The 278803-nt window shown below is 39.0% G+C and overlaps 4 protein-coding genes across 17 annotated transcripts; 1 reads left to right on the top strand and 3 right to left on the bottom strand.

Annotated features, from left to right (window-relative positions):
• Nucleotides 1-14329: 14329 nt before the first annotated feature.
• Nucleotides 14330-30701, bottom strand: ZNF131 (zinc finger protein 131). 6 transcript variants are annotated; one of them, XM_038125119.1, is made up of 9 exons: nucleotides 29949-30700; nucleotides 26333-26471; nucleotides 24826-24927; nucleotides 23709-23853; nucleotides 21797-21840; nucleotides 21477-21562; nucleotides 21152-21374; nucleotides 17518-17648; nucleotides 14330-16014 (listed from the first exon to the last, which is right to left on the bottom strand). In XM_038125119.1, exons 1-9 carry the CDS (start codon nucleotides 30147-30149, stop codon nucleotides 15355-15357), a joined length of 1731 nt encoding a protein of 576 aa, XP_037981047.1. In that variant the 5' UTR covers nucleotides 30150-30700; the 3' UTR covers nucleotides 14330-15354. The 6 variants fall into 6 exon arrangements, with proteins under 6 accessions (XP_037981047.1, XP_037981046.1, XP_037981044.1 ...); XM_038125118.1 differs by having other exon boundaries at nucleotides 21152-21562; nucleotides 29949-30701; XM_038125116.1 differs by having other exon boundaries at nucleotides 21477-21840; nucleotides 29949-30695.
• Nucleotides 30702-41381: 10680 nt separating this feature from the next.
• On the top strand, nucleotides 41382-48944 carry LOC119695786 (selenoprotein P). Of its 2 annotated transcripts, XM_038124916.1 has the most exons (6): nucleotides 41383-41534; nucleotides 43001-43204; nucleotides 44372-44584; nucleotides 46151-46268; nucleotides 47135-47216; nucleotides 48671-48942. In XM_038124916.1, the coding sequence occupies exons 2-6, from the start codon at nucleotides 43014-43016 to the stop codon at nucleotides 48673-48675; spliced, it is 609 nt and encodes a 202-aa protein (XP_037980844.1). In that variant the 5' UTR covers nucleotides 41383-41534; nucleotides 43001-43013; the 3' UTR covers nucleotides 48676-48942. The 2 variants fall into 2 exon arrangements, with proteins under 2 accessions (XP_037980843.1, XP_037980844.1); XM_038124915.1 differs by having other exon boundaries at nucleotides 41382-41534; nucleotides 47135-48944.
• CCDC152 (coiled-coil domain containing 152) lies at nucleotides 48572-61695 on the bottom strand. Its single transcript, XM_038124917.1, has 8 exons — nucleotides 61609-61695; nucleotides 60456-60561; nucleotides 54194-54262; nucleotides 53107-53171; nucleotides 51542-51644; nucleotides 50708-50835; nucleotides 49681-49767; nucleotides 48572-49125 (listed from the first exon to the last, which is right to left on the bottom strand). Exons 1-8 carry the CDS (start codon nucleotides 61693-61695, stop codon nucleotides 49003-49005), a joined length of 768 nt encoding a protein of 255 aa, XP_037980845.1. The 3' UTR covers nucleotides 48572-49002.
• Nucleotides 61696-74364: 12669 nt separating this feature from the next.
• GHR (growth hormone receptor) lies at nucleotides 74365-225095 on the bottom strand. Of its 8 annotated transcripts, none has more exons than XM_038125367.1 (11): nucleotides 224928-225095; nucleotides 151632-151716; nucleotides 138329-138408; nucleotides 107292-107357; nucleotides 88943-89072; nucleotides 87732-87892; nucleotides 86728-86906; nucleotides 82853-83024; nucleotides 80241-80331; nucleotides 77438-77507; nucleotides 74365-77179 (listed from the first exon to the last, which is right to left on the bottom strand). In XM_038125367.1, the coding sequence occupies exons 3-11, from the start codon at nucleotides 138396-138398 to the stop codon at nucleotides 76217-76219; spliced, it is 1902 nt and encodes a 633-aa protein (XP_037981295.1). In that variant the 5' UTR covers nucleotides 138399-138408; nucleotides 151632-151716; nucleotides 224928-225095; the 3' UTR covers nucleotides 74365-76216. The 8 variants fall into 8 exon arrangements, with proteins under 8 accessions (XP_037981295.1, XP_037981297.1, XP_037981292.1 ...); XM_038125369.1 differs by lacking the exon at nucleotides 224928-225095 and adding an exon at nucleotides 214294-216157; XM_038125364.1 differs by lacking the exons at nucleotides 151632-151716; nucleotides 224928-225095 and adding an exon at nucleotides 193014-193708 and having other exon boundaries at nucleotides 74365-75069; nucleotides 76201-77179.
• Between the last annotated feature and the right edge of the window lie 53708 nt (nucleotides 225096-278803).

The following is a 278803-nucleotide window of genomic DNA, read 5'->3' as shown; positions in this document are numbered from 1 at the left end:
AGAGAGCTCAGTTCTGTTCAGAACTGCCTGTCTGAGTTCCCAAGCAGCCCGGCTGCTGGGGCACCTTAGCAAGCTTTTTAGTGATCTCAGCTCTTTCGTGATTATCAGCCCATTAGTGATTTCAGCTCTTAGCTTGCAAGGGGCCGCAGCAGCTGGCAGACGCGGGGAGGGAGAGGAGAAGAGTCGTTCTGCAGCTTGTCATTATTGATCTTCTCGAGGACAGCTCTTCTGCAAAGGGTCTCAGTGACGGCTCCTCTGCCGGACCGGGCAGAAGCAGGGGTTTATATAGGGCAAAGGGGAATTGAAAATTGTCCGGTGGTAAGGGTTAAAGGAAAGTGACCTATAGCCTTACAGAGAGACAAGCAAGGGTCCGAGAGCGGGAGAGAGGGGCTCCTAAAGTCCAGTCACCATGACTCGGCATTCCCTTAGGCTGCTGAATGCCAGGGAGGCCTTGCAGGCCCTGTGCCTGCTACAGGTGCACCTCTGGAGGGATTATGGCCCATGCAGGCCACACTGGAGCAGGCGCACTTCAGAGCACCGTGCCTGCGTAAATCTGTGCTGCAGCAGGTATAGCCCTGCGGAGACTGTGGCTCACAGATACGGCTCCACCTGAAGCAGGTACAGCCCTAAGGCACTGCAGACTATGGGTAAATCCAAGCTGGAGCTGGGGCATGGGGAGCACTTCATTGCACTGTCAAACCATGACGCATTGGACTCGATCATCTTAAGGGCCTTTACCAATATAAATGATTCTATTGTTCTTAGCCTAAGACATGGCATTGTTTTCCCATGCGGGGAACATTAACATATGCAGCAACCCTGGCTGAAATGGAATATAAACACTTTCAAGGCTTCTGTGCGAAACCTCACTTACTGGCCACAGCACCAAGAAGGGAAGCAGGAAGAGATAAGATACAGTTGTACCGTACACACTCCTTCCTCACAATGAAATGCCTGTTCTATATGCTGTTATCAGAAAAAAAAACCAAACCAAAACAAAAAAAAAACAAAAAAAAAAAAAACAAAACCCAAGAAATTCTGGCATAAAAAGGAAAAAAACAGCAAACCCCCACTCCCGTACACTGGAACACAGTAACCAGCAACTTAATTCTACAATTGTAACTTAGAGCAAAAGACAGGGAACTCTGCTACCTATTTAGAAGTTTAATAAGCCTAAGCCCTTCATACTGAAGCAGAACACAGGTGGATGCTTACTCAACTGTCCCCTAACCTCAGCGGAAAGACTGAAGCCTTCATCTTTTGGACTGACCCCACAGTCAGTCCCCCCCCCTAAAGACAAACTCAATTCCTTGGAACCTGATGGAACATGATCTCTCAAGGCTCTTACCTGACCAGCCCATTGCCACATCTGCTGACTGAGCACTAGTCAGCACAGGTCACAGTAGCCCAAAACTGTAGATCTAAGCAACCTCCCACGTTTATTTAGTCCAACTTCCTTCTTGCCAAGACCAGAGATGAGAAATAGAGAAAAAACACACGGGTGTGTCCTGTTTTGTTGTCCACCTCTAAAAGATCTCTCCATGATATTGAATAAGCTAACCCTCCTGTGTCCAGGATTGCTACAGCCTGACGCACAGAGACAGTGGGACCCCCAGGCTGGGCCAGCACAAGCACGCACCCACGCGCTCGGGTTGCCAGTGCCTGCATGGCAGCAGCAGCTCAGGGACTCCTGCAGGGCCACTGACAGGCCCTTCATGTGACACGGGTGTCAGGGTGCAGCACAGAGTCACCTTCCCACCTCCCCGGGGGTTACCTGCCAACAGGCTGGAATAAGCTCTTGGCGAGATGAAGGAAGGCTGCACAGAGCCCTCAGCAGTCAGAGCTTACATAACCCTGCCAACACAGGCTGGGTGCAGCCCAGCTGGTGGAGCCTCACATCAAATCCACTGTCTGCAGTGTACTGGGTATATGGAAAAGGAAATCAACATAACACAAACCATACTAAGCAAGTACATCAAGACTTGTAAAATAGAAACTAAAATGGGGGCAGGGAGGTGCAGGGGGGCAACTCCTTTCATCCTTTCACAGCACTGCTGATAAAACAGCTAGAAAGAGAATTAAAAATAATTAGTCTTTGAATAGTGAAGAAAATAGCATTAAAAACAAGGACAAAAAAATTTATTAGTAGAACCCATTGATTTCCCAGGTCTTTGAAATACATGGGAGGGATTAATTTGAAGTCTGACTGTTTTAATTAAAATTAAATTTACCCTTTCAAAACTTTAGCCTGGCCAGTCTATTTTATTTCCTTCTTTGAGGTATAATGCAAATGACATAATTTGCCTCAGAATTGTTCTTCCAAGATAAAATCAATTTTCATTAAGTATGTATTTCTGAGTCAACAGAGATGCAACAAAGTCTTTATTAACCTTTTAAATAACAGAAAAAAATTACATCTAATTTGGTTACTTCTCCAAATATTAGTTTGACTCCTTCTTGGGTGAAAATAAAATAAATTCTCTAGATAAAGCAAGCTACAGTCCAAGAAGTAAGAAACAGGCAATACTTAGAGTACTGCTGAAATCACTAAAGAAATCAGTCTTCACTTACATCAAGAAAATGATTGCATATTTAGGCAGATATGCATTGCTAAGAAGACAGCCTACAATAAAATCACCCTGTCATTTTCAGAGAAGAGAAACCTGAACTGTGCTCCCATACAAGGGCAACAGAACATTTTCTGGTTTGTATTGTCTATCACAGTTTTCTTTCACTACCCCCCCTTACTTAGTAGTTGGCCCTTCAAACCAGCTCCCATCTCTGAACTCTATTTGGGTACCACATGCTGAAAAACCTCTGCAGTGCACTGCTACCAGGTTTGCCATCCGTATGACCTCCTCAAGCTTTGCAGGCACAGAGCCACAGAGCAGGGGAATAAGCACAAGCTCCCCAGTGTTGCTGCAGCTTTGATTAACCTCTGGAAACTGGTTAATGCACAGCAAATCTTCAAGATGCAGCAAGGAGCTTAGCAGGAAGAAATCTGATCTTACCTGACATCCTACAGGTCATAAGTCACTAATCTCTGTATATCAAAAACATCTCTCCCACTAAAGATTCATATGAAACTGTGATCTAGAGAAACAGTACAAAGGCAGCAAAAAAAACTCAAGACAGCCCACTGCGGATAGAAATGTTCTATCAGCTTCATCAGTGTGGTGCATATCATAAGTGAGGGATATTAACCCAAACAAGATGAAGCACAACTCTAGATTTTACTCTTCTTTTATGACTTTGACTTCAGTATTGCAGCTTAATGCTTCACATGCATCCTAGGCTTCCTTTACAAGCCCTTTTTTTTTTTTTTTTTTCTTTTTAACTGACCAGGTTTTAGAGCACTGAAAAATTCATAATGCTGTCTCAAACTGAATTTCCAAGTGCAGCAGTGTATGCTGAGGAAGCTGCCAGCACATTTAGGCAACTGACCTCTCCTGCTGAGAGGATCAGCAGAGCACACAGTATTTGAGGGCAGGCACAGACTAATATCCTGGGAAACTGCAGAAGAGAAACACTGCAGAGCTCCAGGCAATACAGACCTTACTACCACTGAAAGACAGTCATGTGAAAAAGCTGCTATATCTTAAACCCATAAAACCCATGCTACTTTTCACATCACATTTAAACAGCAAAAACTTTCCTGAATTTAATGAATATTAATATTAATAAATTTTGCTAGGATTTAATTTCATTCATTAATCTGATAGACATTTGTTGAGTATCTGTCCTGGAACTCAGACTATTTATTATTATTATTATTATTATTATTATTATTATTATTATTATTATTATTATTATTATTATTACTACTACTACTACTACTACTGCTGGACTCACTACTATTATTACTGTGAAAATGAAGGGTTATGTGAACTATGCTTCCTTAGAAAAAACAGAGCAAATCTGAGTAAAAACGATAGTAACAGCTGATACTTTGTTAAAATGGTAATGAGTAACACATTCAATGTTCAAGCTTAGGAAAAAGATTTTGACAAATCTGCAAAACTGGAAATAAAGAGTAAGTCCACGGTATTACATGTAACTCTATCATCACATACAACTCTATGGAATTATGCAGATACTAATTACATTCCATTATTTCAGGGAGCATAGATTTGCTAAGAAAGCAGAAAGCAAATATATGCAGAAGTACAGCATAGACAAATTTTAGAGTATCTTTCAGCTATAATCTTCCCTGCAAGCATCCACTCCCATGACACAGTTCTGTGGACAACCACCACACAGGGAACACAATCCAAAATCCTAAGTTTATTTAAAAGTCTGTTGGTAAGAGACTCCAGTTCCTCACTTTTCCTCAACCTTTTCCTTAAAGAAATCTGCAGGAGAATTTCAGATTAGAATCCAGAAATGTATCTGAGACTAAAGATATGCAGACAACTTTATAAACTATTCCTATTAGACTAAAGTTCTGAAATAGCAATCTACTTTTAAATAGACAACAATGTAATGCTGCTAGCATATTCTTGACTAATCTCTCCTGGATTTGCTTAATGCTACACCCCTTTCCAGCAGCCTTCTATCAGCTGAAGGAAAAGCAGCTGCCTGAGTGCAGCAGAACTCAGTGAAAAGGAAAAAACTCTAGTTTCATTTTACTTTGTAAAGTGGAGGGGAATAGACAGTAGGAAAACAATCAGTTGAATTAGTTCACAACCAGTGTTTAAGAGAAAAGAGAAAGAAAAAAGAAAATGCATAGAGTCAAAATATTACAGGAGTCTATACTACTTTAATGGTGCGAGTTGCTCGAGCACAACTAATGTTTTTTCCATTTATCATTGCAATTAAACTATAAAATCTTTAGAGTGGGAGTTTTGTTGAGACACTTAAGAATGAAACTGCTGTTTAAATGGAATGTACGTGAAATTATTTGCCAGCAGGCAATCATACTGAGAAAAAAAAAAGGCTTTAAAACCATAATGATGCTTTTGTATACTACTAAAGGCACACACAGTGTCACTAGTGGCTCATGTGATTACGCATTTAAAAATATAAAAAGCTATAAGACCTGCTAAGGTTTCTAGGACAGCTTTTGTGAATAGAGGAAAATAGGAACAACAGACAGAGAGGAACAGTCAGTTCAGCTTCCAAACCCAGCAGGCTAGCATCAGGAGGCCAGCAAGATAAAACAAGAAATACTTATGTTGCTCTGACATCTGAAAAAAGCACAGCTGGCAACCCAGAAGGTCCCATTCTCTCCAGACAAACCCTGACTTGTCAGGCGCTGGGCAGGATAGAAGTCTGGGCAGGATGTCACCTGTGGTCAGGATGACAGTCAAGTTGCATCACTCCAAGCTCAAAGGCATGATGGCAACACTTTTTCTGGAGAAAGGACACCCTTCCATCTTCCTGATTATTAAAAAATGTATCATGAGGAACTGCAGCATCAAGACCAATATCTTTTTACTCTTCACAGCATTTTACAAATGACGTTGTATCATTTTAGCACCACAGTGTGATAGCAGGAAACAGGTCAGGAAATGAAGACATGCAAAGAGCTGAATGTTGTAACGGCTGTATTTTCAGGTAAAAGGGATTTGTTTGATCTCCTATATCCTCAATCTAGTAAATAGTTCCACTAAGAGTCTGAAACCTCTCAGGGAGCAGACTCGTGAACAGCGCTGAAGAGGTGTATTTGAAGACATTCTCCAGCAAGCATCTCAGAATAGACACAATGCTGTCCTGGTATAATAATACCTGGTGATGTACCAGAGTTAGAACTGCTTTGCTGGCACCAAGATCTTAAGATTGCACCTTAAAGATTAACTGCTTTTTTTGGTTCCTCCAAAGGTCTCTGACTGAACATTCATTGACAATATTTACTCTTGTGTCTCTCCACAGCAGCAGCATTTCTCAGTGCCACAGCACTAGCTGACAGAGAAAAAGAAAGAAAATGCATATCTCTTGCATCCTCTTCATATAATTAGTACTTAACCCAGTTAATCACACCATTTAATCTGATGACACCATGCAGAGCTCAACAGGACTGGAAAGAGATTATTCTCATAACCTCTAAAGCACAGGGCTGGCATAATTTGGTTAACTGGGCAAAAGAACTTCATATATTCCTCTCATGTCTCTCAGTGTCTCTCATTTTTAAACCTAGGGGGCACCCCTAACCATCTAAAAGACAAAGATACAGTTATTTGCCATTCTATTATTTAACACTGTAGAGTCATTTATTCAACATAAAAAACAGAAAATCATTAATTTGAAAGCCCACTCCCAATTCAGAACCAGCATCAAGCCTATATCCTGCACCTCTTGCACTCTTGATATAGAATTCCATGATTTTTCATAGACATGGTACAGAACTGAACACCATATGTGCGCACTGCCAATCCAAAGCCAAACAAAAAGACAACCCTCCTTGCTGTGCATTCTTCTTGTCCGTGAGAAGTAAATTACACATGCATATAGACTTATTGTTCACTCTAGACAGTGTCACAGTTCCTGCTTTTTACTCCTGATAATGAGACTTCTAATATTCCTTTAAGATGTTTTACATATTTTTCCTTTGTAACCAAAAAAATGCATAAAAATTACTGCTTGTATGTACAGTTAACTGTGCAGAAGTAAAGGAGTTAAGCCAACAGCTTTAGTGAATTGTTGCTCTAGATGCCCAAGACAATCCCACACAGATGACCACAAAGGTGAAACTGAACCTTAAAGATTGCTAGACCACAACTGCTAGCCCAATGGATGTAATGAAAACAACGGGGTCTGATTTCTGATGAACAGGGGATCTGTTCACATTTTCTGTTTGAGTACCAACAATGGAATTTCTCATAATGTAAAGGAGTCTAAAAAATACATTTAATAATTCTGGAAGTTCTTCTTACAGCACTAAATGTAAGAGAGAGTTCTGAGCTTTAAAAAGTTTTGCAATACTACTGAATCAGATGAAAAAAATTTTATACAGGGACTTCTCATATGGCTTGATGAAGCTGAGTTCCCTTCCTTCTGCCCACATGGGAATTCCAGTTCTAACAGAGTTTTCATGCAATTATTATTTCCAAGTAATTTAGACTTTCTTTTTATTCTTATTTCTAACTTAGTATTTCAAGGAACAGAAAAAATACTGTTAATAGAGGCATTTTTTCATCCTTCCTCAGTGGTTTCACTGGATGACCTAGTGTTTGCACTCCAAGAATCAGAAAAAATAGACATCTTTTGAGCATATCTGTATCGCTTCTGTACTGAAATGCATTTGTCAATCCCTCTACTGGCAGAATGTCTGACACACATGAAAATTATAGTAGCAGATGTAAACCTTGACTGTACAAATTGTACAAAGGACATGAGTGCAAATAATATTCATAACTCCAGAGGCCTTGGCAGACATCTCCTGTTCACAGCCCTGAAATCCCTTTCACACGCCATGCCATGTTTACTGTTGGGAGGATTAGTGGAGACCAAAACCAGAAACAGTGAACTCCCAGTGCTAAAGCTGCCAAATTTCACAAAGCACTTCAGAAGGATAAAATTCCTGGGGAACTGCATTGCAACTAATTTTCGTTTCAGTGTCTACCAGCTGAAGCAGGTACATCTGGACAAAATAAGTTCTGTATGCTTTTAAACAAAACAAACAAAACCAACAGAACCCATGTCAAAAGAGCTTCTCAAAAACAGTCCTATGACTGGAACACTTACACAGACCTTAGTGGTGTATTTGACCCCCTGTCCTGAACCCAGAAGAAGGAATTCAGAGGCAGTCTTTCAATGTACTGTCACTGCTCAACTATCTTACGGGCATTGAAAACCATTAAAGCAAACTTCTAGAAAGCTGGAGAGAAGGCAATTCAATGACTGTGATGCAGATCCATGTAGTAATTTACAAACACAAAAGTTATGTATGCAACTATCACATCCTCATGTGAAGGAAAGTTAAGAAATAATTTTTCAACATGAGCGTTATGGACACAGCTCTATGGAAGACACCTGAATAAAGTAATACGATATTTAGCAAGAATTAAGCCTCAGTTTCAATGTGTTTGTTCTGTTATGTATAGAAACTTCAGCAACTCCAAAATATATCTCCATAAATATTCAATAAACTTTGCTTAACATCTGTATTTTCATGTCATGTGTAGAGCTAGGTATTTTTTAACTTCACTCTCTCATTTTTCTACCAAACATGTTCTCAGACAGTCGTTGGATCCTGGGTCACCAAAGACCAGCAAAGAGGATTATATAATCCACATCTGGGAAAAAGGCCAAACCCAGCTTGCACTGATGCTCCTGCTCTTTGATTATTAAGGGAAACTTGCATTTTATTTTTTTCTACTTAGCAAGGTCATCAGCTGTTTCTTGTGATATCAAGCAGCCAAAAGGGGGTTGAGACAGAAAAGCATGAAAGACTAAAAAAAAAAAAACCCAAAAAAAAAAAAAACAACCCCAAAACCCCAAGGAAGAAAAAAGACATTGAAATAAATACTTCTGAAAATCACTACTCCTGCAAAAAGTTGCCAATCTCAATTACAAATGCAATTCCATCAAGAGAAATCTCCAAACAGAGCTGATTACACTTCAAATTAAGATAAAAATTAGCCATTCATATCCTGCAAAAGAGCTGACACTTCACACTAGTAGTTCTGAACTACTTCCTTTGATGTTTTTTCAAAATCTGATCCTTGCAGAACCAGAGCATTTTCCAAGCTGTCATGGATGCCCCCAGCCTCAGGGCAGCTCTCCAGCTGCAGCCTCTGGGTGACACTTGCAGAAATGCAGTTCCAGTTACAAACACAAGCCCTTAGAGTGCAGCTGCCCTCTGCCCTCGCTGCAGCAGCACAGGTAAAGGAAGCCCAGGCTGAATGCGCTCCCTTCCAAGCAGGGGGACACAACACATACAGCCACAGAGGTCTGCAGTGTCTGTGTTCAGTGGGAGGCTGCAGCTGTACAATGCTTAACATCCCCGGAAAACTGAAATCCCTGTGGCATGCTTTTTGGCACCTTAAACAACCCTGCACAATGCTGAGAGCAAGTAAAGCAAGACTTCCTCATTAAATGCTGACAGAAGTGTGCCACTGGGAATTAAACACTGACTACTCAGTGATCAGCTCTCCTTCGGTGCAATTATGCCATGCTTGGGCAGAGAAGTGGAACTTTATTTAGGAGCAGAGCCCCAGGCTCAGTCCTACACTACAATTTTTGGACTTGGGCACTAGCTGAGACAGACTCTTCAACCTGAGATCTGGAAAACCAAGCTCCTAAATGAGGATTCTGTGGAACCCATAACCAATGAGAAAACCCCAAACTTACACCTGTTGTGTGTAAAAATAAAACTGAAAATGAGAAGCACGGTTACATTCTCCTTCTGTAATCATGAGCCCAGTTTCATGCTGCTCCTCTCAGCCCACAATTAGCTCAATTCATAGTGGCCTGGCAGGGCAGAGAAGACTGGCAGTACAATCAACCCCTGTGAGACAAAGAAAAATGGATTTTTTCAACCGTGCTGTCCAAAAAACTGCCCTATCTACAGGCCTGCTGTAGAGGGCAGGCCTATCATCTTACACACACAGCCTCTCAAAGAGGCCACCCTGGACATACGAACTGAGCTTGTTCATCTTGACTTTGTGAGAACTTTCTCAAACACTGAAGTTTGTAATACATTTCAGCAAGCTACAGGAAATGCAGTAGAAGTAATAATATAGTAATAGCAAAAAAACCCCAAAAACCCTAGTAATTGCAAAATAATAAAAGAGGGATCAGGTCACATCAGTAGTTGTTTTCCTGAATTGTTCAAAGACAGATGAGCTTTCAAGCACACTCTACTACCCAATTGCCTTGCAGGTAATATGTTTTCTAAATTGCTTTCAGATTAAACACAATCTTATTTTGCAATCGGAGCTTTAAAAGTCATGATAGTATCAGCACGCATTGCTGCACAGTGTAATTACCAGACTATCTGAATGAGGGACTAAAGAGTCCTTACACTTCTGATACAATCTCTAAAACATAAATGACATAATAATTCAGGCTGAGAACAATTATTTATTATAAACACCTGAAAAACATGGGGCTTGGGACACTGAGGCAAATCACACACTGCCATTACAACATGAAATTGCTCCATGGTGTAACACTGTGTCTTTTTGAGAAGATCACAGGTGTCTTGGTTGGACTCTGGGCACTATTACCAGTGAAGTGAATGGAGAGCATTTAATCCAGCTGTTATCAATCGGCTCAGAACTGACGACCTAATTTGGAAACTGGATTACGCTGCACGCACAGATTAACGCACTGCTGTACAGCTGCATGGATTTATGATTCCCATGACAACCAGCAGAAAATGTATCCCAGTAATTCTCCTTGCACAGAGCAGATCTGTCTCCATGCAGCACTAACAAGATTTATCAGTAGCACAGTCATACTTTCAATTATTTCATTGCAGATATCTAGACTGGTATAATCTCTAGCTGTTTCTGCATCTTAAAATACCAATTCACAACCAGAAGAGACACTCATATGATGCACTAATGCTGCAAGCAATGAAAATCCTTGGATACTATCTGAAATGTGTAATTTCTTAGAAAATATTAGTGGTTTCCAAATAATTTTCCAGGGCACTGAGTACATTTGTGTTTATTTTACTAACATAAGAAAGTGAGCATTACTCTTTACTTCCCACTCTAGGCATAGTCCTCTCATATATCAAGCAAGTGATACACTGATTTCCATTTTGGAGTTTGGTAACTTGTTTTCCTTGCAATGAGAAGAGTCTTTGGTTTCATGCTTCAGGAGAGAAAGTCAGAAAACTGGACAGTATTTTCATTTCCATCACTGCCTGCTTGCAGGATTATTTAGTCTGTGTAACCATAAAAAACACTGAAAAATATTAAAAAGTGGGAAAAGCCGTTTAGGTACTTCACAATAAGTCAGAGGCTGAGCTAAATAATATTTGCCAAGTGTCCTAAGAGAGAGCTGTCTATGCATGAAGGACTATTTTCTTCCAAACACAGAGAAGAGCCATGCTGGAGATTTTCTCAGTGTTAGCTAAGAATTTCAAAGGTTGAAGTTTATTTCCCAACTCAGAAAATATCAGGAAGTGAAGCAAACACACCCCGTTTCTAGGGCTTTGGAAGAACAGTGGAGCTTTAACTGGCCATGAAGAAATTGTGTGATGTTCCAGCTGCAAGGAGCTAATCCCATCACTTGTCAGTATCATTCAAAATCATGCACTGTGCTTGGTTGTGTTCTTCCATCCTAGCGTAATCTGGCCCAAAAAAGGGCAACAACCCCAAATCCTCCCACAAAGAGCAACTTCTGAATATGTATCTTACAAGCATCTCTGTCACATGTACCTCCCCCAGATAAAGCACTACAGCTGTCTCAATTCTGCATTTCCTTGGGTCAGCACCTCGTGGAGTGGGAACTTGCGGCGGCCCCATTTCAGAGCATTTTCTCAGGGGTGAAGTCCAGAAAATCCTGCCATGAAGTTCAACCTACAGGAAACAAAAAAAAATCCTTTCTGGCAAAGGGCCAGCAGATCAGTTTATTGTAATGTGGCTGCAGTATGAAAAACCCAATTATCTGTCAGTGCAATTTAATTGCCTTCAAAACAGAACCAGTACATTTTAATGTGTTTTAATGAATTATTTGTATTTGCAATAGTGCAGATCCTGTGTTAGTTCACAAAATCACTGTTTTACCATCTGGCAAAGCTAAGGACTCCACAGCTGGACATTTTTTTGAACACCCACCCCAGAGCTGCAGTTTTAAAACAACACTCTGAAAATATGCCTAACAAGCAACTGTAAGGAGAACTGGCATGTTCAAGTATTTTATTTCCTAACTCCCAAACAGACTGCCTATCTAGGACAAAAATCCGTAAGTCCTCACCTCTATTTGTTGGATAAGGCACTATTTAGAAAACAACTATCAATGAATGAAAGACAGTAGATGATAAAATTAACATATACAGGAAAAAGAAATAATCTCAATAAAATTATTTGGTCATTTCTATTCATGAGATTGCTCAGGCCCAGGAACTGCTGTAGATCTGGCAAAATACTTTGAAATAAATTACTCAGTGCAAGAAAAAAATATACGCAATTTAGGACCCTTTTTGATAAAATTAGATTTCTTAAATGCAGGTGGGGTTTTTTTTATAGACACATAAACAAATACTCTTCTCTTTCTGATAACAAGCACCAGATTTTAGTTTTTCTGAACTGGGACCACCTATACAGGCTGGAACACCTGTGCATCCATAACGTCAACAATTCTACTTGTTGTAGATTAACTGAGATGCCAGACTAGATCCTCAAAGGAGCAGGTCCCCAAAAGACAGGTTTGCTCTGACAGGGACTGTCCCTCCAGCTATGAAGGAGGAACACCGGTTGTAGGAACACCGACTGCTCTGTCCAAATTACCAACCCAGCCCAGAAAACACTGCAGCATGTCCCGGCTCTTCCCACAGAATTTATCGTGCATTCTGTAGGTCAAACACGGGATGAAATTTCTTTGAATCAAAACTTTTTTTCCTCAAGCTCCAGTTAGCCCCAAGTGTGAGAAGGTTTCACATAAAAGACGCGTATGCCTCAGTCAATCTGCATTTAATTAACAGCTGGAACCCGGGGAGCTCACACCGAGGTACTGCCTCATGCTGCCGAGGGGTTTGAAGAGGCTCGGCATTAACAAGATGCGGGATGCTGCACCAGTAACCTCTTCGGGAAAAACCGCAGGTTCTCTAGCGTTGGAGGGGCCTCTGGAGATCATCCAGCGCAAGCCGCTGCCAAGGCATGAGCACCTGGAGCAGGTGGCACAGCAAGGCGTCCAGGTGGGTTTGGAGTGTCTCCATGATTCCACTTCGCTGGTGTACTTTGTCTCTAGGCAAACCAACACACAGACTAAAACAGCAGCGACGCGCTATCACTGAAACTACCACAACGCCTCCAGCGGCACTGCGGCGAAGGCTGGCGGGGAGGCTCGATCGCCGGCCCGCAGCTCCCGGCCTCTAGCTGAGCTCCCTGCAGGAAGAAGCGGCTGCCTCCCGCCACCTCCACTGGGCCCGGCCGGCCCGGCCCTCCCCGGGACCCTGCCGCGGCCATCGGCCCCGCCCGGCGCCGCCATTTGCTGCTGTGGGCGGCCGCGCCATTTGCCCGCCTCCCGGCGGCGCGGCCCGGAGGCCGCGGGGCCCCGCGACCCTCGCTGCTCCTGCAGCCTCGGCTGGTGCGGGAACGGGCACGAAGGACGCTTCTGGAGAGAATGTGGGCTTCAGTCATTCGGGAAGGAAGTTACAGGGGACGGGGGAACGGCCCTCTGTAGCACAGCTATTTGTAGATGAGAGCTTTCCTCCCTGTCGCTCAGGGTGAGGAGGGGACACCGTGCTCCCGCCCAGCCTCACTGGCAGCCGGGACAGACTGCGCTGGGCACAGCGCAGAGCACCGTTCCTCCCCTACAAACCACCGCGAACTGCTCTTGGAAAGAGGAGAGCGAACAGAACCAAGAAACAGCCCAACTGTGCTTACCAACCACGGCCTTGCTGGCAATAGCATGGAATTGTTCAATTTACACTCGGCTGAAAAACTACACAAAACTTAGTTTTGTTGGTCAGATGCACAGTCAGATTGTTCCTTTAATTCCACTGAGACAGACTTTGTCTATGTGCATTTATACCTAAAAGGTATAGAGCTCGGCTGCTAATCAAACAGGCCAGTCTCCTCCATGTTATCAGAAGACAAGCTGCTTATCAGAAGCCAGGTATAAGCATAATACCTAGAATTCACTCTCGTGATCAGCGTTGGGCCACATCCTTTCCCCTGCACAGAATCTCGTCACAGATTACTTGCATCTCAAAAAACACAAAACATAATTTAAAAAAAAATTCAAGTTACATTAATCAAATTGTTTGAAATTTTAATTGTGATCCATGTTTCTTTTGCAACAATTTCTTAAAGGCTATGATGAAACACAATAATACTGAATGAAACTAAATAAAAGCACAAACACCAGGAAACAGTTCGGCATTTGAAGAAGGAATAGAAAAGCCTGATTTTAACTAAGATCTATAGTATTACCAAGAGCAATAGGGACAAAATGCAAAAATTCCTCCCTTAATTTAAGGCTTTGAAAATAAAGTTTCTTCAGGAGTTTGGAGCACCTCTAACCTCCAGCAGTAGTTAAGACATTCTTAACATCCTTGACCAAACAAGCATTTTCTAAATGAATCTAACTTTACAGTAAAAAGCTATTAATGTTATTAAAAATGAGATTGATCCTTAACACTGGAACTTGGCACTTAATTGCCAGTCATTCAGTTGTTCCTAATATATTGGATGAAACAAATAATGCAACATTTAATGGTTGGTATTGTTTTATTTTCTAATATTGATTAAACTATTTACACTTCTACTTTTCAATCCACAGTTTAGCACTCATACCTATGGCTTTTACTTTTAAGTTTAGCACATCTTTTTCTCAAGTGTCAGAATTTAATTTCAAAAAAAAACCAAGAACCTGATACCATATAGAAAAGTCTCTATGTTTATGTTAAACATATTCATTTTCAAAAATGATTATTTATAAAAGAAGAGCTTGCTAATAGCTTTCTTCCATATCATGTTTATCACAGACTTTACCCCAAGCTCTTCCTATTTTTAAGTGTCCCATTTAGCGTGTCCTGCTGCCTCCAAGTAAAGTCTGTTCCCCCCCCCCCCACCTTTAAATTTAATGCAAAAAGAAAATCAGTAACCGGCAATTTCAAGCAAAAATATAAAGCACTATAACATTACCTACACTGCCTTTCACAGAACTAAGTTTTCAAAAACTTTGAGTTTCTCTAGAAACTTTGTGGAAATTTAACCACTTAAGTTGAAAAGGCACAGGACTTTTGTGCTCAGAGACCTCAATCAACAGTGCTTTTAGCCCAGCCTGAAAGTTAAGATCCAAAAATACACAGGTACGTAACTGCCACTTAAGCAGAACCCCTCAGATTTTACTGACTCTCCTGCTGCAGACATCCTGCAAATTTATACAAGACTTTGCTTCTACTGCAAGAGGAAAAGAGGTGAAATTACTTTTACATATGCTCAGGAATGGTGTAATGATACAATGATACAAGCTGTTCATTGCTAAAAATCTCACAAAGTTGTCCGTGTCTTGTGGTAGTTTCTGTTTCATGGCACTACATGAATGGGGAAGTATTTTTCACATATGAGAGAAGTTTAATTGTACATGAAGAAAGCTAATTTTGGTCCACTTGTCCAGCTCCCTATGGACAGCATATTGGAAAGGTGACCTATGACGGTTCAAAAACCAATGTAAAAGTTAACAAAAATAATTTGGTATTTCATTCTTAAAACTGCAGTGTCATTATGTGTCCTACTCATCAACTTTTTCATTTTGTGTATCCACTAATTGTGTTTTTAAGTCTTCAGCTTGCTCACGATGTTCCTTATCTGCATCATCTGCTTGATTATGATCCTTTTCTTCTGCTTCTCCTTGATCAACACTTCGATATTCTACTTGTTCAAGGTCTGTTCCATCTATAAGTTCTGCCTGTACTTCTTCCATCTGTATTTGATTTACATGCTCAACATGTAACTGCTCCACATGAACTTCAGCACCTTGTTCAGTCTGAATGTGTTCAACTTCCAAGTAACTAATCTGCACCTGTTCCTGTAGTTCCTCCATCTGTGTGCCTTTCACTTGATTGTCCTGTATGAGATCCTGGTGCATCTGTTCCACAGTTACCTGTGCAGGATCCACTTGTACCTGAATTACTGGTAGGACATGCACTTGCTCAACTTGTTCTATTATTGTCATTGATGTTACTGGTTCAGCTTCCATAGCTTCCACTGGAAGAACCTCTTCTGTCACTAGTAGTTCTGAAATATTGTGCATTTCTTTGAGATGCCTTCTCAGCTCACTGCCTTGCATAAACCACAGATCACATAAGGTACAGTGGTTGGGTTTGTCACCAGTGTGTATTACCAAGTGGTCTTTGAACTGATCCCAGCTGTTAAACACGCTGTTACAAACCTGAAACAAAAGATACAGCATGTTAAACAGTGCCAACAGAAATGTAACAAAATACAGTGCCTATCTGAGATCATGGCTTCACATTGTATAGCTTCTTGCTACTTGGATTCAGGAAACATACATTTTAGAGGTAAAAGCTGAGAAGAAAGCTCCAAATGAACACAAGACTTGATATTTCTTTATTCTTTTTTTAAGAATGGTGAGCTATTTTGAGTTGTGCATGCATAAGATACCTACAAAATTCACAAGTCAGTAGAGCATTTGAAAGTTTTCGCATCTGATATTCATGTAAGTATCATACCCCAATCAATACATGTCTGGCACTAGAGTTTTGGGTGGAAAAATATTTATGCATTAATAGGGTGCACTGGAAGTGTAATGCAGACTGTTGTTTCACTGACATTCTAGATGCAGTACTACTGAAGAACTTTTCCTTATCAGCTTTCACTTGCTCATGACATCATGAGGTTTAACAGGCTAGGCTGAACTCTCCCATTTTGTGATTAAAAAAAAATCCACTTGAATGATTTCAGCAGATAAAACTTTTAAAACTCCATCCCTCTCATTCTCTTCCAGCCAAAGGTACTGCCTCAACATCAGACATACTGTTTTCACAAAGCACATTTACCTCCAGCTGGCACTGGAGGTAAATAGCTGGAAAACAACATACAGAGACTGCAGAAATAAATGAGATGCAGGGTAGAGGAGACAGAAGAGTGGGGTAGAGTCAGGCTTGGAGTAAAAAAACCCACAGGCTCAGGAGTCTTTGTCTATGGAAATGTGTTTTGCTGTAGAAAGCAACAAGAACTCTCATATCTACACCCCTTCACTGTTGACAAACAGTTTTGAAACAGGATGTTCTATCTCTTTATAATTTTCAGTAACTGCACAGAAAGGTGATGGAGGGAGTATCTGACAGGATTAAGCAAGAGCAGGTCTGTGTAGTCAAGACAAACATCTCCATTTTGCTGCTGAAGTCTGCTAAAATAAGTTGTAATACTATTGCCACACATTTTTTCCCCCAGGCTCACATTTCAGTAAGAGATTGCACATACAGTTTTTAAAATACTAATATTATAGCAAAGCACTCAAAATTACTAAGTCATACATAATGACTATCAGCAATGCCCAGGCACACAATTACTGTTCTTGCCACATAGAATCTAATCCAGTATTCAAGGCATACACCTGAAGAGCACAAAAGGACTCATCAAGAAAGCACAACTTTTCCTCATCTTTGTTCAGTGAACAAAGATTTGTTCAAATTTAGTTCTAAAGAGAAAAACTAAAGATTTATCCAAGAATTACTGCAGTTTCTGCAGGCTGAAAGGACACAAATCCACAATCACAACATGTGTGAGAGGATGAGGACGTTTACAAAATGAGTTATGACTTAAATCAGCTCTTTAAAAGTGAAGTCAGATTTATCTCAACAGTTTTTCAAACGTCAGATACATATGGTAACTGAAGGAGGGAGGTACCTAACCTATTTCCATTACCCACCTGACATTCATACAGTTTCTTTCTTCCCTTTTTAGCGCCAGCTCCAGACTGACAGGCTGTCAGGTGACATTTAAGTGTGCTATTCCGAGCAAAACGTTCATGGCAGTTTGGACATTCAAAGGGTTTTTCACCTGTTGAGACAGATACAAGGATTTGTAAGTGTGTAAAACCACCCAGTCTTCTTTCAGGTCTCTCTTCTTTCTCTCTTTCTCTCTCATCTAGGTTGATAAATACACTGTAAAGATGTGGCCAATGGGATTATTCTGCCAAAAAAGAGATGAAAATTGATTGTAAAAGGGCAAAAACTTGTGCAGAGTCATAAGTCTCATTTAGAAGAAAACCAATGTAACAATTACCAGTAGATCTTAAGGTGTTTGTGGAAATTATATTACTATTCTGGCAAAATATTTTAAATACTATTTCACACTTTTCATCTGATAATAGTTACAATTAAAGAATCAACAGAAGTCAATACACAAGTGACATATTAAAGAAGAATTTAAATAGTACAACCTTTTCTTTTCAGTAATAACAGCTTATGCTTGAAACTGAGCTCCAGAAAAGAAAGCTGGCCCGGAATGATTGTGAAATAACAGTGCATCAATACTAAACAAAAAACCCCTGCACCAAACTTTCCCCCAAAATACACAGAAGAGAAAGCATAGAGGGACATAAATGGGCACAAGCAAGATAAAAATTCCTCTCAGTTTGGCCATTCCATTTCAACCATGGTATCAAACACAGAAGCCAGCTAAGGACAACAGCAGGGGAAGCTGAAAGTAGGTCTTTTTATCATCCAAGCTACTATGCTGTTATCAAGTGGTAATGAACAAAGGGTGTCACACCATGCACAAGCACAATGACATTCAAGCAAAATAACTTGCAAAAAAGATACCAGAGTGTGTTTCCTCTGAAAGGCTGTGATAATCTGTATAGGTACTGACACCAATACCACTACTGAAATAAATGGATAATAAACTCCAAAAGAGGCTGAACTATTTCAGTGAATACCATGAGGATCAATCCTAGCTAGTTTAAAAGCCTGCATTTTCAGGCATGCAATAGTTATTGGATATTGCAGTGGAAACAGAAATATTTACAAGTTCCTAATTAGCTTTTCAAAAGAAATTCACAAGAAGCTGAAGTGTCACTTATACACCTGAAAGCTACAAAAATATCTTAAATGGTGGAAACATTCCCCTCAATGGTTACAAAATTTGGAGAGTGGCTACATATTTGGAGAGTGTAGAACAGGAAAGGCAGAGGACGCTAAACTGCCTTCAGTGTTGCAGGTCAAAAATCGTGGACTTTGCCCAAGCAACTAGTGGGTTTGGAACTAGATGCAAGGTTCCTACCAGTACAAACCATTCTGTAATGCTATGGTTCTACAGAGCATGCATGGATGACCAAAGAGCTTCTGGATTAACTCAAACACAAATAGGAAGTCCATGGGACCTGATGAGATGCATCTGCTGGTCTTGAGAGAGCTGGAGAAGGAAGTTAAGCAACTATCCATAAAATTTGAGGCGTGGCAGTGAAGTTCAAGATGACTGGAAAAGCAGAAGCACAACCCTTTCAAAACAGGGACCTAAGGAAGAGCTGGGGAGCTACAGGCCAGTCAGTCTCACCTCCATGCCCTAAAAATCATGGAGCAGATCCTCCTGGTAGCTATGCTGTGAAGACAGGCTGAAAGCCTTGGGGTTGTTTGGCCTGAAGAAGAAAAGGCTTCAAGGAGGTCTAAGAGCACCTTCCAGTGCCTAAAGGCAGTCTACAGGAAGGCTGGAAAGGGACTTTTAGGAGAATGTAGTGATAATGACAAAGGTGGAATGGCCTTAAGCCACAACAGAGTAGGTTTAGGTTAGATATTAGGAATAAATTATTTTCCCAGATGCTGGTGATGCACGGGAACAAGTTTCCCAGAGAAGCTGTGGTTATCCCCTCAGTGAGAAATGCTCAGGGCCAGGCTGGATGTGGCTGGCAGCAACCTGGTCTAGTGGAAGGTACCCTGCCCATGGCCCCAGAGGGTCGAACTAAATGATGTGTGAGGTCCCTTCCAACCCAAGCCATTTTATCATCCTATTACTGCTACTTTAATGTAAATGCTGGTATAGCGATTGAACAACAACAGGATAAAATCTTTTTAAAACATTTTCTCACAGGCCTTTCAAGTTCAATTTAGCATTCAACCAGTGCTGTACAGAACTCAGAATTTAGAAAGCCTATAACAGAATGGGAGTTTTTCCATTCTCCTTAGGAGACCACAGTTAAATGCTGATATCTGTTCTGATTTTAAGCTTAAGGCTTTTGAAAATGCTACACTGCAAGTAATTAGATTATGTATGTTATACTTACTAGATCAATATATATTTAGTATTTTGTACCTCTTATGATATGCTAACTTGCTTTGAATTGAAAATACTTTCTTTGCAAGAGCAACGAACATATTACATAGTTTGGATTACTCTGGTTATCTGCCACAATTTTTTTTTTCTGAATAGATTTTTGCTAACTAGCACCTGTTTGAATTGCTTATAATGGAGAAACACTCCCTGCTTTACAAGGGGTAAGGACTTCCCAAAGTTTGCTTATGAAAGGAACTTTTAAGAGACTATTGGTAACAGACTGGACACTGCCATATATCAATACTCAGCAGTCCCATACACAGAATGTCTGTCTTAATTTAATTAAAACGTATCTAATTAAAAGGCTTTAGCAATGACAAGCTGCAAAAGAAATAGAGCTGCTACCCTCCATTAAACTTTTACTTATGACTCATGACTAGCATATTAAACAAAAACATCTGGAAGATCAAGATGACATATATTTTACATTCAGTTATCTGTGTCATTTTCAGTGTCTGTTCAGCCAGCTGACTTTTCAGTGAGATGAAGAAGTAATCTCCTATACTAAAAATAAGAAGGGAGAACCACAAATCACTTTGTACCCAAAAGATTTTTGCTACCCAGATTTCAAGAGGCAGATTTCAGAGTAAAAAAAGAGTACTATAATGACTAGGAATGTTTTGCCAGTTTTAGTAGTTTTGCTTAATTAACCAAGAAAATTCAAATCATAGAGCAGATGAGACAAGAGCAAACGTAAAACTTTCCAAACATGATGGTACAAGACATAATTCTTTGAGGGTATTTTATGTCTAATAGGCATTTGCTCAGAAGTTCTGTTAGATAAAGAAACTCTCTACACTGTATTCCACTAAAAAAAGATTGTGATTCAAATAATATTTCAACAGAAATATTTACTAGAAAATTTTGAAAATAAAAGTAGTTCCTCAGTTCGTTGTTTCTGAAGAAGGGAACATGACTTAAGGGAGTATTTTGAAAAAAATCTCTAAGACTTAATAGACTTGACAGAGAAGCTTCCTTACTACTTTCTGGTTTTAGGTGCCTATTTTTAATTAACTCAATCCCCCAAAAGCTTCCAACATCAACGGAAAACAAAAAAAAAACCATGAACGAACAAAAAGACATACCACCATTTTAGTTATAACTAGAAGCCAAGTATTTCTATCTCAGGACTCATTTACTTTCTTCAGCATATTATCTATTTCCCCAAAACATGCAAAAGCCCAAAATACTAAATGAATGCCACAAGCTCAGGACTGTAGCAGTGTTCGTACCTGTGTGCTTTCGAAGGTGCTCTTTAAAATGCCCGAAATGGTCAAACTGCTTGTCACAGTACTGGCATACATGTATTTTCTTGCCAGGTCTTTGCTTCTTGCTGGCACCACCTTCATCAAGGTGGTAACAGGTGAGGTGCTGTTTCAAAGCACTCTCTCGTAGGTATCTTTTATTGCATATGTCACATTTGTAATTCTCAGTAGAGTGTGTTTTCATGTGTTCCTTAAAATGGTAAAACAATTTAAATGAACGGTTACATTTCTCACAGTGGAATAAATTGTTCATGTGTGACAGCTGAAGTTCCACAATTTCAATACCTTCTACCTGTTTGCACGAGGGGTCAGTTGCACTATCACCTTCTTCTTGCATCTGGCATTTTCTCTCTCCCTGGCGATACTTGCTGGTGATATCTGCCAAAAGAGCCAAAGCAGATTCATCTGATGTACCTGTTGTCTGTATATACTTTATGGATTGCTCTGCAGAAGCTACTTCTTCAAGGGTTTCAATGCTGTCATCCTCCACTTTCATCGTCCCTTCAGCAATCTCAACCTCAATTTCAACAGGCTCTGATTCTGCAGATGGCAGTGTTTCTGTGATAACATTAGAAGTTTCAGCAATCTTCCTCTTTTTTGGTTTATTTTTACCTTGTGCTTCATTTGATTCTAAGGGTGATGAATTTTCTTTGTTCCTGAAAAACATTTGCATAAACATGGTTAAGATCAATTAAAAATGACATAATTCCTGTCTAGTAATGAGGTTCTGCAGCCAACACTCCCCTAGCTGTTTCTTGAAGTTGAATGACGACCACATTATCTGTGTGCATATCAAACACATAATCTGTGTGCACATCAGGAGCTAACTTGTCCTTAATCTACACTCCTACTGCACTACACTTTACTATATAGTGCAGTAAAATAACATTGTTAAAGCTAATAAAATATTTTTAAGTATTTAAAGGAAATAGCTGTGCTTGAATGAGACAAAGCATCTATCACTAAGAAAAGCCAGTTAACCGAATAACTTATCTAAAAATTTGTGAAATTTTGTATTTGGAAAGAAAACTCCTCTAAAATATTTAATTCTTTGGCCTGCCTACTCAGAAATAAGGTTTAAGTCCCTCCTCTGCCATTCACCACTTAAGCTCTGGATTGTGTGCAACTGCAAGCAGTACTTTGAGCTTGTTAGAAAACACTTTAGCTGTGACTTCACACGACGCTTATCCACACAAGGGTTAACATATCCCATAATTCAGGAAGGCACACTGCTAATAGCTGACATTAAAAGAAGGATGTGAAAGGAGTATTATAGTTTAATTTTCTGGGCTTAAACACAACCCTCTTCAGTTCTGTGCTGTTCTTTCTGCATAACATACACACAATCCCCTTCCTCCAAAATGTCAGGGGTGTCATGGCATCTCTGCCATGAGACAAAGCTGAGTGGGTCAATGCTTTCAAGTCATCCACAGAACTACTGTGCTGGAGGTTTTACTACTGATGATCAGTTTCAAAAATAAGTGGCTATCTTCCCATCAAATAGACTGACTGGAGTAACCTGTGCTTTTAACCTTCCTCTGCACCATGATGGATCCTTTCACGTAATGCATTCCCTATCACTTCCAGGCTTTCTATTAACAAGAGACAAGACTTTGCCCAGTATCTCCAAATCAAATTGTCAGATGTGTAATTAATGGTGTAATGCAGGCAACAGCTTATAAGTGGCACCTTAGTCTGTTCACACACAGGAAAACAGAGTAGCTAAACCCAGTTTCATATAGCCTGGATTTCTAATGTCTACCAGATCACAGGTACATTGCAAGGAGCTCCTGGATCACATACCAAAAGCAACTAGTGTAGCATGCAGAAGGAATGAGAACATGAGAGTACTTTATGGAAGTTAAATGGAAGAAAGGGGATAAAAACCAGCATGATGGGACAGGCACCCACTTTTTTCAAGCTAGACTTTGGCAATGGATTATAGTTCCTGGTACTGGATAACAGGTACTGCAGCAACATTTGATTGAGTATTGAACCCAGATAAAACCAACTTTAACAGTTACATTCATTCAAGAAGTTTGAGAGGTTAATTTTGCAGCAAGAGGTTTTAAAATCACAGTTTATTCTCTCAGAAATAGCAGAAAGCTACATGCAACCAAAACACCACAAAACAAAACAGGCACCACAAAATTAAAACACGCACAAACTTGTTAATGTGTGATTACCAGAGACACATTGCCACTGCACAGGCAGCTGTCATCAGGTGTGGGCCATCAGACAGCACAGAGACCAACTATCAGCTACCACAGAGTCACAGCCCTACAACATCAGCAACACTTAGAAGCCATGTCACTTGTCATCGAATTCTAGCCCAGTGAATGTGACATTCTTGTTTTACCCCGTGTAATTCTGAAATGTATGTTACAGTCGAAGAATATATGGTTATACACAACTTAAGGAGGTTCCAGTATAAGGAACAGCACTGCAAAATACTGACAGCCAGCTCTTGCCTTATTGAGACTCTCTCCTTCAGTGTTGGAAAGAAAAAGGCTTATGTGCTTACCTGATTTCAAGTGCTTTGATTGCTTCTAGCATCTGTAGGTACTCTGCAGCTTTCCAAACATCATTTGCTTCCTCCTCACCTTGTACCATTAGCTTTGCTGTATAGGTGAACTCAATTAGGTGACGAAATGCCATGTTACTTACACCTGTGTACAGGCAAGTGAAACAAGTTACCTTTAACAATTCTGCAGCCTCATCTTCTAATGAATCTCACACACTTGCCTGCACATCATTTTGACCACAGTACTGTAGTCATCAGTTTCATAAATCTCACACCCTTAAATGGCTCCACTGAATGGTTTGGGTTGGAAGAGACCTTTATAATCGCCTAGTTCCAACCTCACCCATGTTGGAATAAAAAAACCTACTAGAGAAACAGTCTGGAACAACTGTGGAGTTTTGCCATGACAAAGATAAAAGGATTGATAAAATGGACAAAAAGCTGTTTCAATAATATATATAGATTTAAACACAAAAATACTATTCCTGGAGGCTGAAATGCTGCTCCAGGAATTTCATTTCCTTCCTGCCTATCACATAAGTATTACCCCATGTTTGCCTTGCATCCCAGCCAAGGCATTTGCCATTGGCCATCACTGACAACTTTTTTCAGCTGACCAGAATGGCTTTTCTATGGGAAAGCTTTTGTGTAGTATTGCTAGTTCTAACAACATATACAGGATCTGCCTGACCTTTACTAGACATGTATTAAGGGAAAGAAGGGGAAAAAATAATGAAAAAGCACCACATAACCTCACATTTTCCCTTCCAATATATTTAATACTGTTCTCATTTTGATTTTTCTTCAGGGGGTTTTCTTTCCAGTGATGGTAGCTGTCTCAGAAAAACTCAAGAACTAAGATCTAGAAAACTATCTGCAATAACCAAGCATGTTCAAGTGTTCAAAGCCAGACTGGATACGGCCTTGACCAACCTGGTCTAGTGGCAGGCATGCCTTCCCATGGAAGAAGAGGTTGGGCCTAGATGATCTTAACATTCTATCCTCCAAACCCTAAACATTCCATGATTCTATGCACTAGCCTCTACTCAGGATGCTACAATAATTTCCAGCTTGAGCACACAACTCTGAATGCTTTTATTTGCACAAATCAGATTACCTTCAATCTCCACCAAAGGCTCTTGAGTGAAATCTTGGAAGAATTTGTGGAAGAACTGGCTACAGGCAGCAAGAACTGCTTTATGAGCTTTGAAATGGTGACCTGCAAAGGGAGACAGAAAGTTTGGTTTAAGGTAACACCTTCCTCCCTTCATAGTGCACGTGCAGAAAAAATGACCACCCAGTGTAAACGTTATTCCAGCAGCATATACTGAGTGATTCTCCTTGTAACACAGGATAGCACTGCAGCTGGCTTGTCCCTTCTCACATAGAACCTTGCTGACACTGCTGAGCTTGCTAAAGCTCTGCAACTCAACCAGCTGGAGAACTCACTCACTCACTCACTCACTCACTCACTCACTCACTCACTCACTCACTCACTCAACTTTTCAGATATTTAAGAAATGAATTATGGGAAATTCCTATGCAAACTTTTCTTGGTATGTCTTGGGCTCAGATCTGTATGTCTCATGTTTTTGTTGCTCCTACAGACTGATATATGTTATCACCACCGCCAGCATAAACACCACAGAACAAAAGTGGTTCTGCTGTGTTCTTTCTGTCTTCCAGAGTCTGTGTTTCTTCTCCCCAGTGGAGGCATGCATATTCATAGGGCTCAGTGGTACAGGGATAAAGGAAGCAACACAGATTAGAACTACACAGCTGCACACAAAACCAGCTCTGAGTTCAACACATGGATTTGGTAATGACAGAGCAGGAGTAAACATTCAGGGCAAGCACTATCAGTGAAACTGTGGCTATCCCTGAAGAACCTTTTTTTTCTTCATTTGCTTACCTCCTTCTAATCTGGACTCTGTAGGATCCTTTTTCTTCAAGTGAGTTGCTGCTATCCTTTTAAAGATCAGGTGCGACTCCTTTAGCTAAATCTGTCCTAGTGGACACTGCCTATATTCCCTGTAGCGTTCATCCATTCTAAAACATGTTTGGAATATGAAGCAGACTTAAATGATCTACCACTTACCACCTTTTCTAAGGAAATAATAAGCACTTGTATCTTCATCATCCTTTTAAAACAGTTCTTAGGCCCTTAGAACACATACAAAAAGTGTGTGCTTCTGCCCTTTTTAAAGTATACATTAAAATAGTAAACAGATACCAGAAAAGCTACTGTGAGAAGTAAATATTTCAAGGTGTGGGTTTTTTTTAATTTAAACACAGTATTTGTAAAAGTTCTCTGCATGCAGTCAGACAGCTCAAGTCAGAGAAAAATATTTTAACAATGTTTTGGGAATCCTTAGCACATTAAATATACCCCAACAGTTTCAAAGAGGGCTTCTATCTGAAAACATTTTAGTCTCTTGGTTGGGAAAGCAGAAGCAAAATTACTAACCACTGTGATGAAACTTTGCAAGTAACTTGCACACAGGTACAGAACCAAGAATTGGTTCACAGCCTCGTCTGACACCTGACCATGAAAAATCCAACAGCACCCCAGCACAGCTTTCAGAATTCTCTGAATACCAACTAGTTCTCAGGCCTGTACATACCATCGACGATCAGAGTGATATCTGTAAACTGGTCCTGCTCACGTTGTTCATTCAGTCTATCCAAAATAACTTTATAGTGTTCAGGGAATTCCTGGATACATTCCATCGTTTCCTCAGCTTCCATGACAAAAGGCCTGGTCTGCAAAACAAATGTGGTATGAGAGTAAGAATACTATGTCAGTAAATACTGTGCAGAATCAGGTTATTATACAAATGTGAACTAATTAGCCTTTGCCAGGACTATAAAACCAATGGAAAAACTGTCTCGCTTGCAGGTTTTTTAACCAACAGGTAGGAAATAGCACAGTTGAGGATGTGGAATATTGTCTTATTTGGACATATGAAGAAACAGCCAAACTGGGTGTTTCTTTATCCTACAGATTCAGCAGGGATCCAACACCCTCATAGCAAATACTACAGGGATGCAACATCTCCACAGCTACTTATTCAACACCACTGCAGCATAACCTCAGAATCTTCATACAGTTCTTGCAATCCCACTGATCTACTTGGTTAACAGACAATTCTTAAAACTTTTATATTTAAGTCACACGTTGCAGCTCATGAACACAAGTTGTTTACTTCCCTTAAATATGGATGTAATACAGCAGCAATTTTCAATTTCTGAGTGCATTACATTACATTGCCAGGGATTTCATCTGCTCTCAAGCTTATTCGTCCATTCTACTTACACTTCTTCCTCTGTAAAGTGAAATATTCTTTGCCAGCCTTTTGACGTATAATGCTTGTAGTCAGACAGCCCTTCCTCCCTTACTAACACAATAAACACAGCTGGGGTTGGGAGTTGCAGAGGATCCCAGACCTGGAGAGGTTTAGCAGAACTCGGTGCCTGTGGATGAAATGCAGACAGTAGTCTGCTGCATATGCAGAAGAACCTCAACAGAACATCCAAGTGTTTCAACGAAAGCACTTCACAAATTACCTCCAGGCAAATTACTTCAGATCCATGAGGGAACGCTCATTTTCACCTCCCACACTAATGTGGCTTACACTTAGAATGCTGCAGAAAAAAAGAATTATGGAGTTCCTCTTTACACCACAAAACACACTCCTTCTTGTTTCTCAGAAAAAAGTCACCCATGAAGAAGTTGTTTTGCCAAGAGAATGAAATAAGTACAGCAGAAGCAACTACTTAGGGAAATCCAGCCTTATCTGCTACTGCTATGCTGCCAACCACAGAAACGCTGCCCACAAAAGTCGGATTCGTTACCTAGTGTGCAACGAGCCAATAAGTACACACTCAAGGTGACACAGATTGTTTATTTCAGAGTTGCACAAGGCTGGGTGCCTGGTGGAATTCCACAAACCAAGCGCCCAACTATAAAAACTTTTTACTAATTATACATTTTAGCAAGCAAAAGGATTAGTGTTCATTGGTTACAAGAAACGTAGTTCTCTAATTAATTAGCATTCTCTCTTCTACTGGTCAATGACTTTCTTGCTTCCCATGCTAATTAGCCTCTCTTCTTTTGGATCAGTGGGTTTCTTGGGTTGGTCGCTGCAATCTTCCCCAGCCAGAATTACCTGCTACCCAGTTGGAGCCAATCCCAACACAATCGCAAAGTTTGCTTTATTAGTTTCTTCCTTATTTTGCAGTTTGTGCTACATGTGCCTGTGGCCTCTAAATACTAGATTCTCTGTGTCCACTATCAGTGGTACACCATTTTCCCAGGCTTTGTTAGCCTGCCCTTAGGTCAGAGATCACTGAAGTATGTCTTCATAAGCTTAAGAAGGCAATTTTACCATAAGTAATTTGTTTTTCTAACACCTGGAAATTACTTAGAGCTTGTTGGCTGCTCTCTGTATCATGGATTAAATCTCCTTTCTTGTTGAAGAGGCTTAACAGTACACAAAGATCAAAGCAAATCTTTCCTTAAGAAAATTCTACATATTCCATATTTCACACCAGAAACAACTGTCAGGGTCTTCAAGGGGCAGAGGAGCACAGCCTGCAAGGGAAGATGAGGTGGAAGGGAGTGGATGCTGCTGCTGCATTCTCTTCACCTCATCTGTAATGGTGGGTCTAAGACAGACAACCAGAAATTCCTGCCTTTCACCATCTGATATTTCACATAAAGTATCATGTGGGAAGGTGTCAGCTACCTACTTCACAGTTTAATTCTTCTTGCCCATTTTTGACACATTATAAAAGGGCAGATGACTTGCAATTAAAAGCATAGTTTCCAAAAACAAAAATTTGATCTCCAGCTCTCATGATTTCCATCTCCCATGGTTTCTGCTTTAATTGCAAACTGACTGTGGGGATATCTTAAAAGAAACACCCAAACCTCAAAATAACAGAGCAACCTCAGCCTAGCAAACACAAGATACTTTTAAAAGTTTCTTTCTTAGAATTCTTACAAAACATAGTAAGAAACATACAATTTATCTTAGGCAGTTCAATAACTTACAAAGTACTATTGAAAATGTGAATTTACTGTGTATGTAAATGCCGTTGCAGCGTTCATTGAGCATTTTCATTTTAAAAACCTCGGTCATACTGCACAAAGAGGCCTGACAAAATAGCACATGTTCAGTAAGAGCGTGACTGCTTTGAAGGAAGGAGTGATAAGTACAGTTGGGAAAACAAAGCAGCAGAGGAATACAGACAGAAGCTATCCGAATTCCCACTTATGAGTGGGCTCACTGATGAGTGACGGAGAGTGGACTGCTTGAGCTGTCTGTGCAATTTCCCTGAAAGACTCATCGAAACACTCCCTTCGCCTCATGAGCCTGTAACCCCGTACGCATTTAATGTGATATACATATGATTCGCATAAACATGTTATTATTACTACTCTCCTGGGTTGCACCAGGAGGGGATTCCGGGCACCAGATGTCAGTTTCCCGCACACGGGTCCCAGCGGCGCGGCGGGGCAGTGCCAGGGCAGGGCGGCTGACCGCAGGGCCGATGCGGCGTGCCCACAGCACCGCCATCTTGGGAGAGGGGGAGCCGCGGGCTGGGCAGTGCAGCAGCAGGCATTCCTCATGCACACTGCCGCACGTTCTCCTCAAAACCACCGCTCAGGCACGACGCAGGCACGATCGCGATCCCGATCCCGCCCTCGGCCCCGCAGCGCGGACGCGGGACCTGTGCCGCTCCCGCCGCGACCGGGGGCACAGCGGCCGCCAGGCGGCGCCCCCACCCCCGGCCGCCCCACCCGGGCCTCCCGCGGCCTGCGGCCCGCGCGCCCCGCGGCCTCATTGGCGGTCGCCGATGTCATTCAGCGCGACCCCCGCCAATCGCGAGGCGCGGGCAGCGCTCGCCCCGGGCGCAGAAGCCAATGAGCGGCCGCCGAGTGCCCGGAGCGGGCGAAGGCGGAAGGCCTGGCCCGCGCCCTGGGCTCGCCGCGCACGGGGGATCCGGGCGCGGTGCGGGCGGCGCCGGCAGGCACGGGGGTCCCGCGGGGCGCCCCAAGAGGGGACCTGACCGCTGCCGGCCCGAGCCTGGCGCGCGGCAGCGCCACCGCCTCGTTAGTCCTTATTACGTCATCAAAGCGCGCATTAAATCGATCCCTTTTCAATTCCCGGCCGGGTCGCGGCCCGACGACGCGGCGCTCCGAGGGGAGGAGAGGCGGTTCCGCCGGGGACTCACCGGGAGCAGCTCCTCGCCGCGCCGCTTCCCGCTCCACCGCCGCCGCTTCCTGCTGCCCGGCACGCTGGAAAGCGGGGCGCGCGCCGGCCAATCCCGACTCGCATTCCCGGCCTGCCCCGCGCTCACCTTCCACGCGACAGGGCGCGCGCGCGGCGAGGGTGGGGCCCGGGGGCTCGGGGCATGCCGGGAGTTGTAGTGCATTTTTGCAGTGGGACGAGTTCTGAGTAACAGAACAGGTCAGGCTGGAGGGGGACCACAGCGCGTCATCTGTTCCTGCCTCCCTGTCCTAGCAGGATCATCCCGAGTACATGGCACAGGATTGTGTCCAAACAGTTCTTCAGTATCTGTGAAATTAGACTCCAGAGAATCTCTGGGTAATCTGTTCCAGTACTTGGTCACCCGTGCTGCAGAGTTCTTCCCCGTGTTCAAGTGGAACTTCCAGTGCATCAGTTCCTGCCTCCTGTCCTACTGCTCGGCAGCACTGAGCAGAGCCCGGTGCCTGCTCTGACCCCTCCCTGCAGTCACTGACAGACACTGATGGGGTCCCCTCTCAGCTGTCTCTTCCTGAGGCTGAACAGGCCCAGCTCCGGCAGCCTGTCTCCCATAACAGAGATGCTCCAGTCCCTTGATCATCTTTGTTGTTCAACTCTATTCCTCTTGATGAGAAATGCCTGTGTCTCCCCTTCTAGATGCACTTTTCAGCTATACTGCAGTGCATTCCTTAGTCTGGCATGCCAGAACATTTTGGAAGACAGGTGTTAGGGCCACATACACCCTCACAGGTAGGACTCATACCCACAGGATTCCCTTTGTCCCATGTCCCCTCGACTCTGTTACACAGCCACTCTTCCATGCAGTTCCATAACACGGTGTTACTTTATAATTCAGATTGAGCTGTGTCTAAAATGGGTGTCATGAAGCGGTGTCAAAAGCTGAAAAGTCAGAAATGCAACACTGCCCAGCAAGTCTCTGTTGTGTCCAGCTGTGCCCGTCCAGCTCCACGTCCCCACAGCTGAGGAAGGAAAGGCCCAGGCAGCACCTTGCAGCTCCAACAGAGCTCCTGGGCTCTTTGGCTGAGGCACTTTAGTGGGACAGCAAGTGCATGGCACTGGCTGCAAGCAGCCCCTCTGCCATCCTGCCTGAGCGCTGATGATGTGAAACTCTGGAGTCTTCAGGGGGCTCCTAGTCATCCACGTTTCATGTCCTGACACCAGATGAAAATGTACTCATCCAAATAAACCAGTATAATAATTTAATTTGTCAGAACAGACAACAGCACGATCATCCCTTTGACAGCCTCTACACTGAAGCTGACAATAGAAGAGCAGCCTCATGCAGTGGCTCTAATTAGCTTGCCCATGTTAATTCCTGAAAATTGACTTGTTTCTGAACTCCATCCCTTCCCCATGATGCTTATTGCTTAATGGCCTTGTTAACATAACAGTACTATTGATCTTGTCAGTAGGTCTGCTCAGACAGTAATTTGCAACCTAGGAGTTGCCTGCCACACCCATTCTGGTTTTCTGGTACACAACAGTAGATAAGAAATGCCTCCTGCATTTAAAAATATATGAAGGTTTGTTTTAAACTAGCAGAGATCTAATTTTTAGTGGAAGAACTATATCTCCGATAGTTTATAATCCAAATAGAAATATTGCTAAAGCTATACTCTGCAGAAGAGTACAAAACAAGAATTAAAATTTTCCATTCCAGCACTTTCTCCCTGTCCAGTGTTGGCGGCTTGCTTGTTTTTGATTAATGTATGGTTTGTTTGGACCATTTACTTTTTTTCTCATGGTATTTTCCACTGTATTTCTTTTTTCCCTGTGGCTTCCTCCATCTAGTTTTACTGTGAGGTTAGGCTGAAGGTTTTAAATGAACAGTTCATACTTGGTCCTCATAGCTTTTCAAGTATAAAATTACACTGACTAAGCCGTAACTATTACGTTCTCCTTTGCCTCTCTCAGAGATGGGTGTGTTGTTTCCCAGCACTACCTCCAAGATTTCCAAGAGCTATGTTACAAAACAATGCAATTTAGTTTTAATAAGTCTGGAAGCTACCTGGTTTATAGTGCATTTTATTTGTACAAGGAAGAGTATGTTAAACAAACATCTAAAGAATCTTGATCAATATCTTTAGCTCAACCTGTATTAGCTATTTATATGCCTAAAAATTACCTTTTTCTTTTTTCCTTTTCCAGAATCACCTCAATGACTAGAGAATCCTGTATTAATTAAAATAACACGGTACATCTTCTGGACATAACATTCAGTTGAGTTTGGGAAAATTACTGAAGTGTAGATGTTCTCTTCTAGCTCCAGCCTCTCACAGCAGCATTGAACAGGGCTGAGAGCATCTGTCCAGGCTGAGCATTGTGAGCCTCTCCCAGGGGGAGCTGTGAGTACCAAACAGCCAAAAATGAGTACTAAACTAATAGTAGAAAATTGTGAATCACGTATTTCCCATCTTTAATAAAGGAAACACCTCTTTGTCTAAGGAAATGTAGGAATTAATAAACTGGAGATGTGAAATCAAGTATTCAGGAGGCCTGCTTATGTGCAGTATTAAGTAGATAACTGTTGTCCAAAAGCAGGTGATTCAGATAATAAATGAAGGCCAAAAGGCCAAAAGGCCATTAGCTCATCTAGTGCAAGGCCATCCACCTCGCAGCCTCTTACCTATATCCAGCTTGCTGGACAGTTCTGACTGGCTCCCAAAACGGTTTTGAAAGCTCCTTAGTGCACTCATGGCATGTCCAGATCTCCCACATCAAAACCAAATTATTCACCAGGCAGAATACAGGTAGTTGCAATATGGCCTGTACTGGTCTCTTCCATTAGAAAAATTCTTATGAAATCAACTGCTCATTCCTGTAGTGTTATCAATCATTTGCAAGAAATCTCTGTATCAGACGAGTCAGTACGTCTCCCTTGCACAGTGACTTGTTCTGTGCATGAGAAGGCTTTGCTGTCATGCCTAGAGCAAGCCAGATGTGTGCTGTTATGCAAGAGAAAAAGATTTCTGTTGTGGGGCCCCTTTGATAGGTATGCCGAGGGCAATAATATCAGTGTCTGCTTAAAAAGTTTTAAAGGAAAGTAAACATGGATTGTGTTTCTGATAGAGAGCTGTTCTGTTAATCCTCCTTATTTCTTTATTATTTCCAGAGTGAAGGGAAGATATAAGGAGTTAATGGAAGTCAAAATGATAGTGTAACTACAAAATGCAATGCTTGAAAGCTGTAGTGTGTAGAATTTTGGATTGATGTCAAAAATATGTCGTTATCTATTTTCAGAGGAAATGTCTAGCTAGGACAGGATGTGCATTTATATCTATTCCGTATTATCTGCTGACATACAAGCTCCATGCCAAGTCTTATCTACTGTTTACAAGTTTCATGTATTTGTGACCTCAGAAAGAGCAGCTGCCTAGTGAAATCAGGGAGATCAGTGTCTGTTAAACACTGCAAGAGATGGTAGTTGAGTTCTAGTTCTTATCTAAATATTTTCTTTTGTATAATTTTAAATATCTGGAGGAAGAAGCAAGTCCAGCAACTTACTGTCCCTCAGTTTCATAAACTGTAGGATTCTGCAGGATTACAAGAAGTATGCCTAAAGAAATTGGATGTAAAGTACTAGGCTTTTTTTTTCCTTTTAATCCCATAATATGGAATCATATATATAAATATATAATGGGTTGTGTTGGAAGATCATATAAATTCAGCAGACTTTGTCTACATCAGTACTTGTCTGGAAAACCTCTTAAAAAACCCTCTGTTAAAAAGTTATCCATATTTATTATTATAATACATATAACTGGGCAATTTTTGCATGGGTATGCATTGTGCATCATGAGTAGAAATAACATACACAGGCATTATTATTACAGATTTCACATATTTAGTTAGTACCTCTTCAGACATGACCCAAATGTTTCACAGCCAAATTTTGAATCTCATTTGCAAAACTATTTTTGTTTTGTGGGGTTTTTTTTGATAAGCAACAGTGGTCACAGCACATCAGGACTTGAAATGTGGTGGCTTTTTTCAAACTCTTTCACAATACATGAAAATCTATGGAGTCTGGAAGGGGTTCAAGCTAAATTGTAAGAAAAAATTTTGACCTAGCCCACAACTGTACTTCCATGTATTATACATACAGAAACATTAACTGATAATTTAATATTACTCCTCTTTCAGGTCAGGTAATCTTCCTACAAAAATGTAGACCTATGAATCATACTATTGCTGTGCAAAATTATGTTTGGCTGATAGGGGCATAAAATTTTCACTATAAACTTTACTCCAGAACCTGGAGACAATCAGGGAATCATTCCACATGCAATTAAGATAAGATTAAGAGCAATAAAAAGTTAGAAAGCGGGGCAACCTAGAATTTTCCCTGTTTTCTAGAAGAATATTTTCCCTTCAAGAACTTTTTTCTTGTTTTCCCATCAAGAACTTTTTTTATTTCTGGCACAGCCTTCCATCCATCAAGTGCATCTTCTAGCTGTGCAAGATAATGTGTGCTCTGTGTCACATTGACCGGCACTGTGCTGATTATTATGTGAGTACTCACTTTGTAGACTCGCAGGTGGAGCAGCTACCAGAGCACGCATGCTACTGGAAGACCCCCCAGCTTCTGTCTGTTATGTCACTTCAGTTCTTAAGGCCAGCCTCACACATGATCCACACCGCATGCCTCAAACAGTGCCTGAGCTGCTGACTGTGTGATGATTTGCCTGAACAGTGGGGACTGAAGCCCTACCTTGTCTTCAGGACAACTGAAATTCCTCACTGTCCTTTAGTTTTGTACTTTGTAACTTACGTAGGCAGACAGCTGTGTTAAGGAATTAAGAAAAGTTAATAACAACATTTACAAGCAAGAAGCCTTTGCAAAAAGGGGAATGCAATTAAAGAGCATTTATTGTTAATTATTACTTCGTGCAGTCATGGGATCACTTTTGCATTTTGTTTTCTGGTCTGTCTTCCTGAATGCCTATTAGCTGAAAAGAATGTTCAGCAACTTTACTGCCATGATTCTTAAATCATCACAAATTTTTTTTTTAGTTCACAGTCATATTTTGTTTCCTTTTGAATCAGCAGAAAAAAAACCCCTATTTCGGTGGGGTTTTTGGTATTGTGGTTTCTTTGGTGGGTTTATTGTTTGTTTTTTTTTTTTTTTGGGGGGGGTTTTGGTGTTGTTTTTTTGTTGTTTTTTTTTTTTTCCCTGTCAAGAAAAAGGTCAGAAAAGTTCAGCTTGCAGTTTAATGGTGTGGATAAAATGCTGATAGTGAAAGACAGCTGTGGGATGCAGACTCTGGGCTCTGTGGCAGGTACTACACGTCCTTAAATACAATCCTTAAAACTGTTATGTGTCTGATATATAAAAATAATTAGTAAATAATACAAGGCATACATGAATGATATTATGAACACCTTCCTGCCAAGAGACAGACATTAAAAAATTTAACTAGAGGTCAGGTAGAGATGAGGACTTACCAAAGTAAAATGCCCACCTGGGATTTGTCTCTGCTGTAGTTCTACATGAGCCCTTACAAATGAGCATCCATGCAAACCCCCACTAAATGAAGAAATACTGAGGCATTCTGATGTCTGTTTCTTGATGGGACCAGGGCTTACTCACCTTTCAAGTTCCACAGGTTTAGCCAATGCTTTTGAAATGGGATGAGGAGACACAAAAGTGGGTGTTGCTGTTACTGCCTTTAATTAGACAACATGATACGAATCCTGTCCAGTGTGAATTCTCAGATGAGCCAAGAACAAGAAGTCCATCCAAATACATGTGAACTTAAGAAATCATTGTAATTTTGTAAAAACAGCCAATAGTGGCTGCTTGAATTCTGCAGGGCAGATTTTCCCATATCTTTGCTATTTGTAGTGATATGTATTAGTGTGATGGCTTGTGCGGGTGACTTCCAAACATGTCCTCAGACAAAATGTCCTCAAATCTTCTCTCACTTCTCTTTCTTTCAAACCCTTAGTTATTTCCTCTGCATTGCATTCTGCATCCTTTTTTTCTGGAATGCAAATATTTTAATTTTGCCTTTTCCAAAGACTGGGAATCCAAAGCTGCAAGGAGAACAGGATGATTGCCAGTGTCAAGGTATGGCTAATGTGTTTGTCAGATATAGTGTCTCTAGTCTTTGCTGGCCCATTATCAATGTTATACAAAAGTCATATTTTGTATTCAAAATTTTACTTTGCCTTCATTGTTACTTTCAACAACTGCATCTCTGGAAAGTAAAACACAGGGCTGTAATATCAGAAGATTGAGGGCTTCTGTTATACATATTTCAGCCAAAATGCACAAAAATAACTTTATGTTAGTTAATCATGGTAATTTGCAGCAAAAATGTGAACTTTTAATGAGATAGGAAAAGCTTGGAAACCTTCTAGAAGTGCTAAATTCTTTAATATTAGAGTATATAATAGAATCACAGAATTATAGAAGGGTTTGGGTTGGAGGGGACCATAAAAATCATCTAGTCCACCCACTTTCATTAAGTCAGGCTACCATCTAAGTTAAACATTTCCTCTTTCCGTTTAAAACCATTGCCCCTTGCCCTGTCGCTACCTGCCCATGTAAAATGTCCCTCTCTCTCTTTTTTTCAGCCCTCTTTAGGTACAGGAAGACCTCAGCGAGGTGTCCCTGAAGCCTGCTCTTTTTCACTCCAACTCTTTCAGCCTATCTTTGCTGCTGAGGTGCTGCAGCCTTCTCAGCATCTTTGTGGCCTCCTCTGACCCTGCTATTTGAAAAGAAGTATCATCAGCAATCAACTGTCAGTATCATGTATTTGAAGCCATCAGTATTTTAGTTTGTCAGATTTCATTCCATGTATGACAATCTCCATCTTGCACTCAGATATCTGAATCTGCCCATAAATGCTCCTAACATCTCTTGCAGACCATAATGTTCACAGCAACTTCTGTATTACCAGGAAATGAGAGCAACACAAAGCCACAAAGAGAAATTTAACCAAAACCACATAATCAGTTTTTTAATCACAGTTCCACAGTTCCTGAAATATTATTTTTTTTTTATCTACAAACATCTCTTGTTCATTAGCTGGGACCAGTTTTCACTTCAGTTTTAATGTATTTCACAACAGATAAGCAAAGGACAGACCTGAACTTCCCATCAGGCTAACTGACCTGAACTTCCCATCAGGCTAACTGTATATGGTCACTGAATCCCACGTACTGGGCTGTCTTAACTTCCATTCTGCAGCTAGGGTTCAGTGCAGTGAACTGTGCCTGCATGACCTATTGTAAATCATTTACAGCAACTTGCTTGTACAGGTATTTCTGGTGAGAAGCGTTTAAATGTAGTCACCTAGAATGAACCACTGTGAATTTAGCTGATGAATCATTTTTCTCCACATCTCCTAAGGAGGTTTATTGTGTATAAAGAGTTAAAAGGAGTTTTATGTGTTGAGAGTTAAAAGGAGTTTTATGTGTTGCTGTTGGTACTTCTGAGGTTTTGATTACAGTTATACTCTCTTGGATGCCTGGTCTGTTAATGTAAAGAGAAGTATCTGAATGCAGTATAACAGAGAGGTTTTTCTAACTTTCTATGTGTTCATTGGTTCAGATACCTAACCATTTTATGTGTTCACTCAGTGAATTGTATTAGAGACCCTAAAGCTGCCTGCTAAATTCCTGCTGCAACTGCATCATTCCCATAGAAGGATGATCATTGTGTGGGATATGAGATCTGTACAGATACCCCGTTTTGGGCACTGCATGATGACATTTGTTTCTTGGTTTACTATGCCAAGCACCAGGAGCCTCAGCAGAATCACACCAAACTGAAGGAATTTCTGATTTTCCTCTATGGATCACAGGACTGCCAAGTATTACTAAATACACTGGTAAAAATACAAAGATGTGGAAGATTTCCTACATCTGTGATCTTCTGAACTGCCTCTTGGGTATCATCACCAAATTTTTTCTTCCTTCAAATGATAAGAGGGCCACTGGTTTTAAGCTCTCTGCAGTGACTTAGAGAATTTGTGGACTGATAGAATTATTGCAGGATAAATGCAGAAAGTAAACAGAGCCTGTAAGGGACTCAAAACAGACGTAGCTATTCAGCAACTAGGGTCTGTTTGTCTATGTAATCTGTGCAATTATTGTGATTGAGGACACATCTGATAAAACCTGTAAGTAGGTTTCCCTTCCTACTTACAGTGTGCTACAGATAGATTCAAGCAGAGAAAGGTACTGCATTATTGTAATGGAATTTCCAAGTAAACATTTTGCTAGATCAGTGCTCCTTTAAGTCTCATTTTATTTATAAGTAGACAATTGCATGTGTCAGCTCTTCTTTTGTTCACTGAAACAATCTTTAGGCCTACATCAGAGGATGTCAGATTTATTTCCTTCCTTTGAATTCTGAGAAGTGTGCATTTAGTTACCATATGCTGCAATTTACTTTACTTCAGTGTATCATTTTGCCCTTCACTTAAGTGACCACTTTTTTTCTGCATTTATTAATGTTTATTCCTCATAAACTGATGGAAATTTCTTTATATAAGCATTACGTAACTCTAACAGCCTTCTGCTGTTGCCATATTTTCCACTATAAAGTATGAGTAACTACCCTGAGTTGACACAGTTGTCAGAGAAGACAGAGAAGAGCCAGTAAACAATTAAGATTTGCAAGTGGACTTTGAATTCTGTGTTTATGACATCCTTCAGTCACAAGAGCAAAACAGGCACTGAAGACCTAAGGCCTCACAATAGGGTTCATGCTGAATCTGTGTTCTGCCCTCATCTTTGCATTATTTGCACATTACAAATGTCCTCAGCAGGCGTTACCAGAATGTAATTTCTGACAGTCACAATTCCTTGTCCTTTGGGATTGTGGCATTTTGTTGGGGTTTGCAATGTATTTTTGGTTTTTCTTTTCCCAAGAAGTATGTACATTACCAATCTAGATAAAAGAAACAAAAAATGATATTTCTGTGCTCTGATGCTTTGAAAAGTTTGGAACATGTCAGAAAAGGGGAAAGTTTATGTTCAATAAGAAAGGAAGAGGGCTGTTATTTCCACCAGAACTATTAGCCTCCCCCAAAGAAGAAAGAAAGTGAATAGAAACAGGATGATCATTAAAAAAATTATTGTTCCATATTGAGGGCTTGTCCAAATTAGAGTTCATAACTTGCCTCCTGCCGTGATATTGGACCAAACTCAACAACTAAGAAAACATTTGCAGTGGAAAGCAAAAATTAATATTTAATATGATTGTTTCTTTACAAGCTATAGACAAAGGGCTACAGAAGCCTATGAACAGAAAGGGCATTAATGTAAGAAATGGAATTATCAGACTTCTAAACTGTTAATTTGACAATTATTAACAGCTTTATCTATGCTCATAAAAACATCCTATGGAAGCAGATTTTTTTTCCAGTCAGAAACGGTAATGCTTCAGAGTGAAGTTTATGCATATTTAGTTTGTACATTTCTAAACCAAATTAATTACATCTATTTTAATCCACAACCAAGATTATAATATTTCCTACCACTTGCTTTCAGACAGAGGAACTTTTTTCCTCAATATTTATTGAGGCAGAGCAATGATCTAAGGTGAACATAAAAAGTAAGATGCTTATGGCTTATCACTTTGAATATAGTTGAAATAATCTTAATATTATAAGGATTATAATAAATATAATAATAAATAATACTACATATAGTATTTATTGTCATAGGGACAATTGCTAGCAACTGGTGTTTCTCATCTCTTGGTAAGGCATCTGAGGGTCTGCAGGTGTCTCTGCATACTGTATGGGAGGAAATACTAACTTTTCCACAGTGCCCACTGTCCATTTCCATCCTTAGTGTGCTTTCCACAGCGAGATACTTGTTTTATACTACAGCTGCTTCATCTCTGTTTACTCTGCCTGAACCCTGAGTTCTTCAGTACTTGTGAGTTGCATGTCTCAGCCAGCACTCAGTGGTATTACCTATAGTTTATAGGTTCAGCACTTGTTAATCGAACTTTGTCCACATCCTCTCTACAAAGAAAAGGAAAAGGAAAAGGATTATTGCTCTTCGAGAGTGTCTCCACCTGTGTTGCTGTAACTGGCAAGAGAACAACTGTCAGTCACCAGTGAGCTGCATCACTTTTATTAGCCCTGTTAACAGAGCTGTACCTGCTTCATTTTTTGGCTGCCTCTGTGCTCATGCAAGAATTGGTGGATGTGATGCACACCAAATACCTCCAGCCAACCTTACAGGATTTTATCAGCACTGGGAATGAACCCAAACACCTGAAGCAGGAGGTGAGCGAATTGCCCATCAATTGAAACAGTGAAGGGCACTATTGCACATATGAGGGTTTGGTACCAACCCAGCAAAGAATACAAGATGTGTTTCCCTAACAATATAAGGAATACAAGCATACTCCACCTCTGAAAAGAACTTCAGGTCTAGTATGAAGTCCATCTGTTTTCTGCATTCTGTCTTCCAAGACTACTGAACAGGAGTTCAGATCTTTCTCATTCTTTCCACTGACCAGTGGAAAAGAAGTGCATACGACTTATACAGCAGAAACTCCCAAGGTCAGCAGTTCTCTATCTTGCATCCAGCCTAAAGCAAAATGCTTATCTGTGCAGAAGATGGCCTCAAGCCTTAGATCTAAGCAGTATCAATCTCACCACCTTGAACTGTGATGGCACACCAACTTTTTAAGCATTGATTTCCCCATAAACACATGTAACGTGTACATTGGCGGAAATCAAAGCAAAGCAAACTGCTGTTGAAGTAAAACATCATGCATAAACAATTCTCTCACCAAGGAAAGAGAGCAGGGAAACAGTTTAACCTGGATGTCCATAGATACCTAAGTGATCCTGGGGTTAAGGAAATATAAAAGTGAGATACAGAGGCTCAGGTACCTACTGCCAGTAGCTAGAGCTTCATGACTTTCATCTAGCTACATTGATTTAAATGTCTGAAGTTCTGGGCTCTAGCTTGCAACAAAGTTGAAGAACTGGGAGGTTCTAAGGAGAAAATTTGAAAGCAGAATGATATAATCAAGAATAGCTGGGCCAAAGGAGCTCAGTATACACATGCCCTCAGATGGAGCACAACATTCTCTAAGGCAAATATCAGATAAAGCACACAAGAAAAAACCTGCTAGCTCAGCGTTTTTGTAAATAGAGAAGTACCTTCCCCCCCTCACTGTGGTTACCACTGTGTTCAGAAAATAACTCCTCAGCCCATCCCCCTCCTCTGACTGTACCACTACCTCCCGCTGACCGGGGTGACTGACAAACTGCATAACAAGATATTTGAAGTCATGATAGTAAAAATGCTTCACTGTTATGCACAATAAATGGTTTCTACTTGGGATTAGTTAATGGAGAAATATTTTGGGTACTTTTTGCTCAAGGGGTTTCCTTTGCTTGCAGGGTCGTTCAGAAAAAGCTCCCTGAACTTTGAACCGTATCTGCAAAGTGAGATAAACAAGAGCCATATAAATACCACAGCCCTTTTCCCCACGCTGTTTCCTTCTGCAGCAGAGCCAGGCAGAGCTGCCAAGAAGGGGGAGGAGAAAAGGGTAAGTGTGCTGGGTTTGCTGTGAAAGAGCTTCATGACTTAAGATTTGGCTGAGTGTTTGCTTGTTTCTTTGGCTGCAAAGGCTGACTGTGGAAATTTCCATTGGAAACGAAGTTGAAAGTTGAAATATGAAGAGAAGTATAAGGCAGGACATGGCTCTCCTGCAGCTCACAGGGTGGACAGCTGTTGCTGGGCACTGCATGCCAGTGCTGCAGAAGGCTGCTGGAAAGGCAAGGAAGGATATAAAAATGCCATGACAGTCTCATGTGTTCATAATGGATATAAAGACAGGCTGCTTTCCTGATGTGTGGAAAGAATGGAAAAAGTCTGTGTTGGTATATACTGGACCTCAGTTTTGTCTTCAAAGCACTTTACCTAGAACGTCGGGAAAGAACTGTCAGGGACAGCTGGATTTCACAAATGCAGCAACAAATCACTCTTGTTTCAAAAGGTCAATTATTATTAATCTTTTAGGCTATGGCAAGATGGATGGAACATGTATTATTTATCAGAGTTTATTGTTTCCAAACTGTTTTGTGGTCACTGTCAGACTGATATGAGTGGTGAAATTGAACAATTCCACAATCTAGGACATGTTGGGGAGCAGCTTTATAATTTTATATGCTTATAATTTTAAGTATTTCTTGATAATGTGTGTTTAAGCCAAAATTGAGATGTTAATGGAATAAAATGAAAAGGTAATTATAGAATTTCTTATATGCCTTGATTTCCATAAACATTAACTGAACTAAATATGGCTATGAGATTTTATAAGATCTGAGGAGTCCTGAAATTCAGTTTTCATTTCTGGTTTTTGCAAAATTGTTTCTGGTGTCTGACTTCTTCATAGTTTTTTCTCAGTGGAATCCAGATACTCCAGACTGACTTGTAAAAATTTTGAAGTATTTTTTATTATTTTCTGCTGTGTTCTGTAGTACTTACTGTGCACTGAAATCCACTGTTGGTGCGTGTACTTTTAAGACAGAGGAATTACTCTGTAACTGGAGTGAACTGGTCTAGATTCTTACTGACATAAACAGGCTTACCACAATTTATTTCAAAAAACAAGAAACACTTGAAACAAGAAACAAGAAAAACTAACACTGAAGTGTTAAAATTGGTCAAAAAGAAATTACAAGGAGAAAGATTAGTATACTGAAAAAAAATCCAGTTATTCTGAATGTTTACTTTGTAGCTGTTCAAACACAGTAACAAAAAAACCACAAAAACCTTTAAGGACCACAAAGAAAAATCACCTGCCTCTATTATAGAGGAGCTCTACTGAAAAACCAAAGAAAGTGAGCAGTAGACAAGGAGCTCAGATTTATTCTTAGAGGGGTTTGATTTTCCCCCCCCCCCCCGCCCTGAATTGAGCCAATATGCTGCTGTGTTTTCTTATGGGGATTTCAGAGTCTGAGCTTTATTTCGGCATTAGCCTTACTTTGTTTATTTTCTCTCTTCTCTCAGGTAAAGCCCAGCCATGTGGGCAGGTCTGGGGCTAGTTCTGGCCCTCTGTCTCCTCCCAGGAGGAGAGACAGAGATCCAGAACTGCCAGGAGCCCCCAGAATGGCGTATTGGGGAGGAGGACCCTATGTGGAACTCCAGAGGCTCGGTGACAGTGGTGGCTCTCCTCCAGGCTAGCTGATTATTGTGCCTGCGGCAGGCTTCCAGGTAAGCATGGATCTTGTCCCGATTTTTGTTGTCCAGCTGAGAATGCTACGTGTGCCCTGCCACAGATGCACTCCATGAACTCTAGCTGCCCCAAATTCTACCATCACAGCTGGCATGACAGTGACCTGGCTCACTATCAGCAGAAGGGTTCTGTGCCAGTGGGTAAGATCCTTTATCTCTTGACCTACTCCTGACTGGCAGATCATCTTCTCCAAATTAGGTTTACAACATAATAAATAGTATGATCAACTTGACATTAATGAAACCCAGACCACAGGAACACCCAATGAAAACAGCAATAGATGATTAATATAGTAAAAATGGTGAAGCCAAGAAATATCACAGTTCTTTAACATTGATCTGAAATAGAGAGATCTGTGATCATTGATTTCTTATGTAAGACCTGTAGGTGAAAAAATAAACCAAAACATGTGCTTTTCACGAGGCTTTTCAGCCTGTGTTCAGAGATCCTACATATATTTCAAAAATACAGAAGTTAAGGTAAATACTGTCCTGTCAAAAAATTGATGAAGCATTCAAAGAAGTGATCAGTGTTAGGTTTTCATCCAAGACCAGGGACGTTGGTGCTCTGTTTTGTAGAACTTACTCCTTGCAAATAATTAGCTATCATGACAGTAACAATGGTAATAAAATAATTTCAAGCTGAGCCAAACAGGAATTGCATAAAGCTTTTATCTTTGATTCATTTAGAAATTATGAAATTATTTTGGCTTAAAAATTCATAGTACCAGTTTCAGGTTTGGATTTTAGTCACAGTGAGAACACCTTAGTTTGCCCCTCTAGGCTGCACATCTAACATATCATAATAGGCTTTGCAAGTTTATTAAGAATTTGATTTAAAAACACAGTGGTAAATCTGTGGCTCCGTCGAAGTTAAAAGTGGGCTTTGTGTTTGGCTTTCAAGGTAGTTGGGTTTGGTTCTTACATTTTGGAAAAAATTGAAAGAATCTTCCATATTCTAGACTATTTCCCATAACTGAAAAATAAAAGTTTTCTAGAGCAATTCCATAGGAAAAATACAAATGAAAGGGAAGAAACTCCAGATCATACAGCTGTAATAAAAGCTAGATAGAGCATATTAACTTTTGTGTCAAATCGCATGATTCTCTAATGATTTGTGGTCTTGCTTATTTACATTCCCACTAGTTTGGAGGACCTGCGAGTAAAGTTAGAGAATGAAGGATTGGTCAACATCTCATATGTGGTTGTCAACCATCAGGGAGCTCAATCCCGGAGGGAATTTCACCTACTAAAAGAACGTGTTTCAGACTACATTACTGTCTACCAGCAAGATGAGCACCAAGAGGATGTCTGGACTACTTTAAATGGAAACAAGGATGACTTTCTCATCTATGACAGGTGTGTGCTTAGAGACAAACATGGGAAAATATTTGCATATTTTTTGAGTAATGATTTGCAAGTCTCTACATTATTTTATTGATGTGCAAATAACAAAGACATCATGCTCAGCTTCTAAGTTGAACTACATAAAGTGCTAGTATTTACTGGAACAACAAAGTTACAAAAGCAAAATCTGCTTTTGCATAAGTAATTTTGGAATAAATATTTTTTTCTTTATAATTACCGTGGATTTAGATGAACATAAGTGAGTGTAAAATTTGGTAACATGTTCATGGTTTTATAGTGTATTTATTTTCAGATAATTCCATTACATCCATGCATGTCAAAGTAGAATCTTTTATCTCATGGAAACTTTTTGATGAGAGTTGTTGAAAATGTCATGTAGACATAAGGAAAAATTAGTCTTTAGGAAAAACTTAAAACTTCAGAAGAAAATTGCTTTTTCATATAAGATTCTGCCACAAGTATATTCTGGCAGCACCAGTAGGAACTGTAGTTGAAATCCCAGTTTTTCGATTTTGATGTGATGATAGTTACTTGAAAAATCTGACACTTGAAACATGTCTATCCTTGTTATTTTATATTACTGTAATGAACATTCCAGGTTCATGCTAAACCATAAATAAGCTTAATACAGAGTTAGAAAGGTACTCTTTTTCTGTAATGTGATGAATTTAAACAAATTAGCTACATTAAGTTTGTGGGATGAAGCTAGCAGTGGAATGAATGATCTTGAATGCTACAGCAGCAAATATTCCCAAGTAAGGAAGGCTGTATGTCTGTCATACAACAGACAAACAGAACAGTGCTGTATTTCGTCTGGGAGGGGGCCCAGACACCTTGCCCAGAGCATTTGAAAGGTTGACCAGTTCTGTGCTATTGACACACAGGGTGTGTGACATTATGAATTGGCTTAGCACTAGCCTGGCTGTGATCCATGAACAGGAGTCTGTGTTCTTACTGTGTATTTGCCACAAAAGCTTTACCTGCTGCTGGTCCTAAACATGCAGTTCACATGTGTGAGCTAAGGCCAGGGGACTGTGTGTTGGCACTGAATGAGCTGCCCTTGTGTACAGGTTCTGCATTTTCTCCAGCTCCTTTGAGCAGATCAGTTCTTTAGTCAAGTGCGTATCAGAACCCTCAAGTGCAGACATGGGGCAAGCAGGCACCATAACAATCCCCTCATGCACAATAAATCAGTAATGCAGGTGCACTGCAGTGCCAATCCCAGTCAAAACACCTGTGAGGTAAGGATGCAGCAACCACTATGCAAAGAACCCTTCTCATTATCCCAGTGGGTCTGTAACAAGTGCACCTTTGCCAGGTGCCACTAAAGGACAGGCTTCTGGCAGGGCAGCTACCACATCAGCCAGAAATCCTGCTTCACATTCTGGCCAGTGCAGGTGAGCAGACAAGCATTTGTAATGATTTTCCTGTGAAATGGAACAAAAACACTCCCCGTGGAACTGTACATTGTGCGTGGATTGATGCAAGTAAAGTGAGATACCATAAGAAAGAGGTAGGTGTAGGTATTTGTAACCACAGATTTCTTTCTCTCCTTAGATGCGGCCGTCTAGTGTATCATCTGGGTATGCCCTACTCCTTCCTACATTTTCAGTATGTGGAGGAATCTATTAAGATTGCATACTGCGAAAACACGTGTGGAAACTGCTCTTACATGGTATTTTCTTGTCTCATTCTGTTTATAATAGAAAAGTGGATTTGATTGGTATTAAAAAAATTATTTCAGAATGATTAATCCAAAAATATACTCTTTTGAATTTACACATTTCATGCATCTTGACAGATAGCTTTTAAACATTTTTCTAAGTGAATTAGATTTGATTTCAAATAGACTGATTGACTATGTGAATTCCTGTCCTTGACAGAAATGCAAGTAATTGTCAGAAATGTAAATGCAATCATGGAGAGTAATTCTGTTTGTAGAGCTATAGAGGTAGTGAGCAATTAACTACTCTAATTTTGTGGGATGGGTAAGTACGTATTTGTTTTAAAACCCAGGAATCAAACTCAAGCTGGTTTGTGTTACTATTCATTGTAGTTTGCATTTAAACACAGTTTAATTCCTACAGGAGTTATTTTAAAAAAGTGATAATATAAGGTGACAAGTTATTGTTACTGCTATAAAAGAAGGGTAGCTTTCTTTAATGAATCATTCAAGACCAGAAATACTTTTAAGGATTATCAAGAAATGTACATACTTCATGGAAGTTCAACAAAAATAATAATTTTTGATCCCATTGTGCAGCATTCTAGCTAAATGTAGACCACAGACAGGTCAGACGTAGGATCTAGGATTAGAATAATTGTTATTAGCAGTTACTGGAATTATAATTGCTAAAAAGCTCTGTCTAGTCAACAGTGGTGTGACAGCACAAGGCTATTTTTGATATGTTCATACATTCAGCAAAATAGCACAAATAACTTAAAAGTGCCTTTCATGCTCTGCAAAAATGCCAGTTAAACTTTACATTTAGTTTAATTGAATACAGTGCCCTGTATTTAATGCAAGCATCTGTTTTGCAGGAACCTGATACTGATGGTGTATGTGAAAACATCACTAAAAAAGCAGTTGAAGAGCTGTCAGAGGTAGAACCCAAGCCGACAGGTCAGCATTCCCATCACAGCCCGCACAGACATGGACACCACCACCACCGCCACCACCACCATCACCAGGGCAGCCGTGATCCCAAACATGAGAACCACCAGGCTGCTGCTGAAACTGAGAGACAGCATCCTCACAGCGGCTGGCACCACAGGCTTTTTGGCCGTCACAGACATGATCAGATAGGTAGTCAGGAGCACGTAGACACTGCCCCTCCAGGAGAAATTGTGGAAATTTCACAAGATAAAAAACTACGAAAGAAAGGGAAAAACAGCTGCAAAAACCAGTTAACTTGAAATTGGCAGACAGGATCAGACTCTACCTCTGGTAGCTGATCCTGTCATTGTCGACACCTTCTGTTTGAAGAGCTAGGGAATTCTGTCACCTGACAGTGTCGTGGAGCACTACCAAATTCTTGCAGGTGACACGGGCAGCTGGCAGCAGAGGATGTCACTGAGTCTTGACAGTGCCGTCTGCTCTCTGCTGCCTGACATTCATCACCAGCAGGAGCAAGTGAAACTAGTGACACCTGACAGTGACAGGAAAAGGCGAGGAACTGATCCTGAAAAACAAACTAAGCACCTTCCAGAACCAAGGGAGTCACACTAACTCAGTTAATATAGTCACAAAAGCAGAAAAATTAACAGATTGAGTGTTTTTATTGTCCCAAATTCAAAATTGTGCTGACTGGTATGGGTATATTGCAAAGAAGTGTAGTTTTAGAGCAGTGCTTTTAGAATGATTGAATACCTGTCAAATTCCATCAGTGAAAAGCTTCATGATTTAAAGGAATTTGGTTGACCCCTAGTTTGTTTTTCAGTTCCACTGGGAAGGTGTCTGCATTCTTGGTTAATTTGTCTTTCTTGTTTCTCTTCTAACATTCTGCTTGCATTTGTGAGGACAGGAGCATAAACTATGACCTAGGGGCTCCTGTCTGATGTTTTGCAATCCAGAACAGAAGATAACCAAGACAGATATTTTAATCATTTTTTATTAGGAAGACAATTAGGTTGAGTTCCTAACTTGGGGATACAAATCATGTACAAGCAAACCTTACTCCTAAGCAATGTGACAGAATAATTCCACATAAAAAATGTAATATACAGACAGTGACTGCTTTATTTTTAAGTAACAGATTGATATACTTAACTTTGACAAAGCTTTCTTAACAACCTTAAGAGCTTTTTGGCTCTTAGATACAGTAAGAGCGTCCATTAATACAAACTGAGACAGCACGTAAAATCCTACTAAATCAATTAGATCATCCTGAAGTGAGAAGTAGTGTCAACACCTGAGAATCAGAATTAAAAGGAGGGTGGGATGAAACAAGTTTGATCTTGGTGTAATGTTGATAATTGTTTATAACAGTGCTGAATTTGATAAGTCTGTATCAATTAGCAATCTGTATCAATTAACATAATATACCACTTAAACTTGTATAACTTCTCTGTCTATAGCCTAGCATTCCTAATGTTTGATTAACTGAATGGAAGCAAATCCAGTTGTTGAAGGATTCATGGATGAAGAAGAGAATATTGATGAAAAGAAAACTGCTATGAAAGCATACACCATAATTAATGATGGTTTAATAGGGAAATTACTACTCCTACAAAACCTGAATCTTTTTATTGTGAATGCTGATTAGCAAGAGAGTAGCTTTGAATATATACAGAATGCATGCCTTTGGAATGTTTGACAAGAGTGTTTTCAATAAAACATACTTTCTTCATATCTTGTTTTTATTTTGAGATGCAGAATTTGAAACACTGAAATACTTCAAGTAATTTACTCAGAATCTCCTCCGTTTGAAGGGCAGGTCTTGGCCTTTATTAAGACGTTGCTCCAAGTCTCTTATGGTGTTTCGGAGAATTTCAATTTCCTTGTTTTTCTCTTCCTGGAGATGCTGCAGCTTCTGTAAAAGTACAGGCAAAGGCTTAATTCTTAAACATCAGATAAAAAAATATGTAACAATTCATTTTGCTATTGCAAGTAAGATATATTCTAATAAGAATATTTTAGTCGGTATTTTGTATCACAAAATTACAAAAACTATTTCCCTGGAATCTTGTTTATCTGCCATGCCAAAGTCTTAAGCCTAAAAAAACCCCAAAAAACCAAAAAAAACCCAAACAACCAAGCATATGCAGAGTATTTTATCAGTGCCACTGATGCCAGTGTTTCTGTTTCTTCAGGTTTCCAGGCTAAAAGTTCTGTAGTAAAACCACGTCACACATTGCTTTTCTCTATTGTTTGCCCACAGTAGTATCAGTATGTCAAGAGCCATGAGAGTTGGACTTGATGATCTTAAAAGCCTTTTCTATCTTAAATTATTCTATGATTCTATGAATTGAGTTGTGTAGAGGTGGGAAGGGTGTGCGGGAGAGAACACATGGAGAAACCACAGGGAACTCCTGCTTCAAACACTCTGAAACAGTATCTGTGTGCTATGCTCTATGAAAGCACCTACCCTTCGATAGATACTTTGTGGTAAGACTGAAGCATCTGAAAAGGACTTGGTGGTTTTATCCTGAGCTCTTGCCAATTTAGCATTGAACTGAAAGAATCAGGCAAAGACAAAATGGTGAGAATGAACAGGAGAGGGAAAAAAAAGGTGTATTAAGTATGTCAAGTGTAATTTTCGCTTTTTATTAGTTGCATTTTTTCACCTGAGGGTAGTAGCAGCAAGCCTTTCTATTAAGTCTAGAAAAACAAGGCTACTTATGTTTATTTTAAAAAGAATGCAGTTTTTCTTAAAAAGCTGTATTTCTTAAAAAAAAAAAGCCTCAATGTTTTGCAAAAGTAGTACAAATATGATTAACTAAAACAATGTAGATGAAAAAAATGCTTCTGGAAAAAGGAATAAAATTGAAGGCTTCTCAGCTACATATCTACAGGAGGAGAAAATACAGACAGTGCTAAAATCCTTCAGAACCATCATTCTTCTCTTATGTTCCAAGGATAAGTCAATCTGAACACTGCCACATCTTATTTCTTTTTTGATGTGTGAAAGGTTTGAAGTATTTCCCTAATTCTTTCTGTAATGAGTGTTTTAAAACATGAGCAATGAAATACATGTTGAATGCTCCGTCTCAATGCTCTGCAGGATTAGAAATTTTTATTGGAATTTTCTTTAAAAATATATATGTTCACACCATTCAGAAATTAAAACCAAGAAAGTTAAGCAGAAGACATTGTTGAATTTTTTAATAGCTCAAAATCTAAAACTGTTTCTAAGTAATTTAATTTGGAACAAGAAGAGAGCAACCTTCAGTCTCCCTATACAGTAGGTGGGACTTGACTCCTGAGCAGGAGTCAGTTACCATTGTGGAAGGGAGCACCTGCCATTGATCCTCATAAAGACAATAAATAATTAAGTTTTCTAGATTCCATCATATTGCTTTGTTTAGTACTAATTAATATTTTTTTCACTACACAGTCTCTATGAAGTTTACCCAATGCCCAGTTCATCTTTGAGTCAGCTTTGTAATGCATACCTCTATCTGCAGTTTAATTATTTCATTCTGCTTCTCTTCATTTTGAATTTTCAGCTGTCTAGTTAGCTCTAATATTTCCAGTTCTTTTTTCTCTCTCTCTTCTCTATACTCCATTTCTTTTACTTCAACTAGCAACACAGTAACACCAAAATTATGATTACAATAGATGAAATTGTGTAGATGAAAAATTAACATGATTTTCCAAATAGTAAGACTTTCTTGAACATCAGGTCAACGTTTCACTGGAAGACAATTCAAGCAAAAACCATACTGAAAACCACACTGTCCTTTTAAAAAGACACCAGTAAGATGGTGTCTTTTTAAAAAAGGCATATAATTTACAAAAAATTTCCTTGTTTTCACCTATATGGATGACCAAAAAATCCTCCTTTTTAAGGTTATATCTCTAATGGAGCAAGTGAACATAGAAATCAGTTTTTTCCTCATTAAAGAAATATTTATTTGTGAAAATAATGTTCTACTCTCCTGAACACAGATAGAAGATTCGAACAGCAATCTAGCTTACAGTTCAAAGCAAAGTTCCAGTTGACACAACTCAAAATTTCATTCCTTCTGATTTTTATGACCACATTCCCAGCATTTGTTCTAACTATCTGGGAATTTCTGCTCATCCTTTGTTGCTGTACTATTGCTTCATTACCACTGTCTGCTCTCTTCATCGAAGATAAAATTCTGTTAAACACTGCCCACTTCTAGTGTTCACATGTTTCCACTAATAATTAGAACTCATATTTACCCTAGACAAAATGTAGCATCTACAGGTGACAGTATGCTTTACCGATTGCTAATGCATTCAGTCTTCAAAGAACTTACATTTTTTCCTTGTATCACAATTCAACTGTGTTATTTCTAATTTGTGGTCTTCCTCTTTGTTTTTAATTTCTGTCATGAGTTTCTCAATTTGATCTTTATACTCCTGTGAACGTAAAATGTTTTATAAAGATCTTGCAGTTTCTGTGCTCTCAGCCTTCTGCAAAGCACAACCGTCGTGTAAAGTTATACAGTACCCTATAATTCAGTGCTTGTTTTATCCTCAATCTTGTAAATTTAAATGCCCAACTACTTCTTACCCAGTCTGGCTGAAGTCCACAGATGAAAAACATAGCAGATTTCATTGTATTACAGCTATCTGTTAATATAAAATTAGAAACTGTACTTCTTAGGAGAACAGGCAAATGGAGAGGTAATATTCCTTTCCCGAGAACAGGATCTGACACAATGATGCAGTCAGTTAAGGGACAACAGTTTCACCTTTGTGGATTTTTGACTCAAGGATTGCATGATTCAAGTGTGAGTTTTGTTAGTATTGCTTATAAGAAGGATTCCACAATTTCCTGTTGGCAGCAGGAAACACATCAGTGATACCAGCAGCAGTGATGCTGCTGGCACTGATGTTCAAAGTTTGAAGATGCCAGTTATAAATTTACTCCAATAACTACTCCAGAATTTTCAAGGAATTGTATGTAACTGCCACTGTCAAGGTGCTGACTCCAAAGCTGTTGTTGCACCTTCTGACAAGATTGCCGCTCACCAGAGCGATGCCTGGGGGCACTCACCAAGGCAGTCACTGACTGGGGATCAGTATATGGGGACATAGGCGCCTTCAGAATGACACCAGGAAGTCCCACCATGCTCACACATGTGTTTAATGGGTGGAATAATAGTTTATCACATCCTTCAGAAGGCATTACTCATTTTTTACTCAAACAGTCAAGTTAATAGTTCTACTGGTACTAATATTTAACTCATAGCACAAGCACAGGCAAAGGAAATCAGCAGTGAGATTCCTGATCCTAAACAGATATAAGATCTACACTCTCCACACAGAGAACTATGAAAACAGAGAACTATGACTAGTGCTGCTGGTTTTACCTCCTTTGCAAAAATGAGCCCATAGATACAAAGTACAGAGATCATATATGGAATTTATTATGAGGTACAGATAAGAAATAGAGACCTATTTTCTGTGTGGTATTTATTCCTGAATACACTGGACAAAATTCAGAGCACTACTGATTCTCTGGCAGCACAATCAGACATCTTCAATGTGACAACCCTATTTCCACATGAAATTTTATTTTAGTGCAAGGGATTAGAATGATGAAGGTGAAGTAGAATTTAAAGCTTCAAAAAACGCCAAGTGCATCTTAGATTGAGCCAAAGTCCTCAGCACCAAGGAGTTTTAACATCTTAGTTCTTCTAACACCCTCTCACATGGATACTGTCATGAAAACAACCCTTCTCTTTTTACACATGAAAGACATGAACAGAAGAGCACCAATAAGAGTATCAATAGCAAACCTTAAACAAAAAGATATACAGCATAATAGAGATGCAGTATTATTCCTTTACCTAAAGAATGATAATTTGTGACATACCTCTTCACAAGTCTTTAATTTATCTTCCAAGATGTGAATGGTTCCCTTCAGTCTATCATTTTCATCTACATAAACAAAAACTATATGGTAAACTACACTAAAAAGTACATTTTGACAATTTCTTTAGCATGAAAGAGGAATAAGGAAATTACTTGCATTTTTTTACTTGGCTGACTTTGAGAAATTTTTTTGTAGACATTACAATCATCATTACAGAACTACATACTTTCTGTTTCCATTTTTTAACAAGAAAAATCATAGTTTAAGTTTAATCATAATATTTACTTGGTATTACTATTTAGAACTTTCGTTAGTCTTCTGATAAATGATGCATTCAAGAAAATCTAGATGCAAAGTTCTTTGACTCAGAAAATAAAAGATTATTATCATGGCTACAACAGTTTCAAATTGGAAGATGCAAGTTCTTAAGTGCCTGTTTCCCAAAAATCAGAAAACTATGCAAACAGAGAATTTAAAGGAAAATAGATGTTTAAATTATTATTAATATAAATTTGAGTATTAAAAACATCCATATACATCCAATGTTAGAGGTGTATTAATATATGCTAATATGCCTTATAATGGTTATAAAATTAACTTAATGACATACTGCTGAGCTGTAGTATAAAGATAAAGCAATTTTTTTTTTCAAGTAAAAATGAGTAGTTGTCCATGTGGATAGCAGCAATAACATTTAATAACATTACATACTAAGGATTAAGACACTCTAGTTTAACACAGTGATAAAAACTGTGCATAAACACTTGAATAGTTTACAATCCAATAGCCGAATGATACTTTCTCACCTTTTGTAAAATTGCCTGTGTTACGCTACAATGAATTTAAAGCCCAACTATTGATAAAAACAACCTCCCAGAGGCAGTTACTAAGTAAACTATGGCAATAATGGCAATAGACATTTATTACTGCACAAGATTGATTTTAGATAATTTTTTTTGTTTCTCTTTGCCTGCCAGTAAGTTTCTGTGTCTGAAAAAAATCAGGAAATATAAATGAAAAAATTAAATGCCTGCTCATTTGAAATTACAGTACTGCATAAACATAAAATAGCCCTTTTTGCCTTTACCTTTCACGTTACACTGGTTTTCAATGGTTTGTGTTAGACCCTTTATCACATTCTGTAGAGCACTGCATTCTGAAAGAAATGAAAGATCCAGTATTTTTGAATAGTATCTTCACAAATTTACATTTTGTTTACAAAATTTTATCAAATATTTTATAATAATTTTGGTTAAATATTACTCCTTTTACTGACTGTAGAAATAACTCAGATTATTATTACGTGGTTACTGCTTAATTTTAGCTTTTAGTTTGATGACTAATTAAAATAAATTTTATGAAGCAATACAAACAATTTAATAAAACTCTTACATGTTTGTTTCTAGTCAGAAAACAAGCATCATTTTGTTTTCTGGGCAATACTAGAAGTTTTCCATATCAGCCTTCCAGCAATTTGATGTATTTAATAAAACTGAGACTTACTTTCCTGACAGTATTTCTTTGGTAATATCCTTTTTAAGACCAAGAGAATCCACTCATTGCAGTCTCTCGCCCCTTTTTTACCCCTTCCTTGATGCATGTAACATTCATTTTATGGCTCAACATAAGCTTTGAGAGATTCAGATATGTGCTATGGCTCCATTATCTCATTTTATACAACAGAATTATACACGCAAGCTCTTATCAGTTTACATAGTTGTATTTCATAATTTTGTTTTTAAAACTATTTTTAATATTCAAACACCATAAGTACTTTTGGTAATATAGGATATGGTTTTCATTTATATGAGGTTTATCCCTTATGTTTATATATGATGTTCATATCCTTATGTAAATTTATCAGTAGAGTTACAAAACTGTCAAAGACTGAAAACAGCAGAGGCTCTACAAATGAAGTTGCTTACTTTTAAAACTTCTCTTTCCTGACTACCACTGCGTTTCTTAAATGGCTTTTAATTTCCACAACACATAAAAGTTTGCTAAATAACAGTTACTCATCTCATCAAACTAAAGCCCTTTGGAAAGCTGTCTAGCATATCACTAAAGACTACGTTACAAATATTGGAGTGAGGAAGATGAACTAAGATCCCAGCTAACAGGTTCAGTTTTCCGCTCAGTCTTTTTGACCGTCAGCCTGATCTTCCATCAAGTCTGCTTTTCATGCAGCCGAGTACGTTAGCCAGACACCGTCTCCCGTTCCGTGCTTCCAAAAAAAACAGTAGAGGGAGCACGAGCAGCACAGAAACACTGCCTGCCCCTCAGTTCCTGTGCCGGATCAAAAACAACTGTGGGAAAATCCTATTCAAAGTTGGAATGACGAGATCATCATGCCCTGTACCAACTAGTTCTATTACAAATTTCCTCCCATTTGAAAATGTATGGAAATTAACTCAGATGCTTGTAGTTCATGCGCAATTTGGAAAGAAATCTGAGTCAACACTAGAGCAGAAGCCGGTCTTTAAAAAGAATCACAATTGTTTAAGTGTTAGCCACTCTTTTGTACAGTCCCAAGAATATCTGCATATCTTTCTTATCTTTAAAGGATACACCTTGGCAAATCTCATACGTACTTAAAGTTGTTACTGGAAAAAAATTCCTGGGAACCCACAAGTTTTGCTTGCCTATATTAAGGAAAAGAAGCAGAATTTTTCTTAATGTTTGCAGCCTTGTGGATCACTGTCATAGCATCTGCTATGGATCCTGTGTAATTCATTCCCTGTAAGATACAGTGCTTACATGCAGAAAGACTGAACAGTGTAAGTGTTCATCTGCATTTGTAATTGATCTTTTAATAGGGCAATTGTTTCAACCACTTTTTCCTTTAACACTTTAGAAATGCTAAATAAACAAATAGACAACCCTAAAGATGCTAAATTGAACCTCCTTAAGTGTTTCACAGACAAAAATGTGATTGCTTTCTTTTAGAAAACTATATTAGAATTTAATTCAGAACTGTAGCATCACAGGAGTCTATTTAGCCACCACAGAAAAGGTTTAGGAGTAGAAAACAAAGATGGCAGACATCTGTCTAAAATGGATCTGTAATGATGTACACAAAACAAAAACTGGTTTTTTTTAATCTCATCTTTGTTTAGCAAAGAACCTATCAAGAGAAAATTGTTAATTTATGACTTTTCAGAGAGTGTACACACAGGCCAAACTGCCTTTCTTTTTCCACCTAATCCTGGATATAAGTGTTTCACTGCCCTCTCTCTTGATTTTTAGATGTTTTCTTTTTTCCTTTGTCTTTTTTTTTTTTCAGAATTTCCACTCTTCTTTTACCTTAAACAGTTCTAGGATAGACTTTTGACAAGGATATCAAGGACTCCTCAGGTTCTCACTTGTTGGAGATTTCTTGAGGTGTGAAATACTTTCTTTTTTGTTGTCGTTGTTGTTGTTGTTGCTGTTGTTGTTGTTGTTTTTGTTTCTTAAAACAAAGTGTTCTTCAGCCAGGATGAAACTCCACTTCCTCATCCCACTACCACTAGTAGCCACAAATTCTTCAGGGTAGGTGGAACAAAAGCCTGTCCTTCCACAGCACTCTTTCTTCCTGCTCCTCTGCTGTAAGCAATTTCTGTCACCTTTGGACCAACTCTTCAAAAGATACTTCAGGAGCTGCAGCTGAGTTGGGTTCTGGGAAACATCTTGGGGCATAAGGCTAGGAGAAATATTTTTTCCAAGCCACAGTTGGCAATATCACTCTACAAAAACCATTCTCACTACTACAGTCTGTTCAGATAACTATTGCCAGAGTAAAGATTGAAAGTATCAATGCTGTATTTGGTCCCTTATGCCCCTCCAGTGCTGCAGAGAACCCCTCTATAACCCCATCAAGATTAAAGGGGATTTGGGGTCTCTTTTAATCAATCCCACAGTACTTTGACCTCTCAAAAGGTTTTTATAAAGAATTTAACAATTACAATGCCAAAGTTTTAGTACTCTGATTCTGAATACCACATATGCTATTACCTCTTTTGAAGGGTCAGTGTGCAAGGCCAATTTAACAAAGGTGCAAAGACCATTTCTATCAATTGCAAAAAGAAAAAGAAAAATGGTTTAGAAACACTATAGACTCACTAATTTATAATCACTCCATCAGCCTTTCACATCCTTTTGAAATACTTCTAATGTCACTATTCACAGGGTCTGCTCATCTCCAGTAACATGTTAACTGTTTACCTGAAGGTTCCTGTGACAGTCTGACACAGTTTATGTCAATTTTCTGTCCAGGATGTTTTTTTGAAACTCTGCTTTATGAGCACCAATAATGAATACAGTTCAAAACTATAAATTTACAAGCATTTCATGATAGGGGCATGAAAGGGTTTACCTTATTGGTAAGCGCATTAATCTAATAGTTTACCTTGCTAGTAAGTACAGAATCACAGAACCACAGAAAGGGATCTGGCCCAACCTCTCTGCTTAGGCAGGGCCATCCCAGAGCACACGGCACAGGATTGCACCCAGATGATTCTTGAATGGCTCCAGAAGGGGGGATTCCACCACCTTTCTGAGCTTAACCTAACAGAGCAGCCATGATAATGGTCTTTATTTCTAAATACATTCTATCTCTTTGGTGTCTTACTCACATTTTACTTCGTTATCATCAAAGAGCTTTAAGAATCACCTCTTGGATGTCTCACATTGTTCCAAGTTCCTGCTTTTCACTGGTTTTTGTCAATGCTACTAATATCTCTGCAAATACTCTTACCCATTGACCAGGATCCTTGTCTTACAGCAATTCTGCCTCCTGTCTATATCTGCATTATCCCTATGACTTCAATATTGTTGAGGTTTGTTTTTTCCTGACTATCCCTGTTGCTGAAACATTAGTTCATATTTCAGGCTGATTGCTCTGGTATTTTTACTTGGACTTCTGCCACCCACACTTTTTTTTTGTCCTGTGTTTCAAGAGAAGCTCCAGAGGCTCTTCAGTTATATCAGCTTAACTATCTCACCAAATAATTTCTCTCTTATCTCATGAAACTGAGGCAATACTGTTTACAAAGCTCAGATCTTTCTTCTGACTTTGATCTGTTTTCAGTGCATTCCTCTTGTTGCAGTCATCCCAGCAGCTCTGGTTTCCTGAGTTGTCTCTTTCACTTTCTCTGCTACCTTTTATATAACAGGTTCCATAGCAAGAATGATTTCTTCTTTTTGTCCACCTTTTCCTTTTTTACAAACTGTTTTATATACACCCACTTTCTGGTTTCATCAATAAAGAAACCTCTTCTGTTTCTGAGTGACTGTCCTGCACTGTCTGACTTCTGTGCTTAATAGAGAAACATGTGTTTCTGACTCAAACCAAAGTTCACGAGGCCACTTCACACTACACACTACGAGATAATTCAGGAAAGATGACAAAAAAACTAGATACATGCTATCATTAGTACATCCTCTCAACTTCCCAAACACAGAATGAAAGGGGACAATAAGAGATACTGTCTTTGTGTTTAAAATATTTTTTGTTTTCCATTATTTTTTTCCAGTTTTTTTGGATTAAGGTATACTTCTGTTATGCATTGGCTTCTGTGGAACTGATTTAACTTCATTTTGTAATGTGTGGAAAAGTTCCTCCTTTTGTTAGCTTTAAATCAATATACAAGTTTATTTCCATCTCTTTTTTATTGTCTTAGACAATGAATATTCTATGCTGTAATCACTTTCTCTGTGCATTCACAATTTTACAGCTATGAGTCATATCAGCTCTATTCTTTGTCTTGGCAGAAAATTTCCCAGCCAACCAAAGTCCTCCCTCAAATGTCCCAAAATTGTGACCAAACCTGTGAAAGCCCCAGGTGCATTTTCCCCCACCTTCTATGTGTTGGGCTGGGCACAAGGCCATCTTAGAAAGAGTATAGATGGTAACATTGAAAAAAAAGCTGGCAGCAGATTCAGAAATAGCCATCCCTTCTTCCCATGGGAGGGGCTTGTAAACAGAGGCTTTTGCCCTTGGCCTATGCTGCAGCTGTGTGACAGCCACACACTAGACCCTGGTCATGACTTAGGGAGTGATTTTCTGGCTTTATATCAGACCTGCCTCTTCACTTGGGAATAAGTAGAGGTCTTTGGGGGCCATGTCTGGCCTTTGTTACCATTTCTGAACTCCATTCTGACTCAGCCTCCTGAGTCACTCTCATCAGTACAGACTTGTTTGGTAATGTAGACTTTTGGCTGACCATGGGCCAGCCCTGCATGGGCACAGTGGGAATGAGCCTTGCATGGTGTTAAGGGCCTACATCCACGGTCTTTGTTACAGGAGTAGTTCCTGATTCCTTGTATCTTGCTCCCTCCTAGCAATACCAAGCCTTGCCTCCTTCTCTGTTACCTTTTCTAGTTCTGCTATTGTCTATTTTGAGATGTGTGGACCAGAACATGACATAAAAATCAGAGTCACAATGCTTATTTCTCTTTTTCTTTCATCATCATGCCTACCACTGTGTTTGCTTCTTTGTCCACTGATATTTTAAGAGAATACAAATATTTTAAGAGAACTGTTTAGAGGACACGAAGATCTCTTTCCTGAAAAGCAGCTGACTAACATCAACCATTGTTTATACAAATTGCCTCCCATTTGTGCTGCTACTCATCTCCATCTCCCCTGTCATCTTGTACCATGAGTTTTTGGTATATCTGAAGAGATTATCATCATAAGCAAACTTCACTCACTCAATAGCTCAATTTCAACACTCAATTTCTGATAATGCCAAATTATCCAAGTCCCAGTGAAGACTGAAATAAAACCCAACTGGCAATCACGCTCCTGTGTGAAACTGAGTTTATTCCTACCTTGCTTCCAAACTTTTAGTTGGCTGACCTCCCAGAGATCAAAGTCCTACAAAAGATGCACCTTTCAGCTACTTTACAAACTACAGAAGAATAAGCAACCACAAATCCAGGCAAAGCACTAGATATTGTTTCTCAATTGACTCAATTGACTCTCAATACTCTCAATGAGTATTTAAAATACTCATCTGAAAACAGTTCTAGTGTAAAACAAATCTTAATTTTATAGTTTTCCCTGTAATTCCTCCTTTGTTTCATAACTTTTTAATTATAATTATAGACTTATAATTCCCACCTGTAAATGGTAAATGACATTTTATTAGCATCCACTGAACAATCTGAATCCTCATAAAATTAATATGAATATTAATATTTACTATGAGATGGATTTCATTACATGATCCAAGATTAGGCCTTACTGCTTTTCCCACAGTATCTTTGATCCTTGCTATGTTATTTTTTATGGCTGAAAATAATGGAAATATCTCTCAGAACTTCTTGAATACATGCAAAAATCATACATTTCTAATAAAATAACCTACCCTCTTTTACTGATTCCTCCTTTGATTGGCTTAACGTTAGCAATCTGTTACATTTTTCCAGCTGATGGATCAGTAGGTTATTTGCATCATTAATTTCTGATATTTTCTAGAAAATTGGAGAAGGACTAACATCATATTTACATGCTTTAAGTTAGTAAAAAAATGTAACAATTCCACAATACTGCAGTCCAAGCCTGTAAAACTTCCCATTCAGGATATTCCTTTATAGAGAAGAATGATACTTGAGATCCTTTGCTGTTCCAAGTCTACCCTGCAGAACTAAGAATGCTGACTTACATAATGAGTTATTAACTATTTTCCCCTCAGTCTTGTAGCCCAGAGTCTGGATCAATCCTCTTCAAGGTTCTTTCTACTGCTTTTTATATGAGGCTGTCAACACTTTTGCAGAGCAACAACTTGAACAGTATGTGGGAATAGGAACTGGTATAATAAGTTTATTCCAAGAGAAATGCTACATTTATTTCAGGTGCTCCTTTTATACTACCTCCAGCATGGATTTGCTGACCAGGAAATCAGCAGAAAGCTGATCAACATCAGTCTAAAAAGAGGCACTGATTTTCCTCAGAGGGTCAATCTTTTGAGAAATGACACACATGTAAGATAAAGGAAGCTCAATGCATATGGAATGTAGGAATTCCTGCTCCTGATAAGGCAATAACATTTTTCTAGAACAAGGAACAAAGGAACAACTTCTGAAAGGATGCCCCAGCATTAGACCACCTGGTGTAGTGAGAGGTGTCCCTTCCTACAGCGGGGGCGGGGGTGGAACTAGGTGTTCCATAAGGTCCCTTCGAGCCCAAACCATTCTGTGATTCTATGAAAGCAGTTTAATCCAGTTAATCTTCAACACCACCTTCCACAGTATTCCTGAGAAAGCCAATTTGGCCTCTGAATGATTAAAATTCTAGCACAGAAACAAAGGCTTCTCAGATTTCACTCAGAATCCACTCCTATGTCTCTAGGATACAGTCAATACAAACAGCTTTCCAAATGAAGTTGGTATTACAAGGCATAACAGTAAGCTGATACAACTTAAAGAGCTAATATAACTTAAAATTTTCAAAAAGATTTTGGAAATGTCTCACTATAATTACAGATGGCAGTCCCAACATTTTTTACCTTCTTCACTTACCTTTTCTATCTCTGAGAAGTCATATAAAAGTTTATCAAGGTTCACTACACTGGTTTTCTTCATAGTTTCTTCATCACTATGATTCATTTATTCCTGGACCATATAATCAAATAATCACTAGATACATGTAAGAAATAGATCTATAAATTAATATATTTATCATTCACACCACATAAATTCTTAGGCAAAAATGTAAGATGAACAAATAAGACTCTTTTTTAAAATTAGAACTATTTTTGCTTCAAAGCTAAACTTCAGCCTATTTAAAATCTTGTATTTCTGGGAAATTGAATGAATGTCAGAAAGCCCAAACAATACCTGCCAAACTTTTATATTGTGGTTGAATTTGGAAAGTTTGCTGCAATTAAAAAGTTAACCTGGATGAACTTCCATAGACAGAATAATGCAGCAGGCACATATTCATTCATCATCTTTTACCTGTGTACGTGCTTTAATACTTGGCTACTCAGGTTTAAAGGTACTTACGCATTTTCTTATAAATAACAAGTGTTAAATGAGTGATAGGCACTGAAACACATAAATTTTGCTGCAGAATAAAAATACAGTATTTTGAAAGGCACCCATATAGTTCCAGATTTTTAACATAACCCCTATTTTTATAAATTCTACTTACAGAATCTTCAACATATATTTATAATATAGAACATGAATGCTTCTAAAAATATTCAAACTATTTCTCAACATCAGGCTCCATGAGACAAAAATTCCAATACCTACTAGTAAAGCATATGGTCAAAACAAAATCACCACTTCTAAGTGGAAATGTGTGAACAGCCTTTCTACAAATAATAAAAAAATTGCAATCAGGGAGATGAACCAGAAATTAAAATGTTTTCACTACCCAGAAGCTGAATGAGTTTCCAGACAGAAATACTTGCAGTACAGTTAGGCAGAAATAGGTAAATGCGCAACAATAAGCAGAAACCAAAATTACATAACTGAGTAATTTTCTCAGTCATTCAACATTTACAAGCTTTTATGTGTATGTACCTTCTTGAACAAAGCAGTAAGATACTGGTTCTGTGTGTTTAATATTTTTTCCTTGTGCCCACTCCTTCCTTAGTGAGACTAAAACTAATTCATAAACCAAAGCTCAGTTTTTTAAACTAACAGTTTTAAATTAACAGAATATAGTAAACTTTGAAAAATTAATGCTTCTTAGTTAAATTAATGGGAGTTTTGTTTTTTAATTAATTAGTAATCTTAATGACTTGCAACTTACTACAATACCATGATTCACCAAATTGGGGTTTTAAATATGTATTCAGGACACTGAAATTTTAAAAACAATTATCTATCTTAATATTCTCTAAGTTGATGATCTAAATGTACACTATGAATGTCGGTCCTTTGACTTTTCCAATCCTTATCATGGGCGGTATCTTGAATTTGTCAACCACCATTTTTTTTCATTATACTTTTAAAACTGTGTTCCATTCTCCACATTTAGACAGAGGATAGAATTCAGGGAGCTGCCCTGTTGAGCTGTTTTGTTTGTGTGTTTCCTTATTCTATGGCATCACTTGTTTTCTCGGAAGACAGGATGTGCTCAGCACTTGGCAACAGTACCACTGGGTACAAAACTCCTGCTGAACTGGAACAGTAAATTAGAAATGATGTTGTATTATTAATGTTGTATTTTTTTCCAGCAGGAAAACTCATCACTGTTATTTTTGTGCATATTACTATTACACATTATGTCTTCAAAAGGCATATTTGGTCTAACCTCCCACTCCTGTTTTGAACAGTACTTATGTCACTGGGGAAAGAATTAAAAGATTTAAATCATGGATTTGACTGCTCTAAAAGTGACACCTTCCTTTAATGCCTCTTTGACCCTTTGCCATCCATGCTTTCCCAGTATCACTTTTGAAACTATTGTAGCTGATGATCCCGTTTTGAAAGTTAAGTTTTCGATTTTTTGCTGCATATGGCAGTGAAACATATATATATAAGGAGAGAGAATGAGAGAGAGAGAGACAGATATTAACTGAACGTAGGAATTATTCAGCAGCAGGCACGCCAGGCCGCCTCGTCCCCGCCCGCTCCTCGCCTACGCCACCGCCCCTCGGGCACCTGAGGGGAACGCGCGCGCCCCAAGGCGGGAAACCCCGCCCCGCCGGCGGAGCGTACCACTACCGGCCCTGCAGGGGGCGCCGCCTCCCCCCTCCCCCGCTGGTGGGCTCGGCCGACCCCCATGTATCTGTGGCCTCCCCTCAGGTGCGCTGGGGTTCCCCCTTAAAACGTGCGTGTGTCCTCGTTAGACAGCTATTAATTTACTTTATGGACCTAGGTTTTTTACAGAAATAGGCTTTATAATTGCATTCCTGGAGCCCAAGCTGCATTCTAGTATGTGACGTTTCACCCTTAAGCGGAAGGCAGTAGCCAAGATTCATAAATGCTTGTAGTTGAACAGAACGACAAAAGTCAGGGGGTCTGCAAAAGTGTGAAGTGGTATATCCTGGCCTGCTCTATAAGCACATGGCAGTGCGCTGAAGGGATAAGAGGAAGGGAAGGGAAGGGAAGGGAAGGGAAGGGAAGGGAAGGGAAGGGAAGGGAAGGGAAGGGAAGGGAAGGGAAGGGAAGGGAAGGGAAGGGAAGGGAAGGGAAGGGAAGGGAAGGGAAGGGAAGGGAAGGGAAGGGAAGGGAAGGGAAGGGAAGGGAAGGGAAGGGAAGGGAAGGGAAGGGAAGGGAAGGGGGCTTCTGGGGTCTTGGGTGGACTTGATTCCTCTATAACCCATGCCCACTTCTTGGCTTCATTCCTGCATTTGTGCTGTTCTGGGTTGTGCTCCAGAAACTGGAACAACGTTTGTCCTGGAAAAGTGCTGTGCTACCTCCCCATGGCCCCTTCTCCAGCCACTTCTTGTTCTTTCTCACACCGTGTTAGTACCAAAAATCCTTGGCCATTACCAGCAATTCTTGTCTGTTATTACCAGCTGTCCTTTCTTGGCTCCACAGCACTCCAGCTATCCGTGTTCAAGACATACACATTGAGACATACAACCTTATATTCTGAGATTCTAGAGTATAAATGGACTTCTTGTCCAAAAGGTTAAATACTCCACAGCTTTCTCAGATAAATGTTTTTTTGTCTGTAATAGAGTGGGAAGATGCTACATCTTGAATATGTTTTGGTGCTGTCCCCCTGATCAGAACTGTCTGCTGTGCAAATCAGAAGATGTGGGGGCATGCAGGACCTTTTGTGCCTGCAAACACCAGGAGAAATAACAACCTACCAATCACGGCCACACATGCTGTTTGGCAGGCAGCTGCTTTATCAGAACATCTGTGGGTTGGTTGTGTGCACTGGGACATTGACTAGGCAAATTGATAAAAATAATGTTCATGGATATGAGGTCTGCAGCTGAGATATCAGTGGGAAAAGGACAGAGTGCCAAGTGTGTCACAGACAGATATTAATAGAGAAAGAGGTACCCAGGGAACTTGGTACATGCTAGTCACGTTTTCTAGCTCATTTTCCCTGCTTTACATACAAGTTTTTACAAAACCTCTTTCACAGTTTCAGTTGTCCTTGTAAATTGCACAAACTTTTCAAAAGGTTGGTACTTTCAAAAAATTAGAATTAAAATTTGTAATTAAAGTTAATAAAATTATTAATCACAGCAATTAATGTTCCTCTTAGACCTAGAAAAAAGTCCACCAAACTTTTGTATAGTGAGCATTTTACCACACAGTAAACCACAGTATATTGCACAGGCTGGTTTTTGTGTTATTTAGCTGTATCTTTGTTGTATGGATTACATTCATAAGAAGACAAGAAGTGAAGACTAAAATCCAGTTCTTATGATTAGACAAACATGTTACTCAGTGTCCACATGTTATATTTGTAATAATGTGATGCTAAATGACCTGTATGTAAACATGCCATTTGACTTCTGGGAAGGTGATTATTATGAACAGACTGGATAAAAATGCAGAAAATAAACATTGAGGGGAAAATGTTTGACAGGCTTTGACACAGAAATACATGGAATGAAGTCTATAAGCCAGGGGTAGAACATTTAGCTTGTAAAAGTTTTAACAGTCAGCAAATATTCCTTTGTTTTAGCTTTTAAAATCTTGTTGCTAAAATATGCAGTTTAACACTGCATGCTTCCAAAAGATGAGATTTTTATCTGTAGTTCATGTAGAGTTCATTCTAATTTTTGTGTCCTTTTATAGGGTAGTAACTTCTTGTGCAAGGCAGTTCAAGTGTTTGGTGATCACTGAAAAAATGTTTGACATCCACTGTGTATTAGGCAGGAAAGCAGCAGGTAGCTGATGATGCATACTGCAACATACAGAGAGTTTCTAACACATATGGAAAACGCCTTTTATTGCCATAGTGAGCATCCCTGTAAGAAATACTGCTGCACCAGAGACCTGTGACAAGACATTGTTTCATACTGTTTGTCACAAACAGCACAATCTATGTACATTTAAAATCTCATGGTTAGTCATGGGCTTGAGCAGTGTTTTAGTGATCTTTGTGCCATTTTGATGGTCTTTACAGCCTTCTGTACAACCCTAGCCATCTCAAATGGATGTGTCAGATTCTTTCACTGAATTAAACTTTGCAAGATTCAATTCAGTTTACAAAATTATTTGTTTTGTCTTCTTCTGAAGAACACAGAGAATTAAGAGCATAGGTTTTAACCTGCTCTAGACTGCCAGAGCACTCATCCCAGTGTTTGGCAAAGTATCGCATTGACTTTAGTGTCAGACTGCAGAGTAGCTTTATAAGATGGTAGTATAAATTGTACTCTCATGTATCTGGGGCATCAATGTACTATTTGACATGTTATATTCCTTTTGACAAAAGGATTTGTTTTTCTGGTTTAGGAGATGAAAGCTGGCAGAAAGGGTGTTTGGTATAGAAGTACACATTTCTGTTGCATTCTCCAAAATGTTTAAATTTGTCCAAACAATGAAAGCAGAAATATACACAAAATACATACAAATACATGTTTATTTGTACTGGGTTTGCATGGCCAAGTTTTGGTAGCGGGGGAAGAGTGGGGAGATCTACAGGAGTGGCTTCTTTGAGATGCTGCCCGAAGCTTTCCCTATGTCTGTCAGAGCCAGTGCGTGCAGGTTCCAAGACGGACTCTCTGGTGGCCAAGACCAATCCCATCAGGGACAGTAGAACCACCTCTGTGATAATGTATTTAAAAAGGAAAAAAGTTACTGTGCAGTTGTAACTGTGCTCAGAGAAGAGAGGAGTGAGAATATGAGAGAGGAACAGCTCTGCAGAAACCAAGGTTAGTGCAGAAGGAGGGGCTGGAGGTGCTTCAGGCAGTGGAGCAGATTCCCCTGCAGCCCGTGCTGAGACCCTGGCGAGGCAGCTGTGCCCCTGCAGCCCTTGGGGGTCAATGCCAGAGCAGGTGGATGCCCAAAGGAAGGCTGTGACCCTGTGGGAAGTCCGTGCTGGAGCAGGCTCCTGGCGTGGTGTGGCAGGTTTGCTGGTAGGACCAGTGACCCTGTGGGGGAGCCGTGCTGGAGCAAGCTGTTCTTGAAGAACTCCACCCCATGCAAAAGGACCTGTGCTGGAGCAGTTCATGAAGAACTGCAGCTCATGGGAAGGACTGACGCTGGAGAAGTTAATGGAGAGCTGTTTCCCATGGGAGGGACCCCACACTGAAGTAGGGGAAGGACTCTTCTCCCTGAGCAGCAGCAGGAGCAATATGTGGTGATGTGACCATAACCCCCATTCCTATCTCCCTGCTCCACTGCTGGGGAGGAAGTAGAGCTGGGAAAGGAGGGAGGTGTGGGTGGAAAGTGTTTTTAGGATTTGTTTTATTTCTCATCCTGCCCTGGTTTTGATTTGTAATAAATTCAGTCTATTTCCCCCAAGTCAAGTCTGTTTTTCCTGTGATAATTGATGAGTGATCTCTGTTTTTATTTCAGTTGCAGAGGGGAGTCATAGAGCATCATTGGTAGGTACCTGTCATCCAGCCAGGGTCAACACACCACATTATTGAGTATAGTAATATAGTAGAACACATTAAAATGGATGAATATATAAAATATATATTTATGTTTATGAGCAAATATACCTGCTAAAACAGTATCTGTAGCCATAAAAATCACCTCAGCGAAAAAAGTTTATTTCATGTGTGTTACCTAAGTATTGGCATAGGAGTCTTAAGGGGAAAAAAAAAATATTCATTTACTTTCAGCATGTGTTTTAGCTGTTATTTTCTTCAGAAACAGAACAGAAATTTCTGTTCACAAAGTATTTTTTTCTTCTGTTCTTGTGTCTTTTTGCTTGTCAAAGGATGACCTAATCTCTGCTTTATAGCTTCAGTAGTTGAAAAAAAAAAAGGTTTAGCATTAGTGATTATGGTATGTATTAAAATAAAAGTTTCATTTTTTGTAACTTGAGACTGGTAGACAGTAAATTTCTAATGTTCCGTATATGAATCCCATACCTGGCAGTTTTAACAGGAATGTTCTGTGATGCAATATGAACAAAAAAAATAAAAGGAAAAAAAGGAAGGTAAACACGAGCTGATTGGCAAGTGAAATCTCCTTAAATGTGTATCACTCAGTGAATCTGTGAAAACTCACACAATCTTCTTTGTGAGCTGTTTTACATGTCCAATGTAAAATGGCTTTGGTTTGCCTTGAGAAATAACTTCCCAAATTACTACAGATGGAAAACTAGGTCACTGTATCTTGCTGTCTACAGGTCTTTGTCTGGAATGGCCCTAGTTCCTCTGCAGAATAACTCATAATAAAATACTTAGCCATATGGAATGGAGGTAGCCTGTTCCAGTGCTTTGTTGTGAAGACTGGTGTGTGCTGTTTCCAAGAGGAAAAAAGCCTCTTGTATATCATTAGAGTCTGAGACCTTTGCAGTCATTTAGCTGGTCAGAACAACACTTTTGTTTTAGAAGTTTCAACCATCACTCAAGCAGGAGGGAAAGCTTTGATTTGTAGCAGAGCTTTTTGCTCTTTTTCTGACCTGTATTTTTTTTTCATAGATCACAGAATCATAAAATGCCCTGGGTTGGAAGGGGCCTTAAAGGTACTGTAGTTCCTACCCCATGGTGTGGCTAAGGACACTTTTTGCTGGGTCAGGTTGCTTAGAACTCCATCCAGCCTGTCCCTAAAGACTTCCAGGGATGGGACAGCCACAGCTTCTCTGGATATGTATGTATCTATGGCAAAACAGAAATCAAATACCTAGACTAAATAATTTAACTACATTAAAATAAAAGTTTAATCTATGCTACAGGGAAGAGAGTGTCTATCTATATTCAGTTATTCTTGTGCCCTGAGTTCTTTAGTAGTCAAGTATTCTTCATTAGAGTGTATCGATGTCATCCATTTGAAGCCACTTCCATAGAGAATGTAATTATGCAAAACCAGGTTCTTGATCTTGCTGAAAATCTTGAAGTCATTAGTATAATTTTATCCTCAGAAGATTATCACTTTGCAAATTACTATTTATTATTTATACTGCATCCATGTCAGCATTCCAATCATGTCAAAACTCTATACTGCAAGCCATGGTGAAAGCCTACAAAAACTCACAGTCTTTTCTTGGAAGCATTTAGCAGATATTCTATCCACTTTAAATAGGATATGACAAAGATGACTGATGGACCTCAGAGATGAAGAATAGTAGAGAAAGAAGAATGAACTCAAGAGAAGTAATTTTGTTGCTTCCTGCCTTTCTAAGTAATCTCACATGTATTCCTGTGCTTTCCCATCTACATTGGATTTATCTTTCTGTTGTATGCTGATGGGTCAAACGATTATAATGTCAATTTTAAGCAAAAATGTAACAATTATATTCTTACAATTTATTTGTAATTCTGGATCTCTTGTACTTTTAAAGTAATGCTGAATTTCTGACCTAGTTTTCTTGTACATCTAAAAAAACCAGGATGATAGTGAGTTTTTAAACCATGTATACATCTGGCAAGGAGCGTATTATCTGAAATACATTTCTCTGAAATCACAGAATATTCCAAGATGGAAGGAACCCAGAAGGATCACCAGCTCTAAGGTGAATGCCCCATATAGGGATCAAACCTATGATCTCAGTGTTGTTAGCACCATGCTCTAACGGTGCACATAGGATGTTTTGTAAGGGAGTACATTTTCCAGCAATTATCAAATCTTGTCTTGTTGATCCTATCTGAAGCTGTCCATTTGGATGGTATTTTCTTTGTTTTCTTACTTATCCCTCCATTGACTATTGGTCCTTCTCCTATGGAAGTTAAACCGTGGGGGCACTCTTGTGAGAAAGGAATACTTGTGCCTTGTGCATAATTTACTACATCATTCCCTGTGGAATCAGAAATGCAACTTGTAAAGACATACATGTGTCTATTGTATTTTCAGTGCCAAGCTGAAAGCTTGCATTTTGCTTCTAAATAGTAATTTAATACATTCCTCAACAAAGTAAATTCAGAAGGTTGTTGTAATTGATCGTTTGGTGATTAGTAGAGATCAGCTAACTAATACTAACCATATTCAAAAGAAAGTGACACAATTTTGCCATTATTTATATTATAAAATCAAGAGACCATGTGTCCCTGGAGCTTTTAATAAAATAGGTCATTCTTTGGCTAGTCTGTTCTTGGTATCTGACTGTGACTACAAAATGTATGAACCCTAACTAATAAAATTTTGCATCTTCAAACACAGTAGATTTACAAATCAAATTGCAGTTAACACAGGATCTTGTTGAGAGTTGCACATTGTTCCAGCAGTAGTTTGGCTAGAAAATGTCACTTAAAATTTTCTTGGCATTTCAGGGCACCAGTAAATCTCTCTCATTCCACCAAAAAATATGCTGCGAGAAAGAAAGAATTCCACAACATAGTTAAAAACTTGGCTTAAGGAACCTGACAGAGCTAGGCCACAGGTGGAGGATAGGATGCCCATCAGGATCTCTGGGTAGCAACCACACCTCAGATGTGCTCAGATGTCTGTTGAAGAAGGGTTGGACCTACTCAATTGGTATCACAGTTTTAGCTAGAAATCATGTTGTCTTTAGTAAATTTCCAAGCCTGAGCCTTACTCTTCCAAGGAAAATACATTGAGTTGGCTCACAGAATTAGTTCCTGAAGGAGTTTTTCATTCAGAAGGGCAAGGTTGGTATTTCCTCTGTAACTTGAGACTATAGCACTGTACATGCTACACAGATAATTGCTGGGAAAAAGATCTGAAAAGTTTTAGTATGAGGAAGTTAACTGACACTGTATTGTTCTTATGTCTTTCTAATATATTATTGTAAGGTTTTATATTCAAGGGAAGTAATATATATTAAAAAGAAAAATCTGTTGAAGTTACTACTAAAAAAAAAAAAAAAGAAAATACAAGTCAGTTTCCTGGTTTGTCTAGCTCTCAGGTGTCTGTTATGGAGCAGATTTAATTTCCTTCAGTATGAGCTCAAAAGCAGACCAGGGACAGTAGTGGGACCATCCTTTGTAGCATTGTGATGGGAAGCTATAGAAAGTTGTAATCATAAGCTCATCAACTTTGATTTTACTCCCACTAAGCCTTCTGCAGACTTTTATTTCTTCCAGAGTCAAGGAGGGGAGTTCACCTAGGTTCTCTCACAAATTACCACATGAAGTGGCATGATCTTCTTTCTCAGCCTAATTGCAGGAAGCTAATGTATCATTAGTCAGCTAATTTTCATATATTAAAGAAGCTTATATTATGCAAAAGAAATACCAAATACAGTAGTGATAAAAAATTAAACCTGTCAAACAGTGTGCCAGTTTACTAGATGCATCGATTTTAATAACTGCATCTGCTTATCCTACTGACTGCTGGCAGCCGCTCTGCTGTGCCTGTTTCTCTGACACCACTGGTACAGTTTCTCTTCTGCTTCTGCATGTTACCTACTCTAATAGCCCTGATTAGAGCAGATAAGGCAGCACTCCCTCAATACAGTTATGTCAGAGTGTTTAAGCAGTATCCTAATCACAGAAATGGATTTGGACTACATCTTGCTTCTCTGTGGCCTGAGGGCATGGTTTCTATGGCAGTTAAAGCACTGACTGTGTATGCAATGAATAATGATTAGTCAGAGAGAAGAATTTGTACTGCTAAATTACATTTAGACAGAGTCAGTTCCAAGAGAGAACTATATCCACTTGTATCTCCTCAAAGTCAATTGATTTTAAAAGCTGGTTAAATTCTTACCAATTCCACCATCTTGGTGAAATAGATATTCTAAGTTAAACTGAAAAACTGGTATTGCAAAACTAAGATTCTTTAGTGTTTACTTCTTTTCCCACCACCCAAGTTTGCATTCCTTCTGAAATAAAAATATTATCATGCTCCAAACATTTCCACAGAATTCACAGGATGTCTAGGTTGGAAAAGACCTTAAAGATCATTGAGTTCAACTCATGCTCTACACCTCAACTAAACCATGGCACCGAGTGCCACATCCAGTCTTTTTTTCAACACATCCAGGGATGGTGACTCCATCACCTTACCAGGGAGGCCATTCCAGATCTTTATGACTCTTTCAGTGAAAAACTTTTTCCTAATGTCCAATCTATATTTCCCCTGATGCAGCTTAAGACTGTGTCCTCTCATTCTGTCAGTTGCTGCCTGGAGAAAGAGACCAACGCCCACCTGACTACAACCACCTTTCAGGAAGTTGTGGAGAGCGATGAGGTCACCCGAGTCTCTTTTCTTCAGGCTAAACACCCCCAGCTTCCTCAGTCGTTCCTCACAGGGTTTGTGTTCCCAGCCCCTCACCAGCCTCGTTGCCCTCCTCTGGATGTGCCCAAGAGTCTCAATGTCCTTCCCAAACTGAGGGACCCAGAACTGGACACAGCACTCAAAGTGTGGCCTCACCAGTGCCGAGTATAGGGGAAGAATGACCTCCCTGCTCCTGCTGGCCACACTGTTCCTGATGCAGGCCAGGATGCCTTTTTTCTCCCTTTTCTCCTTTTTCATCTCAGATCAGGTAGTCTGCATCAGGCACTCCTGTTTTTTGTCTGGTAATAGGCCCCTGAGCAAATCTCATAGGAAAGAAAGTTGCCTGTGGCTAAATGTCATATGGTTTGAAGTTTTTCTTTGAACCAGAGAATTAGTTCCCATTCATACAACTATGCTGATGTATATGAAATTAAATATACTAAACTGTAAATGACAGCAAAGTGTTCCCAATAGAGACTGCCATCATTAAATCAAAGCATTTCTAGAATTACAGCAGGTCTAAAGAGCACTCAACTCTTCTTTAATACTTCATTTTTAAATAGAAAACATACCTTGTATAATGTTAATTTTCATTCAGATTGAACAGCTCTCATAATCTGCTGATCTCACTCCCTGTATCATAAATCAGAAAAAATATTTCACCCTAAGTAGTAAAGAATAGTATTGTAAGTCATTATGTTTGACAAAATTATTTCTTATGCTAATGGAAACTGGTATAGATGATGCTTTTTTTCAGTTTCTTGTAACACTAAGCCTTGGAAATTTACATTTTCTTTGATGGATAAAAAGAGGCTCAAATCCAAACCTTTCCAAACCAAGGTGGCTTCTTGCTAACACCAACAGACAGGCAGCAGAGCAACTTGAGTCCTTGCTTTTGAGAACCAACATGGTTTCTGAATAGAGATACTAGAACAGATTAAACTCTGCCGGGTAATCTATGAACTAAGTGTCATTCTAAGAAAGGGAACACGTGCAGGCAGTTTATATGCAGACTGGCCAATGTGTTTGGAGATGGGCTTTAAAGTGAAGGACTTTGGGGATGAGATCCAAAACGGCAACACTCACACCATTCCATCCAGTTAGGAAACAGACCAGGCCCACCAGAGCAGTGACAAATGTTCCCCAGCTGCCTTCAAAGGTAATAACCAACAGGTCCACTACCTCAAGGAGGGGTGCGTGTGTGGTTCTGGTAATTCACCTGCACCCCTCCTGGGAGACCTGCATGCCCAGTTACTTCCCTGGAATGTTTGTAGACCAACGCATGCAGCATAGGGAATAAAAAAGCATTCTAATATGTCATGCTTGGCTGGGTAGATGAGGGGAGAGCAGTGGATGTTAGTCTACCTGGATTTCTGCAAGGCTTTTGAACACTATCTCCCATAACATCCTCACAAGAAGCTCAGGAAGCATGGGTTGATTAGTGGACAATGAGGTGGATTGAGAACTGGCTGGCAGAGCTCAGAGGGTTGTGATCAGCAGTGCAAAGTGCAGTTGGAGGCCTGTAGTCAGCCGTGTTCCCCAAGGCTCACTAGTGGGTCCATCTTGTCCAGCTTATTGATCAGTGACCTGGATGAAGGCACATGGGATGAAGGGACAAGTTTGAGGATGGCACAAGGCTAGGAGGAGGGGTTGATACTCCAAAAGGCTGTGTGAAACCTGGATAGGCTGGAGAGTTGTGTGGAGAGGAACCTAATGAAGTTCCACAAAGGCATATTTGCAGCTGCAAATTTGTAGCTGGGAAAGAATAAACCCCTGCACCAGTACAGGCTGGGGACTAGCCTGCCAATCACAGGATGTTCCAGCAGCATGTAAATGGGTCAGCTAAACTGGCAACACATCTTGGCCGGCTCTGGGTGCAATATGTTCTATGTCTCCATACACATCCATTAGTGAAAACACTGATCACATAAGGCATTGTTTCTATTCTAAGGAAAGTGGCTTTATGCTTTATTCCATGAGAAATACTTGATTTCTCCTAATAAAATCTCTGTTTTCCATTTAAAAAATTAATTATCTGCAAAAAACCACATTGTGTCCAGACAGATCAAAGACAATACATTTATTAAACTTTGAGAAAAACAAACAAAACACTAACATAGAGAAAGTTAAATAGAAACTGAAAGACACATCTTCTGACCGGCATATCATGGCTTGTGTGACCAGTAAAGTACCAAAATGACATTCTGAGTTTGACTGAGGTATTTAACTATTTTTGGCAATAGAAACAGAGTAAGAAACTTCTTTCAAACACACACATAGGCATTACTTGCATTAGTGTCTATCATCTATGAAACTTTATATGAAACTAAATAATGCAGCTGTTAGAAAATTATAGCAGCAAATTAGCAGAATATCTAATGCACATTTACCATAAAGTACGTGCTAAACTTAAAAATCCCACCCAGTAGTTGGGCCCAGTTGTGTAGCACTTGGTCACAAAAAGAGCATCAGTGAGTTCAGTTGGAGACATCATAAGCAAGACCTGAATTTGTTGCACATCATACACTTCTGTTCAAATCAGAGTAAAGAAATGAATGTTCCTATTTGCCTTCTATGAAGAACCTTGCTGTGATGAAACCATGGCCTAGGAAGATAACTCCTGAAACAATAAGAGTTAATTGCAAAGCTCTGTCAGGTTCTTGACACATGCAAGAACAAAGAGAGCTTCCCCACTGAGTTTCAGTTCTCTCCTTTCCTTCTGAAAGTCTGCCTAACACGGTCAGAGGAGATGCTGTTAGGCTGCAAAAACAAAAACCACGTTTGAACAATACTGCACTTGATCCCCTTGTTCCACTGTAGTATTTTAATCCTGTTATATATTTAAAAATTAACTGCTGGCTAACTTCTGAAGTCCTTAATTTATTTTTTTTAAATAAAGACTTTATGTGGCACAGACTAATAAATGTAATAATGATACCTTTGGCTCTGGAAGGGCTTCAAAAGTTGGTCAAATATGAAGATATTATGCTGCTAAGTTATCAGAGCTTATTCACATCTTTTCAAAAATATTCAGTGAAAATTTAGTTGCACAGTGTTTAATACTGTGGTCAACAAGATTTTGTTTATAAAAAGTGTATTATTATTACCATTAGCTAGAATCTGATGAGGAACAGAATAATTTGCTGTATGCTGTATATTTTAAAATTTTACAAAGAACTTTAAATTGCATGTATATTTCTATAATACTTACCATAAGAAAGTAATACAATCAGTTACTTTTAAGTTCCTACAATATTCCAAAATCTTTATATAGGTTTCTTTGGAGGTATAAAATGGCTCTGTAAAAACCTATTTTTTCTTTTAGCTGTGAACAAAATTCTTAAAAACAGAAAACTCCTTTTTAGGACTGCAGCAATTACATTACTTAAATGGGTCACCATAATTGAACTACAATATTTGGTGTAGTAGAAAATATTTATGGTTTTATGACCAGAGTATTAAAATATATTTTACTAATTTATATAAATCAAAATAGATGTGTTATTTAGTCAAGCTACTTTTGTGTTCTCACCTGTATGATCAGTTCCCAACTATTGATATAAAGATCTCTGCCAACAGCAGTTTTTCTAAATTCTTACACTTTAAACCACCTGATTTTTAGCTTTATCAAAATGCACAATTTACTGTACATTAAACAGTAATTTCAATGTTTAATTTCACAAAAATCAACACCCACAAGAACAAGACAAAACAACCTCAAGACAAATTCATAGATAATATTTACAGAACACAATAGGAATATTTGGATGTATATTTTACGCTGCAACATTTCAGATAAAATTATAGGAACCACGAAAAACTTTTAGACTTCATTTTGGTTTCAGCATACAAGCCCAAAACTGACTCTCTGCTGTGAAACACTACACATACCTAGTGAAAAAAAGAGCTATGGCATGATTTTATTCAGCTGGTCTGTGCTCACATAGCCACAAGACACATTGAACTCCTTGTCGGGCACCGTCAGCGCAGTGGCGTTGAGCACAAGGCCTTGTGGAGACTGAACGATGTGGATCGACGTATAGTCTGCGACAGGCATCTCTGAACTTGGGGGTGCTGCTGTTGAAGCTCCAAGACTGGCAACAGTAGTGGTAAGGCTCTCTGTGGTGAAGTAACCATCTTCATTATAGCCTTGTTCCTGAACATGTGGCTCATTCTCTTCGTGGGAAGTCACAGCAATGCATTTTTTCACATCTGCCTCACAGAAATAGGTGTTGTCCATGGTGAAGCTTTGTTCTGTGCAGACTTCACGCTGTGCTCTCCCCAGCTTGGATTTCTGCCCTGGTGAAAGTACAACCCTGCCTGCTGGGGTAATATCACTCACTTGAGCATAAAAGTCAGTACTTGCCAGTGAATTCTGGTTGCTTATCTGGGTATGGGCTGATGGACGGGGTGACTCAACACTGTCTCCAAAGGGTGCCCACTGGTGGCTGTTTTCAGACTGAGAATTCCTATGCTGGCGTTGCAGGTCTGTGTTGGCAAGGCTTGGAAGTGACTCATCATTATCTTGTCTGTCAAGGCACAAGAGATCTTCTTCTTTTTCAGTAGCCTTTTTGAACTGATCACTATCAGAGGTGGCATCACATGTGTCGCTTGCGCTGAAGTCTGTCTCTGGAATATCTGGTTCACAACAACTGGCCCGGCCAGAGTCATCATCCTTTGCTCCCAAGGAACTGTGAGATTTCAGATGATCTTCACTCAGGAGCCTATCAGTGTCTGAGGCTCTGTTCTTTTCATCAGGGTCTTCTATGTCCAACTCAATAAACTCAACCCACAAGTCATCACTGTATAGCTGTGTCTTGTAGTTGTCATGGCAGGCTAAGATGGAATTCACTTCTTCTAGCTTTCCTTTCTACAAAGCAAATAAAAAATAATTTTATAAAGGAAGTAATAGAAATGCTTGTCCTTTTTATAATATTGACTAATGTAAAGATGACTGTAGTTATGTAAAAATTGCAAAGGGATTAAAAATTATTTTACGCAAACTAATTCTATGGCAACTCCCCAGATGTTAGAATTTCCTTCCACAAAACTTTTCTGCCTGGGACAACAGTTGTCATCTGCTACTACTACAAAGATTCTCACTGTAGATTTTAGAGTTTAATATTACCTTCAAAAGATCTGGATCAATCCCTTTAATCTTTGGAACTGGCACAGGAGGAAAAATAAGCATTTTTAACCTGAAAAATAAAAGGAATTTAATTGACAGTGGTCTTTTTTGAGGAGGTTAGAAAGAAGACAGGCTAATATTGCATTTATATTGAATTAATTCAAAACTTAAATGTTTGAAAATAAAATTTCAAATACTCCTATGGAAAAGAATATTTTCTCTCTTTGCAAATAAAGAAACAAGTTCTCTGACAGCTTTCTTTTTGAAATCACTTAAATTTATGTGGGAATCCATTTTGGAGTCTGGTCTTTGACAATTCAGTGCTGTATAGAAAGAGAGTAAATTCCTAGAGCTCTGTGAATACATTCCTTTTTACATACTTTTCAATGCAACCTGATACAAACCTCAGTATGTGGTGACCTTTCCAAAATTTTTTTCAGGGATACAGTAGCCTTGCATATGCCTAATAAATTTAAATAGGGGAACAGAAAATGGGAATTGGTGGAAAAAGTGAATTACTTTAGAACTGATAAATAAAACCGAAAAATATCTGCAAAAATTTAGGCTAATATTTTGCCAGCTCTATGACAGTTCTGCTTCTTGAGTTATTAGTGCAACAAATAATACATAATTAAGGCAGGGGGTTACCCTTGTGGAGAAAGGTGTAGTAACTTGCTTGGGCATTTGCAGGCTGTGGAGATACCTATTATTCTAATCCTTCATAAAGTGCATTCCTAATTTTTAGGGGACAAAAAACCCCCTCCAAACCAAACCACTCCCTCTGTGCTCCCAATTTTAATAGAAGGATGATTTTCCCTTAATCATAATCCAACAGTACCTGGTCATGCCTGTCTCCTCTATGTTACCTCTCTGCTTCTTTTGCAAACAGATAAACAAAAGGAAAATTCAAAATTCTCTTTATACTGGGTTAATTGCCTGTTTTAGAAAGTAAGGTGTGGAAAATGGTAAATATAAATCCAGATATTAGTTTTACTGCCTTTTTAGGGATGTTGGTGAGGTTCAGAGAGGGTCACAGATGTCTTAAAGAGTGCCTAGAGAGAAATTTAGGCACCTTTGGCTTAAGCATGGCATGTCCAAATTCCTCAGATGTTTCTGGTTTTGTGCAGATCCTCAGTGTTCTGCCCAGAAAGCCTAGTGAGAGTCAGAAATCCAGTAATTTTCCACCTAATCTGGAGAGGCAGTGTGAACTGGTTGGGCTCTCAGGGTTAGGACTTGTGCTTTACAGTTGAATCCACAAATCAGGTATTCTGACAGGACTGGGCATTGCTTCTAATGAAACAGACAAAGAATTTTACCACTCACTGCCTGGAGAAGACATTTGGGAAGGAGAACTGTGCTCTGCTCCTTTCTCAGCTGAGCATAATTCAAGCTCTCATCTCTCAACTCTAATGACCTAAACCTATGGCATCTGTCCTACAGAGACTCGTTCAGGGCCTGTGAGATCATAACAGAGGAAAATATGAATTGGTATATTTCAGAATCAGGAGGAAACCAAGCCTGGATATTTTGCATTATGGAAAACCTATGCAGGCTGCTTCTCTGCAGAACACATTGCCATTTCACCACTAAATGCTCAAGTTTGAAGGAAAGGGCGCACACCCGCAGTCCAGAAAAACTTTCCACATGAGGTCCTCAGTGGAGAAAAGCTTCTTCCAGCACTCATGATTAGCATGGAAGATACTTATAAACTCTGATCAGAGATATGCTCCAGGCTTGAGGATTTTCTGAGACTAAGCCACCTGTTGTTCAGCGTGCTGACCTTAGCTCCTGGTGCTACATGCACATTGCTCCATTCTGACACATCAATCTTTTGTCATGAATTGTATCAGCGGCCTTGCTCTTAAATCTGGGATTGAGATGCTATTGCAGGGAATGGCTTCCTGAAATTAAATTCTGTCAAAGCATAGAGATTGGCTAAATAAAAAATTACTGCTTAATAAAAAAAAAAAAACTTTTTTAGATCTGCTCCAAATGCACCATATTGTTTTAATTTCAGAATGTGAAATGAAATTTCACCATTTTTTGGTATGTGCAAAACTACTCAGTGCTCGTTTTCAAAGTGTATACACAAAACCATTGACAACACGCATGTGTGCACTGGGTCTTGACCATGGTGTTGCTCCATAGTGTACAACAGTACTGATATGACACCCCAGCTGAATTCTGCCAAAACCTATCCCTGAAAACACATATTAGGGGATTAATTAAAGACCTGTTATTTTTATGAATGTTTCATTCTTTCATTTTTGTACATGACACCATTTTATAATTTTTACAAACAATGCAATTCTGTGCTTAAGTTTCATTTTATTCCTGTTATCTACAGGAACTGCAATTTATCCACAGAGACCAAATATTGCCGTATGACTCAATCTCTTTCCCTTGGCTTCAAGAAGTACAGTTTAGTGGAATGGTCTAAGAACAAAATCAAATACATAGACATAGGTTTGTATGAAACTTTTGAACAGCATGTGAATAAAAACCATTATGTTCAAAATTTGAGCGAACTTAAAAAACAGCCCCCTTCAAAGCGTAAGGAAATCAATCATGTAAATTCTGCAGAATAAAATGTACTGCAGTGAAAGAAGAAGATCAAGATAATCAGATTCCCCATGCTGAAGGCCCCATACATACTAATTCCAGCTATATGTAATTTACAAGAATAGACAAAAATGCTCAAAATGGTTCCTTGTTCCCCAAATTTGAAATAATTGAAATTTTTTTTTAAAATTTTATTTTTAGGCTACAGGTACATAAAATCCAACAAAGAAAAAGTCTCTACCTTGGTTGTTTAGACAGCATGATGGAGATCACTGTCACAGCCAGCCCACACACTCCGAAGACAACAACTAAGAACCATGGAAACTCAACTTCTGAAACAACAAAACATGAACATATAAGCAGGAATCTTCATCTCTGTCACATCTTTAACTTAGCCTTGTCTTCCACCACCTGAGGATTCCAAAGTGGTAAAAATTGTTGAAAATTTTTGTTACTTAAATGGGATAGTTCTATGTTCAGCAGAAATAAAAATGTGCTTTTGTCCTAGTTCTGGCCAGCACTTGGAGGTTCTTGGATACCACCTCATGTCATGGCTAGGGGCAGACAAAGGGACTCCCTGCCTTCCAAGAAGAAGGGGAGTCACCACAACTTCTGGTTGAAAAATGTGGTGACATTGTCTGACATTGCTCGTATTCTCTGCAGTGAGCATCTCTCACTCAGAGGGTGTGAACCACCCTCTCTTTTGTATACTTTTGCTATTAATATTGCTTCTTTTATTGTTTGTTTTCTTATCTCATTTCTGTTTTCAGTAAACTGCTCATAGCTTGACCTGTGATCTTCATTTTTTTGTTATCAGTTTTTGTTATCAGTCCTCAACTCCTTCCCACTGGAGCAGAAAGGGGAAGAGGGACTGAGTGAGCAGGGTGTGGTTTGGGAGAGCCTCAGTCGCGGCACTGAATTGGGAAGTATCATTCCTAATCCATGGCAGCTTTTGGTCTCAGCAGTTTCCATGCATTTATGAGTCCACTGAGACTTCTTGCTAAACCAGACTGATTTCATAAATCTAAACAAGATCTTAATAAAGATAATGTCTATAGCAAAACCAGCCATGAGGAACATTCTGCCTGCTTGGAACATGGCATCAGTAGTTCTGAGGGCATTTAATGCCACAGACCATGATAATACTTGTTTATTCAAGCTGAGAGAACATTACTAATAGCACACAAAATCACAAGCAAACTATTTTTCTCTCACAAAAACTAAGGTATGGTGGTATCAAAAAACATACCACTTCACTTTCTAAAGGCTGAACATTAATTATTTTGTGAACCAACAGAATCAACTGAAAAAACCTTTTATTTACCTTTCAGATGGCTACAAAGGATTTAGAAATTAATTGAGAAATGCAATTTAGTAGAAATGAAGAACAATGCTGATAAATGAACTGTTTTATCTCTTAAATACTAGCAATTCCATTATTCTTAATATTACATTGTAAATTACAAAGTATAGAGAAATTTTTTCTAGCTTTAGTCTTAGATTTTTCTCATTTTTTCATAATTTAAAATTTCCTACAGAAATTTCAATCTTATTTTTTTGGGCCAAAGAACACTGGACAGAAAGATTTAGAATTCATATGATTAAAAATGACCTTTCAGAGAAAAAACATAATAAGAAATTCAGGTACAAGTTTGAGCTCTGTGTTCCCAGCTCAGATTTTGACAAGACATGCTTTCAGGCATCAATAAGTCCTGTATGGATATGTCTGTGTTAAACAGGTCTCTATTTGAGTAACTCATTATCACATCAGTGAGACCAGCAAGTATCCAGCTCCTTCAAGAAGTTAGAACATTGCATTAGAAGACTTTAAATCATTAATCCATGAAACGTATCTAAAGTTTAATTCTGTGCTCCTGAAAGTGACACAAAAAAGAAGAAAAAAAAAATTCTCAATCAAATCAGCTCACTGCTGCTGTGTGAGGCGTGGGGATTAGGATCACCTTGGAGAATCTGAGTTGCAGTGACTGAAGAAAATTGGCCTTAGGATGGCCTTAGATTTTCCAAGTATTTTAACTTTATTCATATGAAAACCATGTCCACTTAATGTGGATAAGGTTAATAAAAAAATGCCACATGTACAGAACATTAACTGTTCCTATAAATTGGAAATTAGAACTAATAATAGGAAGAACTAAAAAGGAGAATCTAGCCAGGTTTTGAAAGATAAGAGTTACAGGTTGTTTTATATAACACCGTCACTAATAACCTGGAAAATGATGTGAAGAAGCTTGTTAAAATTACTTGTTAAAGACCTCATATTTTGAAGACTTAATTTAGTAGCTCAGACCTGAGAACACTTCTGGAAAAGGCACTGTTACATTCCTTCAATAGAAAAAATGTGATCCTCTATGGCTGATTTTTCTTCTGTCTTTAACAGCACTTGAAAATGAGTACTAGTCATAAGCAAGAATGAGAAAAATCTCACTGCCCTTGATAGTATATCAGGATGATTAAAAAAGCTCAGAATTCTAGAAAAAGAATTTAGCCAACAGTATTACAACAAATCACACTTCTTCTCTTCCTAACTGAAGTGCTCATTTTAGATGATGAAGTATGAGATTTAATTCTGGTTTAGACTCTATGAGAGGTGCAATAGCAGTTACTTCTGATTCTTAAAGCTATTTGTATTTCTGCTCTCTGATGATCTGTGAAACAGTCTTGCTGAGTTTACTTCTGAACATGTATATGGAACTTGAACATTCTGAATCTCCCCAGATGATTCTCATGTAGTAGGCTGGAATGTATTCAATCACATAACATGGCTAAAACCACTCTCCACCCCACCCCTGAAAAGACAAAAATCACAGGTGTAAAAACACTTTGCTTATTTACCTTCTGTACAATGATCACATCCAATGCCTATTTGAGAAAATGATACATAGAGGATTTCACTGAACTCCCCGAATTTTTCAGAAGTTCGTTGTCTTGATCGGATTCGTATCTCATAATCTCTTGCTGTCTTCAGAGAGTACAGTGGAACCATTGTTGAGAGCCTGGGTTTTAACTGTAAAGACAGAAGAACTGTGATTTATTTGTTTGCGTTGTACTGGAAATTTTACACTGCTGCTTGATTTATGAAGGCATTTTTGCTACTCAGCATTTTAAGGATAGCACAAGAAGAGTTCAGAGAACATTCACACCATTTACTGTCAACTTAGTAGTCATCAGGCATTTCTGTGATTCAGGGGACCAAAAGCAGAGAATCCAAGCTCTGTGGATACAGTCAGTGAAGAAAGGCAGCTTCCCTCAGTTACATGCCATAAGTAGGTGGTGTGAACATCTTTCACTGATCTTTCAGGTTGTAAATCCTTTTTACTGTTATAACACAACATTACTGATTGCAGAATGCCAAAAATGCTGTTAAAACAACATGGGAGTTCTATAAGTACTGCAATCTCCACTACAGATTTAATGGCTATAACCAAACATAGTGCATGTTATAAATGTTTTTATTCGGAAAACAATGTATAGGCCCCCAAAATTTCCAGCTACATACAAAATGTGATAATGGAGACTGTGTGACAGCTGGCATCAGATTGTGATCTTTGAAACTTCTATATTAGCTGAAACATACTTAGATATTGCTGAATATCAAACTGTTTAGGAAATCACATTGAAGGTCTTAATAGGTGAAATTTCTGCCTTTTCTATTACTCCAAGAATATGCATTTTCATTCCAATAACCCTACAGAAGTATACAAAATGAGGAAAATGTGCTCAAAATAGAAATCCATGTGGCAGATATTATATTCTACTTTTACTTCAGAATCAAATATGATACCAGAAAAAAAGCATCATGGCTAGAACTTAAAATATCTGGAAAACAGCAGCCTTTGGGAATTTGAAGAAAGCTTCAACAATACAGTCCTATAATCTCTATAGCTGCATAACCTAAACTTGAGACGTTATTTGTTGGTAGGTATGATCTCTGGAGTTGTCTGATCCCTGGTGACTCCAGACTCCCATGTTCTTACAACCAACCAGTCAGATTTTGGAGGACACAGACTGCTTTTCTCTCCTAGTAGTCGAGCATTGTGGAGAACCATTGCTGTACATCACCAATGTTTTTAATATTTGAAGAATATCCATTTGGAAACCATTGGGAAGGATATTTAATATATACCTATTTAATGGTATTAAGGCACAAAGAAATAGTTTACTGAAGTTTTACAGGTAAGTTTACATGCATCCCAAATAACAGTGTCACTTAGAAAAAGCCAAGAAGAATAAATCAGAGCCTTTATGAAAGACTCCTGGATGGAGTGGGATGTACGGAGTGGGGAAAGTTCAGCATGAAGTGAATAGATGAACAGCATTTGCCATGGATTAATTCAAGAAAATCCATATGAGAGAGACATCATAAAAGGTAACCAATAATTTGTCTCTGTCTCATGGATACCCATTATGTCAGGGTAGATTTTGTGTGTTTAGAATGTTTCTAAGAAAATAATTTTGGTCCCCTTATCACTATAACTTACTGTTTTAACACTTACTAATTAATGTTAAATCTTCTTTCAATTTAGAAATTATTTATTTTCAATTAGGAAATATATTGAAAAAAATAATAAAGGCTAGGCATGAAAAAGCAATGAATCTTCCCAAAAATATAGAAAAATTGCAAACAAGTCTTAGTAAGGGGGGGGACTTAGTACAGTAATAAGTACTATAAATTAGTTGTTTTAGTAGTTATATGTACAAAGCATTATGGTATACTTAAGCAGTCAAGGCTTATCCTTTGTGTAAAAAACTAGTAATAACTAGACATGTATAACTTGACCATGTATAACCAGACATTTATGTCTTAATGTGCTTCAACACTCATTAGAGAAGGCATTTGTAGCAAGGAATTCTAAGAGTGAAATTGTAGCATTGCTCCAATGCTGTCATTCAGAAATTTGCTCTTGTCCTAGGCCAAACCAGGATTTTGTTCAGAAATTTGTCTTTTGTGCTCCCATAGTGTCTCAGTGAATTATGCCATGTTTATATTCTTAAAATGAAAGGCTTATAAAACCTTACACTACAAACAGATTAAGTAGAACATAATCAATAATACTTTGTCTCTTGAGGCAAGTATCACAATCAGGAATTCCTTATCTGTGTTTAGAAAGAACACTGATCTTCAAATCTTTGCTCTCCTGAGAAGAACTATTCTCAAAGCATTCTGGGATTATTGATGGTACTGGAGCAAGACTAAAGCTTTATTAGGGTATTTATATGACTGACATTGAAACTCTTATAAAAAAACCATTAAAATGTGCATTTTTAGAGACATATCTGTATTCTTGCTTTTGACTATCTGCAGATTTTGAGTTTCTTAAATATTATTGATTTACTGCCTAAACTTAACACATTTCATATGCTTTAAAATAGAGGCTAATATATCAAGTGTATATATATATATATATATATATATATATATATATATATATATATATATATATATAAAGAGGCTACTATATTAAACCAGTATAGATAGAAAAATGGAGAATTATTAGGAAAAATCGTTCCAGACATTATAGGCCTGTTTAGCTGTAGACTTATTAATAAGGACTAGGTTAAAGAGAAAATGCTAACACTGAGAAGGACCAGAAGTGAGGAGGGAGCCAAGGTCTTTCACAGGTGAAGCAAACCAGTTTGACTACATTTCAACTGGTAAATCTGGCTATATTCAAATTGTTTAAATTTTCCTTTTGTAGTTAATGACAAATTTGTAACAGTATTATCTGTTTGGGTTTTTTTTTTTTCTGCCAGTTAACTCAGTTCATATTAATAAGAAAGCAGAGGAAGGATTCTGCTCTGACATGATGTTCCGACTGCATTGAAGAAGAGCTCTCCATATGCAAATATGCCACGACACACTGGCATTTAGCCTATGCATTCAGGTAAGATGGGTACAATATCTTTCTTCCCTGTAACAGAAAAACTAACTACATGAGAAGTTAAGTGATTTTCAAAAAGTAAGCTTAAAAGATATGTGATATATTATTTTATATTTTCACAGACTATCCAAAAACTTCCTCTTGATGTCTGGTATGAAATCTGTCTTATCTATGTTGCAATATTTTTATTTGCTTATTGTATAAAATTTTAAACTGTAAATCAAAGTCAGTTCCTTCCTTCCTTCCTTCCTTCCTTCCTTCCTTCCTTCCTTCCTTCCTTCCTTCCTTCCTCCCTCCCTCCCTCCCTCCCTCCCTCCCTCCCTTCCTTCCTCCTCCCTCCCTCCCTCCCTCCCTCCCTCCCTCCCTCCCTACCTTCCTCCCTCCCTCCCTCCCTCACTCCCTTCCATCCATACTATAAGTATTAAAACTTTACAGGTACTCTGAAGAATATGGGTTGACATGGTGATATTTACCAAACAAAATATTCCTATTGGGACTACTGAAACACCATGCACTGTTTAAATAGTTGAAGCTTAAGAAATACTTTATCCTTGAAAACACTTGCATATATCTGACTCTTCCTGTACTTACTAATCTAACACAGGGCTTTCTGGGTTTTTCATTTTCCTGTCTGTCAACTATCTTGACACATAAAGTTACAGTATTTGCTAGAAAATGTCAGAAAAAAGTATGTATATTGTTTTAAGAAACAAGGCATTGTCTAATTAGCAATTACAAACATGTTTTTCATAGTAGTACAAGAGTTTTAGGGATAGAACAAGCCTGCACTGCACTATGACTAATGTATAATAAATATTTGTTTCATACCTCCTTCCATTTTGTCTCATTAACTTCTTTGTACTGCAATTCATATTCCAGAGTAATCCATCCCTTCCGAACATCTGCTGTTGGTGGTGGATCCCATCTTACCTGGATATCCCCATGGATCCCAGTCTGACTAGTATTTAGCAGAGTCCAGTTAAGGTGGACAGGGGGATCAGGTAGTACTGTTTAAACAGAGTATTTGGAATAAAACAGCCAGTTTTCAATGTGAAATGACCATTCTTACTACATACTGATAAATTATTTCAGGACTTAAAAAGTATATTAACCATGTATTTTCTGATTAAAATCAAATATATTGCAATGTCAAAGCTATTGCAATTTTGATAACAAGAAGGCATCCTGCCAATTTGCAGTAGATATATTCTGCACAAATCTCACCCAAGCAACTAATAAAGAAGATTAAGAATTAATGCTCAGCTGAATAAAAGAGAGCAATGGGTATTCTAACCACCTGTAGGAATAAATTATCTGGATATGCAGTTAATGGTGATACACTACCACTCTGAACAAGCAATAACATCTGTAAAGTCCCAGGCAGTTAAAATTCATATTGCCATAAACATAAATCCTAGCTTAGAAATACTAGACATCCTGATCCTTTAGATTACAGCTGATTCAAGAAAAAAATAGCGTTTGGCTTCTAGACCTTTGCAGGATCAAGGTTTTAATGCAAACTTTGCCCTTCAAGGAGATTTAGCATCCATTAGAAAGGACTCAAAGTGAAAGCAAAGACAAACTTATTTGAGCATGCACACATTTGAGAGACCACTGGTATTTAGAAAAAGAAATCACATATTTTCTTTTATCCTTTAAGCTTTCTTCCAATCTAGATAATATTTTCTGGTGTGGGTCACATTACAGTGTTACAAAAATCAAATCCCTTCCCATGTATCATATTTTAGGTACTAACTTTTCTGAGAGGCAATATTTAAATACAGCCTAAGTAATACAAAAGCTTATAGAGGTAAATACATATGGAAGCATACCTATTTCATCAACACTGAAACATTTTTTATCATATACTTCATTTTTACTGGCAAGCTGAACACAATATGGTGTCCACACAGAGGTGTAAGATGCATTGAAGTAACAGCTATTTTGTCCTGAAGTGATATAATCAGGGCATTCTTTCCAGTCTTCCTCATTACTAGAATGACAACAAAAATGCATATTCGTGAGGGAGAGGTTTACAGACCTTACAAAGTACAAATTACAGACGTTACAAGGCACAGTACTGATAAGTTGTAAAATTTATGAAAGGGATAAAAACATGTCAATATTGATGGTGATTTACAATGGAACCACTATTGAAGAAACCTGCATAACTGAGTTTAGGTATTCATGTACTCTTAGTGGTCTGGAAAATATCTGAACTTTAAAGTGCCTTCTAACCCAAAGCATTTTATTGGGTTCCTATGATTTCTGAGATGTCTCAGAGTAACTAAGAAAGCCAGCCTTGCTATTAGGCTTAAGTCTGCTATGCAATTATATCATTACCATCATCAAAAAGCATCTGTAAATCAAAAAGATCAAAACCCTGTTCATTAGAGGGAACAGAAATGTACATCCTCCTATTCCTGTGAACAAAAGGCCTATTTCCTTAATAGCCATTACTGGTAATATCTATGTCCTTTTCCAGGCTGATCATTGTAGCAACCTGAAATTTAAAAAACTCAAAGTGGAGCTGAATCATAACTCAACAGGACTCAGGAACTTTATCCCAGTATCAGAGCAGTCTTTTCCCCTGAACCTGTACATCCAGACTCTACCACAGCAATTGATCAATGGGGACTTCATAAAACTTTAATAAAAATTTGAAAGGGCCTGTATCCAACCTCCACATCTGTGCACACGTATAAGGAATCTCAGTGTTGCACGTAAGATGGATAAAGAATAAACTGAACTTGCCTATTAAAAAATCCTTACCCAAGCCATATAGTGTTCAGTTTTGGATTCTGCAACCTGGACTTAAATTAAGTAAGAATGTGTTCTTAATCATCTATCAAATAATGCTTGTTGCTGCAAATTGCTCAGTAACTACCAATAAATTCTAACATTGGAACAAATGTACTTAAAACATGGGTTTATACCCTTAAAAACAGCATGGCTCATATCACAGCAGAAAATTAACAGTAGCAACCTAACAAGCATGGCAAAATAAATCACTTTTCTCTTTTCCTGTTTCAGCTTTTATTACCTCTTCTTGTACAACAGCTGTAGTATTCTTGGAACAGTGAGGTTATAAAAATTTCCAGCGGTCCAAAAACACGAAAATGTCTCCATTTCAGGTGATCTGCATTTGCTGATTTGTGGCCACTGCAAGAGGTCTGAAAAAAAAAAAGCAGGGGACAGAAGGATACACATTAAACAAATCCAAACCCCAGACTAACATGCTGTTAAAATGAAACTCAGCACCTTTAATGAATAATTAAATCTTCCCTATCCCTTATGTACAATGAGGCAAGATTTAAATTCTTACGTGCATACATGCAGATGACTATAGAAGCCATAAATTTGAAAGATGCGTCAAGCTCTCTTTTGTACCATGTAGAAGTGAATATTATCACAGCCTGACACTCAGCATAGGGAACTGCCAGCCCTACAGTTGTAACTGAACAGAAGAGAAAAGTCTGTTTCAGATGGAAGGAACCTAAAACAATCATCCAGTCCAACTGCCTGACCACTTTAAGGCTAACCAAAGTTTAAAGCCTGTTATTAAGGGCACTGTCCAAATGCCTCTTAAACACTGGCAGACTTGGGGCATCGACCACCGCTCTAGGACACCTGTTCCAGAGTTTGACCACTTAAGGAAGCTTGTGTCCAGTCCAAAGCCTTCAGGTGTAGTTTTTAAATATTCCCACATGTCCTGTCACTAGCCCTCTTATCAGCTTTGTTTCCCTCCTCAAGATGCAATCGAGGACATTCAAATCTTCTTAAACTGCAGGGCCCAGCACTGGACGCAGGGAGGTCACACCAAGGCTGAGCACAGTGGGCTCATTGCCTTTGGACTAGCTGGCTGTCCGCAGTTTGGTTAGTTCAGTACAGATACACCTGAATTAGCACTTGCTTTGAAGAAGGTGTGGTACTGCAGAGCTTCCATCAGACTCACCACAGCTTAGCACATACCCAGCTGATGCATTTCACCATGCCTGCTCATGACAGAAGCTACCTTGAGCTGACCTCAGGTTTGTGTGCACAATGCTGTGTGGATATAACCTGCTCTGAGGGAGATAAGGGGACTTCTAAGCATGGGCATGTTCTGCCACATGCCACTTCTACATCCATTATTTCTATTCTTTGTCAAAAAACAGAAACTATGAAAGCTCATAAAATGCCTGCTACGATAAGTCAGCCACATCAACCCCTGTGAGAAGTATAAACAGGAAAGTTGCAGGTATGACTCACTGCTTCCAAAGTCAAGCCTTAACTTTTCCCTGATTTTGAAGGTTCTAATTGCCAGTGTTCCCTATTTGGCCTGAAAAGCTTTCAGAGGAAGATCAAATGTACATGGAATTGTCCACCTCTCTTCACAGACTATCTGGGAATATGATCATTTATTTAGGAAAATTTCTCCAAAATGCACTGAGGATGTAGATGTTAGTCAGGTATTTATAAGTGGTGAAATGATCCCTGAAAAGGGAAAACCATGGTGCTCCTAGACCCTACATGCAAAGGTCTTTGTGAAGGTTTTGGCAGTATCACAGCTGTGAATATCAGAATTTCAGATAAGATATAAGGAAGAATTGTGTTAGTGTCAGGGTGGTGAAACCCTGGAACAGATTGCCCAGAGAGGTGGTGGGTGCCCCACCCAGGAAACATCCAAGACCATGTTGGACAGGGCTCTGAGATCCTGGCCTAGTTGAAGACATCCTTGCAGGTGGGCTGGAGTAGAGGACCTTTACAGGTGCCTTCCAGCCCAAACCAATCTGTGATTCTGTTATAATACTTGATACAAGATATTTACCTTCAAAGTCAGAAAAAGTATTAAGATACAGTCATCCACAAGCACTAGGCACTTCCTGCTGCACAAGAGGATATTGTGGCCTTCATGAACGCTGACTCCTTTATTTGTGGCTCAGACAGACAGAGCCACTCCATGCCGGAGCAATCTGTATTTCTCGGGCTCAATGGTTTAAACTGTGTACTTTATATTACACACTGCCAAGCATCCATATCAGGCACTAACTAATACACAAGTATTATTAATTTCTGTTTTGCTCATCCCATAAAATTGTCTGATTTTACACTTTGGACAGCGAACAAGGCCAAGAACATGCCTGTAAATAGATTTCACAAGCTGGTTAGATTAAACCTCTCTGCCCTTCCCTTCCCTTCCCTTCCCTCTCCTACCTCCCTAAAGCATTGAGAATTCATCTTGCCACCCTAAAATAACTGAAGTTTGATTGGAAAGATTTAAAAAAGGCTGGCTTTATTCTTAGCCAGCCTGTTCTATTTCACTCAACTTTAAATAACTTTCAGTTTAAAACTGAAACAAATTTTGAAATGAACTGTTGCTGCAAAGGGAAAAAAATTGCACTGTTCTTTTTCCAGAAAATATTGAAACAGAACATTTTTACTATTGTGTCTGATTTTTTAAGTGTGATATTTAGTGTTTGACAGCTTTGGCAAAACTTCAAAATGCTTCTGGGATTGATGTTGATTTGAGCTTTTACACAGTTTTACATCATTTGTCAAACAATTTCCATGTAGTAGATGTCTTTGTTAGAAACAGCACATGGTTACAAAACTGCAAATCGTTGTAACATAAATCCAAAATAAAATAGGATAAAAGATTCAAGAACAGTATTGCATTTCTAACTTTTAAAAGTGCGAGTGTTCCAGCTTTCAGATTTGAATTTTCTTATTTAATTGAAAATCAAATTATTATATAAAAGCAAAACAAAGGAAAAAACTGTTTAAAAACAGAACAAGAAAAATGAATTAAATTTTCTGCTTTTACTTCAAAGACATGAATAAAATTGTCTCAATTGCATAATACCTATAATCAAGAAGACACGTGTCTCTCCCTTCTTCTATAAACAGATAGTGTGTAAGCAAGTAGATGCTATGGCTTTTCCTGTTTCTATCCTCAGCTACATGCAAATATAGCTATTTTTACTGCAACACATTAGGAATTTGAGAAAATGACATATTGGAAAACTCTACTAAATTAGAGTATTTCTGTTGATGTATTTATACCTGTATTTATAGCTAGAACATATAATATTTAAAGACCATGTTTTCATCTGTAGGAGTAAATAAAGTGACATTATTTTTTCACATAATGAAATTAACTGAATTGAATCAATCTTCACTTAGATTTTGAGAGGTCCAGCAGAATCTTAGATATAGGCTCTACCATGTCTCACTAATCAATTCTCTGGAATTTACCAGCTTTATGCACATTTTCAGATGTACAAACTCTTATAGGAAAACAAATCATAACACAACCAGAATGGCATCATTTGCAATGAAGAGGATTAGCAATGCCGAATACAGATTAAGACTTGGTCTCTTACATCCTAACTTCAGAGGAATATATCCCCAAGTGTCTCTTTTTCCACTTCATCATGACTGGACCATTAATTCTTTCTCTCACAGATGCTCCTTCAACAGTCCCAAGAATTTTTGAACAGGGAGCATTTTTGTTTGGGATTCAGTATTCCTGGTTAACGAGTTTATATGAATACATACATTTTTATTTTATGACTATTTGAAAGAAACATTATCTTATGATAAACATTTCCAGTTTCTGTGTCAAGTTTCCAGCCACAGATTTTGTGACTGACTGAAGAAAACTTTAGCCTATAAACTTGTGTAAGGCTTGGCATTCCTGGGGTAGAGCTCATGAATTCCTTGTTTCCCACACAAGTCAATTATCAGCATTGTGCACCCTGTGTGAGCTCCATCTGAACAAACTGTCCCAGAATGTGATAACTGTAAGCAATAGCTCAGCTGAATGCATTTAGGCATAAAGACAGCAGAGTACTGAAAGTAAAGGCTGTCAAACCGAGATTTTAAATAGACTAGAAGGGCAAAACAAAGAGCAAAACAAAGCATGGATGCACACTTGCTCATTTCCTATCTAATCCAGTAAGTTCCAGTCAAACTGTCATTAATAAAACCACTCACTTTACTCGAGATAATGGCTTGACCAAATATGCCACTTCAACAGGAAAAAACATGGAAAAAGTATCAGAAGGATAATTCTTTTAGAGACTGAATTTAATTTTTTATTTTCTTTTTCTTCCCTGTTCCCACCCTTCTTTAAAAGTCCCTCTAATAAAATATAACTTAAAAGGAGCTGCAAGTGTGAAAGAGTAAGGAACTGACATGTGTAACGGGTGTAGCAAGACAATTTTTCATCATCTTGGAGAAAGTCCTACTGCCACCAGACCTCTAGTACTTCTGCAACAGTGGAGAGTACACAAATATCCCACTTATTGGTGCAGGACTTTGGTAGGTTAAATGATAATAAGCATATGACTGATTGATAAAAATCAAGCTAACTAAACTCAAAATGATAAAAGGAGCTGCACTTTTGCTGAACAAAAGGAGGTGTTTCTAGTTATGAATTTTAGAAGCTTCAAGTAGAATTATCCATTATCAGAACTTCCTGTACCAGTCAAACCTACAGCAAAGTTAAACTCACAGAAGAATAACATGTCCCAATATGCAAATCACTGATAAATGAAATCTTATGCAACAGCACAGCTCTTCATATAATCCATTCTCAAAGCACATACAATGTGTCACTGCTAGAGTGCAACAGAGAAAGGTGGAAATGACAATACAAAGAAGGGAATTCATTACAGTTAATACTGAAAACAGCTACGAAGAGCTGGAGTGCTATTTCCTGTAGCTCAAATTGGTACATTGGCAGTAAATGCTCTGTCAATTAGGTCCTGCTCCTGAATCCACCAGGCTCATCAAAGGTTGGGTCATTTAATAAGAGCCAGTTGATTTCTGTGCTACCAGGAAATTCTAATTTGTTTAAATTAGGCAGAAAAATGAACCACATTTGGTGTCAGTGGATGATGTGTTGAATAGATATAATCTAGTACTAATAAATTGTCAGACATCCTATACAGAGAGCGGGAGATGCAGTACAGGGAGACAACAACCAGGTCACCTCTTCATCAGGCTGCTTGCTAATCTGACCCAGTTTTTGCCTTAAGTAAAAGGGACCCATAAAGGACCAATGAGTTCTGGAACAATTTTTTGTGGAAAAGAATAAAATTTATTTAATGTCAGTAATAAATCAGATCCTTTTGTACAAAATACTTGACAGAAACAAAGCAAAGCTTAATAATATCTGATATCACAGAGTTATTAAGTTATTCACTGTATTACAGTGAATGGATACAGAATGGAAATGCTGTGTAAGAGAATGTTATGCCCATGGAGTAAGTCTAAATATTTTAATAGCTCATGATAAATTCAGGTGTTTTTCTTAGAAGAATGGAAGTGGGATGTTTACCTCTGCATTGAACATTAATTTGATGACTGCTACCTCAAAATACATTATGTAGGCATCCCTGCAAAACAGGTAACAATTCTGGCTGTTCTTTCAGAAAAAAAATTTCTTCCATCTTTCGTCAAGTGAGTGATGTAGTCAAAAGCACAAAAGCCAGGAGAAACTGTGCTTATTCCATAGCATAGAAGTCCAACAGCTGTGCTGGTTTCCCATACTTTCTATGCTATTAAGCATCCACAGAACAGAAATCAATGTGGCTCACACATATAAGGGTAGTACACACAAACAAAGTAAATAAAGCTCAAGATTGAGGGAAAAAAACCCTATCATGCAGCATTACTCAGTACCATAGCCCATGAGATAGTACAGGGAGGAGAGTGGATGTACACATGTGCCGTGGTCCATGGTACTTGGTATGTGCTTTCCAAATCATGCCCTCCCACATGCAGTGGTGGAATCAAGTGATTTCTGTTGCAGGTAATTGCTGTTTACTGGCCTGCCCTCATATACAAGAAATAAAGGGAAGCAAAGCCAAAGGTCATGGCAATTGTAAACAAACCCATTTTCAATTCTCTCTTAATTGCTTACATAGTTGTAACTTAAATTGAAATTACCTTTTCAAGAAATTATGTACCAAAAAAAAAAAAAAAAAAAAAGTGTAATGCTTTTATCTGTTACAGCCATTGCTGGAGATGTTCAGTATTAAGTAGCATTATGTGGTAGGGCATGTGAGGAAATATGGTCCAAATGAGGTCCTGTGGTCAAATAGAATGTGCAATTAGCAAACACCACAAAAGGTCTTCCATGCCCTTCTCAGTGCAAACAAATTTTTTAGTACTGATAATAATTTTCAATATCCTTCTTTCTCCTGCATTTGTTCTACCAATTTCTAGTCCGAAGCTCATTTCAAAGTTAACAGCTGTCTAAAACCAAATGCATTGCTCCCTACCATGCAGCAGTGAGGGGTTATCCTTGCTGAGATGTGGGCCCTCCAAAACTATCAGAGATTGGTGCTCAGAACCAGCACCAGAAAGACAAGCTTCCCACAAAGAGAAGCTAAATTTCAACTTGGCATTCCCAATCCAGGCCCTAACACCTTCCCAAACTCTAAGAGGAGAGTACTCAGAGGACATGGGGAGTAAGACTGTCAGGTTTAAGGACTGCAACTTGGCAAAACAATGAAAAGTCACTCTAGGGCACATCTTAATGCTCCTGCCTAAATGTTGCAACTTACTTCCCTTGTTTTAACATTACCTCCCTTCCTATAAAAAAGAAGCTGCACAGATGGGGCACTTTGACTGCACTGCAGTGGCTACTGGCATTGGGTGAGGGTAGCCAGGTCTTGGTCTGACCAGGGGAAAAGAGGGGACCAAGCCTTGAATCCCGGAGCCTGGTGGAGGTGGCTGGGGCATGGAGCTCATGGTGGGCAGGGTACTGTGGGGCACACCTTGCAAAATCTGGCAGCAGTAAATGTCCGTGCAGTGGTGTTAGGAAAGCAAACAGAACAAGTGCCAGCCTGAGAACAATACAGAGAGTGTTTTAACAAAGAAAAAGCTACAGCACAGCTAACCTGCAGTGGGAGTAGAAAAATGGAGCCAAAACAGGGAGAAAAAGAAACAGGAGAACAAAGACAAAGGTGAGAAGAATGAGAAAATGACAGGTTTGGAAAGAAAAGCACAAGAGGGCATAAGTGGTTACGACAGGAAGGCAAGGGCAGCAAAAGACTTGAGGTAATAAGGCAGAACAAGCATGACATTGAAAAGCTACCAATGAAATGCGTGAGCTGATGTAAGCCTGCAGTCAGTCTAACTCAGTTCAAACAGTGAAGACAACAATTTCTGGGTCTGGCACATGCATGCCCTGACAATGTAGAGCAGAAACTGCAAGTACCTGGGATCACCCAAGAGAGATACTAAGGTAACAGACTGGAAGCAAAAGCAGGTGGTTGCAAGGGCAGTGTGAAGAGACAAGCAAGCACTGAGACAGCAAAGCTGTTTAAGAACAACTGCAGAATAATGACAGCACAACAGAAAGACTGTCTTCCAAAATCTAAGTGTCAAACATCAGGTCTCATACAATCAGCGCTCCATGAAAGCAGGGCTGTGAGTTTGCCACGTTTCATTCACAGCCAAGATGCAGCCATGCACTAACAATGATATTATATCCCAAATTCCATGAGTAAGATGATAATGACACTATTTCCCAAACATCATCAAAACAGTGCTGGTTATGCAGAACTGTGTCCTGATAGTTGTTGTTTATTTCCCATCCAACACCCTTGTTGCATTTGAATGGAGTAACTCACAGAAATATGGCCCCCAGTCTGGCCTTGTTCTTGACATTCAGTCCTTTTAATTCACACTGCTCTTGGCAGATCAGAGTTAATCTCTAAATTCTTGTACTTTACACTGTTAAACTTTCAAGTTATTTCTGATTTCTGCAGACTTTAACCATTCTTCAAAACAACAGCCATCTGGTATATTTGCAGTATCTCTTTCATACATGACAGAAAAATCCTACCTTGTACTCGACAGAGATTTTAAACCATCTCCACTTCAAGCAGTAGAATTTGGTTTTTATTCAAGTGAAGCAAAAATTCCAGTTCTATCCACAGAACAACTATCTGAATATCTTTGAAGAGCATTCCAAAAAGGCAACAACAATTTGTTCCATAGTACAGAGGGAAGTTCCCTGTTACAGTCACCATATAGCAATTTAAAATCTATGGCGATAAAAACAATATGGAGGCTGTTACTACAAGGGTCATGCTTTACCTTTACCTGGAGTGAAACTCCATAGGATTTTACTGAGCCATTCTCTGAGAAGTGCTACTACAAAAAACATCCTAGGCAAGCTGGGCCACAGGCACTCAACAGAAGCTGAGTCCTCAAAGCAGTCCAAGCATTCCTGTGGCAGTGATGATTGAAAACTTTTTGAAGACTGCAAGTCTAGTGATTTTTCACAATTCTTCATCATGACAACCACCCAATTTCATCTTTAGACAGACTGTGAAGTATACAAGGACTTATCTGGTATTTTCAATCTTTTTGCACCTTTAGTCCATAACATTTTCTTTTGGATCCCAAAGAAAACTGAATTGAGTATTTTAGAATATTCTGTTGTGCCATATTTCTCCTGTGCTTTTTAAAGTGTCTGTTTTATTACTGTGGCCAGGATGTTTATTCCTTCCATAATTCAGAGCTTTATCATTGCAGTGAATCCTGAACTATGAGTTTCTAGCTTCAAAGTGAAATTTAAAAACCAAACCCAAGAAGAATAAAATAATTGTTTTCTCCTCCTTTTGCCTTCAAACTTAACAAGAACATGAGTCTTTGCAGTTTTGCAGTGCTTTTGCATTTGTAAGAATGTTCTTTTTAGTAGATTTCAAAGGAAAATCACTGTGATAACAGTTCTGCCTCCTCCTAAGCAAAGTTCTAGTAGTCCTACTATGATTGTCCTTTTAATAGTATTTATAAAGCAACAATCTCCACCTCCTAATGGCCAGAAATGAAGCCAATGGTGTGATAGATCATTTAAAAGTCCTGCTAATTCACAAACAAGTTTTATTTGAAAAAACTCCAACCAAGAAATCAGAGTACCAAGCAGTTCTCACAGTCATGACTTGACATATGTGCTTTGGATCCCAGCTGGATTCCTGCACATGAAAGGAAATGTATGTGACACAGCTGTAAATTACAAACAGGGAGTTTCTGAAGTTCTTCCCAAAATAGGAAAGTTGCTGAGCTAGATGCATCTTGACTTTATCTGAAATTCAGGATGATGTAAATATCAAACAAGAGAAGAGCTCAAGTCAATGATGTTAGACTGATGGAATTAAGTCAACAGCGGAAAAACACACCCCCACCCCCAGAAGTACTGGCAATTCAGCACTAGGATGAACAAAACACCAGAGAACATACAAACAAGGGACAATCATGACTCAGAAGTGAGTTGGACTTAAGGGAATAACACATATTTTCCTTCAGCTTTTATTTCTGTCATCTGGCTGCGAACCTAAAAGATGTTCTGATCATCTCTATGGCACTAGGTGGCCAGAAGTAAGCCTCCAGACTAATCCTTATTTTACTACTGCAGAGGAGATTCGGACAAAACACTCATATTCAAAATCACAGTGGACAGATTATAAAGGATTTTTTTTTTTAACAGAGTGCCAAAAACTATTTATTTACATTATGTATCCTCTGCTGAACTTGACTTTCTCTGGCACCTGTTTTGTCTTTCTAAGAATCCAGAACTGTCAGCCCTGAGCTTTAGCGCTTACATAGGGAAAGGTCACAGACAAAATACTTGAAGTACTTTATAGCACTTGAAATAAAGGCTCCTGAGATATTCTTGAAGTTTGGTGGCTATTAAAGAATGAGACTTTCCCATGCAGCTTGCTTTCCATCTTCCTCCAATGACATTTCATAAACTAGTCTATTCAAATTACTAGAGGAGGTGTTTAGAGGGAAGATGTGGTTTTTTCATATTTGAAAATACAGACATTTCCTAACAGGAAAGAAACCAAGCCTAAACATTCAAGTGAACTAAAGACCAACCTAGGTCTCTTGAATTACTGTAGTCTTTAGCATGCCTAAGAAGACTTCATTTCTGATAAAAGCATAGACTTTTAACAATGCTATGCCAAGGAGGGGTTCATTCCCCTGAGTGCCATTCATGCAAAAGAAATACGGTTTTCATACTTTATTTAGGTTAACAAAAGATTAATAGGCACTATCAATAAGGGAAGATCTAATGAGCTTTTAAAACAATCAAAGAAATAGAGGTCAGTCAGGAAACAGTCTTACGTACCATTTTTAGCAACACACTTTCTTCTCCCCTAGGAGCTCTCCAATATGCAGTTAAAGTCAGGAGGTTATGAACATTTTACACACAATACATGAAGAGTTTTGCAACTGCTCTCATACAAATTATCATTAAACAATTATACACCATCTCCCCAAAATTACTGCTTTTTGCAGGGGAGAAACAGGAGCAGCAGAGAGGTTTTCTTTGCGAGCCTCAACTGAGTTCAGATGGCTCGAAGGAAGAACAGTTGCTAAATCCAAAATGGTTACTCAGAAAATCCTGCCATCAACAACTTGCTTCAATGTGTCAGACACACTTTAAAGACACACTAAGTGCCTGTCAGTTAGAAAGCTCCATTTGCAATCAGTTTCCTAGAGGCAGGTGGTTAGTCACTGATACATATGCTATTCATTGACACTAGGTATTACAATGAGATACACCTTGCCTGCTCAAGAGACCCTGTAATTTTGGAAACCCTGAAGAACTTACCTCCTACATTAAGCATGTGTCACTTTCCTTCCTGCACAAATTTCCATGCTCTCTTGAGTTTTCTTTCAGTATCCTCTGCTACTTTGTAAATGACAACAAACACACCATCAAAGCCAGAAGTTGTGATTTTGCTCCAGCGCCTTAGTAAGAGCAAAGGGATCTTAAAACAAGTCACAGACCACCTATGTGCACTTAGCCACATTTTCCTGATACAGTCTCAGAACTGTGATGATTCCATCTACCCCTGCACAGTAAGAGTTTGCTACTCAGACAGGTATAAACCTTATAAATCTTAAACATTGTAATGTTATAATCACACCATCTCCTCATCAAAAACTGCAAGCTGTAATTACATAAAATGACCAAAACTACATTTTTGGCACACTGAGGATTAAGCGATTATTTCACTCTTTCTACAGGTGAAGAGAAATACATGATGAGTTCAAGAGTGTTAGACTTGTCTTTAAAACAATGAATACAAAAAAAACCTGTCAGGATGACTCATGTGAGACCCTCCCTGAGTGATGATAAGAAGTTTTACTTCAGGAAATTGTTCTGTGTCAGTAAAAAACTCCTCTTCATTTAGCGCTGGTTATACTACTATGTATCAACATCAGCAGGTAAAATGGAGTTACACAAGTCTAAGGCACAGAAAAAACAAAATCCAGTTTAGTTTTGGGTAGAAAGTTACTCTTCCTACTACAATTAATGTTGGCAGCCTTGTTTCACATCCCATGTGATTTACCAGTTTTGCTCAGAACATTTAAATTTTTTCTAAGAAATTGCCTCAGAACATGTCTTTAAGGAAGTTTTATAGAGGTTACCAAGTTACTGCTCAGTCACAGGTCTTTTGCACTAGTCCTGGCAGGCCCAAATACAGTGAACCACAAACAAGAACATTATGACTTCTTTTTCAACAGGAAGATATTAAGAGCAGTATTTTCCAAATTTTTGAGGTGTAGAATATTAGTAATCATCAATGAGCATATATTTGTTCTTAGTAGACAATTTCCAAAGGATCTTTGAATTTCCCTGCATTTTTGATATCCGGCTTTTCACCATCATACTAAGACTGGATCTTCCTATGGTAGAAACTGTTAGATCCCAATGCCTATGGACAAATATCAACTGTACATTTTTTTTATTGTTCACAGAAGTCCGAGACACTCTCAAAAGTAATATAAAAGAAATTGTTTGTGAGATTTTTCTATTTGATTTTATTTTACCAATACAATATGCTGTCTTACAGGTCTTCTAAATTTGATATGTTATGGATAGTATTTTATTAAGTTTTTCAACTTAAGAAATGTCGAAGGGTATACTGATATAGTTTAAGGAAACAGAGACTGAATGATAAAACTAGAATCAGAAAACATCAGGCCAAAAAGTAAATGCAAAAACCTATTTTAAAGCAAATAATGTGCAATGTTGATATGTGAAGGAAAACAAAAGGAAAACTAACCAGCTTTGGTTCATTTTCAATAGTGTACTTATATAAAACAAAATCTGTTGAGCTAAAAGATAAACTGTATGTTTGATCAGATTTCAGTGGTAAAGCAGTATCTGAAGAGGGAAAAATGAATGTTTATGACTAACTAATGACTAAATTATACCCCAAAGTTGAATACATTTCTTGAATGCAATTCAAATTGGGATCAAAAAGTCTCTGTAATTATTCCCATAATTTTGCTACTCAGATAGCTGCTTCTGTTGTAGCAACAAGAGTGACCTTGTGAAATGTTACCCTTTACTTAGGTACAATTCTTGATTATACAGCAAATCATACTGTCTCAGTTTATTTAAATAATTGCTAAGTCTTGATGGTCCTGCAGAGCCAGTGCAATTTTGGAAAGGTGAGATGGATTATACATTATGGTATGTGTTTCAACAGAATTTGTCAGGAGACAGTTGCAGAATCCTCACCTTGAGACTTACACTGCTGAACCCCTCATACAACATTTAAATATTCCTGTAATTTCAGTTACTGCAGATGTTATTATGCTGAGCTAAAAGCAGCCCACAAAAAGTAGATGAAAAAAGACAGAAGAAAAAAAAGGAAGAAAAGTGTGCAGAAAGAAGACCAGAACCCAAGTATTGAATAAATCCTATGACACCTTAGTGGAAGCACCTTTTAAAATGCATGTTATAGAAAGAAGCTTAAACAGGTGCCTGAGAACAAAAAAGCCAATACACAAAGTTGCAATTTAACTGAAATAAGTGACACCAGTTAGTCAGTATTATAGCCATAGGTTTATATTTATTCTGGTTTTCCAAAAAGTCAGAAGGAACTGCACAAATTGGCATCTGCGTTAAGAACCAGCGAAGGCTCATTCACAAGCTCTGAGTAACTGACAAAAACCCCCTAATTTTAAACAAACACTGCTTCTTTCAAAATACTTTTTCTATTTTTTTGCTATTCTGAGTAGTTACAAAATTAATTTTTAATGAAAACATAAAAAGAAAGAGCAAAGTATTTCTGTGGAAAGTTGACATTCACAAAACTCAACAGAAAGCCAGAAGTTACAGCAAAATGTTAGATCTGAAAAAGCTGAAAACTGAGGAAAAGGATTAAATGGCAAAAGTAAACATGCAGTCTCTTTAAAATGTTGCAACATTTTAGACCTACTTGCCCGTACTGACATGTCTAAGAAGTAAACTTGTCAATAAAAGCCCACCATGTTTGTTCTGCCATTGATTTTGAGACCAGAATGATCCTGAACAGTTGGACAGGTTTACATCAACCATTATAGTTGAACTTTGCAAAGTGATAAACATGGATTTGTTTCCTAAAACACTGCTGTAAAAACTCTACCAAATGAACGACACTATTTTCTATCTGCCTTCCTTGGCAGATGTTCATTAGTGTTTAATGCTGGTCACAGCTGGATTAAACTCAGGAAAGCTGAGCTCAGCACTTCAAGCTTGGAAGAAGAATTTGCATCTCTACAGACAAATTCTTCTTCAGCCTGCAATCCAGCTGAGTATAGCCAGGGAAGTGTTACAGGTTTTCTTTCCCATGGCCCTCAAAGCTGAGTTGGAAGTCTCTAAGCAGGGGCTCCCCTGTGACTTTCATCACCTTCCTTGCATAGCTGGGCTAAAAGTAATGTTAAAACAGGGAATGCAGTTAGGCTTTGGAAAAAATAATTATGCCTTGAGAGGCTATCTGATTGTTTCCACCGACTTTGCACTGCAGCAAATTAAGATATATTAAGATAGTCCCCAGAGGGAATATGAAAACTGCAGAGGTGACATTCAAAACTCAGGTTAGCATCAAAATCTGCAAAGTTCTGAGTTTATGGCAAATTTCTGGGTTTCTGTCACCTTGTTTATTTCAGTGACTAAGAAAAAAATTATACTGAATGACATCAGCCATCACATCAGATGGTCACCCTAGAAATAAAGTGCAAATAATTTCTGCTGTGTCTGCACAAGATATAGTATTAGTATAGTATACAGTATAATATGATTAGCTTCTGCATGTAGGCCTAAGACAATAAAAATACATATAAGTATACTACTACTACTACTACTAACTGTTTTAATTTCAAAATAGGAAAAAATGCTGGTAACTTAGGAAATGTGAAGACCATTTTTTCTTCAAATGCTCTCAGCTGTTTCTTTTGAAAAGGTAAGAAAAAATATGGATCACATCAGACACTGTCCAGGCAATGACAGAGATCTCTTTAACAAATTAATCTTTCACAAAACAATAGGAAGCGGAAATACATACAGCTTAGTTTTCAAAAATAAAAAGGTGTCCAAGCAGTTATATCCAGTAATGGTCCTCTATGTATTAATATTCAGCTCACCCTTCTTCCCTGAGATAGAAGAGTAATACAATAAACAAGAGGGCCTGACATGGAGACAGAGGCCTCACTGGTGACACAGAAAATTCCATCTGTATTTTACAATATGTATCTCTGTCCTTTTCTCACCAGCCAGCCAAGAGACTTAACTGCTTCAGGACTCAAAGAAAAAGAGACGTGCAGACATGATCTACATACACTTTGTCCCGGTGAAAGTGTGCAGATGTTACAGCAGAAAAAAATGGCAGCTGCTCTGAGAAGAGAGGTCAACTGAAACTTAACTGCTTCAGACAGAAGCAGTGACAGATTATGTTCCCCACAACAGCACCATGTTCCCTCTGCTGCACCACATGCAGTCAGGATCAGCTCCACAAGGGATTTCGGAGTCCATACTGCTGCTCTTGGGCAATGAAAACACAAAATTAACAGTGAAGTCACAATCCACAGCTCAAAAGCCCTTCTTCACACTTACAGGACCAACAATGTGTTTTGATACAACCATTTGACACAGTTTTGCCATTATGTCAGACTTCCAGGAACCTCACTTACGTTGACTTTGATCAGTATGACAGCAACTGAACTAGGGGACTGGGACTTTGCACGCACACACCTCCCTGCCTCCCAAGCCCATCCTTCCTGTCCCTCCCACCCTTTTTTCCTTTTCCCTGATGTTCAACGTGGTTCTTCGTAACATGGAAACACCAGGTGGGTATTGCAGGAGAAACCGGCTGTATGATTGCACAGTCAATGCATTCCAGACATGGGAAAGCTGACATGTTTGCATTTACTTTGGAGCACATAAGCCAGTAAAAGTGTATGAAATGCTGCTGGAGACTGGGACAACTGGGCAAACTCGCCTCCCAAGGTTGTAGGCAGCTTCTGGGAGGCCTCCTCCCTGCCAGGGATGCCAGCAGGGTCCATCCAGCCTGAAGACTGAACACTCTCTTTTGGATATCTGAGTAAAAGTAAGTAAGATTCAACCAAATACGGAGAAAAGATCCTAGAGCATCTCCACAGGTGCTTTGCTGCTTTGTAGTTGTGAAGTCTGCAAGGCCAAAGACTGTAAACCTGTATAGTTCTAGCTGAACCTGCTTATATTATAACTCTTTAGATAATTCATTGCAATAGATTATAAGGTTGTTATTTAGATACTGCACTGGCAATATTTAGATACTGTATTAGACATAAATCCAATAATAAACATCATCACAAATCCTGTGTCCTACTTCTCATGTGCAGCCAAGAACACTTCCCTCTACAACTCTGCTGCTACACACAGTTTGGTCTCTTTGTTGCCCAGGAAGTATCCCATGCTATCAGGGATTTCCTTCAACATCTCAAGACACATATAAGAAACCTAAACAGTAAATCAAATCACTTCCTAAACCAATGTGTTTGCCTTAAGCAGGAGACACAGGGTATTTAATAGGTACAAGTTGCATAATCTCTCTGTGGGTTTCCTGCTACTATCAAAGCAAGAGAACACAGGGAACCTTTCCATGATGCAATCAGTTGTTCCTGATCTCTACAAACAAGCCTGGCGTCCCTTTAACATCTGTAGCAAAGTGATGTCAAAAAGGCCCCACTGAACACTTCCCAGGGTGCTATGGATACATGCCACTACTGTTGCCCTAAAGCTTTCCGTGTTCTGTGTGGGCTCTACCACTTTCCTTCTCCCTGGGCTTTTTGGCATGCTTTCTGGGTGCAAAGACTTGGAATCTTACCTTCTGACTTCAAAGGGCTTAATTCATGCCCTGAAGAAAAGAGCTGAAGTGCTTTGATCTGCCACTGAAGATACTGATCTGCCACCTGGAGATGCTGATCTCTCCTCCCTGCCTGCAGTTCCTTGCCAGCTCCTGCAGCAGGCACAGCTGGCTATGCTATAGGAGAAGGAGGCTCCAAGGCCCCTCACTCTCCGCTGGCCCAACAGCCTGTATGACCAGGTGGTATAATGGACAAGGCAAGGGAAGAGCTGACTGCAACCACTGGGGTGGTGGCGGGATGGGCTGGGGGCATGGTGGGGAAAAGAGTGTTTTCCAGCCAAATCACTTTATCAAGCCAGTCTTCCATGTGACTGCAAAAAAACCCTTTTGACAGGCATGTGGGAGGCAGCCGTGGTTTGGAAAAAAGCAACCAGGCACAGATGAGCCCAATTCTTTCACTGGTAGTGAAAGCATTTATTTTGGGGAATAAAGAAAACAAGAAACCACCCTTGCTCCTCATGAGGTGCCTTAAGGCTGAGTGCCAGTGATTTTGCACAGCTTAAACATGATTCAGGGGTACATTGGGTGGAGTAACAGGCACAAGCAGAAGTACATCTGGTCCCTTGTCTTGGCCTGTGGTGTGGCTTCAGCAGCAGGAATGAGCATGAAAGACAAAAGAAATCAGCTTGTACTGTTTTCACATGCCACACATGAGCTTAATGAGAACAATTTATACCGATTAAATGAACCTGAAATTTGGAAGAACATTTCAGTGTTGACTGTATAACCAGCTCCAGCAACTTCGGCTCCAACAGATCTGAGAACCATGTACATTAAAGACAAATAAGCAAGCTGGTCTAGGAAACAACAACGGCATGAAGTCTTATATAAGTTTAGTGCCCAGCTTTGCTTTTTTTGAAATATGAAAAATTGAATTTTTTTTTACAATCCTTCAATTTTTCTTAATCTTTAACTATGTTTGTTAGTTCTACCAGGAAGAATAAAATGAAAAGTCAAATTATCAGTAAAAATACTATTGTCAAGGTATAAATTATTCCAACAAAACCAGAAACCAAAGAAAATGGGAAACACTACAGTATACCATGTAAGATTTCCAGGTTAATTTCTAGATGATAAAGCTTGAGGAAAACATTCAAATGAAATCAAAACATTTCAATGAAGAGAAAAAGGAAAATTATGGTACTCCAGAGACTCCAGTGATAACTGTAAAACAAAACTCAAAAACTTTAGTTTGTGACAGTTTCTGGGGCCTTATCTTAGCATAAGAGAGAAAAATTGTTGGAAGATGGAAAGACTAGTGAGAGCAGATTCAGGGTCCACATGATAACACAGATATAAGACAACAGAAGCATGTTAAAATAAAACATGTATCAGTAGCAGAGCAAACAATGCCATCAGCTAACTCTTCTTTACACGTCCCACTACAAAATCTAGCATTTGAATGTTTTAATCTTTGCTCTAACATATTTATTTGAGGTGACAACCTCAGTATCAGGTGTGTGTTTTTTACAGAAATCTCCACCTGAAACGGTTTGGTGATTCCTTAGTGGTTTGCTCATGCTAAGTATGGGTTCTGGGTTCTTCATTTTGAAAACAGCTTTTGAATTAGGAATACCACATAATTTTGTGGAAATTGGCTCCAATTCCACTACAGCCTTCACATTGTGCCTAAATTTGTACTGGTCTCTGGCACAAGGCATAATTTTATCACATGAGGCACAGATAGACTTTTCTTGCAGTGACTGCTTATATAATGCTATTATAGGTCAGTGTAGGTCTCAGTCTGTTGGTGAGATGTTTATACTGTTATCTGAGCTGGGAAACCAAACATAGGAGTGATCCCTTTTGAGTCCTAAGGGCATGGAACATGGTGGCACATGTTGGAAATTCCTATGACAGTGGCAAAATGCTGACAGATTAATCTACACCTGGCCCCCAAACATGCCTACGTATGTCTCACTGAACTATAAATCAAGTATGTTTTTACAAGTTTTCTTCTTTTAGAAATCACTCAGCAGATATTTTGAGCTCAAATCAGGATCCTTTTTCCCATAAAAGTGCCAAGCCTTTCCAAACCAGGTTAAGTGAGGAGCAGATTAAAGTATCAGTTGCTTAAGCATCTAGAGAAGCGACATTACAAAAGAGTACCTCTAATGCTGCCTTGTAGAAGGTAAGTCAAAGAACCATCACCCACTGTCAATGCAGAAAGCCTGTAAACTTCTTCCAAACAGCTGCTATTACCTTTGACAGCAGCTGCTTTCCATGATGGGGCTCTCTGTCCTTTCCCAGGTGCATCTTCTTCCCTGGCTTCATCAGAGTTGGAAAGGAAAATCAACATCCTATCCTAAACTGTTTTCAGACAAGCCTACCAAAAACCTTAAGAACAAATCTTTTAAAATAAATATGCTAAGACTTCCCTGTCTGGAAAAGAGATAGCTAAGTAGTGAGTTTCACAAAACCAGAAAGATGACCTGACTGATTAGTTACTGTCTCTTCAAATTAAAAAAAGAAAAAGAGAACAAAACCCAACCCACAAACCAAACAACCCCCCAAAATTAAAGAAACAACCCCCCCGCCCCCCCAAGAAAAATGAAACAACCCAAAACCCACAAACCAAAATGAAAGCTAAAGCAACTAGGAAGTAGCAGATTCAAAGGAACAAAAGACATATTTTTCCACACAGCTTGTAGCTGAGCTGTGAAGATCCTTACTGAATGGCATTTAGGATCCTAAAATTTTCTACATCTGCATGTTCAAGAGGGAAACTGTCAACTTTACATGAAAAAGTATTCAAAGGTAATGAATATCAAGGTACCACCTCTGGCTCCAAACCCCAGACACACAACACCAGAGGAAGGCACATTATTTAGTGATTGCTCTACTCTGCTGCTCTTTGCTGTGCATTTGGCAAGCAACAGCTGGAGATACAGGAGATAGGATACAAAGCTAATAGAATTTTAGGTTTTCACTGGCACAGCTATTACTGTTTCACAATGCTTTTGAAAAGACAGGCCTGCAAGGAAGACAGACATGAGTAGCAACTTGTGGTAGTTCAAAATATGTTTTCTACTATAAAGTAAATTACGATTTATTTAATTAGTTAACCTAGTTTTGTTATCCCTTGTCAGTACATCACAAAATTAATAAAACTTGCTACGTAATACAAACACGATTTGAGCTCTTTCCTCTACTTTTAGTAAAGAGATATTGGGCAAGCTCATGCCAGTTCACAGCTCTGTGCCAACAATTCCTATTTCACTGCCAGAAGAAAACCCAAGTTATGTACAATGTACACACAGAGAGCTCAGAAGGAGGTGTGTGGCAGAGGTAGCATGAAATTCACAGTTTTTAAAGGTGTAAAGCCCTCTACTCTTCTCTTGAACTCTACCCTGTCTTCTGTCTGTAAATAGCACCTCTCAGGCTCACTTACAAATTACTATATAAGCACCAGCATGAGCGTGCAGCCAAGAATGGGAAGTCTAAGCTGCATTCCTGTTTAGGTCGCAGGCAAAGTAGTTTCTTTAGTATCTTTTACAAAAATAGGCAATTTGTTGTAAGGAAGGACATACCAAACGAGACAAAAGGCAGCTTAATAAAGTCTCTTAACAAGCAGTCATTTAGGACCAATAAGACTGGTAGGTACTCCCTTGTGAAAAAAACCCTCCTAATACTTTTTCCATTACCAGAATAAATACAGCATTCATGTTGGTTTTTTGACTGCTCTAAATCCACCACTTCCAATAGCCGGCAGCAACTGGAAGCTCCTCAGCCAACCTGTCTGAATTCCAGGCAGAGCTATGACACGCAGGAGTCATTTAAAGAACTAAAGGAACAGAGTATTCCCTAAGCTTTTGTGATATGCTTATTCTGCTGCTGAGATTGTACCGGAGACAGTTGGAAAAAGAATTATTCATTGCAGACTATGATCTGCCCCACTCCACACGCCACCATCTCCCCTTGCAAATCTTGTGAAGCAGTTCTTGCAGCCTTTACTCTGTCTGTTATTTCTGAGCTGCACGTGAAGATAAGGCAGAGGAGGCACAGGTTTGGGATCCAGTCACATGCAGTCTGATGACAGACTACGATCAGTTTGAGAGATTAATAGGAGGGATGAAGAAAAGAAAAGGGGACTATCAGGGCCTGTAAAGCCTGCATAAGTCTCAGAAGAGCCAAAAATACCTCATTTTCAATACCTCAAGAATCAAGTCTGTGACAAGAATCAAATCAAGTTCTGAATGCTGTGTTATAGTGCAGTAGGGCCCAGGACACAGCAGGAAGAAAATGTGCCTAGTGGAATAATCTAATTCAAGTATACCATTTCAATGAAAACTAAGCACACTTGGTGCCAGGAACTGAGGAAGGTGAGAGTCAAAAGAAAGGCAACGCTAGGATTTTTTAAGTCCAGTTTGTAAAAAGACAAGAGCTAACATTCTTGTGATGGGAAGATCATAGAAAACATTCCCTTTCATACTGTTTCAGAGCACTGAGTGTCTCAGGTTTTGTCACTTAGTGACAGAAATCCTAGTGACAGAAATATTTTTGTATTTCCCATCTGAATGTCTTTGTTTCCACTGATGTATTCCTTGCATTTTTCCTCAAGGTGCTTTCTCAAAATGGGTCAAGTTGGAAGGGCCCACTGTGAGTCATCTGGTCCAACACCCCTGCCCAGTCAGGGCCATCTCAGGGCACATGCCACAGCATTCTGTCCAGATCATTCTTGGATATCTCTGTTGTGGGAGACTCCATGGCCTCTCTGGGGAAATAGTTCCAGTTCTATGGAATCTGTTCCAGTCACTGCACAGTAAAAAAGTTCTTCCTCATGTTCAGGTGGAACTTCCTGTGCATCAGTTTCTGCCCCTTGCCTCTTGTCCTGTTGCTCAGCAGAGCCTCATCCATCCTCTTGACATCTTTCCTCTACCCCTATTTTCTTTTATTTTCTCTTTGATATTCCACACTGCTTGACTTCAAGTAAACATTGCCTCTGATGGGTGCATGAGGGAATGCATGACACATCATTTCTGAATGGCGGCAGACAGTTGCTGAGGGACAGACCCTGGTGTGGTCCCAGGACACAGTTCTGTTTTCTATTTAGGACCAAGAGTTTCCAGCAAACCTCCTGAAGTGGGATAGTGGAAATGAGCTAATCCAGGGAGAGAAAAAAAAATCACCCAAAAAGATTTATGAAAGGATCTATCTTGGTATCTTCAATTAGGGCACATCCAACAGTTGTCCTGCCTGCTCCACAGGGAACACTGAGTTTTTGCTATAGAGACAACATAGGTCACTACTAAAATTCAGAAAATACATTTTGGCAAGCATTGAGGAAGAACATAAGAAGAACTAGGAATAATTAACATTAGGAATAACATACTAGAAGGAAATTCTTCACCATGAAGGTAGTGAGGCACCAGAACAAGTTGCCCAGAGAAGTTGTGGATGCCCCATTCATGGAGGTGGTCATGGCCAGGTTGGATGGAACTCTGAGCAACGTGGTGTACTGAAAGATGTTCCTGCCCATGGCAGGGGATTGGAACTAGATGGTCTTTAATGTCCCTCCCAACCCAAGCCATTCTATGATTCTATGATTTGTGTGAATTCTGTTTTGCCATCTGAATCATGAGAACCACAGCTCTGCTATGTGACTGTGAAAACTTACCTAAGCATGTTTAAAGACTGCAACAAGAAACACATCAAACAAAACTCAAAACTATTACAAATGAAAAGGTATCAAGACTTTAAAATACTGCAAAGCTTTCTCCTAACAGCTGCCACAGAATCCTTGTCATCTTTACTAATTTCCTTGCATAATGTGGGTGTTACAGCATTTAGTCATTTGTTACAGAATTTATTAATGGTTTTACTTTTGTCACAGGCACTCTGGTGAGAAATCTCTTGTTGACACAATGGCAATTTCTTCTACGAAAACTGTCTTTTAAGCTCACATCAAAGATACACTGAATAACCATTAACATTTCAACAGCTTTTTAGAAAGCTAGGTTGCAATTTAGGCATGCCAAGATCATAGGGACTCCTAAGCAGTTTAAGTCCTATCACTAAAAAGGACGCAAATTAATTACCAAATGAACACAGGATGGGGCCAGCTCTGCCATGCTTACTCATGCACAACAGGGTGTACCTAGACAATTCCCCCATGGGATACTTCTGCAAAATGTACTACAGGCCTGTTCAGATTAAATTGAGAAGAGTAATGTAATAAAATGTCCCCTCTCTAACTTTTTAAAGCTAACATGTTACTTCTAAGGAGACCAAACTAGTGTGCTTCTGGTGCAGTGCTAGATTAATCTCAGTACCAGCAGATTTATGTTTTCTTTTGCTGCAGCTCTACTGCAGAGTGCAAAAAAACATACTTATGTACATAGGAAGAAAATATGGAATAAATATGAGCCAACCTTCCTGAATTCCATCTGCATCAACCCTGCCAGGATGGAAAATGCATAATTGCTGGCACTCCATATGTTCTTTGCTTTGGCACGTGCTTTGCAAGTGAGATTTACATCCCTTCAGCATGAAGCACCAGACTAATGAGACAGAAACACAGTTCTAATTCAGGCTTTGGATGAAAGCAGGCTGTAGGGATTATGCAGAGAGTTTCTGTGCATTTCTTTGCTAGTGTGATCTCAAGCCTCAGTATCACAAACCTGTCATTTGCTTCCTGTTCTTATCACAGAATCCACTCTTCAAGTTGTGCTCAGCCCCCCTTTTCTATTCAGACCATCTTTATCTTTTCTTTCTCACACAAAAAGCTGCTCGGCAGGTGCCTTCTCTTTCACCCTGTCTAAAACAGATCCAGCTGGCTCTCTGGCTGGGTGCACAGCACTGCATGTCTCAGCCAACACAGACCCTCACCTCCCCTAAAGTTATGCAATGCAAGATCACCTTTAGGGAATACCTGCATGATGTTAACAGCAGCAGGTAACAGGTACAGGCTGTACAGAGAGATGGGTTCAACTGTGCTTCAGGTAAGTTTATTCTAAAGGACTTCCCAAACAAAATTTCAATATTTCAAGAATATTCTCCTGGAATATGGAGACATCACTACAGGAAGGAGCCACAAATGCATGGAAGTGCTTAAGTAAAGCAGATAGGCATCTACAGGGCCACTGAGATGCCTTCAGCTCACATCCACACAGCTGCAAAAATACAGCCCTTGCCTGCATCACTTCCTCCCAGTTTAGTTTTTGTCCCCACTAAATTTGAACCTATTCCCTCCTCCACACTGCTTTGGCACTAACCAAGGGGTCACTGAACGCACACAAGAGACAGGCTTCCTGCTCTCGCTTCCCAGGCTTGGCCACATCCCAGCCCACAGCAGCTGGCTCTGGCTGCTGCAGAAACTCTGCTTCATCTCTGCAGCCCGGGGACACAGCGTGCTCTGACACCCTCCTTCGGGAGCACACACAGGCTCGTCAGTGCTAATTGCTGGGAGAGCGTAAGCAAACTGTGATGTCAGGGGCTTTGGAGATTTTCTAAGTGCAATCGAGTTTCTACTGAGCACACACATACAAAACTGACAGTTCTTGCAGGAGCACCAGAATTTGAGCACATGCTTTCACATACAGAGTAAAAGAAAATTCCATGGTATACTACAGGCAACTGTGAATATTTCAGTAGGAAGACTGAGGCAAAAGGTACCCACATAAAACATTAGCACCACTGCCTACACTCATTCTGCCATCAGAGAGCTTGCAAGTGCAGAGGAGGACATAAAGTTGTGTTTATTTACGATTCATCTCTTTATGAGAAAAACAACAATTTAGGTTATGAGGGACTTCTTGGAGGTCACGCTTTACAGCCCAAGTAGGACTTCTGAAGTTAGGTCAGTATGCTGAGGGCCTTGCACTGTCCTGCTTCAAGTACTTTGAAGATGGAGATCCTATGTCCTCTCTGGCAAAACCTTTTCTGACTGCAGAAGAATGTTTTTCTTATGCTCATGCAAGTCATCTTTTCTTGCAGTTTGTGAACCATTGCCACTTCCTGCTTTTTGTGTATACCTCTCAGAAGAAACTGGCTTGTCCATGAAAGCTCCTGTAGGTAACAAGAAACAAAGCCAGTTTCTTACACATCCCTTGTTTATTATGTGTTCCTGCCCTCTACCCATCCTAGTGTCCCTCCACTGGACTGCCTCCAGCTTGTCAGCAGTATTTGCAAGTATTTATAAAGCTCTCCAGATTGCTCAATCCCACAAGAACACACTAGCTTAACAACAGTAATATAAATATTATGAATAAATTTTACAGATCCTTCATGATTCATTAAAGAAAATGATTGCAAGCAAAGTAGTAGATCTAGCCAGTAGTTACCACACAGTACAGGGCAGTACCTGTAGGTGTGTTGTACAGTAAGACTAAAAAATAAAGCTTATGCAATAATATAACTACTAGGTAGAAAATGTCCCAAAGTATTTGGGTACTTACACCCCACCTGAAAGCATGTTCGGTGTAAGTACAGGGTTACAAATTTTGAGCCACAAGTACTTTCCTTTAGAATATGCCACATCTGGCAAAGCCCCATATTTCTGTGAACTGAGATGATTTTGATGTGCTTCTGAAAAATATTTCTGAAAAGCCTCATTAATCACTTTGTACACTTAAGAATTGGAAACACTTCTTGTGATGAACACCAGTCTGTTTGAAGTGGTCTACAGAGAAGCTCTCCAAATTATCCAATTCTTGAGAAACAATAACTGATGAAAACTCCTCCAGCATAGTAAGGGCAGTTACGTTATCCTATGGCACTGTTCTGTAGCTGGCACAAAAGGTTTTATGATGGATTTGTCAGGTCACAGTGAGTTCTTGTTCTCATGAAGCCTAACTCCTCACTTTTCATTGTACAGAGAAACAATGAGGAAAGTGGGAACCATGTGGTATTCCCAAAGGACAACAGAAATCATGTATTTCTTACAGTGCTTGCCACTGCAAGCAGCAGGGCTGCCAACCTCATTCCTATATTCCTAGTACCAAAACCATTGTTAATGGCTTTGGGGAAGTTCAAGTCCAGGTTTCCTGGAAGCATCCTTCCTCCACAGAGTATTTCAGAAGAGGCAGTGGACAGCTGAGATGCATCAATACTGCCTGACACTCCTTATGCACATGACATCAGAGGTGCCACTCTACCCCCTTGGCCATGCAGTTATGGGTCAGTGCCTATCAAAGGCTCTGCACTTCAATGCTCATTCATGATTCAACTTCTCTAGCTATATTTAAAAATACATTTAAATCTATTTCACAGACAATAAATTTTAAAATTGAGTATTTTGGATTAGTCTACAAAGTCACAAAACATTGTACTGAAAACACCAGTACTTATCAATTACAGCCTATCTAGTATATAAAGGATTGCAGTCATGGTGTCAGTGAGACTTGCAGAGACTTTGCAATGTAACTCCATATATTTATAAGGTTACTATTCTAAAGTAATAATAAAATCACAGCCACCACAAAAATCCATAATAGAACAAAAGCAATAACAATAAGAGACCACCGAATCGAACCAAACCCCAGAAGTTTTCAAAATTAGCATTTGGAATTTAGGGGCTAAATATGTTGAGATTGTTGCAAGTATATTTAAAACCTCAATAACATTTTCTATTAAATATATACGGTCAATTACTGTATTCTCAACATCATCAGAAGTAATAAAAATAACACGAGTATAGTAACAGCATTTCTAAAAGAAGGGATAAAAAAATATTTTTTCTTTTATTTTGTGTGCTGCTATGTTCCTTGTTTCTTCTACATGTATTGGTATAGTTTACTAGTATCTTTGCACCTTGTCTGCTTGGCCCACACAACAATGTGATAGCAAGAGAAAAAGAGGAAAAGAAAATGTGGACATTAAACTGGTATAAAGCTTCTCCATTTGCAGACAGGAGGAAAATGCTTAAATGTTTTATTTTGAAGACCAATAATTTTGGAGACCAATTATGGAGGAATCTCTTGTAAGTCCTATGCATTTTTGACAAATCTAAATAACAGATAAAGACTGCCAGTGAAGAGAAGCAGAAGTCATGTGCCTGATGTGCAATGTTACCTAAAATCCCATAACAGCCGCCCCATTTCCCTCCCTATCTTTACAAAACAACTGTTGAACTCTTCTAACAACTCCCTGCTTCAGCTTCATATACTCCTTTCCTATCTGGCACAGCACCTTCTGCTATGATTCTAAATGTCCTCCTGACACAATGTTTGTGCACGTACTGCTGCATCTGTTACTAATTAAGGAGGGATATTTAGGCTGGTTGGAGAATGACACTCTTTGGCAGGGAAAGGAAGCCTGCAAGTTAGAAACACCTTTTCACTCTATTCTTATTAATTTTTATACACAGCAAAACAGAAAGAAAAGGGTGTGTGAACCCTCTACAGAAGGCCAGTGTGTCTGTGCCGATTTAGGTTTCTTCCCAAGATGCTGGAATTTTTTTTTTTTGCTTTCCTTTGAACTCCCTGTCAGATTGGCATTTTTCCACATACCTGTCCATGACCAACCTTTTCAGTAAAAACTCTGTCTAGGCTTTCACAGACTGAACAACAAAGTGATACTGCCTAATTCAGCCAAAAACTATAGTATGGCAGTGTGGAACAGAAACAGCAGACAAAATTATCAACTTGTCAGGACATGTGCAGAGCAGACAAGAAAGCATTTATAGCCTACATTACTTTAATTTGCAAACTTTTTGGAGCAAACTAACAGGATATTTAATACCAATCAATGTGTCATAGTAAATTAAAGTATGTTCTTGCCAATGTTAAATGGTAAATACAATGCTGCTAATGCCACAATGACATCCTCATGTAGGACAGGTTCTCCAGAGTACTGCAACTATACTCAGTAAGTTTGTATTTCATCTTGCAGGATTCCAATACCCATGAGATACATAGAGATGTGGTCATTTATGTCAGCAAAGGCATGACTGATTGAATTCAATTTTAGATACCCATGATGTATAGAGCACAGTCAGCAGCCTTTACAGTCAGTGGAGAGAAACAGGAGACATGTAAAATCGGATGGACATCAGCTTCGTGATGAGCTCAATCATGGTTCAAGCATGCCTGTCATTCTTGTGTTACTGTCAATCTATCTCCAAAGCATCTCTAGGTACCAGTCTTGAAAACTTCCCTATTTACTTTTGGTGCCCAGGTTAACTGAGTCTGTTGATGACAATTTTTTAATTCAGACACTGGGCAGGACAACTGAAGGAAATGCTTTGCAGGACTACAGTTAAGGAAGGGCTTGTAGGGGATGTGAAGGTCTACAGCAGCTTCAGCTTGGAGACTGTGCTAGTTTTGGAACTGGTGAAGGCAGTGAAGAATTTGCTGTAATGGAAATTCTGGTTAGACACAAAAATTCGGGTTTTTGCCCCACAGTCAGGGAGGTCAAGGACAGGAATAGGTTTGTCAGACAGTTTGTGGAACATCCAAAACTTGAAAAAGCCCTGAGCAACCTGATTTAAGTTTAAACTCAGCCCTGCTTTCAGCAGGAGGGTGGACTAGAGACCTGAAGAATTTTCTTTTGATTAAAATTATTCTGTGACTGAAAGTTTCTATGACTCAAAAGGGGCCATACAGAACAGATGACTAACTGTTAACTAAGAAGGCTGTTGTTCTTCAGTTTTATAAAGTGGGCTTCAGACGTTCAACTTTGGATGAAAACAGTAAAATCTGGAGATGTGGTAAGAACTGCTAGGGCTTTTCTGAATCAAGGCTTCCTTAAACATAATCACTCCAGACACATTTGAAGACTCAAGACAATTTTTTTCCCTGTTGGAAAAAAGGAACAAAGAATGAGTAAACACTGACAAAAAAGAAAATCAAAACAATCTCACATATTCTGCCACACTCTGCCCTTCTTGATGAGCCAGCATTTTGCAGCTTTAATTTATATAGTATTTTCAGTGTCCCTGATTTTCACTTTCCTCATATTGTTATTCTTACCCCTCCCCTCCCTTACTTCAGCTCTTTTATGCATTTTAGTCCACATCAGCCATACTCTGCTGTCCAGTTCATTCTTAACTTGAACTTCAATCCTAAAAATTATTTTATTTACTCTCTCTCTCTCATGTGAAGACAAGAGATAAAAACATTCAGTTGAATACACAAAAAAACATGCATATACACACACTTGCTGCTTCTGTTTCCATCTAGTGGACAAATGATGTTTAATTTGACCAAACCTTCCATATAATGGTCTGTCTGTTTTATGCAAAAGACCACTACACAATTCACAACTGAGCTAGAAAGTGTAGAAAATGGGTATTTGTAGACAATATATGAAATCTTACAGAAGTCTTTTCATCATAATAACATTTAGAAATAGGCCTCTCAGACATCTGGCAGCAAGACTAGGAAAATGATTGTTGCACATCTCTATAAATGCACCATAAGCATTTCCAATAGTAAATCTTACTGTTTCCCTGGAACCACTTATTCCACACAAAAGAAAACAAATCTGAAAACCACTGCTTTAAATGCTTCTGCTTCTGTCAGTACAAAAATGGTGCCACTCATAAAGAAGGAAAAACTTTTAATGAAAACTGTAAGTCCTACTGACAAATGGAACAGCTTATCGTGTCCAGGACAAATGTTATAAATCAACAGTTAGTGACAACTGGCAGAGATTTAGGGCTCACTATCCTGACATAGAAAAAAACCATCTCCAACTTCCATGACAGTTCTTCATGAAGAGTCCAGTTGTATCTGCTCATAAGACTGGGGAAAACCATGATTTGTTTTTAGAGTGGACTGCTATTTAGAAAATCACCCTAATAAGGATCTTAATTCTTCCTAAACCACAAACAAGACTGTCCAGCTTGTGACAGGAGACAGGAGGGTCAAATCACACAATCAGCATGATGAGAAACTTACTGTTTCCTAACCCTAAGAAGAATTTGTTTGCTTTTTTCTGGAGGCAACCTAGCTCAAAGTATTAATGCATTTATGTTTTGTATCCCAGATTTCCAAAACACAGGAATGGGTTCTTATGCTGACTGTGGTATGTACAGAACACATGCACAGAGCTCCAGACACTAATCAATAACAATTTTTCCTGTCTTTTTGTCATGTTGTTTTATGTTAAAAACACCTAGTTGCTACAAATTCCTTTATTCTACTAGAAAAGAAAAAGCCTAAAATACTTTTTTTGCTTGAACATATTCTGCATTCAAATGCAGAAAAAAAATATTTTAACAGCAGTATCAGCCTTCTTCATTTATCCTCCCCTTTCCAGAAAGTTTCATACTCAATTCATAGTTTTTAATTGCTCTGGTCTTCCAGTATTTTCTTTGGTTGCAGTTCCATGTTGTACTCAATGAATGCTCAGTGCCAGATCCAATGAATGCTCAGTGGATCTGGCAGAATTGGTATCCTTCAACACAGATCACCATTTCCTGTGTTTCCTGCTCTGTACCACTTAATAATGTTCATCATTTTCTCTGATGAAGTAAAGTAAATCCAGGAAGAGCCTTTAATTCTGAGTGCTGTTGGGTTCAAAGCATTTTCAGCTCCTTGTAGAAGAAAATTAGTGTGTAACAGCCATACTCAGTCATTTGAAATGTAAATGTTCTGTCAGCAATTAATAAATTACCTGCATAGGACTATAACCTGCAAAACAGAGCAAGAGTGAAAATCTACTCCTATAAGTATTTAAATAGAAATGTAACTTAAAATCAGCAAACTCTGAATTTGCTGTTCTTTCAGAATACAGACAATATTGGTCCTACCTTTCAACTTAATACATATCAAATAATGTCATTATTATTACAATTACTAAAAGAGTATTGCTCTTGATAAGAGTGGTCCACTGTGTGGCTAGCTTTCAAGCTCATCCATTACCTTCATCTCTTCTCCTTTTATGTTTTTCTTCTCTCTTATATGACATGGAACAATCTTTCAAGAAGCACTCTGCTGTGAGCATCGGCAGAGAGCACTCTCATAAACTGAGTATTACCAAACAGCACAATTCATACCATAAAATTTTTTTCTTTGCACATTTTTAATATATTTTTCAGGTTTCAGGTGACATTTAAATAATTCTACCAATAAAGTGATTCAGAAAATCCAAAGTATTCGTATAAATGACATTTGGTAAATAAATGAAGCTGTCAATACTTGGTAGGATTTTTTGATCTCAGCAGACTGAAAGCTGATAAAACATAAACAGTGTTACAGCATTGCAAACAAAATGTCTCTACTTCATGCTTTCAGGGAGGGGAATAGTATCTGAAGTTAAGCAAAACCCAAGATTAAAAGAAACATGAAAATAATTTTCTTCTACTCCTTCCCAAAACACCAGATTTGACTTGCATACACAATAATCTATTGATCTTCCCTTCCAATAGCTAAAAGTCAGAACCAGATCTTCTCTATATTACCAAATTATACTCTATCAGTATAACACATACTTTAAAAACATTGCTGTTATTACTAAGATAATAGAAATATGCAAGCATCAGTAAAATGAGAAACCCACCTCTCCACTGTTTCTCTGCCCAGTCTGCACATTCTCAATCATCACAGCTCTGGAAAATCACTGTTTCTTTATATTGCTGTTTCCCTCAGCAATTAAATGAAAATAATATTAATGAAACTTGCTGTCATTCTGTATTAAACCTCTTTTAAGTATTTTGATATTCTCAAATGTAAGGTCCTCTCTAAGAAGCATATACAGAAGTCCTTTTTATCTCTATATATGGTTCTGTTACTATGTCTGCACTGCATATGAAGACACCAAGAGCTTCCTAAGGATCATTAATCACAACACACTCTACTACTACTACTACTACTACTACTACTACTACTACTACTACTACTACTACTACTACTACTACACTAAAGTATTCCACTTATTTTGAATCAAGCTGTAGCACTAGCATAATCTAAGGATTTGTTTTTAAATGACCTTTTGTCTTGCCTTGAGTGGGTGACCAGGTCATAATCCTCCCACAGCAATGGCTGGTTAGATTGCTTTAAATTAACAGGCGCTGCTAACAATTACTTGAAAACAGATACTCTTGTTAGAAAAAAATGGTGATCCAAATTCCACAACCTTTTTCCCAACAAAACTGCTAAGGTTTTATTGACCTATTTATCCAACATTATTGTTAGCTGTACCTCTTTGCTCTTAACATAAAAGAGAAAACTAGAAAATAAGCCAACTCCACTTAAAAAACAGTACAAAACAAAGACTGAACATTGTTGTCAATGACTGAATTTTTTCCACATAATTCAAAACTACAGACTGAAAATGTGGATTTCATATGCAGCAGCAGGTTTGATATAATTTATCTTTGTGGGTAAACTGTTCAGCTGCTTATTTTTGATGAGAAAGAAAAAAAACAACAAACTAGCACAACCCCCCACCCTTAATCTCTAATTCTCTAATCACACAAAATAAATACTCTAAAACCTAACAACATTAGATAGCTATGCCTAAAGTTTCTCCCTTAGGAAAGCTATTTTCAGTTCTCTTGCTACATGGGACGACCTCGCTGCCAAGAGCATGTGTTCTTGGATGGGGCTGCAATTCTTGAGGATGGATAAAGCCTGCTCAGCTGGAAAAACCTGGCTGTAGAAGGAACTATGGAGAAGAAACACTGAGTGCTGCCCATCCTTGTTCTGAAATGTTCTGAAATTTTCTTGTGTTTTTTTCCTGTGTTTGTTTTTGTTGTCTTGTTTTTTACTCTAACTGGAATGGGACTCATTTCATACCAAGAGCAGAAGAGGAGCCAAGGACTCCCTCAAGCTGACTACAGACTAGACAATTTTCAGTATTTTTTGTGGAAATAGCACAAATACCAGAATGGAGGAGAACATAACATAACAGGAGCTACTCTTATTCTCTACTACATTTCTATTACTCCTGCTCAATAACTGAATTTTCATCTGGGCACAATGTTTTTAAACTCTAGTTTAAGGTTGGCAGACAAACAAAACAACCATAGAAAAGTAGGACTTCTGAAGCCCTTACTCTCTTCTGGTGTTCTTTGAAAAACTGGCTGTGTAGTATTTGTCTCAATCAACTAGTTTTGACCATGTTCCTCCGGAAAGCTTGTGTCAGATGCAATAATTAGTATAAGGGTGACTAGACCCAACCAGAATTACTTTCACTATTTTGCACACATTGATACAGAGTGTAAATTAGCTGTGCCAGCAGTCTTCTTCTCTCCAGGGTAAGGCTTCATGCAACCTGTGTGCTGCCATCAGGTAGTGCCTGCACACAGCAACCCAGCTGGTCTCTGCGAGCACAAGTGAGAGCCACCTTTATTGTTGAGGCTCTTGGTTCTTCATTTTAGAACATCACTTGTAGGAGCATCTGAGGAGTAACAGCTTAGGAAAACTGAAGGTGAAGGAAGACCTTCAAGGAATCTGTTCCAGAGCTTTGCTTATCCTTATTGGCCTTCTCTGCACTTTCCCAGTTCTGCTCTATGTCCTTGGTGTGGGGAGGAATGGAGCTGTGACAAGCAGTCAGCTGACCTTCCCGGGGACACCCTGTCACAACAGCAAAATCCCATCTCTGAGTCATAACATTTGGAGTGCATGAATTTATGTGCCATCTTAGGGTTGCATTTTGCCTACAAGCATAATTCGGCATTTATCTATACCGAACATTGCTTGCTAATGATTTATTACCCAGGCATTTGCCTAGTAAGGACTTTCTCCAGCCCCTTAGCTGGTCCTTTATGGTTTAGTGGGGCATTGACAAACTTCTTGTTTTGCAAACTTCAGCCTCCTCTGCTGAGCTGTTTATGAATGGACAGTAAAAGACAGGTTCCCACACAAATACCACCTCACCTCACTGACTCCTCTCTGTCATCTAGCTGCCTGTCAATGCAAGTAAAGCCCCCCCTGTACCTCTAAGGGATTAACTTTTCCCAATACAGATGTGAATGGTGTCCCTCCTATTAATGATCACTTTACAAGTATCTACTGTTTTGTGTCAGTACACTAATGACAATTCAAGATGAAAAAAAATCCAATCAATTGCAATGAACCTAGGAGATTTCATACACTTTTCTGAATTGACGTACTTCCCCACTCAGTTTTGCTGATTTGGCACACTGTGCCTTCTGCTTTTAGGGAAGAGCTGTGTCCTGGTTTCAGCTGGGATAGAGCTAGTTTTGTTCCTAGAAGCTGGTACAGTGCTGTGTTTTGGATTTGGTATGAAAATCACACTGGTGACACAGTGATGTTTTGGTTATCTCTCAGTAGTGCTTATCCTATGTCATGGACATTTCAGACAGGAGGCTCTGTATCTGGCCCACAAAATGTAATTTCTGGGACTTTACAAGTTTCCTGAGCATTTTTATTCACTCATTCTGCATGAAATATTAAATTAAACTAGCAGTCTCAGAAAATAACAGAAAAAGAAGAGACACTAATTCAGCAGGAAGACTGAATCCTGACTTGGGCAACAGTTGTGATCCCAATCTGTCCTGGAAGCATGTATTTTAAACTTTCCATACTACTTTATCTTTCAGGATGAAAGACAAATTTCAGTTTCAACAGCTTTCAACACACACCACTCTAAATACACCAAAAAGAATTAATTTTTTTCTTAAAAAAGAGAAAATATACAAATAGAAAAAAGTCCCTTACAGTAAGAAACCTCCCACAACACTCAACTGAAATGCTCAATATATATTTCTGTCTCCTGAAAGAGATTTCATTTTCTGTATTTTGTGTTTTATGAACAACGAACTATTTTAAGCTTCTAAATTGCTGTATGATTCACAATGATGATAAAAGCCAGCAGAACACATTTGAACTTTGCACACATCCATCTCTCCTTGTTTTTAATGGTTTAGAACAGTCCTAATGTATTTACACAGGTTAAGCAGCTTAAAAGCTGGAACACAGGAAACCTCTGGGCTAAGCTCAATATGATTAAAGTTCACAGTAATGGATGAAAAGAAAAAGAAGAACACACAACACACTACAACAACAACAACAAAAAACTCTATACAACTGTTTTGCAAACACTTAAAAATAGAAGAATTTTATTGTTCAAAAAACAACTAAGTACAGTTTACTCACTTATTAAAAATACTTTTATTACAATAATTTCTAAATTTTTCAAAAGATACTTTGGCAAAAAGATAAAATATTACATCTGGTATATGTTCCTATGTAGCACATTTCATGCTTTAAGGTAACCTATACATCTAAGAATCCATTTTCTCCAGTAAGGCACCTCACAAAATGAAAGAAAAATGAAGTAAATTAGAAACTCTTGTTGTGCTCATGGTTCTACAACTACAACTATAATATGACAAACATCTGTAATTGCATTTCAAAGAATTGAAAGTAGAGATTTATTTACTTGGAAATCTATAATGTATTTTAAGTAGCCCAAGTAACACAAATATAAAATATTATGGAACACATCAAAAATACAGATAGCAGTTGAATAAGTAACCTTAAGGATGGAAAAACAAAAGTCTTCTTCTTTTACAAATTCAATATTGATATTTCACTAAAAAAATGTTCTTTCCAAGATCATGAAATCTTTTGTAGCTTGAACAGGCTTCTGTCTCATTCATGCAATTCAGTTTAACTACTTCTTAACTTTTTTAAAGATCATTTAAAAATAGTGAAATTTCTATAAAATATGTTTTATATTCACATTATTTTTGTAAGGTCTTTTCTTCATTAGCAAATTACTCAAGCCTAGGAAAAGGAGGTAATGAGCATCTGGTGGCCTACATTTAGAAGTGTTTAGCTTGGTACTCTCATTTTCAATATTACAGAGTCAATTAGGTGGGCAAAGATCTCTGAGATCAAGTCCAACCTGTGACTGAACATCACCTTGTCAACCAGATCATGGTAGTCAGTGCCACTTCCAGTCTTAAACACCTCCAGGGATGGTGATGCCACCTTGTCCCTGGGCAGTCCATCCCAATGTTCAGCCATCCCTTCTGTAAAAAAATTCTTCTGAATGTCCAACATAAACCTACCCTGGCACAGCTTGAGGCCATGAGCGCTCTTCCTGTTGCTGATTGCCTGGAGAACAGAACAACCCCATCTGGTCACAGCCTCCTTCCAGGCAGTAGTAGAGAGTGATAAGGTCACCCCTGAGCCTCCTTTCCTCCAGGCCAAACAACCGCAGATCCCTCAGCTGCTCCCCACAGGACTTGTCCTCCCCAGCTGACCCTTCACCAGCTCTGCCACCCTTCTCTGGACTCACTCCAGCACCCCAAGGCATCCTACTGGAAGTCTATACTGTCACTATGTACATTCATTATAGCTGAAGTTTTCCTGAGCTCTCCCAGCTTAAAGCAAAATTGTCATGTAAGGAAATGCAAGCATAGCAACGGTGTGACAATTAGATGTAAATCACATCTCAAAATCCCACTAAGTATATCTAGTCACCTGTAGTACCATAATAAATCATAATCATAATAAAATTATATTCATCATAATAAAATTAAATTCATTGCATGTGTAATCTCTATTTCTTCAGACTTAACCTTTAAAAACAAAAAAGGAAGAAATCAGGGGAACAACTTAATAAATTATACAAAGTCACACAGTTAGGGGATCATTAAGGCTCATGCTCCTATAACAGCTGTGGCTTATCCTGCACTTACAAGAAGAGCTGCTGGTGGCTAAAGGTGCTCACATACTAACATGAAAGTGCTAGACAGGAACAAGTGCTAGCTTGCTGTCTCAAATGATGCTATAATTAACACTTATATTAATCTAGTCAGTATTTGGGTATGTAGAAGAAATTGGCAGGTTAGACTGTTTTGAAGGCAGGGCGGGAGCCAAGCATTGCACTCTACTGCTGGTGTTTCTTTCGTCTCAATAAACAGTGCCAAATTCACAGTCCAAAGCAAATGTGTAGCAAAGCCAGTGACAATGCAGCCTTTTCCACAACATTTCATCAAGATGTTTGAATGTGCTTCACACAGATCTGCTTTGAAAGGACAATGGTACAGTGAGAGAAGTCCTTGTTTCTTGAACCTAGTGATTCTATAATGCTGCTTGCTAGCAAGTAGCTTGGCTTCAGCAGCAGACCTAAAAAAGCCTTCAAAAACTAAGCAGCTTAAAAATAAGTAAAATTTAACCTATCAAGTATATTTAGAATTGATTAGAGCACCTTCTTGTCCAAGTACCTTCCACAAGCACTTGCTGGTTAGCAGAAACCATGTGCCAGGGTCATTGCCTTTTCTTGTCCAGCAGACACCTCGGTCACTACCTGCCACCAAGGATGGCTAGGTCACTTCCAGCTTTTACAAACTTCAGTCATCTGAGCTGTGATTCTCCAAATCAAGTGCACATCTCACAGTGCAAGTATTTTAGAAAACTTCACACAAGACAATACAGCCTTAGTACAAGAAAAGGGGAAAATGGATTTATAATTCAAAACACCATACTTTCTTCTTTGAAAAGCTCCAGCATTTGCATTTTTGTGTTTGCATCATATTTTATTCTGTGGGGAGAAGGGCCACAGGGTCATGCTGGCAACAATTAAAGTGAAAATTTCCTAAGACTGGCTGAGCCCTTCTATCAGCTCTGAGCACACCAATGAACTGAAGGAACACCCCAGGATACTCTGGGCATGTCGGCACTGGAGCAGCCCCATAAGACAGAGTGTTCCAGGGACGGTTGATGCTTCCAAAATCTTTAACATGAAAGGCAACCTTTCATAATTCAGCTTGACCAGGCTACACCAGGGAAGAAACATATATATACACTAATCTGCGTATGCTGACCCACAGATGGAACAGTATATCTGAACACAAGCTCCATTCAGATATAAAAGCGTGGGTGGCCATTTCGGAGTTTCCCATGGCAACAATTGGTTATGGGCCCACATTAGCGTAAGTCCTTGCCTGTTGGAAGAAAACCATAGCTTCTGCAAGAATGTAGATTTACTCAGAAAAAATATATGCACTAGAGGACACTTCAGTGCTTTCTCTGCTTGTGGGTGGTGTCCCTTACCTCCTGACAAGCATACAGACACCTTTCCCTGCCTTGGCAGAGAAGGCAGCCTGCCAGCTTCATGAGCACTGGAAGAGGAGATACAATTTTCTATCATTTTGTTCTGCACAATGAATACAATGCTGTTGACAGAGGATATTGCACAACCTCAGCAATTTCATTCAACATAATATCTGATAAACTCAAACAGATTAAGAAGTTTATCCCGAAAGCGCCTTCTCACTTTTCAGCTAGGGAGCCAGGACACAGATATTAATCAATTTTCCAAGGACACAGAGGAATTTCTGTGGCACAGCCAGATGCTGAAAGCTTGTTTCAGACCAGTGTCATTATTATAGAACTATTACTCTTGCTAGAGTCACAGGAATTTTACCTTCTTTAGGACAAGTAAATGGCTTTGGAAGCTCACCATTTCTGCCAACAGCCTTATCTGGAGATCTCAGACTATTGCCTCCTATTTGCCTTTCAGCTGAGACCAGTGACAGGTATGTCTGTCAGTGACAATTCAGGAAAATGTTTCCCTCAAAGAAACAAACAAACAAACAAAAAAAATTGTAATTTCACACCAATCAGGTGAGAACCACCCACAGGAATAATAAAAAAACCCTCAAATAACTCCCCTGCTCACTCACACCTTAGGACTGAAATAAACACTTGAGAACTCAGGACAGCCTGAACCTCCTAGGGACATATCTACCCTGTAGCTACCTCAAATATGGAATAAATTTTATTCCTTATTTAATACATTAGACTTGCCCTGATTAAACAGAAGGAAGATTCATTTTTATGTACTTTTGTAAAAAAATAATGTCTTTCTAACATGCTGCATTTAAATGCTACAGTGCATTAACAACCAGGAAATGCTGTATGTTACACAAGTCATGGCAGTTTTACCTCCAGTAACAATATGATGGATTCAGGGCCTTTCTAAAAGTAATTTGTTAGAAGACTACAGCAGCTTTTCATAAACTACAATTGAGTGCATGATGGTATTCCCACAGCAATTATAACAGCATACAGAGACCAGCTCTCTTTAGAAAAGTAGTCCTACCAGTGTAAGCCATATACTATTTCAATCCGGTCCCACTTGTGTTCTTAAATAGGGTTAAGAGCCACATACTAAAGCTAATACTCTGTTTCCTTTAGGGATAGCTATGACCTAGGGAAAAACAATGATGTGTCTAGAAAGCCTGTGCTTATATATAGGTATCTTGGGACTACTGGAACTGTTAATTGTATTTCACACATCTTTGCAAGTTGCTGAGATGTGAAACCCATAAAGTGAGAAGCATTGACATGGTCATAACTCATGTTTCTTGAGAAATTTCCAGGGGGTATAATGAAATTAAATAGCAAGGCCTTAACTGTTGACACTTCTCTAAAACAGAAGAAAACACAGCCTTATTCTCTTAAGAAAAAATGCCCTTTTTGGCTTAAAAAATTGGAACAAAAAACAAGTTGAATTCCAGTGGTAACAGGCTGTCACAAGTGAAAAACAGCATTTAACAACAATTTACATTTAAGCCTTCTGTTATAATGCTGGACAACACAGACAAAAGGCTAACTCTGATAGATGTGATCCTGTCAGTCCTTCCTGTAACTAAAACTGCTACTCGAGACAATTAGCTAGAAAAACTGGTGTAGTAGAATATCAGCACTGCTGTTCTGAGGGGATAAGATAACATGTCAGATTGGGAGCTCTGCAAGGAGAATATAGGGTTTTTTTTTGAGATGGGCTTCTGGAAAGAAACCCACACCTCCTGCAGAACACCAACTGGAAGCTGTCACTCGCTTATCTCAACAAAACATTCACAAGCTTGCGCCACATGCAAACGTGCCAGATTCTGTAACGCATGTTCCTCCCAGTAAAAAACAAATGTTTTTTGATTCAGGGAGGAAAAAAGGACACACCAGAGAAAAATCTACTTTGAACTATGAACGGTGTTCACAGCCTTGGAAAAGTACCTAACATCAGCTGCGTGTTTTGGGCCACCACATGAAATTCTGATGGCTTTGTCTCTTGTTACTGGTCTTAACATGAAGTCTGTGTCAGGAGGGTTCTTGCAATATTATTACAAGTATTTTTGTAGACAATGATTTAACTCTGCTTTACTGGCTTGGCCAAGAATGGGAGGTTAAACAGAGTCAGCTGTGACAGCTGGATAGCCTGAAAAGCTCCCAGTGCATCCTTTCTAGAGCAAAGTCTTGCCCTCTACATCTGTAAAGTATGGCATGATCCAGCCAGAACTTTAATTGAGTTCTGAAGGTACCTAGGTGTGCTGAAAGGCATGTGACAAGAGTACAAGGAGAAACCCTGGGTTTTTCTGATAAACTTCTACAGTTTCCTGTTGGGTAATAGCTATGAAATCAGAAAGGAAAGATAATAAATTATTGATCTCACATCTATTTCACTACTTTTGGAGTTGCCTTAGATGCTTCTCTTTTTACTGCAATGTGGCTTAACAGATCTTCACAGCATGAAGGCTGAGTTCTGGAACCAGGTGGAGACATCCTTGGGTAACATACAATCTTAGGTAGGACAGTTACAGTCAAAGCTAAGTCAAAAAGTTAGCAAGACCAAACATCCTCAACAAATCTGAAGAATACATTGGAGAATGACACAGTTCACTAGAAAGTAAATTACGTTGTTTATGTATACACGCCAGCATTTCTAACATTCTTCCCCAGTGTTTTATACCTCCCTTTAATAAACCACTCATATTTCCTTTGCCCTGTAAATAAATGGGCATAATTAAGTGGTGGAGAATAATCAGACCAGTGACTTACATTTCCAAACACCTCACTGGGATAAACCCCAAATACCACATAGACCATGACAGAAAATACTCTGTGTTATACTCCAACCTCAACCATTTCTGGTACAGGAGCCCTCTAAAAGAGACACCAAGAACTTGAAAAGGCATTTCTTTTCCTTGCCAAACCATGAACCACTAATAATTTCCATTCCGTTAATAATTACTTTTGACTTCCAGAAAAACACTTCACAGCAAGCAAAGATCAACCCAAAATATATACAAGGATTAAAACAGATGTTTTGAATTAAAACCTATGCAGTATTAAAACAGTAACTATAGTTGACATCAGCATTTTTACTGAAGTAATTACATTGACTATTAACTGCTTGATCACTAACAGCAAACAAGAAATAGATCATGTTAACATTTATAGTTATTACCTACATTTTCTTCCTTAGCACTTGCAGTTTTCCTGTTAAAAGTAAATTATCACATTATTCTTTTTCAGTGTTTCAGCTACAAGGAGACCAGACACAAATTCAAAGGACATAATGACATTACTTTATTTGTACAAATTTTTTGTTGAATATTTACTATTTACTAAACACTGTATGTTTTTTCTGTTATACAGTAGACATAGGTAGCAAACACAAAGTGTATCTTAAAAGCAACATGATGCATATGGTGTTTGCCTGCCAGGGACATAATTGGTCTTGTTATTTAGTCTTCACAAAGTGCAATACAAAGGAGAGTTCTAGCAGCTAGGGATTCAAGGGTAAATTTTTGATCCAAGTCAGTTTTCATATTTGCTTCTGAAGTTTCTGTGTCAGCCCTAAAGCCAAGATTACACATTTCTAGGGGAGCAATAAATAAACAAAACCCCAGACCAAATACAAAATAAACATATTTCCTTTCAGCATGTTTCTCTAAATATGTTCAGAAGAAGACACACTTCTTGGTCTGGGTGAATCTGTGGCGTTTCCCTGGGCAGCCCCTACTCCAGCATTCCAGCAGTGCCATGCCCAGGGATTGTGCACATGGCTGCGGGGCTCCAGCAGCCCCACTTGCATCTTTCTCCCTCATTCCCTCAGTGCCTCGTACAACTGCACTGCTTTCCAGCCTGTCCTGCTGCAGAGCTCTGCCAGCAGAACAGACCTCGATTTAATTCCTCCCTTCATGATCTGTAGACAAGAGATACCCTTGGATGTGGAAGCTCATTTGATTTTTTTTTTCCCTTTTGATTAATTCTTTAATCCATACAAGTCCTTCCATTTTATCCCTGGTGTTTTTTTAAGGAACCATTGGTTATCAAGGGCTGTATCAAGGGCTCTCACAGGGAGAGAAGAACTGTCTCTCTCCCTGACCAACTTCATGAGAATGAATCACAGGACTGAATCGCTGTTATGTATGGCTCTTTAGAACTGACTTTATCACCCTTTATCACATTATGGCTTTGCGACACCCCTTTGCACCAAATGACTTAGTAGAAGACATTTAAGTATCTGTAAAACAAGCCCCCTGTACTTCTAAAAAAGAAAGTCTTCACTGCATTATGCAGAAGAATTCAAAATCCCTAGGAGAGTGACAATCTATTAGATGTTCTGAAGAAAACTGACCACTGCTGTTACTACTTGATTATGCTTCTACAAAAGGCGAGAATAGCACGCAAAGTAGAGAAACCTCCATCTTGTTAAGTAGCAGGACTTGTTCCAGGTTCAGAAGCTAGAGAGTCCTGCTCAAAATTTGCAGCTCTGCCTCTCACCTACTGCATCATTCTTCCATAGTTCATTCTGGGCACCTCTCCAGTAGTACAGAAGGGACACATTATGCCAAGTACTTTAGTTCTCCAAGGGAACCTTGCCAGAAACTTGCTGTGGAGGGTCACACCACAGGCAAGCTCCCCAATAGTATCTCATTCCTATCCCCCTTTCCATCCTCAGAAGTCGATAATCACCTGGGTACCAGTTTAGTGTACCACAGTGTAACAAGGACGACTGGGGCAGTTGCCAGGGTTGGAAACAGGGGAGTCTCTGGAGCACAACTGACAAAAAATTCCTCAAGGCTGGAATTGGGCACACTTGAGATGGTGGATCCAGTTCCAAAACTACCCAGCTGTGCTGAAAGTTCTGCTGCAATCCTGAGAATCATCTGATTCTGCTGAAGGTGGTGGCCAGTGTGAAGCTTTCAGAGTCACTCTGTGTGACTCAAGAATGGTATCTTGTGAACTCCTGCTCTAGAATGTTTCTCACACACTTTGGATCCCTTGGAATGGTTGAGGGGGAACCTCCAGTAGAGCCAAAATATTGCTGATGTGCACACAATACTCCCTGATTTACAGAAACCAGGTCTGGTCAATTACAGCTCTCCAAATTCCAGTCACACTTTTACTCAGTTTACAGTACAATCCCTGCTGTCACAGCATGGATAAGGAATGTGCGAAATTGCAATGAGTCTCCCGGCTGTAAAAATCTCTTGTGTTTTAAATCAGGCAGTGCAAGTTACTGCACAATAACTGCATCATTGTTTAAATTAATTGAAAAAGTCACCCCTTTTCAGGAGCATTTCATTACATACTATGAATATGCAGCAACTAGAGGTTCTTTTTCCTGTTAGAGATGGATAGTATTGAAAGAAATTTTCTCTGTGTGTACTTTACTGTATGGAACAATTCATTATAACTCATGTAGTTTGCTTTTATAATACAGCCTAGTGTTTATTTTCTAGAGCTACTTTTGCTTCCCCTGCTGCAAAGTTAATTAACTGTATTAATTTGGCTAGTGCTGTACACACTGTTTCTCTAATTCACATTAAATACACAATTACATTTAAAATACAAAGTAGAGTTAAAGTAAAGATCGTAACTAGGAACTTCTCACTTGTTAGCCTCTTAGATAGTGGAAACAAACTTCTCCACAAGGTTTTGCATAATTTCCATCATCTGATCTTCCTCCATAAATATACAGGCTTCACTGCATGTGTGGGCAATAGTTTGTGTTTCAAATTGGCTTCACTCCTCTGAAAGCAAGTCACAAGTGGCCACCATCAGTCAGTGGTTCTGGGTGCAGCTCTGTCCTGGTAGAGGAGGAGCAGTTCTGGTTCACAGGAGGACCAGTGTGCGTGTTGGTGGCTAGCCTGCAGTCTGTAAGTCTGTTTGGGAGAGCAAAGACCTGCTGGGTCTTTGCCTGTGAGGGAGAAAGACTGGCCTCTCCTTCTGACTACACCAGGCACTAACCACTGATGAGTTGCTAATTCTTGCAAGTTGCCTCAAAACACAGCAATCAGAGGACAGCAAATTGGCAGGTCTGTGTTTAACAGAGAAGAAAATGTGATAGCAACAAAAGAGCAATGAAGGAAATATGCACAATAGCAGGAATATTAAGGATGACAGAGATAACTGGATGGGGAAACTTTGGCATGTACGTTATTTTACAGGGTGTCTGATTGAAGCTGATTGTCCATGAAGTGTTTTTGGCAGGCTTGCGGGTGAAGATATTCAAAGCCTTGAAAATCTTCAGTAAATGCTGGAGTCACAGATGTGGTTTGGAAGACAGGACAAAGGAGACAGGTTTCTGCATCTCAGGTTAGCATTTAAACCATTGGATCTATTCAGATGCAAGCCTAAATACAGACATTTCGGGGCAAAATTTCAGGCTTCAAATACCTTAAAACGTTTTTCATTTTCTGAGTTTTCTTATAAAATATAGCCCTGTCTGCAATTAATTTTCAGTATGTGTTTTCCACTTTTAAAAATCCCAAATAGTTTTCTGTAAAAGACAGGCAAAGTGAAATCCTTTCTTCCCCATGAGATACTGCCACACAGGCCCAGACAAATGGTTTACCTGAAATATATACTACTGGGTAGGAAGCAGGAGTGGTAAAAGTAACTCAGAAGTGCACTTCCTTGGCCTTCCCTTGGATTTTTCTGCTAGTCATCAAAGCCATCCTTAATCCCAATGGAAAGTGATGATGGAAATACTATTTTTCTCTCTGCCAAAATGAATCTTCTCCTCAGCCGAAATGGCTTAGCCAGATCACAGTGGTATAACTTATACTCCTCTGTGCCAAGGTTTCTGATTCTGGCTCTTGGAATGTGTCTGTAGCAATTTCTTCTACATAATGGAACACATTTCTTGCTTGGAAACACTTAAAATAGGCAAATAGGGCAACTATTCTAAAGGCTTTGTTTTCAGGTGGAAGTTTTAAACCTGCCTTCTCAACAGTTCTGCCCCCATCCACCAGGATGCATCACACTGATCACGGTTTTCAGCTGCATTTAACTGAGAAAACAGGCAAAACAGAGAACGGCCGTAAGAAAGATGAACCAAACTAAAAGAATTAAGAAGAGAAAATGACCACTGTGAACAAATGACTATCAACTGTATTATGGCACTACTATTTACCAAGAGAAGGCAAGAATGTTTATAGCTTAACCTAAGGAAGATTCTGTCCTTTTGTCCCTTCCTAACATGATTAGGATAGTAATATATGCAAACATATCTTGCCTTCGTGTTTATGAAAGAAGTTATTAAAGAAAACCCCAACAAATACTTGCTAAATGGTTTGTTACTGACTGCATCTATAAAATTTGAGTTCATCTAAATCACAAAACATGTTTACAGGCAAGACCATTTTTCGGAATGGTTCAGGCCAGGTACCTCCTGACTCCATGAAATGATGGACAGATTTCCCTGTCCTAGAAGAGAATATGCTGCCATTCAAAGGCACCTTTCTGCTTAATTTAATTCTAGTAATTTCTTCGCATGTCACAAAAGCCTTTAGACAACATGTGTCTGCTACTAAACTTCATGGTGACAGCAAGACCCCAAGCGCTTTCCTGTCAATCCAGTGAGAAGACCCCTCACCTTGGCAGTAGCAGAAAACCTACAGTGTGTGGCTGAGTAGCTCTAACACTACTCAGAAAAAAGCAAGCAGAACTATGCACTTTGAAACAAGTCAGCTGCAAAGATGAGGCTCAGTTCAAAATAAAAACACCTAAATTAAGCTCCCTTTATGCCACATAGGGCAAAATATAGTTGCTTAAACAGCTGTAGCTATCTCAGACTGCCCAGGACACTCTGCCTGCCTTCCAGCTTCTGCTTAAAAGGCACAGGTGTGCTATCTACAAGTTTTATGCAGACTTTTTGAGTACCTAGAGGATATCCCTGTGATAAATCTTATCCTTAGGTGTCCAAGCTCCCAATACTCAATAGAGGGTTAGTCAAAACAGGCCCTGGAACATAGAGTAGCTGATAGAGTTGATTTAATTACCTGAAAAGACATGGTAATTATCTGTCAGATCCCTGGGCATAAGGTTTTAAGAGAGCTCTGTAAGCTTCTGACCATCCCAGGAAGATGCAGATGTCCTGCAGGTCCACTGGTATCACTGGGAGCCCTGCACAAAAGCCTTGGCTGCTCAGGCATGTCTTTAATGACACTGAAGTCCTATGCATGGGTTATGGATTCAATCTCCAGTTCTGCAACTGGAGCACTGATACCCAGTGCACACATATAGTTAGATGGTTTATCATCAATGTGTAATGCACACAAAGCATCAAAGTAAAACAATGGACACTAGTAAAACAAAAGGACATCCTGATGTCCTGATGGAAATAAAAATTGGACTGTATTTGTTTCAGAAAGGAAAATAACTAAGTCTATTTCTTAAAAAAACGTTATGAAAATAGAATATTTGTGCATATCATAAAATAATTTTAAAAGCTGTGATGGAAAAAGATAAATACATTTTTCAAATCCAATTAGACAAAATTAACAATAATATAAGGCTTGTTGCTCTTAAAATTGTCATTGTATAAAATCAGTTCACTCAAAATTATTTTTCTTGTGCTATAATTAAATATGAATGCCTTTCTAAAGCTGTTTCAGAGGATAAATTAACATAACTGTAATAGTATGGAATTAACTTTGATCTAGCATAAAAATATGGTAAAAGATATTTCTCACTTTTTTCACTGGGAAGAAATTCATTTTGGAGCTGCTTGAGCTTATGTATTGTTTTATTAACTGGGACTAGTTCCCAGTTTATTTCTCTGTGTCCTTATTTGACTTACACTCATCAGATGCAGAGAAGGAACAAGCAAACAATATCACAACTTTCATTTTGCTTCCTAAACTTATTTCAATCTGTGTTTAGAGCAGTTCCCCTCAACTGCTTCTGATGTCAGCAGGTATAGTAAACCAAAGTATCTTGGTGAATTCTGGATATGGTTTTGAAACACCACAGTTACATTAATGTAAAATCTCAAATACAAACTGTGCATTTGTATGCAAATATAAGCTTTTATATTTTTTTCTGAACTACAACTAATACTGCACAGATGTACATCTGCTTATGAGGCAATATTCTCTTGTTTATGTATCTAATCAACTAAATTAAACTAAAATGTCAAAATCACACAAACACCCATATTCAAAGCAACCTAGAAGCCTAATTCTGCTGAAAAAATGTCTTAATCAGCTGTGAAAATGGCTCTTGAGCTTTCCAATCCTGAAGGCACAAAACCCATTTACCTGTGGTAATTATGCAGCTATTAGAAATTACCTGACTGTTATTGCAGCCTTTACTTTCTTTCTACCACTGCCTCTGTTCGTCCCTTGTCACTTGTACATCAGGCAGCTCAAGGGCATGGACAACATGAAGGTCAGCAACCCTCTTGAAAGGCTGAAAGTCCTAGAGCTGCTCAGCCCTGTATTACAAAGACCAGGGGCAGTGTACACACCTGGACACTTCGAGCATCACCCTCTCAGAGACAGTGGGCACCCCTCTCACTTCATGCTAGCTGCAGTCTCAGTTTAGGAAGCTGGAAGCCAGCTTCTTTGCAAGAGGAGAGCATGAAAAACAAGCTAAATCAATAGAAAGCCTCCAGCACAACTGGATACCAGCCTGGAGACAGCAAATAGGTGACTAAATGTCCAATATCTGGTCTCAAATGTTGTGCAGTTGCCTGGCCAGCTGCTGGCCTCACTCCCTTGATCCCGCCAGAAGGAAACTTGTATGGGGTTTCACTTTGTCTTGGGTGGATCTGACCCCATGGCATAAAGCCAGCTCCAAGCACTCTTGTAAAGCTGAACTTACACTTTGTTTATTTTGAAGACATGAAAGCATCCCATGTACAAGTCTATATTTCACTGGTTCAGTACTGGGCTTTGGTACAAGACTACCGAGCATATGTAATTTTTATCTCTTCTGCTGCCAGAAGAAATAGAACTACTGAAGTGAATTTTTTAGGGAACCATGACACCATAGATCCAGTCATCAGGCAACATATCAGATATAGTACAAGTATAGAGCACATTTAATTAAGTTTATACAAAGGTCTTAGCAAGACTGTGCTTGGCAAAGCACTGTAAGCTTGTCAGGATTCATGACCTGAGTGGGGCTGGATCCTCATGAGAACTTTGGTAGATATGATCAAATTCACATGGGAGAAAAAAAAACTGAACATGTAATAAAACAGATCTTGTCTAATACTAATACTCTGTCCTAAATCACAAAAGAACAGCAAATGGATGTTCTTTCATACTGTTATCTCAAATACTGCTGTTCAATTTACACTTCCTTCTCTGACATTCCCACCAGAGCACATGCCCAAAAAATTAGAAGCAATTTAATCATTTGCAATCACTAAACAAAGCAATTCCCTTCACACACACAACCTTTAATAGCACAACAAATCAGGACATAAATATTTAATACTGTGTCTTGTATTTAAGCACAGAAACAACCAAATTATTCTTAATTTTTTGGTTCTGAAGGTAATCTCATGGAAGTTACTATTTCATCAGCATAGACAAAGTCACACACAGACGATGCTGTGGTCAAGTTTTATTTATAACACAGATTTTTACTGCAGTTAGGACATCTGGACCACAGCTCATCTGCCAAGGATCATATAATCCTCATGTGCTCTTAAAACTCAAGAGAGAAATCAGTTGGTCCAGTAGACTGCCCTGGGGATTATTTTTGACTGTTGAATGAGTCTACTGTAAAATGCAGACATGGCAGGGGAAAGGATGAAGTCAGGACACATTAATTTTTCTTCTACTGTCCACTCTGTATATGTTTGGTAAATGCTAAAGAAAAAGCCTTAACTAGCAGCCTTATAGATTCTTTTTTCTGATAACACAGAAAGCATTTGGAGCCACACACATAGAAGTAAATAAACAGTATATAAATAAATAAACTGAAGTAAATAAACAGGCACTTGTGTTTTCTGTATCCAAACCTCTTTGTTAATAAACAGTATGAACTTTATAGAAGAATTGTCGGTGAACTGATCACCTGAGTTTTATTTCCTATTTTAGTTTAATGTCTCCATTAACATCAAAGTAACACTCCATATGCCTCTCCAGTGCTTCAATGTATACAAGATACCTAGAAATTCAAAGTATGCAACTCCAAGAAAATACAGAACTGTATCAAGACAAAGAACTATGGTTATACCTTTAAAATGTAAGCCAGTTATGACTACAGGCAACTATGTCACCACCTTTTGGCTTACTACCTTACTTTAAAACTAGTACTAGAAAGGCTGATGAAACATGGCTTGCAAGTCTATAGATATTTAATTTGCACTCAGTAAAACTCAAGTATGGACCTAAAGAAAAAAATTGAGACATCAGAAATTTTCATTGAAAGTTTCATTTAGAGTTAGCTGTGGAAGCTGTTTTCATCCCACTTTAATAAAATTTCTTGACAAACTGCCCTTTCTGACTTGCTCTGCTAACACAGATTTTGATTGGGAAGTCAGGAGGGGCACCTGTTTACAGAGCTGCAGCTGCTCTGTAGCTTTGAGAGAAGCAGTGACATGTCAGCATAAAATTAGTTATTATGGAAAACTGTTACTGCTGTCTGTTCTGAAGACCAGAACAGCACAGAGCTGACCAGGTTGAGCTGCACTTCTTTAGATAATTAGATCATAGCAAGCATAAGCAGATCAATCTGACACAACATGCAAGTCCCATTGAAGTTCATGTGTTTGTTAAATGAGTTAAAGACCAGTCCCAGCTGCCTGGTTGGTGGTACATGCTCTCTTGAAATCCCATAGATTTCTCTCTACCCCAGAATTACTAAGTTTATTTCTTATGAAATTTGTTCCTATTGGCCTGAGATTCAAAGCATATGGTCTTCAAATGTTTATTCTGTATGTCCAAATACTTAGTCCTATACTTATACTAAGTTCTATGCTTAAGACACGAATATATTAAACTTAAAATATGAATATGCTAGAAGACTTGTTTAGGAAAAAAAAAACTAGTTCATATAAAAAAAAATTAATCCCACACAATTCTTTCATTCTTGCAATTTCATCTTGCTTACACATCAAAAACTGTCTATGAAATTCACCTTCATTCCGCAACATGTCCCAACCTCACCCACTATATTTACAAAAAGATTAACTGATGCATTTGTCACATTAGGTATCTGGGTTACTGCAATCAAGAAAGTTGCACAGTCATTAAAAATTCAATCTAAAATTACTGTTTATATAAAGCTACATATTTATATATCTACACACATAAAGCCATAGAAAGACATCATAAAACTTACCATCACTTGCAAAAAGTGAGTCATTTGCACAGATCAGTGCCAAAGTAAACAGCAGATGCCGAAGATCCATACTCCTACCTCTGTAATAACAAAAGACAATAAGAGAGTTTCTTTATAAGCAAATATTACAAATATGATTACAAATATGACACTTAAGCTATTATCTAGTTTTACTGAATTTTTGATTGGATTTATCCAGAAGTACATTTAGCTTATTGTTCATTGCCTCATAAAGTAAGACATCATCTTGCAGTCTGGAACAGATAGTAAATACTGTATTTACAAGAGAAGTAGCTTATGCATCTTTAGTCCATTAAATACAGAGGAAGGAAAAATCAAGTATTGTCAATTGATAGACTGCATCTGCAAATGACTTTAAAACCTCCAAGAATGCAAACACTTACAGTCCCAGCATAAAGCAGCAAGCCTTTACAACTTCGCAAAAAAAAGCACACTCCTTGTTTTCCTTAATTCATTTGTGCCACACATGCACGCACATCATACAACCCCACCACACAATCCAGTTTTGAGGCTCTGCTTTGCTCTTGCCATTATCACCAGCATCTGATAACAGTGGTGAAGGGCAGCAGCTGCTCTATGCTGGACTTGCAGATTGTGCAAGCATCTGCACAAGATGGTACCTTGCTCCCAAAAACCTCATGAGGTGTCCATAAGAAGTATGGGGAAAACATCCATACCATGGATTATAACCTGACCATTTATAGCCATGGAGATTACCAGAGACCTTCAAAACTAAAGCTACACATGCTAAAATGAGCATGGATGTTTAAACAAGTCAGGCAGCATTTTTTTTTTCTGTGGCACCAAGCTAGCACCATACACTAACACCTCGCTCAGGGAGGCAGCAGAGAGAGAATAGCTCCACTTCCACATCTGACTGTAAATTGGTATGACAGACCTTGATTCTATACTGGACTCTTTTCATTTAGAGATTTTATTTCTTTATCTAACAGATTAAATCACAAATGTCCAAAGAACCAAGTCAACTAATGAGTAACAATTTCTAAGCAGGCGTTATCAAGTAACAAATTATCCTATCAAATCTGGGTGTCAAAAACTAGTCAGTTGCTTAGTACAGTTACCAAAGTTTGAATTCGGTTAAAGACCATAAAACACAAGAATGCAGAGTATGTAAAGCTATAGTAATGCTGAATTTAAACGTTAATTCCCTCAATTTTCTTACACTAAGAGCACAGAAGGAATCAGAAAAAAAACCCAGAACTATTACCAACTCCATGAGTCGGCATTTACTCAAACTGCTCTAGACTAGCAGAACCTAAGCCAGACCTGCAAAGGCAAGCCAGGAAATACTCCCCACCTCACACACATCAGGACAAGGATGCCCAGCAGCACCACTCAGAGAAGCTTGGGCCAGCCTGAGTGGGCATGGGACTGCTATACTAAGAGAAGAGCTATAGAAGCTCTTTGGACTGCCCAAGCACCTGAAGGACTTTTCTCTGGCCAGGCAGACATGGGTCACCCTAAAGGGGGATATGGAGGGCGGGATGGAGGGAAGAAAGGAGGAAAAGAGGGAATGGAGGGAGGGAGGCAGGAAGGGAGGCAGGAAGGGAGGGAGGGAGGAAGGGAGTGGCGGAAGTGGCGGAAGGAGGGAAGGAAGGAAGTGGTGGAAGGAAGGAAGTGGCGGAAGGAAGGAAGTGGCGGAAGTGGCGGAAGGAAGGGAGGAAGGGAGGAAGGGAGGGAGGGAGGGAGGGAGGAAGTAAAGTGCTTTAGTGAGGATTTGGGGCAGTGCGGGAGTGAGACAACTTGGGGAGCAGGACCAGAAGTGACAACTGCATCTGTTGGAATGCACAGACCTGGGACAAATCTAATAAAGCAAACCACAGGTCAACAGTCCTCCTAACTCTCAATGGAGGAGCTACATTGCCACAGTACAAGGTTCATCCAAGATCAGCTACATTTTCAGGTAGCTCAGTTCATCTCCCTGCTTCATCTGTACTCTTGTTTAAAGGATTCTTATTGAATGTTATTAATAAATCTACTATAAAAATGTGCCTCAGTGTTTGTCAATTCTTCTCCTCTTACATAACGTCTACCCCATCTCTTCTCCCCCTCAGCTCTTCCACTTTCTCCTAAAGTTTTATTTTCTCTTTCACAGGTCTGAGAACAACGTCACTTTATTTACAACCTTCCTTTCCTCCTTTTCCTTTTACAACCCAGGCATGCCGTGCTGCCTTCCTATTCCCATTTTCCTGTTCTCCCACATCCATCAGCTTCTGCTAATCTTCCAACTACTTTTTTCCCAAGTCTTTCTACTTCTTCCTGCCTAGTAATAGCCACAAGAGAAGGTCAAATCCTCACAGGAGTCTTCCTGTGAGAACAAATGTGATCAGAATCCATAATTCAGAGCACTCTGTTTCACTTTTCATAACCACACCAAACAACTATGGTAGGACCAGGGTCGGTCCCCACAAGCAGTTGTCACAGCATGACTATCCCCTCCATCCCTGGACACCTGACTGGTGGCCATGTCAGCCTCCTTCCAAGTAGAGTCTGGAAGATTTGACAGCTGAAGCACTAACCCAGGAGCCTGGAAACACATCACAGAGGTCAACAAACACGCTGCACTTCAGTAAGGTCTTGTTACTGCAGAGGAAAACAATCCTCTTCCAGTACTGCTGTTCCCTCCTGCAGTGGTAGACTTGTTTACATACCTGCAACACAGCGAACTCCATCAGGAGATTGTTCCAGTTAAAATGAATCCATAAACATTTATTGCAATGAACCTGTTTGCAGACCGGTTTTATCAGGACTCCCCAAAGACACAGTCCAGGAGCAGAGCTGGGGCAGCACAGGCATGGGAATGAGCAGTCAGGGTGGAGGGGAGGGCACAGCCACCCTCCAGCAGCAGTTATTACTTGTTTAAGAGCAATTCTACAATTATTGGGAAATTTTCTGCTCAGCCACAGACCTTGACTAAAACAACCATCTTTCTAAAACAGGACACAGGATTGAGTTCCTAAACATCAGAGATGAACAAAATTGCTGCTTCATCCCTTGCCCTTTTGTTAGTGAAACGCAATATAGAAACAAACTATGTTTCTTCAGTGGATTCTCACAAATGCCAGAATCTGAGCAAGACAAAACACTGTCTTGGCTTTGCCTAAAACCACATGGGATATCCCACTGAGTTATCCATTCAGACAAGTTGTGTCTGTGAAAAATATCCAACTGGTATGCTCTGAACATACCCAATATGGACAGGACAGAGCTCAAAAACAGTAACTGCTCTGAAAATATGGATGCATGATGCTCCACCCTTTGTGCAAGAGCCCCTGTAAAAGGCCAAGTTGTGCTATCTCCTTGAAGCTGCAATGTAGAGCCCTTGGGATAGGGCTTGTACTCAAGGCCTCACCCAGGCAAATGGAGCTCTGCATGGGGTGTGAAGCAGCAGGGACACGACCTCTGCATCCAGCTCAAACACCATAAGCTCGGCTGGGCTGCAGTTATGATGGCCACTTCTGGCAGTATTTGAGATGAAGTGAGAGCTACACTGACACAGCTCCAGGCTCATGGGATAAAATCTGGTGGAAAGCAGAAGCTGCCCCATCACCATACCACTTTTGGTGGTACAGAATAAATATTCTGAGAGAAGGGTCCTCTGAAGTGCCACCTGCATCACCATCAGACAACTACTGCTTGGCAGAAAGTTCTCGAAGATCTGTTCCATAATGACCCACTGCCCTTCCCCTAAGACACTCTTGAGAGCTTGCTGTCAATAGGAGCAGTATTGTCCAGAGGCTTCTCTGTTAACCTAGCAAGAGAAAGCTTCTCTGTAGGCATTAGGAAAAAACTGACCTTTTACAATCCAGTAGTATCTACCTCCCAACACCTACCCTCTGTGCCTATGAAAGACAAATGGCACTAATAAAGTACCTCTTATTCAACATAAAAAAAACCAAACCCTTAAAGTTTCTGTAACACAGTATTCTAAAGAATTATATTCTATGTCTTACCCAACTCCAGCAGCAGCCTGCAAGAATGAACAGAGTTAAAATCAGGAAAAAAAAAAATTACAGCAGCTGACTGTCCTCAAGCCAGCTGAAACTTGACCACAGAAACATTTGGCTAGAGGTCAGCTCAGGCTAATTACTTCAGTACAGAAAGAGAGCCAGGAGTTATAAAAAGGATAAAAAAAATATCTTGGCCCCTTTCTATAGCAATGTTGGAGTAAGGTCAATCACAAGTGAATTTAAACACAACATCTCTCCAGTGGGACATGAACAGAGTCAGCATAAACAGGCAAAACTGGGCTAAGAAGCTCCCTGAGAAAAGAGACTGTTTAGTCACAGCATACTGAGTTGTTTGCATCTAGTCTGGTCAGGTAAAAATGTTAACACTCAAAGTAAACCAGAAGGAGACCTGCTTATAAGAAAAACTTGTTTAAAGTGACATCTCGACCTTTACATAGTTTCTAAACCTGAAAGGACCAGAAGGAAGGAGAAGGGCAAGGACATTGAACTGCACCTATTATGACACTTCTGTTTTTGCCACTACCATTAACTCAGGGTACTCCAAATAAGACAGTTTTTCCCCAGTAACCTCCTCCAGTTTAGCACTGCTTGCAACAGCAGCATCTCTGCAGCTAGCACAGAACAAAAAGCAGCCTCTCTGCTGCAAACCAAACCACAAAATTACTGAGTGAACGATTAATCTGAAGAGTTTTCCATACACTGCTGTTTCATCACTCCATTAGATCACAAAGAGGCAATAGCACAAGAGTGTGCCATGCATGTGAATATACACCAGCAGATCCACCACCAAATAAGAACAAGTGCTGAGAAGGGAACATAACTCCAGGCTTTCCAGATCTGTCCTGAATCTTCTTTATTGCAACTACTAAATATGTGTGCATGTACCTGTGCAGAATTTTTCTGGGTGAAAGGCCTTTGTTTTTCACAGTGTGAACATTTCTTAAAAGTTATTTCAGGGCATGACCAGTGACACCAAGAGGTAATATTTCTGTGCTTGCCTAAAAACATTCACATCACTTTGGCTGATAGTGCATAGCTGAAATCACTTTGCCTGCATACCCTCATTCCCCTGAGTGCCAACAGGATGGAGTCATGCTGCAAGTGAAATTAGTTTTAGCCCTTCCGATCAACACAATCTAAAACTGCAATGGACTTAAAGCCTTCTTCCCTGGCTTGCTGATGTTGTGGCTTGATTAAGTCATCAGCAGCCCTTGGATGAGTGCCTGTTTTTACAGAGCCCTTGTCAGGGCTCTATACTCAGCCACAGTAAGAAACAGAGATAACAAATTGTCTCAGCTGATATGACAAATACACCACTCACCAATTGTGTACTGTTATCTTAGATATAAAAAGATCAAAGAATGATACCACAGAAGCAGAAGTTACATACTCCAAAATAAAAAAACCAACCAACCAAAGACATCATTAAGGGAATATTTCACTTTAAAAAAAAGTCAAAACCTTAACAACAAAAGAAACACAAAGTTGCACTTGCTATGCATGTTTTTATGCAAATTTGAGGAGTACAAAAAAGTACACTATAAATACAAATTAAACCTATGGAACAGAAGCAACTTTATGTTATTAATTAGGTCTTTATGTCAGCTAAATAATTTATAGTGATTTCAAGTCTTAAAATGTTAAAATTGCAAATGGAATCTATTGAATTAATTTATCACTATGGGTTTAAATTTTTTTTTCTACACAAACTTTTCGTTTTGGAATAGAGAGTATATTAAATTTTACTTTCAACATCCAGTTTATTTCTCTCTCTATTGTAAGAGACACCTTTAGTGCTTTTAGTGGGTTTCTTTTTCCTATGGATCAATGTGTCTGTTAATTATTCTGATTTAAATTTGTAACAGGCCAAATGATTATCAGTGCTTTGATGTGGTTAAGGAGCCCTTCAGTGGATCCACATTTGGACATTGCTCTGGGCTTGTACTGAAAGCTCTTTAAAGTCATTGTCCAAAAACTTGGCTAAGTCTAAGGATAGCTGTGGCACGTGATGTATCACTTCTTTATTTACAATAAAATGTGCTGTACTTTGACAGTAGTAACCTAATGGACTAGGGACACAGAAGGAGGATCTCAGCCCTAAGACTAGTAGATCTCTCCATCAGAAAACAATTTCTAAAAAGAGGATTGCAGTTATAGTCTTAAGTTACTGTCTGCTACACAGATAGAAAAACTGGAACTTGGAAAAGACTCAATTGCTCTGTTTGCCTTTCAGCCCTCAAAACAGATCAAAGCAGTGAAATAAATGCATCTCAGATGAAAGTGCAAACATTTAGCTGCATAACATGCAGATGCAAGTTGCTGAGCAGATACTCAGCTTTACATATAATTGTATCATTGAGGAGGATTCAGGCCTATTTGCGAGAATGGTAAGTTTTTCAGGCTGCAATCACTTTCTCAACTATAGTACTAATTCTTCCAAGGCTTCTCTGTTTGTTTTTTTTTTAGTTATTATTAGTAATTTAGTTATTATTATTACTATTTATTAGTATTTATTTATTTATTATTAGATAGCAGTCATCCAAAAGACAAAATTGTGCTCTTTGCTTTGTCATTTGTACAATGAATTGCAAAGAAAAGCGCTAGAATTTCTTTACATAAGCAAATGTATATTCCAGTCTGTTTGAAGAAATAAAATGCATCCATTTAATGTCCAATATCACGTCAAGAAAGCAAAGAGAAATATCTAAGTCTGTATCTATTACACCCCTAGTAATCAGTACTAAAAAAAAAAGTGATTTTACGCAAAAACCTTCCACTGAGATAATTATTCACATTTTACATAAAGAGATTAAATTATATTTTCAGCTCTGTAAAAAAATCCCAAGCCACAAAGCAAAATCTCTTCAGTGTCTTGCTGGCATTGAAGTCCAAATCCCATCAAGACTACAGCAGTGTGGACCCAATCCAGCAAACCAGTAAAAACCATCTGATTTCAAGTAGGCAAGATTATATATTTAACATAAGAGCATGGCTAAGTAATTCTCCTAGCACTGCGAGAGAGCTTAGCACTCTCACAGAAATTAGGAGAAAATAATGAAGCACAGGAGTCATGGTGCAAAGCAACCTGTGTGACACCACTGGGAGTTTAGGCTGGAACATGAGGGAAAACAAACAGGATTATTTTATGCTTGATAACAAATAACCATCTTATATGTGCTGTTGGATCATCATTACACAGCAGGTCAGTTCCACTGTTCAGTCAGCATAATCTCTGCAAGCTTTCTCCTGTGTGCCAGTATCTGCATTATTACTCAAATTAAAAAACACATTACCTGGTACTTGGGCAAATATAGTCAGTTAGGTTTCAGCACACACCATAAATAAATCCACATCTGATCTCTTGGAGCTCTTCTTTAACACAAAAACCCTGCTCCCTCTGATTTCCTTATATTGCTCTTTGAAGTCTGTAAGACAGGTTTGAGTTCAAGGTGATTGGAAGAAATTCAGGATGCTTTTTTCAAAAATGCTTGGCTAGAACCCAATTTTGTTTCACTGGAGATCACCAGGAGTTTAATTATTTTTGAACAGTTTGGTAATAGCCAGTGATTTTTGCTTAAAGAGCAATTTCAGGAAATCAGAGCAAACAGGCTTTTAATTTTAAATAGCATTTATTTTAAAAAAAAACACAACATTTCTTCTAGGAAAAAAAAAATCTTCAAGAAGTTGTAAAATTTAAGTTCAAGGCCTGGTATTTACCCTAGACTAATGGAATTACTTAACAGCTCATTACCATGGGACAAATTAATTATATGATTTAATCGCACGCTAAATTATTTGTGTGCTCCTAATCAGATTAAAGACTACATAACAGAACCTGTATGACATTTAGGAAGTCATTAACTTAAACAGCACAGTAAGTGAAAGCTAGTAAATGACAGACAAAGCATTTGTGAGTGCATTTCTGCATGACCACTCAGGACCCCAAGCACTCACATACTTACTATCAGTTGGTCTCCAGGAAAAGAATCATCTTCCTGACAGAAGGTTTAACAGTAATCACTGCATTTTAATTTAGTGCAGTTTTGTATGTCCTTCAGCTCATGTAATTCTAAGATATGATGTATATTCATTTATTTTGAGTCTGTAATATGCAGATTGAAGCAAACTTTAAATTTCAGTTAAACTGATGCAGATTTAACATACGAGCACACCTATTCAATGCAACTGTTTTTCACAATAACTGCAATCTGTTTAAGAAGTTCTGTGTTAATAAGGAACAGTATGATTGGCTTTCCATGTGTCCTCCCTGAGATCATACCACCATTGTTCTCTCCCCGTTTACTGCTGATTTGGCACTTTTAAGTCTGCACAAATCTGAATATATAAATGGTGGGCACCCACCAAAAGCAGGCTACAAAAAAAAAAAAGCATTCAACAACTGCTTAAACTACTTCATATCAACACATAGAGAGATTTGGAGCTAGATCCTTAATTGTGAAAATCAGCACAAAGTTGAAAGAAGTACTGAATGAAATGAGCAAGTGGAGAAGATCATTCAGTATTTTTAAATGCCATCCTGCCAAAACAAGTTTTCATGAGGTAAGAAATAACTTGTAAAGAAAAGCTGATCTCTGTTCAAACCTTTCATAAAATTCTTTAAAAGTCTGTTAACTTCTGCCTCCACTTGCACTGGTAAGACCTGGAATACAAAATGCTCAATTTTTAAATTTAAAGTATGTTTTGATGAAGCATCTCACATATAGAGACAGACTATGCCCACATTTACCGAAGTGGCTTAAAAACATACAAACATTTTTAGATAACATCCAAACAAGATCTCTAAAACTTTTATACTGAAACAATCACTTCTGATACGCATTTTTATGATACAGCTGTTGATGACACGTTTTAGGCCAAGAGCTGTAGGAGGAATGCTGCTAATTTTTAATTGAAGATTTTTCCAGGGCTAGAGTGTCTAGTATATCCAAATATAGGGAGCCTGACTAGCTTTTTTGCTGACAGAATTTACTGAAAGCCAATCTAATGCACAAACTGCATACACAGTTTGATTTTTCATGGCCTTCAAGGAACTTCTTCCAATCCACGTTTTGTAACATCATGGCATTATTTTAGCTGTTTCAGTTATCACAGGTCCTAAAAAAATTCTTCCCAAGGAAGCAGCAGAAGTGGGGTCTTGTTTGTGTCCATGTGTTTGCACACACTTAACACACACATGCACACAGGCATATTGGTGTTTTGATGAAACCTCAAGGTGTACCTTCACAAGCACTCAGCTCATTATTTATATCCTCTCTCTCTATAGACATTTATTTATTTATTTATTTATTTATTTATTTATATCCTGAGTATTTATATATGAGAGGGGGAGATTCCATCCTGTGAGGCAGGCAAGCATGGATTAGATTTGATGAGCAGGAAGTACGGGAAGGCTCACGGAAAGCCTTTTTGCCTGTGCTGGAGAGGTAGAAGGGTACGTGACATGGGATCCAGAACAGCTTTGAAATGTGGCTGTTGTTAAGGAAGGGGAGACAAGTTTGGATTGCTCATTGAATGATGAAGCCAGCCTGCACTTTAAGGGGAATAATCGAAACAGACATGCCTGGTAGTCTCTGGAGTCAATGACCTACTGAACAGTTACTGGTTTAGAGAGTTTACCTCCCAGTAAATCTGCGTGGGCACCTGCAGCTATCACAGCACTACAATGACTTTGTCTACAATGGAGATAAAGAGAAATGCCAGGTTGTAATTAGAAATGCATATTGAAAACTGACAGAGCTTTGTCTCGGTGCCCATCATTTCCTGTAAGAAAACTTCACCAATGGAGAAATTAAGAAGTGTCTGTAAAATAAGCCACAGCAACAACCACATTAATTTTAAAGATAATTTCACAGACCAATTTCTAAAGAGGTATTTTAATGATGCCAGATAGTATTTTCCATCAGCAAATCCAGAAGCAGTCAGCAGCAGGAGTCAGTGGCATTATCCATTTAACAGACAGAGAAAGGGACACACTGGGAAGAGGAACAGCTTGCCTGCATTTATTCCTCAGCCTAGCAGTAGAGTAAAGCATGGACTGCAACACCCCCCCTTATATACCACAGAATATTACAGTCTTGTGGATACACTGCCAGCCATCTCAACAACACAAAATAAAGCTGCAGTGGATTAAAAAAAATCCCAAACTCAAAACCAAACCCAAACCAAACAAATTGACAGTTTGTATTAAGATGGAAAGAATTGCAATTAAGAGAAAAAGAAGCTCATCTGAAACACTCAAGCAACTAGAAAAGCCATCTTAACAAGTGTATAGCTCTTTCACAAACAACAGAAATGAACTATTCTCTTCAGCTGTGGTAATACAAGTGTAGTGGATGTAAGCCTATCATACCACATATACCACTTTTCAAATGTCACAGACCAAAGCAATCATAGCTCAGCATTACAACATTTCATTTTAGACATCACATGAAAAGCACATCAACTTTGGACTGATCAGCTCAAAATGGGACACTATGCAACAAACAGGTGCTACAAACAACAGAGCTGCCCAGTGCAAAGCTGGCTGGCTGGCTGGCCAAGGGACAGCACATCCGCCTCCACTGATTTTATGACTTCCTTCTCTGCAGGAACTCCATCACAATACCAACTCATTAAAAAAGTGAAACTTTGGAGCACATTCAACTGTTCATTAAAACTGAGAAATGCATTCACATTTTTCCCTTGCTGTTACTTTTATTTTACACAGGACCATGAGGAAATAGATATTTACAGATAAAATTCACAAGGTACCAGAGCCTGGGCCTTCACCCACAACCACTCTAAGTATTTCTCAGGCACAAACCCATTCTGTGCTGTCTATTCACAAATATAAATCCCATACAAGCTAGATTTCAGACATATCATTCAAATAAGGAGCAGACTAAAGGGCAGGACATTGGAGGGAATTCTGTAAAGCCCTGCTGGGGGCTCTTCTCATCTAGCACATTACCCAACTCCTCTGAAGTCTGACTAGGAGCCTTGCCCTAGTATGCATTTTTACACTAAAGCAGGAAGCAAGACTGCTTGAACAGATGCCTGCCAGCAAAAGTCTTAGGGACTGGCTCTCTCATTTTAATCAGGGCACCACTAAACACCCTCACATGACTCAGCCCTGGGCTCTGAATGGCAGTGTCACCCACATGGCCATGTGGAAAGTGTCAGCGTTGAAGGGAGAGAGTGGAACTGCTCCTTTTTGTAGTTCTTGTACTGAATAAATTTAATATCACAGGAAGCTGTATTACTGGAGACCCAAGACTTTCATCTTAAGAAAAACTTTAAAAAATGTAATATAAAAATATACATACATAAAAATGTTTTATTTTTTTAAAGAAGTCATTAGTAATGATACCATCTGCTAAAATATGCATGACACTTACCAATCACACCAATCTTGTGACACCAGCCATGTTCACTTAAGTGTGATGAGACTGACTGCTCTCAGGTTCAACACAAATTGTATAGCAATATTCAATAAATCACTTCCTCATAGCATATATTTTTCCTAACATTAGTAAAACTGTGAAATATCACAGCAGACAGAGTTTTGAATTGCCCTGATGCATAAATCAGTCCTTATTTTTAGTTCATTTGTTGCACACAAGTTTTTCTTCGGTAATCACACTTACTAAGTGGTGACTAGATTCATTTACTTGAAAGAATAAAAACCAGTCACACATAAATGCAAAAGGTTTAAATTCTCCCCTGGTAACACCATGTCAACATCACATCAACTACAACAAGCACTGTGCAAATAGCATTTCCTAAGGATTGGAATCTTTTGGTCCCTTCTGAAAGTTCATAAGTATTAGCCTTCACTTACAAACAGGAAACTGAAACACAGCAAGATTACAGAGGGTGGCAGAACCTGAGTGAGTTTTTGGTGGAGCTCAGAAGCAATGACAGACCCCATGTCCAAGTTGTGTCCTTCCAGTTGCTTCCAGTTGCTCGCAGAGGCTGCTCGCAGAGGAATCAGGAATGGGCAGTTTAGCTATGAATCAAATCACTCCCTGGGCACAGGAAGCCAAGAAAACAGAGCCCAGAAGCAGTTTTCGATATGGTTGTTTGGCCATGTTTCAGCTATAAAATAACGGAAGTCATTCAAAAACTGTTTTCCAGGTGTGCTGAACTTTGTATGAAAAAGCATGGTAACCACAACAAAGAAGGCTTTGGTTAAGAACATCACAAATAACTAATTTATGCATACTTTACAAGCATTTTTACGAGTAACTTTTCACTATTCTGACCTTCTCATTTTCTTGGTGAAATTCTTACAGACAAACATCCCAAGCAGAGATCCATGGTGCAATGAATGAATCTACAGTTATACCATCTGGTTTCAGAAACATTAAGAATATAGACATAGGATAGCAAGTTTTACCTACTGTTATAGAAACTGAAGGTAGAAGTATCTATAATTTATTTTCTATTTAATGACGGTACCACTATGTACACTTAGACAGGAATAGCCAGTTCAAGTCTCATGAAACAGCTACAGTACACAGATAGCAGCTGTAAAGTCTCATGCAGCAATTTAACACCAGATAACAGCTTTTCAGCTTCACGCCATGAGCAACCACAGGTCTAAATCCCTAATACAATAGGTATTTCTGTAATGTTTGATTCAAATTTACCCCACTGTATTCTGATTAAGCTTTCAGTAATACAGGAGAGAACCAATGATTTAGACATGAATTAAAACCAATACGTACATTCAAATTCAATGGCACTTGTTCATTTAAACCATGTCTTGCTATCTACAGTGTTCTGATCGGCATTTTCACATTCTCCCTCACTCATAAAGTATTTTTTTTCTCTATTTGTTTCAATAGTGTGCATTTTAAGTCAGCTAATTAGTATCCTAAATAATACTCCATGTGGAAAATAGCTCATTAAAATGCAGTATAATACTTTTTCTCTGACAAGGAAACATGGCTTTTAACCACTTTTAGAGTCACCGAGCCCTCTGTCTCAAATGCTGGCTACTAAAGATTGATGGAAGGACTTGAAGTCATCAATTTAATCAGGACTGAACCTGACAGCTTTAATTCATATATTTCTATTGTTTTGGGTATTAAAATATGACAATTAGATCCCAATCAGAATTTTGTATAATGCATATTATAATTATCACCTCCTGCAGGGATGAATCCTAGGATATGTGTGGATTATTTTAGGATATTACGGGATACTAGTGATCAATCAATAGTATCCCGTTTAGCCAGCACTGGTAATAAAGTCACTTGCAGGTAAGATAAAAATTATCACCCTACCTCAAATGTCAGCAGGGGATGGACAACGCTTCACGTCTCCCTCAGCTCGACTGCAGATCACAACCTTCTCCAGCCATCCCAGCACCTTCATGAGGACAGGAGAAACAGACAAGAATGAGTTCTGGAACAGCAAAGGTCACCTGCAGTGGGAGGGCAACATGACAAAATCCAGACTGGTATCCTGGTCCTGCTGTCCCTCAGGGAAGGCCACCAGCAGGGCAGTCTGCTTGGCGGCCCCGAGCGCAGCACCTGGGCTTCTCACTCAAACTGCAGCCTGAACCCCGTGCCACTGAGGGCCTGCCAAGCTACAGCACCCCATGCTAACCTTGACATTAAAATGAACACTTAAAAGGCAAAGAAAGGTCAAGGTGACTGATAACTCATTCTTAATGCACATTCCTGGTGAAAATCAGCTGCCCTGGAACTAACCTCTGAACCACCAAGAGGATGAGTAGTATCTCACTACCTCTACAAAAACAACAACTACTACTACTACCACTTTAGACAATAAATAACAGCACAGTAACTTATAAACTGGTAAAATTAGGAAAATAACATTTCATTTTCCTCTTAAAGGAGGATGTTTAAGTCTCAGGATGATGGCATGCTGATAAAAAAAATAAAAAGTAGTATGTTCTGTTCTGAATTCCTAAGCACATTTTCGCTGCCATGATATTTTGGCACAGCAGCAGCATTTAAAAGTGTTCTTAACTAGCAGCATTTCTATATTAAAGAAAAATAACATAAATTCAACATGGAAAGTTACTTCTTCCCCAGAATTCAAGTCAGCATATGAAAGCTTTTTAAAAAGTCAGATATGGTGCTCACATTATTTGAATAATTCACAATAATCTGGTTTCTAGTGGGTGGGACTACAAAACGATGACCAGATTTCACAGTATCAAGCTCTTTAAAACACAGGGGGAAAAAAAATCAGACTTCAAAACCCCTCAAATAACATTTAAAGAACTATTGTGTACATGCAAACTGAATGCCTAGGGTCACACTGCCCTAGCCTGAACAAGAAAAAAGTAACATTTTAAAAGAGAATTTTCCTTTACTGAGTTAGCACTAGCTGAAAAAAGAGCAGCAAGAATCTTTTTGTACCCCCAGAATTTTCTATCTGTTATGTGTATCATTTTAATGTACCAATAGATCACTAAAAAATGGAAAGCAAAATGTGCTTGTGAGTGAAAGTTTCATCAATATTTATCTGGAATCCTTCTAGAGTGCAATGTGTAAAAAGCTGTCACCTCTGAATTTATACTAAAAAACCCCAAATAATACTCTCCCCATCTGCCAAATGAGAAAATCCTTCAATACAAAGAAAAAATTAAAAGACGTTTGAAATAAACAGAAAGCCGTTTCCATGCAAAAGCATGATTAATATGTAGTACTACTATAAAAAAATCATCCTATGTGTGGCTATCCAAAGCAAAACCTGTAAGCACAGTTCCCTCCTGGTTCACATCATGAAACAAGTGGATTAGACAAGTCCCTACATTATAAGTCTTTACATTAGTCTACCCCATAATATGCCCAGCCAAATTCTATTATCACACTTTTTAGAAAGCACCTGCTCACATTTCAGAAGGCTGAGAATATAACTGATTGTGTAATTCATATAACTTTCATATGTAATTCTACAAGGAGTCTTGTGTTAATTTAATTTCAGACTTTTGAAAGAACTCTGAATTTCAGACAGAATAACTGAGCAGTGAGCCACAACTCTCATTTCCAAAACTAAACAGACAGCTTAGTGTAGAACAAAGTTATAAAGTCTAAGCCAGCTATTGACTGAAGTGAGCTACTAAGGACTACTGACAAACTCCTTTTTCAAAACACTCGCTATGGCACTAACGAAGGCCATAAAAATGACCTTTATATGACAAAGTCAGAATCCTATTACAATAGGACAGAAAAAATTATTCCAGTAGTCCTTCCAAAATATTTTGAAATCCTGCTCAGCAGCAGCAAAGATCTCTCAGCTACTTCATGGGCAACAAAGGGAAATGTCCTAACTTCTGATTACCTGATTGTTCTCAGAATATTTTGTTTCACTCTTGGCAGCTGTGGCGACATGCTCCAACCCCTGCCGTTTTCTGCTTGTGCAACAGCCACCTGGGGTGGTTGTGACGGCTACATCTGGTTCACACATACCAACACAATAGTCAAGGCCATAAATCTTGCTTGACACCTAAGGCCTGTGAGTCTTGTTCAACAGCTGAGGGCTAGTTGAGCATGCGCCAAACAAAATACGGCTGCTGTGCAAATACGACCATAAGTCAATCATCTTACTCCATAAACAGTGGACAGCCTGAGGCTTGTTCAGCTCTCCTGTGCAGAAGGGGCTGTGTACCAGGAGCTCCCCTTTAGCATGGACACCTCTCTACATTAATCCTCAGGGCTGAGAGACTCCTTGCCTTAGAAGATTCTCGGTAAGTGATTAGTAACATGCTAAACTTCAAAATTTTACCTAAGTGACATAAAATATTGTGCAATTGCAATCCTTTAGCCATAAAGTGTGGACCAAGTCTGGGACTAAGTCTGGATCCAGCCACAACTAAACTCCCATCAGAAAATTTAGAACACATGGGAGTCCTTTGAACCTTGTGACTCAACAGGATGGTCTCCTGGACAGTTTTGTCTGACACCATCCTCTGTGCTGTAAAAAGTCAAGTACATCTTGCCATCGTATATACTTAAACTGCTGACGCATTTACCACCAAACTTTGTTAAACGGCTGTTTTACCTCAATAAAGATATTGCTACTTCTCTCTTGCAGATGAAGTGCGTCACTCTATCTGTGGCAGCAGCAAGGGCTGATAGCACAAAAAATGCCAGCAGCAACAGTTTAGAACAGCCATACAAGCACAAAATCAGCTATATTTGCACTTAGCTCTGACAGTTCATTATGTGTGAAAAACAGGCATTACTGTACATAAGGTAATAAGCTAGATGTTAAAATGATTAGCAGTCTCCCTTTAAAATGATTCTTGGAAAAACTACAGCTTTGCAAAAGGGTAACACAGATTCACATGAGTAAGTGATACAGGCGAAGCTCTTTTTTTTTTCCAGAGATACATATTTTGCCAGAAGCACATTTGATTACTCTAATCCACAAGGCAAACAAAAGGATTACAGCACTGAGTTGATAGGGCCCATGCAAACTAGTTTGTTTCACAAAATAAGAAACAGACCCAGATGCATCAGTGCCTTGACTGGGATGTGAGGATCTTTGCCCATTATTATCTTCTCATTATATCCTAAGATAACCTACCAGAAAATAATAATCTGGACAAGATCAAATGGACTCAAATGTGCCAGAAGTTCTTTTAGTCTTCAAAAAAGCATCTAAGGAAAGGTCCAGTACTGAAAAAAAGCTGGAAAGGCTTTTGAACCTGTCCCATATAAAATCTTAATGATGATGTACAAACTAGTGAAATGTACTGAAAACTGGCTGAAATGCCCCACACAAAGGATTTCAACCAATGGCAAAAAGTCCAGCTAAGGTGCAGCCACTAAAAAAGCAGCCCATAAATTTCCATTAATGACCTTTTTCACTGAAAAAGGGACAAAACAGTGGAAGAGATTGTTTAGAGGTTGTGGAGTCCAGGAGTACTCAAAAGTCCAATGGACTCAAAGCACAACTATATTAATGAAATCTCGCTCTGAGCACAAGGGTTGGACTAAATGATATCTAGGCATCCTTTCCAACCTTAGTAATTCCATGATTCCACAATTCTGTGTATTTACATATCTAACTGAAAAGTTGCAGGCAGCAGACAAAATAAGAGGAGGTATAAATTACATGCTTTGGAAGAAAGATTGCAAAAAGCCCCTGTGAACATGTTCCCCAAGGAAAATCGAAAAGGACTGGATTATTTCCAAGGAGACACATGATACGGATTCACAATTCCTACAAGATTGTCCAGGAGTTCCTGCTTCTCCATTATGCTGGGCTACCAACGCATGTGTCAGAGGACTCCTGGCAGCTGTGAAATCTGGCACCGATTTCTAGAGCATTTGTGCTTCTGAGATTTGATCAAAGGAATCCTAACTGTCTCTTTATTCTATTTCTTTTGTATTTTATGTCTTTCCATTTCCAGTTAAACAACCACTCAACATCATAACTCAAAGGAAAACAAAACAATTTGTCTGAGATGTATCCTAATTTTACCTGAAAAGCACTTTATTTCCCTAGATTGCATCAATTGCGATGCGTGACACTTGCTGAGAGTCTTGAACTACTTTTTCCTAAACCTTTTGAAAGTATTTATCTCAAACAAAAGGAAAAACGGACTCTTCACATGCACTTTGAGTCATTCCAACCATTTTATGGCAAGTTGAACATGAGCCAGCAGTGCCCTGGCAGCCAGGAGGGCCAACCCTGTCCTGTGGCCATCAGGCACAGCATCAACAGCCGGGCAAAGGAGGGGATTGTCCCGCTCTGCTCTGCACTGGGGCGGCCTCACCTCGAGTGCTGGGGGCAATTTTGGGTGCCACAGTGTAAGACTGACACCAGATTGTTTAAGTGTGTCCAGAGAAGGGTGACCCGGATGGTGAAACCCCTTCAGGGCAAGACTTATGAGGACCATTTGAGGTGAGTTGGCTTGCTGAGCTTTGAGAGGAGAAGGCTGAGGGGGGACCTGACAGCAAGGTACACTTTCCTCCTGGGGGGCAGAGAAGGGGAGGTGCTGATCTCCCCCTGGTGACCAGTGCCAGGACACAAGGAAGTGGAGTGAGGCTGCACTGGAGAAGTTCAAGTTTGCCATTAGGAAAAGATTCTTCACTGAGAGCATAGCTGGTCACTCCAACAGGCTCCCCTGGTCATGGCACCAAATATGTCAGGGGTCCAAGGATTGTCTGGACAATGCTCTTGGTTATATGGTTTAGTTCTATATGGTCCTGAGAGGGGCAGAGTTGGACTCAATGATCCTTATAGGTCCCTTAAAATTTGGGCTATTCTGTGATTCTGTGCTCTTTCTTAGGTTCCAACTTCTCACCTTCAAACTTGTAAAGGGGTTTCACATTCTCAGGTAAAATAATGTTCTGCAACTGTGAACTCACTCCTTAAATTCTCTCATCAACTTTCTCCTCTGCACAGGAATCCCCGAAATTCCTTCAAGGAAACACTAAGAAAACACATCAGAACCTTCCATCACCATTCCCTTTTTCTTCTATTCAGATACCAAAAGCTTTGAATCTGTTTAACCTTTACACTTATTTCACTAATCTACTCTGGACAAGGGATCACATTCTAGTTCCAAATCAGAGTCTTCCCCCCCGCCCCCCCGCCCCCCCCCCCAAATCTATTCATATCTTTAGGAGTCTCACAATAAATCTTGCCCTTCATGCTTTAAATACTTCACTGAACCACATTTCTGTTCTTACAGACTTGGCAGTCTTTGCCTCTTTGACATAACAATAACTGGAACATTTTCTTAGCAGCACTAAGCTGAGTAACAACTGATTCTTTTTTGGCACTCATGGTAGGATAAAAGATGAATTTATGTTTTCCACTGCATTATGGTTACAAGTGTATATGTGGACAGGATAGCTCAGGAGGTCTACACTGTGGTGCAAGGCCAAATATAGGAATTAATACAACTCTTTGGCCTTTTAAAAGAAACCAACAGTATTGTAAAGGATGCAAACAGAAACCCAAGCAATTTCACTTGACAAATAACATAGCTCTTGTGGTATCCAGAAATTCAGACTGCCTTCCTTAAGTGAATATGTCATACTCCCAGCTACAGCTAATTATCTTCCTGTGCTGGAGGAATGTTATGAAGAATAGTTTAGTCATGTTTATAGAAAGTATTTTGAGATCTGGGCAGCTAGAAATCCAGAACTGTAATAGCTGAAACTGTTGCTGACATATCAGTACCTAAAAAGGAAAAGTCTTTTGATAAATTACCAGGAAAATGACAAAGAAAAGATTAGAAAAAAGATCTATTACTGGATTTTTGTAGACACTTCTTATGTCCACACTTAAGAGACTACCTACCTTCAAAAGAGCATGGACATAAAAATGTTGCTTGAAGTCTGGAGCACCTTTTTACAATCAAGGTAATAGCCAGTTAACTGAGAAAAATACATAATGGATTACTGTACCTGCTGATAAACCATATGTGGCAGAAACAATAAGCACTAGATTACTTTTTAATGAAACGTAAGAGATACTGAGGAATCAAAAATAGAAAATAAGAATAAAAAATCTTTTACAAGGCTAAAACAAAATGAAAACTGGAATTTACTAGAAGATAAATAATATTAATTTCAAAAAATCTCCATCACTGTTCAAGTAAATAAATCACTGGGCACAAGTAACTGGTGATCTGTGTAACAGAAATGGAGAAAATCAGGCAGCGCAACACTGTCAGACATTATCTGGTTCACTCCCCTTCTTCACAGCCAGATCACTTAATGCAATTAATGCAATTCAATTAATCTCCTTTTTGATTAAACATTTCTCAATAGGCACATAAAAAGTCAATTGATATGGAAAAACAAATCTACTAATAGTAACTAAAGCAGGAATAAAAACTGAGGTTAATGGAACTAAGACTGTAAAAAGGAAGAAGAAAAAAAATACAGAATTTTTGAAAAGCAAATACAGCATATTCAGAAAATCACTCAATAAATGTATGTTGCCAAAATTGTCACTGCTCTAAGAAAAGACATAGTGTATAGAATGACTTGGCAAACTGTTAATACAGAAACATACAAACAGTATTTATTGGATCAAAAAAGCTCATGACCAACCAGCACAGTGGGTAAACATTTTTTACTTTGAAGTACAGGGTTTATAATTCAGAGATACAAATGCTATTCTAGGTTTACTGGTGCCTCACTATGTAACTCAGGCAAATAAGAAACCTCCATGGCTCCCATCTCCCCTCTACTTTTTGAAACGGTGCAACCTTAGCACATCATTCTTTAGAACAAAGAAGGGAGAGTTAGGAGATGGCAGCAAATTTACTATATCTCCATCACTGCTATGTTTGAGTTTAGTTTGGCCATTAAAACTTGTAGCTGCTACCCTAAGCATTCCTAATGTTTAAATGCTGCCTTTACAAGTTCTACAAATTGGTCACATTCAAACAAAGCTTTACCTGTGAGCAGTTACTTTCTTCAACCTTCTCTTCACTCAACAGCAAATACAAAAAGCCCACTTTGTTGTCATATCCCAAAACAGCTACTCCGTTTCCTGCCTCACTATCACTTCTTTTTCCTCAAAAAGGCTAACATTTAACATTTCAGCTTAGCACGGTTCAGATGTCACTGACATGAGAAATGTAACTCTTCATTAGTTACTGAGTATTTTGAGTTTCACTCAAAATTATGTAGCGTAACGGGCTGATCTTTCTTCACTTCTGAAGTATGTTCTCAGCTTTTCAGTCCTGAACTGCACTTCCTCAGAGCTTCTGCAGTCAGGGGAATCTGGACATCACTTGGCTACACAGAGCAATGCCTAAACCCTACACCACGGACCATACAGCTCCAAGGTCTGCGTCACTGGTGCTATCAAGAAGAAGCCCCTGTGAAGAGATTAAGCATTAAATAAAGTGGTGTACAGAAGTTTGCTAAGGAGAAAGGTGTTGAAGTGAGCCAGGAGTGAAAAGTGTGGCTGGAAAGTGCACAGGCATGTAGGGCTGAAGAGCTAAAATGCAGCCCCTTCCACCTAGTGTAGATGCCCAGCCAGGGGCTGAGTTAGGCATCCAGGCCTCACCAGATATTCCTGCAATATGCTGATACTTGTGGCCTCAAATACTGCTGGAATATGATTGAATGTAGTAATCATGTTCAAAATAAATATTCTGTTATTATAAAATACTGGTCTTAATTTTGTTCATCAACAATCACCACTAAGGTATCATGTAACAGGCAAAAAGAGTCACTAAGATTTACATCTTAGTTGTGGCTTTTCTATTGCCCTCTGTCACAAGCTACATATGCACTTTATATATTTTCATATTCTAAATATATTTCTATTGTGGTAATCCTCCACAATTTTGGAAAACAAATACTCCTATTTGTTTTCCTAGTGCTAGAGAGCTATCTGTTTAAAGAAGCCACAAGAGCCATATATGCTATGGCTTTTAACAGCTGTTTTCCAAACTTTAAAAATTGCTGAAGAAACATTTTTTGTTGGTTTTAGTCTTTCCTCTCTTCAGACTTTCAAAATTTCTACTTTCTAAAACCTAAATCTGAAGAATAACCATACAACAAAGAAGCTAATAGATCAGGAAAAAAAAAAAAGGTCTCAAGCAAGACACTCAACATTTTATTTCAGAGCCCAACATTTCTTCTAGGGAGATCTCCAATCCAGTTCCTTAACTCAATGAAGATTAGACATGGCATTACTGGCCTATATCACCCATGGAAAGAGAGACCCAGAAGAGATTCTATGCCTCAACTTCTGAAGAGTATACAACAAGGACACTTTAGAGTAGATTTTGTATTTTTCTTCCATTCTACTTTAAATATTCTATTATTTGATTCTTTTATTAGATCAATAGAAGAAGGAACACAGCTCCGGAATTCCTCCTTAGAAGTCAATCACAATGAGGCACTTGGGAAATCTGAGCATTTAATTCATACCTTCCATTCATCTTTCCTAAGACTGCCTGGGATTCCTTTGATGTATATATTTAAATTAAAGGATTTATGCATAAAATACAAGTTTCCATTTCATGTTGCAAGTTCTTGTCATAGCCATCATTTACTTTCTCTTAAATTCTGCTTCTGATCATCATGTACATTTGCATTCACACTGCCTCTTTAGCTTGAAGTCTTTTTCTTACATCTCAGGGAAGGAACAAGACAATGTCCTTTCCAGCCAATTAAAAATTGCATTCAAGTAAAAGACCATCAGTATCAAAAACTAAGGTTTCTTTACCTGTGGCTAACTAAGGAACAGGAAGTATCATCAGCAGGAATTTTTTTTTGGGATAGGGTCAGAATTTACATAGGAATGGGATGGAGATTTCCTCCAGAGTCTGTTTTACCTGAGGTCTCAAGTGAGAACACCTATCTTGTGCAATTCAAATCTCCAGCCAACTACTTCTCCATTGATTTAGGCTTGTTTTTCCTTCTAAAAATATTAAATCAACAATCTTAAATCAGACTCAGGAATTCAAAGAGGCCTATTTTCAGGGGTTGGCAAGAGCACCACTGATGGCAGGACTCCACTTCCAGCCTGCAGCCAATATTAGACTGAATTAGGAATATAAATTTACTTATTTATTTACATACCTATACTTATTTCATATAGGTATTTATCCCCAACTCTGTCATTATTTGTTTATACAGTCCACAACAGAAATACTGAATAATTGCAAAAGACAATCAAGTAAACTCACCTAACACAATAAATTAAAAGAAATGGAGAGGGCTTCCTCTTTCCATTTCAGTATGCAGGCATCATAAAGCTTCACTGAAGAGGTTCCTATATGCCTAATCAGATAATCTCCAATAGCTTCCTTATGACGTACCTTGACAGTAAATAATGTCATTAAAAACAAAGGGATTTGCAGTTTTCTTGCCTTTCTAAGGTTTGTTTACTAATGTGTTTATAAATTTAATTGCCTCAATATAGCAATGACTTGCAAGTTACCAAGGACTCCCAAATATTTTTAAAAAGAACCTAAACAAAGAGATGTGGGTTTTTTAGTTCTCCCTAATCTCACATTATTTCAGAAGTTCCATCATAGTGTACTAGCTGATGCTGATAGTAACTGAATAGATGTTACGAAGAATGCTTCTGGGCATAACAACTACTGATTCCCACAAAGCATGTGCATCTATACAGATGCAAATTATGTTTCCTTGTTCTTTCATTTAATGGTAAGTTTAATGCAGAGTTCAATTCACCCCTTCACCCATTATTATAAACTTGAATACTCATTTTCCATTACTGAATAATTAATTTCATGAAGCTCTAATTTACCTTGTCAGTGTTTAAAAATCTAGATGAAGGGATCAAGGGTTTCGGTTTCATTTGTTACAATGTGGGTCTTTGAAAAGATTATTTACAAGCATCTATTTCTGTAAGCAGTTCTGTACTGGGCACAAAGAATGAAGTAAACTTTCCAGAAATAAAACCTGAACATGATTTAAGAAAAATAATATACCAAATTCAGAACGAAAAAAGTGACCTATACAGGTAAACAAAAAAGTTTTACTGAAAAGAAACCCTGGGGTAAAAAAAGAAAAAAAAAAAAAAGAGAGAGAGAGAGAGGGAAAAAAGGCATCATATTTCAAACAACTTTAAATTCAACTTTTTCCTCATAACTCTGGTGCATGCTACCTTTCCTTGCCAAAAATAATGAATCAGAACAGTGGGCAGCAGTTAAGATTACCAGGGCAGGATGAATTATAGAACTGATCATTGTCAGACTGAAAACTCACAATAATGGTTATAAAGATAAAAGTAGCATTTCAGAATTTGGTCACAAATCTGAAAAAAAAACCCACGTAGATATAGTTTTGTGCAATTTTTAGAGTGCTTTGTTTCCTTCTAAAGCAGCGCTAAGTCCTCAGACCACATGCTGATATCAGAACATTCCAGTATTTTTATCATTTGGAACTTTAGATCAATCAACAATTTAAGTTTTTTTTACAAAATACAGCTTACTTTTGTAGCTGATTATTCAAAGACCTAAAAAAGAAAGCAATTGTTTCCAGCAATTTCAGTTGCAGTAGCAGTGTGAGAAACTGAAAGTGCTTCTCACCACAGTGAGTATTCTCCAAAATTATCACATTTTTTAATAAAAAATTATCACACCCAAAAATCAAAGCAAGATGCAGTTACTGTGCCATGAACTTGCTGGTTCTGAGTATCAGCCTGCTAGAGAGCCCAGCAGACAAAATCAACTATACTCATTTACCTGTGAAAGCTAGTGCACAGAATACTGAAGTAGGAAGAGATTTATCCTGTGAGAGCATTTCCTACCAGCAGCAATCCATTCCTGTAACCACAGCTGAAGTGAGGTCCATCAGGAGAAATCACCCCAACATTTAATTGATTTACTTAAATAATTTACATAGGAAAGCCAGTTTCAAGCTAACAATACATCCTCTTTTTCTCATAAGCATACCACAGACCCACTCTTTCAGAATGTCACACTGACTACAGCAAGTATCAAGACTGTCAGGTAGAATACATGCATGCCTCTGAACCCCATCTTTCAAAAGGAGTTCATACTCTTGATGAATGAATGGAGTTCATACTCCCAATGAATGACTCTTTCAGCTTTTTAGGACATGGTAGGTCCTATCACATCTCGGAGAACTAGACTTGCCAACAGGGAAGTGTGAATAAGGACATACCTGAATGAGCACAGATGAATCAACTCTGACAGTCCAAGAAAGATCTCAAATGACACTCCCTGTGCATTACAAAAATTAAGTGAGAAGAATTAAGAGTGTAACAAAGCCTGAGAAGAGGGTGGAATTAAATGTGTGGAGAAATTAACAGAATAATAAAATATTCACTACACTTAGTTCAAAGGGACAAGGATGACTGCACAGGCAGGGCAAGACAGAGGACAAAAAAAGCCTGGTAAAGTAGATATGCTGGTGAGGTAGCTGGATGCCATGTAACAAAATCTGGATTTCTTATTCACCATGAGCCAGAAAACACTCTATGGCAAAATGTTCAAAATAACCAAGGAAGATTCAAAACAGAGCAACAAAACTCAGTTTTGTACAGCACATTCTGTGCTGATCAACAGCTCATCTCCAGGCTGGCCCACAGATCAGCTCTTCCCACATGGGCGATGACTCAAGGATAGCATCATTCAGACAGCATGGGTGGTGTCGCTCTGCTACAGAGGCCCAGCTTCTTTTCTAGGTATCCAAAAAGTGCTTCAGGGGCATTATGGAGAACACTGAACAAACTCTATGTTCCTTTTATGAGTCAACATTCTAAGACAGAGCCCAGGAAAGAGAAGGTAACTACAGGTCACATCAATCTCCTGCTTACTGAGAGATCTCTGAACAGTGCAGGTAAAATACACTGGTGAGCTGCCACACAGCTGCTCCAGATGGGCCATTGTCCCAGTGCCGCCACAAGATCACCAGCCAGCACAACCCATCTACTACTTTCCCCCTCTGGTATCTTTCCTTTTGGAGAAAGGAGGAAAGCACTGGATTAGTGTTGAAAAAGCCTGAAGATTTCTCTCAAGTATTAACTAGATGAATTTTTTTTTTTTTTGGTCTACTCTAAATCCTTCATTTCCCTCTTCTTGGTCTCTGTCACAGTACTCTCTTCCTCTCCCTCATGCTGTCTTCTGACCTTTCACTCTAGGGCTCTACTTTTCCATTATAAAAATGTTCAGTATTTCTCATCTTACAAAATTCTCTGTTCTACCAGCCCAGAACTGTCATGAATCTTCCTACAATTTCCACCTCAAACTCATCAAGGCAAATGCATCCACTCACTAAAGGTCTAATCATCCAGACTTTAAAATATGGATCTTTTGCACCTCAAGAAAGTGCATGAAGATTTGGTTTTGGAAAACAAATCAGAATCTTAATTCTACTCTCAGTCTTCTTTGCTCACTGTTCTGACTGAACTCCACAAATCTGGGTTTTTTTGTGATGGCTTCCATTTTAGCTCCTCACTTTCACACTCACTCCCCTCCTTCCCTCTTATCTTTTGGAAGTCTCACCCAGAAACAGCAGCTTTGCATTTATGTAAATTCCTCTGATTGAGCACACTCTTCCTACTTCCTACTCCAAATGAATTTCTCTTGTCACACTGAAAAATACAGCTGGGTATAAGTTGAAAATAACTGTAAACTCAAACTAACTTTAACAGAAGTGAGATGCAATGAAAGTTGGCAAAAATTTTCTTTTCTTCCCCCTGAAATTAGTACCCACTCCAGTATTATATAAAAAGGCAATAATTTGTTTGAAGACATTATTTAAAATTTTACCCAAATCTTACTTCAAAAGGTTAAAGGACAGCTGAAATGAAAGACATTTAAAGGCCAAAGCAAATTTAAATATATTACCCCCTCAAGTAATAAAAAAAAAGGAAGTTCTTGCCAGAAAGAAATTACTTGAACAGTTTAAAGCTGCACAAAGAAGAAAATCAAGTTCATAAGCCACTGAGCTAATTTTTAGTGAAAGATTGCATACAGCTGAAGAACAGTTTTTTATTGCCACATCAACACAAAAGAACACAAAGGGAAATTTGAAGTGTCTATCTGATATAATGACTTCTTCACTGAAAATTACTTTGTTTCTTTTATTTGCTGCCGAAATAATGGTAAATTAAGGCAATCAGAAGGCATTTCACTACCACTGCTTATACTCAGTAAGCACAAATGCTAATGCTTTTGAATTGTAGTAGCTGTCTCCACACTAAGAACAAAATCATACTAGCTTCTGATTAATCAAAACATATCAGTTACTCTACTGTTAACTGAATTGAGATATAGATGGCTTCTCTCTACATTACTTCATAAATATGCATTTTTTAAAATAAAATGGCAATTGCCTACCTTTCATAATAATTTGTGCTTATTATTAGAATGACGGCTGTATTTGTTTCCATGCCATGTGTACTTAGCCAGATGTAAATTTCTGCAGAAAAGCCTTTTAATATGGATTTTCTTTTTTTTTTCCTTTTTTTTTTTTTTTAAGAGAAGAAGAGTAGCTACAAACCAAAGTAGAGTTAGTGAAATATGGTAGGCAGAAACAAAAGATTAGGAATCCCAGAACATTCCACATATTTGTGACAGATGTAGGCACTAGCATCCTGGAAATCCCAACTCCCACACATGCACATCGTGGCCATATGATATGCTCATGTGGTACAAATGTCACTGGAAGGATAAGGGCAGAGTTAAGCATTAGGAGTGCCTTATAACGGCAAGAGACACTAACCCAAATACCACTCACTTCAACTGCAGAATAGTGATTTTGGCATTACTCATACAACTTCCCTCATTTTTAGACAGCAAAAACAAACTAGTAAGGCTATATATACATTGAAACAGCAGTTCAGTTGCTTACCAACTAAATTCTTCTGTTGTCTTAGCTCAGAAATCATTTAACAAAATATAATTATCTTCAAGTGCTATTTTGTCAAACACCCCAGAAAGAAATCAGCCCCCACAGGCAGTGTGAACTATGTTCCCCTCTCTACCATAGGGCAAATACAGGGTATCTACAACAGGACTAGGACTTCCTGGGAACAGCCTGCATCTCAGTCCAGTACACACCATGGGTAACATGAATATGTAAAATAAAAAGTTTGAAAACGGGAGATATTAAGACTTCATTTTAAAATTGACACTTATTTCCCCCTACATACTACTTGAAATCTTTAGAGTCTGGTATTTTCACTTCTGATTCTCCAGAATGTTTCTACAGGATGCTACCAGTCCTCTGAGACATTAGTGAAATCAGGGCAGAGGGCGGAGAATACATCAGTTCAGGTAGGCTGGAGTTGGATTCTATTTTTTAAAAGTAAAAAGGAGAAGCATCTCTTATATAGCAAAGAAGAGGGCATATAAAATGTTCTTTTTATTTTCAGTGCTAACTAGCTACTTATGTGATATGAAACATGTGAGGAACTCCTAACATGGAAAATCACCAGTGCCTGCTTATGCAGCATTTACGTTGAGAAGTGGACTTGGTTCTTAGCCACAAACCTGCATAGTTAAGATTTCAAAGATGCTGCAATACTCAGGAATGTTCCCTCACACCACTCTTACTGCCCTGGGTTGCTGAAGGAATGGTCTGTAAAGCACTACTGCAGTCTGTAAGACAGATGGCTGAGTGATCCTGGACAGAAAATGGGGCATTTCTAATAAAAAGCTGAAAGTTCTGTTTCCCACAATTCCTTTGCATGATTTACAACAATTGTGGTAATTTAAAACCGGCAACCGCAGACCAGAGTGCTTGACTACTATTGTCTCAGTAGCACAATCAAATTACCCCTTTTGGGCTTTTACAATTAACTTGTTACATGCATAAGTTACCACTTCCTAAACAGTAATATTATCAGATGAAGAAATCCAGCAGGGAATAGCAACAAGAAAAATATTGTGAATGTAATTCCTAATCTGAGCCCGAGAGAGAAATCCTTTATCATAATATGCATTTTATGCATAAATATAATTTTAGAAACTTTTATGGTAATATGTTCTTTTACATTCCAGTCCTAGAAAAGGAATGAAGGAAGGATTTAAAAAATAAACATATAAAATTCCTGAACACTAAGATAATTGCATGTATGTTTAAGTAATCCCTCAGGCTCCCGGAGGTTAATTAAGACTCCAAGCTACAAAGAAACCAACCGACAAAGCTAACACCAGCCAGATACCTGCTTCTGTGACATGTTAGGATTGTCAATTATGGCAAGATCCTTTTGTAAGCATGCATTGTAAGCATGCAGCAAACATTGCTGCACTCCTGTCACTGTGGTATTACGCTGAGCAAGGGGGATGCAGAATAAAGCCTTCTTTACGTACCACCTTGAGGAAAAAATGAAGAATCACACAGGTAAGTAGCTTAGCAGTACTTGCTCTGTAAAATATCTGTAGAGTAAAAACCTGCAATCACTAGACACTTTTACTAAGGAATCTGGATGTTTAGTAAACAACAGATCTAAGAATTTCAGTGAAGGAAGTTGATGGTTCATGCTAATCAGATTCTTTCCTATCCAAGCAAGGGCATGGCATGGCACGGCATGGCATGGCACGGCACGGCAACAGTGACAGACACCAGTCTGTGTTTACACACTGCCCTGCCCAGCTGTGGGTGAAAAATGGTATGAATATTGTCTGTAGCTCCTTTGTTGCTGATCAAATCCTCTCTTCACAATCAGGTTTGTTTTAGTATGGTTCTGACCATGGAGAGACAGCAACCTCTCAGGGGTATATTTCCCACTTGTTTACGATGTGTTTGGGATTTCATCCAGCAATCTTGTGGCTTGCTCCTGGTTAAGCCCAAGTTATATCAGCCTAAAGCATTAAGGGAACAGCCCAGAACAGCAAACCTTCCACAACTTCAGCTGCAGAAATATCTTGTAGTAAAACAAAGATTTTGCAAACAGTATTGCAATTAGCTACTCTTAAATGCAGCAATAACTCGAAAATTTGCCTTCAATTAAATAAATATGAAGACTCAAGAAAAGTTACTGTACTGCTATGAAAAGATACCAACACCCAGGTGAGCAGTACCAGCCTCTTCAAAAACCTCCCTGATGGTGGCAGCTGTGTGACCATAAGGGTCTGCTGTACTATAAGAATCAAATACAGACTTCAAACCACCAAATGAGCAAAGAGCGCTCATTTAAAGAGCATTTTTGTTTTTGGAAGCATCAAGAGATACTGATTTGGGCTTAACTGCAGAAGAAAACTGAAACAGTTAGGTTTATACCAGAGAGCAAAAATGTCATGACCAGATCCCTACTCAGTAGAAATTATTATGGAGATATAAAACATCACAGAAACCCAGTTGGCTTTGCTACAGCAGTCTTCAAACAAAGAATAAAGAACTCAAGTGAATTTCCCTTATTTTCTCTAGTTCAAAAGTATAAATGCTTAAGAAATTTACATGAATATCAAGTATAAATAAACCAAGTCAATATGGGAAAAGAATATTTTCACCTTTTAGAAAAAGTCGTGATGGTGATGAGAAGTCTTTGCTTTTTCTTAATAAAACATGAACAGATCCCTTATCCTTTTGCTTCAAGGTCTTTTCCTGCTGTTCTCTATCTGTCACATACTTATTTTATTCTTAACTGAGAACATCAGGGGTTAATGATCTCCTTATACAGTGTTTAGCAAAAAAAAAAAAAAAAAAAAAAAAGGGTCTGTAATATTAAAAAGGAGAACAGCTTGCAATGGTATGCACTATATGTCTTAGACGTAGCTCAATAGCCTGACAAATAATAGACAAACATTCTTAGGCTTCTGAAGACAGAGGTTTTATGTCCACAGAATTATTAGTGCTTTTCAGAGTAACTCTTGCAATTCTTGGGCTTGTTATTTCTAGCTCAAATCTTGAAGAGTCTCATGTGTTTGCTCTTTTTGGAGAACATGTATTTCAAGTATTTCAAAAGCATATGAAAAACATGCTGCAGAGGTACAAATTACTATCCTTCTGTTTAACATCAGCCACTGTTATTTTCAGGTGTATTCTCTTATTCTGCTCCCCCAAAAAATCCTGGTATATCAATGCTATATTCATACAAGTCAGTTTCTTTTATTTATATTTCTTTACATTTAGACCCCTGCTTTGAAAGCCAATTACTTGCCAGCTGCCAGCTTTAGAAAGAAAACACAGAATGATGCAAATTAATCTGCTATTCAACAGAGCCAAGATGAATTGCTCATTAACTATAGGTCAACAGCATGAATACACTCAAAAACTTCCACAGCCTATATTTACCTTCTGTGCAACAAAAACTTTCTTACTGAAAGGCAGAGATCTGTCATCATCTATAGGCTTGTGGCAAACCAAATAGTTCCAAAAAGAACCACATGACTTCTTTATTATTGCTCCACCATCCAAATTATTTATAAGCAAACTTCAGTAGCTGCACCACCTGCAGTGAGGCAGAGTGCTCTGTCCTTTCTCTGGACTGCACCGGAGGACAGCTGCTGGCAGCCCTGACAGCATGGGAAGATGGCATTTGCATCAGGTACCTGAGGAGGCATCAAGAGCCACTCAGCTTCCACAGAAGCAGCCTACACACAGTATAATAGAGCCCTGCATAATATTCCACGGGATTTTGATAGATATGCTGGAAAAAAATGGATCAATTTCAGGTATTTTCCCACTGCAAACTCATGAATACAGCTCACACTTAATGCAGCCATCTTGTTTTAAGAAGCACCTAGCAAGTTCAATATATATATATCACAGGTTTTGGTTTGGTTTTATTTTTGTATTTAGGTGCTACTTATGCATATTCTAGTAGTAGTGGTAATTGACACACATACATAAAAGCAGTTAGACCTGAAAGCTCACTTTCTGAAAACCTGGACCGCTAGAGCCAAGCCTTAATGTTTTTAGTTTGGCTGCTATGTTATTTTTAATACAAGGTGGAACCCCACAACACTCTAGAGGAAGCTGCTTTGTATTTATAAGCTTTTGAATCCCATTCGCTGCAGGCATTACTAGATACAACTGCCCAGTGACACAGTGGTGGCCATCAAAAGCTGAGGTGATGCAGGCACTAGGTATTGTGATTTGAACACTGCACTGACTGCCGAAACCACAGGACAGCACCGAAGCATATAGACACAATTCAAAGTGTCTTGATGTTAAATATCAGGTTCTGGGAAAACAGACCTTGCTAAGACTAAATTGTAACATTTAGAGATTAATTATGTTATTGAGAGATACTTCCTAGTGTTTTGATACTACCAGAAACCAATTATACAATATAATAAGCACAAGAAAAAGAAAAACCTTGTGTGATGTCTCTGTTGGAAAGCCATTAAAAACAGTTTTATGTGATTATGAAATTGAAACTAAAATGCTATTCTGTCCTTTGAAATTAGATCTGCACCAAGTCAAGGCTTTAAAAACCCTTCGTCAATTTGGCCTTAGCATGCATCAGGACATGCCTTCCTCCATCACAGGAATTCACCACGGTTGCTGCTTTTCACTTGAAAACATTAGAAGAGTGTCCAGGTCTTTGTCAGCAAAATGCTGAAACAAAAATGACCTCAATATAGAAAGTCAGAAGAGGAGCAAAAGGACTAGTATCAGATGTCCCCACTTGGGCTGGGCGTCAAAATAAACACAGGAATGCTCCCAAGCACATTGCTCCTGAAAGAAGTTACCCCTTTCCAATGAAGCCTGGTTATCTCACCATGGTCTTTGGCAGATCTCTGGCTTGGGTCAAGTCCCACTTAAGAAAACAATTCTTAAGTGTGTTTTAAGAACAAAACATTTTAATAGTAAAGAGGTCGCCATTCTGCAGGTCCCAGTTCCAGGTATGCTTAAAGTACCCATCCACAGCTCCCAGGCAGCCGTTTCCACCTGCTGGGGACACCAATCTCAGAGAGATGCTGCAAGGCCTTTTTTAAGGGACTTTGGTACAACACTAGGAGCGCTACAACCATGCCTTGTCACATCCTGACCTTAGTCCAAATACCCCTGTGGTTCCCCCAGAATATGTAATCCAAGGAGGCTATCACGCAGAAAGGATAGAAGGATGAAAGACAGGTTCTGGTGTTCAGCAAAAGCACCTCTTGGAAGTATTCCTGGCATGGCAGGATGCACAAGACAGTACCAGCTTGCCCTGTTTCACACCAGCACAATCCCATGGTGCTGTTAGGAGGGTATCCCAGTGAAGTGATGGATAACCGCTATGTGAAAGAGCCAAAAAACTTTTTTAACATCCTGAAAAGAAAGGCAAACATCTCTACTAGTTTTAAATACTGTCAATCACATCAGCTGTCAAGCCACTTTCAGCAGAGGTGCAGCCTTATTAATAAACAGAAGCTATTAACAAAGACCAAAACTGTGAAGGTTCATAAGAGGGCATGCTGGGAATGGACACAGATATGCAGAATGCAAAATTCTGAGAAAATAAATTTAAAAATGCAAACCAAACCAAACCAACAAACAAAACCCTCCAAAAAAACCACCAAAACCCCAGGCCTTTTAACAGTCTACAATATCCCTAAGCTCAAAACTCTTTACCATACTGTAGGATGCTCAAAAGAGCTACAAATCACTTAAAATTTTCCATTGTATTGGAAGTGTTTTTCTGTAAAGGAGGGGATTTTTAACTAACTATGTTTATCATTAACATGAATATATTATACACCAATATGTTAGGCTGCAATAACAGCCGGGAAAGAAATGCTTAGTAATGGTTATTATTTGTACAGATTAATGGTAAAATAAAAGTGTGTTGTAAATTTGCTTGGCTGGTTTTATGACTACATATGTCACAACAAGACATTTATACTGTATGGATGTTTAATTTTTTATGGTCTGGCTGTGTCTTGAACTATTTTGTTGCACTCCTTGTGCCTTAAATCATTTACAACTGCATCATCCCTCCACTGGTTAGAGTAGTCACTTGTAAAGCACCCACTGAACTGTAAATTATGAACCACTATGATCCCAGGTCCATTTCAGACCCTGGACTGACAGATTATACCAACTGGCTTGATAAACTTGTAACAAAAGATTCAGGGTGCAACTGCTCAGCCAAAATACATGTGAGATGCAGAGTGAGTAAGGGCATAAATTAGTCTCCAAGCACAAACCCTTAAAGGGACACATCAACATCAGAACTCAGTTTTCCACAAAATGCTACTTAAGTTTATGTTACCCCAACTAAAATACACTGCTAGATTTTAGCTATTTTTCTAATTTTATGTAGTGTATTTGTCTTCCTAGTTGGTATAAAACTGTGATATACATACTAAAAATTAGTCTAAAATGCAGTAAAAAGCTGAGAGCAAAAACCACCCAGCAATAAAGAGAGACTACTAATTATTTATTAATTAAACCTTTACTAAAAATCAAAAATTAATTATTTTTCATGCTTTCTTCTATGGACTACTGTTTCTCAGGTCATTTGAAGCAAATCTTACCTCCCACTAGGCATTTCTACATCAGTTAGTGCAAGTCATAAAAAATGATAACTAAATCACCTTTGAAGTAAAAATACATAAAGACAAAACAAATACAGCTATCCCTTCATAAACTGATCACTTTGCAACCATTAAGTAATTCAGTAATAAGAATTTAACTACTGAAATGTCCACAAAGGAAGATAGAGAAGAGGAAAACATGACGTGAATGTCACCACTGGATGATCTATGTCAAGCATTATCCATTCTCTAATAATGGCAATCAAATCAAAACCTGTAAGGAAACACTAAAGGTGAGAAGGACAAAAGCACAACTTCACCAGATGAAAGCACAACTCCCATCCCTTTTGCAGACAGCAGCAAAGCTGGCCATAGTCTATACCATGGGACAAGGGTTCAAAACTTCATGTCTGTACAGTGTGTGCAAATACAAAGCAACAGAAACCCTGAGGACAGGGAGGAGAATGCCACCTCAGCCTTGTGACTAAACCTCACTTTCTGCACAGGTAAATAAATAATAATTAGTTTATAAAAACCTCATGATACAGAGAGTAGACAAACTGTATGCCCTTTTTTTTTTGGGGTGGCCTTTCATGAACTGGACAGAAAATTACATTTATTCAATATCCACTCCTGAGATCATAATCAAAACTACAGCATGCTTTACAAGTAAAAAGGTAGACAAGGGTTTTGAGACTTTAATATCTCTAACTCTATCAAATAAGAAAAACAATTATCAGAACACTGAAACCAAATTAATGTCTGGGGTTTTTTGGTGGTTTTTTTTCCCATTCTTTGTTTTGTTTTTTTAAACTAAACTGATTGCAGCAATCAATAAATAAGTTTCAAAGAGCTCTTTCAGTAAAGACCAGGCCTAGCCAGCAGGTATTACATTAACAGTCATTATCAATTAGGGCTCACTGGGCACAGACATTATTTACAAAGCAAGAGTTCTGGGAATCCACTTGTGTGCTAAAAGAACTTCTGTACTGCTCCAGAGTGATGTTAGCAAAGCTAAGTGCTGCTTCATTAAGTGCAGTACACACAATTCTTAATGGAGAGCAACTTTAATTGTCAGAAGGAGTCCATCTTTACCATCTAGTGTGGGATAAACACATTCATGTTGGGAATTTCAGGAAAAAGGGCAAACATTGTCTGTTTCTTTTTTTTTTTCTGTTAGAAAAAGATATCCTAAGTAAACTAGACAAACATTCTTCAGAGCTACTAAACTCTTTCATCCTTAGCAGACATAAACATAGAAATGGAAGGTTAAAAATTACAAAATATTTCACCTTCTGAGAGCTATCTCCTCAATTTCATTCAGGCAGACATTGATCACTCCAGTTTCTAATGGAAATAGCCACGCAAGGGAAAGAAAAGAGGACAAGTATTTCTGATGAGTCATTTTTTTATTTCTCAATAAATCCTTCTCCTCCCTTCTCTAAATGCCTCTTCCAGTAGGTACAAACATCAGAAACATATTTATTAAGTCATACGTACTTTTGAAAAGGCTGCTCTTTTGATTTTTTGATGATTACAAAGCATGCAAGCTACACAAACAGAAATATCGCTGTAGCTGCATTTGACTTGAAGACACAAAGGAAATGTGTTAGCTAATGATGCTGATGGTCAGCAGAGCAACAAAACAAACCTCTGTTCTTGGTAATCAAGATCTGAAGAATTTAGGTTTGGGTGCAACAGTATGAGCCATAGATGACGTGTAGATAAACTGCAACATTCACTGCAAGAGGAGAAGGTTCTGGAATGCTGTTGATATTTGCTCTCAGACAATGAAACAAATATACAAATGAATATATCAGTTTCTTTTTAAGAGGAAAACATCTTAAGTAGTCAATTAAGAAGATTTTTAAAATCCTCCAATGCAATCAATTAAACATAATTGTCCCTCCTTTTAATTAAAGGCCACTTGTCACCACCCTGAAGTGACAAATAAATTGCAAAGGGCGAAACAGTTCAGTGTTCATCTGTCTCCCAATGATAAGTGGCACTAAGTGTCATTGAGATGGTTTAACTGTTGCTTAAAGAAAAAGTATGAAGAAGAGAAGGCAGGATGTGTCTTCACTTTTAAAAGCAGCTTAATGGTGAAACACACTGAAATTCCTGTACTTTGGTAAAGTTTGGGTAACATCCTCTGAACTGGGAGCACACTCTCCCAAGATAACAATTTAACTACATGAATTCTAGCAAGCAAACACAACTGCTGGTTATTTTAACATGGAAAGCAATTTTTAAAATATTTTTAAACAAGTATGACTCAGTGCTATACACTAGTTTTACTCCTGTCCCTTCCTTGCACTTGAAACAGTTTGTCCAACATTTCCATGACACAATTCACCTTGTTGCTCCTCCTCAACACTGTCCAGACTTGAAATGAGCCCTTTTCACAGAGATGCATGTGTTCTCACTCTTCACCAGTGATTTCTACACTGGCTCATGCTTAGAAATTGTACTGCAGAATCAGGACCTAAGTAGTGTCAACCTTGAGAAAGCAACTAATACACAACACATATGTCTGTACGTCAGTTTTCTCACAGGTTGAGAAAGAAGATGTATAAAAAGATGCTGTTTCCACTCTCTTTATTTTAAATAGCTGAGAAATTCATATGCCAAAGATAATGAATGGGATTGTATTAAGAAGTTACATGACTTGCCAAGCTTACCACAGGCATTCAATGTTCAAGATGCTAGCTTAAAGTTGTGCTTAAAAATGAGCTTTCGTATTTCTTCTGAGGCATCAGCCTTTAGGATTTACATTTGCAAAATCAGTGTACGCAACACTGAAGGCTGTAAAATTTCATTAAAAGCAAGAGGAAGGCATATTGCACCTCTTTGAAAATTGAATGCTTTTAGGCATTTTATAGCACTATGTGTAAGATCAAATCTCGAGCAAGGCGCTAAATGGACATGGAGGTAAATAGGGAGCAAACAAAACAGAATGAACCTTGTTACATATATTCACCTCTTTTCAGCACCCAACCCCCTCCAAATATGACAGTATCAATAAATAAAAAGGACTAATGAGAAAAGAGGCTATAGCCCCCAAAAGGCATTTAACATTACTGACTGTCACAATATTCAAATGGACAGTGCCCTTTTAAAAAAACCCAACTCTTTATTACAGTCAATTGTCTTAAGCAGAAGCTCATATCCATAATCTCTCAAAAGGCCACCAGCCTCCCTCAAGTAGCTGAGTGTAAATGGTAACACTGTACACAAAAACACTCTTCCCTCCTGCCTGGTTTGCAAATTTTTATTTAAATATAAATAGCATTAACTTTCTCCATGTGATTAATTTAGCAGGTTAAAAGGTTCCCAGGAATATACAGTACTCATTTAAGTGGCCCAAGGTGAACAGTAATTATATCTGAGCTGTCATAGTGGAAATGGAATGCAAAGTGATTAATGCTGTACAGGGAAAAAACATTATTCCTCAATGCGGAACAGCCCCATCTTCAACGCCTCTGTAAACCAGTCCTTACAACCCAGCACTCCCCTCTGTCTTTCTTACCCCCAAAATGTGTGAAAATAACAAAAGATAAAAGAATCCAGCATCTGGATTAAGATGAACAAACAGGCTGCTAAATGGAAGCTCACTTTTTGATGCATGTGCAGTCATGGTCAGCCTCAAAGGCAAAAAGAAGCTGGGATGTCCTAGAGAAGGAGATAGGCTGGAGAACAAGGGGGCAATCTGTACCCAAGATGAGTGAATGGATGTCAGTAGGTGACCCCTGACAAGTCTCACCTGCGGCAGCCTCTCTGAGATACCAGCCCTTCCTACTTGCCCAACAGTCAGAACTCCCAGCTGAACATCACACCCATGTGCTACCGGCCCATCTCCATCTCTAGGTACCCACCCCATCCATTCATTGTCTCTGGTAATGTGAAAATTCCCATCCATGGTGCTAAAAAATCAGTAACATAGGAAATGTCCACTATGCATCCCACCAAGTGCTTTCACAGCAAGAGAGAACAATTACCCTGAGCACAATTTGGAAATTGTGCTTGTATTATGTTTTCCAGGAATAAGCCATCTGACAGAATAAACAAGAAAATGTGTAAAGGGATCAGATGGAATTTTAAAGGCAAAATTATTCTGTGTGAGAGCAACAGCCCTATGTACCCAAAAATCAACAACTAGATTCCAAGTATTTTGGAATATGAACTCAGTATTTCTTTTGTTATCAAAGTTTACAAACCTGAGTTGATGCCAAAGAGAAAGGGAACATTCTCATTTTGCAATAGACCTCAGGGAGAATGAAAGCCTTTATGAGGGTTCTCCCTGTAGCCGAAGACAAACAGCCTGCCAGCTTAGAAGCTGTGTTTGCAAAGTTTTGTAAGCAGCAGTTAGGATCCAAAGGGAAGCTCATACTGCAGATGTTCAGCTTGGCAATTGCAGTTACCACCTCAGTCCATGAAGAAAGGAGAGCCAAGACCTTTACACATCAAAAACCAAACAGGACTTTGGTGTTGGCTCTGACAAAGAGCAGCAGGGCACCAATGTCATGCTAATACAGCATGGGACTTGTCCAAGATCCACAGCAAATCCTGTCATGCCCACACCTGACCTGGAAATAAAAATGGATGTTTTGTGTTTCACTAAAGCAATTTTCAGCCTGAAGTTTCCTCTTACACACATTTTTTTGGGGCAGCATCTGAAGGGGAAAAAAAAAGAAAAAAGAAAAAAACAAACAGAAACCTGATCAAATCAAGGGATTTCTCATGATTTAATACACTTTTCTTATTGCTGTACTACAAGATTTAATGTGTCATATTGCACCACTGACCAATGTAGTGTAAAGAGTTACAGGCTAGGCAGCAGTTTTGCCAGGAGAAGAGGGGAAAAAACCAAATCAGTGGAAATCAAAAGGGAAAAAAAGTTGATGAGAAAATGCCATTGTCTCACAGGCACCTGGAATGCTGTAGCACATTAATGGGAGCAGCACATGCTAGAGGGCTTCTCCTTTCCAATACTGCTGCCAAGTGAAAGACACTGCCAAAGAGGGCAATGAAGATAAAATGTTCAGAAAACCTGATCTGTGGAGAAAGCTTAAGAGAGTGACAGTTTGTTTACAGAGGAGATGCAAGACTTGTGAGGGAGCAAGGAAAAGGGAGGCAAGCCCAAAGCATTGCAGCCTGGAAACCACGCTCTTGGTGGTGAAGCAGTTCTTTTCCAGCTAGGTAATAAAGAAAATCAAAACAACCCTGTAGCACACCCTGTGGAGCTCACTCAAAGGTGCTGAGGGTCTCTGCAGACCCATCCAAATGAGAGGAGACAGCTTCCTATGCATGCTGCACACTCTCCAAAGGACAGAAGTGCATCCACTCACCAGAGTGAGCACCAGAGGTGCCCACCATGGCACCAGCAGCAGCATTATGTCTACCACAATCTTTGCCCAAGAGTAGTATCCTGCATAATCAATACCTTGCATCAGTAACAATCATTTAACAAAATTCTGTCTTTTACAAGGCATTTCAATATCTTCATGAACACTGTAAAATACTTATTTCTCTATTAAAAAAACCCTGACAGCAGTTACCCTGGCAGCAAAAAACAGTTTAGTAACAGACCCTTCTGGGGACATGAAAAAAAATTCAGTTGGCTTCATTCATGTTGATGCATAATTCTATAGGAAGACTAAAATTCATATCTCTAGCAAATTTATATCATTTTATGCAATACAAAATATTTTTGTATTTGTATGAATGCACTTGAAATTATTTGAACTTATTTGGACTTATTTGAACTTTTTAACTCATTAAAATAATCCTTTAGACTGAAAAAGTTTTTATTTTAAATGTGTTTATCCAGTCCAGCATTTATGAGTTACACAGTCATGACTACTTCTGAGAGATGAAATTTTACTCTAATTCAAGCCAAAATTTGGAACTGGTTTGACTTCTTGAAAACTTTTTTATTCCAGAAAAATTACTATTTATTTCATTCAGTCAGAGGCAAGCCTATAGTGAAAAGTTTATACACGTCATTGCACCAAAGAGACTAATTATCTTCATTGTAAGTTAAAAATTCCAGGATTCCTGTGCTGTCATATTTCATCAGGCTATATTCAACATTCCTTTAAAACCTCAGATTTCAGGAAAATATTTTTCTACAGCTATTTTAGCAAGGCACAAAAAAGCAACTAATACTGGGAATCATTAGATTAGGAATACAGTCTACAAAAGCACAAATACTCACCATGCAGTACAGCCACAGGTGACTATATTTGTTTTGTTCAGCACCATAAATTATCCCTCTATTCCTGAATGCTGGCAGTTCTCCATGGCAGGTATCTTCATATTTGTTTAGCATAGCTGACTGAATTGCAAACCATGACTGTGGCACTGTATAAGTAATAAATTATTGTCACCTGAGGCAAGAGTCTTTGCTCCTGTTTATCACAGTAGGCAGCATATTACCAGTAAAATTCAGCAGATACCACTGAAAAGCAGGCTCTAAACTGAGGTGGCTGAGGTGGCCTTGCAGTTCCCATAGTCTGTTGAGTCTTTACAGAAGGCAAATGACAAATCTGGTGGAGACACTTAATACTACATCATGTGAGTATTCTTCCGCAACTTTAACAAACTTTGGAGGCCACCCACACAGACAAGCTACCATCAGGTCACATTTCCCCTGTGCTGGCTGGTACATAGGGCTGGCAAAAATCAGCTTTGTGCATGGCCAAAACCGACTTTGCTGTGGGCTGGTCCCAGAAGGATTTGACTAGCCCTTCTTGGTGACAAGGCAGGCTCCTGCCACAGGATCCCATCTCTCCTGGAACCAGGCAGTTGTAGAACAAGTTGCATCAGCCCAATGAAAACAGCTTCCAGTTAGGGGTGCAGCTCATGGAGCCTACACTACAGCTCCCGTGGCTGAGAGATGAGAGCCACCACAAATAATCAATCTGGGCTTAAATTTGCAGCCGTAGCCTTTGAATGTAATTTCACATGTGAATCTACTATAAGCAGCCTGCATATTGACACAAGCCCCACAAAGCTGCATGACTTCATTTCAGTGACTCTGAAGATTTACATTCTATATGAGAAACAACAGCTATTTTAGGAGATAACAGGCTTCCGATACCCCAGCACATTTCTAGAGTAGTCAAACTGTCAAGTGACTGTCAAGAAAGAACAAAACCTAAAGAAGCAAAGGAAATGCCAGCTGGGGAAACTCCTATCTCCATTGACGCAGTTTCTATTTACCACTAGCCTCAGGTGAGTTATTGTAGCTCACTTGGTAGCCTATTGGAAGGGTCAGAACTACAAATCTGCTTCTCTGTACACATTTACGAATTTGTGCATATAAAATCTGATATGCAATCTCAATGTTTTCCTTCAGTAAAACATGCCACAGTATTCAGAATGCCCTCAGGGAAAAATCACATACTTACATTCTTTGAAAGTAATTATATGCTTGATGATTAATTCCAGTTATGAAATGCAATAGTCTTACTTTTTCAAGACAAAATGCTTACTGATAATAAGAGACAAAGCAAGTTACTCTTTCAGAAAGGAAGAAGTTATTATGTCCACACATTTCCTTCTCCCAGTAGTTTTCTACCTCACAGAATGACAGAATGGCTTGGGCTGCAAGGAACCTTAAAGGTCATCTAGGTTCCAACCCTACTGCCATGGGCAAGGAACTCTTTCACTAGATCAGGTTTCTCAAAGCCCTATCCAACCCAGTCTCGAGTATCTTCAGAGATGGGGCATCCACCAGCTCTCTGGGCAACTTATTTCAATGCCTCACCACCTTCACAATAATGAATTTCGTCTAAATGTCTAATCAAAACCAATTCTCACTAATTTTAAAGATATTCTCCCTTGCCCTATCTCTGCCTGCCCTTGTAAGAAGTCCCTCTCTGGTTTTCTTGTAGAATTCTCACTTTTTTCTTCTTTTTTTTTTTTTTTTTTTCCCTAGCCTAGCTTAAAAAAATAATCAAATGCATTTTCTTGTCTACAAAACACCCAGGAACATGCCAGAAAGTAATTAGGAATGACAAGCATATAATGACATACAAGCTGCAAGTATTCAGTTTTCAGTCTGGAAAATAAAACACTTAACGGATATGGAATGCTTTTGCTCCAGCTCTTTTATGCATAGCTGGCATGACTGATCTGAAAAATAAGAGAACATGTGCCAGTCTACTTTTCAGGCAGAGTTCAAACAACAGAGAAATTTAAACAGAGGAAAAAAAAATCAGACTAACCATACCAGGTGACTGAATTAACTTTGCAGAGCGACAACAAGTGTATCCGAGGGCCTGCGGTAAGTCTCCACAAAGAGACTGGTTTGTACTTGAAGCATGCCTGATTCCTATTTTTTGCTAAAGAGCAAGTTTTTAGCCATTCTGAGACTGGTGAAGAAGTGCTTGTTTCCTGCAGGTAAGTCATTATGTGGCAGAGACAAGAGTTGCAAACTAAGATTATCTTAGAGGATACCAACTAGTGAAGTTTTAGTTTTTCTGGATTTATGAAAATAACTTCTAAAGAAGTTTGACAGCTCAATGTGAATTTTCTGAAACTATGCTGAATTTTGAGCAAATGCTTAGAGATCTAGTATTGTAGGAAAGACTTCAAAATAAGCAGATTTGCTAGTGAGCAACAGGATGAACTTACACTTTGACTAAAAACTTTCCCTTAAATCTCAACAGAAGCAGAGTTCCTCAGGCTCTGCTTGCTGATGAACAATGGAGGAAAGTTTTATGATGGAAAAAAAATTTGTTTTTTTGTTCTGCAACTTAGCAGCAATAGGTTATCAAAGACGTATCTGTCCCAAATAATGCTGGCACTGTATTTCAAGTACTTAGCAAAATAGCTGTGCAGCATATTATTGTCCTGTGCCTCATAGGACAGGCTTGCTGCCAACTGGGTCATACAATAATCAACAAACCAGACTCCAGAAAGGATGCTAGATTGCTCCCAGCAGCACCTACCCTTGAAGCAATCAAACATACTTAGTGAGTATAGACCTGGATTTTCACTTTATTAACAAACTGTGCAAAGGGGTTTGATCAGCAGATAACTTCATACTCAGCCGGGACTCTTTAATTCATGTAAACCTTTCAGCTCATGCTACTGCCAAAAAGAACAGCTGGAGGAGGAATAGTCTGTTTGTAGGCTCCCTGGACTCTTGGGTTGGATACACTATCTATGAAACACAATCACCACCAGGCTTATTACTACTTCCAAGTAGTTTTTGCACAAAAACTAAGAGCACAATACATTCAAAACTACACCAAAATACACAAGTATTCCCCTCTTCCAAGAGGAAGAAAAAAATAAGTATGAGGTTCTGCTATGGTTTGGAAAGCAGTGCCATGAGCAGAGGCTTCGAAGGCTCACATCTGGCTGAGGTCTTTCTGAACTCACTGCACAGCCTCCCATGCAGTCATGGACAGGGTTATGGCTCCATTCCTAGCCACAAGCTCCATATCACTTCCAGGAGCTACTGCTTGGGAAATACAGACCAAATCTTTCACTCTGATCCCACAATCTGTGCTCCAACCCTTTTTTCACAGCTACACTGAAATCCCAAATAGAAGCTGCTGTATGCATTCCCACAGATAACAGGGTAAAGGTGAGAAAACTTCCTCATAAATATAACTTCTACCTGCTGGTGTGTCATTCAAAGTCTAGAACAGTTCACAGAGGATTAATAATCCCCTAAAACAACTGTACTGATAATTGTCTTTGAGCAATTTCAGAAACTAATTCCCACCACAGTGGTTGCTGTTCTCTTTCATTCAGCATGAGCATCTGGCAACAAGTGATTTCACTGAGTAATCTTGGCAAAACTTGGAGACATGGTTTTGAATTTCCTCCACAACTTCTCAGTGCCCAACTCTACTAATAGCTGAAGAGAAGCTACTCTTGTGGGTCTTCCTGACCCCATGATAAATATATCTAGTGGTCCACATGGCTCTTTTTTACCATTTCAACATTTGCTTAAATTGTTAACAATTAAATGACCATGCTTTACACAGTGATTTGATGGTAATCAAGGCAAGAGCAGCCAGTACTTAACACCCATGAATACATGTTTTGAGACAAACAATATCAAGAAGTACTAACACTACATAAAATACACCTAAAATCTGTAAAATTATCTGCAAATAGTTCCCTAGAGCCTTATGTCATTACTCAGAAAGGAGTTACAATGACAGTTTTGAAAGCATCATTTCTCACCCATCCCACACACCACGAGTCTGCAAAGAAAAAGTCAAAGGAATATGAGCATTTGTTTTGACTTTTTCTAATGACAAAACAATATAATGAATGGCATTCATTCTTTCCTGTAGTAACTGACAAGACAAACACAAAGAAAGGAATGGTAAGGGCAGTAGGGATCAAAAGTCAATGCAAAAAGCCAGAGCTGCCGATAAGCAACTATTTATAATGTAGAACACACAAAAGGTCAGTGCTGTTGAGGCAGAAGCACGTACCTTCCATCCTTGACCCACATTGTTACAATTACTTGATGTCTCAGTCCCTTCATGCATCTCAGAAAACTTACACATGGTAAAGTATAGATATTAGCCTGTTAAATGTCCTTTTGGTACTCCTTCTTGTCATTTTTCTAATGTCCAAATTCCTCCAGTACTGTTTGTGTGACTATAGCACCAGCACAAATGACTACCAGTCACTAGTGGATGAACTGCACCAATGGAGCAAAACATAGATTGACATTCCTCTTTCCCCGGAAAATGCCTCATTTCTGTCCAGTAATTGCCTTACTGAATACAGCTGCTTGCTCAGCCTTCCTTCTCTATTAGCAAGTTACCACCTCCAGTGGTGCTACACTTCTACTGGCTTCTGCAGCTCTGCCTTTCAGGGATGGACACATGACCCATAGGCTAAATCATCATGTGCTTCTCTGGTATTAGAGATCACCGACTGCTCCAATCACCGAGTTCATATATGTTAGCCCAAACTCAGAGAGACTCCAATTTCTGCTCAATAGAAGCAAAGGGAGAGGCGCTGGTGAGGGACAGGGGATGGCAGCTGTGTTCGCAGGCTGCTGGATGCTCAGCTGAAGTCACAGCTGCCATCTCTGCCTGAGCATATCCAGCACTTTCCCCAATCTGGTTTCACCCTGTGTTGTCTGAAAGGCTCCACAAAACACAGCCTGTAAACAAGCACACTGTTTCTGACCAGCTATTTTAATAACATTTTGCAAGAGTACCTATCTGTATTCTTAGGATAGGGAGTGATCAGAGAATCTGGAAAATACCAATCTACTGGGATATGAAGCAACAATAAAAAGTCACAGGAAGAGAGAGCTGTATGACCTTCAGGCCCCAAAACCACAGCTGAGGCTCTTGCTCTGTGGTACTGCTCAATCTTAATGGGAATGAATGTATTTCTCTCATTTTCAAGGTATTTGGTCAGATCAGGTGTCTGAGATGTAGAAAGTGGAAAGGATAATTCTTCTTTTGCCCAGAAAGCCACAGTTCTGCTTCTTATAAATGGGATTGTATATAAGAACAGTTCACACAGACAGTCACAGCCTTTCACAAGATCAGGTTCCCTGGCAGGAACCTTTCAGAAGTTCAAAAACCCCCAACAAAAAAGTAACTAGAGAGAGATAGCTCTTCTATTTCAGCTGTAACAACAAACAGTTCCAGCCCTTTTTTATTGACAGCTTACATTTTGTTTTCACAGTCCAGCATCAGTAAATGAAACACAAACTGCAATACAAACAGTATATATACCAACTCCTCACATATAAAATGAGTATGTGAATGACACCATCTACTTGATGCAAAAATACCATCTTTCTGTTCCTTTTATTTTTACATGCTGTTAATACTGCAACTAGTATGCCATTTGGAAAGCATAGCAATGCAAGCCACTGACAAAATCAGTCCTACACTTACTTACACTTAAGTATTTCTAGTCCTAGCATAGTTCTATCCATGAAACACTATAATCTTTACAATAATAACAATTTTTAAAAATTTTGAATCAGTATGAAAATACACTTCTAGATGCAATTCAAACAACATTAGAATTTTTCAATCATCTTGAGGAAGCTGGGTTTTTTTATGTGTTTTAGTCTAGCCACCTCAAACATCCTTAAACAAATCATTACTCTTTGTCTTAAACATGCACTTTTGATTACTGGCCACCTAATGTTCACTTAAATGTTCACTGAATGTTAAATGTCCATTAAGACAGTGGAACCAAATGCTTCAGAGCCTATAACTTCAGTCTTTCCAATTACCATTAGTTTCCCAGGCTTTCATGTACTGGTCTTCCTACTTGCACATATTCCATTTTGCTTCATAAATTATCCAGAATCTGGCTCTTGATCATTCAACCTCTTCTCCTTTTCTGCGTGATTTAGTAAACTGAAACACTAAACATATTCTAACACTGTGAAAAACTTCTTCCCTCTTCTAATTTAAGATCTCCTGTGATTAACTTGGCTCCTCGTTTCCTTGGGTTTGAAATAACGTTCAAACAATAGGCCAAAATTATTTTTTAAAATCTGCAACTCCCACCTCAGCAAAAAAAACCAAAACAACAGGAGCGTGACTATAGAAAGTTCTACAAGAAAATTCCCATTATATCATTCCATGTCAATATGAACAACTAGTCAGGAGGAGCCTCTCTTCCTAAGTCCTATCTTTTTTTCCTTTCAATAGATGGATTATTCACACCAGCTCCACAAAGCTCCCTTGGGCTTTTATGGAGAGAGCTCTTCACCTTCACCTGCAGTATTACAACAGGAGAGGATAAGAGACCTGCAATAATTTTCACAATATACTCATAATCTTAATAAAAAATTAACTTTTTATATTTGAAGAAAAAAGCAATTGAACAGGCCACAACAAAAACACAGGTACAACAGTAAACAACATTACTTTTCGCATTATGGCATTAAGTGCACTCATCTATGCCACAAGCTGGATCAAAGATACAAGAGCCAAACATATTACTTAGTTTCCCTGTATGCTAGGTACAGGTCTTATACCATTATATATCAAAAGCCTGAAAAATCAAAGATCATAGAAATATTAAAGGTTGGAATGCACTGTAATGATTATCTAGCCCCAATCTCCCTGTCATGTGCAGGGACACCTCCCACTTGACCAGGCTGCTCAAGGCTTTGTCCAACGCTGTCCTAAACACTGCCAGGGCTAGGGCATCCACAGCTTCCCTGGGCAACTGTTTCACTACACTCATAGTAAAGAATTTATTGTATCTAACCTATCTATTATATCTATCTTATATCTAACCTAAATTTCCCCTCTTTCAGTTTGTTCCCATTACTCCTTGCCTGTCTCTACAGTCCCTGATAAAGAGTTCCTCTCCAGCTTCCCTGTAGGCTCCTTCAGATGTTGGCAGGTTGCCATGAGGCTTCCACACAACCTTCTCTTCTCCAGGCTGAACAGCCCCAACTTTCTCAGCCTGTCTTTTTAGGGGAGGAGCTCCAGCCCTCTTACCAGCTTTGTGGCTTCCTCTGGACTTACTCCAGCAGTTCCATGTCCCTCTTAAACTGGGGACACCAGGGCTGGACACAGTGGTCCTTGTGGGGTTTCACAGAAGGAGAACAGAGGGGCAGAATCCCCTCCCTAGACCTGCTGCCCATGCTCCTTTGGATGCAGCCCAGGATTCCCATGGTTTTCTGGGCTGGGAGCACTCACTGCTGGCTCATGGTGAGCTTTTCCTCGGCCATCACTCCCAAGTCCCTCCTCACGGGGCTGCTCTCAACCACTTCTCTGCCCAGCCTGTGGGTGTGTCTGGGATTGTCCCAGTGCAGGTGTAGGACCTTGCACCTGGCCTTGCTGAACTCCCTGAGGTTTGCCTGGTCCCACCTCTCAAGCCTGTCCAGGTCCCTGTGGATGTCATCCCTTTCCTCTCCTGTGTCGACTGCCCCACCCAGCTCAGAGTCATCAGCAAACTTGCTGAGCCTGCCCTCGATCCCACTGACCATGTCACTGACAAAGGTGTGGGACAGCATCGGCCCCAGGACCGACCCCTGAGGGACACCACTCGTCACTGGTCTCCATGTGGACAATGTACTGCACTGTACTGGACCACAACTCTGTGTAGCCTTCCAGCCAGCTCTTTGTTAAGCAAGTAGTTGATCCATCAATCCATGTCTCTCTAATTTACAGACAAGCATGGCCTGCAGGACAGTGTCAAACTGCATAAGCCCATGTAGACCTAATCAACTGCTCTGCCCCTTCCAGCAAACCTGCACCTCCATCACAGAAGGTCACCAAATTTGTGAGGCAAGACTTCCCCTTTGTATAAAGCCATGCTAGCTTTACAATGATGTATAAAGCAAATATTCTTGTTCCTCTTGCTTCAATGCAAGTTATGCAGGCCCCTCACACCACTTAAAGAGGTGAACGCCATGCTTCCTTACTGTCAGCACCAGCACCTCTGTGGTCAGCTAGAGCCCTGAGAACCATCAAGCAGAATCCACTGTAGTAGGTTGACTGTAGTCAACCTACTTGAGTGTGCCTTGTGGCAGATGAAATTACACTCCACTGAAAAAATCTGGATGTAGTACAACCAAAGAAATTAATTTTCTCAAAGCTATCCATTATTTCAAGAAAATTAGCTGTTCAAACAAAATACTTACCTAGGAACCAGAGGTACAGACTTCTTTACAACAGTGACTTCTTTTTCCGGAATGTTTTCTCAACTGATATAGCCATCCTTATTAAAGCACCTCAGAGCTGGAAGATACCAGAGCTCATCACACAGTTCCACAAAAATAGCCTTTCTCACAGGGAAGTGGAGGGCCATTTCTCCCCCTCTGAGGCTGCAGTCCCTCCGTGCTGTACACGCTGTCCTGCAGCAGCAGAACTGGCTGGTGTACAGCCAGCCAGCAGTGACCGTATCACATAACAAGCACCTCTCCTGTGCAGTGTTTGTTAGCAACACCCAGCACGAGCAGGCCCAGAGGCACACTGCCGCTCTCCAAAGGTCAGAAATCACAGCTGAAAAGTGTAAAGCACTGTCTCACACACTCTTTCTGATCCTACCACAAAAACATTGCAGCTGTAAGATAAGCTCATTCACACATGCCGGACCAGTAGGCTGGCACTATTTGGAACAAGCACCAGCCTGTAATGTTTCAGCTGCATGTGTTGCAGTTGTATGTGTGCCTTAGCCAAAACCTGCAAACAGATTCTAGAAAAAGAGCAGGATTTCCCACTGCACCCTGCAAATCATTCCTTCAGGTGGCTCAACACCCTAAACCAGCCAGGACTCAACTTACAAGACCAAAGCCCCAGAACAAGCACAGCTCACCAGGCTTGATCTATGTGTCCTATGAAAGAGATGACCCGGTAGAGTCCTGACCATGCTGTATTCCACTCTGTTTACTTAACATCTGACTTAGTCCTTAGAGCTACTCTGCTTGACTGCAAACTGTCACAGTCATTACAAAAGCTATGGTTTTCTTAGAGGTTTCAAGTAAAAGTTCCACAGTGCTCCCCTGCTATACTGTAACAGGCTCAGACATAAAATGCAATCAAAACCCAAAGATACAGCAGCTTTTAATTGTTCTTCTCTCAGTCCTTGCATCAGATCTTCCTTATTCTTGGCAGAACAGGTAAAGTTTGGTCCCAAACCAAACCACAACCGGTCTTCTTCAACCCATGCAAAGCAAGGGACAAGAACCACCATCTAGAAGGAATCCTACTTTCTTATCACTCACTTTTTATAGCATCACATAAGGCCATTAGCAATGCCACAAACCATCAAAACACCAAACAGTTAAAGCTGTTCTGGATGAAAACAGTAAACAAGGCATTGCTAAGAACAACTATAAAGTAGGCTTGTAACATGGCTCTTGAGCAAACACAGTTTAATAAGCATTCCATAAAAAATTTAAACAATATTTTCAGTCATGCAATGAAGAAGAGCCCAACTCATTCTCTAGGTCACACTTACATAACACATGTATGAAAAAGGCAGGCAAAAACAAAGAAACATGAAACACAGCAGCAATCAAACTGCTTGATGCAGCTGGTAAACAGGCACGTAAGGCAGAAACTGACTGCATGCTCATTTAGCTGAGACAGCTGAAATAAAATGGGATGGTTCTTTCAGTCTGTTTCTTCCGTCCTACAAGCTGTACTTAATGGTCAGACTATCCCCAAACTCCAACAGGCACAAAGGGAGTTGTTTGGCTATACCAATAAGGTTGTAGAGATACACTGTGTATGCATTAAAACCCAAAACTTTTGCATATTGGTCAGGCACAAAGATATCTGTTCACAGGACTAACACAGGTACAGTTTTTACAAACCATCAACTCATCCTACAGATTCACTGCAATATGGAGTTTTACTGATCCTGTTTTCTCTTAAGGCAGTAAAATTCAAATTCTATTTAAATGCTTGAATGCTGTAACATTAGAGCTGTTATTACTAACCTCTTTCCAAACTTCTCTCAGAGTTGTTGTCTGTTAACTACTGATTTTTTTTGTATAAAATTACTGTTGTGCATCCAAAAGAATATTTCATATTTGGACAGACCAAATTACAGAGTTTGAAGACCATAATGGATTTGTGACAGTATTTAAACAGCTTTTGAAGTTCTAAATATTATCTCCATCTCTGTTAATGTCCTATTTAAATGCAACTGATTAACTGTTTTTATGTTTTCATGTATCACCTTTGTTCTAGAACTACAAGCAATAAGCGTATTAAGTGATCAGAGACAGCAATCTGCTGCCTTAATGAGCACAAAGCCAGCAAAGCATCTTTGCTTTGCACATTCTGAGTTCAGTTTCACATACTTCGAACCCGTCCTCAGTAGTCGCTCCGTGCCGGATGCAGAGCCCAAGGAGGTCGAGTGCTGCAATGCACTAATGCTCTGAGTCTTGTTAAATGGCTACAGAAAAGGAGAAACGAGGAAGCATCTATCATTCCACACCAACAGAATGGGTGCTGTGTTTATTCTCTTAATGCAGAGAGGTTAAAATTTTCTGCTACATTTACCAGAGTTTCATATCCTCTCACCAGCAGTCACTGTGCCGAGGTTTTTGTCTCTCCAGTGTTCTCCATGCAGCCCTGTATCACCTTCCCCCCCAGGACCATGATCCCACACAGCAGATCCCTTCCACAAAATCCAATCACTAGCATGGGCACAGCAGGACAAAAGACTATGTTGCAGACTGTGTTACTACAAACAGCAGTACTTTTGTAACTGTAATTTACAAAGCTGAACATGATTTAGTAGGTATGGGCGTTGGCATGACAGTCTGGATCTCTTGGCAAGTCAAAAGATAAACATAAATGGTTCAAATTAGCATGGTAAGTATGAATAGCATGCCAGATGGAGTTTTAAAACTCAGAAATGCTTGATTTGTCATGTAGTCCTTCAGCTATTGAGTACACGGCAACAGAGTGGAGCAATATTACATCTGGAAAGTTACTCTAACCCAACTGACTGTCCACATGCATCCACCACCAATTGTGTCTTCCAGCAGTTCATCCATCAGTAAGAGTGATTTTCATTCTCTTTAACATCCTCACAACATTGTACATCTGAAATGCCCAGCAAATAGCAAGGCACATTATATTCAAGTGAGACATTAATTTCTACCCCGTTGCAAGCCATCCTGCTACTGTGAAATTCCTTTATTTTATACTAACTTATTAATAATGAAGAAAATAACTAATTTTAGTGATTAAGGTATTTTTAATAGAATACATGCTTTCTAAAGGTCAATAAAATATGTGTTTAAATGTATTTTCAATTCATAATCTGCACTACATGTGATATGGACAACATTCATCTCTGTCAGAAAACAGCCTTTTCAATTTTCTGGGAAAAATTGTTTCTCATACACTGAAAACCAGCTCTTTGGTAAGAGCACACTTGTTCCATCTCTCATGAACTAAAATAATGTGTAAACAAACACCCACCTCATACAAAGATTTAAACTAGGATTCATATACGGTAAAGGAAGATTTCCCTAGTGATAAACAGTTTGAGCACAAAGTGTTCCTTCAAGTCCTGACATAAATCTGTTCCTGCCAAGCTAGTATCTCATTGCATCAGCCTTTTGCCTTCACCACACCGAAGTAGCAACCCTACTACCTCTCTCCCTGTTTTCCTCATACTGCCCTCTCCCCAGACTTATTACCTCAGCTCCACTGGGCCAAAGAATTGTCTTTCCATCCCACAAACATTTGGTAACAACAGAAGAAAAACTTTTATTTAAAAGAAATCTGACTCTCTAGCTAACCTATCATTGAAGCACTCCCAAGTGGGCTGAGTAGACTCATTATTACTGCTGGTAGCCTTGCCTCTTCTTACCACACCAACTTTACTCCTCCTTCTTGGTATTCCTATAATTTTTATTAATTTGCAATGCTTTCGAAATGTTTTGATATGTACCTTAAGATTGCAAGATCTTCAACTAGGCTGAATGCAAGCAAGGGCTGTCGTGTCTGATAAAGCACTTAGTTTTCAATAAGAGAAAAAAAAAATCAAACCATCTCTGCCTACATTGCTTCCTCAATAACAAATATTTGCAGATTATATTTTATTCATGGAAATCTGATATTTCAAATAAGATACAGGATACTATACTTATTCCATTCAATGCTCCTTTCAATGGTGCAAGATAAAACACAATTTCTGCAGCAAAAGTCTCATTTAACAGGAGCAAGGCCTAACTCCAGTTAATATAAACACTTAGACATGTATGTACAGTCAGGCAAAAGAGACCCTGAAAGTGCAAGTTATGGTCTCAAAGGACAACTATATACTCATACTTCCTTAGTCTCCAGGTCATGAAAAGGAATGGTACCAATCTGTCAACGGGAGATTTGTCTTCAGAGGTTTTGATCATTTCTTATTGGAAGAGGGCACAAGAGGTCATATACAGTATGACATACTACTTCAGTTTGTCAAGATGTCTAGAATTGAGCTCTATAGATTTCCCCAACTACTACTACTTCCCCTACTACTTCAGTTTGTCAAGATGTCTAGAATTGAGCTCTATAGATTTCCCCAACACAGCCAGTGTGGCACAAACACCTATGTGCTCTCTGGGAGCAGTGCTGTGGGCTGCCTCTACAGAGACTTTGATTTTTTACACTTGAACAGTGGTACACTGTGCTGTGCAAATACATGAAGACCAGGAGAGGAAACAGCCCATGGTAATGAAAACAATGATTGACCATACTCAGAGAATTTAAAAATATTTGATGGGTGTCTATAACTTTTCTGTACATTAGTGTAAGTTTCAGCAGTTACAATCATATATTTGATAAAAGTACCACTACCACTTACTGGCAATGTTAGAAACTGCTCCTCAAAAGGATTGCAAGCTGTCTTGTTTGTCAATCCTTCATAATTATTAGAACATGCTAACATCATGAATTAACACGGCAAGTAGCAATTCTAGTAATGCGAGACTGAGATGTGGTGGAGATGAAAGACATCACATTCCTATTCAAACAGCTCAAGCTGTCTGAATAACTTTCAGTATTACTTACATTTATCACTCAGAGCCACAAGACATCTCAATTGCAATGTACATTAATCTCAATATTCAAAATAGCATATTTTAAATAAACACCAGCATTTAAATGTATCTTACCAAATCTCCTTAAATTGATTCTATGCCCAACTGCATTTTCATTGCTGATGTGAGCAACCAAGTCTATGCTATAGTTGAAAGTCTTTTGTATTTAAGCGAAAAAGATCTTGACAAATAACTTCAATTTTTCGTATCAGTAAATACTTGCTTAAAGCATTAATAAAATGGGATCCAACTCAAGTGGTGGGTTACAGGTTTTTTAATTGCTTCATTCTTACTTCCAACACAATCATGACCAGAAAGATGACCAGGTGTGGGTCCTCTGTAGTTGCTACACAAAAAGGAAAGTTAAGCTGTGACTGAGCGCCATAAAGTTAATAATACACTATACTCTAAACAAAATATACTGTACTGAAAAGATGAGTAACTAGCTCACATCCACTCACTGATCTCCAGCATTAGCCCTGTGAAAGTTTGCAACAAGTTTTACTAAAGAAGTTACTATGATAAAACACTAGTTACTCCTATGCTATATAACCCCTCTGTTTGCACACTTCTGCTCAGAACGTTTGCAGTATTTATTTTGCAAAACATTCTCTATTTTTTTATCCTATGCAATACTTACAACATGCCGCACAATAAGAAACAAAATTATGGACAAATGGCATTAAAAAAAATAAAAAAAAAAAAATTGGTCGGAACTGCAAGGATTGTATAAACTGGAATAAATTATACAGTAGAAAAATTCTGATTAGGTCTATTACAGCGGAGAAGATTGCGACGCTGGCAGCTAAACGACCATTCTTGCTCTGCTTTAAAATCCAAGTCCACACAGAAAAGAGGGTTTCTGTGAAGAAAACTGTTTCTCCAGATCTCCGAGGCTAGGCTTCTCTTCTCCGGCACCCCATCCATCACCCACACCATGGGACGTGACAGGAATTCTCGCCCCCCGCCCGCTGTCCCAGACCCGGCCAGAGCTGACGCCGCGGTCCCGGCCCGGCTCCGGCGCCGCACTGCCCACAGCAGCGGGACACGGGCGGCCCCGTTCCTGGAGCGGCTCTGGCTCCGGCCGGGACCGTGGGGCAAGCTCGCAGATCCCCCGCCAATCCCGGGCGAGGGGAGGTGAAGCCGGACAGGAGCCGGACCCCGTCCCGTCGCCCCCGGGGACGGGGAAGCCGCTGCGCGGCCGCGCCAGGCGGGAGGCGGGCGGCGGGGAGCGGCGCGGAGCCGCCGCCCGGTACTCACCGACTCGCTCGGAAACTTCCCCCAAGTTTCGGCGGCGCGGCGGGCGGCAGCGGACGTGCCCCCCCTCGGCGGGCGCCGGAACCATGGGAGCGCTTCAGCGAGCGGCCGCCGCGGCCGGCCCCAACTTCTGGGGAGGCAGCGACCGTCATAAAACGCGAGCGAGAGCGGCGGGGCGGCGGGCTGAGCCCGCACTCCTCCCGCGGGGCGGGGCGGGCCGGGCCGGGCGGAGAACAGAGCGGCGCGGAGCGGAGGGACGGAGGGAGGGAGGGACGGAGGGGAGAGCAGCACAGGGCGGGGGGCGGCGGGCAGCGCTCCCTAATACCCCTCCCCATACGCCGTCCCCCGGCGGCGGCGGAGGCAGTCTCGGCGGCGGTGGCACTCGCCTCGCTTGCCGCAGCCCGCTCCGTGCCTGCCCTGCCTTGCTGGGGCGCGGGGCACTCAGCGGCCATCGCCGCGTACTGCTCGTCCTCTTACACCGCGGCAGCTGCCGGCCCGGCCGCGTCGGAGAGGGGCTCAGAGCGGCGAGGGCGACCGTGTCTGGCGGGGTGGGGCGGCTCGGCGCGACTCGGGGATCGCCGCCGCCCGGCCCGAGCCTCGCCGGTGCTGGCGCTTCGGCTGCGCCGCGGGGCTCCGTCTAGACGGGGACGGCGGCTACTGCAACGCGCATCCCGGCCGGACGGGCGGGAGCACGGCCCCGGCGCCAGCTCCGGGCTGTGGGCGCAGTCCCACCGGCGATGGCTATCGGGGGCGAGCCCCGGGCTCCTGGCCCAGCCTGAAGCAGGGACTCAGCAGATCTGGCAGTCTTGTTTGTGCTCAGGATCGACGAACGCGATTTTAGGGTGAAGGGGGTGTCAGCGTGCCACGGGCGCGGCTGCTTGGTGGAAGGGATGGTACCTTCCGCGACCAGGTGTGTGGCAGTGCACGCACAGGGCTAAGTAGTGTGAGTGTAGAAGGTAGCTACAGGAAAACGGAGAGCGTCTGCTAGGGATTGTCTTAAAATAATAAAAGATTCTTCTTCTGAAAAACTGTTTAGGAAAGAAAACATTAAAAAGGAGCATACCGTCATCAGTTTATTTAGGTATCATTTGCACTGACAAAGTACCGAAGGCAGACCCACGTGTGCAAAGGTGACCTCAGGAGTGACACATTGATCTTTAAGGCCCTTACGGGGTCCCCTGTCACGTGCGTGGCCCCACCTTCAAAATGGCTCATCATCTGGCTTCCCCGTAAAACAAAGGTGGGACGACAGTCCCACAGATCAGTGTTGTAAGAGTTTCACAATCATTCAGTAAGTCACAAAGCCCACTCTGAAATTAACTGGGAATAGAAGAGCATTGTGTCTCACCCAAGCTTTCTGCTGTGTTGGGTGCACAGGAATAGCAGTGCCAGCATATGGAAATTATTTGACTATAATGGCTGGGAACAGTTCCTGGCACCTCTGGCTGCTCAGGTCGGTGCTGCCCTTCCCTTCCTATTGAACCAGGTGCTCCCAGACTGGGAGCTGCTTGTCTTAGGAGGCTGGTGTTCTCAAAGACTGACCTGTGAGCAGCAAGTGATCTGTCTTCAGCTGTGCTGTTGATCCAGGCTTCTTCTGCCCAGAGCAAGCAAAGTGATTCCAGGGGGCTGAAGGCACGTATCAGGGGTGAGATGGATCATGAGATGTGATCTCATCAGCTTCCAATTCACTTAAGGGAATTAAAATCTCACATATTGATAAGTATATGATGAAAGTATCGCTTTTGAGGTTTTAAACTGAGGGCACACAGATTCATCTTCCTTATTCCTACCAGAACCTACCAGAACCATCTCTTGCCATTCCCCCATTCAAAATCACAGGAACAGATTTTTTTAAACACTTTTTAAACACTTTTTTAAACACAGTATAGAACAATACCATTGCCTTTGCATTAATATATGTGCAAAGGACATTAGGTTCCACTTCTTACCACTGGTCAGGGAATACATACCCACCATGTCCCAGGAGATGCCTGTGCTGCCAAACTCGCAGTTGTTATTCAGGCCTTTCATTCTTACCATTTGTGCTGAAGCTATGGCAAAGCATGATTAACAACTCAGTGTGTTAAAAATTGCAACCACAGATCTGATCCTGGCCCTATAGTTTGGTGGTTGAAGCACTATGATAAAAAGGGACGATTCCAGAGATGCTTATGGAGTTTGTTAATACAACATTCCTATAACATAGTAACACCTGGGACTATGACAAACTGGTTTGCATTAACTAAGTGGCAGTGAGAGCTGAACATGTAAAATACCACATAAATAAACCAGAGAAAATAATTTATTGCTCCCTCATTATATGTACAAATAAGCTTGGATAACAATAAATCGGTCAATTTATTATATATTCTAGGTTTACGGCTGCCTGGACTTTCTCTATACTAGATAAAGTTTTTTTATTTCTCCACATGATAGGTAGTTTAGTTTCATGGGGATTAATGTCAAACACAGTACACTGTCAACAAGACCAGATTTAGGCAAAAGCAGCCAAAGAAATTTTCAATCAGAAGGCTTGTGAGGGTGTGGGGCGGCTTGAAAGACCGGAGGTAGGTAAGAGTGGAGTTTCCACATTATCTACAGCTGGCCTTGGATCTGTAGAAGCACAAGGCTGCATGTCACTTGTGTGTAGGATAAATACGTTGAATTTTCTGAATCACCCCAATACAAATAAATAGCATAATAAATTGTCAGTGGTCTTTTGGCTTGTCTCTTATTAAAATAACGATAAAAAAGGTCTGTCTTTTGATAAGTATTTTTCTCTGTTTCTTTGGAGGATTTCAGGGTATATTATACTATTTACTAGATTTAGTACTGCTAATCTGTGGCAGTAGTTTAATCTCCCAGATAAACTAGCAGTAAAATACCCAAGATTGGTATCATGTGAAGCATGAGTCTTATCTCGGTAACAATATAGAAATTGGTTGTATTTTTTATACATCTGTTAGAAAACATCTACTTATAACTTCATCCATGCCCACGTTCTTCACTTTTTGGTTTATGCTGTATTATCTATCACTCTTCCAGATTCCATCCAATCTCCTTCAAAAGCCTGGAGAAGCATGTCTGGCTTGAGGACATTCAGTAAAGACACCTGAATTCTGACCATTTGCTCTGACATAATATCCAGGGATGGCTACACCTACCCTTTCCTCTTCACTCCTTTCCAAACAGTGTTCAAAAAAGTTCAAATCCTTCCTGAGCATGATGCTCTGGAACCAAATGCAGAAGACAAAATTATGTCTGAGTCTGGTTTTGCTCTCTGTTTACAATAGTGTATAATGCGGTGTGTATCAACAGGGTGCCAAATAGAATTCCAACAGCGCAGTTCATGATAATTCATCTGAAAGAGGTTCCTTCACTGCTAAGTGTCTAAAGCAAGTGGTGTTTGTAATTTCTGCCAGTCTTGCTTGCCAGTGAGTGCCTACTGTAAGTAGTGGCAAAAATCTGAGCTTTTACAACATAAAGGTAGCTGTATTGGTAAAGTCTGTCAGCCAAACTCCTGTGGCTTGATTTAGCAGGCAGTAGTTGCCTATACTCAGCAAAAACAATGTTAATTTATATATTTCTGGATCAATATAATGGGGTACACATGCAAGGTCCATGCTAAAAAAATAAAGGGGTTTCTTTGTCTAGTAGTTTGTATTGAAAGAAAATAACATTTTGCTGTTGGGCTTTTTGTTAATACAATAGTGCAAAATGCACTCTTAATTGATATTGCTTTACCTGCAGAGCTTTTACGCGAGGCCTGAATAAAGGTAGTTTAGTCTGAGTAGTTTAAAATTCCCTTTGCTTTGAAGTTAAAGTGAGCATGGTTATGTTTCTCTTGAGTGAAAAACTACTTACACTAATTACAAAAAGAGTTTTATTTTTCAAAACTGCATGAAATAATGCAGAAGGCAGATTAAATAAAAATATTGTTAATATTCTGCATTCATAACTGCAGTTTAAATCTATAATCTTATTTTCTTGGCTTCTTGTTTAACGCAATCATAAACACAGAAAGTGCACAACTAGAAAGGGATCTCAGGAGCTCTCCAGTCCAGCCTCCAGCTCAATGCAGGGTCAGTGAAGAGGACAAATCTTGCTGGGCTTTATGCCATTGGGTTTCAAAAACTTTCATGTCTGGAGGCTGCACAGCATCTTGGGGCAACCTGCTCCACTGTTACACTGTCCTGTGGGACAAGAGGTTTCCTTTCTTCTCAGTTCTGAACTCCTCAGTTCTCATTATGCCCTTTGTCTCTGGGCTGATGCTCCAACTACTGATCTGGGCATCCTGGTAGTGCTTCACTGGGTCACTCCAGTTTGGTAATATCTCTGTGTGCCACCTCATAGGCTTTTTTCCCCTAGGGCAGGATTTTGCATTTGTCCCATCAGCCTGCTCATCCAGCCTGCCTAGCTCCTGCTGTAAGATGGCTCTGCCCTTGAGCATATTGACCAATCCCTCCAGTTTGGTGTTATCTGCAAACTTGTCAAGAGTACACAGTACCTCCTCCAGGTCATTGATGCAAATATTAAACAGGGCAGGTATAGATTACTGGCCCGCAAGCACAGGGATTGCGAATCCATAGTTTTTAGTAATACCACACAAACCTTTTTCCAGTTAATCTCCACTGATCTTATCTAGATGGTGATAAAAAATGGGGAATGTAAAAGAAACATGTTGATCTTTTGGAAATGAGCTAGAGAATGATCCAGATGAATAAGTGTTACCCCCTTTATGTCATGCTTTAAAAAAACTTAAGGGGAAAGAAATTCCACTGGCAGTGTGTGAAACTTAGGTGATAACCTTCATAGAGAGTTAATCAGTCATTTAGACATTTACTGTGTTTTCCATCAAAATATTTGTTTGTAGGATAATAGCAAGTCAAAATTCTGTGCAGGGAAAAATTAATTCTTTTTTCATTCCTTCACCTTCTTAATGTTCCTTATTCATGAAGAAATAAGGAATAGCTTAAAGAAGAGAAGCTCTCTTTTAATCTAAATTTCCATAATAAGTAGAATTGCAGAAAAAAGTACCATGACACACGATTGCTTGCCACAAAAAGAAACCACACTAATAAAATGCATATTCCAGCCATGATCAGACTAGTACCAAGAGCTGGGAATGCACAGTGCTTGCTGTATATAAAAGTAAAAACAATATTTAATAGCAGGTCTGTTCTCAGCCTCTGAATATGTGGAAAAATTTAGTTTGTGGGTTGTCTGGGTTACTTCCTTTAAAGCTACAGAGCAAAGCTCCCCCAAATACTTTATACAAAAGCAGAATAATTACCCAACCAATAAATATCTGTGGAAACAGAGAATTTTCTCTTAGGAACTAATCTCCAATGAATCAATGTGAACATGCATGCAGTATAAGAAGGCACAGGCAAAGCAAGAAAGGAAAAAATGAAGAAATGCTCTGCCACAGCCTGAGGTCTCTTGCTCTCTCTTTCAGTTGTTTCTAAGTCATCCATCATGTCATTACTTACAGCTAATATAAAACAAAGACCTATCTGGCTGTGTAATGAATACACTGACTTTCTGGTTCACTGGGAAAGGTGTATATTGTGGTATTTTCCTTGCTTTTTTTCTGAAGAAGGGAGATGGAGGACTGTAGAGATTAAGGTTTTGGTTCAACTGATATATTCACTGCTCTTTTTTAATGCAAGAAATATCAAAGCTCGTCCCGGCCTATTCCCAGCACTGCACAGGTCCTGCATCCTAGATGTTAGCCAGAAGAACTTCTCCAAATGAACAGTGGAAAACATCAATCAATTTTATAGCGTGTATATATATATATATATATATATATATATATATATACACACACACATACATACTTGTGTATGGGTGTGTTTGTGTGTATTATTTTATGAATGTGTTGTTATTGCTCTCTGTATCTTTACTGAATCCCATCCTTACTCTATCAAGTGTTTATTGAAGACTGTGACTAGGCACATATTGCAAAGCTGGAATCCAGAGCCTGAAACCACTTTCTGCACCATATTGTCCTCCATTTCCTTCTGCCAATGAACAAGTCTGGGGGTCTGGAAGAGCTTCTGCCTAAAGTGCTTTTGTCTAAGTGTCCCAAAGGTTTAGACACTTCAAACAAGTGTTGTTGCTTTCCTACATTTGAACTCCTAAATTGTAACATGTTAAAGACCTAACAATCACAATCTCCAATCCACATCTCCAAGTATTTTATGTTTAATTGATCAGAACATGTATTCATTGTCTACCCATGCTTCATGAGCATTTTTCTGCACTTTTGCTACATGTTCCTGCTCTCCACATCAAGTTCTTTTGTCTCTCAGATTAAGATGAAAGGAGAACACAGAAGCTGGAGCGGACTCCATCCTTGATTATTTAAATCTACTTAAATTCTAAGTAGAATACTTAAATTAAGTCTACTTAAATTCACTTTACAGTTAAACAGTAGTGCTACCATGCAAAAGACATCAGACAACAATTTGGTCAAGGTCACAGAGTATAAAGGATGATTCTTAAATTTCTTGGGCTAGTCAAAGAATGTGAGCACACCTAGACAGTAATTTTGTTTGTTGTTTTCATAAGTCTGCTAGTTCCAGGAACAGCAGCATCCTTTAATTCATGATTCTGCCTAAGGTGTCTAGCTGACAGATCTTAAGCATTTGTGACAATAAGGGATTTGAGATGGACAGACTGATCACATACGTGCTGTTGCCATCTGTAGATAATGGGTGTGCTTCTGTTCAGGACAACGTCAACCATTGTCTGGAGAGCTTGGGTTTTTACAACAATTCACCATTTTGAGAAAATTGTAGTATCAGTAAAGGAATATCCTGACTTGCATTATTTTGTCATTCAAATACTCACAGGGAAGTTTCTGTCAAGGCAGAATATTTGTATGTGCGTGGAAGTTCCTAAGATAATGGAAGGTAGTGCTCTGGCTCTTCAGGAAGACTGTGTTTGTTCACATGCTTCCCAGTTCTACTCTGTATCATCCATCTAATCAGGTGTAAAAATCAAACCCATGACTCTGTAGTTCTTTGGTTTCCCTATTATAGAGTCTTTTTTGCAGATGTGACTACACTGATAATTCTCCCATCAGTAACCTTAATGCAGCCATAACCACTTTACAGTCAAAATACAGGTCTCTGGACCCTTTTAGTCTAACATGACAAGTTCTTCTCCTCCGTGAGGTCCTCCTAGTGTTCTGGCTGTCCATCCACACAATCTATGGTCCTCTAGCCCTCAATCACTGCCTGGGTGAAATTCCTGCATATGATTGTTTCAAACTCTTCATCCTGCATGCTTGTGCCTTGATGATGCAAGGTGCTCAAAACTGTACTGATGGGCACAGAAATGGCCTCAAGAGTCACCCAGTTTGGGGTGTGTCCCACCTCTTTCTGGGGAATGGAGCTGCATAAAAATATTTTACCTCAGATGATAGACATATGATGCATACCACATTCCTTGGGGAGGCCAATGAGCAGGGTCCTGAGAACAGCAGTGTTCTTATGCAACTCCTGAGCTCCATCATGGGATCTGGGTCAAGCTAAATATAAAGCTGGGTTCCAGGAAAATAGGTGACTTCACTCTAAGCAGGGTCTGATGACTACTTCCTTTCATCAGTGGAGACTCAAATTGAGCAGTAGCTCCTACACCAGAGCAGCCCACCTGCTCATCATGGGCTTGACATGTTTGACGTGTCATATTTTGACATGGTTGCCACACTTGAATTACTGAGAAGCCAAATACGGCTGAAAGCTATGAGTTAGCTACTCATAGTGTAGTTCATTCATGTATCCCAAAGTAGAGTTTATTTTTGTTTCCTAATGCTTGGTATTTTCTTGACTAGCTTTCTGAAGATCTCAATGCAAAAGACCTCCATTACTTACTGAAGCTACCTGTGTCAGATATTCGCACATTTATTACTAGAATGCTTTCCATAATGCCTACCTCTTATTATTTTACTAAAATTTAAATTCAAGAATTCTTCTATCCACATTGAAAGTGGTGATCAGATTATTCTCTTCTGTGTTTGAAAATAATTGCCATGTACTCTAGAGTTTTCCTTTGTCCTAGGCCAAAGGGTCTCTATTTTTAAAATCTTTCATCATGGATCACATTCTCTTTGCTTCTAATCATGTGCGGTTTTGGGCTTTCTCCAGTTGTTTCATGTCTCTTCTGAAGTATAATGCCCCAAAGGGACCAAGTTCTATACATGACGTTCTAATAGTGCTCAGAAGAGAAAGGCTTGAAGGCTATACTGCTATTTATATATCAGAGCATTGAATTTTATTATCTCCATCTAAGTGCAGTACATCATGTAGAATTTAAACCATTTTCATTCCACCACTGCAATTTCTCAAGATAATTCTGAATTTGAATTGTGTCTTTCAATACATTCATGTTTGCACTTCTTTTCAACTTTGTCTCATCTGCAAACTTATTAAAGCTGTAATCCAGACTGTTAAAAAAAGGTTGAAAAAAAGGTTGTAAAAAAGGTTGAATAAAGTCAGAACAAAGAAAGGTCCAGTAATTTTGTGATATGAGAGTATCAAAATAAAGAAAATGGGTCTAAAAATATATACATTACCAAATTAGATGTAATGCTATTACTTTTCATTTAAAGCATTTGCAAAGAGTTTACTTAATAATAAATTCTAGGTATGCTTTGGATTTGTTTCTGGGTTGGTTTTTTTTCTGAGTTGAAGTTAGATTGATTAGTTTAATATTTCCATCCTCCTCTTCATTTGCTTTCTCCCCTCTTTTATATAAGGCAGCTGTTATTTTTTGTCCTTCCCCAGACTTATATCTTTTAGCCATTTATGAGAGATTCTCAAGTAATTGCTAATCTGAAGAATTCACCTCATTCTTAAGATATCCCAGGCCAAAGTCTGTCTGGTCTGGCTGACTTAAAAACATTCCATGAAGGTCTCCTGACCCTGTTTTAAATTGAATACTTAGCTTCTTTTCATGAATGTTAGTTATGCTAGTGAGGTGTTTGCAGCTTTTTTTGTCACATGCAAAAAATGTTTTGAATATTTCAATCTTCTTGGGATCATGTGTTGTGTCATTGTCTTGCCTCCAGTCTCACAAATAATCAGGAAAAGCAATCATAATTTTATTTTTTCTTTGTTATTTTTAATGCTTGTTTCCTTTTGAAATGTCTTCTAGCTCTGTGTTTGGTTTATGCCTTAGTCTTCTGGTTGGATCATACTGTTATTTTTGTATGTTTAAGAATTTGGTCTGATTTCCACTTTTCAGATGGAACTTTGTGAGTTTGAGATCAGGTAAAAGTTCTTGGCTTACCTAAACTAATCTCTCAATGCATTTCCCTTCTGATAAGTATAGCTTATGTTTTCTGCTACAACTTAATTACTTTTTTCTATGGCTTTTTTACTGACTTGAATTGGTGAAAGTTGTCTACTTCAAGTCCATGATTGTTTCCTTTTTCTCTTTTTCTTCCCTGAGAATATATATTCTATAATTTCAGTCACTGTCTCTGAGTCACCTTTCATCCTTCTTTTCTTAAACAGCTACTTTTCACTGGTACTTTTCACTGGTACAGAAGCACATCCAGAAGAGCCTCTCCTCTCTCTGTTTTTAACACAGAAATAGAAGTGGCGAACAATGCTTTTCAGTATAGAGCTTGTTAATTGATCTCTGTCCTGATGTTTCCTTTCCTACCCATTCTTTGGATAGTTAAGCTCTCTTGTGGTTCTGCTTCTGTGCATTGGGTGTTAAATGATTTGTCATTAGTTCATGAAAAAGGCTTTCACTACATATTCTCCTTTCATTCTCTGTTCTGTGGTTTAGTTTACTGACAGCTGCAGCTGAGTTCTCCTCTTCTTTCACCATCATGCACAAGCTTTTGATGAGTCCAGCTTTCTCATTTGTCTGGAGTTCAGCAACAGTGGAGGGCTATGTCCTTTAATGTTAGATTGCCCTACTATGTAGTTATCTTACTCATAACTCTATTTACCAGTAGGTCTTTTTTGTGGTCATGTTTTAGGTATCAGTACTCCTCTTGTTGAATTCTTGTATCTCCTCATTATTTCAACTTGGCTTGTCATATTCCTCCCCAATTCAGACTTTTTTTTATTAAATTGGTTCAAAATGGATTTATGTATCCAAACTTTTCATGTACAAACAGTCATACAGAATTTTATACATGATGTATAAAATTAAATCCAAGCATGTAGATTTTCCCCTGTTCTTTTTCTTCAAAGATTTTTACAGTATTCTTATGTTACTATCAGAAAGACCAAATAGACAAACAGGGAAAAGAAGTCTTTTATCAAAATTTTAAGTGACACTGTACTTTTTATTTTTCATTTTTTACTTGAGTCTAGTGGAGTTTAGATAGCAGCCTTGAAGTCATTTGCAGTTGCAATATCCAAGTGGCTTCAAAAAATGGCAGTAACATTTACCTAATGTTGTTTTGTTGTTTTTAATCACAATTCTAGCCCTGAAGTGGAAGACCAACAGTGTGTGTCCTTTCCAGTTGCCTTTGACTGTACTTGATAACATTCCATCCATCCTGACACTTGTAAACAGATACTTGGATATCCAGCCAGCCCAAACCTCTGACACAGGCTACAGCTAGAAATAGCCTATGCAGAAATAATCCCATAAAATAGTTGACACAGCCAAGAGGAGGTCCCTGTTATGTTGAGAGTTGTGCTACTTGCTGTTTAACAGGAACACTAGTGACTTCAACCCCAGAAGTTGTGCTCTAGTGAGAAACTGTCACAAAACTGCTGTTTCCCATTTTTATAAATTCAATCTTCCACTTCTATAATTTTGAATTAGTAATTTTTGGCTGTAACTCCTAGTGCAGACATTGGCCTGACATGATGAGGAGGCAAGCAGCCACGCTGTGGACTCAGGGTTGAAGGTCTGTTTGCCTCTGACCTCACTCTCAGATCAATCCATGCCTGGTCAAAGCTTCTCCATAAGAGAGGCACTGGAGTATTTCTGTTGCATACTAGAAATTTAATTTAATGTATGAAACAAATCATTAACTTACCCAAGGATGGGGAAATGTGAGGGAAGTTTGTAATTCTGGAGACACATTTCATTATAAAGTATATCTTCTGTTACTTGTGCAGCACAGATACTGTTTATGTCACCCTGCACAAGAAGTGGCAGCCTACAGGACTGGAACCATGAAGCCCCATCCATTTTTATACAGTGGAGAAATAGTTGGGAATAATTGAATAGGTCAGGGAGGCGAGGATCGCAATAGTAAGACTAGTGTCTTTGGTATGTACATATTTCAGTGGTCTCAATAAAATATTGTCATGACTGTATATCTACTTATATGTTGGGACTTCCTCATTATTTTGTTCTCACACCTGAAGAATTTAATGAAGCTTAGAGACAGAAAAACTAGGACAGTGTGGGAAGTTTTGAATAACTGCTGAAAAGTGAAACAGAGGCATCTGCAACACACAGTATTACATAAAGAGCTTACATACATCCTGACAACTGGGAGTTGTGAGATACAGGTGCACACCATTGACTCCAAACTTCTTACTCACATGGGCAGAGAAGGAAGAAGGATATTCTTCAACATGTCCTCTGCAGTTTATATACAGGGATCCACAATTTCCAGTTCTTGTGTCATCTAAACATCTCAAACTTTATCAGAGCCCATTTTAAGCAATGAATCTTGAGGTAGGAGCATCAAAACTCAGCTTTTCTTGTGGTTATTAGTATTCATTGCATTTCATGCCTAAATACATTCATGGCCAGCAAAAATCCTTTTCTTTATGGGTCAAAATTGCCCTTCACCTGAAATTACTCACTTCCTTCCCAATTTTTTCCCTCGGGATATTGGTAGTTACATTATTGCCTTTTTGTTTTGACTTTGATTTTAGAAAGCTGCTTTAGTCACCTCTCAGGTCAGAGACTGATAAAGTCAACAGTCAGTTCTAATAGGAATGGAGATTCACCTGGTGCTTTGTACTTCATTTGCCTAATAATCCTCCTGATGACTTGCCCTAGAAGAAGAATTTCCAGTTTAATGCAAACATTTTTTCCTCCTTTTTTGTTTGCTTTGGTTTAATTTGGACCAAAACCTGAACATTTTGAAATTTCCTCTGAACTGAGCTTCTATAGGACATAATTCAAAAGCTGCCCGCTTGAAGATCCGTAGTCACCTTAGTTCTGCTGCCCAAGGTCCTAAGCCTGTGACTTTGGTTCGAGCAGTGAAATACAGGTACTGCCATATATTAGATCTGGCTTCTCTGGAGTCACAAAATTTGAAATCCACATCAGTCCTGGCATGGTCCTGTTGCTGAGCCTAGTGTGAGCAAAGTGCTCAGCTTCTGGGAAGCTCCCAGCAATCCAGCCCTACCTTGGGTTCTGCTGAGGTTTCTCAGAGACTACAAGGTCCAGATCACGTTTTAGTAGGTGAAACACACTGTTCCATGAATTTTCTGTTTTGTCATTAATATGCCTTATCTCTGTACAAAGTCCCTTGTCTGATCCATCTTTCTGCCCATGGTCCCTTCTTTCGAGCAAGCCACTGTCACTACGGTGCTGGTGGAGCTGGTGATTGCTGTCAAAAAGAGGCCACTGCTACAGGGAAAGATGAGAAGCCTGGCCACCCTGAGGAGTAGAGGCATTGCCAGGAGCAGTACATGTACCTATCTACCTTGATCCCTAAGCATTGCTGGCAAAGCTCTGTCCAGTCATCCCTTGTACTCCTTTTCTACTAAATCCCATCTTCTCTCTATTGTGAAAGTCATTTCAATATTATAAAAAAAAAATAAAACAGGACCTGGCAATGAGATTTCTCACTGGGCTGTGTATCATCCCCATCACGTAACACACTCTTTGGCATAGTTTTGACCTGAGTCAGCAAGTCCTGAATAATGCCAGGGGAATAGCACTGGCTGGGAACTGTTTCCAGTAGAAAGTACAGAGATGACTAAACCACTGGAGCTGGCTCCTTGCTCTTAGACTGTCCCAGCTCTGTCCTAGCAGTGTCTGAATCCCTGGGTATGCAACATGGCACACATAAGGGGTTTGCAGCACATTCGTGCAGTTTCACACTATGAAAACACTGGTCTGGCAGACTGAAACCTGAGCCTTCACACAACTTTAGCTACAGAAATAATAATTATACTATAAAAGTGCTGGATGGGGGCCCAGAGGAAACCATGGCCAAAAGCTATGTAAGTGTGGGCATTGCCCATCAGTGGCAGCTTCTGTTTCTCTTAGAAGTACAGATGTAGACATGATCATCTGCCTACTTGAGCTGTCTCTAGTTAATTTCCATAACTTAAAACCTAATAGCATGAAAACAAGGGGGTTTTTGTCATACTCTTTCCAAACATCCACCAGTTTTCTGTCTGTGTAACCCAACCAAAAACTCTCTCTGAGTCAATGCACTCAGCTTTTAAAGGGTGCTTTGTGTAAACTCCTGGGAGTTTTCCTCCCAGCTAGTGATCTCCAGCCACAACCTCCCCTCCCCCCATCCAGGCACAGCTGTTGGAGATCGCAGTTCAGGAATAGAGTGGGAATAAAAATTACTAAAGCAGCAATGCTCATTGTCTCAATTGCTCCTTTCAGATGCTGCTTCACACATCAAGACTTTCTGGAGTCTCTTCTATGTAAGAGAAAGACATTAATATTAATGTATATTAATATTCTTTCCAAATCTTTGCCAGCCTTTTCAGATCCCACCTCTTTCCTTCCCTGCTTTCAGCTGCACAGCTCTGCTTCAGTAGAGGTTAATGTTTTCAGAGGCTGAGGCTCCTTATGATCATTCCCAGAACACTTTTGTAACTGAACTATAAATTTCAAATATTTTCTGAAGGAAGACCCTGTTATCTCTTAACTGATGCTGTTATTTGCCTCAGCATCCATGATTGCAGTACCTTGAACTCAAAGGCTTTTCTGTTATAGCAAATCAGTTAACTCCTTTCCCCCCATGGTGGGGGAAACTATCTTCCCTTCCCCACTCTTGTCTTGAAAGTTTTTGGATCTACCTGATTGAAATATCCATCTGAATAAGTATGCTGGAGGAAAGGAGATAGGGAAGATATTTGTTACAAACAAAAGTTTAATGCTATTCTGAATTGACTTGTTCTTTTATGTCATTAAAATAAAATCTGTAAATCCTTAATGCTAGAAGATGGTTACTGTTCTGAACTCCGCAGTTTGAAATCTTGGGTGTTCCTTATATGCTGAGTTCAAATAAGGGCCACACCACAGGGCCAGTCCCTTCACATACTCATGAGGGCTTTGTTATCCACAGCAGCTGCAGCAACAAATGCAGCACCTGAATCCAGGCAGAACAGCCACTACACAGAGGTATTATTACACTGAGCACTGAGACATCTACTTCATGAGATAAATTATTAGATGGGTCCTTGCTTGCCAACATTTGAGCTCCCTTTCCACACCCTACAGGGTCTGGTCTGAGAGAACCAACTCCAAGAATGCGCTTGCATTTGATAATGCGCTTGCATTTGCAGGGCTGAGAGCTGTGGTGAGCTCTGAAATCACAGGGCTATGGGACTAGAGGGAAAGCAAACAAAACTTTTGTGCCAGTCTTATTTGCATAATATCTATCAAGACTTCAAGTCAATTTTTAAATTAATTTTTCAAAAAAAGAACTAAATTTAAAATATACACAACATTTTATATAGCAGTCTAATCCCCATCTGTCCCCATTGGGTGGTAATCATCACACTTTTTTTCCCAGCAAAATGAAGACCATGATTGTTACCATGATAATTGTTACAAAAGCAAAATTTCAGTCCAATGAGAAAATTTGTCATTAAATGAGACAAAAAAAGCAATATAGGTGTTAACTGTATTTTGATTAATACCAGAATGAGCTAATAAATGCTATTAGTTACAGTTTTGCTGCTTATTTTCTTTTGCCATTTTATTCCTAGACCTTGTGGTTTTGTTAAAATAGGAACAATAAGCATCTGTGGTGTCCTGGGTCACAGACTGAAATGGCCTCTTTCAAAGCATATCAAGCCAATAGAACTGGAAAAACAGGTCTATTGGCAAACAGACAAAATTCAGTGCTAGCAGAATAAGCCTGAAGTGTACTCACTTGCTAATTTTTTACCTAATTACACTGATTACAACAGATGAGAATGACTTGGTTTTTACCAAGCAGTAGAGTAGGTGCACTGTATTTCTTAGTCCTTTCTCCTGCTACAATGGCCTGGATACCTCCTCTTGTCTCAAAATGGAGAGAAGGATCAGCTTGCCCCTCAGTAGTAAGAGAGAGATCACTTTTCCTTCATGTTTCCTAGACTCTTTGCAGCATTCTGTCATGTGCCACTTTATCTTGTGTTGTATCACTATACTCCAAAGTACAAATTTGATCATTGGCTTTCTTACCATTTTTAATACTTAAGCTCTCCTTTTTCTTCTCTATCTCAACCTTTTGTTCTTTCTCCCTCAGAAGGAGAGGAGGACTGCCAGCTCAGTCCGTGGTTACTACCTCTTCTTGCCTTCTCTCGAGATACAATGGAAATTCCTGAGGATGTGAGATTTGGAAATTTCCTTTGCTGGTATGACTCTCACTGCTTTTTAACTTCCTTTTAAAATATTGAACCATTTTTCTCCCCAACAATTCCTCTTATATTTCCTTATAATTAAAAAAAAAATCTTCCAAGTTCCCATAATATAGTCTAACAACACATTTTCTAATGCCTTGATCTATTAAGAGTAATGTTTCCATTATTTGTGCACTCTAGCTATTTATTCATCGGTGTCCTGGCCATTTATAGGCAGCAGAACAGCTGACTTCAGCTGACTGTTATAGTTGGGGTTTCATTCGTTTTCTAAATCAAACTGTCATCCTTGAGATGGATGAGGTTCCCCTCTTTTCCAAAAGCAGAATCCATGAAACTTTTATTGAATGTGAAATGCAGCTTGGAAGAGCAGGAAAAATTGCTGTTGTGACCATCACAATACTCATTTTCTTCCTCACTGTTTCATAAGGATCAAAAATTGCCCCTAAAGCTAGGACTCAAGCAAATCAGGGACTCAAAACTAGTTAAACAAGGCAATTAGAACAGATATGTACCTTTAAGTGTTGGAAGCGGCAAAACTTACTAAAGGTATGCCTTTACCTGGTAATCCTGCCTGCAGGAACCAAGGGGATGTTGGTCCTGTGTATCCTCCACTGATCTTCTGTGCTATTCCATAACATTCTGCTTATTTCACAATAAGTTAATGAGCCTACTGTGTTGCAACTCCACCCCAGAGCTACTTAATTTGTTGGGCTGGCAAGTGTACTGTTTGCTGGGACGATAAATACCAGCAGGGCTCCCAGGTCACCAGGGTTTGTGACATGACCTGTGATTGTAGTCTGGGCCGAGTCTGGGACTAGCCAGACTCTGTCTTGTGACCAAGGCACCTAAAGGGCATTTAAATAAAGGCCTTGGGCTTCAGCTAGTCATTTGTTGATCCTTTTTTTTTTCCCTACCAGAAATTATGATCCTGTAGCATCTCTGCCACTAACAGTGAGAGAATGGTTAATGCAGTGATTTCCTCTGGAAAAGGAAAAGGCCTCAGAAGGTGCAAGTGTTTATGTTGGCTGTTAAACCTTGGCAAATATCATCTTTGGATTTGACTCTTCTAGGCTGAGTGATTCAGTTCACTCTTCCTCCATTCCCAAGGGTTGGGGCACTTATGGCTCACACCACCAGTAATAGAATTTTGCTCTGGACATCAGTATCTGAGATCTAGGAGAACAGAAGATTTCACTGTAGGATGCTCTATGCAGAGCGCCATTGTTCTGCCAGTGCAAGAGAGCTTTTCTTCCTCCCTGATCAGACTAGTCAAGATTCAGGAAGTGAAGAATGGGTAGTGGAAATGAGCATGATGGTCCATAACACACATCCTGTTCTCAGCTAGAAGACGGCCAAACCAAACAAACCACAGAACCCACCACCGAAATCCAATGCTAGCATAAAAATTAGGCATAAATGGCTTTCTGATGGTAGTTTTGTTATAAAATTCCTCATCACAAAATCATAGAGAAAAAGCCTTCTTTTCTGTGTGCACAGATATGCCTTGAGATACAAAGCAGTTGGGATGTGAAGGAGGTCTTAATGGGTGGCTTGCTTTGATTAAGTCAGCCTGTGAACTTTGAGCACTTATTTCTTAGGCAATCTTCAAAGACTACCTTCCTTCCAGATTCCTCAGAGTCAGGCCTTTACATGAAATGTACTTGTCTTTGTATTGAAGAGTTGTATGCACTATAGTAATTCCTGCTTTCTCAGCTTACTGAAACCCTCATTACTGCCTGTGATCAGTTGGTACCATAATTCGTTTTCCAGTTTTTGGATTCTGCTTGATTTCATCTGGCTTTCAGAGCAATGCTCATTTCTGCACACAAATCGGCTCTCAGTTCTTCACCATCTGAAGGAAGTAATTACTGTGCTCACAGCTTGCAGCCCCTCAGCCATCACTAATGCCTAAGGAAATTTCAGAAGCATGGGCCAAGACAAAATCTATTCCCTATCACACAGTCACCCCGACACAGTAAGTTTTCTGACATTTTTGTTGCGAAGCCTCCGTAACGTGGTCTGTGTCCGGCACTGACACAGCTGTAGTGTCAAAGTGCAAATGCCTGACATTCTTCAGTGCACTTATCCTCATGAGGAATACATTTCCGATGCAGCGAAGTCCCTTCTCCCTGCTTGTAGATGGGAAGTGAGGTCTCCAGAGGGTGAGATTTAAAAAGTTTCATCCCTGTACACATTTGACTATCCCTCCTGCCTGCAGAGAGACCCTTAATAGCTGCAGGAACTAGAAAATCTAAACGTGAGTTAGAACCCATTCTGAATTTCTTACTGAAAGCTGCAGAGGAAGTAGTTTGATTCAGGGAACTGGGCATAAATGTTTTGCAGTCCAAAATATTACTGAAGGTGTTGGATAATGTTTCTACCTTCTCATACTTGCTTTCAAAAGGCAGCTGACATATTCTGTACTCAGAAGAAAGATTTAATTTCCCTTGCATTTATTGGTAAAAGACCAAGAAGATACATCTGATTCCAAAAAGAAGTTAGAAAGACAATCAGTCCATCGTTTGAGAAATGACCAAAAAGAATAATTGGGATTTTGTTGGGTTGTTTCCTCTTACGATTGGTTGGGCTTCAGGCAAAGAATATGCACTTGGCAGTGAGAGACAGCTACTCCCACTGCACTATCATTGTAAGTCAATGACTAACTGGAAATGCAGAAATAAATACACAGACAAGATTGGTAAAGACAAGATGACCCTAAAGAAGCAGCTGAGGACTGTAGGTTAAAGTCACAGGCAACCTCTAGCACACCTTGAAAACTGATCACTGAACATTTATAATATTTGCATTCAAATAGAGCCACACTGTAATCTGAAACTAGGCCATAAACCAATTTTGGCTACAGCAGTAATTTTCAAGATTAAACCACTTAGCCACTTGTTCCATTTAGAGGTAGATTTTAAGAGCAGAAGCAAGGCAGACATTTCTGGGCTCCAGCGTGAGGATTTGCACAGGGACAACATGGTGCAGTTTTGAACACTATTGAAATCTAGGACTGCAGTAATTTGCAAGGTAGCAATAGCATCAATTTCATTACTGTATCACAGTAAGCTTTCCTGACTAGAAAAAGATGGAAAACCTGATTTATTGCTGATAATAAGATCAAGATTGGGCAAACTGGGTTTTTTTTTGGAGAGTTGTCTGACATTCTAGGCATTTTCTATATTAAATGCTGTTCATAAAAAATATAGCAGCACAGCAACACTTCTCTTTTACAGGTGCCCATGCTAGATATGGGAAGTGTTCACTCTCAAGTGAACAGTAAAGTTCAGAGCAGAAAATACAAATATCTGTAATTTAATAAATTCAGTAAATAAACCTGTAAGTTCTCACCTGGAAGGACAGAAAGTTGTATGAGAAAGAAAGCACTTGACTGGCTGTGTAATGGAGGCTGTTGCATTAGGGATTTTGTTGGATGGCATGTACATGACATGTCTTTAAAATTGGTTAAAATAATATAGAGAATGTTTATCTTATTTTAAGACATGAATACAAACAGCTTTTGACAGAAAATTAAAATGGCAAATAAAAACAAAACAAAAACATCCCCAACTCCAAAACATACTCCAGAGAAGTTAGAAGTTCTTTCCAGATAAAGCTCAGATGTCATACATATGTCAACTGCAGGGAAAAATATTAGGATGAACCTGTGAATTAAAGCTTCTATAGTTTTGAGTGTCTAGTCTTGCAAGTCAGTGAAATTAATTTTCACAAATCAACTACTGGATTAATACACTAATAATCTTATAACTTTCTGATGAATGACCTTCAAATGCTGTGTAAAAGGAGTATGGTAAGAAATTGGCTTGCAACCATTTGCTAGAGAGATTCTTTTTGGAACTGATTATTCAAACAAATTTCAAGAGGTCCAGTTTTATATGTTTTTGGGGTTTTTTTTTAGAGGAAGGGTGGTGGGAATATCAGCCTTGCTGTCTTGCTAATGTAAGAAAAACAAACAAAAAATCCCTCTTATTTTTATTTCCTGTTTCTTATTCAGAATAAGCATGGTCTGGCTAGCCTGCAACTTAATTATCAATTGTCACTGTTCATTTCTTTTCTTGGTGCTCTTATCCATCCACATTTGAAGACCATAACATCTAGGTTTCCCTTTTTTTTTTTTCATGGTTCCCATAACCTCGAAGTCTCCCACATTCATACAGCCTCATTATTCCCTGGAATCTCTATATCCATCTTTTTCTTGGTATTCCTAATTTCAATTTTACAATAAGCTTCTTCCCCACAAGAAAAGCAGAGCACTCCAAGAACAGAAGCTTCTCTTCCCTTAGGGATAACAGGCAGTGAGCTTTTTTGGTTAGTCTCACATACAAATCTAGATCTATGTTACAGAACCTAGAAGTCAGTACAAAAGAAGGCAATGAAAAATCACACATGTGAGATTTGAAATGCACTTACAAATGTCCACATTCAGTGACTTATCTCCCCTTTTTGTGATGTTTCTGATGATACTTTAGATGCTATAAGAGCATACACAGACAAATCTAATAATTTCAACAAGATAAATGTGCTGTAAGGCAAATACTCCCTTACCTAACCTGAGCTAAAGCAAGTTTTATCCTGGGGAATTTTCATAGCCTCTGTCAATATTGTTGAGGGCAAATGGGTAAGCAACACCTTGTAACAACAATGTTAATAGCAGGGACTTAATCTGAAATGAAGAGATGCACAGTTGTTCCTGATGCTGTCCTTTAGGATCGTCATGTGCACTCTTTAAATCAGGTTGAACATGTTCACTACACTTGCTATTAACAACAATAGCTGACCAACAATATTACTGCCCCTATATTGTTTCTTTATTTCAGAACTTCATCCATATATTACTATTTCTGTTTGGTTGGATATTCAAATGTGGACTGTTTTCCTTTAACCACATCCATAGTAGAGGTTCAATGTAATGTAAATGGTGATTAGGTGAGCCAGGGAAACTCCCATAGGTGCAATACAAAGCATCACCATACCTAGCCACGAAGGAGTATTGCAGAAGGATTACTTAACCCTTTCATTAGAAAGCCAGCTGTCTTCCTGTCAGATAAATTCATCTTAGTTTGGGATTATGCAGGTACTTCAAAACACCTTTTTGATTTGCATGTATATTTGACTAACTGGTTTCCAGCCTGAAACATAAGATTCGCATCCCACCAGTCATAAAACCTTTATACTGATTTCAGTGGGTTTGAATACAGCCACAAACCCACACAGCCAGGAAAGCAGTTACAAATGCAGAGGAAAGTATTACAATGACAAATACAGCCCAGACTGACACTACATGCTGCAACTGCACAGATCTTCCCTGAGAAGTGTAAAATCTGTGCAGTAAGAGTTTCTAAAAGCATAAAGAAATAATTCAGCAAGCATAGACGGTGTTGAACTCAACCCCAGGTCTTGTCATGGAAGATAAAGATGAGCTGGAAGCTTATGGCTGGCTAGGCAGTATGAATCATAAACTGGCTGTGCTCATCAACACTTACAAGAAGCCAATAAAACTCTGTCAGTTCCTTCTGAAAGCTTAAAAATCTGTGCTTTAAGATTCTGTCTCAGAAACTTGAGAAATAAGACACACAAGAGTAAGGAGTACCTGTACCAGTCAAAGTAATTTGGACAAACATAACTTTAATAAGGGGATAAAGAAACACAATAAAACAATAAACTAGTCAGAGATAAAAAAATTAATCTACAAAATTAGTTATGTTGGTGTTACTAACCTTCTCACATGTCCATTGCAGCAGTCCAAAGATAGACTAACATCCTAATCCAAGCTAAGAAGTAGCTAAAATAGTCAGTCTCTGCAGTATGTGGAACTCCAGGGCATGCATTGCCGGGTAAAAGGGAGCTTTTGTTATTTGTGCTGCCACTCTTCAACTCTACCACCACTCCTGCTGCCTCCCTACCCACATCTGTCATCATTGCCAGAGAACTTTCCCAGCTGCTGTTGGTTTTCAGCCTGTGAGCTCTTTTGGGCCTTCTGGGAGACTACTTCAGTGCTTCGCTCATGCATGAAATATAAATTTACCCTTCAAAAATGGACAGTATTGGCCATGATTTTTACTTGTCTCAAGATCTTTCACCTTCCTATTTCTGGCTGCAGCCACTGTCAGAGCAGCATTTGTCTATAGGAATATTTGTCAAAGATTTCATTTCTGGAGGTTTCCAGACATGGCTTGCAGTCCTTCAATCAGTTCAACTTCATAATATTTTTTCTCTAATAGAAGTATTCTAAGTTATTGCACATCTTGCATGTAAATGATGTTAGTTGTTCACTTTCCCTCTTTCCTAACAGGTGCCAAGAGGGCACTCTTCTTTCAAACAAGTCCCTACCCACACTGAGTACTTCAGTATAAAGTATTTCTACTTTCATTTACTTTGAACTGAAGAACATCTCCAGTGAGGAGAACAGTGAGCTGAAATTTCCTTTTCACACTGCATTTTTTTCCTAGTAAATTTTAGATAAGTATTTCTGAAGTGATTTTTCTGGACAATAGAATATGAGGTAATAGTGTGATTTGAACCCCATTCTGCTAAATGCATACATCATCTACTTTCAATTACTTTGATTGCTTGATACCCAACACCTAAATTCAGGAGTCTAAATTCTCTATAGCAGTCTGTGGAGGAATCTAATCACTTTTGAATGGTGATTCTTAGCATGTAAATTAGATAAATTCAGAATATGTGGCCAGAACCTCTATAATTTACAGACCAAAGAGAAAGGTCTGCAGGAGTGTACTGCATGAGGGATGTATAGCTCAGAGAGAATGTGGTTCAAAGTACCACCAGTATCTCCAGTAGGCAACAAATACTCTTTTTTAGCTGTAGTTTAACAACAAGTCTGGACCTCATCTGCCTTGCTCAAAGAAACTACCATGGTCTATGCTATCCTTGGTGCTTTGGATGTGCTTTCTGCCTCTAGCATAGCACGGCACGGTGCAAATGTAAAGCCTAGCATGTGCCTTGGTGCTGCATTCAGGCAGCACTTCCTCCTAGAAGCCAGAAAGTGCAGAGACTTGGGTACAATAAAAAGGAGCATAGACTGCATATTCCCAGGAAAAAACATGTGGTAGATAATGTTTTCTTTAGGGGCCAGCCCTGTCCCTTGGGATCAACACTGCTCTCCCAGCCTCTGGCCTATTGCTGAGCTCAACACCATGCTAGAGGTCAGCCAGGTCCAGGTGTTCACATGGGTTTGTATCAAACACAAAGAGCTTCTGGGCACAGACATCTGTGGAGTGGGGGCTATTTGTATTCCCCAGCAGCACTAGTCTTCATAAGGAGATCAGGAGGCACCTGACCTGGATGGGCTTGCCGGATGGAAACCAGGTTGCATCTGCCAGGTGAGTTTTTTCTGTGTGTTTTGCTGCAGAAGATTGGCAACACTGATCCCAGAGGTAAAGTGGTGTGAGAAACAGTGGAACTGTGCTTGTGCCAAACCTTAACAGTCTTTCCATAACTTGCATAAATAATCTGCAATCCAGATAACTGATATTTGACTGTTGTAAGAAATACAGATTCTAGAAGTTTTCAGGATACTAGACAGACCAAACCATGAGAGTAGACAGAGTATTAATTTTGAAAAATTACTTCTGTAAAAATAAAAGCAAAAACCAGGGAAAAAACCCCTTAAAATACTACCATTATCAAAGGTGAAAAATTAAAAGGATTAATTAATGAATCTTCAAATAAAAGAGGATATGAAACAAAATTCTGACAGTCCTGTTCTGTGTAAAAATGTTTTCTTTCTCATCAAGCATTTATAATCTTTTATAAACACATGCATTTTTTTAATGGAAGTAGAAAGTACCGCAACCTAGATCCTGCCATGATTCCTCCAATGAAAATGAAAATATTTTGCTTCTTTACATTAGTTTAATGCAGGAAAAAACCTTAAATAAAGTAAGTTTGTTGAGCTATGCTTGTATAATAAGGATATAGACATTAATCACAGCAGCAGCTCCCTTAAGTTTTCTGAATATCTTTTGGTGTTTTACATGAGAAGAGTGACATACTGACATTGTAGGGTACATAAGTAAACAATTCAACTTGACTGGCACACCCTGTCCCTTGGAAGGAATTGCACTACTGTTTTCCCATGGAACTTGTGTATATATAAAGGAAAGAACTGCATGCATTTTTTCAAGGGATGAGGTTAACAGTAGCAATTTAAACAGATAGCTATAAACTCACTAAAGTGAGGATTTGTACAGACTGTGGTGCACATTGATTCCAGACTGCAGATTTGTGGATTTTCATTTTATACTAGGTAAACAACCACACTGGACCGCTAATGATATGCTGCCTCCTTTCTGGGTCCCCAGCCCAAGACTGCCACAGTCTGCATTTCATAGATGCTGACAAGTCAGTCCAGCTGAAGCCAGCAGATGCCATGAGTGACTGGTGGCCATCAGACAAGTTCCAGGCATCTCCAGTGGAGAGCACAGGTAATGAAACACTTTAGAGGTTGCTTCTCTAAATTCTGGGTTGTATATTTATGGAGTGTACAAAAAAAACATATCTGGGAGCTGAGGTGGCTATCTCATTTGTGTTTGTAGGGTGCTCTGATCCTGTGGTAACAAGCATAAAAGAAAATAACTATTTGAAGTGTTGACATAATGTACAACTTACCTACAATAATCAAGATATAGTCACACTATGACTGAGAGGAACCAAAACAAATATTATGTCATTGTGTTACTATTCAGCACTTTGCATTTGCAACACAGAAGCACCTTCTCTGGGGGCCTAAGGAAGAGGTCCAAGTGGCTTCCTTTGGGCATCTAAGTGACTTTTTTAGCTGAATGATAGTACTTGTGTTTTGCCAAACCACATTCTGTATCACTATAATACACTGGATGACATAAAGGTTAAACAGACTTAATTTTGGCATTTCTGCTGTTTCTTAACTTTTACCATTCAGCGTAAGTAACCAGTATTACATACACAAAAGAGCTACACCCTTACATATAATCTCTTATCTAAAATTCTACACAGTTAACACTAACCACCTAATTAATGTACCTTTACATCATATAGCCATTTCAGTTAATTTTTAATTATATTTCTATATAATCAACAAACACCGTGTAATATATATAATGTCCAATATTAATATATTGAACAATTAATGTTATTTTAGTTTTTATAGAAACATCTTGATATAATTTATAGGTACAACTCCATGTAAAGCATTATTTTGTATGTTGCTCTTCCCTTAAAAACCACTTTCCCGCTGGAATACACACTTCACAGCACTGGAGATATTTATGTTTGATTAACTTTACCGTTCTGCTTACACTAATGATTATTTGAGGGCGTTAAAGGAATCTTAATTCAAAGACAGAAAAAGCATCCAGAGAACTATTAGTGATAATAGCTAAAAGGACTTGTGACAAAAGGACTTGTCCTCTGAGATTTAAAAATTGCATAGAATTGGATGCAACCAGCTAGAGAAAAGTAATAGCATCACAAAAGCCAAAGAATACATAGTCCAAGCCTATCAGACTATCCCTAGTCCATTCAGATGTAAAGTTGATGTACTAAAATCAGTTCATCTTGTCTACATGACTGTACTGCATCAGTGGGAGTATATTGCACTGAGACGGGGGACAAAGTAGGTTTTTATTCTGAACAGCTAGATCCTAAAATGGACAGTGATTGACCACTGAAAGGTTCCTTGGAAAATGTTCTGTATGCACACATTCACAACATGTGCAAGCCTATTTACAGATTTATGACCTAGAATAGTGTTAGCCTTGCCAGGACTCAGAGACTGCCTGTCCAGGCCTTTCTTTGCTCTCTCTAACCTCCTCTTTCAACACAATCTGCATAATCTCTCTATCTCTTGCAAGATTCAACTGACAAGGCTTTTCAAATAAAGTCTATTCAAATGAATAGTTCTTAACATATCTCTATATAAGTTAGTTTCATACTATGAACCACTACTGCCCATTTATACCTAAACCTCAAATACTGCCCAAATTTTGCAATCCTTATGATGAGGCCAAATTCTGGTCTTAGAATGTCCAGATGAGCTTGTATATGAATATTCAGTCACAATATGCCTATAACCACACAAAATATTAGTTCCTGGTGTAACCAGAAGAGGGACTTTTAAGATAGCTAAGATTTTTTTTAAAGTACTTCAGTTTCAAAGACTACATTTGAACCTATTTCCCCATTTTCCAAGGCTCAGAAGAAAAGTTAGCCTATGTATGCCAATTATATTGCTGTTATAATTATTAAAATAACATTAATGATCATGTTGTATGACAAAAAATATTCATTGGTTTTTTATTTTTCCCTAGCATGTGTAACAGAAAGGACTTGTGTTTCTTTTCCAGAAATCATTTTGAGACAACTTCAGAGTCAACATACTGGCATATAAGTGGCACCAAACTGCACCCTTGAGATGACTGGGATTTTTGACATATGAGCACATTCTTTCTTGCAAGAGTTCGCTTGAGTAGTACTTGTATTATGTAATAAAAGAAGTGCACAACCAACCAAGGCATGAGTATTTCTCCATTATTGCTCTCTATTCAATTGCAGCCATAATTATTGTCATAGCAATTCTCAAGGCACTGGAACAATTGCAGCACCAATTAAAAGAAGAATCCAAAAGGGTTCTTGCAGCTCATAGAGATGATTGCTACAGTCTGTTATTTAAACTCTCATTTGTTCAATCCTTTGACATTACACCTGCTACATGGCAAAATACTCAAATTCTGACAAATTAATATTTTTACGCAGTATTTGAAACAGGAAATTTTCAGGTTGACAGCAGGACAAAAGATTTTGTGTACTGCTAATCAAGGGTACCACTAGGATTTTATGAATAAATTAGAATGCACACATTGTCATCTCCCTTTCTGTCTTCTGAGAATATTGCAGAAAAATCTTCTTGTCTAGGAGCTTAAATGACCACAACCAATAAAACGAGCCACAGAGACGCAGATGAGGGCTCCTATCACTGTCTTGTCTGCATAACCTAAACTGTGCATAGCATGGCTTTGTGCAGTAAATATTTGGTGTAAAAAATGCTATAGACATCAGCAAAGTAGGGGGTTTTTTTCACACTCAAGTATTTATAAGCTAAGATGATTTGCATACAATGTTTAAAGATAGAATTTTCTCTAAGGTGTGGTGTGGTGACTTGATGATTCTTTTGGAGATGCGTGTGTTTACCTTCTCTCGTCATGTGTGCCATGCTCAGTACTGTGCAATGCATGTAAAGGCCAGACTCTTCACAGGAGCGGCAGGAGAGCTGAACTGCCCAAAGGACAATTACTGCTGCCAGTGAGAGTAAGCAAAAGGTATTGCTTTCTTCCTGGCTGGAAATTTCTCAGTAGATAAAATTTAAAAGTCAAACTGTGGTTAGCACCATGATAGTACTCGCTAGAAACAAATGCTAGCAATAGGTCAGAGTACAGCTTAGGGCTTAGGTTCCTGCCTAAGCAGGCATGCCTAAGGCATTCATGCCAGCAGACACCCCCAGTTCACAGCCACTCTTTTGATTGTCAGTGAAGAAATGAAGATGCCAGGTTTGGGTGAAAAAATTCAGCTGCCCAAGGAGGCAGAGGCTTCATGAAGAGTTAAGCAGAACAATCCATCACTGCTATGAAGCCCTGACATAGATTATGGTTTTTGAAGTACTTAAGGTATTGTCTGGACATGTTTTGGAGCTGTTTTATACTCTCACACAACACAAAGATCTTCAGATTGTATACTTGCTATTTTCAAAAACTTTAAAAATTAATGTTTGTGTTTCTATAACAGGCATATTCATATTTTTATATGTTAGAATAAGTTCAAGGAAACTTTCAAAGTTATTTTAAGTTAGTTAAGGCATTATTTTCTTTTACTGTGCATATTGCTTGAAATATTCATGTTATTTTGCACCATGATTGGACACAGAGAAAAATAATTCTTGATTCTTTTAGATATTTTGTGTGTGTGTGTGTGTGACCCTTCTCAGCTCTGCAGCCACACTGGAGTAAATTTCCCCAATTTTCTGAAACTAAAAGATTAAATTTTGCATATTCATAGTCTTGGGAAGAAGGGGAGGTCATCTGGAGTATGACAAATGTTGCTTATTATGAGAACAGGTAACATTTTACCCGATGACAGCACAAATACAAATTAACTAACCCATAGCTCTGAGTGAAAGCTTCAGTTGCAGATGGAGACACTTTTGAATTAGATAAAGTAAGCAAGAAAATCCACATTTTGAAGATTAGGCATGGGTTAGTAGAACATTATTTCATTAATATTCAGGCAAAATTAAAATATTATTTCCTCTAAAATTAGGAAATGGTAACATATTTAAATTAAATGTTGACTAATACATGTTATTTTTATGCAAAGCTAACCAAAAAGGCACTGTAGGTACCTCTGTGTACCTTTGTCTAGCCTAAAAATGAACCTAAAAATGAACCCTGCAATTAATTAAGCCCCTTTAATTGATGCTTTCTTTGTGACATCCTGCCACAGTTGCATTGCTTTCCTGATCACTGCCAGCAGTTAGAAATGTTCTTGTCCAGAAATGACATGGACATCTATTTCTCTCTTCAGTCTGTTCCATTCTTTTCTCTGATTCTGCTATTACATTGTTCCTGGATTTCTTCTTAGCTCCTGATTCATTGCAAATAGAGTCAGAGAGTTTGAGATCCTTGGGGTCCACCTCATCAGGGTATTTTCTCAGTCATTTTGTTCTTAGCAATGCAATAAATGGCTAGTTTATATTAGCAGAAGATAGAACTCCATAGGTGCCAATAGCTACACAGTGCTGAAAAAATCAACAGCATGAATTTGTTCTGGCATTGCATAGAGAGAGAAAGAGAGAAGAAAATGGCGTCAGAGGCTGAAATACCACAGATGAGATTTAGGCAGAAAAATGGCTTCATAATCAGTCACTATTTCTTCCTCACTGAAAGCTGACACATAATGTTTCTCTACTATCTTCCTATTCCAAAATGAAAGCAAATGTTCAATTTTAGTTTAGACTGAAGAGTTTGTTCTTTGCTAAATTTTCTGCTGCCCATTTGTCTAGTCTCCTTTCATTGCATACATTCATTTTAAAATTATACCTAATTTTTAATATTTGAGAAATAAGATAGAATTAAAGAGCTTAACAAAGCACTTAAGAGAAGTTATGGCTTTTCCATTTGACTGATACTCCTGTTTCAGAAGTAATGACTTTTAATAACAAAAAATAGCGGATGATATTGAGCAAAAGAAATTTAATATGGCAAATAGGAAACTCCTGATTTTTGCAGTAGCTGGTTATGCGACTTTGGATCAATCACTACTCACTGTGCACCCATTCCTCTGTGTATTACACAAGATGTGTGGGGCTGGGACTGCTTTCTGCCCCGAGGTTTTATGTCTGCAATGTTTCTCTGCTACATTGGATGCAGGTGGTCACTAATGATGGACCTTACAGTTTGGATGTCTGATTTTTCTGAGCCCAAGCACCTCAAAGCAGTCAGAACCAAGGACTTACTGAATATCAGTTTTTCCAACTTGCTAACATGACTGAAGAAGCCCATACAAGGGTATCCAAAGCATTAGCTATGTTAGTTATGAGATAAAATAATGTCACCACTTAGTGAAAAATGCCAGATAAGCTTGCTGAATACCACAGGTGTATTTCTAATAGTCTTATATTCTGTTGGCTTGTAGTTAAAATAAACTGGGATTTACAATTTTGATGCAAATTATTTTTGCTCTGGAAAATTTAACTTAATATGTCTGTTATGAAGCAATAACCAAATTAACATAGGTGTTCAAGCTCTTATTCTAGCCACCAAATACCTGATTATTGATTTACAAAGTAACCTGAATATCATAATGTGATACAACTACCTTGTTCAAGTAGTTAGTAAGCTCTGGGTGAATACTCAGTACCCTTTACAAACCTCAGCTAAGAGAGCTATGTGGTAATTTAAGGATTTTTAGCTGAGTTGTTAAGATTCTGGCATACTCAAAGCATATTCCATTTGCTAAGATTTGTGACAAAATTTTCAGGCCGTGTTCCTAGAGCCTAGGGAAATGCAGGGTTTTCAGGAATTCCATTAGGAGATGTACAGATGCAGTGCTGGGTCTACAGAAGCTGCACAGATTTGTTTTCACCAGTTTAGTCTCACCATAGAAAAGAATATAAATAACGTGAACATACACTGCTGAAGTGAGAAATAACTGGAGTAGAGATTATGGAGTTTTCAAAGGATTTTGTGATTATAAAACCATGACAGTGTTCCTCCATAATTTTTAGTACACTTGTGTAATGCATAAAATCTCTCAAGGAGTTCACTTTTGTTTTTAAAACAAATGTCTTACAAAAATATTTGATATTATATTGGGAGAAACCATAAATAGAGCTACAATTAGAGCTCTGGTAGAATGTAACTCTTCAGGAATGAATGAGGAATCCCAAATATTTCAGACTTTTTGACTCTTGTAAAAATAAACAATACTGTGGTAAAGCAACTGAAACTACATGCCACCAAAACCAATTTCAATTACTGCCGAGCACCAGTTGTTTGTAACTATAGATAAATAATTTTAATGTTTTAACAGTAAATTAATCAAATGTATGTTTGAAATATTAATTAAAATCAGATTATTTCAATAAACAGTTTTGATTAGAAAAAGAAAGAAAATAAATAAAGAAATGAAAGAAATTTTGAAATTGCTTCAGATCAAATAAATACATAATTTTAACATGCCTAAACTGAGGTTTCTTTTTTTTTTTTAATTTGAATTGATGTATGCTTATGAACTGATTTTCATTTCTTAAAAAGAAGAAAACCACCCTGGGATATTTTATAAAAAGGACTTAGTACAGAGGAGAGAAAACAAAATTATTACATTTGTGGATACAGATTTTGAAACATTTGGTGTTGGTTCAAAATTAAATGTTCGTACTTTGTTGTATTTTGTAAGAAATCCAAAAATCTTTTCTAATTCTACCTAAGTAAAGCCTCCATTCTCCCATTCTACACTTCGAAATTTCTGTCTTACATGGGAAGAAACACTAACAGATTATGTAAGTCAAAATCTAAGTGTCAAAGAAATCTATTGTCAAGATGGGAAACTTTAGGTCTGAAAAGACTTTAAAAACACACTTGAGATATTAGATTGAACAGACACATTGCAAGACCTTGATGAAGCCCAGGTACTCCAGCTTTCAGTGTGCAGGGAAACTACATTTTCTGTATACTTCAGGTGAAGTCTAAAAATTCTGCCAATGTTTAAAAATGTCTGGATATGCAACAGAGGAATCAGGGGTTTTACACAGAGCCAAGAAAATCATAGCATTCCCAAACATATCTCATGTTTCAACACCAACCATTCCTGGAAGAACAGGATTTACCTCATGGCAAGTGTGCCATGTCTGTGAAGCCCCACTGTGGACCTTACCACAGGCCATGAGATACCCAGTGGATTTTTGCATTAGTTCAAGATTAGTTAAGTCTTGGAACTAACACTGACAGGATCTCCAGAAGATTATGTGATTAGCAGCTAAGTTGATAAATTTATTTCCTCAAGTGCAACATTATCATACCATCTATTTAACCACTGTTGTCTCAGTGTAAAATGGAATGCAATTATGAGATATCTAACAGATTGCTTGTGCTGTCTACCCAGCAGAAAAATGTTATTTCAAATGGTATGTGTTCAATTATAGTGAAGTTATACTACACATCACATTTATATTTTAATTTTTTTGCTCCTGATCCTACAATAAACTCTTATGCAGAAACATAAAACTGAAATTAATCTTCCAAAAGAAAACATTCTGTGAAACAAAAGGAAAAAAGAAATGGTAAAAACTATATTTCAAATTTCAAGGCATGTCACAGAATTGTCAGGAGGAAAAAGGAGTTTAAAGGCTTGGTATTTCATCTTCTTGTTTTTGCTCTGAAAACTGAAAGTATATTTTGATCTGCAGAGAACCTTTGTGTCTTGCAAATTTGTTAAAACTTCCTCCCCAACCACATTTTCTTTTCTCATCGTGCTCAGTGCAGATGAGAAGGAAAAAGAGCATGTCAGAATAGAGAGAGACAGATACAGGCGATCACGACCTGAGTACTAACCTGAGCCAAACCAGCAGCTCAGACTGGACACGGTGGTTTATCTGGATAAACTGCAGGAACAGAGCACTCCTGTCTCACAGGACAAGCCCTGGAGACAAGGCAGAACTTTCCTGACTGGTCCATTACTTTAGAGATGCTGGTTTCAGATTTCCCATGCTTTCCTATGCTTCCCAACCTCCAGTGATGAGCACCTGGATTAGGTGGAGGTTTGGTCACCTGAGGCCCTGTAGAAATCCCCATGCTCCTACCTGGGCTGGGCAGTGCCGTGCCAGGCCGCCGGCCTGTGTCCCGCATGTCCGTCCCGCGCCCACTCCGGCCTGGCGGCGGGGAGCCGGCTGCCCTTCAGGGCCTGCACAGCAGCGCTGCAGTGCTGCTGGGCCTAAAATAAAAGTGTTCAAAGGGGTAAAGTATGGGTTTGTGGTGTGTTTACATGAGTTCAAGGGTTCCTGGCCAAAGCTGGTTTGCACCTGCCTGGCCAGAGCAGGAGAGAGAGACATATGCCCTATCTGCATCTGCCTATGTCAACATGTCCCCTGCATGGCCTTGGAGCAGGGATTGCTTACACAGTGTGACATGAAGCAATTATTTCATCTAAGAGGCCCTTTCTTTGCTGGCTTCTATTTTGTTATGAGGACTTAGAAAAATAAATTATTTCTCTCACAGGATTTATGAACCTCAGCATCTTTGCAATCAGTGCTTGAATACTCTCTGAGTGACATCAGGATTTTAACTCTCGCAAGCAGAGGTGTTGTCTTTGGTGCTTTGTTGCTCTGTAATAAAATGTGTCTTTTTCAGAAGCTAAACTCTTCTGATGGACCTTAAATGCTGGCTAACTGATTGGAAAAGTAATTTTGAAGGAAATGGTTTACACGTATATTAAGCACTTGTTCTGACAAAGGAAGGCTCATTCTTTGATCGAAGTCCAATCCTATTATACCTGTGCTCCATCACAAAAAATTGATATTTTTAAAGCACTAAGACTGTCTATCTCCCTAATGCTTGGATCAGAAAAGAAAAAGAAAGCTGAATTGATCTTCTGCAAGTGCAAAGTACATCAGGCATGAAAACTTTTAGAAGACATTTTCTTGAGTTCTGACTATGCAGGAACCAGAGGTGCCGGTAATGCAAACCTCCATGAAGCCACATGTGTAAGTGGCATAGGAGAATTTGATCCCAATCCAAGGTGTTGTCAGAACAGTGTTAATTCATACTCGGTTTTTTGTCTTTTGGGTTGTAACAAATGGCCTGCATTAGGAATTGTGTGGCCAGCAGAAGCAGGGAGGTCATTTGTCCCCTGTACTCTGCACTGGTGAGGTCACACCTTGAGTGCTGTGTCCAGTTCTGGGTCCCTCAGTTTGGGAAGGACATTGAGACTTTTGAGCACATCCAGAGGAGAGCAATGAGGCTGGTGAGGGGCTGGGAACACAAACCCTGTGAGGAACGACTGAGGAAGCTGGGGGTGTTTAGCCTGGAGAAAAGGAAACTCAGGGGTGACCTTATCACTCTGCAACTTCCTGAAAGGTGGTTGTAGTCAGGTGGGCGTTGGTCTCTTTCTCCAGGCATCAACTGACAGAACGAGAGCACACATTCTTAAGCTGCACCAAGGGAAATATAGGTTGGATGTGAGGAAAAAGGTTTTTGTGGAAAGAGTGATAAAGTACTGGAATGGTCTGACTGTGGAGGTGGTGGAGTCACCATGCCTGGATGTGTTGAAAAAAAGACTGGATGTGGCACTCGGTGCCATGGTTTAGTTGAAGTGTTGGGGCATGGGTAGCACTCAATGATCTTGAAGGTCTCTTCCTACCTAGTGATTCTGTGATTCTGTGACTACAGAGTCATAATATTATAAAAATATTAAAATAGGATATCAAAGTATCTCTGATATTCCCTGTTCCTTTTATTTTTGGTTTTGTTTTTTTTTTATTATTTGATTAAATTCTTTCCCTTCTAGTTGATGAAATTTTAAAAAATTGCCTGGTTTCCAAAATGGCTTGAACTTTAAGAGAGAAGGGGTTTGAGTATATCTTAGATGATGTATCTTGAATGTGGGGAAAAAACTCCCCCTTCTTCCTTCAAGCATTGCTTTACATATTTACACATTCAACACTGTGGGTCCCAAGACTGTTACTCAAGAGAGATCTCAGGAGCTGAAAGACACCCTTCCTGATAGGACAGACAATCTTCCTTTACAACAAAGGGAAGAGAAGTATTTTGAAGTGGGTTTTGGTTTTGGTCTAATGAACACTGTCACAGATGAGTTATATGCAGATTAAAAAAAAAAAAAAAAGAAAACTAAGAAAAAACCTAATGTTTTCAACCTGGAGCAGCAAGGTTCTTGTAACATCCACAGTTTTTCAGAGAAAAATCTGAAGCATAAGCATTCATTGAAAATATTCTCCACTGATGCAATATGACTTCATTTGAGCATGGCCTCCATGGAACATTACTGGGTTGTTGCTAAGAAACACTGATATATAACACCAAATTACATTACTGACATTGAATTTTTACTCCTTTTCATGTTATAGCTTGCTTGAAAACAGCTGCAATTATACCATAAATGGAAGGAAAGCTACCAGCCTCTATTCAGTGCCTTTTGTATTTTGTTACAGGCTGAAATCCTTATCTTTTTACTATATGTCTATAATGGTCCTACAGTATTTCAGTTAAAAATAATACCAACATTATTGACGGTCTGCATCTGCATCTCCTACACAGTCATCTCGACAATAAAACAAATGTTCTCTTTGATTTTTTGCCCAATATATGCTAAATTGCAGGAAGCTAGGTCTAAGGGTTTCTTTATTTTCCATGTTAATGTGACAATCCATTTTGACCTGCAGGTAATAAGATAAGAAACATTCAAACTCATAGCTAATATTTTCAGGGTACTTCACTTTTCTCTTGTTTTGATCTATGCAATTGACCAGTTGAAAGCTGAAAAGGAATGGATGTTTTTTAGTATATACTCTAAACCCTCGTTCTTTTGTGAAGCATATGGATGTTTTTCTTCTTAAAGAGCCACTCATCCAATAGTTGATTTATGGCAAGTATACACAGCTTGTGCTAGGGAAAGTATATCTTAATTTGTACAAACAGAGCTGTTTGATTATTTTTTTAATATGAAAACAGAGCCCAGAACACCCATATCTGAAGCTGGAACCTCAGCTCAGCCAGCACTGCAGAAATACACAAGTGAACAGGGAAGTTCTTCCTGAAGAGTTTAAACCCCTAAAAGTCAAAATGGACAAACTCTGAGAAAAGTGGTGCTAGATCCATAAAGATTTTGCAAAAGGACTAATGATTTAAACCATGTATATTTGCATATATGACCTTTGAGTAGCTTGCTCATAATTCCTGTTCCAGGGCTGGTGGGGGTCCATCTATTCAGGAAGGGGAAGAGTAACTTCAGTCACAGACTTGGTAAACTGATGAAGAGGGCTTTAAACTATAATTGCAAAGGGAGGGGACACTTAATCCATTCCACCCCTTCCACTCTCCATTTTGATATCAGGACCAACAAGAGAAGCCCAGAGCATGGAGAAGGATCACAGGTCCTCAGGAGAACAGCACAAAGTAATTCCAGCCACTCCAGACAGTAAGCTGCCATCATCGAGGGCAGCTTCTATTGGAACGCACTCAGCATGGGGAGTACACAAGAGTGAGAGATAGCTCATGTCTACCAGGGCTATTATCGTATCAGCTCCATGGAGATGTAATGGAATAGCTCCCATGACTGGAGTGTTGGAATGGGTAGATACAGACTCTTTAGGAAGGACAGGAAGAGAAGACAAGGAGGACGTGTCACCCTCCATGTCAGTGATCAGCAGGAGGACACTGGACGTCCACCTGGGGATGGGTGACAAGCTGACCTATGTCATACCTCACTTTAGTAACTACTAAAACATATGGAGGGTGGGAAAAGTAAGCACATCACTCTATCAGGAAAAAAATAGTAATTTGCACCACAGGAAAAAAACATTAAAATGTGTATGCATGTAAAGATCAAAAGAAATCCATGTGTCTGATATCAGTACATGGAACTGTATGTTAGTTGGCCAAAAATAAGAAAAAAATCCAGAAGTATTGTTGGGATCTGAAAAAAGATGTAAGAAGTGCAGAATACTATCTCACATTTCAGGAAAATGGTCAGAACTTTCAGTGAGCTAAAAAGACTGAGAAGATGATGCAGATCCACCTACTCTTTTAATCTGTGAGAGGAAAAGGGAGCACCTTGCAGTGAAAGGAAAGTGGATGATCAGGATGAAAACTACAAGTAGATTAATACAAGAAGGGATTTTCCTTTACACATTCCTGAAGAAAGATTGTGGAAGCTGTAACAGAAAAAAGGAAAATTCACTTTACAGTGACAAGATGAACCTTCCTTAAAAGTAAAGCTAAACAACAAAAAGGAAAAAAGCAGCAATAAAGGCTGAAAGTCTATATTTCTCAAGCTTTATGAATACCAAATAGAAGAGTTCCAGGATGTCTTCTGAAGACTAGGGAAACACCCAGCAGAACAGAGAATAAAACAAAAGGAATTTAAGTCTTCCACCATGACTTCTGGGAAATTCTCATGAATCAATGAGAAGTTTGACTGTAGAAGCAGGTAGACTCATTGTGTTTGCAATCATAAAGCAATAAACCCAGAATGTGCTAATGAAATGAAAGAGTGAACCATTATAAGAGCCAAATACTAAATTATCGGATCACATACCATGATATGTGATACATCCATTTCCTTTTTAAACAATAGGATACTATATCACTGTATTTTCAATCTGATGTTGCTTATCTGCTCTTTCTTGAAATCTTGTTTCCTTTCCTTCTTCTGCTTCATATTGCAAAAATTTCTGCATACCACCTTGGTTCCTATCTCCACATTTCTTTGTCTGAGTACTGAAAGGCAGCACAAACTTTTTAGCCTTTGTCCTAGGCTGAAGCATACCCTGTGTTCTCCTCAGATGTATGTCTTATTACTGAGAATATTCATATCTTCTGGTTTGCGACATCATAGTTGCAAACTATGTTTGCCTATGGGTACGTGTGTGTCTTCTGGCAAGGAATTGTTTGTATTGTGATTGCCAGCTGCACAGCGGGGAGGTAAAAGCCTTCTGAATTTTATTGTGTTTGTTTTGCCTAGAAAATTACAGAAGAAAGGTATTAAGACAATCTGCACTCATATTGGCCATTTGCTTTTTGTCACATTTTATTACTTCTTCCCTGACTTTGATTATTCATTCCCAAAGTTTTCTTCAAATTGTATGCATTGTATGCATTGGTTTTTTTCTTCCTCAGACATAAGCACTACATTTTTCAAACAACCTTCAGTTTAAATTTTTTATTACCGACTGGGGGTTTCACATGATAAGTAAGTTCTAGTAATTTGAAATAGCATATTAACATGGAGTAAAAGACCTGCAGAAGGATTTTAAAATCCTCCCACCTAAGGAAGGTATCGCAGACTAGCAGTCTTTAAATAGACCTGCGATTTGTCCAGAGCTTGGATAGGAAAATTCTTATCCCATTCACACTTAACCTGAGACATCCTGATTTGGAGTACATACTTTATTTCAGTCAACTTGCTTTCAATATGCACATAACAGTATTTCTTGTGAAAGTTTCTTTCCATATGAGAAAAAAAGGACTTATGATTTTGGTACAAAACTACAACCTTGGTGATTTACATCACCAAGCACTGTTTAATTGCAGCTCCTTTACCATATTTGTGTGTTAATCCTTGTATTTTCAAATGAAATAAAAAGAGGGTATGTCTGCAGTTTACCACTGAAAAACCTGCAACAGCTACCCTTTATATTGAAAGACCTGTTGTTTCTTATATAGCTGTGACGAAATGCTGCACTTCAGCATTGCAAGGACACTACAATAATAAATTGAAGGGAGCCAGAATTAGCTCTGTAACAACATTTCTCATGAATAATATTTTTTGTTTTCCTCCTTGCCTGCAAGGAATGTTTACTGATTTTTTCACTGTCAGCAATGGGAATATCACAATTTGTTTCAATATTCACCATCACAGCAAGCTCTGATTAGAAGCTCTTCATATTAGAAGCTCTGTTTTTCTTAATAGTCTGAATGGTTTTCTAATTCTTGTTAAAACATATATATGGATTTAACCAGTAACCTTTCTTGGGATGAAATTTAGAAACCTTGTAATTCAATGAAAAAACTGTGATAAACTGAAATAAATTTCAGCCTTATTCTTCACAGCTTTGAAACATGTATAAGCAGCTCTTACACTGCCAGTTGTTCTTGCTTGACTATGAGGAGAGAGAAAAAGGCTCAGAACTTGTTGCATTCTGCTGTGCAATTTCGATTTCTGTTGAAGGCTCTGCACTTGATTAGAGTGCAGAGAAACTTGGATTGCCTATAGATAGGCTTCAATATTGTTTTGGGATTCTATGTTTTGATACTACTGAATGTTTATATAAGGAATTACATTCTTAGTGCTTCCTGAGTTCCTAAGAAACAAAAGAAAAAAACCAAACATGAAATGCAAACACAAACATGAACACACACACACACACACACACACACACACACACACAAAAATTCCTTGCCCCAAAGCCAGTATTTGCATTCTATTAGCCTCAGATATCTCAAATCTACACAAATGAATAAACACCACTATATAAACATGAAGAAAAATCTTCACATTTTAGAATTAGGAACCCATGGCCTTAAGCATAAAGTATTTCTTAATCTAACACAAATACAAACAAAAAAAGAGGATGAAAAAAGACAACTGGAAGTAAACTATATATCTTCTTTCAGTAAAAAGTACAGTGTAGATGGAAATACTGGGAAGACACTTTTTATTCTCAAACAGTAGAACTGATGGTAGGAGTTTACTGCAGTGATTTCAACAAGGTCTGCATTAACTGAGAATAATTTGATCTATAATAGCATATTTATCTTGATTCTCTTAGTCCTGATATTAGGCATCTATCATTCGTGCAAGCATCATCTTGCATTTTGCAAGGACACTACAGAAATAAATCCAAGGAATGGCAGGAAGTATTCAATTTATTTCCTATTATTTGAGTTTTCTGTTTAGAGGCCAGTGAAATCACTGTCCTTGCAATTTGTGCCCAACACAACTCAAAAGGCAGCTCATTCAGAAAACACTACTGCTCTCAGCCGATATCTTGCCTGAACATTAGGCATCCTAAAGTTTTATTCAGAACATGCCTGAAAGTGCTTTGTTTTCCACTCACTGTCTGCAAACTTTCCCTGCAATTAGTCCTAACTATGATTCATGAGAATGTTGATGTTTTCCCAGAGTTCAATAATGTGTGTCAGTCAGACTAGGTTCCAAGCAAAAAGCGGCTTAAAAACCCCTTGCTTGCCCTTTTCACTTCTCTCAAAGATTGGACCAACACTGAGATGCAGGAGCTAGAGATTAAGCTCCTTGTCTTCTAAACACACATGTGGATCTAAACACACATGTTCTACCTCCTGAAAGAAAAACACATATTGCAAGTGCTGGAATGGAAATCTGTTCTATCCCAGTGTTTTTCACTTTGTGTGGAGTAGTTGAATATTCATGGAAAATTGTAATGGTTTTCATGACTTCATGCTCTAGTGACTCTAGCAGTTTCCTAGGAGAAGGGAGAGCTGGTGTTCTATTCTTGTCCTAATTAATATTTCATTATCTCTATTAAATGACAAAAAAAAAAAAAAAAAAAAAAGAAATCAAAAACTATCTCATTGCTGATCCACTCAGTTCCAGTACAGCTCAAAATCCAGAAGCAGAAAAGCCAATGTGGTGTGCTTGCAGTCAAGAAAAATCATCATCATCCATTTCTGGAATAAAAGAGTATTTGTTTCTCACTTAGTAGAAGTGTGGGCCTATGACCTTCCCTTCCCTTCCCTTCCCTTCCCTTCCCTTCCCTTCCCTTCCCTTCCCTTCCCTTCCCTTCCCTTCCCTTCCCTTCCCTTCCCTTCCCTTCCCTTCCCTTCCCTTCCCTTCCCTTCCCTTCCCTTCCCTTCCCTTCCCTTCCCTTCCCTTCCCTTCCCTTCCCTTCCCGCAACCTTCCCGCAACCTTCCCGCAACCTTCCCGCAACCTTCCCGCAACCTTCCCTTCCCTTCCCGCAACCTTCCCTTCCTGCAACCTTCCCTTCCCTTCCCTTCCCTTCCCTTCCCTTCCCTTCCCTTCCCTTCCCGCAACCTTCCCGCAACCTTCCCGCAACCTTCCCGCAACCTTCCCGCAACCTTCCCGCAACCTTCCCGCAACCTTCCCTTCCCGCAACCTTCCCTTCCCGCAACCTTCCCGCAACCTTCCCGCAACCTTCCCGCAACCTTCCCGCAACCTTCCCGCAACCTTCCCTTCCCGCAACCTTCCCGCAACCTTCCCGCAACCCTCCCTTCCCGCAACCTTCCCAGAACCTTCCCAGAACCTTCCCAGAACCTTCCCAGAACCTTCCCGCAACCTTCCCAGAACCTTCCCAGAACCTTCCCGCAACCTTCCTTTCCCAGAACCTTCCCTCTTTCTGTCTTTCTTTCTTTCTGTCCTTCTTTCATGTCTGTCTGTCTGTCTGTCTTTCCTCACCTATTATTACATTCTTTGGGTGCCTTCTGCAAGCATCTTTTCACACATTGTTTGCTCAGTCTAAATGCCAGATGCAGCAATACGGAATATACTTTTGAGACCAGATATCTTGCTGTGCTCTGCAAGATATCTGAGGGTGACTGAATTTCTTTTAACTATAGCTTATTTAAAAGCCACAGATAATTAAAAAATGAGCAATAAGGTAAAAGAAAAATTCAACATATTACCTCAAGAAATTTAGTTTGCTCATCAGTAGTGGGTTACAAGTGGGAAGGAAAAAGTCATCTTAAGAAAATGTTAAAAAAAATTTTGAAGAGAATATGAAAAAGAGAGGTCATAGAGGCAGAATGAGAAAAGAAGTTATCTTTGGATGAAATGCTGTTTGTCTAAAATATTGACATAGGAATGAATAATTAAGAAATCAAAGCCCAAATTCTGATATTACTTTTAGTGTTAATTTGTTTTCATTTGAGCTACTATCCCTTCCCTGACAAAATGCCAGGAATCTGCCCTGTAACTCTTATTTTCCACTTTATTTGATATTTTACCCTTTACAGGTAATTTTCTGTGCTAAATAAGGCAGAAATAAAGCATGAAAGAGAATACTTTAGAAAGAATTCTCGATTCTGTGTTCTGGCTTGCAGAGTATCAAAGGTAGTCTGCCATACAAGGTGGAACTGGAAAGCAAAGAGCCCTGATATTGAACCCAGAAGCAAGCAAACAAATGAGGCTAAATAAAATACAAACAAAGTTTTAACATTTTGGCTACAATGTACTTGATTGTTGAAAAAAAGCATGGGGAGAACCCTGCACAAAATGGTGCGTAGGTGTCCATGCAAAAGGAAAAGGCTGAAACACTATGTATACATATGTTTATGAAAATGACAGTTGACATAGCCAGTGTCAGACCAGCTAAGTTACTTAGTGTTGCTAGGATAAGGTGAAAAATTTTGTTGGTTTTGTGGAAGTGTTAACATCATCACTCTTTCCATTTATGCTTAGTTTGAAACAACATGAATTAATCATCCCCAGATAATATCTTGAGCTCATCCATTTATTTGTGACCAGTTTCAGTGCCTTATTATTATTTTTATTTCTCTGTCCTAGTCACCTAATATAAAAGTTGTGGTTTTCCCCCAACCTTTCAGCAAAGGTATTGAGTTGTTATTTCCAAATCAAAAGCTGATGTTCCAATCCCTAGTAATCATGAACCTGTTTTCACAGGTATAATGTAATATAGTTACAGAGCAAGTGAAATATCACAATTTCGGGTTTTCTTTCTTGAATGGCAAGGAACAGAATCTAAGTGATTGATCCTCTCTATATTTCATGTCATTCAACAACTCAGATCAAGTTTTTGGGATTGCCCTTCTATTTATCAACAATGCTATCCACCATGCCCCACAATGTGTTGTTTCCAAACGCTTTTCTTCTGGATCTTTTGACAATAGAAAGAGCAAGGCCACACATTCTTTTGTGATCCTAGAGTTATCAGAAAAAGGCAGTGACTGCACTCCTTCTTAGGCATTGAGGCAATTTCCACCAAGCCACCAATTTTGAAGGAACAGGAGCAGGTGATGGAATTTTCCATGGACTACAAGTTGTTATGGCTGCCATGCCCTGCACTTAAGCACAAAGCCGTCCTGTTCAATATGCATTCTCTAGCATAAGCACACAACAGTTTATTATAAACCTTTATAGAACACTGTATTGACAGTATACTCAATCTAATATTTTCCTAGGAGAAGATAATGAGAACTTGACACTGGTTATAAGCCTTCAAAAGACACAACACCTCATAGTTACAATGGCGTAAGAACAGCAAACAAAAGGAGGTTTCTTCAGTGTTGCTGTTAAGTTGGATAAATTGAACAATTTCTAAAATGCGTCATAGCAGAAAAGTACAGAAGTCCGAAGGACTGATGTGTTCCTAGGTGAGCTGGGGAATATGCATATTCCTCTGTGTCGTGCAGCTGGAAAGGCAATTGCCATTGCCCTTGGGGTGGTCAGTATGAAACTGGTTTCTGGAAGTTCCAACACCACAGGAAGCTCTCTGGCTAACTGTTTTCCTGGGAGCCCAGGCTATGCTTCTACAACAGTTATTAAAAGGGGAATGTAGCAATAGAGTACTTAGCTTTTAATGGAGTGTCCTTCATGACATTTGGGTTTTAATGGCAAAGAGGTCTAATTAAGACCAAAAGAAAACAAAAAAACCTCAAACCAAACCAACCAACCAGCTAGCTTAAGATTTAAATTAAAAAAAAAAAGAAAAAAAGAAAAAAAATAAAGAAAACAAAAGAAATAAAAAGAAGGAAAATAACTCACTCTCTCTGAGCTGATCTTTGATCTTTAAACCTGTTTAGTCTCAAAAGCACCTGTTGGCACGTTCTAAAAGTCTGTATGTTTCTGATATTTTGTCCCAATACAGGAAAATTAATTCCAGAAAGAAAAGCTGGGAGATTTACTCCTTTTGTCTCAAGCAGCCTACTGTCCTTATATGTTGGTAACAAGTTAAATACAAAAATAGAGACTGGTTCAAAGAACAGAGTAAGTGAGCCAGACATTACAATACCCTGAAACCCACACTTTCAACTGTTGTTTAAAACCAGGCCTGATTACTAACGGAACTGTTTCTCTTCAGGTATCTCCATAAAGTGAAAGTTGCAAGAAGGCTTACCACTGTGGGTGTCATCAGGGAGATAAAATATTCCTGTGTTTGTGGGTGCTGAACTCATGTCAAAATCAGCACTTCTGAAGTTTAAAATGAAAGCAACAATGAAATGGTCTATTTACAATCTTTTAAAATATTATAGTGCATTGACTGTGTACACTGAAAATGCTCATCATTGTTGTTAAAAAGACATAGAAGAACAAGTTCTCTCTTACTCCACTCTTACCGATTTGGAAAAGTCACCAAATTGTATGGTGATGTCTTCAACATTTTAAAACATTTTAAGTGGATTTAAATCTTTTGCAACATTAAAACGCCACATGAAAACACAATAATGGCTTCCTCAGACGAGTACTGACTGGTCTGAAGAAAGGACAGCATCATAGCAGTCATGCAGAAATTGCAAATAATGAGAACTGAAGTAGAAAAACTTGATTTAAACTTCCCTTTATGTTCCTATTGGAGGATGAAAATTTATCATGAATATTTAGGCATGTGAACATCTGAAATTTGTAAAATGTCATCAGACTCCCACTCTTCTGCTACTGAATTATAGAGGTGCCTAAAATGTTCAGCTACATGGCTACACTGACATTCAAAGATCCCATGTGTCTAAGCTATACGGGTAGACATCTCCAAATGCTTTCTTAACTGGAAAAGCATGAATAGATATTAACTATGGTATCCTGCTGGAACCCATAGACAAGTGGGTTGTAGGCCAGCCTTCATGTCTGGACTCAGCCCAGATCCCTGCATGAAGCTCTGCTTATGCCTTTTATTCGGCCATTTTCCATGTAAATGATATATGGTTTCAATGGGAAATGGAGACCCCTTCATGCCTCTGTCACCTGAAAAACATCTAATAGGAATAGCAAGTCACACTGATATCCTGTCTATCATTCACTTTCACCTACAAATTGTTTAAACTTCTTCAGGCAAAGAGAAATAGTTTTAACAGGAAGAATGTGCAAATCTCTCCTGCTCGGGGGCTGGAGTAATTTCTAGAGCTGTTGTGTGTGTTTCTTCAGGTTGAAGTGATCATGGAGAAGACACATATTTTCACTGAGCAATGTTTGACTGGAGTCAGTGCATTATGGTACACTGGCAGCAAGGAGTTTGTGTGCCATACAGTTCGTGGTACTTTGAGCTAATTCTTTTGAAGTTAAGAAACGATCAATTCAAGGTATTTGTTTAGGGACCTATTTATTACCTCCTGGACTTTGAAGTTCTTTTTCTCACAGTTCACTAGTGAAGTCGCTTTCAGTTTTGATTTTTCTTAATACAAAGTTGAATTATCTCATTATTACTTTTTTTTTTAAAGAAGTCCATACAGGTATATTCAGGATCTATAAGTATTTTGCTGCAATACTACATTCCCAGCTTGAGAGGCTTGTATTAAATCTAACACTATGGATTTGATGAAATTCCAAATTCCAAATGCCTGCTCCATAAGTCTATCAACCTTTAAAAACTATTTTAATGAATGACTGCATTTCAAATTTACATCGTCAATTACATTGCAGGTAAAATATAGAACAAAATACCTAATTGTTCTTATAAAAACAGCCTGTTCACATTTTTCTTTTAAAAATTACAATTTAATTCCTTACTGATAAGAAAATGATGCAGTTTTTCAACAACTTCACATATATTTTTTTAAAATCAGCTACTGGCAATTATAAATGATATGAAGCTGAAACTTATGGTAAAGTCAGAAATGCCGTGGTTTGGCAAATCATGCCTTCTTCTGTAAACAAAAGAATAATGGGATACAGTTTTCTTTCAAACACTGAATTCAATGATTCTTTCATCATGTTTTCTTCTCCATTTTGACTAAGGATCTTGGGAGCAGGAACCCTCCCGACACATGTTTGAACAGCATTTGAACAAAATGAAGCACAAAACTGACATGATGTGTCTAAATATGTCAAGAACTAATACCGTTAGAAAGGCTACTTTTTAAAAAATACAATTAAATTAGTACTGGTAAAGAACTGATATCTTATTCACTTATTCAACAAAGTGTTCTCTGGAGCAGAATTCTGTTAACTGGTCTTTTCTTAAAACAGGAAATATTTTTTTCAGATAAGCTCACCCACACAAGCCAGCAGAAGCCATCAAGAGAAGGCAGCTGTAGTCTCACAGAAGTCCTGCAGAACACAGGCAGCTTAGAAAATCCTAGCTATGTAAACTTAGAGGTTGGAGTCAGACTGCATCTGTAAATATATCCAAGTGTTTCCAATAAATCACTCCTTTAGATGACAGAGTACTTTAATTTACAGAATTATTGTTTTTTGGTAGGCTCTGCTTGGGGATTTTGGGAGAGAATCCTAATAGCATTTACAATGCTGTGGTGTTTAGATCCTTATAGTAAATATGCATTCCTTTCAAAGCAAATTTCTAAACTGCCCCAACTACCTAAAAATCTTTTTTAAATGTAGAGAGATTAGTTGGTTTTTTTTTCTGTCATTCCTTAAACAATCTCCAGAGTAATAGCAATATTCTTCCATGACAAATGTGGTCAGCCAATGGAACAATATGATACCCATATCATAGGCAGAAGAGTGAAACTGGCAGTTGACACACTGAATCTATTCCATTTTATTTTCCTCTAAAATTCTTAGTTGTCTAAGGGCTTTACCAAGGCAAAAATATTTGGATGTGGTTATACAACCATCACTGGCTGACAGAATAGACATCTTCACAATCAAAGAATATCAGTCACACTTAGGAATTAAACAATTTATTGTTATATTTATCTAATGCATAACATAAGTATAAAATGCTGTACTGCCTACTTCCCAATTTTAAAAGTGCAGGTCAAATAAAATGTAACAAAATAAAAAAAAACAAGCCTCCTCAGAAGAGTGAGACATGGAAAAGATGAGGTTTGCATATTACATTTAGTATTTTGGTTTGTTTGTCATATTTAAACTTCCCCTGGAGTATATTTTTCTCTGTCTCAAACAAATCAGTAACTACAATAAATAATAATATTATTCTTAGATATTAATACTCAGTATTTTCTACTCTGCTTTGGTGAGACCCCACCAGGAGCACCGTATCCAGCCCTGGTGTCCCCAGTTTAAGAGGGAGATGGAACTGCTGGAGCAAGTCCAGAGGAGGCCACAAAGCTGATAAGAGGGCTGGAGCTCCTCCCCTAAAAAGACAGGCTGAGAAAGTCGGGGCTGTTCAGCCTGCAAAAAAGAAGGTTGTGTGGCGACCTCACAGCAACCTGCCAGTATCTTAAGGAGGGCTACAAGGAAGCTGAAGAGGGACTCTTTATCAGGGACTGTAGTGACAGGACAAGGAGTATTGGGAACAAACTGAAAGAAGGGAAATGTAGTATTGCCAGGTACGCAGGATGAGGGAAGAGATGCAGAATCTTGACTCCATGTTTCAGAAGGCTGGTTTATTATATTATGATACATATTATATTAAAAAGGCTAAACTAAAAACTATACTAAAAGAACAGAGAAAAAGGAATCATTAGAAAGCAAGACAGGAATAGAATGAATAACAAAGTTTTGTGATTCTCAGAGTTTGACTCAGCTGCAATTTTGATTGGTTACTGAGTAGAAATACTTGACATGGACCAATCAACAATGCACCTGTTGCATTTCACAGCAGCAAATAATCATTGTTTACATTTTATTTCTGAAATTTCTCAGTTTTTCAAGAAAAGAAAATCCTGACAAAAGGATTTTCATAAAATATCATAACTACAGGGAAATTTAGGTTAGATATAAGGAATAAATTATTTACTGTCAGGATGCTGGGACATTGGAACTGCTTCCCCAGGGAGATTGTGGATAACCCAGCCCTGGAAGAGTTAAAAGCCAGGTTAGGTAAGGCCTTGAGCAGGCTGGTCAAGTGGCAGGTGTCCCTGCCCATGGCAGAGGGAATGGGACGAGATAATCTTTAAGGTTCCCTCTGATCCTTAACATTCTATGACTGCTATAAATATTACAAAAATTAATATGTTATTCCAGCCATTTGGAGGATGCTTCCTTTCCTTCTTCCAGCCTTTTTTTTCCAGTGCTTCTTATTACTAATTGTCCTCTCCAAACTCCAGATCAGCTGTATCCTGTATCAGCGGTCTTCTCACCAGATCAATTCCTGTGCCCACTGTGGTCTACTGCGGTTGTCCCCCCAATAACCCTCTATTGATTTTGCTCCTGGACTAGGTCTGACCTTCAGGTATGTTTTGGTTCACTTGCAGCCCCTGGACCCCTGCTCCACGCTGCCCCGTTCCTACAATGAGCACAGAGCAATCAGGAGACAAGTGGAGAGCAGTTTTCTTGATCCCAAATTGCATACAAGTATTAGCAGCATGTTACACATGCATATGAGTATTACCGGCATGTTACACAAAACCTGTAAAAACTTTGTGCCTCTGCTCCATCCTGATGATGCCTCATCTGGAGTCTGTGTCCAGTTCTGCACAACAGAGACGTGGAACTCCTGGAACAGGTCCAGTGGAGGGTGACAAGGATGATCGAAGGACCAGAGCTTCTCTATTATGAGGACAGACTGAGGAAGCTGAGCCTGTTCAGCCTTGAGAAGAGACAACTGAGAGGGGACCTCATCAGTGTCTGTCAGTGACTGCAGGGAGGGGTCAGAGGAGGGACCGTGCTCTGCTCAGTGGTGCAAAGCAATAGGACAAGAGGCAAGGAGCAGTGAGAAGTGCACAGGAAGTTCCACCTGAACATGAGGAAAGAAAAATTAGTGTATGGGTTCCATACACTGGAACAGGTTGTCCAGAAAGGTTGTGGAGTCTCCCTCAATGGAGATATTCAAGCACCATTGAGATGCAATCCTGTGCTGTGTTCTCTGGGATGGCCTTGCTTGAGCAGAGAGGTTGGATCAGATGACCCATTGTGGGTCCTTCCAACCCGACCCATTCTGTGAACATTATGTTTCGTAAGATGAGAAACTTATCATTTGCTTTTGTGCTAATAAGTATTCTTTTAATAACAGAATAATCTGAACCACATGCACGAGAATGAAAATTAAATTAATCCCAGATGTACAAAGTTTCTAAAGATCTTCTGAGGGTCAACATATGAGTTTTTAAGCCCCAGTCTTCAGAGGTTCAACATAGGATGAATTTTTAAGCTCCTAGTTTTGGAAATACTGGATGTATTTCCAAAACTGAAATACTGAAAAGAAACAATTTCTTTTTGGTGCAGTGTTTCCATTGAAAATATTCATTCATCTGAAACAAAATGTTTTGTGGAAAAAGGTAATTTTCAAACAGCTTATTGAGCATTATTGAGCATTTTTTGTTAACACTTTCAAATTCAAACATTTCATACTCAGGACCAGAACGCTCCGCTAGAAGTTCGCAAGGTGATGCATAGTCACATTGAAAAGCACTCATTTCATGTGGGAGAACCACAACTGAATAGGTGACTGAGCTTTATTATACCAAAACTACAATTTCCAACAGCATTCCATTAGAAAAGATAACTTTCCAGGTCTTCCTACGAAGCATGGATCCACTTGGAAGGAAAACAGAAAAAGTGGTCAGTTTACTGGTGGTTTCATAATGTGCATATAATATTGGTGTAGGGAAAAATAAACAAGCATATCCCTGAATTCCTCAGAGTTTCATACAGAATGTGTGATTCTGGAAGGAACGACAGTGGCTCACCTGATCCAACCTCCCTGCTCAAGCAGGTCCATCCCAGTGCACACAGCACAGGATTGCATCCAGGCGGTTCTGGAACATCTCCAGTGAGGGAGACTCCACAACCTCTCTGGTCAATCTGTCCCAGTGTGGGGTCACCCCCACAGTAAATAAGTTTTTCCTCATGTTTAGGTGGAACTTCCTATGAATCAGTTTTTGCCCTTACTTCTAATTCTAAAGTCAGAAGAAAATGATTTTTGAGTACTTTCTAATAGTCAAGTGCAAACCTATGATTCTTCCTCCCCCCAGCTTTTATATGATATGATTAAAGAATAAGTTCCAGGAGCTAAAAGTAAAACATTAACGAGACAGGTGGGTGAGGTGGATGAACAAAGTTTCATGTCCTGGTATTACTTAGATTTGGATTACATCTTTTCAGTAATGGAATTTCTTACTCAATAAAAGATTTAAGAGCTTATGGCTTTTTGGGTTTATTTTAATGGAAAAACAACCCACAGGGACTGAAAATATCCCATTAGAGCACAGAAGTGAACCAGATCTGCAGTTAAGATTGTGAAAATAAGAAATTTAGAAGAAAAGCAGAACAGCAAAATTAATTTGGAATTTCCTGTTTAGTAGAAAGCTTTCAAACTGGGAAATATTGTCATGAAAATTTTCCTCAAATTCCAAACAGGTTTCTTTGATCTGAAGATTGAGGTGATACTTTGTGACTGCATTTTTAAAACTAGTGACTTTTTTTTTAAAAGGGGGCATAAGTCATTCTCTGCTGTCATTTCCATTTCCTCCCTCTTAAGATCTGTATCTTTGTTCTAAAGAAAACAGCATCATTAATGTAAGTTCTGATGTTACTTTTATTCAGGTGATGCTAAAGTGACCTAAAGGAGAGAAATCTCCATGTTCTAGCCAAGAATTGGAATGAAGCATAACATTCTTTTTAATGCACATGTCTATTTGTTACAACACATGGAATCAAAGCAGGCTCAAATACATAAATTAGCTGAGATTTATGTTAGCAAATAAAGCTTATGCAATCATCTGACATTTTCCACAGCAGGAATATGTTAACTCTGCCATTCTTGTAAGTGCAGCAGTGAGTAAGAGCTAAGACCACATGGAAAAGGAGGGCAACCACTCTCTTCCAAAAGTCTGGCCCTTGAGTGTTAGGCAGCAGCTGAACTTTCTGAACTCAGTTGGTTGTTTGGTTGGTTGGTTGGTTGGTTGGTTTGTTTTACGTGGATTTTGTATTTGCTTGTTTGTTTGTGTGCTTGTTTGCTAGTTTTTTTTTTTTAATTTGTACATTTAATTAGTATATCAGGGAGGAAAGTTGAGCAGGAGAAAAGAGGATGGGGCAAGAGAAAAACTTCACATCTGTGACTGAATATATCTGGGCTAGCTGTGAACGAGGCATCTGCCTACTGTAGCAGTAAATCCATGGCAAGGTGAAGTTCAGCACACTTCAAAGATATGCCTGCATTTTTGGGTAAATGTTCAGTTACAACAGCTTTCCAGCTGTGCAGCCTCAGCTGCGTTGCTGGCAGTGTCTTACTGGGAATTTTAAAGATAGTTCAAATACACAAAAAATATCTGGAATATGAGGAAAAAATATAAGGCTTTATTTTTCTCCGCTATGGTTTCTTCCATTACCAACTTTAGTCTCTGACTAACTTTTTGAAATTCCTCTAAGGCAATGTCTCAGATGGCAGGGGTGAGTATGTGAGGAGTAGGAAGCACAACACTAATGTTTTCATGATCTTGCTTTTATACTTTGATGTACAAGTTCACAGGTGATAGTAGCTGATCCTCTTCTGCTCTGTCCCACTCAAACATTAATTTTCAGACAGCACAACAATCTGTCCAGATTTGTCCGTATTTATCTGCTGCCATCAGTCATAGTCCTATGAAGATATTCATAGAGAAACTGGACTTTCAGAGTTTTTCTTGTATATGGTGTTCCCCAGCTCTACATTTCAGACATAAGTAATTTTTTTTAATAGTGCAATCTTACGGTTTATCTCCTTTTTTCTACTCACATGTTTTTGTCTTGGACTTATACACTAGATTTAAAAACTGGCTTTAATTTGCTAGACCATCTTGTTAACTTGCATTCCTGTCAGGATCTTTCATCTTTAAAGCAGATTGCTTCATCAAAACTATTTATCAGTAAATTTTTCAAAGACACTTAAATTAAATCAGGATGACAACTTAGAATTCGTCCAGCCCCACAGAAACCATAATAATGTTGCTCCTCTTTCTAATTTTGTGTTCAAAACTTTTTGTTCTACTTAATAGATCAGCTGAAAAGAAGTAAACATAAAAACATAGTTCCTATAGCAGAGCCAAAAGGAATGAAATAAGCTGTTCTTAAGTCTGAAAACAGTAATTATAGCCAGGGTGTATTTTCAACACATGTATGTCAACACTTGTACAGAAAGGGGTAAAAACAAATTGGTGGATCTGGATCAAGAGGAAGGTTGCTTACATGTTGAAGTGGGGGTGATACATTTAAGTAAGGACTAGTAGCCCAGATCTGTGACAAAGATCAACAATTTAAAAGCTCAGTTTCTGAAATAAGGACTACAGTGTATGTCCCTCTAAACAAGAAAATCCACCCACGCTTAAGTGGTATACAGTGAGAGCATAATAAATACAAAACACGTCTTCATACTATTTGGGATGGAAGAAGTCCTTACCCAAATTTTAGAGACAAAGTCTTGCAGAATCTAATGTACTATACATCTAATTGTGTAATATCTATTTTACTCCATGTATTTTCCGCTCTATATGATACACTCAGGTTTCCAAGGGGTTAATTAAAACATTAATAGAGACAACAATGTGATATTTTGATACATAATTTACTGGCTTTGTAGAACAGCAAATATAACTTTAAATTCTGGTATCTTGGTGGATGACTGAATATTCCCCAGCCATGGCACTCACAGCCCAGAGAGCCAAACGTGTCCTGGGCTGCATCCAGAGCCCCGTGGGCAGCAGGGGAGGGAGGGGATTCTGCCCTTCTGCTCTGCTCTGCTGAGACCCACCTGGAGCACTGCATCCAGAGCTGGGCTCCCAGCACAGGAGGGATAGAGACCTGTTGGAGCAAGTCCAGAGGAGGCTGTGATCAGCGAGGGCTGGAGCACCTTTCCTACAAGAACAGGCTGAGACAGTTGAGGCTGTTGAGCCTGGAGAAGAGAAGGCTCCATGGAGATCTTATAATACCTTCCAGTACCCAAAGGGAGCTTCAGAAAAGATGGGAAAGACTCTATCAGGAAGTGCAGTGATGGGATGAGAGGGAGCCATTTTAGACAGAAAGATAGTAGATTTAGATTTGATTTTAGAAAGAAATTATGCATCGTGAGGGTGGTAAGGCATGGGAGCAAGTTGCCTGGAGAATTTGTAGATGCCTCCTCCATGTTCAAGGCCAGGCTGAATGTGGCCCTGAGCAGCCTGATCCAGTGGAAGGTGTCCCTGCCCATGGATGGGAGGCTGGAAGAAGATGATCTTTAAGGTCCTTCCAACCCAAACCACTCTATGATTCTGTAATAACTGTCTGGGTAAATGAGACTAAAGTTTTATTTGGCAATTCTGTTTGTGTGAAAATGGCAAATGACTTATTTACTACACATGGTGTTGAAGAAAATGGAAAACTCTTATTGTGAATTCATTGTGCTAGAAGAAAAAATGGATATACTTACATTGTTACAGCTTCAAGTCAGCTTCTTATGGTATAAAGATTCATGATTTCGGCTATAACTCCCATTTACATTCTAAACTTCAATCGATTTTAACTTTTCATGGCTGTCTTGAGGAGTGCAGTAATGCACTGTATTTACATAGGAGGAAATAAAATAGAAAATACATATCATAATATGCCATTAATACATTACCACTCCAAAAAAAAAAAAAAAAAAGCACTAAGAAGTAGTTTTTGGGAAATATAAGCTCAAGTTTGTGCAACAGAATATTGGAATAATTTCAGAAAGGTAAGCCCATCTTTCTTCTGAACCTTTGTTTTATGGCAATTAAAGTAATTTTGAATTTGCTGTGCACATGTGATCTGCCTCTCCATTCCCTGAATAAATTTGTATTCATTCAGAGGAGATGCATTTTCCAAGGATCACTCCTTCCCAGATCACAGTCTCCCAATATGATACTGAAAGAAATGTCTTGTGATATTGCACATAAAGTTTCAACAAACAGGCACACTACCTGTGATAAATTGCTTTATTGTCTAAGGAAAAACATTAAGTAATTTGATCTTGCTTACCCTTGAGTGAAAAAAGCTGGCAAGAAGCTGAGGAACACGCCAGCATGTGCTTTGCAACACATGTCAGAGGATAATTTATCAAGCAGGTACATTTAAGATTCTAAACCCTGACACTTGCAGAGGGGATAATGAGCTCTCATATCCTTTGGACTGTGTCAGAGGAAAGTGGGCTGAGTGAGATGGTGCAACAGAGTGTTCCCACAGCTATTTACAGCTGTTGTCATGCCACTGTCCCTTGATCTGAAGGCTGCTAAAATGAATCAGGGTCCTCTATACATAATTCACTGTCACTGGCATTGCTGCCTTTCTTCATTCTACCAAGACAAAGAAAATTAGGATGCACAGAATAAGATACCTCAGAGATCAGACATAACTTTATAAGCCTGAGAACTGATATCCAGCAGGATAATTTCCAGCTACCACCAGAAAGTAATAATAAAAATTTTCCAAAAGCCACCTCAGGTAATAGAAGTCATTGTTTGGTACATTATGGATAGGAGTTCTATTTCTACCTAGGACAATCTCTCATATTTATTTTCCCTGAAATTTAACTCCTTTCAGTTAAGGACAAGCTTAAGCTTCACACTATTTTCTACAGCAAACAAAGTTTGTATACAATCATATATGTCAAGTTTTGCAAGTGAAAAAATATTAGTATTTATTTAGTCCTTCCTGAAACTATGAAGATTTTCCCCTGTCTGTAGATTTTGTTTTCATCTGAAACATTACAGGTCTGCCTGCAACTCTGACATTACTATTTATTAGTACAGTATGTTCTCTGCCTCTACCACTGTGTCAGAGGTATACGGCATTGACTTGGTGCCTTAAGCAAACAAAAGAGTAAAAGAATAATCAGATAGTCGATAAAAAGATTTTCAGTTAGAGTAGACTTTGACTTTTGCAATTCTTTGCAAATGTCAGTTCATTTAAGGTTACCTTGTTTGTACAAAGTGAGAACTTGCAATGAGGCTTCAGATCCCACCTGTTCTTTGATAGGGTGGATCTCATTAGCAATTTAATATGACTGAAATGAAGAAAACCTTCAATGCTACAATAGAATGCTAGTCAATATTAAATTTCTTAACCAACTTATCTCTTGTAATTCAAAGGAGTACAAGCTATGCTAAAAGAATCACTCTTATCATGGTCACAGTTTCTTTACATGACAGCTACTGTAATAGCATGTCCCCATTAAAATAAGTATGAAAATAAACTCATGGAGATCTGCAGCTGTAGACATCCTTTTCATATCAGCTGACCTTTATGAGCTTGAGGCACATCCAAGTTTCCTCTAATCAGTGCCAAATCATCCTCTTGTTTTAGAATCATTACTAGTCTGAGATATCTTTATCCTGAAACATCATGAAAGAACTTTGGGTGGCCTCCAATAAGTAATCAATATTACTTCATTACAGGCCTGACAAAAGCAATTTTCTTGGTAAAATAACAACTTAATAAAGCCTGTGTCCTCCAGGTGTAGTCAGTCAAGAAATCAGAACTGACATATGTTTTTGTTCTTAAATGCTGAGAGAAATACAAATTCACCTGAACATAAAAATAAAGCTGTGATAAAAAATATCCTTCAGGGAGTTCCTCATTCTCACCAGTGGAGACAGGGAACAGGTATTTTTGTCAGGCAGAAGAGATCAGAAAAGCTCCAAGAGACACTTTAGACAACTTGGCTAGCCAAACCAAGATCAAGAGGAATTCATACCCAAAGACAAACACTGGAAAGGCACGAGGTGCAGGAGGGCTTGAAACAGGAGGGGAAATGAAACAAATAGATTTCAGCAAGCAGGTGACAGGAACAGAGTGAACAACCAAGTACAACAGCACTGAGGGAAATGGATCAGGCACCAGGAATGAGGAAACCAAGGCAGCAGCAGGGTCAAGACTGAAATGGGGGTTGTCAAAGGAGTAAAACACAGATAAGTGGACAGCAGATACTCCAGGACATGAGACTTGCTTACACCCAAGGTCACATGAGGAGGAAAAAGCAAGTTGTACAATACCAACATACACTTTGCTGAATTTACAACAAAGCTTCAGACAGCCTCCTGGGACCACCTGCACCTGCAGCAACTTTACACAACTGTTGCAATAACAGGTTGTGGACAGGCGCAAATCTCACATCCTCAGCAAACATAGGAGAGGCTTCCAGTAATCACAGGACTGTTTGGAAATCACATTGTAGTCTTATAGCATCCACAGAGGTTCAGATTGACCCCATGACCGTTAATGGACAAAGAGATCCAGCATTTAAAGCATATGCCATGAAGAACCTGGCCTCCAAGGAAAGCTTTATTCCAAACATGCATTTAACCATGGTGATCAAGAGGAGGGCTGAAAAGTCACAGATGTAAATAACGCTATCTAATAAAAAAAACAAACCAACAAAACAAAACACCAACAAACAAACAAACAAACACCCTTCCCCCCCCAAAAAAAACTCCTCGCCAAAAATCTGTAAGTCAAACAGAACATTTCAAAATGTTATATACTGTACCCAGAACTACACAGGGTTCCAGAAGGTTGCCTAGCTAATTTTATGGAACTCTCTATCACAAGACGCTATTGATATATTGCAATTTTAGATATTTTTCATTTAACTCTGCTGTATTCGAAATCCCTTTTCATTCAGGGTTGCATAAATTTATGTGGTAAAAACTAAGGAACACAGAAAATGTAAGATGCAACAGAGAAATTCTTGATGATGTCCTTAGTGTAGTGAGACTCTGATGGAATTAATTAAGAATGAGGGGATGAAAGTCTTCTGATTCTCTGAAGAAATACCTGGGCTTACTCATTTACAGATACCAATTAAAATCTTGGATGTCAGCCCCTAGTTCTGCTCCTCAATGTTGACCTGTAAGTGAACTGATAAATAGACATACATTTTCTAGATGCAAATTCTATTCTTTGCAAGATTTTAAAAAATATACTAAAATACTTATACCGATTTGATACTTTAGTTATGGAGGCAATATTTCTTAATAATTAAATTTTATTATTTAATAACTAAAGACCATGCAATATTTCAGAAGTTCACATAGTCCCCTGTTCAACTGACTGCTCAGAGTGATTCTAAAGTTTCTCACGAAGTGTTTATATACTCTAGCCTGTTTGTACAATCCGATTTTCAAAGGACATGGCCTACACATGCTTATCTCACATCTTCATCCGAGTTCATGTAAAGCACACCCTGCCTGGTGTTACTGACATGCACAAAATCATCTCATATTATGATAGTCTAAAAATAGACCCTATTTCAGCCTTTCAGTACTTAAAGCAGGCTTTAACAGCAAGACAGATACAGACCTTTTTTTAATAGGGCCTGCAGCGATCGGACAAGGGGTAAAGGTTTTAAACTGAAAGAGGGCAGTTTCAGGCTAGGTATAAGGAAGAATTTTTTGACGGTCAGGATGACAAAACACTGGAAGAGGTTGCCCAGAGAGGTGGTGAATGACTCATTCCTGAAAACATTCAAGGCCAGGTTGGACAGGGCTCTGAGCAATATGGTTTAGTTGAAGATGTCTGTGCTGATTGCCAGGGAGGTTGGACTAAAGGACCTTCCTTTCCAACCCAAACCATATAATTCTATTATTCTTTAATTCATTAGCAACAGATTTTCTTAAAAAAATAAAGATAAGAGCAAGGTTTTTGCACAACACAGAGGTACTCAAGATGTCTGAATGAGATGAAAACAGCCTGAGAAAATTAAAGGAGCTTTGTTCCAAAGCGTATTCCCCACAGTACATAGCATTGCATTGTGAGATGAAGATGTACCTGAACATTGGAATTAGTTTTAGATTCGGGCATTTTAAATCATTGTATGAGAGAATTCTTATTATTTCCCCAAATATTTACCTGTGGAGCTATCTAATACTAAAGTAAACAAAGCTACATAAATTTTTGTACATTGAGTAGAGGCGTTCTGTAGAAGTAGCCTGGGGGTCCTGGTCTGTGCCAAGCTGAACATGACCCAGCAATGTCCTGGCAGCCAGGAGGGTCAACCCTGTCCTGAGGGCATCAAAACCCTGCCCAGGCACAGCATCACCAGCCGGGCAAGGGAGGGGATTGTCTCGCTCTGCCCTGAGCTGGGGCAGCCTCACCTCGACTGCTGGGGGCACTTTTGGGTGCCAAAAAACCCCAAACCATTTAACTTCAGAGTGTCCAAAAGATCAGTGAAAATTCCCAGCTAGAGAATAACACAGATTTTGTTCTTCCCATTTGAAAGCATGGCTATCATCAGAGCAGTATTCCATATTTTTATGAGACCACGTTTGAAGCTTTTTCTGTAGGAAACAAACACACTTGAAAATAAAAATATTAGGGTAACTTGAAGGCAGCAAGGCTCAAAAAACCAATTGAAAACCAGAAATTATCATTCTCCCAGGAACTACAGAAGTATAGATGGGCATTTTAAAAGGTTAAGTTTAATATGCCTCTCAGTTTCAGACTGTTGAGCTGGCACCCTGAAGACAACTAACCTTCCAAGAACACGAAAGCACACATTTAGAAATGCTCAGAAAGGCAAAAGTTTGCCATTCTAGGAACAGAGGCCTCGAAACTCAGTTCTGTGCATCTTGATTTGTCCACCCCATGGCACTGAGTTCCGTGCAGCTGAAGGCATAGACTAAATGATACTTTAACAACAGAGCTGAAGAGGCAATGAGAGAATCTTGAATCCTGCTGGAAAAAAAGACCTGTGATGCCCCTTTGAACTTGCACAGAGGCAGTTCTCCTGTGTGCTGGGCCTGCAAGAGAAAAAAAATCCCCTGTTGACATTCAGTTGAAATAGAGAATTATCTAAAGTGCAAATGACCATTCATTTCTACCTGTGATATAATTACATGACAGGAACTTTATTAGTCCCTTGCTCAAGAACTTCAAAGATTATTTTGATATATAGACCTCCTCTTCCTTTTAGAAGTGGACTTCTCAATGACCTTTCAGAAAGATGGGACTGTAGTATGGAGATTCTTCATAAATTCATCCTGAGTGGTGAAAAAGAAATAGTTCACTGACTTTACATAAAGTGGGACCCATCACATTTATTCATTTGATGTAGTTGATTAAGTTAATGTGCAAAAAAAAATCCCAGGAAAGATAAAATAGTTAACTCCTGGTATTTGCTGATATATCCTTTTAATTTAAATGGCATTTCTTTCTTGTCTTGTGAAGATTTTCAACTTATTCATTCACCATTTTTGCCAATACTTTTGTCTTATAGTTCATATTCCTTCTCTTGTGGAGAATCCGAGATTTCCAACAGACTGAGGAAGTAGGTGACCCAAGAAAAATAGCAATTTATTTCTAAGAATGCTATGAACTGATCATTACAAAAAATTTCTTACTACTTGAGGTATCTCCTTATTTGCAAAGGAAGGAGAGTAATGTAGAACAGTCAGGGAACATGACAAACTCCTACTGGCATGAAATGGAGCAATTAGACAGCAACACTTTTCTTACTGATTCTCCAGCAAAAGCAACACAAGCATTTTTATACCTGAACCAAAAGTTTTTTACATGTTTTGTGAAGAAATATCATCTTCTCACTCCTGTCACTAGCCCTCATGAGATAGTTAGCTACTGTTAGCAGCTATTTCTTGAACATAATTTAAACTTTTACTACTAGTCTACACCATTTGTTTTTAAACACACATGCTCTGAAACTGGGATTGTAAACATCAAGCTATTGAAGTGTAGTTAAGAGCAAAAATTAATTCTCATCACCAAAACTTGGCTTTACCATTCAATGGCCCCTTTATAAAATGTGCCACTCTACAAAGAGTCCTGATGTTGAAGTCTGGGGAGCCTGTTGCCCTTTGAATGTTTTCCTGAAAAGTAAGTTTAAATCATGGCATTGACATGCCATGGCATGTCAATGAACAGTTTAAATCATGGCATTTCCTGAACAGTTTAAATCATGGCATTGACAATCATATAATTATTTCCCTCTCTGCTAAAACACTCTGCAGTGAAATCCTGGAAATAATAGACACATGCTTCACACAGATCTCTCGACTACAATTCTTTTTCCTAGGAAACTAGTTAGAGGGATTTTAGGATCTTTTTTACAATTTATTCCATATTATACATATTACACCAAATTGAAAAAAAAAGCCAGAAACCAACAACAACAAACCCTTACAATAAAACACTTCAAACACACTCCTCATAAAACAGATTTGTATAAAGGAATCCATAGAAAAATAAATAATCAGGAGAACTATTCAATGGTCTAAAGTAATGGAATAATTTATAAACTGAACAAATGCAAAAAGAGTAGAGGAAAGAAATGCGTTATTTAAGTGCTGAGGAATTGAAATCCAGAGGTTGCACAATGCCATTATCCTGGATTTGGAGTGTTAGTCACATAATAAATTGCAGGAAACTCCTTGAAATCTGGTCAACATAAATTGTAATATCAAAACACATATTAAGCTAAATTTCTAAACTGTCTGCTCCAGTACTCTGTATTCTCAGGGCTTAAAACTAGAGGATCACACAAATATCCTTAGAGGAAAATATCTGAATTAATTTAAATTCTGTAAATCTTGCTTGACTTAACAGGGTGGCCATTTCTGTCTCAGCAGAGGCTTTATCTTATTTTAGAAAATGAAGAGTGATTCATTAACTTCATCATGCTTTGTATAAGGCTACTTAAAAACAATGACTCCCTGAAGGCAAATCTGTTTTATTTTCCTGATCTGGAAAGAGCAATAACTGGGAAGCTCAATAACCTGTATGCAGCATGGGATACCAGGCAAAAGTGCTGCTGTTACGATTTCCTTATATGATTTGGGCAAGCAAAAAATAACTTTAAAAGTGGCATTCCAGAAATGAAGAACAAATCTTGTCCTCAGGCAAGTCGGCAGAATTTTTTTTCATAATATTCAAGAATATTTTGAAAAAAATAGCAGCATTATGCCCTCACCTTATTTCCATTTATTGTGACCAGTCTATCATCGAATTTATGGCATGAAATCACTTCTGCTGTTGCTTTGTTGATGGCACTGGCAGAAATCCCAATTAGCACTGTTGAGGCTGAACAGATTTAACACATACTAAAATTTGGTCTGTTTCAACCAGCAACAGAGAAAAGTAGAAAACATTCTTAGAGAAAATTTACCTTACAGAGTACTGTATTACTTCCTTTCTATGTCTGTTTCTTTATTTCTGCACACACAGAGAACAAAACTTAAACAGAAAAACAGGTAGGCAGCCCTGATCCCAGTGCCCAGGAGCCTCCTCCTTTTTGACCTTTTGCACAGTCTGCTAGGACATTGCTCCCAGATGGAATGGTATCAGTGTCTGTGTCTCAGCACACTTGGAAGTGTCTCTGTGACTGTTCTCTGTGCTCCGTGTGTAAGCTCCACCCAGGAACACAACTCTTGATGTTGTTGATCTCTCTGCTGAACTCAGACTAGCAAACAAAATAGGATTTCAGGGTCTTTTTGTTTCTTCCTCATTAAGCCTCCCAATTTGTTTCATTTCAGACATATACCCTATGGCAGAAAACCAAGCAAATCAGATTTCAGCAGGAGGAAGCACACAACACAACTGTGACAATTTACAATTGAGTGGGTTAGGATTTGTTGCTAGTGTAGGGCTTAATTAAATAGAGCCCAATTTTAAAAGGTTACCCTGTGTGCAGCTGTTAATATGTAAGCACTCAGTACAGAATGTGGAGAAAATCTTCAAGGCAATTTATTCATTTGAACAACAACAAAAAAAGCACCTAAAGAGAAAATTGGAATTGATTTTTTTAAATTCTTGTTTTATTAGTTAGACCCAGGTCCTTAGGTAGCAGATTTAAAATCTGTAGCCAGAAAAGTGCACTGTGAAGTCAACAAACTCTTAGACCCATATTCAACAGCAGAAGGAAACAGAATAGGACAGAAAATATTTTTACACAACAAGTAAAAGCTGAGCCTGCCAAAGATGACTACAGTTGCAGCTATTTTACTGCCAACAGTGCATATGTTTCATATGGGCAGCTGAATGCTTTCTATTCAGTGTGTAAGAATCCTGTTCTCCTGACCTATATTAACTGGAAATGCTCTAAAATTTTCTAAAACAGAAACCACTCACATATAACTACTCCCTGCACTGTAAATCTAATGAAGGTTTCTTTACTCATGTGTACAAAGACTACTGTTCTTAGTATTCCAATTAAAAGATAGTTGCCTTCACTTCAAATTTGAAGACAACAGCCAAACCCCAGTAATTCCAAATATGACTAGATTGCATCCTAAGTGGGTTTCTTGGCAAGCACAGAGTCCAGATGAGATATATTGTGAGAATATGTTAGATCTCCCTGCTGGCCTCCATGCCCAGATTCTCTCCTTAGAAACGGTGTCCGTATATGTGTGTGTGTGAATGGAAAACAGTACAGATTTTGTCCTACAGGGAATCAACGTGCTCAGGGAAAGTGTCCAGGTCTGGAAACTGGGAAGGTTTCCCAGATCCCAAAGTACAGACATAGACACTGAGAGACAGGGTCTGGCTCCTCAGTTCTCTGGTTTTCATAATCCAGTTGTCCAAAAGGGTCTGAAAACTGGCCTAAAAATCTTCACTGTCCTCTGATTTTTGATAAAAGCTGTCTTCAGGAAAGAAAGAATTGTTAATTTTGATGTGAAAAGCTTCAGATACCAGCTCTCAGATCTTTGTGAATCAGTTTGTTCAGAAATCCAAAGAAGGACCCAAATAAGGTGCTTGATTAAGACAGAGAAAACATCCACCAATTAAGCAAAGCACATGGGAAAACACAATTCTGAGGAATGCTGTGGTACAACACTTGAACACATCCAGTAAGCAGAATAAACAATATAATTCCATAGCCATCCCTTCTGTAGGCTTAGAAGAGAGCATTCAAAAATAAAAAATACATGGAAGAGAGATAGCTACACCCAAATATGCCACCAAGACTGTGGAAAATCTGTGTATTTGCTGGAAATCTATAGCCAGTGCAGTGGCCACAGACAGTACAGTTATTCCTTCTATCTAATAGATTTGTGACCTACGTAGTCTGTGAAAAAATTTCTAGCCTTAAAGATCACCATTTCTAAATTTCAGAGGTTTTTCCAGGCACTTCTCACAACAAATATTAAATCACTCCAAAACTCAAATGCAGTGGTTTTATATCGAATATGCAGTAGGGTGTACAAGTAATATATAAAAATAAATACTTTCACATCTCACTGAAACTCTAAATAGCATTTTTTTTCTTAAGAGGTTTTTCACACAAAACACTGACTAAACTAATTTGCTTGCTATCTGGATCAGTCAACAAAACAATAAATTAAAATTATGTAGTAGTATAGCACAGTATTCACCCATTTTCTTCTCAGAAAATATTCAAATAAATAATTAGGTCCGACTAACTACATTTGGAGTGATAGTGATCTAATCCCTCCACTGAAGTTGCACTTTTCTCTCCATGCTTCTGACCATCAGAATAGAGTTAATGTGGCTGATAGAAATCTTATATATTGATCTCCTTCAGGATACTAGTAACTTCATCTACTTCAGTGTTAGTTGCCAAGGAAACCAACAAATTGAGTCTGTGATAAACAGGGTAATCAATTTCAGTTACTTCCTCTGCCTTTCTCTACGAAGCCAAAATGTCTTTTTATCTTATTAAGGTGATCAAGCACGGGTTTGGTCTCTTGTTCACTTAACACAGCTCTTATGAAAAACAATCCTTCTGCTGCATCACAACAGTAAAGCTTGACAGCAGGGTGAATTGAAAACTAGCTATATTCACAAGTTGCAAACCCAAGCTTTGTAAAAGTGGCACAGCACTTCATAACTGACTTAAGAAATGCCCAGAGCTTGAAAGGCAGATAGACAGCGTGGACATATCTGCTGGAATTAATTTGTTCTTTGTTTTTTCATTCACAGCGAGATAGAGCTAGCTGAACTGAGATGAAACAAACCAGAAGGAAGCAACTAGTGGGCTCATACTTTGGACACACATTAAAAAAAGACATCTAAGAAAAGCTTGATAGAGTAGAATAACAATGAGATGTAAATCTCGAAAAACATTTTGGAGCAAATTTTTAGTGGAAAAAGTGTTGCTATTACAATCTTAGTGTAGACAGCTAATGTGGTTACCATTTAAATCCCTAAATCATAGCCTGAATATCTTTGAATGTTTTCATCTCCATCCTCTGCTGATAAAGTCAGTCTGGAAGAAATATTTGGAAACTGCTGCCAATAAAGAAGGTTGGTTCTGTTGTTTTGTTCATAACAGCTAGACTTATAGGTAGCACTGAGGAGGTAACTATAGCCGTTCCTTGGTCTTGATATCTTCCCAAAAGTTTAGCTTCTGAATCAGATTTCAGTTTCATTGAAGATTTCCTGGAATATCCTTTTGATATGCGTAATTAGAATTTGGATTGACTAATTTAGGAAAGAATAAGAATCCTTTCAAAAGTACCAACTCAGGCCTGTGCCTAAACACAGATACCCATTAATTCTATTTTTGTAATGCTATCAGGTATTTATTGTCTTTTTATGGCACATACAGAAATATCCCAAACAAAGAGATATTAAACTTTTGGAAAGGTTCATTTAAAAGTTGCAAGGGATAAATAGTTAAAAGGTTTAGAATCGGCAGATCCTATCCTATGAGTTCTGGCTTCTTATACTCTTGACAGATGTTACCATAGCGAATGGCTTTGAGCAGTGCTGAGATCTGATCTCTCTGCAATAGCTCTGCCAACCTCCAATAGGCTGGGATATCACACCAATGAAACCAAAGACTTGGAAAGTGTTTGGCAATTTGACTGCAGTCCAAATCACCCAGTTATGACCTAGGAAAAAAAATCTCCTCACTGTTTAGAATTTAGACAGTTCAGAGATTTATTATAACAGACTATCCTCATATTCAAAGGTCAAATGGTCTGCTGAGATGTTCCATTACCAGATTATCTTTTGAGACATTTCACTTGGCTCCTACCCAAGAACACAAATTATTACCAGAAGAGCTGCACACTTCCTGTTGACAACAATTCTACAATTCTATAAATATTCCAGCCAACAATAAGACATTCCACTTGTTTTTTGTAATAATAATATATGTCTTTTATTGTATTTTGTGATAAACCATGAAGCAAGAGATTATCTTCTGTGAAAACCATAGGACATCTTTACTCTTTTTGTGCTGATATTTTTTGAAGTTTTTATCAGATCTCTACTTTTTAAGAGAGAGGAAAATAATTTGTCATGCTATAGTTTACTTACAGGACCATTATTAAAGCATCATAACAAATATAAAGCATGCTTAGCATTTAATATTGCTTTTGGTTGCTTTGTTAATATTTCTTAAATGGCAACATAACTACCACAAATTAAAGATATTAAAAAGCAACAGATATTTAAATATAAGCCATTACTTTAGCACTCTATCTAATCCCTTCTTTTGTAGGTGGCAGAAAAGGAAGGTAATTCATATATATGCTTTGATTTAGCAATTCAGGTTGAGCAAATAAAGGAGAGCTCTGAGGAATTGATAATTAAAATTACAAGCTGTGATAATGGGTGGGTTTGGATGACAGCCTCAGTAGATGGCCCAACCTTTTAGTACTCATCAGGTTTGGTTAAACCTTAGCAGTATGAGACATGCAAAATAAATTTATATGTATGACAGATGTGCTGTTAACACCTTCAAATGCTTTAGCATCTCCTCCTGGATTTATTTTATTCCATTCTCTGGTAGCACTGAGAGACTATTGCTACTATTTTTATTTTCCACATGGCAAATGTGTGCACTGTAGAGCAATCAACTGGGATTCCAAGCACTAAAGAGGGGTTTTCAATCTCCATGATCTCTGAGGAGCTTTAGCTGCAGGAAGTCCTGATGATGCCATCCTGATGATGCCATCCTGATGATGCCAAATTCCAGACTAATCAGTGATTTCTAAGCAGTACATCACAGAATGTCTTGACCACAAGAAACACATGGCTGAGAGAAATATTGTACTTTGGTTCCAGAGTGCCCTTTTAATTGTCACCATTTACTGTGCTTTGGCTCAAAACACGGGGAGAACTAAAAGCATCCCACCTTGTTCCTTTCAGACAATGTCAGTCTGGAAGAGCTTTTTTCTCTCCTTTTCCGCATAAAAATTACTCTCACAAGCACTGCCACTGGCAGAATCTCTTTGCTTTGCTTCCTCCCCAAGCAGAACTCATTCCAGAACTGAGGACCTGACTAACAAATGCAGGAAGCTTCACGTTCAGGACAAGATTGATCTGTGGTTCTGGGCTATAACCTCTCTTTCTGTATGTGCTGCTTGGCAGGTAAAAGGGGATGGGGGGGCTGTGAAAGACAATCTGATGAGCATACAGAGGAGCAGGGTCCTCCACAAAAGAGGTGGCAGCAGCAAATATATGAATGGAAAAAAATGTGACTCATAATCACAACTTTTGTTTCGGTCAACTGCAGTTTGACTTCATTCTCCTGGCCATAATCCTTATTCTTGTCCCTCTCTCTTCATGTCTTCTTCTCTATTTCTATTTGTATTTGCTCATTCATGAAGAGGAATTGATCCACTCTGTAGTTCAGCTAAGGCATATTTGCCTGAAGGACAATGCAACTAAGGAAGCTCTAGTTATGTGCTTAAAAGCTTGCAAAGTCCAGTCCATGGAGGGATAAATGAGTGGCCTCAGGAATGTTTTAGCAAAGATTTGCACCAAAATAAGTCTGGATCCAGACAAGACTCTTCTTTTAAAGTAAACTTGAGGCTGACAAGTCAGTCTACTAGCTTCATCTCCCATGTAGCCAAAATTAAATGATGTATTAAATTTTTTAAAGGCACCTATACTTTCATCATTACTCTCCTTCTTCACTCCCACCTTCCTGTCTTAAATGGCTATTGATATGTAGTTAGACTGAAATACAGTACTAAAACATTTATCTGTAAATAACAGCCATCTTAAAGGCCCCAGATGTTCTTGTCCCTTCTTTGCTGTGGATTAGATTGAAAATGCGTGTGTGAGAATGACCCTAGTCTTTATAAATTCTGGTTATGATCTAAATGATTGGTTTTATCTTTCAATCATAAGTAAGAAATTTAAGATATTCCCCTTAATCATTTATGTTGCTGTGACTTTAATATTTTGAAGCTGATATAAATTAACATACTGCTCACACCATCAATTTTTATACACTCAAGGTTTCAGAGCATTCCATTTCTTATACCTATACAAATAATTAGTTTTCAATTTTGAATTTATTATATACAGTATAATTATTTGATCTGTCAGAATTATCTATATTGCTTGAAACAGAAATATCAGGTGCCACAACACAAAAACACCACTACAAAAACTTCACAATGAATTGAGAAATGGAGCATTTATTTCCTACTTGCTTGTAGAGTCCACAAAGTCCAAAGTCTGCCCTGTGCTAAACAAGCTATGCTCCCTTTAATGATGTCCATTTAATTATGAATGAAACTATAATATCATAAACTAACAGACACAAAGTATTTTTTTTACAGAAAATGTAAAAGAATGCCACCAGAAAATCAGATCTGCTGTATTTCCTTCAAATTACTACTGGCCCTCAAATGTACAGGGTGCAGACATGACTTTTCAGACTTGTTCACTAGACTCTAAGTTTGCCTAAAGTTCCACATTTTCTTATGCTGTCTTGATCTGGGTTTTTTTTGTAATATAAGCATGCTTATGAGATGTAATTGGAAATCTGCCTTGGGTAGAGGTTCATGTCTGCCTGGAGTGGATCAGTATTTGCATCCTGATTTGCACTTGTCTGGGAAATATCAGCTACAGAATATCCATGAAACACTTTAATATCTCATCCCAGACCAACAAAACTTAAAATACCAAGTACTTTAAAAGCACACTAGCTGTGATGACATTAATCATGTGCTAAAGAGTGCGTCAGGATTAGGCCTGACAACACCAGAAGGCTGTGAAAAGAACACAGATAATTCTTACAACCACCAAAGTTATTCATAAAGCACTAATACTCTGCACATGCTAAGGCTGTGGAATCTAGACTCATCTAACCACTATTTTTCCCAGATTTGACAGCACTGAAAACTATTAAATGGACATTTTTTCTTTAAACCATTTTGCGCCAATGTACTCTATGAGACATTCTATTATGTGATGGGAGAGAAAATTTAATGACATCTTAACAATATTAACTGGGAGTTGGGGGGTGTGGCTGGCAAAACGGGAAGAGGAAGAATAAAGAGCAGGCAATTTTTATGGTTTTAGCTTGGACGTCTATTTAATCTCAAATATTCAATGTAATGAGTTGAAATAAAACAGTGAAGACATTTTATCTCCCTTTCAGGATTAGTCAGTATACCCTGTTGTTAGCTGCCTGGTTTAGGATTCAAGTTAGTATTTCAAAATAACTCCTGCAGGCAAATTGTTTCACTATCTGATGAGAGACAGTGAGTTCGTTTGCCCAGTGGTATTTAGCTTGTGAGACTTTTACAGCACTCTGGTAGTTTGCAAAATAGAGTGGCCTCTGCAGCTTTTTGAGAATGATAATTACATAGCTCCATTTCATTTATCTAGGATGTGCAGGCACAGTTATATGTAAATGGCTGAAATTGCCTGACACTAAAAATAATTCCACCCTGCATTACTTGTAATTGATCTAGCTGAAATAATCCTGTATTTCATACCTGTATCGTCCTTTCATGTAAGTAATCAATCTGAATGATGCTAACTAATACCACAAAATACAATACAATACAAATAAACAAAAGACAATACAATACAATACAAATAAACTCTAAATGTTGGGGTTTCCACCATAGGAAACATTGTTCTTTGTGTTCAGTTTGACAGACCTCATTTATTAAGTGACAATCAAATGGCAAACAGAGGTTGGTGCTGACAAGGCAAGTGTTAAACTACACAGCATGAGAGCTGTCAGCTTGCCCACAGCATGGTCAGAGATAAACCTTCCTGTCTCTTCACTGTAATGCCTAGATCTTACCTTAGAAGCACAGCCAAACTCTTCGTGATAATGATTTCCATTAGGCAAACTTCCACTTCTAGCCATTTTAAAGAGTTGTCAAGTTACTACTTTCATTTGTTAATCATCAGTTAATGATCCCTGGAATTTTGCTCTGGACCGGTCTGAAGGACAAAGATTCAGTGCCAATGCTGCCCCTCAAAGCATTTAATTGGAGAACCCCAAAAGCCAAGGAAATTTAGCTTGGTCTTGACAGATATTTCTGAAAAAGCAAAAGAGCTCAGAGCACCTGCTATTTCTAAAATAAAAAGTAAAAAGGGAAAAAAAAAAAAGGAAAACAGTCGGAAAGGATAAAAATTCAGACAATTTGAGGACAACTTGATCTTCACTGTGTGCTTGTTTCTCCAAATCATCGACAAAAACATTGAATAAAACCTGTCCCTCACAAGCACTATGGACTTGGTTTCCACTATGAAAAACCCTCCCCTTTACTTCCTACATCTCAATCAGTTTTCAGTCCTCAAAAGGACCCTCCCCTTAAACCCATGGCAATTTACAAAAGAAAAAACACTCAGAAATTCAATCCAATTCTAATTATGATCAAGAATTGGACCCTTTCAAAATTGTTCATGCTACATTCACACATGCAGACACAGAATGAGGTATTAGTAAGATATATGAGGGGGAAAGGGGGGAAGAGAGAGAGGGAAAGGACCTCTGCACTTATTCATAACCTCCATTTTTTTTTTGTCAGGGAGTGCTAGAGAAACTCTACTCATGATCAGGAATATTAAATAGTGCAAGAACTGTACAGATGGTCCAGTGCTCTAAAGAACACACCCATAATTAGAGACACCTGTGAATTAATTAACCGTACTGTAAAGGGAATTCCATAAGGAGTCCAAGAATATTTTTTTGCAGAATTCTTGACCATAAAGAATGCTAGAAAGACAGCTATAATGAAAGAGCTCACAAAATAAAACAATTAAGATGCAATAGAAAATGTGATGTTGGGAAAATGAATGGCTAGTACCAATTACTGCTATCTAGGAAACTGGAAAAAAGTGAAGTGACAAGGTAAAAGTATTTATTTTTTCTGGTAATAAGAAATCAGGAAAGCTGCTGGTAAATACAAGTGACTAAGCCCTACTAAACTGCAAAATATTATTAGAAAAACCACAGTTACATCAGAGGGGAAAAAACCTTCCTAGCAGAAGTATCCAAACGACAGGCATAGCTTTGTTTCCCCAAAGACTATTCCAAAACAGATTGCAATGATGACACTCATAAGATATCTGCAGAAATAGAATATGAAAGAACACAGCAAGGATCCCTCAGAGAACAATAATCTATCTCTGGTAAACTGATATTTCAAGTGTGACCACAAAATGCTGGATTATGGAATTAGTCAATATGTATTTGGCTTCCAAAACAGGGACAAAATGGTTGCAACATATATTAGAACCTAGCCATCAGAAAACAAAATCAAAATCAATCAAACAAAAAACCCCAACAAAACAAAACAAAAAAATCAAAACAAACAAAAAACCCAAACAAACAAACAAAACCCCCAACAAAAACAAAAACACCACCAAAAACATACCCCAAGAGCAACAAACAACAAAACCAAAACAGAATAACCAAAAGCAAAGCCTTAAGGAGCGAGAAAAAGGGACTACAAGACTAGAAATTCTTGTTGAAAGATGGCATTTGATGGGCCATAGACATAGAGGACAAGAGGAACCCTATGTTTCTTTCTCAGAAACATGACTTCAAAATTACATTATCACTTCAAGAGTATTTTCTTCTTTTGTGCCATGTATAAATGTGGCAGGTGTCTTGACTAGCAGTTTTAGCTGTTATGCAAGACTGACTAAGACTAAATTTTTCTTCATATTGAGTGGGCCACTGTAATGGAGAGTATAAAATCAGCACACTTGTAAAGTTGCACGATCTTTAAAGCGTATTTATACTTACAACAGGAATCTTTGACTGGAATGTATCATAAGGGGACTTGAGAGTAGGTATTTTAAATAAAGCCCATTTGCTTTTAGCCATCATATTGAGCTCGTATCATGTTCTAGTCTTGTTCAAAGTATCTAAAACCTGCAGATCCAATACAAATATTTAAAATAAACTTGTTTGGAAAAAAGTTAAGAATGCAATATAGTCCTGAAGAGATTAATTGAACTACCATGTTCCAAGATAGTCAGTAATGAAATTACTAAAAGCTGCCCTGGAGTTTTCATTAGCACTAATACATTTGTGTTTGAGACAGAAATAATTGCGTTTTTCTTAACACAGAATAATTTGGTTAGGAAGCAAATTTGATTATTCTTATAATCTTTCTGCTTATTAATGATTTGATAGCAGTATCCAGTATATTCAACATACCTCACTGAGCAGTGTAGCAAGGTTGGCATGGCATTGGCTAAGAGAATCAAGGGTATATTTTGAGTAGCAAGCTCTCTCCTTGTTTATCTTATTTCAGCATGGAGGTTCTGTGGGCAGTGCACATGGCCTAGTGACACTGCTTATTCTTGCCAGTGCATACACGTGCCAGTCACCCCACTGCCTGCAGAAGTCATGGAGCAGAGCACAGTAGTTCTGTGGCTTGTTCCCCAGCCGGCAGCTCAGTTTCACACAGCCACTTTGTCACTCCACGGGGCTACTTTGAGGAAAATCAGCTCCACCCCAGCCAAAACCTTCACAGCTGTACTTCTGCAGGTCTGTTAGCCAGCTGCAAATAGCTTCAATAATAGGTCTACTCCTGGAAGAGGAAACTGAAAAAGAGATGAAGACCTGCAAATTATTCAGAAAAGAAGTCTAAGAGCTATCCTGAAGACCCATTCCTTAACCCCACCTGTGTGGGGGCTGGAGAACCAGCCAAGGAAAGGCTTGCTGTGCTCCCCTGGATAGCCAACCCCTAAGGCATAACCCTTCAGTTAGGGTGAGCAAATGATCACTCCTAGAGACGTTTGCAGTCATGTGTTGATTTCTTCTGTCCCATTAGCCCTGTTGTTCTGCCCTGCCCCTCAAGATCCCTATATAAACCCCTGCTTTCCCTGCCTGAGTGGTTCTTCCACCACTGGACCCCTCACAGAAGAAGGTCATAAAGGCTCTCCTTGGAACCCGACATGAAAACCTCGTCTCTCCTTCTGCGTCGCTGGGATCCCAGAAGAGCTGAAATCACGTGGTGTGAGCACAGATGTGCCTGTGCCCCAGCGTGTCTTTTTCAAGACACTTCTTCAGGAAGGTCGTGGCACTCTGAACAACACCTGCTGCAACACACCTGGACAAGATTAAGTGGTCTGTAACTGCATGCAAGAAGAAATTTCTAATACCAGGCAGTTCCTTCCTCAACCCCAAAAAGCATAATAGAATTCAGCAATTACAAACTGACACTAGAAGATGTTATTATTTTCAAATGCTACAGCAATTGGTGTGTGCGCACAGTGTACAATCCATTAGTTGACAAATGTAGCTTAAATCATTGATTGGATATTTGTTACTCTGGTACAAAAATTATTGTCTTATGAACATTTGTTTTGCAGCAGGTCAGGATGATGTACAACTAGTTTGGCCTCTGCTCTTAAAATCCATGACTACACCTGCTTCATGGAAGGGGATCACTTATTACAAAGGCCACCTTCTGGCATTCCAGAGGACGTTGAATACATTTTTTTTTCCCCGGTCATTCTTACTGAGCAAGTTTGACACTCTAAGTGGATTCCAGAGACAGTGATGTCAGAAAGTGAGTAAACAAGAAAAATGACAACAAAAAATAAGGGGGACAGCATCTTGAGAATCCTACCTACCACTTATTTGGTGGTTTTGCCTCAAATAATTTTCAAATATTCATTACATGATTATTATAATAATTTGAAGACTAGAGAGTTTTAGAAACAAACACTTAAAATGAAAAGCTGAGCAAGAAAACTTTAAAATTAAGCCCTCCTGTTTTTCCAGTCTCTAGCCCTGAGCAAAGGGTACTATAGTGCCTCCTTTAGAAACATTAGATATGTTTGAACCATTGACAAAGATCCTGATCTGACAGAGGAATTAATAGATCATTTACTCAAAAGCATAACTGTTAGCTTTCAGAATGCCAAGCTTTAAAGTGGTAAACACAGAATAAACCCAGACTGGAAAATATATACCAAAAAAGAAATCTTAGAAAGGCATTAAATGAAAGTAGAACCCATACATCAGAATTTTTCTTCATACGATTAATTCATTTTTCTTCATACTATTCATTCATTCTTCATACTATCCACTAGACAAACAAGAAGGAAATTACCACATTTCTTTTAAAACCTCATCAAAATAAAAGTCATTTAGCTCAACTGAACTGCAAAAACTCTTTTCAAATGTGTTCTCACTTTTTGGGTTTTTTAACAAAATGTTTTAAAGCTAGAATGAGTAAATCAGACCCAGGCAGTAATGTGACAACAGGAAGACAGATGAACTCACCTGTGACACACAGCTTAGTGAGCCATGTCACATGGGGAACGGGATTACCAAACTGCAACATACTGGTGAGCCCACTAAGTGACAAGATGAAAGCTCGTGACACAAGGTTTAGTATTCCTGTTTTCTATCCAGTCCAAAGGGATAGCAGAGGCAAGTAGGCCCTGTGCAGTTCCTGTGGGAGCAATCACTAGCCATCCCCATACAGCCAGCAATGCATGTCTGAACATTGCTTCTGGGGACCTGTTTTACACACCGGGGATGTATCTATTACAAAAAATACCCCAAGAACTTGTGCCCTGCAACTTGATACTCTATTCTTGAACTGTGACTTCATTACTGAAATATGTATAATAAGCAATGTATTTGCTGAATCTGGCCCAGTGACTAGGTGCAATACAAAAAGGCAACAATGTTTATAGTCATCACTGGGAGTGGGTAGCAGGAATGTCTGGAAATAGAAAATGTTACATTTAAATTGGCATAAATTAGGAAAAAAGAAACAAAGAAATAAAGCATTCAATTGTCACCGTAGGTACCTAAATTACAAAAAAAAGAGTCCTGTTCTACTGCCATCTAGACATAGACATGTGTACTTGTCTTTGGTGATCAAAATACCAAGATTATTGCTTATTAGGATATGAGGGATATTACAATGATACAATTTTTTGGGCAGTTTTGATAATAATAGACAGCTTATTGCCTTCCTCATACTTTGAAAATACCAAGTGCATACTTTGTTTCTCTTCCCTGCTTAGCACTATATTTGCACAAGTTTTTGAAGGAGCACCTAAGAGATGTCTAAGTAGAAAACTGATAGTCTCATTTGTCTAGAAGCTGTGTGTGATGAAATGTATTTAAGTGGAATAGTGCCTGATAAAACTTCAAAACCCACCTTTGCCTCCCATAAACGTACACTAATTAACAGGTGATTGAATGCTCTCTGAACCCTTCCCATGAAAAGATGTTAGCACAAAATTGCATTTTCAACTATTTGGACAAAATTACTGTTTTTTCTTGCTCATAGCAGTTCCTATAAGCACATGAATCCCATTCTTCAGTAGTTACCTTTTACTGTTTTTACCTTAAGTTTTTAGACTTCAACTTAAATATGAAGCATATTTGTGCATGTTTTTGTAAATGGTTAACTGAAAGCACTCCTCTGCTGAGAAAGCCAGAAAAGCCAGACCTGATGCTGAGTACACTGTTCATGTGAGGTTTACATTACTAAATTAAGTGTTGAACTGTGATAAGAGAAGAATTTTCTTCATGACATTTGAAGGTAAATAATTGCTTTCACATGGTTTACCTCCAGCACTTGGCAATCAAAGTGCACCCTGATACACTTGCTTCCACTCCCTCTTCCCAGTCAGAGGGACAAATCACAATCAGATACAAAGGAATAATGTTAATGAGTGTTTGTTTTTAATCAGAGTTGATTAAAGCTGTTGCCCTGAAGCGTGTAGCACTTTCACTCTTATGTGGTTGGTGTACAGCATTATGAAAAATTAGATACCACAGATTTCATCTAATGCCAATAGGAAGCTTTCCATTTACCTTTCATCAGTGCTAAGACAAGGTCTTCAGCCATTTTGTCTAAATCTTTTTCTTGGTGCAAGTGGTACAAAAATACAAGCAGCATGGTTACTGCCTTTAAACTTAGCTCTGTCACATTATTCACTGTTTTCTACTGGTAGTAAGAAAACAGGTGGTAATCCCCCCTCAAAGTCATCAGCATGGGGAAAAGCTCTCAGATATTCTTCACTGAAGTAGCACTTAAAGTACAGTTCCTTTTTTTCTTTTTTTTCCTCAGAGCTGAGCCACCAGTCTCTGTATCTGGTGTCTCTCACCTGTCTGCTCATTCATCCAAGGAAAAATCAATTTTCTTTAAAGAAACACTGTCTTTGTTTTCAACTGTGATGAGATACTATGTGTGGACACCCTATTTCAATGTGTTGGTTATGTGAAAGATTTTAACAGCTTCTTACTGTTTCAGTGAGCCAAAAGAAGTGTTTATGTTTTTCCAGGATATCGCATGTCACGTTTTAATGCTGAATTCCCCATTGAGTGCATTTTAGCTTTTACAGAGAAGACACTCTTCATGTCTAATAACTAGCACACAGTCCAAAAACTTATATGGATGAAAGACTCACTTTATTAGGTGTACAGGCATAGAGTTCTTATTTACCAGGTATTAATTAACTTTCAAAGAACAGATCAGAATTTACTGAGTATATGTGAAATTATTTTCTCTTGCCATTGCATTCCCTCATGATGTATTTTTGGTTATTGGTTAGTACCTTTCCACCAAGAAGAACAGGACAAATGTTTTTGACTTTCCATTTATTCGAAGTTTGTAACCAGAGACATATTAATACCTACTTGAATGAAAAGATAAATTAGGTTAATCAATGTTCTGAAAAATATATATTTATCAAATAATTCTGCAAATTAAACACAATAAATAAAATACTCCTATGAATAGAAGAGGACAGTAAGGCCCATGGTAGCATATCATAATTTTGTAATACCAATATTATCAAAATACAAAACATCAGAAAATTTCCCTTTTTTTAACAGAACTGTTGCCTTCACACTCATCTGTGAAAGAAAACTTAAATGAAAAATCTAAATCAAGACCAACCTCCATGTTTTTGTACATAAATTTCAGTTAAAAGCTTGGAAATGTTTCAGTTCACAGGCTGAAGGAAAAATGCAGGGGAATTTGCTTTTTAAAATTAAGCTACTCAAATTTCAGGATTTTTGTGCTTTCTTTTTGTGCCGGCACAGTACATTGATCTTTTTTATTGAAACAAGTTCATTTGTGCTACCCACACAACAAAGAAAAGTTAGTTAAAAGAAGAAAGTAACTTGAAAGTAAAGAGACATAAGCAAAGCTCTGAAGATGAAAATTTGCTACAGAAACTTCCCAGCCTGACCATTCCCGAGCCCCCCGGCAGCCTCACTCCCGAGGTCAGAGACTTTCCCTGCTGGGACCAAAGCCCCTCCACCGAGGGCAGCTCCAGTGCCCCAAGGGGTCCCTGCTGGGCTCCTGCACACCCCCTCAGTAAGACCAGGCTTCCTCACTGGCTCCACCCTACATTTCCGCTGGCAGACTCTCAGATGTCTCATTCCATATACCTTTGTTCACAGCACAGTAACATAGAAAAAGCTCATGCTGGTGCTGCCAAGGAGGACCCCAAATGGAGGAAACCCTGGGTTTTTGTTACCCTCACAATCTGCTCAAGTGCAAGTCTTGCTCTTCCTCCCCAGTCTTCGACTCCTACCTGCCTGTCCATGTCCATGTCCATGTCCATGTCCATCCTCCTGGCTGGCAGCTCCCATCTTCACCTCCTTCGTTATCAAAAAGGTCAGTGATTCCCAGCTCCTGCTGTGTCGCAGTGTCCACTCACCCAGCTGGCCTCATCCATCTTCAAGCCCTTTGTAATCCCAAAGGTTGGAAATTCAGGGCTTCTTGTCTTGGGCTTCCACCCAGAGTTCAGTCTGCATTTCAATCTTGATCTCAACCTGCAGCTTGTGGGTCCTGCTACCCAGATCAAGTGTATTCCTCCACCAGTTTAACAGAATAATAAGATTTTTATAGGCTGAGATTCAAAAGGAAAATTCTCAATGATTTCTTATTAATTCTGTTCATTTCTTTAGTGAGTCACCCTCAGATCTCCTCAAATGCATTGCACTTGAAAGGCAAGAGGTTCCTGTCTTCTTTTCCTAAGCTCAAGTCACTCGTAAGGGAACAAAAAGCTGTTGCCATGAGCTTGCAGAGATGTGATCAGACAAACTGACAGATTTCATGTATTCTGTTATTTATGCAGCAGTGATATCACTTGTTCAAATTCCAACTTTAGTCACACTGACAAGTACAAAGAGATATTTTATAGATAAAAAGGTTTCTTATGATTTACAAGTACAAAAATGAGAAAAATATCTGCCCCAACAGAGAACTAAAAGTAAGTAAAGAATGCTGATAAACATTTGAAGGCAAAAGGAAATTAAAAAAGACACTAAAACTTCTCAAACTCAGGGGCTTCATGTAAAGGTGTGATGTCCTAATTACAGCTTAATTAAGACATTAGTGGTCATTCAATCTTCCGACAAGCTTTCAAACAAAACAGCAACATATAGATATATCAACATTTGCCGAAAGTCTGGCAACACAAGAACTATAAAAACTGAAGAGCAATTGAACGAGCTTTGGAAAGAGAATTTCTGTGCCTGGAGAAATGGAGATGTGTAGCATATAACACAAAATTATGAATGCCACTTAGGCAGCAAACATAATCAATACTATTTTTAAAATTAGTTTTTTCATTTAACTCAGATGCTAACAAAAGCTGCCCAGCCCTTCTTCCACTGTGGAAAAAATATACCTTTCATCTATAAACAGCCTTGTTGCATCCTAATTTACATAACAATAGAAAGGCCATAAACATTAAAATCCCTGCAGGAAGACTTAAACTTAGAAGGAAAAAGAAAATTTATCCTAGTTGGATTTCTGTGTTTCTTTTCTCCACTTTTCTGAAAAAAAAACCATACTGAAAGAAGCATCTTCCTTTCTTATGAAAATGCAGATTTCTTCAGCAATCTTGACTTTGGCAATAATAAGTCATTCTTCAGATGGGGTTTTCTAGAGGACAGATATTAGCAATAACATCTGCTGTCTGCCTGGTCTAGTTGGAAATTCAGTTTATGTACCCAATTCTATCCCCAACAGATTTTTTTTTTAATGACACATTAATCTAAGTGTTTGAAAAAGCTAAATTTCATATGACTCACACCTCTTCCTGTTAAAATAGATTAATAGTCATGTTGATCCACACAGCACATGCAGCCCCATCAATAGGAGAAGAGCTTTCCCGGACTTGAATACACAACACTAGACTGCCATCAGCCTTTTTGATTTATCCTTTCAGTAGGAAAAGACAAGAATGAGCAAGCTGGAAGATGCATGTCTGCTGGTTGACAGAATTTCTGTAGGTGTCAACTAGCTCATTCTTTGTTTATCTTGGATCCAGATAAGGACAGATAATTCAAATCATATAATCACAGACTCACAGAATGATTTGGGTTGGAAGGCACCTTAAAGATCATCTAGATCCAGGCACCTTCCACTACACCAGGTTCCTCAGAGTCCAGTCCAGCCTGGCCTTGAACACATTCAGGGATGGGGCATTCCCAGCTGCTCTGGGCAACCTGTGCCACGGCCTCCACACCCTCACAGTAAAGAATTTCTCCCTAATATCTAATCTGAACCTACTCTCTGTCTGTTGGAAGCCATTTCTTCTTGTCTTGTCACTACATGCTCCTGTAAAGAGTCCTTCTCTATCCTTCTTGTAGGCTGTCTTCAAGAACTGGACGGCCACAATCAGGTCCTCCTGGAGCCTTCTCTTCTCCAGGCTAAACAATCCCAATAATCTCAGCATTTCCTCACAGGAGTGGTTCTCCAGACCTCTGATTGTCTTGGTGGCCTCCTCTAGACTTGTTCAAATGGGTCCATTCCTTTTTATGCTGCGAGCCCAGCTCTGGATGCAGTGCTCCAGGTGGGTCTCAGCAGAGCAGAGCAGAGCAGAGCAGAGCAGAGGGGCAGAATCCCCTCCCTCCCCTGCTGCCCACGGGGCTCTGGATGCAGCCCAGGACACGTTTGGCTCTCTGGGCTGTGAGTGCCATGGCCGGGCCATGTGCAGCCTCTCACCCACAGCACCCCCAAGTCCTTCTGGGCAGGGCTGCTCTGGGTCTGTCCATGCCCAGCCTGTGCTGATACCAGGGGTTGTTCTACCCAGGTGCAGCACCAGCAGTTGGCCTTGTTAAACCTTATCAGATTCCCATGGACACACTTCTCAAGCTTGTCCAAGTCTCTCTGGATGGTATCCCATCCTTCAGAAGTGTCAACAGCACCACTCAGCTTGGTGTTATCTGCTAATTTGCTGAGGGCACACTCAATTCCTTAGTTGATTTCATTATTGAAGATATCAAATAACATAGTGCCAATACAGACCCCTGAGGGACATCATTGTTACTGATGTCCATCAGGACCTGGAACTACCCTATGGATGTCAAACTGCTTTCTCATCCATCTGACAGTCCATCCATCACATACATATCTCTCCAATTTAGACAGAAGATGTTGTGAGGGACACTGTCGAAGACTTTACAGAAGTGCAGATAAATCTGTAGCCCTTCCTTGCCCACTGATGTGGTCACTCCATCATGGAAGGTCACTGGGTTGGTCAAACAGGACTTGTGAAGCCATGCTGGCTGTCTCAGATCACCTCCCTATCTCCTGTATAGCACAGCTTCTACAAGGATCTCTTATGGGATTTTCCCAGGCACAGATGTGAGGCTGGAAGGTCAGAAATTCCCAGGGTCACCTTTCAAGGCCTTATAAAGACAGGTCCAATGCTTAGGACTTCACCTGACTGCCATGGCTTCTCCAATATCATGGCAAGTGGCTTGGCAACTACATCAGCCAACTCTGTCAAGGCATCAGCTTCCTGGGACTTATTTATATTCAGGATATTCAGGTGGTCACAAACCTGGTCTTTATTGACATTGATTTTGTGTTAAAGCCCAACTGGAAAGGAAACAATACGTAGCTACTCATTCAAGCCCCCTCTCTCCCCTGCCAACCTGATGGCAAATAGAGGAGAATCAAAGTAAAATTTGTAGGTCAAAATTGGAACAGTTTAATAATTGCAAAGAAAGTAAAAAAATGCAGTAACAGTGAAAATAATAATTATATTAACAAGGAAAAACCAAGTGATATCCAATGTAATTGCTCACCACCCACTGACAGATGCCAGACCCCCTTCCCTAACCCAGGCTTGCCCCTCTTCAGGATAATTGGCCCCTGTTTATACACCAGGCATGACATTTTATAGTGTGGTATACCCTTTCGGTCTGTTCAAATCACCAGTCCCAGCTAGGCTTCCTCCCAGTTTCTTTTGTGTACCTCCTCACTGGCTGAGAAAAAAGGTCCTTGACTTAGCAGAAACACAATTAGCAAAAACCCAAAACATCAGTGTGTTATCAACACCATTTTCACTCGAAATACAAAACACAGCACTGTAATGGCTACTGAGGATAAATTAACTCTCTCCTAGCCTGAAACCAAGATGAGTGGGAAGTACTTTGCTTGGCCCATCCCCATAAGGGTCAGCAGCCCTCTAAAAGACAACTAGCAAAGTTTGATCTATGCAACAGGTCCTGGCCATCTGCAGGCATACAAGAGAAAAGCAAATCAGTTCATGCAGCTTGTTCTAATCTTTAGGAAAAGGGCTTTGAATCTGGGCATTTCTCCAGAAGCCTTTGGAGGGTCTTAAATCCTTTGGTGGGTGGGAAAAAAACAGAGCATTTGAAAAGAGCAATCCCTGTCCCACGGGAGAAAAGGGGTTTTGAACTTCTGCTTTTAAGATAATACTCTGAATTTCACATCTTAAATGGAGATGGAAAGTAACACCTGTCTAACTATATAATATGATAAATTCTGAACAGAGATGTATGCAGAAATTTGGCACAGATCTTCATTGTACTGGACTCTGGATCCAAGTTAACTGTATAAAAACCACATACTGCAACACATAAGGTTCTTCTTTGGAAATCAAGCCCCGAATTTATACATTTAATTGTTTCTAATATGTTTTATTTACTGTTTGCAAAATAAATTGCCCCACAGAAAGTTCTTCAGCGCATTTTAGATGTGGTCAGTCCTCTCAGCACAGAAGTATCCAGCAGCTAAAGCACTTACTGTCCTTGTCCTTATTAAGCAGAAAGACTCCACATTTAAATACACACATTAAAATATTGCATAACTGTTAAGAAGCTATGACTAGAGCCTGGCATTTGCAAGCTGCTTCTCTTCCCAGTAACATGGATCTCTACCTCCCTAGGCAGAAACTCTCCTTTGCAGGTAGAAACCACCTTCTCCCTTAACACAACCTGCTGCCCTGGCACAGTATACACATTAGAAAAGAGATAGAAAACAACAGCCTAACACAGTCTGAGGATGAGACACAAACGCCCCAACTCCTGAGAACTGAAAGCCATGGGAACCTTGACACAGAATTTATCCCATGTACTAGACTGCAATCCAAACCCCAGGACAGTCATGACTGAGACCTGAAGGAGTCTCCTTACAGGATCAGTGGTGCTCAGCATGTACACATCTACCAGTCCTGCAGAAAATGCTCATATTTTTGGTAACATGCAGGCATTATTTAGCAAGATATCTTCATTTCTTAATATGTATGCACTGAAAAGAGACTGCTGAAGGGGCTTAGGCAACTATATAGAAAGAAATAAAAATTAACATAAGGAATAAGAAAATTTGTTGGTTGTCACAGAATGATAGAATGGTTTGAGTTGAAAGGGACCTCAAAGATCATTTAGTTCCAATCACTCTGCCATCCTTCCACTAGAAAAGTCTGCTCAAAGATGGTCATGACCCTGATCTTTATTTACCATCTGTTATATCAGCTTTGAGATGTGATGCAATTGTTTCTGATTTAATTCTTGAGTTTGTAGTAGTTGTATCTGCCAAAGTGGTACAGTTCATACCTAAAGCCCACTCACTGCTTTCACAGACAGAGCTCTGGATATATGAATGCTCAAGGTTTGTTAGCGATTAAAACCAGTCACAGGTACCACCTTATTGAGAAGAGAAATTTTCTAGATAAGGTTTGAACATTCTTGGTATTGCCACTACCCTTACAATCCCGTATTTTACCTGTTTTCCTTCTGTGGTACAATTTGGCCTACATTCACATCTTTAACTGTATCATTTTATTATGCTCAGCATTTTCTTTATTTATCCCATACTTCTCTATGCATGCCAGTTAATCAGAACCATGCACTGAACTTTGAGGACTATTCCAGAGGATGCATCTATTTCCATTTCCTGTGTGCATCACAAAAAACCAGGTTGCAGACATATGCAAAATACAAAAAAATTTCCCCCCATAGAGCCATTACAACCAACCCCCCTCACCTGCTCCCAGATCAGCATCAGACACAAACCAGACTGGTTTTAGGCAAGTTTTCACAATACCACAATACCACAAAACTCAATATAAGATAACATAGGAAAAAGAACTTGGTGTTAACAAAGAACTCTTTCCAACATATATTTATTGAAATGGAGAATTTTGCAGCACTGAGAGCAAGAAAATGGACCACATGAACACATCAGTTGAAGAGATACACCAACTGGAAACGGCTGAAAAATGGAAGAAATAGAGATACTGATGAATGGCCTGTGCTGTAGCCATACAAAGGGGGTGGGATTTGTGTAGACTCTTGAAGACAGTAGGACCACCAGAGTTAGGGGTAGTAGAACACAGCAGCACAGGCAGACTGGACTTGAAATGGTCACTTGTCCTGGGAAATGCAAAACAATACCTGAGACACAAAAACAAAGGGATGATCCAGAAGGATATCAACAATTTGCTTTGAAAATTAAAAGCTGCTCATATTGGAAAGGACATGAACAGCCAGTGGTTTTGCAGCAACTTGGATAATAGCTATGGATGTTCGTTATCCCTTTGCAAAACCATAGCCAGTGGTAAGTGATATTAAATTATTATGTGTTAGGTGAAATAGCATGAATAAAAACTGAGCTGCATAACAAATATATTCATTACCACCTCAACTCAAACCTTAGTCATATGATGGTGAACAAGACATCTTTGGGATGTGCCTCAGCTACTTGCTCTCCTCACAAAAGCTTTGAAGATTCTTTATTTTGTGGGATCACAGCAGAGATCAGAAAAAATAGTGTGTGTGAATGGGCAACTGCTATTGAATATTTCTTAAAATAGAAGAAATAAATAATGCTGTTCTCTGAAGTTTCACTTCAGGTTGTTTGATCCAGGCTACAGAAATTAATTGTAATTACACTGAAACAGCTGATAGAACTCACCCTTCCAGCTCATCAAGGGGGCCAAAGGGATTGGACCAATTCAAGGAATACAGACCATCTACCCCTACTAGCCTCCAGTCTGGAGTGTCCCTAAGCCATTGACTGCATAAAGCCAGGGAACACAGTAAGGAAAAGACCAGTCCATGGAAACTGCTCAATAAACAGATCAAAATGAGATTATACAGTAATGAAAACTTCAAAAGAGAACAACACATCAAACTCAGAAATCCAACACAGAGCAAACTATCTGCCTGCTAGCACTCCCTCAGCAGAATAGCTTTCTTGAAGTTTTTCTTTCAAGGTTTACTGTCATTTCCCAATTCATACACTTGGACTGAGAAAACAAAATACGCATAAGTCTTTCTACAGACTGAAACTGCCTATTTACTTTCCGCATTTTGGATTTAAATCTGTAAAGCAGAAGCTGAACCACTGCACATGAAAATTAAAATACTTTATGTTCATTAAATACTATGAAGTAGTCTAAATGGAAAAAATTCTGCAGCCTTTTTGCACTTTGCTTAGCTTGAGTTAACATCTTATAAATTCTTTAAGCCTCTCCAATTGAGACTGAGCCAAGGTCCAGCATAATTTTGCAATGGCCACAGGTTGGCAAAAAAGCACATTCCAATCCAGATATTCAAAGATGGTATTTTTATTTTTACATTTTAACTACAGGAAGTGTGCAGTGGCTTCCACATTTTTAACCCTGTAGATCTCATCTTGGTTGCAGTAGTAAGGATTATATCCCATTTGATTGCCACTCTCTGAAACTATAGTCAGACAAAATGATATGTCTCAACTATTAAGTTCTCTATAAAATTCAGTGTAAAAAGATACTATTTAATTACTTATGAAAAAGAAGTTGAGCCAAATAGTCTTGAAATTAGTTACTTTTAGTATACGTGATTTTGCTATAGAAACATCTGGGAAGATTCCCTCCAAAATTAAAACCCTCCAAAAGTAAAGAAATATTCAACACTTTTTATGCTCTCAAAATGGACAGTAAAGTAACAGCTCTGCAAAGAGTAGAGTTCAGAGTTGTCAAGCAATTGGTAATATCTTTTTTCTATTATGCAATCAAGGAGTAGAAAAATACTCCTCTTCACAGTACTGAATATCATGCTCACTTTAAAGCTGCACATTGTGCTGCAAACAAAGCATCATCTCTCTTGCCCTCAGCTTCCTGCCTATTCAAAAGACAAGACTAGAGCAACCATATAACCCAAATTGTATGTAATGTGAAAGAAAAGGGCAGTTACTGAGATGGTTTTGCCGTTGTCATCACCAGCTTAATTAAGATACCCTGGTCTGATGAGAAAAATCAGACATTGAAGTTCTAAACTGCAAAGAGATCCTCAGAAATTAACATAGTCTACTTGTTGCAATGCCTAGGTTTTTAGAATTTTCTCTTCATGTCTTATTCATATATTTAACACTGATAATTTCAATATAGGTAAGATTTATTTTTTAAATTAATTATTTACTTCGAGACGTGTTTGATATTACAAACTTTGGAAAAACTCAACCATTTGGGCCACACACTTCTCATGCTTCATATGCAGAGTAATTGGTACATCTGAAAAAAGACAGCTAAGGGTCTAAGAAGAAGAGAGTATGGAGCAGTTTAGGCTAGGTTAGGAAGCCCCAGAAATCTGTGCATAACTGAAATGTAGTTATGAACTTCAATCTTTTCCACATGGAATTCCAAAGCCTATTCATATTTTATTTAAAAAGTATGAAATACGTTTGCTCAGTACATCAATACGCTCAATTACAAAAGCCACAAGAATACACCAGAAATCGTATACTCATGATGTGCTGCAAACCTTGTTTAACTGGATCTGAGTAGGTTTCTGCCAAAAAAGGCATATTTCTTTGTCAGGAAGAATTTCTCCACTGAAAGGGTTATTAAGCATTTAAACCAGGTGCTCAGGAAAGTAGTGGAGTCTCCATCCCTGGAAGGGTCCAAGAAATAACTGGATGAGGTGTTTAGTGCTCTGGATTGTTGACCAGGTGATGTTTGGTAAAAGGCTGGACTTGATGATCTTGGAGGTCTTCTCAAACCTTAATGATTCTACAATTCTTTTCTACTATTCTATATATTCACTTGGGCTCAGGTGGCCACTACAACCAGCTGCTAAAAAAGCTTCAGTTTAATTTAATTCTGAAACTGTACCCCTACAAGGATTTACTAAAAAAAACCAGATTCAAAGTCCCAATTTCTTTAATCAACAAAAATTGACATAATTTTGCTTTTGAACATGTAAATATAGAAATGGTTCCCAGTTCACATAATGCATTTTACTGGAAACAGGCACCTACAGAAAGTGATTCATGTCTGTCCTGGTTTCAGTTAGGATAGAGTTAATTTCCTCTCCGTAGCTGTTAAAATGATGTGCTTTGGATTTGGAAGGAGAATGTTGTTGATAACACACTGATGTTTTGGTTTTTTCTAACTCATGCTTTTCCTAAGTCTAGGAGTTTTTTCTTGTCATGCTCTGCCACTGAGGAGGTACCCAAAAGAAACTGGAAGGAAGCTTTAAGCTGTCTGAATTCTGAATTTAGAATAGAGTTTCAGTGTTATTCAATCCCATGGTAATAACTTGATATATGAGGTTGACAAAAATTGCATATTGTCAGAAAAAAAGTTGTGGCTTTACTGACAATAGGTTAATTGGTGAAATTCACTAAATGCTACCAAGATTGGAATTCCCTTTCAAATTCAGTTGCGCTATCCCAGAATACCTTTCAAATTTCAGTAGGTAAAGTGCCCTCATTGCCTTTCCTTCTAATTAGGGGGCAGTCAATTTTATCCACAACTGATCTTGGATACAATTAAAAGCATAAGAGATACTGGTTTGTGCTGCACCCAGAGCACTCACCCCTATTATCAGGCGATTCTTTTCATCCAGCCTTCCCCACTGAGCTAATATATCTGATAAGAGCCATTGATTAGCTCCTAATGCTGATAGGGAAGATCTAAATGAATGTTCCAACTGGTATAAATCACTGGTTAGTGAATTTATTTTGTTTGCTAGGAGTTCAGCTTTCATCTTATTAATACTCCTAATCCTTCCCCAGGGTGCCTGCCGCATCTGTCCTCGATCATTTTGGAGAGGTGAGGGTCAATCCATGCAACCAAGCTGGCCATCCTGTGCAAGATGTGCTCAGGAGTGGTGAGCAGGGAGGTTTAACTGCAGAGATATTAACCTGTGCTGATAATTCCACTCATTTGAGAGACCATAAAGGATGAAATAGCACTTGTTCCTGGCCTGTATCGTTGATGGCATAGGGTCCAATTTTAGAAATCTGTGGAAATAAAAGTTTCAATACTCTTATAGGGGGTCTTAGAGGTAGTGAAGGCGTTGTGTAGACTACGTTAGTCTCCATTGTGTCAATATACATTGTGCCAATATACATTTATCTCAGTTACAGTTGTGCATATCTCTGCACATGTATACTACTTCCTACAGCAGCTAGGCTTGCAAGTCTTTGGGATATATTCCCTCTAGTTGCTATCCTCATTTCTCTGAATGGAGGGTCCTCTCAGAACCACGTGAATTAGACCCTGGATAGTGCTGCTAG

The sequence above is a fragment of the Motacilla alba genome, chromosome Z (assembly GCF_015832195.1).
Source record: "Motacilla alba alba isolate MOTALB_02 chromosome Z, Motacilla_alba_V1.0_pri, whole genome shotgun sequence".
NCBI lineage: Eukaryota > Metazoa > Chordata > Aves > Passeriformes > Motacillidae > Motacilla > Motacilla alba.
The sequence above is the reverse complement of the archived record's forward strand: the minus strand, read 5'-3'. Positions and strand labels throughout refer to the sequence as shown.

What these genes read in the sequence shown, in the direction of transcription:
- ZNF131 (XM_038125115.1), bottom strand. Translation starts at nt 30,149, where the DNA reads ATGCACTACAACTCCCGGCATGCCCCGAGCCCCCGGGCCCCACCCTCG. An exon ending in TATCACTCTGATCGTCGATG is followed by an intron (nt 24,928 to 26,332) that starts GTATGTACAGGC and finishes CTCCCTTTGCAG; the next exon opens with GTCACCATTTCAAAGCTCAT. An exon ending in ATCAAAGCACTTGAAATCAG is followed by an intron (nt 21,841 to 23,708) that starts GTAAGCACATAA and finishes AATGTTTTTCAG; the next exon opens with GAACAAAGAAAATTCATCAC.
- CCDC152 (XM_038124917.1), bottom strand. Translation starts at nt 61,695, where the DNA reads ATGAATCATAGTGATGAAGAAACTATGAAGAAAACCAGTGTAGTGAAC. An exon ending in ACTTCTCAGAGATAGAAAAG is followed by an intron (nt 60,562 to 61,608) that starts GTAAGTGAAGAA and finishes CCAATTTTCTAG; the next exon opens with AAAATATCAGAAATTAATGA. An exon ending in AAACCAGTGTAACGTGAAAG is followed by an intron (nt 53,172 to 54,193) that starts GTAAAGGCAAAA and finishes TTGTTTATGTAG; the next exon opens with ATGAAAATGATAGACTGAAG.
- GHR (XM_038125364.1), bottom strand. Translation starts at nt 193,462, where the DNA reads ATGGCCGCTGAGTGCCCCGCGCCCCAGCAAGGCAGGGCAGGCACGGAG. An exon ending in GGAAGTTTCCGAGCGAGTCG is followed by an intron (nt 138,409 to 193,013) that starts GTGAGTACCGGG and finishes TTGTTATTACAG; the next exon opens with AGGTAGGAGTATGGATCTTC. An exon ending in CTCACTTTTTGCAAGTGATG is followed by an intron (nt 107,358 to 138,328) that starts GTAAGTTTTATG and finishes ACTCTGATGAAG; the next exon opens with CCAGGGAAGAAGATGCACCT.